Below are 251700 nucleotides of genomic sequence, written 5' to 3' on the forward strand. Positions count from 1 at the left end.
GGATATTATTGATATTTTAAAGATATTAAGTCTTTCCATTTATTTGTGTCTTCTTTGATTACTTTATCAATATTACATAATTTTCAGTGTTCAGGTCATTCACTTCCTTGGTTAAATTTGTTTCTAATTATTTTATTATTTTCAATGTTATTGGAAATGGGATCATTTTTATAATTTTATTTTTTCAAAATTCATTATTAGTGTACAGAAATGCACCTGATTATTGTATGCTGATTTTGAATTTTCCCCCTTTATTGAATTTGTTACTAATTCTAATATTTTTCTTGAATATTTATATCTATATATGAGATCATGTCATCTAAGAACAGAGATAATATTACTTGTTTCCTTTACAATTCGGGTACCTTTTATTTCTTTTTTTTTCTTTTCTTTCTTTTTTTTTTGCCTAATTATTATGGCTAGAATCTCCAGTATTATGTTAAATATAAGTTATAAGAGTGAACCCTCTTCCTTTTTTCTAATCTTAAAGGAAAGACTTTCAGTTTTCCAGTATTTAGTACCATGCTACTTGCAGGTTTATCATATATGGCTTTTTATTATGTTGAGCAAGTTCCTTTCATACCCAAAAGGGAATTTTTCTCATAAAATTTGAAAATTTTCTCATAAGGATGTTGAATTTTTGTCTAGTGTTTTTTCAGCATCTATAGAGATTATCACCTGGATTATCATCCATCATTCCCTTAATGTGGTAGATTGCATTTCAATTAACATATATTAAAGTATCCATACACCCTAAACTAAATCAAACCTGGTAATGGTGTATAAGCGTTTTAATGTGGTGTTGAATTTAGTTTGTTAATACTTTGTTGAAGACTTTCACATCTGTGTTAATTGGGGATATTTACCTATCATATTCTTTTCATGTAGCATCTTTCACTTTGATATCAAAGTAATTCTGGCTTCATAAAATTAATTTGAAAGTATTCCTCTTTGCTAATGTTTTGGAAGAGTTTAAGGATTATTATCTATTCTTCTTTAATTGTTTGATAAAAATCACAAGTGATGCTATTTGGTCCTAGGCTTTTCTTTGTTGGGTAATTGTGCAAGTTACTTCTCTGTCTCTCAATTTCCTTACATAAACAGTAGAAAAATAGTACCTGTATCATAGGTTTGAATAATTACAATAGTGCTTTTAAAACTTTTAGAACAGTGAACGTCTCAGAATTAATTCCAGAGGGTAAAGAATAGACATACATTCTTGTTGGTTGACCAGAAAGTATAACACACAATGGGGGTCATTTGGGTATTCATTTGTTAACTCATTAGTCCTGTGTCAGGGAATTTGTCTCACAGATAAACCCACTTGTGCACAAAGAGGTAGATACTTTATCAGTAACTGCAGCATTGTTGGACACAGATCAAGATTAGAATCAACACTGGGATTAATTATATACACTAATATATCACCAAAGGAATACTATGCTGCTGTATGAAAAGATAAAGAAAACCTTCAGTATTCTAATATAAAAGACCTCTAAGATATAGCATGACTTATAATGATCAAGGGACAAGTTTCCTGACATGTAAAAGTCTGGAATCTGTCACTCTGTCTTAACAAATAAATCTAATCAAATTGAAATATTAACAACTCTTCCTCGATTTGTCAGAGATGTGAAGTCATAGGGGAAAATCACTGGCCCTAGAATTGGAGAGACTAACAGATGAATGCAGATGATCATGGCTTCCTACAGAGAAGGTCAGGAGCACAAACATCCACGGGAATCAGTCCCAAGGTAAGGAAACATGAACTATAACTGATGAATAATGGAGACTTGGTATAGACCAGATAAAACTCCAGGGGGATCCAGTCACCTGGGGCCCCCATGCATATATAATTATTTCCTCCAGAAGCACAACCCAGGTTTTCACAAAAAGAGAGAGAAAAATCCCTTGTGCCTACAGAAATAGATGGTGGAAAGGAACCATCTGCAAGTGAATCAGCATATTTTGTTTTTCTTAAGAAGATCTGCCCTTGGGGAAAAACTACTTACCAGATCCTAACCTGCTGACCTGCTATGGTTTTACCTTGAACACATCTGCCTTTGGGAAGAGAAGTACCCAACTTTAGACTCCTGTAGCCTTCTACATAGAAGAGAAAAACCCAACTCCAGCCCGTTCTAGTCATCCTATCCCACCACAGAAGTGATGGAGAGGACTGAGAAGCACTTGTGAAATTCACAGCCCAGAGCTACAGACTCCCTAAAGACTGAAACCTAATCATAGGACTGTAAAACACTTCCCTACCTAACACAACTTACCACTATATAATTAAAGGCATACCTACTAGAATTCTTTTACTTATACCTAATGTCTCCTACCACAATATTTACAGATACACTGAAAGGCAAAAATCATGGTCTGAAGAGAAAAGCAATCATAAGAACCATAAGGTATGGATATTAATTATCAGACCAGTGATATAAAACAACTATTATTAAGATGCTAAGAGCACTAATGGATAATGTGGACAGCATGAAAGCTCAGATGGGCAATATACACAGACAGATGGAAATTCTAAGAAAGAACCAAATAGAGATCAAAAATGCTATAACAAAGAATGCTTTGGGTGGGCCTATTTGTAGATTGGAAAGAACTGAGAAAAAAATCTTGAGTTTGAAGATAGTTTAACACAAACCACAAAAACTTAAAAGCAAAGAGAAAAAAGTCTGAATAAACAATGGAATATACAAGAATTACAGGACAACTGCAGAAAGTGTGTCATATGCATAATGAGAATTCTAGAAGCCAAATTAAAAAGGAACAGAAAAACATTTGAAACAATAATAACTGGAGCATATTCCCAAAATTAATATCAAACACTAAACCACAGATCTCAGAAGCTCAGAAAAAAACTGAGCAGGATAAACACTAAAAGAAAAGCAAACAAAAAAATTACATTTGCACATATCTCTTTTGAACTACAGTAAAATGAAGATGAAAGAATCTTAACAGAAGTCAGAGGAAAAAAACACCTTATGCAAAGATAAAAATTACATCTGACTTCTCTTCAAAACCAAACTCTTTTAAAAAGAGTTTCAGTAATTAATACTCTTTCAAAACAGAAATGATTCGACCCGAATGAGTTCACTGGTGAATTTGTTTTAGTCAGTTTGTCATCGTTATTGAACAAAAGACCTGACAGAACCAATGTAGAGAAGGAAAAGTGAATTTTGGCTTATGGTTTCAGAGATTCAGTCCATGGCCACTCCACTCCATATTTCTGTGCCCAAGGTAAGGCAGAACATCATGGTGGAAGGGCATGGCAAAGAAAAACAGCCCAGAATACAGCAACCAGGAAGCAGAGAGAGAGCTCTACTCACCAAAGGCAAGTATAAAACTCCAAAGATACACCCCACTAGTAAACTATTTCCTCCAGGCATAACTTACTTGCCTGCTGCTATCACCCAGGTAAACCCATATCAGAGGATTAATCCACTGATTAGGTGATACCTCTCATAAAAATAATCATTTTTACCTCTGAAATTCTTGTATTGGCTCACACATGAGATTTAGGGGACACCTCATATCTAAACCATAACAGAATTATATCAAACATTTAAGAAAAAAATTATACCAATTTTTCAATTTCTCAATCTCTCTTACCAAGATGAGAGCAGAAAACATAATTCCTAATTCATTAAATGACACCAGCACCACTCTAATAACCAAAATAGATAAAGGAATTACAAGAAAACTATAGACCAATATCTCTAAAGAACATAAATACAAAAATCCTCAAAAAGTACTAGCAAATTGAATATTGAAAAAATATATATATATAAATTATATACCATTATATATATAAATACATATATATAAAATACCATGACCAAGTGGAATTTATTCCAGATATGTAAGACAATTTCAACATTTGAAAACCAAATAATATAATCTATTACATCAACAGACTAAAGATGAAAAATATCCCACAATTGCATCAACAATTACTGAAAAAACATTTGAAAAAACCCAGTACCTACTCATAATTAAAAATAAAAAGTCTCAGTAAACTAGAAATAAAGATGAACTTCCTCAACTTGAAAAGAAAATCTACAAAAAAATACAGTGAAATTCACAATTAATGATGAGAAACACATAGATTTCCCACTAAGATCAGAATGAAGGCAAGAAGGTACCCCCTCAACACAACTTTTCAACATCATACTGGAACTATTGTCCAATGCAGTAAGAGAAGAAAAGAAGCAAATGAAGTCATACAGATCAAGAAGGAAGAAAAAAAACTATCTTTGTTCCCATATGACTTGATTGCCTATTTAGAAAATTCAAAAGAATCAACAAATATTCCTAGAACTAATAAGCAATTATAATGAAATTACAAGACACAAAGTTAATGCAAAAGAAAAAAGTCAATTGTTTTCTTGTATATTGGTAACAAGCAAGTGGAATTTGAAATTAAAACCACAATATTATTTATATTATTAGCACCAAAGGAAAAGAAATATTAAAAATATATATATAACAAAATATGTATATGTTCTAAATATAGAAAGCAAACTCTGTTGAAAGGACTCAATTAAGTAAAAGAAGGGATATTCTCCAATAAAAGAAATCAAAGACTAAAGTGAGAGCTCTCCCATGTTCAGGGACAGAAAGACTCAATATTGTCAAGATGTTAATTCTTTCCAAATGACCTAAAAATCAATGCAATCCCATTCAAAACTGTAGCAAGTTCTCTGTGGATGTCAACAAACTGATACTTAAGTTTATATTGAAAAACAACAACCTAGAATGGCCAACAAAATATCAGAGAACAAATTTAGAGAACTGATACAATGCTGCTTTAAGATACATTATGAAGTTACAGAAGTCCAGACAATGTGGTATCTGTGAAAGAATAGGCAAATATGTCAATGGAACAGAAGAGAGAACTCAGAAATAGACCGACATAGATATAATCAACTGATCTTGGACAAAGAAACAAGGCAATATAATGAAGATAAAACAGCTTTTCCACAAATATTGCTAGAACAAGTGTACACTGCATGCAAAAAAAATAAAGGAGGAAGAGGAAGAGGAGAAGAAGGACAAGGACAAGAAGAATAAAGAGGAAAAAAGTCTAGACACAGATTATACAGGCTTCCCAAAAACTTAATGCAAAATGTATCACAAACCTAATTTAAGACCTGAAGTTTCATAACAACTCCTAGAAAAGAATCTATAATATGGCCTTGCATCTATATATTGGATTTGTAAATGGTTTTTTAGATATGATTTCAAAGGCACAATATATAAATTAAAATTTATAAACTGATAAAAATGTCTGATCTGCAAAATACATTGTTAAGACAAGTCACTGGCTGGGAGAAAATGTCTGCAAGAAACATATCTGATAGAATGCTGTTATAAAAAATATACAAAGAATTATTAACAATAAGAAAACAAGAAATCCAATTTAAAAATCAACCAAAGATATTAACAAAAACCTCACCAAAGAAAAAAAATACAGATAGCAAATCAGCATATAAAAAGGTATCCTACAACATATGTCATTAGGGTAAATCAAATTAAAACGACAATGAGAAATCACTGCATACCTATTAAAATCACCCAGATCCAGGACTGATAACACCAAATGTTGGCAAGAATGGGGTAAAACAGAAACACTCATTGACTGCTGGTGGGAATGTAAAATGATACAGCCATTATGGAAGACAGTTTGGAAATTTCTTAAAAATTAAGTATACCCTTATACCATATGCTTCAGCAGTTGTACTCACTGGTAGTTCCCCCAGGAGTTGAAAACCTATGTCCACACAAAAACCTCTACATGGATGTTTATAGAAGCTTTATTCATAATTTCCAAAACTTTGAAGAAACCAAGATGTTCTTCAGTAGGTTAATGGATACATAAACTGAGGTACTTACATCCAGACAATGGAATATTATTCAGTGCTAGAGAAATAAGTTATTGATCTATGAAAATATAAATAATAAATTGAAATGCATACTACTAAATGAAACAAGTCGGTCTGAAAAACTTATGTACTGTGTCACAACAACTTCTGGAAAAGGGGGAAACTATGGAGCAAGTTGGTTACCAGGAGTCCAGTAAGGAGAGAAGGATGAATAGGGAGAGCATTAAGGATTTTAGGGCACTGAAACTACCCTGTATATATCACCATCATGGATGAAAACATGTCATTATGCAATTCAAACCCATAGAATATACAGTATCAAGAGTGAGACCAGTGTAAACTATGGACATTGGGTAACAATGATGTGCCAATGTAGGCTCATCAAAGTGTGACAAAGGTACCATTCTGGTGGGCAATTTTGATAATGAGAGAAGTTTTGCATATGTGGGGGCATGGGGAATCTCTGTACCTTCTGCTAAACTTTGCTGTGAAATTAAAACTACTCTTTAAAAAATTGTCTATTTATTGAAAAAAAAAGCAAGAGGCAGAAAGCTTAGTAGTATGTTAACTTCTTATTTAATGAAGAGGAAAGAATAGTTCTTCATGTGGTTTGTTATCCCATTATAGATATCATTTGCTATAGCTTGAATTACAGTGTTCTCCCCAATATACATATCGAAATTTAATCCTTAAGGCAACAATATGAAGAGGTGTGACCCTTGGGAGATGACTAAGTAATGAGGGCTCTGTCCTCATGAATGGATTAGTGTTTTATAGAAGGACTGGAGAGAACTAACTTAGGCCCTTTTAGCTCTTCCCCTCACACCATATGAAACCACAGCATTCCTGTTTTCCAGAGAACACAGCAACAAGGCACCATCTTGGAAGATGAGAACACCCCTCACAAAACACCAGTCCTGCCAGTACTTTGATGTGAGACTTCTCAGGCTCCAGAACTATAAGAAATCAATTTCCATTGTTCATAAATTGCCCAATATGTGGCATTTTGTATAGCAGCACAGAGTAAGATATTATTCAATGATCAAATACATTTTGCCATACCAGAGTTTCGAGAAACTGGTGTTAGCATCTATCTGAGATAACAGTTATTCCCACCATGCAAATGGTTTCTTCTATCGATCCCCTTCCATTCCACCAATATCACATTTGTCCTGCATTCCTCTTGCCATCCTCCCCTGCTCTGAACTCTGAATACTTTTCTTACTATCCTGTTTTTTTTTTTTTTTTACAAACACCTGCCCCTCATATCCACAGGCAGTCTTGAACCATACAGGCAATACTCAGGAGTAGATCCCTAGTTTTCTGTACCAGAGATTCTCAGTCTGTAAATCCCATTTGATCAAAACACAACAAAGAAAACAAGCAACAACAAATCATCAAAATCTCTGATTTTAAATTTCTACATTTATTGCTTTCACATCAAGTCTCTACAATCATAAATGTTTTTTATCTTAGGAACCAAAATCTGAAATATCATTTGGCCAATAGCAACATGAACTAATTCACCATCTGAAGTTCTTTAATGATATTCTTATCCTACCTCCACTAATTACTTATTGGAAAACTACTCCCAAGACTCAAGGCCAAAGGGAAAGGTAATATTTGCATAATGTGCTCATCTCTGTGCTGAACAAAATGTCGATTTCCAAAGTGGGTGAATAACTCATCCAAAAGCACAAGTTTTTACAAATGAAACTTAAAAGAAAAGCCATGTCAACCCATTATCACTTACTAAAACTTGTTAGCTCACTTGAAAGTAACATGAAGCATATTAAATACCAACACCCAATAAGATTTTTCTTAGCCAAGGTAGACAGGTACCAGAAATAGTATTTATTCATCTTTGTCTTATTTAATACAGTTTTTCATTCTCTATTTCTAAAGTATTATAAAAATTTTATATTTAAATTAATGGGAAGACCATCAAATATTGCAGTTGTATGAAAGTATAGTCAGTTTCATGTCACAACAATTACAAAATGATTTTTAATTCTATAGGATTGTTGTGAGGATTATATGAAGAATATATCCAGTACTTGGCACAGCACCTGGCATGCAATAGACTCTTAAAATTAGTTATTAATCTCACAGCCAGTTTTTACTGTATAAATCGATGATGCTGCTCTTATACTGATATATGGTTCACTACAATGCATCTCAGTGAATTGCATGCCCATGACCAGTTGTAAGTACATATCTCCCTACAACTTCAATTAAGACTGTGTCTGACTATGCCTGTTCATTTAAATGACAGGCAACCACTTTAGCCATGGAGGAAATGAAGCAGCCTTCCTTTCAAAAGAAGTTTTTTCTAAAAAAAAAAAATGTAACCTACAATTGAAAAATAATAATTTCGGATGTCATCATTGCTTTTTCCTTCTTGTCTGAAGGACATCAGACTAAATGACAAAGTTGTAAAGATAAAAATTACAATAGTAATAATGGCAAAATAAGGCAAAAGGACAGATGCATCCCAGAAAATCAGTAAGATTGAGAAAACGAGAGCAAGAGAGTAAATCAATTTAAAATGTCAAAACTGGGTAATAAAAGAAAATCCAGCTCTGCTGAATATAATCCAGACCCATAAGAGTATTACAGGAATGAGGAAAAAGATAAACCCCTCAATCAAGATCAAATCATGCTTTAGCACTGGCCAGATCCTTATGGTCCACTGATGTGTTTACAAGAGACGCACAAGTCTGCCCAAGTTCCTAATTAGGTTAGGATGACTGCCAAGGAAAGTAGGAGTGTTTTAAAATGTAGGGTTACCATTACAAATGGATATCAAAGCCTGACAATTAAGTGGCCATGACAATAGCGGCTGACAGAGGCTACATAATTGGTCCCCCAAGGTGGAACCAGCAACTCATGTTTCATTCTCTTGGGGGCCTTATATCAAAGAACCACAGCTTCTAGAAAATGGCACAGTATCATCTTTAAAATTGCTGACACTATTAACCTGAGTTGGAATTAAACTAAAACGTGATTCAAAAGAATTATAAACATTATTATGCTATCACCTCTAGCACTTACCCGTTAAAAGGGTCCTTCAATAGTGGTGTCTTTGGTCAGGAAGAAAAACAATTAACTACCTTTATATAAATGGTGAACCACTTTTTGTCCCACACAAGCCATCTGAGAAACAAAAGAATCAACTCAATTCTCTGATTCAAATTAAATTATTCTTTCAGCTTAATTTATTCCGATTAGCCAGGTAAATAAATAATAAAATGGACCATTTGGAATCATCATCAGTGGTACTGTCTTCAGTAGACGGTACAGATGGAATTCTTACAGATCACAAATCTAAAACCAATATGTCTTGTAATCCAACAAAATGTCATCAAAAGGTACAGAGATTCCATTTTTACACCATGCTGCCAAGGGAAAAAATAGAAGTTCAAAGTATCTAGAGAGCAGAGAAATCCTCTTGATCCTCTCTTGCCAATTAGCACATTTATTTTATGCGAATATCATTTTTCTACCATTTATTTTCCCTCATCCAGTATTTTGCCTCTAATGAGCTAAGAATATTTATTAAAAATGGCATTTATTGTTAATGAAAATTCCTTCTTCCTTTCTGCAGAATTGAGCGTTGGATCAAAAATAGCAAGTGGAATAACATTCAAATGCAATGCACCATTATTCCTCACTCCAGAATTTTAACACAAAGCCCACGGGAGCACAGCATTTGTTTCATATGGGTGCCTCCTCAACAAGATAAAGCATTAATCTCATTTCTAAGAAACATATCCACTTGAATGTTGTAGAGTTCCAGCCCACCAGAGCCCAGGGGATTTCTTTAAACTCGATTTCACAGTTCTCAGGAAAAGATAAGGAGAACTGTGTGATGCTGGGGCTCAATAAATACTCTTGGCCTCGAATAGTGGTTCTCAACTAGGACTATTTGCCTCCTAAGGGACCTTTGGCAATGTCTGAAGACATTTTGGGTTGTCACCACTGGGAGAAGAGGTGCTACTGGCATCTAGTGGGTAGGACTGGGAAAGCTGCTGAACATTCTGCAATGCACAGCACAGCACCACCTCCATCCCAAAGGAAAAGGCAGCAAAAACAAACCAAAACTCATTTGGTCCCAGGCATCAATAGCTCAGAAACAACATCCCCAAGATAATAGCGTTTTAAAGCTATTGCACTGCAGCATATGAGAATCCAGTGATCTCACTTTTTTTTTTTTTGTCAGCAGTAGCATCGGGATCCTCAAAGCACTGTCATATATTTATATATGTGTATATATATATATATATATAGAGAGAGAGAGAGAGAGAGAAAGAGAGAGAGAGAGAGAGAGAGCAGAATGCCTTACAATCTTATTACACATATAGAGCATTATACCTGTACTTTGGATAATAATGATCATCACATTACACCATCATTAATAAGCCCATGACATCTCTCTTCCCCTCCAACCCCTCTGCCCTATCTAGAGTTCGTCTATTCCTCCCATGCTCCTGCTCCCTATTCCACTATGAATCAGCCATAGATCTTCCAAACAAAAGCTGAACAAAGAAACTATAGAACTCAATAATACAATCAATAACTTAGACTTCACTGACATATATAGAATACTCCATCCTTCAATGAGAGAATATACTTTCTTCTCAGCAGCACATGGATCCTTCTCTAAAGTAGACCATATACTATGCCACAAAGCAACTCTTACTCAAAGCATTGTCTTAACATCAACAACACATGGCTTCCATGAATTGAGCAGTTTCTGTATGTGTCATGCTAGTCTCAGTGTTTCCCATACAATGTTTTATCCTCCCAACAGCCCAAGGCAGAAGAAAACATTGACTATCGCCATTTTACAGTCCAGAAAACTGAGGCATAGGGAGGTTATAACCCACCCATTTTACATAGCTACAGAATGGAATGCAAGCCCAAGGTCATCACATGTGAGAGGTAAATTCTCCATCTGCACTGTCCCCTCCAAGTGGGTAACATAAATAGAAACCTAAGGAGAACACGTAAAAGCAAAAAGAGAAAGGATTTTTTCAAATGAGCTGATGGATGAGATTAAATTTCATTTGTTTGGCCTTGACACCGCCAGCACAAGTGCTCAATCTTCAGAAAGAGCTCAGCCTCTTTTTATTATTATTATTATTTTAATACATGGAATGACAAAAAATCAACCCAAGTTGTATATAGTGAATTAGCCCAATTTCCATCTGGTAATTGTCCAAATCTCCGTAGCCTCATTTTATAACAAAAAATAAAAATATATTTCTAAATGAATTCAGAACTGACTTGTACATATAAAAATAACTAATATGTTCCATGGAATCGTGAAGCAAGGTTTTTGGCTGAGCTTAAGTGCGTGGGGAACAGCAGGCTAACTGTTCCTCCAACTATTTTGCTCTGTGTGAGGGTCCCTATCAGAACTACTGTAAACTAAACCACACAAGCTAAACAGGACAGTAGGGTGGGACCCTGGAGCCACTAGTATTGAAAGAACACACACACTAACAAACTGTAATTTGGAGTGGAAACAGAGTTAATTGTTGCCATCTGTGACTGAATGAAGTACCTGTAGTCATGGGCTTGGCAGCAGAACTAAGGGTGTGGGGAAGCACAGGAAAGTTACACAGGAAAGTTTAAAAAGGTCAAAGGTAAAAAATATTCTTCACAGAAGGGCCATAAGCAGTGGTTCTGAACTAGCTGATAAGAGCAACCAGACAAGATAGAGTGGACAACAGTATACCAAATGTAGCTTGGCCTATACCTTAATGGCTAATCAAAATACAGCAAAGGGCTAAGAAGATTGGGATTATACAAGACAAGTGTTTCTAGCAATGTGGGTCTTCTTGATCCCAAGGGGGTTTTCATTGTTCTTATAATTACTCACCAGAGTCCCCTGTTCTTCCACTATCCCTTGTACATTCCTCTATCAGAGCCTTCATTTCATGGTAGTATATTTGACTGCTAATCTGTCTTCTTCATGAGGGTGTGAATCTGTTGAGAGCAGTGACAAGACCCTTTTCCTATTTTTATCCCCAGGACATAACATGGCATTTGGCACATAATAGGTGCCTAATAGAATACTGACAAATGTAGAAATGTTATTTTGAAGGGAGATTCTAGGGAAATGCAATAAACCTTATTACTATGAAATATTTTTATTAGTGACTTAGATGAGGATATGGGAGGCTTAGTAAAATTTTAAAATAGCATAAGATGGAAGGGTTAGTTAAGTACCTTGGATGACAGAAGCAGAATTTTATAATATCTCTATAACCTTGACTATTGGGCCAAAACTAACAAGACACATTACTGTGGAGATAAATATAAAACCCTACACTTAGGTTCAAACACTCAGTTGCACAAATGCAAGCCAAATTTATCTTCATTTAGTAGTACTTTATGTGATAAAGCTTTAGGGATTTTGCTGACAGAAATTTTACTATGAGCCAAGTGCATGATCTGGCTTTGAGAAGAGCTAATGTGATCTTAAGGCTGCCTTAGATGAAGTGAGTTATTGATGATTTCCAGACTGCCTAATTAGAAAATGGTTAGAGGTGGCAGTCTAACACACAGAACAACAACACACTCAGCACCGTCATGCCACATCAGCACCCTGTGCTGTATGCAGCGCTAAGTACCACATTCTAATAGGGGCATTGACAACCAGAGCATCTGACCAACATGCCTGCCAATTGGAAAAAGCTCCAGAAACCAAATACCATGCTCCTATGCTGGACAGCTGAAAAAACTCAGAATGTTTAGGCTAGAGAAGTAAAAGGCTTCCCTTGAATATTTAGATGACTGGATGGGGAAAATGTGCTCCATCCCTGCCTTGGACCATCCATGCCTAGGACCACCTGGCCAACCATTGTCATTTTTTTCATCAAATTGTCACTGATGTTTATTATATGGGCACAATAACCTTGTCCCTCCTAAGGGAAAACTTAAAGGACTCTGGCTTGGTACCTAGTTATTTCAGTGAAATTGTTGGTGATACTACACTGACTTAAGGGCCATTATCCATGTGATCAATGGCTCCACTCCCCAATTCAGCACCTGAGTCCTTGTTTATTCTCTGTGATTTGTTCATCTCCCTTACAAAATCATCTGCCTGTTCCCTGACCTGGATTCTTTAGCTTGATTCACGTATAGTCGGCTCCTGTCACTGTGCTGGGATAGATATTATCTTGACGACCTCCTCACTAGGTCACTATTGACACCAGAGACTGTGTTCCAGCTGCCAGGCTTGTGAACATACCTAATCTCCAAGTTCCTCCATCAACATCTTTCCTATTGTCTGCCTACACTGATGACTGAGACTCAGAAGACTAAATAGGTCATATGAAGATAAAGGAAGGTAAAGTTCTTTTTTACATTCAGTTACAAGAAAAATATTTCTAACAATTCAAACTTTTTAAAAACTAAGATGAACTGGCTTGTGAGAAGTTCACCATTACCAGGAACTTCTCTGGAGTCTGGGAATCACTGTTAATGCAAAGCCACGAAAGGATTTCCACACTGTTAGAAAGTTGGTCTTGATTAATTCTAAGGCAGAGTTTTCTCAGCTCAAAATTCAACCCAGAAGTTTGTTTGAATGGGTAGAATTTCCACAGTTCATCTATGAAGCTTATTAAAAGGTCATCATCTGACTTAAAAACAAGGCAAACTTAGTAAATTGAAGCTTATTAAAAAGTGTAGAATTTCCAGAATTCAGAAAATCCAGGTTAGAGTCCAAGCATTTCTGACAAAGCTAGCCTCCTTGGCCTCCACTCTGAGTGATTCCAGTGCATGTGAAGGTAAATCTCACCTTTGTGGCTCAGTGGTAGTGCATTTGCCTGGAGTGTGTGATGCACTGGGTTCAATTCTCATCATTGCATATAAAGGAGGAAAAACATTCATTCAAAAAAATTTTCTCCAGGAGATGTATTTTTTAATTAGCTAGACTTAACCATGCCACACTACATATATCTTTCATGTTGCATATGATTATCAAATACCATAGTATAAGCCAGTTTAAAAAAGAACATCCTTCAAAGAAAGGCAATCAGCATTTACTGAAAACACTCTCTGAATTGTGGGCATTGTGTATTTTCCTTAAATACATTTAAGGAAAAACAGTTCTGTGTGGTTTATCCCATAATTATTAAGGATCAGGTTCAAGAACCAAACTGACAAGGTTCAAATCCAGGTTTCTCCACATTCTAAACCTCTGTGCATCTCAATTTCCCTTTCTGCTAAATGGAGTTCATACAAGTAACAAACTCATAGAGTCATTATAAGGAATAAAACAGTTAATTTACATAAATTGTTTAGGACAGTGCTTGGCAGATTCAATATTACATTTCTGTATGAGCAGTACTGATTACAGTTCTCCAGTTTACACTTAAAGAATAGAAGTTCAAGGAAATGAAGTCATTTTGCCTCAAGTCCCTTAGCTAGTGCAGATTCCAGTCTGTTTTCAAAGGTTATGCATTTACTGCCCCTCCTAACTCCGAAATTCTATGATCCTACCAGCAAAGAGATCACTATTGGTTAAGACTGAATGGAAATTGATTCTAAAGATGGCCACATACATAAGAAAACAGACAGATACCTCAAATCCCACCATGGGTGATTTTACAAATGAGAACACCAAGGCTCAGAGAGTGATATGTTGTTAACAAGGGTCCATATGAATAAAGTGGCAGAATCAAAATGTGAACCTGTGTTTCTTCTGTCACCAAATCAGGGCTCTTGTCACTACTCTATGCTATCTACCCTGTGGCTATGATCTGAAGTGAGCCCATGTCCTCTTGGAAAGTTCTCCTCACACTAGTAAACACAAATGTTTTAGAAACAAAAGTGGGAACCAAAGTGGAATGCAGGGTGAAACTTGTTCTATGTAAAGACACTACTACCCACAAAGATGGAAACAGCATTTTTCCTGATAAATATTTGTTTTCTGTCACTAGCTATAGCCTAAGAAGAGTACCTAACAACTGACATCTCAGGTATAACCAAAGGACAGCCCCACGAGGGCAAATGTGACTTAAAAACAAGGCAAACTTAGTAAATTGGCATGGAAAGTACTGGCTTTGGAAAGAGGCAACCTTGTTTTTGTGGGCTGTCTCTGCCATTTAGTAGCAGTTTACTTGACATTTCTGAAATTTATTTATTTTTATTTATAAAAACTGGGGTGATGATTTCTACCTTAAAGAATGAGAGGATTAAAATGATGATAAAGCCCCTATTCCAGTGCCTGTCACATGAAGAGCTCTATGTTGATAGCTGATAATCTGAACCTCTGACTGTCATAATAGAAAAACAGTGTTCATCTCAAGAGATCAGGGAACACATGTGACCATGTGCACAGAGAAAAGGAAGCTCAGGATGCCTGGTGTAGAGGGTGGAGAGAAAAGTCCACAGTCTGCATGCAGTGCACCAAAGCTTGTGAGAGAACTCTTCTTAGGAAAGAATTTGTATGACTTAAAATCACTATAATTCTCTGCCCGTTGAGGCATTTGTTTATAAAAATCCTTAGTAATACTGTCTTGATGACATGCAGTCACTTCATATAGTCTCCTCTAGGGCAAAGACCTTAAGTTAGTCAGCTTTTCATAAATGTGACCAAAGTACCTGACAAGAACGACTTATAGGAGGAAAATTTTATTGGGGCTCATGTTTTCATAGGTTCAGTCCATAGTTGGCTGACTCCATTGCTCTGGACTCAAGGTGAGGCAGAGCATGTGTAGAAAGGTGTGGTCCAAGGAAGCTGCTCTGCTCATGGCAGCCCAGAAGCTAAGAAAGAGGGAGAGACTGAGAAGCACCAGAGACAAAATATAAACTCCAAAGGCACCCCCTAGTGACCACACTACCTGCCTACAGTTGCCAGCCAACACAGTAGTTCCTTAAATGATTAACTCATCAAATAGATTAATCCACTGATTAGTTTATAGCTCTCATAATCTTATCATTTTACCTCTGAACATTCCTCCATTGTCTCACACATGAGTTTTTGGATATGACACCTCATATCCAAACCATAACAGACCTTGTCTTACACATCTGTTCTTAATGCTAGTCCAGTGTCAGTACTTAAGAAATTTAGAAATGAATACAAGAGTAAAAGGATGATTAAATGAATTAATTAGAGGGGGGATAGTAGGGGATAGGAAAGGTAGCAGAATACAACAGTCACTAATATGGCATTATGTAAAAATGTGAATATGTAACAGATGTGATTATGGAATCTGTATTTGGGGTGAAAATGGGAGTTCAAAACACAATTTGAGTCAAATGTATGAAAGATGATATATCATGAGCTATGTAATGCTTTAAATAATCAATAAAAAAATGAATTAATTAATGTCATGTAGCATGCCACACACACACCAAAAAATAATATAGACAAGTCCTTATAACAAATACACTCAGATATTTTCTGATCCAAGAGTCTGCAAATTTTTTCTATAAGGCCAGATAATAAATACTTTAGGTTTTGAGGTCATAGCATATGAATATATACTCAATTTTGTCACTGTAGTAAGGAAGCAGCCACAAAAATACAAAAAGTGAATGGATGTGTCTGTGATTTATGAAATTCATTTTTGGAAATTCAAATTTGAATTTCATATCGTTTTCATGTGTCATAGAATACTCAACCTTTTTAATTTTTTTTTGGGGGGGGAGCGGGGGATTGATCCCAGGGGAACTTTATTACTAGCTACATCTCCAGTTCTTCTTTTTTTTTTATGTTTGAGACATGGTCTTACTCAGTTGCTGAGGTTGACCTTGAACTTGTGATCTGCCTACCTCAGCCTCCTGGGTCACAGGCATGTGCCACCACACTCAGGTTCAGTGAAAATTTTCAAACAAAGCTTCCTTCAGTTGTTTCTGTAAGTACTGAATCTAAAGTCATTTCTCCAAAGTTCCCAAACTTCTTTTTACATGGAACTAATTTCAAAATACATACAAATGGTAACTAATTTCTAGTTTTAAACCTCCTAGGCCTGCATCATGATATAAGTATAAATGTCTTTATTGCCAATTATATAGGAAAAAGGCACCCTGTTAATATATTTATTCCAAAAGACTTAAGCATCTCTTGCTCAAATGATCTTTTTTTAGAAAATTAATTACTAGTCTATGAATATAAGAATAGTCTATGCATACATATATCTTAATAAATGTAAGATCATTAAAGTATACATCAGGATCTTCCTGAGACAAAATCTTCGTTACATATTTTTGTTCATTTTAAACTCATGTACAGAATCTAAATGAATTAAACATGTATGTTTACAGAGTTCAGATAAGCATCCACATTGTTATTTATATTGCATTTATGTTATCTCTGGCTCTGTCTCCTTAAAAATGTAAATACAGGAAAAAAAAACAGGCATAGGATATCTGTGAGATTTCAATCTCTGCTAATCTAGTCAGTTTATGCATTGTCTATTGAAACCAAACTGAAAAATCAAAACTAGGAATACGAGACAATCTTTAAGTATTTTACAAATCAAACAAGTACAGTCTTATTACATGGGTTCATTCTGATTTTAAAATAGCATTTATGGTTTCTGGAAAGAAAGGCATAAACTTACAAAGGCTAATCTTAGTACCTAGAATGTAGAAAAGGCAAGGGGAGAAGTCTATTTAAAATGATTGCTTGGGACCCATTTCAACATCACCACTGAATCACCTGAACTTTGGCAAGTTAGAATTTTCTGAGTCACAGTTTCCTCTTAGCTAACTTCTCGTAAAAACTTCTTTTGGTCATGTGCTGTGATTCAGTGAATACTTTATTACCACATCTTTACAAGGGTAGTAATGTTGGATTAAAAACCACAGGGGGAATAAAAAGGTTCATTGGTCAGAGGTTATGCTTTTGACCCAAGAGTCAGAACTGATTCCTCCAGATCGATCACCGAGGGTCCATCTCCGTGGGTCTTGTTGCCTGATGCTTGCCCATTTTAAAGTACTAACTCAGGTTGACCATGAATCTATAAATGTAAGATACAACAACTAGCACCCAATAACCTTGGTTTTCTAGTGATATAATAATTCAGAACTGTGGCTACTCCAGAAGTTCTAGAATGTTTATTCTTCCCTCTTTGGTGCCTATAACACTATTTGAGTTTATAGAATTTATTCTTTCACCTAGAGTTTCTGCCTTTCTGAGAAGTCTGACATCATAATAATTTTATATAATCAAGTTGCCTTATGAATAAATATCCATTTTAACTTTTCCTATTATAATTATTTGAATTAATATGTACCCGTTGTGAAAAGCTAGACAATAAAAAGGGAGAAAACAAAGACCAGTAATCTCTGTTACTAACCAATCTCATTATGAGAGCTTATTAAGGTTATCTGATATCTATCCTGCTATACCTATCTCTTTACTCACCAAGGTGTGTGTGTGTGTGTGTGTGTGTGTGTATACACACATATATACATATATATGTATATATATCCATTTATTAATTTGCTTACTTGGTTTTTGACAAAATTCAGATTATTATTTTTACATTATTCTGTAACTTATTTTATCCACTTAAAAATATATCTTGGACATACCTGGGTATGAATGTAGATAGACATGCATCACCTAGTGTCAGGGATATGCTCCGAAAAAATATGCCATTAATGATTTCATCATTGTGTGAAAATATAGGTTATATTACACAAAGTCAGTTGGTGCAGGTCAATCCCTCAGTGTCACCTCTTGATGCAATCAAGAGAGTAAATAAGAGCTGTGTTGAGAGCCACAGCCAAAGGGGCCCCAGCAAACTTCCAGCTGCCAGCAAACTTTCAGACTGCCAGCTGATGATTGGCTCACAGCGGCCCCAGCAACATCTAGCTGATTGGCTCCTCTGTGGTGATGCTAATTGGGCTGTTTCCCCACCCTTTCAGACTGCCAGCTGATGATTGGCTCACAGCGGCCCCAGCAACATCTAGCTGATTGGCTCCTCTGCGGTGATGCTCATTGGGGGACTTCTTTGGCTCCGCCCATGCGACCCAGCCAATCGGCCTCAAGAGCAGGAGGATTGTGGGAGGTGGTGAGGCTTGTGTTTGGGTGAGAGGCTTGTGGGAAGCCGGTGGTGGCAGTTGGGCTCTGAGGGTTTTTCCTGAGGAGCTGTTTTGTTTGGCCTGTGTGGTTCCAAAAATAAAGTTCGTTTCTTTTGACAAGTGGCTCCTGAATTGTGCCTAGCCAGACTGCGGCAAGCTGTATGCAGCTGTTACTGGTGCAACATGGCATAATGCTTTACAATAAATTTTTTATAAAGTGTATGCTCAAATATGATTTATAGTAGGTACATAAGCCGATAGCATGTTGTTTTCCTTATCAAGGCTCATGCACTATCATAATAATATGTACTATACTCCTATGTTACTTGCAGTGCAGTAGATTTGTTTGCATCAGCATCATCCCAAACATGTGAATAATGCATTGCACTGTAATGTTATGACATTACAAAATGATAGAAATGCTTCTGCTTCATTATAATCTTATGGGACCACTGTTTTGTGTGCAGTCCATCACTGATGAAAACATCACTATGTGGTGCTTGACTTGATGCAAAAATTTTATTCTGTTTTATGGCTGTATGATATTCCACAAAGTAAATATATTAAAATATATTCTAAGTTGATGGGCATTCCGATTTTTTCATGTACTCCACTACAAACACTCATATCCATGTTTCTTTATGCATGCATGCAAATATTTCTCTAGGACATAGTTTCAAAAGAAGAATTTACTGTCAAATTAATATAACCTTACCAGAAAAACAATAATGATAGTATAAAATTTATAGACCTAGATCTATACAGGCAAATCAAATTTAGCAGTGTATTAAAGAATGAAACAAAGTAATTTTAATTTCAGGAATGCAAGAATGGTTCAATTTTTAAAAGGCAGAAACATGGCTCATCTTGCTATCAAATGAAAGAAGAAAAAAACAATATAATTCTGTCAATGAAGTCTTTCAACATCATGTGATTAAGTGTAACTGCATTCTTAACCAAAATGCTAAGAAAAATAGGAATGGAAACAATTATCACAACACAATAAAGATGATTTATTATAAGGCTCAATAGCATGCCTCATAGTAAACAAATACTAGAGCTATTCCTATTAAATGTAAAATTAAGACCAAGATACTCAGTCATCTTCATTAATAAATGATATGTTGAATGTTATCTATAAAGCTATAAGGTAAGAAAATAAATAAATATTAAAAGAGGCAAACATCTTTATTTTCTTATAGTCCAAGTGATTCTATTAAAAATATTATAATTGGAAGAATGCTAGATATATTTTTGAAAAAAAATCAATTTCTTTTCTTTAGATTAATAGTCAGAATGGAATGAAAAGTATTTAAAAGAAAGTTTCAGGATATTTGTGGACAAAAGTATAAAAATACTATTGAAGATTCTAAATATATTAAAAGGCATGCAGGGGGTTGAGGCTGTAGCTCAGTGGTAAAGTGCTTGCCTAGCATGTGTGAGGTACTGGGTTCAATCCTCAGCACCACATAAAAATAAATAAAGACACTGTATGTTTGTCTACAACTAAATAAATATTTTTTTTAAAAAAAAAAGCATGTCCTTTTCCCAAATTGAGTTTATGCTATATTATAAAAATATCTGTCATTCAAAAATAAAGTTTATATATACATATATATATTCAATCATAATTTCCCCATATGTTTTTTTAAATAGGAAAAAATTTTAAAGTTCATCTGCAAGAATAAATGTTGCAGAATTGCCAACAATTTTTAGAATAATACTAGTGATTAGGATACAGCATAACCAAATATCAAAACTTGCTTTAAAGCTGCTACAATCAAACATGCAGAGTTTTGTTAAAGAAATAGATGAGTGGATTAGTAGCACCAAACAGAGGGTCCTTGCTTACATCTATTATGAAGATTAGAACAATTACTTAGAGAGGCTACCTTTGCTAAAAGCAGTGACTCTACTTAGACCTTCAGATGCCTGGTGGGTAACCAATGCAGAATAAAACTTGGATTTTCTGCCTTATTTTGTATCTGTCTCCATTATTGCCTTAGACTTTATCAAACTGTTCTGCTCTGTATATAGGCATGCTAATCATTTCAGGAGTGTTCATCAAAAACTGGTCAAAAATACACATCTCATTAGCTCTAAATTTACCAAACCTATCTTGCTCCCCTTAAGATGGAGGTAAGGTTTGCAGGGCCATTTGCAGCATCCTGTATCAGACTCCTGGAATGGTGCCTGGAAGTCTTCAGTCATTGCCCCACAACTTCCAGGAGCGGAGCCATCCTGGCACATCACCCCATGATGAGACTACCCCCCTAAGCAGGAGCCATCATCTCATGGGAACCAGATTGCCCCCTTCCAGGATCATCAGTCTGGTATCTAAATTTCCTGAGCATCAAATGGAGATTGTTCCCTCCAGTGAGTCACCTCGTAGAACCAGAACTAAGATAATTATCAACCAGACCAGAGTTTTGACCACAACTGCTTAACTATATAGTTAATTAAAGCTCATGTCAGCAACCTAAAGATGGAGCTGAGGTAATTGATGTGGCCCTATTAGTAGGGCCAATATGGCTCTATTAATTAAAGTTCCTTTCCTGATTTTCACTATTACTTTTTCTGTTTGGTTTTTGGTTGGATGTGGCTTGTTGAAACTCCTAGAAGTCAGGCATCTGGCACAGCAATATAGTAACAAGGTGACATTTCCATTCAGTATGTTAATACAGACATGGTTTTCTAATTCCACTTGCTAAGTACCTATAGAACCGATACCTATCTGATGGTGAATCTTCCTTCACCATGAAAATGCCTGTTGTTATTTCTTTACTACAAATTAGCCCTAAAGTTTGTTTTCTAAACTGAAAAGGAGGAACTCAAAATTGAAGGGGATAGAATTAATCTTTAAATATATTAAATCTTTCTTAAGTTGTTAAAATTTTTCTCCTTCCTAAAAAGCATTTGCCTTCTAAAGCTGTTTACTGAATAAATTAATTTTTAATGCTTTTCCCCTGATCCTTCAGCAAAATAGGATGGGTAATTCTTTAAAACAGAAAGTCACAGCCTGAATCCCAAGTCTTCCATCAGTTTTGTCTCTAATTGAGCAGCTTTCACAAGCTAGAAGTTCTGGTCCACGAAAGGAGTCTTGGGTGTAGCCTGCCATCATTCTCTCCTTTAATTTCCTCCCTTCCTTCCTTTTTGAAGCATTGAAAGAACAGATTTAATTCCTCCTACTACAAAACTCAACCACAGAAAACACTCTGGGTGGGGGGAGGTGCTGAAGATTTGGCTTGTTTATTAACATATTTTTTATCACTTTTAAGTGGATATAACTCCATTTGTGAGAATAATGCAAGCCAGAAATTGCCATCATACTATGTGGACAAACTGTTTACATAACAGTGTTATTTCAGGAACCAGATCATAGGGGGTTTTATTGGCTGTGGGAGTGAGGGGAAAAGGGGGGAGAGGGTAATTCGTTTTTGTTTTTCTTTTCTTTTTCTTTTTTTTTTTTTTTTTTTGGTGCCAGAGATTGAACCCAGGGGTGCTTAACCACTGAGCCACATCCCCAGCAGCCCCCGGCCTTTTCATTTTAGTTTTGAGACAGGATCTCACTGAGTTGCTTACAATCTCACTGAAATGCTGAGAATGGCTTCAAATCTGCAATCTTCCTGCCTCAACCTCCTGAGCCACTGGAAAGAGCATAGTATTTTTGACAATCCACTGTTCTTTACTATGTGGCTCTAGGAAATTCCTCCAGTTCTATCCATTTCAGTTTCTCCATCTGTAAAAAGGAAATCATAATTTCTCTATGAAGAGTGCAGTTGTTAATACTAAATAGGCTCAAACACAATGAAGTATGCAAAAGTACTCTGTGTAAAGTTTTCAGACGTTGTTTAAAACACAAACACTCTTTTCCAGCATATATGTGGCAAAGTTAAGCACAGAGTTATATGTATACAGAGGAGGAGATTAAAATAAAAAGTTTAAACAAGACTAACAAAATGCATACACATTAGCTTCTCTCCTCAGAAGCCTAGAAAATAAGTTACACAACCACTCATTTTGCTAACACTACTGGTGAGGAAGAATTTCTGCCAGGGATTTACAAACTCAAGGACAGTTTGCATTAGGTCAATTTGTTACTCCAGACAAATAAGCACTATGCATTTTAGGAAATACATATTGTGCATATATATTTCTGATTGCTGGGTTTCAGATTCAGACATTTTAATTCACTTTAAACAACCTTCCCACCGATAATAACTTTTTTCTTCTTTATGTTATGCTATATCTCAAATTCATTGTACCAAATACACCTTTATCAAATTTTTCCTGTAAGATTCCATAATGTCTATCTCAAGCTTCCACTGCATGTTTTTGTAGTTAAGTCTGTGTCTACATCAGCACTTCTATTATGCATTTGTTTTTTAGGAGTTTAAAGCTCATCCATAAAAATTAACTAAGGCTGAAACTTGGCAGACAGCTTAGAAGCATATTTTGTTTTTACCAGCCTTCAAGAAAATACATATGGCTATTTCTAAATTCCTGCATATCAGGCCTAAATAAGAGAAATCCTGGCCAACATGAGATAGCTATTTAGGTTAATTCAGTTCAAACACAGAGGGTTTTTGTTTTGTTGTTTTTTAATGCAATTGTTCCACAACTGGCTCTCATCTCTCCTCTAAGTTCCTCAGTCCCCTTTTGAGTGGATGCCTGGTCACCCTGATGGTTGGCCTGGCTCACACCTGCAGCCCAACACTTCTGGCCATGAGATGCATAGCTAATGTTTCATGCTGCCACAGGACTGTGAAGTTCCCTGGGAATTGCCAACTGAATCATCACATTGGAGATTTCCTAGGCTCAGTCCTGCTCCTCCTCTGTCCCACCCAAAGTCATGCCCTTTTGGATATTGTGGTCACATCCATAAGTACCAGAAGGTAGCACATGAAAAAATTAACTGCTCGCCTCTCTAGGCAGAGCTCTTTCTGACAAATCAGGTCACTGCTTCAAATTGTTGGAAAAGAATTCTCCATAGGTGTCTCAAGTTTTTGCACATCTTGGAAATGAAGCACTGAATGTTCTTTGTTTCAGACTACCTCTTCTAGGTGTATGGATGGTGAACAGCCTTGGAGATACAGGGAGTATCTCCCTCTGGGGGAAAAAGCAGGCATGCTCATTGTCCAGCATAATAACTATCATATCTCCCTTCAAGACAAAGGGCAGGCATGCTTACTGCCCACTGTGAAGCAATTAAGCTCCTAAACTTGAGTTGCTGCTTTCTTGCATATGCACATGCCATCTGGTCCTCTTCACATTTACTCTGTAGGAATTAGGATTGGAGGAATCTGCACATACAGGCTGGCTCTCCGGCAACTGCCACAGCTGTGACTAATAAACTCTCCTTCATTTCTGATATAGAAGGCTCATCTCTTATAACAGCGTTCATGAAACTGTCGCAGGCATTGCAAGCAGGAGAAAGCCCAGATCCTTCAACCGTTCTTGCCATGCACGCACAGGCTGTCTCTTCTACTGAATAAAAGCTCCCTGGAAGTGAGACCATGTCTTCTCATCTTCTTACTTTATTTATCATTTTACTTATCACACGTAACCTCAGCATTTAGATCAATACCTACTATGTGAAAATAAAATATGTCTTAGTAAGCCTGGGATAGACATATAAATTCAAAAGAGGTGAGAGCAATCCCTGGGGGCTCTTTGAGGATAAAGGCTTAATGAAGAAAGTGAGATTGGAGTTGAACTCTGATTTTTCCCCGGCATTCAGTCTCCCCTCTATTCAACTGTGAGAAATTGAAAATATCATTCAGAGACAAAACGAGTAGAAAGATGCTGAATATCGTCACTCCTTGCTTTCAGTGAATGACAGAATGTAGCTTCAGAGATTCTGTATCCTCTAAATTGAAACAAGTGCCGGATTCTTAAATGTTTCCTCTCTCCCTTCCTCCCATACCGAAATTGTAGTAGTTAAGTGAATGGGCTGATCATTTACACTTTACCTTAAAAACTCATCTGTCAAGGGACAATCAGGTTTTATTATTTAAAATACATAAAATTATACATACATTTTTTTTTCTTGCCTCCAAATTTAGGGAAGATTCCTCCTCACTGGTTGTTTGGTCTGAATTCATGACAATGTGTAATTTGGTAACTGCATTCAGGGGAAGATTTAACATTCCTATTCAGAATTTAGGAGTTTTGAGGCTACTCTGGAGAACTCTTAAGAGGAAAGGGACCAGTATGGTGTTTTCAAGAGCAGGGGTCCAAGTTGGTCAGAGGCATGAGAGGATGGGCTATTTGACGGCAGCCAAAAAAAAAAAAAAGAGAGGGCCCTGCTTGGCCTTGAGCAGGGATTCCTTGGTGTGGGGAAGCAAAAAGGCCCATGTGGGAACTCTCTATTTCAAATTTCAAACATTGTTGAATTCATATTATTATTGGATCAAGAAGTTCCTCTGGATTAATGATGTAGAAAGAGCGGAACTTGTCAACATTTCTCAAGCCTTCCATTCTTGCCATTGTTTTTAAAGTCTCAGATGGAAACCCTTAAGCACAGCTCCCTTCAAACTTACAACAAAGATGACAGTAATACACACAAGTGGCTGGGGAGCCCACGCTGGTGCGATGGAAACAAAATGTTTTTAAAAATAGGACCCCATCCCAGTCAACAGTTGGACTTAGCAAGTCAGTCTCATGTTGAAATCCTTCACAGATTCAAACTTCAGAAGAACAAAAAATACCTTCTGAATTAATTCTAAGTTAAAACAGAAAAATTTTTGACATGAATTTAGCATTCATGACAGAAAAGGATTAATAGTGCTTGGCCAGAGAAAAGCTCAAGCCCAGGCAGGTGGCAGGCAGGATTCCACCAGGCAATGCCAACACACCTCAGCTGGGCCTGTTTACCCAACCCTGGCCTCCTCTGTGGCAGACACTGCCAGTTGGAGCCATCAAAGCTAAATGGTGTGGTGGTTTTCTAATGAGGCTAAGTAGGAACAAGAATGAATGGAGTAAATTTTTCTTCTTGTGGCCAAAGCAAGCCTTAAGTTATGAACTCAGACCTCCAGAGGCGAGAGGTTTTATGTACTTACCAGCTGTGGCTTTGCTGCCCTTCGCACGAAGGCTCATGTTGTGGCCACGCACAAAGTGATTTTGAAAGTGATGCCAGGAGCTCTCTTGAAAATGGTTTTTCATTCTGGCTGGTGGAGCAATCTCTGGGTGTGAAGTCACGTCTGAGGTTCACAAGGTATTGCTGACATCAATGAAATGCAGTATTTGTTTTGTTTCTTTGGGTCTCTGGTAGGCATATCAGCACTCATTAAATGCTTCCTAAAATTATCATTTGGAAATCATGCGTGTTTTGTTCATAAAGGCTCATGTACATCTTTGGGAGCATCATTTCAGAAAGCTGCTATAAAAAGGTAAGCACATGCAATCGTTGCATCAAAGTGTTTCATTAAATTAATATGCAAGATTCTTTCCCTCTATAAAAACACAGCTTGTATTCCAAATGACTGCTTTTGGGGTTTCCAAGTACTTCTAGGTGACTCCACACCTCTCTCAAACTGAGGAAAGGTTTACGGGCCTGTGACAGTTTTCCTAAAGATAATGTTTAAAACATAAAGAGCAAACCACTTAAGAATTCCCCAGCTTCATCAATTAATTTGTCAAACACTTGAATGAACTTACCTATACTCCCATGGCTGCTGTGAGCCTCAAATACTGTCTTCTTAGGGTGCATGCAGGTGTCAAGAATTTACCAGACCAATTATTTGAACAAGGCTACAGGGTAGTCTAATGAATTATTTAACTAGGGCCAAACTTTGGTAAAAGTACATTTGTCATTATAATCCTGGGATCCCTGAGACAACACATCAGTGGCGGTAGATGTAATTCCTTATTGCCAAGATCTCTTCCCAGCCCCATCCCAACCTCAGGAAGCAGATAGAGAGCAGGATTAGGATAAACAGGGATGTAAGAAGAAAGGTGGAGATACAGAAAGGCGATTGTTTAACAGCAATACCAGTTACAACACCGGCATTGGCTGCCTCTCCCAACCTCTTTCGCGCCTCAGGGACATATGCACCCAAGTTAAAGGAGAGAGGTTTGACTGTCTGTCCCCTCCACAATTCATGTTGAAATTTCATTTCCATTTTAACTGTCTTATGGGTAGGACTTTTAAGGGGTGACTCAGTCATGAGGTCTCTGCCTTAATGGGTGGGATAGCTGCTGTTACAAAAGGGCAAGTTCAGCCGCCTTTTCCTTTCATTGTTTTGGAAAGTCTTGTGAGAATATGGGTGAAAGATTATGCCTTCCTTCCCGAAGGCTGCAAGTGAAGTCCAACAGTCAACAAGTTGTCCACAATACACAGAGTTCCACCAACTCTCTCCCTCAGGATACAGGCTGGTAAAGTCAGGTAAACCAAATCACTTACCTATATAAATCAAGCTAATTTTCAATCAAAAATATCTATATAAAACCCAAGATCATCAGACATTTGAGGGAAGTCATTAATACTAAAGAGAAGGACTAAGATGATCAAATAGAACTGATCCTAGAGGAAACAAAAAATATTCACTCCATACATGTCAAGACAGCTATTATCAAAAAGACAAAGGAAATGTGTTTCCCTAGTAGCTGGCATAAGTAACAAAACTGGCAAGGATATTGATAATAAAAATGAAAAAATGAAGCAATATCTTTTAAAATATAAAATTAGACCATTCTGTAGTTATTAGAGTAATCAACATTTTTTAAAAAGATATATTGGCAAGGATATGGAGGAAAGGCAACACTTGTACTTTGTTGGTGGGAATGTAAACTGGTACAGAAATTATGGGAAACATTATAGAAGTTACTGAAAGAATTAAAAATAGAACTTCTGTATGACTTAGCAATTTCACTTTTGGGTATCACATCCAGAGGAACTGAAATCTGGATCCCAAGAAGATATCTGCACTTCCATGTTCACAGTATCATTATTCACAATTGCCAAGATATGGAAACAATCTCAATGTCCATAGACAGATGTAAGAGTAAAAAATTCTGGAATATATGTACAGTGGGATATTATTCTGCCTTTATTAAAAAAAAGGCCATCTTGCTACTTGCAACAACATGAGTGGTTCTGGATCTCAGCTCATTATATTAATTGAAATAAGCCAAAGAAAGATAAATATTCCATGATTTCATGTACATATGAAATTTAGTCAAAGTCATAGAAGTAGAAAGTATAATTTTATTTACAAAGGACTATGGGAGAGGGGAAATGGGGACATGATGGTTAAAAGTCACAAAGTTTCAATTCTGCAAGATAATTTCCAGAAATATACTATTACAACACAGTGCCTATACCCAATGACGCCATGTTGTATATTTAAAAATTACCAAGAGGGTAGTTCTTATTGATTGTGTTTTTGTCAAAAATAAAGACAAAACCAATAATAAAATAAAATGGGTGAAAGGAAACTTTGGAGGGATAGATAAATTTAAGGCTTGATTGTGATAGTGCCCAAGTATGTACTTCCAAAATTTACCAAGAAGTATACATTCTGCACATACAGCAGTATACATTATGTAAGAATTAAGTATACATTATGCACACACCTCAAACAATGGATTAAAATTTTTGAAACTAATAAGCAAAAAATAAACTAAAAGGGTCCTGCCTGTGGTCACAAAATCTTCTCTGAGGAGTTAAATGAGAGTAAGGAGGAGAAAAACGTTTAATTTCCCATGTGCATATATTTATATTATTTTAACTATTACCATGTGCACATTTTACTTTTATAATAGCAATTTTTAAATGTATACACAAACAGGAAACAAACAATAGATTGTATTATTTATATAAGAAAATCACAAGAATAGCAATTATACACCAATGAAGAACAAAAGAGCTGGAAATTTCAGGATGAGGAAGCTATTTTTCCAATAAAGACTGTTGCACATTGAGGTCAACCAAGAGGCTATACCTGTGGAAAGACTTTAAATAAACAGTCTCTTAGTATGCTTTAAATACCTAAACAATGGAAAGGACTTGGCTAGACCATTTTGTGAATTCACTAGAAACCCCAGAATACAATGCTCTCTGAGTACTAACCATATCCTCATGTTCAATAAAATCTATATAATATCTCTTTCTGAATTCTTTATAGAATATTGATGAATGCCACCAAAAGATGCAGCTAAGAATGTTATATTTGTAATGCCAGTTTTCTTTCATGAGACTTTACTGTCTTACAAACATCACCCCAGTCAAATTTCTTATTCAAAAACGACTCACCCAGAGCCAGAATATATTCTGTCATGATCTTCTCTCCCCCTTTCTCTTTCTCTATCTCCCTGTTTCTCTCCTACCTCCGCCCTTCTCCCTAAGTATAATACTTTTAAAATCTGTAAAAATACAAATCTTGATTCTTTTGAAAATGTCAAAGTTTCCTAAGTAGAATCTATTATACCGTTTATTGCCAAAAGTAAGTGAAGCCAATTAAATTGCAATTCTACTTTAGGCTTTAAGACGCCAGAAACCATAGCCAAGATTATATTTTAGCAATCTAAATTAATTTAACTTTAAATGACTGTTCCAAAAGAAAGTAAAGAGGACAATATTGGTGACTTTACTGTGTTATCTTTGTAATCCACATCAGGTTGCAATTATTTGATTTTTTTATGTCATTAACAAGGATTGTTTGTGCCATGATTAATGTTTATACTTATTTGTCCTGCCTTTTTTTAAAAGACCATAGACAAAAAAGCAAGAGTGACAACAGGAATACTAAGAAATTACATAACCAAAGACTTTCGAGTCATGAGACATGTATACTATATTTCCAGAAATATAAAGGAGATGCATGGAAAGTTTATTCTCCAGCTAATACTTGGTAGGAAGATACCACAGGACTGGACATGACTCTCCAAAACTTGGAACAATAAAAACAAGAGCAGTAAGAAGAATAGATAACTTACTGAAAGACTTCTATGTTCTGGATGCTATGCTAAACACTTTAAATTCATCCCATCAGCCATCACAACCATCCCACATTAGATAAGAGATAGCACTATATAAACTATTATTTATATTTATTATATATTTATTTATATAAATAAATTGAGACTTGGAGAAGTCTGATAACTTAAGTTTTCATAATGTGTGACAAAGTCAAAACCTAAACCTGGATCTGCCTAATTTCAAAGGCCATGGAATAGTATATGAATGGTCTCCTTTGGCTATTAGAGTGACTCCTCAATTGTTTATCATCAATTACTTAAAATGGACACTTTACTCTGAATCCAAGAGAGACAATACGCATCATCTTAAGGAACGTGTATTGAATGTCTTCCATTGGGCAAGACACTATGCCAAGGAAGGAGCTATAAAGACAGGTAAGGCAGCTGATCTGATTGGGGTTTGTAGTCTAGCAAGGGTGAAAGCAGTGTAACACAAGGAAGAATTAAATAGAGAAAGAGGTATGAGCTTTCAGGGTGCAGAAGGGGCCTCGTGGAAGACGTTAAGGCTGGGTCTCCGATGGTGAATAGGAATTCTTAACACAAAGAATCAAGGAAAGGCCTAGACTGAAAATGAAGTCTGATTGGGCACAGAGGAGACAGTCATAGGGAGTGTCCACTGGGAGCAAGTGGGGCTGGGTGTGGAGAGGCAAATAAAGCTAAAAAGAAATTTGGGGACTAAGTTTCAGAACTTCTATACCCTCATGAGGAAAAAGAAAAAAAATTCTTCTCAAAAAATGAGTTTTCAGGAAAGAGAGATGAATTGCGCGGATGATATCGGACACGAAGGCACGAAGCCATTCCAGTTGCTGCAATAGCCCATGTGGAAAATGACAGGGATGGAGGAAAAGGTAAGGAGGAGAAAAAAACAAGACAGGGGTGACATGTAGAATAAGACATTCTCTTCAGATGATTAGAAACTCGAACAAGAAAGGCAGGAGGAGAAATGATAGAACAGATTTAGTTTTGAAGCTAAGGGAAAATTTACGCAAAGACATCCAGTACCTGTTGGAAATTCAGACCTTGGATATGGAAGAGATGTCAGTGTCGGAGCAAAGGTTAAGGCAGAGTCATAAGCATAAACTTATGAGTGGAGAGTCTACCAGGTAGAATAAGAGAAGATAGCAGAGGGCAGAATTCTAGGCAACACCGATTTTTAAGTGCAAGGCCAAGGAAGAGGGACCAGTAAAGGAAACAGAGCATTAGAAAAACACAAGAGCCCACATAATAGAAGGCAAGAGAGAGGAGTGCTTCTAAGAGTCAGTGTGTGATGGGTGGCATATGCTCTTGGGTGATTGACAAAAATGGGACTAAGAAAACCTCATAGCCAAGATGTCCCCAAAATATTTCTACAGTTTTTCATGTTTATTTTCATTTCTAGTCACCAACTGCTTCCTCTTTGTTCTCTGTAGGTCTCCTCAGAAGAGAGGCACAGTTTACTGTTTAATAGACGTGTGCTTGTGTGGTGATGATGATGATGATGATGGCCCGCACAGAAGCACAAAATCTTATTTAGATCTTAGAAGTTCAGTCTAAGACTCACTTTCTACTCACCATCAAGTACCTCTTATAAGCAATTTGTAATTTCTCACTTGATCTTGGCATATAAGTATTCTTATATGTAATATATTATTATAGATGTATAATACATATATAGATATATAATTCTATATAATTATGTATAATATATGATTTTCATTGTAATATATTTATCATAATACATACTTATGTAGAACTATATATTAATTATGTATAGTTATATATAAACATATAATTATATATAACTATCATATTATATAGTATATATGTATTTATAATTATATGACTATATTATTATGCATATTGTAAGAGGATTCTCTAATTTGAAATATAAATAATTCCTTCTTATAGTACAAGAGGTAAATAACATATTTGACTTTACTAAGTTTAATCATTCATTCACCAACAAGCATTTATCAAGCACCTGATGTATACAAAGCTGGAAGTACAGTCATATACTGTAAAAAAATCCCCTCCTGCATGGAACCTGCATTTGAGCAGTGGAGACGCATAATAGTGGCTGACCAGATGCCTATGTGTAATCTCAGACTCTGTATCACAATGGCTATCCTGGAAACACCAGAATAAGTGGAAGAATCCATGAGACAAGTTCTGAGAAGACGTATGAGCTAAGAGTGAAATGAAGACAGGGAAGGAGCCAGCCTGGGATTCTGGAAGGAGCGTACCTGGCAAAGAAAATAACAAATGCCAAGCCCCTGAGGCACAGTGCGGGATCTTGGCACTGCAAAGAACAGCAAGTTCTTGTGTAGCTTCAAAGACGAGTTGGGAACATGTGAAGAACTCAATGTATTCAGTCACCAAGTCCACAGCTGCTTCCTCCAGCTTTGCCTCTGTGAACTTCACTTGCTGTCTTTTCACAAAGATGTCAGGTTCTGAGATTTTCTTCCTCCAAAAGAAATTCTGAAAACCGGAGAATTGTAGGAGCCTCTCATATTTAATTCATTTGCTTGAATAAAGTAGGGGGAAAGACTCAGAAACTTTCTCTTTGGGCATCATAGAGATGATTAATCGGCTTCAGTATTAAAGTGTGGTAAAAATTATTACTATTTCCTTTGAAATGATATGCCTCAAAAAAGATGCCATGAGAAGGCGAGCCTATGTTTACCCATTGCCTTTAGAGACCCTTAGCATACTTTGGCCCAGTTCTACGGCCTAATCTCTCTGGCACTGCCCACGTGGTCATGGGTACTTAGCTGCACAAATTGTATATTCATGACTATCTGGAGACAGCTAATCATTGACCACTTCAGGTTTCCTCAGTGGTTCCATTTGAGAAACTGCTGACAGATAGGAATGAATAATTTAGCACATGTGGCTGAGACACAATTTTACTAGAGAGAGAAAAACCCAGACGATGTTCTATTTCTGAGCAAAGATAGTACATGTTTTACATTTCTTAGAATGTAGATAACTTTCTATACATTGCTTTAGACTGTAGGGTTAACTATTAACCCTTAAGAAAAAAAATGACCTGGAAGCAAAATCTCTGCCATTTGTTATTCAAATTTACATTCCCTGGTTTTCCCATTATAATGTAAAGAGAAAAATTAAAAAATTACTGCTCAGAAGTTTAAAACAAATGAAATTTCTTATGCAGCTCTCAGGTATGTATCTTTGATAGACAACTGAATTGTAATTTGCAATTACAATTACAATTTAAGTATGGAAAGGCAGAAGACAATGTTATGGCCACTTTACTCCTGTAGGATAAAACTAATTGTTTGCAACTCTGAAAGATGGAAAAAAATTCCAGGTCAAGTTTAGGAAGACAGGGCTTTTGTTGAGATTGAGCCTCCAAGTTCAAAGCCTTTTTGCCCATGCAATATGTCTTATTAGAGCAAATCTTAAATCTACAGGCTCTTTGGGGTTTTGAGTTTCATGAAAGGAAGCAAAGTAATCTATAAGAGAAAGCCAACACACATCACACCTGCTTTACAAGCCAAAGCTTTGGGAAAATAAAAAGGAGAAAGGAGTGTTGACAAGATATTTATTTTTCAGACATGTAAAACCTGAGTGTTGGATTCTCAGCAAAAGCAGTTCATAGGGGAACTTCATAATTACTCTGCTCAAATTTAAAGACAAATAGAAATACAGTTAATGACCTCTGAAAGTAAACATCTCAACAAAAAAAAAAAAAACAGACAATTGGAAAATAAACCATTTAAAAATAGTTGTCCGTTGGTATTCACAAAGGATTAGTTCCAAGACCCCCCATATAATCATCAAAAATCTATGGATATACAAGCCTTTTACATACAACAGCATAGTATTTGTGTATAACATCCTGTATACTTTTTTTTCCTAATTGTTGGATTTTTTTCTTTTATTTATTTATTTTTTATTAGTTACACATGACAGTCAATGATCTTGACATATCATACATTTGAATCAAATGGGGTATAATTTCTCATTTTTCTGAGTGTACAGGTTGCAGAATCACATTGGTTATACAGTCACAAATATACATATAGTAATACTAGTGTCTATTTTTTTCTGCTGCCCTTCCTATCCCCCCTACCCCTCCCCTCCCCTCCCATCACTTCTCTCTATCCAATCTAATGTGACACACTTTTTTTCCCCTCACATCATCATACATGTATTTTGTATAACCATGGGGGTCTCTTTCCATCTTCCGTGTAATTCCACTTCTCCCTTTCTTTCCCTCCCACCTCTCTTCCCTATTAAGTGGTAATTTCTCATGCTCTTCCTCCCTTCCCATTTTGAGTCACCCCCTTATATCAGAGAAGACATTCAGCATTTGTTTTTGAGGGATTGGATAACTTCACTTAGCATAATCTGCTCTAATGCCATCCATTATTGTTATTTTTTGTGTATAAATGCCACATTTTTTATCCATTCATTTATTGAAGGGTACCTAGGTTGGTTCCACAGTCTAGCTATTGTGAATTGTACTGCTATAAACATTGATGTGGCTGTGTCCCTCTAGTATGCTCTTTTTAGGTCTTTTGGGTATAGTCCAAGAAGGGGAATAGCTGAGTCAAATGGTGGTTCCATTCCCAGCTTTCCAAGTAATCTCCATATACTTTTAATCATCACTAGATAACATAATGCTTGATACAATGAAAAGCTATGTAAATTGATGTTATACTCTATCACTGAGGGAAAGTGGTCTGCATATGTTAACTACAAAGGAAAATTTTTGTTTCTTCGAATATTTTCAATCCCAGTTTGGTTGAATATACAGATGTGGAACCCAAAGGTATGGAGGGTCAACTGCAATTCTTTATCAAGTTCTTGGTCTGTGATTTTTCTCTGCCTTCTTAAATTAACATTAAGACAAGCATGTATGGAATAGTAAAATCTACTACTTAGCCCAAATACACAGATAATTTTTAAAGCCAGAAGTGTTGAGTCAATTCTCTTCTTACAATAATCAGTAACTAAATAAGCAATATTTTTAAGAATGAATATAATCCCTTACAAAATAAAGAGCTTCTGGAGACATATATCGCATAACTAATGGTATGCTGTTGGGTTAGGTATTTTTCATATAATTTTAATGTATCTTACTAATGCACAAGGATGATCAACTGCTTCACTCTCCTCAGTACGAGGCAAACAGAGATGGCTGTCTACTTAAAGCTAATATTTGTATGGTAGACTCTCTAGAGGAGCTCAACAATAACTTTCATCAGACCCAACAGAAAACTAGATTAGTCAAGTACTTGAGGTCTGCATCCCTCTCATGGCAAATATGTAGGCTCTGTCTGTGATTGGATAACAAAACTAATTTAGGTTGACAGGAGTTTAAGGTAAACTTGGAGAGTAAGAAGATAGTTGCTGCACACGAAGGAAAACGAATTTCCACAGTAACATTCTTTCCATCAATATTCATAAACTATACTTTAAACTAAGAAAACATTAGACCCTGATTATTTAGCACGGGAATCACTAGCCTTAATAATATTGAAAGAGCCATAAAAGCATGGAAATTTCCACATAAATATCATATTTTCCTGCATCATATTGATTTATTGAAATGCTTAACAATGGACTTCTAAAATACATACTCACCACAGGAAAGTCCCTAAAGGGAGAAACTTAGAGATCAAGGTTATCCATTTTAAGTGAATTTGACAATAATAAACTGTTTAGTAGTTTTATGGTTAACATAGAAAATAATTTCCAGAGAATTTTTGGACCCCCAGCTAACATGCATAGCCAATTTTTTGAGAAGTCTAAATGATGTGCAACTCCTTCAGTACCTGGTGCCAGTGAATCTATTATTTCTCAGTTTAAAGTCTTTGTAGTATCTGCTTTTCATTTAAGCTCAGGAGAAAACATTTTGTTTCTGGAAACATTTCTTGGAAAAGGGAGTCAGTCAGTCCCTTGACCATTCAGTGTATTATCAAAATATAAGGGTTTTTACTTCCTTCCCTTGCTATAGCAACATATACTGTGGCCTGAAAATACCCACACGTGTGGCCTCGTCATTTGGCAATAAAAACATATGATCCAGCAGTGATGAAAGATAGATGTTTGAAAGAAAGCAATCTAATTTAATTTTGCCACTAATACCTAGAGTCCAAATAAACTTGAGAAACCCATCCAATATATGTTGTACATTAAAAAGAATACTCAGTGTCACAGGACACAGTTCATCCAAGCACTGTTCAAAATGAGAAGCTTATGCCAATGAAAGTAATAAACCCTTTCTTATATAGAACCAAAGAGAAATCAGGGATTGAGGTAGAGGACGCTTACTCAAACATTAATCTGTTTTTTATTATTAATGTGTTGCTCATTCTAAGACAAACAGATAAGGCAAAATTCAGAAAGGAAGAAAAAAAAGACTTCCAAATTTGAATTCTTGTTTTTTCCAGATAATCTAAAAGATTATTCATTCAGTGGTTTTTAACTATCTAATTCTGACACTTCTGGAATTCTTTATATCCCTCTTTTAAATAATTGTTTGAATGAATTTCCATATAGCTATTTAATATAACCAGAAAATCAGACTAGGATAAATACATAAAGTTTGTTGAATTTCAACTTTATCATGTTCCAAGGAAATGAGACATTAAGGTTCAGCCTTATCACCTATATGGAACATAAAGTCTGTACCAAAGCCTAACAATTGTGGGAAAATATATTTTCAAATACAATCTATGGGATACTGTTTCATTTTAGTAGTATTAGAAATATCTTACATTATAAGTTTAAAAAGCTCTCATCTATATTTCATTTAATCATGACAAAATACTTCAAAGTAAAAAATATTGTTATCCTTATTTTATAAATGAGAAAATACAACTCACAGATCTCCAAACTACAGACACATTTTGGTAAGTTATTCATCATTCACTCCACTATAGCATGTCATCTCCTTAGATTACTGACTGCCTATGATACACTAGGCCCCAGACCAGGAGCTGGGAACACAGTGGCAAAGAACTCCCGGACTCTGTCCTCAAAAGACGGTCAATAATAATGATCATTTAATAATTTGCACACCAAAAAAAACACATGATAATTAAGTTCCTTGACTAAAGAGAAATTTTATTGACTAAATTGGAAACTATAACACCAGAAAATCACCAAGATAAGTTTCTTAGAAATATAAATTTAAGCAAGGCACAGTGGGGTACCCCAGTAATCCCAGCAGTTTAGGAGGCTGAGACAGAAGGATCATGAGTTCAAAGCCAGCTTCAGCAACTTATCAAGATCCTGTCTCAAAATAAAAATACAAAAAAGGTGTGGGGACGTGGATCAGTGGTTGAAAACCACTAGATTCAATCCTTGGCACCAAAAAAAAAAAAAAGAAATATAAATTTAAATGTATTCACAAGCCACTATTAAGAATATGGTATTATACAAAGTAAAAAAATTTACACAGAGGAGATTCAATGTCTTTAAAGATGTCTGAGGCATAATTGGTGTCATCAAGAATTATGACATATAGGGTTGTGGCTCAGTGGTAGTGCACTTGTCTGGCATCTGTGAGGCATTGGATTCGATCCTCAGCACCACATAAAAATAAATATATAAATTAAATAAAGGTATTGTGTCCATTACAACTAACACAGTTTTTGTTTTTTAACTGCATAGAAGCCAGTTGCTGTGACAAAAACTTGTAATCCCTGCAATTTGGAAAGCTAAGGCAGGAGAATTACCAATTCAAAGCCAGCATTTACAACTTAGCAAGACCCTGACTCAAAATATAAAAGGGCTGGAGATGTAGCTTGGTGGTAGAATTCAATCCCAGTACTAAAAAAAAAGAAAAAAAAATCCGCAACATTTTTACGGAATTCACAATAGCAGATAGAGAAAACTAAAAAGCAGAGAAAATCAAGTGTTTTTCATGGATCCAGTTATCCATCCACATCTAACTGCAAAGGAAGTTGGAAAGTATAGATCAACTGTGCCCAGGACAAAAAGAAACCTGATTTTCTCAACAACTAGCCATCAAAAGTCATAACAAGTCTCTAGTCTCAATTAGAGACTTGAAAAAATTAATTAAACTCCACATTTGTCTCTCCTAAATGGAGAGAGTATCTTACATTGCATCTATCAAAACGCCATCATTTTTTGAACAACACTATTAATTTACAAACGGGGGGACAATTAACAATTAATTTGCCTATTAAACAAAACACATCATCAATTGCAAGATATATCTTGACCTATAATGTGAAAATACACAGAGGGAGGGAAATGTTACTTCTATTTTTATGAAATACTGCCTCCTATAGGAAGACTAAATAAAGCAATGTGCTAAATAATAGGTCATGTTGCAGATTAGCATATCAGTCAACTAAAAAAATAGTCATGCACCAACTAAAACTATACAAAATCTGCAGAAAAACAAATCTTGGACCAGTGCAGTAGAGTCGAGATAAGTCAAACCCTGAGTACCACCCACTCCTCTCCAATTTCCACTGTGATTACCCTTCTCCTTTCAACAGGGAGTGGAACTGCTGTCTTCTTCTTAATGTTTGGTGCAGAGATGATCCCTGGTATTGATATGGGTCTTCCAAAGTCCTATTAAAATGGTGATTAGCTTAATATGGAGTAGGAATAATGCTCAAAGTAGTACAAAAAAAAATTTTTAAATGGTTGAGAAAAGCTGTTTCTTAAGTCAAATTACCAGATTTGAATAGCAAATTCTCCAAATTATTTAACTTCCTAAGCCTCTCCTGTCCTCATTCATGGAACAGGGGTAACATTGGTACCCATCTCTAGGTGCTGCTTCACATGAGCTGATCTATATCAAGCCCTTGCACGGCATATCACTTGCACGAAGTGCTTGATAAAGACAGCAGTGGTCAAGATCAATGCTTCCCACCCTACTCTCCTTGCTTTTAGGTTCCATGGTCTGAGCCCCAGAGGAACCATAAAGACTTCAAAAGAGTCACAGAAAATGAAATCCTCTTCAAATCCTTCCTGTGCCGTCTCCCTGAACTCAGCAAACTAGAATAGCACTAGCCCACCTTACTTTACCCTTGTAGTTTTTACCTAGAACTGTCAGAGAAGAGATTTTATGATGCTGTGTTCTTTCTTATTAGCATCCTAAGAATTATGAAAATATTGTCTTATTCATTAGCCCAAAGTAAAGATCTTAAATGCAACCACTAAGTTAAAAAAAAAACACAGAAAGTAGGCACCAATCACTAAAATGGGTTTTTGTTTGTTTTCCATTTCAAAACCATTACCAACATCATTTATAAACCAAGGAGACGTAGACACAGGTACATAAACAGATATACATGGATAATAAATAATGTCATGCAAGGTCATCATAAAATTCTAAGTAGTCTTCCAACCTAAAAAGATAGTTATCTACCAAGTAAAGTTATGCATGTGCATTCACATTCTCTAAGACTAGAGCAATAAGAACCCACTGATCAGTAGATGGAATTTAGAAGGAACACATGGATTTTCAGTCCTGTTGACCACCATCATCAGACACATCATTTCACAAAACATAAATAGTTTAGCAAGATTAGGTCAGGGTTCCCTGGGAAAATAAATTCCATCCCACAAATGCTGAGGACATGAACTATAAGAAGTTGGCTGACTCGTTTGTTGGGGCTTTCCTTAGTAATTAACCTCATAAGTGAACTGGTTCATCTCTTCATTCATCAACAATGTGAATTCTGCTTCAGGTAAATGCAAATGCCACCTGAAATCAGCTGATCATTGCTAATTCATATTCATTTGGTTTTCATTTGGTGGGTTAGTGTTTGATCTTATCTGGCACCACCAACATGCTACAATTAGGCATTTCCATCCTGAAATAAACTATTGGGTATCTTCTCTCCATAAAACAGATTCACAAAATAGTTGCTGCTAGTACCTCATTACTAGGGAACCTACCACCAAAGAAGTATTTTTTTAAAACAGAGTACTGTTCTATTACAAACATTCTATCTCAATTTTTGTGATGATTAAAGGGGATTTTAATTATACAATCAATGAGAAAATAGATAAAAACCATCTGGACATTCCACTGTTTTCTGCCAAAGAGTTTTCTTTTGTTTTACATATCAATGACTTAAGCTAACAAAGGAATTTTGGTGCCAGTCATTTGTCCTTGGCAGGGCTGGATCTTTTTATGTTATGAAAGATCTTTTAAATTTACTGATTGAGAGTCAAATTATCCCACATGGTCAGAGAATTAACCTCAACATTTTCCTACACATAAAACTAAGAACAAAGGATATTTTTTAATTACTTGATCTTTAAAGCATACAAACTTTAAATCCTTCTGTGCCGTAATGTTTTTACTAATCAGGGTGGTCAGAACAACAACCAAAAAAAAAAAAAAACAACACTTTCTCTTTTTAGGCACCAATGGAAAATGCTAAACTAGTAAGATAATGAAAATATACTATTTGTTTTCAACAAAATGTGAGAACCAAGAAGGAGATGGCATTAAAGATACCAAGAAAACCTCCTAGAAGTTATATTACCATAATATTGGGAGGCTGGTCAATATAAATTAAGCTTTGGGGAAACTTCAGCAATGATGGATCTTTGGAAACGACTGTCCAAGAGTCAAGCTCCAAGAGCAAGGAGCAAAGATTAACTACCCAAGAAAGCAAATCAAATATTGGCACATAAACCAATGACCGGAAACCAATCTTCACTTCTATCACTTGTCCTAAAATGAAGAAATAGCTACATATTAGTCATAGAGACATTTCCTAGAATTTTACCTCATTTCTCTGTTGAGCACCATGACTCTGACTCTGAAAGATATGGGTTTTTTTTTTTTCCTTAAATTCACTCTTCATAAGAAATGGGAAAACCAGAAAATAGTTTTACCCATGAAGGCAAAAAAGAAATACAATTTTTTCAACATTCTGAGGAGTTGAAATATCACACATGAATTTAGAAAACTCCCAGTTTATGGTTTGGAAACTTGGAAATTTAGTGGCCAAAGAATACTAAAGAACTACATTATCTTTTACAGTATGGAAACAAGCCACTATTATGAAATTGGAGTCAAAGAAATATATTTTGAAGACAATCTGTGGGACTAGCCCAAAGGTTCAAAGAAACCTTAAAGATTCAGTGGAAATAAAAATAAAAATTGGAAATTAGTTTAAAATTCATTGAACTATCAACAACGACTCCGGAGGATCCAGAGGAATAATTTGACCAAGAAACATTTCTCCCTTTGGCACTTTCAAAAGAAAAAGAAAAAAAACTTTATGTTCTGTTTTGGGGTAGCAACTGTTATAGTGCTGGGGCCTTCCAGGAAATTGAGGCAACACAAAGGCTCCCCTTTAATCCCCATTTCTTGTGATCAAGTCAGAAAGATTTCAGACATGTTGCTCAGAATAACAAGCATGAGTTTATTGAAAGGGACAGTAATGGGGAAAGGGGACACTCTCAAGGGAGAGAATGGGTTTTCTCAGAAAGGAGAGGGACAACATACTCCTCTGCCCTCCAGTTCCATTGGGAGTCCCAGGGAAGTTTCCAGAGAGCCCACCCAGGTCCACCTCTTGACTTTTGACTGACAGCAGGATGACATCAGATTTTCAAGTCTCCACTGCTCTAGGTCACTTTGGCCCATGCTGACTGGTTTTAATTGGTTTCTGTTCCTACAGATTTTATGGCTAGGGAAAATTATTTTTATTTCCCCTGAGTTATGGGACCTGGTCTGTACAAGGGTCACAAAGTCTCCCCCTGCAGGGTAACTTGTATTCTTCTTATCAACATTTCAGGCCTACATTTTCCCTGCAGATAACAGTTTCCAGAGGAATGTAATATATTCTGTGAACTTAAGTCAGGAGGGCTGCTGATGCATTGCTTTTTAAAAGAGCTTGTGGGGGTCAGCACTTTAGGCCCATTTTATAGAATATTTCTCTTAATATTTCCCATGGCTCACAACTCTCTCTTCCCTATCAGAACTACTGTGAAAATTACACGGAAAAAAAATCAAGGAAAGAAAATTACTTTTTTCTGTTACTAAGTTGAGATCACTTTATAATCCTTAAAAAGGAAAAAATAAAACCTTCTTGATGTCTTAGAGTCAAATGAATTTTTTGGTTCTCTTATTTCTTTTGAGAACCTTTAAGTCATTAGCAAAAGTTGGGGAGGTCAGAGCTTAACTCATTATGTGGGGTCCAAAAAAACTGAGCCCCATCCAAAGATAAATTTTTATTTTATTGTCAGTATTTCTGATGAAGAGATTCAAAATTAAATTAAGGAGCTCCTTGTGGACATGATAAAATTATTTTGTCTTCACTTAATATTTACAGATCCTTGATGATTGCCAGATTTTAAGTTGTCTAACTCCCTACAAATTAAACACCGTATATTAAAGGGATGGCATAGATATTTTAAGATAAAAATAAACACATGTCCAAAAACCAAAGAAGCGAGGCACATTTTAGAGACATGTACCAAACAAATTTTAGAAACAGTAATATGAGAAACTGTATGTAGAATGGGTTTGGTAAGGGCGGTGAAGGGATGTGGCAATGTGTGGGAAGGGCACAGCCTAGCTATGGGTATAAACAGCTTTGGATATCAACAGCTTTAGATATAAAAAGCTATGTGGATGTGTAACCAGCGTAGGCAAGTTACTCTATATACCTCAGTTTCCTCCTACTTCTTAGAACTTTTCTAAGGGATAAATAAGATTATATATGTGCCCCTACTACATAGTGCCCAGCACACACTAGACACTCAGCTAATGTAAGTCCTTTGCCCTACATTGAGGGACTGACGTAGGAGGAGGAGGAAATAAAGAAAAAGGATAGTTGGGCTGGGGATGTGGCTCAAGCGGTAATGTGCTCGCCTGGCATGCGTGCGGCCCAGGTTGGATCCTCAGCACCACATACAAAACAAAGATGTTATGTCTGCCGAAAACTAAAAAATAAATATTAAAAAAAAAATTCTCTCTCTCTCAAAAAAAAAAAAAAAAAGGATAGTGGAGGATGCAAATCAATCAATAAAAAAATTTGTGGGTGGCCTCCAGCCAAATGAAAGTGTCTCTTCCAAAGTCTTAGGTAGCCCTGAGGTAGCTGCAATTCGGGACTTTTCTGAAATGTCGATTCCAGCTTCAGAATGATCTATGCAGTCAACTGAGATGGGTTGCAAATGCATCACAAGTAACCTTCTCCCATGGCCAAGTCCTATTTTCCTTCTTCCTTTACAGGTGTTAAAGAGTATCCCTCACAAACCTCCTACATACACTTTCCATCCCATAATCTATTTCCCTGAGACAAAAGGAAATACCAGGAGCAGGGGAAGGAAAGGTAATGAATTTAACTGTGAAAAAGCAAGGGATTTTCAAGATTATAAATAATTAATATTATAATTATACTAAACTGCATAATTTTGCTTTTCAACCACATGCAAGATTATCTTCATTAGACAGATGAAGAATGATTCAGTGATTTGCCTACTGTTACAGAGCCAGCAGTTGAGAAGCTGAGATTTCAGCCCAAAGTAATTTATCACTGAAGCTTGGGCTTTTTCCACTACATCATGCTGTATCCCAGCCTTTAAGGAAGAGACATGTTAGAAAGGGAAAAGGCACAGTGGCTCTGGCTGACTTCCCAGTCACCTATCTCAACTTTGGTTCATGTGGCTCAGCCTTCACTTCTTATGCTCTAAACTTTTGGAATTTTCCTCAAATCTGTTTCTCAATTTCATAGTCCTATGGCATCTAAATTGTTTCTATGTGTGTTCCTTTCTTGTTGTCTGAATATTTTATTTTAAAGGAAAGCAGCATTTCACTTAAATATAAGACAAAAGGACATAGACTTCAGAGTCTGCAAACTGAATCCTAATCCCAGCCCTGACATTTATCTATTTTGTGGTCTCAAAAGAATTGCTGAACCTCCTCCTGTGATTAATCATCTGTGAACTGGAGTAACAACAGCCATCTCATGTGGTTGGCATGAAGCTCACATGACATAACCTACTAGTAAAGCACAAAACACAGTGGCATCCCATGCACAGATATATGCCCTTATTCTTTTGTAGAAAGCTTCCTGATAGTACCACTTCATTGTTATTAAACCAAATTATAGTAAATAAGTGAATAGTTTGCCTTTCCCTGAGCCTTGTCAGATCCCCTTTTATGATATCCCCATTCCAATTTTTACAATACACATCTGCATGCCCATTCAATCCCTGGCTCTTCCAGGTCTTTATCATCATGGACACAACCAGGCACCATCTTGAGTGGTTACACCATCTAAGTCACACCCTCCCTTTCTGGGAGATGAGGACTCTCCATTTCCTCTTGGCTCAGTCCAGATACCCAAGACAAAGGAGCCTACCATACCCAGAGGATCAGAGGCTTTAAAGGAATGGAAAGTATTCTCTTTTTAAAAAAGAAAGGCCAGATGTTCCTGAATTAAGCATTTAAAATCCCATATTGAGGTTTAAATCTGTAAACTCTGATTTCTGACAAGAGGCACACTCCCTCAATTCACAATTACTGTTTGAGTAGGGAAATGTTTACTACATTTTATATCACACTTTGAATTATAATAACTAATATTTATTTAATACTGACTACTAAACATTCTACTATGTATTTTACATGAATTAGATTATTTAATTCTCATGGGAAACCTAGTTAAGTATTATAATAATCTTCATTTTATTATTAAAAATAGAAAACAATCACAGAATGTATCAGGCCCCCTGATCCCAGAACAGATGGAAAGTTGAGATTACCCAGCTTGTCTACTCAAGAATGTTGCAGAAAGCTGAAGAATACAGAACATCCAATAAGAATAAGAACCACCAGGGGCTGGGATTGTGGCTCACAGGTAGAGTGCTTACCTCACACATGTGAGACCCTGGGTTTGATCCTCTCAGCACCACATAAAAATAAATTTTAAAAAAAGACATTGTGTCCATCTACAACTAAAAATATTTATAAAAGAAAAAATAAAAATAAGTAAGAATAAGCTTATAAGAAGGGGGAAGAAAACATCTTTCCAGATTTAAATACATCAACCTACATTTGCACTTCACAACTGTGATGTAGTGGTGATATTAATGTACAACTATTTTCTAGGAAAATAATTAAAAAGAAATTGAATTTCCCAAAATCCAAGTACTTTTCTTTAAATGGAAGAAAAACAAAGAGAGCTATACATATAGTCAATTGAGATATGTGGTTTTGTTAAAAAATATTTAAAAAAAAAAAAAGCTCTTAAGATGAAGCCATGGCAGGAATCTAACTTAGAGTGACACAGAATGAGCTCATGGTGCCCTGATTGAAGGCCAAAGTCCTGAAACCAGATAGTTTGCCTAATCCACTAAACTTCCTGATTTTAAATATTTTTATTCTGCTGGGATATTCTTTCTCTCTTCACTGAGTATTGTCTTGATTTTTCCTGGATCAAAGAAAGCCATTTGCTTGAATTAGTCACCCCTATTTACTGAAAACCAGACAATTTATATATTTCACAAAGTTTGATATCATAAATCACATTATGAACAAGTGAAGATAATTTAATTGAAGAAAAAGAGATCTTGCATCTTTTGATGATTTAATGAAATCAAGAGTCGTTCATTTCCTCATTTTCTCTTCCAACTCAAAAGTATTTTTCACATAGGCCATTTTTCCAAATAAAACGGATCCATGGTCATCTCACATTTATAGTAAGCTTAGGTGACACTGAAATGCAATAATATTTTTGGCCCCAATTTCCAGGAGCTGGGAAAACCCAGCATCCCTCTGCTCATTGGAAGTTATGGTTATAAGCCAGTCGCCATCTCTATGCTTTTACAGAGCTGGTGGGCTTCCATGGCCGCACAGTCGGTACAGCAAGAAGGTGGTGATGGATTTATCATCCTAGGCAGAGCAAAAATTCACCTAAAGTCCCACATTCTCCCTGGCAGCCCCTCTTCTTCACAGCCCAGAGTCAGACACAAGGCCTCTCATGTGGCTCAAGGTTACAGTGGCCATACTGGTGACTCTAAAATTAGGAGTTTAATGATACAAAATTGGCACTAGGCCTCTGTCCTTGAGTTCTATCTCACAAAATGAGAATCTTTGGTTTTCTCAGTTGAAACAGCTTCTAAGAGGGTAGTGGTCTGGCTGTGACATCAGTCATTCCCACTGGACAAATACAGATGTTGCCATTTGGGTTAGCAACATTTTTTTTCTCAGTTTAATCTTCCCCCAAAAAAGAAACTATGAGCCCACCATTAGAAAGGAGTATACTTTGGTATTTGTTCTGCCTGGTTGAACATTAAGCCACATCCTTTCAGCCAGTTCCCCTTATAATGAATCTACAGCATAATCCCTTGGTATTGATGGCTGTCTGTTCATAGACTACATTGTAATCACTAAAGGAAGATAACTATCCCATACAAGGATCAATACATGATCTTGGACTTATTAACATGGTTTTATAAATTGAGCTAGATTGCAAAAGATTTTCCCTATTTAAAATCAGTATTTCTTTAGTGACTATTATATACATATGGCACTGCAATTTTTGTAAATGTATGAGTTTATTGGTTTGTGCCTCTTCTTTGATTTTTTTTTATCTTAGATTTACTGCTCCAAAAAGAATCTAGACCATAGTCAGATTTTTTTTTCTGCAAAGGGTCATATGATAAGTATTTTAGGCTATGAAGACCTTGCAATCTTTGCACAACTACTTGCTTTGTTAATGTAGTGTAAAAGCAGCCCTAGACAATATGTAATCAAGTGTGGCTGAGTCGTAATAAAACTTGACTTACAAAAACAGATAATAAGTCAGATTTGATCCAAAGGTTACAGTTTGCTGACCCCTGACATAAATCAAAGTGTTAATGAAAGCAGGAAACTATCTGTTCCTGTACCTCTAGCACCTAGCACACAGTGTGCATTCAAATATGTTGACAGAAGAATAAAAATAAACTTTCAAAGAACCAAAAAACTATTCTGGATCAATCATAATAATAAATGCATAATGTTGCACACCTGTCAGCATAGTACAAAGTAACTTGTCAGCAGGGGACATTTGCTGATGACTGGAACTGAAATTTATTTTATACCAAAAACCAATCTCTGCCTTTTATTCTTGATTTATCACTGGATGGTCTTTGTTTCAAAAATCATTAAAAGATGCATTACACTTAGGCTGTGGCCCTGCATATATTTGTTCTTTTATAAAGTATTCCAAGTAGAAACAAGAATATTGAAGGGCTGTTTCTTTTGCAAGTGTTCACACTCACATGTTGTTTTAATTTTTCAGTTTCATCAAGGCAGGTAGGCTGCCATCTGGTTCATTTTTGACAGCTCTCTATCTCAGTGATTTTAGCTAAAACTTTGGCAGATTTTTTTTCTTTCTTTCTTTCTTTTTTTTTTTTTTAATGAAGGCAACCAATGTTTTGACAAAATTTGACCTTGTGTCCCTAAAGAAATTATTGAGTTGTTAGAACTTGTTTTCAGACCAACTTTTCCCAGAAAGGATTCATATCTTCACTTCCCTTTCAGGAATTCTCTCTTTTCAGTCAGCTGTCACAGCTCTAAAGGGAGAGTTTTTAACTTTCAATGCGAAATAAACAACATGGCATTGCAAATAATCTTTCCAAAATATTAAGCATAATATTATCTTCTTAAAAGTCATAATACTTCTTAAAAGGCATTTTAACTACATACCCTACCATAAAAATGATACCTAGATGCCAAAATAAAGCAAATAAGAATTAACATCTTCCAAAATAAATTATTTTTCCTCTAGTTAAGTAGAAAAATGTTGGATTTAAAGGTTTTCAGCCAAAATTTCTTGTAAGCAGAGACTATACGATTTCTTAACCAAAAATCTGGGTTTTCATGAGAGAAAAATGTACCTGACTCACAATCCTTTTTCTAAAATATCTTCTCTTCAAAAATTTTTATCCAGATGCTTCATGAAGAGGAAAACTAGCATCATTCTTAAAAAAGTAAAAAAACAATCCTGCATTCCAACCCAGGAAACACCTGGTCAGATTGTAAAGCATACAGATAACTAGGCCCAAGTCAGGATCAGGCAGGGGACTAGGTGGGTTTTCATAGGGGCACTCTCCAGGTGTCCCTGGTGGCATTTCAGATTTTGGAACGTTTGCACAGAGGACTCTTTACCCGAAAGATTGCTATATCTGGACAGGGCCTCAATGAGATCAAAAAAGACTCCAGATTCCTTTCCTTAGCAGTGGGCAGATTCTCTTTTGGTCCTTTTGATCTTCATCAAAAATGAGATGCCAGCCACAAAACTTTATTTGCTCCTGCTGTAAGCCCAGCATCTGTCTTAACAGCCACATACCCTCTTTCATTGTCTAGCTTTCCCAGTCTCTGAAAACAGAGATGATGTTCACACAAAGAAGTGTACTTTTCATAAAGCCACAAAATAAAATGTCTGTTTCTGGTTCCAATGTAACATAAAACCATGTATCAGTTTAAACATCTCATGCCTTGATTACACACATCAGCATGTGAAAACATTTCTGGAACCTAAGTGTGGAATTCACTGCAACAATGTGTGATTCTACCACACTTGTGACCTTCAGATGGATAAGCACTACTGATCAAATTAAAGCAAAACAATAAATGCTTACTGAGTGTTGATATGAGCCAGGCACTAAGGAGATAAACAAAACCTTATTTTAGCAAGTGATTTCCGTGTCATGATTGATTCATTTGCTCATTAAATTTCTCAACAAGTAGAAAAGTTCCCCCCAAGGAAATAGTATTTTAGCGAAGTATACTATTTAGATGACGGTAAAGGTTGGTTGCTCTTTCCATATTGCTGAGATTGTAAAGCTCTTTTTTTATTGTTGCAGATTCAATAAAACTGCATCCTGTTTTCATATTGAATACGGCTGATCTTATGTATTTTGATAATTAAATCAAGTTTCCAACAAGAACTATTTATTTTCTCTATGGAAAGCTTAGGAGCTTATAATCTTCTTTTCCCCAGGCTCCTAGGCTCAGCTTATGGGAGAGTCCATTCATACTGAAAGAGATGAGTTGGAGAGTTAACACACCTGTTCTGAAGGTGTGACCAAGGCTGAAACTATGGCAGCAGCGATGAGGAACAGGTAGGGAGTCACTGGAGAAAAGGGAGAAATAATTTCTTTCTTGTGGAGAGTTGTGATTCCCTATCTACCAAGAGAGAAACATTGAAGTTGCATCTCTGGTGTGACAGAGACAGGGAACAAAGATCAAATATAAGCACACTGCCTCAGGGCCAAAGGCCTTCATGTGAGATATTGAACAGGTAGCAGAAAATAACATTCCTGGTTGAATTGTGGTTGATTCTGCCAGTGATCGGATGGTTACTCTGTTCTCAGTGAGATTTGTTCATGCTTCTGTGGTCCGGTACAGACCTGGTTGGGCTGACTCTGCTGATCTTGGCTGGTGGTTGAAGCTTTGGCTGCAACAACTGAGCTGACTCAGCACTGCTATTGTGGTCTCAGCCTCCAGCAGACTCATTCTTAGGGCAGGGGCAAAGTGAAGTGAGGGAGTGAAAACTCACCAAGCCTCCTGAGGCCTGGCTGAGTACTGCGCACAGCTTCGCTTTCATACATTTTATTGACCAAAGTCAGTTAAAATTCTCTTTCTCTTAGAAAAAGAAAATCAGATATCCTTAACATTTTAGAACTCAATGGAATTTTTGCAGTTGTGCTCTCAACTCTTTTCACTTACCAGAACCTAAAGCATAGAATATAATACCTCAAACTCCAATAGCTACTCGTTATAAAGCCAAGATAAAAATAAAGATTTTCCAAGTTTTAGAACCATGCCGTTCCATCATATCATGCCAATGGTACCCTGCAGAGTTCAAGCTCTTTAAATAGTGTGTATAATAGCTAATGACATCATCCCATCTACAAGTGAGAAGGCTGGCTCGTGGGCCACTTCCCAGCAACAGCTCACCACAGAGAAGGTTGACAATTGCTACTGGAAAGCCAGTCACTCCCACCATAGGTCATTGTTGTTTTGATTTTGGTGGGGTATTCTGTTGGTTTCAGTTTGGTTTGGTTTTTTTGAGAGGGAAGGGAAATTGGCTTTTTCCCACCACCACCCCCCCCTACTATATTGAAAAAAAAAAAAAAATACCTGACTACAGCTCTAGTTGGTGACTCTGAGTATAAAACAACAATAAAAAAGTGTTGTTTCTAATATTTTTATTCAAACCTTGGATTTATTACAAAGAAATCTTTCTGAAGCTAGATTCCCTCATAACTCTTTATTCAAACAAATTACTTTTACATTTTGTTTCTTGGAGCTACTTCATAGCTAAAACCACCTGTGTGAATATTTTTGTACATGAAGTTGATGCCCTTCAGGGGGCTCATTCATTCATTCGGTGACTATCCATGAAGAATCTAACATGTTCCAAGACACACACTATTACTCAGGAAAAAATACAAGAGAAGCTCTCTCAGGTCACTGGAGGGAGAAGCTGAGAAATTAATCGAAACTGAGATTCTAGGGAGTAATTAAAAGAACAAATTAAAACACTCTGTCCCAGAATTTCATATTTGACACCCAAAACCATTAAAGTGTCTGAACTATCCAGCATAGCCAACCATAAACTGCAGGGAGAAGGGCAGAGTAAGAAACTGCAACTGAGAATTAACAAGACTGACTCGTAGTCCTTCCAAATGTACATCTGACAATATTCTATGATCAAATACTGACTCAAGATGGGAAACTGAATGAACCAGAACTTTTTTTTTTTTTTTTTTTTTTGGACTGGTGATCAAACCCAGAGCCTCTCACATACTAGGCAAGTGCAAGCACTCTACCACTGGGCCACATCTCCAGCCCCATGATGAGAAAATAATGGAGTTTTAGAGAGAACATGGGTTTTACTGGTGTCTTGAATTTGAAGTTACTGTAGATACAAAAATCTATCTAAATGTGAGAGAAGTTATATACCTACAAGCAATTAAATGCAGCCTAAATTCAATTTTCTTCTATTTTTCAAATTTGTCTTCTTAAACTCATGTGCATGGAGAAAGGAGAAAGAAAAAAGACAAAGGTAGCTATATCATGGGGTCCTTATATTAGATTTAACAAAATTGACTTCTTTTCAGGGGTTCTAACTGCATATTGCAAATCAGGCCAGTTTTTAATAACAAAATCACCCGACCTAGTCTTACTTCAGATGTGGAAGCGGCAGAGGACATTTTTTCAAACACTTACCAAAAAGCAAACTGTCTTTTCGGAACCTCCTTTTCCTCAAAAACAAAACAAACCAGAGTATCAGTTTAAAGCAAACCTAGCTTCATTTGAGGTCTGGTGTGAAAGCCATCAATGTGGTGGTTCTGCTCTATTTAATCTCTTGATATTTACACTTTAAATTCAATTGTACATTGTTTTCAATTGTTCAAACCCACGTACCAGAAGCAAGACCCAAGGTGAGGAGGCAAACAACCCACATTAGTGAAATGTTTAAGTAAGCCTCGTTTAAACTTTTATTCTACTGTCGCAGCAAAGTTTTCATTGTTTTATAGTATGATCATTAATTATAGCAGGAAACATTTGAGTAATGCTTACAACACGGTGGACACTGTCCCAAATGCCTTACGCATAGTCAATCTTCACAACAACCCGGAAGGTCAGGACTCTAATGATCACATGTTAAAGGGCACAAGTATGTTCAGTAACTTGCAAAGGGTTCCATGGCTAATGAGGGGCAAAGGTAGAATGTAAGCCCAAGTGGTCTGCTTTGGGGACTTGTTCTCACAGCCCGGATGCCCATATCCTATCCATCTTACAAATACTATTTCTCTTTTGCTGTTCTTTGTATTTGAAGATTTGCCCATAACTGAACCCCCTGGAGCTTAAGATATGAACCCCCTTATGTATACAGTATACTAATCCAAACTGCCCTGGCCAAACCAATCCAGATGCGAGCCGGGAGTCACAGGTTCCCATCTTTGCTAAGCTTCTAATTAAAAAAAAACAATGACTGCTGAGAGTTAATAGAATTTATCTGCTGGGAAGGAAGTATGAATGATAAAGGAGAACAGAGGGAACTTCCCCTCACAGCTGTCTCCTTCCTTCTTTTCTGTAGCACCAAGGAGTCAATGACTGCCTGTCAGAAAAAGGTAAAGAGGGGTGACAAAGCTGTGTGGCTGCCATGCTAGCAATGTCACACTGAGAATATATAATCATCCCCATTTCACAGAGAGAATCTGGCTCAGAGGACAACCTGCCCAAAATGGAGTGGGAGTTGAAGCCCAGCTCTGGTTAACTCCAAAGGCCATGCTCTTTCCACACTGGGAAGGAGCAGGGTCAGAAGGAAAGAAGATGGTCTCCTGATGATATCTGCACATCTCATGGAAACCAAACTTCCCTAATGTAAAAATCATATGAGTGGTTTTCCATTTTGTTTTCTGACTGGCAATATGTTGAGAAGTGGCTTCATGAAGTCATCTCTAGGCAACATAAATTCAGCAAACATCAGAATAACAGCCACATGCTTTGTTAACTGCCTTTGTTGACCTGGAATTTGTTTTTTTTTAAGCATGTCTCAATATGACCATATATACCTGACTGACCAATATTCTCATTTTAAATAAATTCACTCAAAATAGTCACTTAACATTTAAAATGGCTATGTGTATTATCTCTACATTAATATTTAATAAGAAAGAGAAGCATTCATAAGAATAAATAAGTAAAAAGCATCAAGGGTTTTTTTCGAATATGGGGAATTGAACCCAGCAGCATTCTACCCCTGAGCTACATCCTCAGCCCTTTTATATTTTTATTTTGAAACAGGGTCTCACCAAGTTTCCCAGGCTGACCTTGAACTTACAAACCTACCACCTCCAAATCTAGAGTCACTGGGAATACAGGCACACACCACAGCATCTAGCTTAAAAGCACCAATTTTTAAATTCAATGAAAAGTCTGCATAAGATTGTTTTGAAAATAAATTGGATAATACATTTAAAGGGTGCTTAACACAATGTCTGGCAGGTTACAAATGACCAATAAGTGGTAGAGATTGTTATTAGAAAAACACCATAAAACTCAAATATTTAAAAAAAAATCAAAGCACTACTGACCACAAATATATTGCTATTTAAATTTTTTCATAATATTTTAAACAATTTAAATTATAAGTATTAACTATTTCATGTAGATAGAAAAGTAATACACTTGCTACTTTTCCCCTTGTTTTTATATATTAAATATTTTTATATGTTAATTATTTTTTAAAAAACTTTTGTTGCCTGTATCTATAACACAAGTGTTTTTATTTATCATTAAAAAGTAATTAGTCAGATTCTAAAAGTAATAGCAAGTAATTCTAACTGGTCTCAGAATAACATGGTGTCACTTTCTGCTTTTTTTTTTCTGAAAAAGGTTTTACTATGTTACCCAGGTTGGCTTCAATCTTGAATCCTCCTGCCTCAGCCTCCCAACCAGCAGGCATTACAAGCATTACTATACCCAGATTTTAATTTTCTGCATTTAAAAATAATAGCTTTCAAAGGTTCTGAAGACATCTTTTTATGGCATTTTTTGTTTCTTTGTTTTCCAAGGCTATGAGCATGCAGAAGATGCTGATTTTAAAAAAGTGAAGTTCTGGACCTATTTGTAAACAAACTTATTCTTTTAATGCAATCATTGGAATCATAAGAATTACAGTGACTCCATACACCCATCAAAACCATAGCAATTTGTGGGCTGTCTAAACCACCCTGGAGGGGAAGAAAACAAGATTCTGTTGCATTTGTGACCTCTAGAGGCCAACATGAACGTGATATATTTTATTCATTCAACAGTGCCTCCAAATACAGTGTTCAGGAGTTGGGGATTTATAGGCATTAGAAAACTGAGCAAACTCAACAGAAGAGAAGTTCCATTTGAGGAGGATATGTTGCCTTGAACCAACAACCACAAACCACAAATAGAAGTTTTAAATAATAATTTGAACAAAACTCAGACATTTGGACAGTCCTAATGGAAAATGAAAGCCTTGTCAACCTCACAGTGGAGACATCCAGACTAATTACTTACGGTGAGAAATCATCATACGATGAACATAGTGGAATGCACTCTCTGGACCCTGGAGTCAAAACTCAGTTTCAATACTTGCTAGTTACATGTGTTCTGGAAAAATTGTTCACCAATCTGAGCCTCACTGTACTCATCTATAAATCAAATAAACATAATAAAACCCACCTCGCAGTGCTTTGGGTAGCTTAAAGGAGATAACATAGATTATAGATGTATTTTGAAAATTGCCAAGTATTAAATCAGTGATACATGTTTTATTAAGATAGTATTTATTCAGATGTTTCTTTTTACCTATAAATTATATGCTTTTTCACCACACTGATTAAACCAAAACAAAATATTGGTCTAATAAATTATTCTTTAAATTATAAAGAATTTTGAAGTAGGCGTGTTCTCCTCTCTCTGCATTGTACTCTTGCACATCATCATCCTTCCTAACACTAGCTGGAATCAAGCATGGAGCAGCAGTGACTTTGCTGCCCAATTAGATTTATTATTTTTTGTCTTAAAGATGTAAATAATGATACAACCTTGAACTATTAGGATATTTCTTTCCTTCTCAACATGTTCAGAAATGGTACCCACCTACCTCCCCTCATACACTGCTGTGCTCAGCATCTTTCTTCAAGGGCTAAATTTTCTAAACTGCCTTCTTTTACAGTGGGAGCAAAGTCTGATTATTTCAGTTTGCACATTCATACAGTCTATCTACCGTATAGAAAAGATCTAATAGAATACGGATAACTAGTTGCTGCAAAGTCTCCTTGTCCCTTGTTTTTTCCCATAAGGCAAAAGCCTAATCAGGGACCTCTCTTTAGCATTTAACAAAACTATTCACTCTCTGCCCTTGACTTTTGGACACCACTAAACCACTCTGTTCATATTTCTTAGGTGACTCCATCTCAATTTTCCTGTCTAAATCTTCTTTGGCTCACACTCTAAATACTCTTGTCACTTTCTTCCAAGTTAATATGTTAGCTGAGGCAAAAGAAGCCAGTCATAGAACAAATGCCTCTTGATTCCCCTTCATGAATTATCTAAAATAATCAAACTCATAGAAATAGAATGGAACTGTGGTCCCAGGAGCTGAGAGGAAAGGGAGGTAGAGAGTGGCTGTTCAATGGGTATAAAGTTCAGTTATACAAGAAGAGTAAGTTCTATAGATCTGCTGTCTGACAAGGAGCCTGCAGGCTCCACAATTAAATAAATAAATAAAATATTAACAGAATCACAATACATTTAACTCACCCCACCCTACTCCCAACTTCCCAGGGAACTGAGTAAAATCATGACATTTTTAAATATAATTAATTAATTTAGCAAACATTATTATTTTTTATTATATGTCTATAATATCCCAATACCATGCTAGTTACGAATGATACAATGATGAACAGCACAGACTCAGTACCTGACCTCGTGGACTTTATATTTTTGTAAGGATATAAAGAGAAACAGCCAAAGAAATACACAAGACAACTATACATGGCATAAAAGGAAAAAAAGAAGATTATGAGACTGAGCAGTCATCAACAAGTTTTTTTCCGAAAAGGGCCACAGCAAATATTTTAATCTTTGCAGACCATGTAGTCTCTATTGCAACTAGTTAACTCTGCTGTTAAAGGACAAAAGCAGTGATAGGCAATACATAAATCAGTGATTGTGGCTTGGTTCCAGTAAAATTTTATTAAAAAAAATAAGCAATGGGCCAGATTTAGCCTTTGGGCCACAGTTTGCCAACCCTTGAAATAGAGAAAAATTGGAGTAGGTCAGTTTAGATATAAAGGTCCAAGAATGCATCTCAAAAAGGAGGCATTTGAGCTGAGATCTGAAAGAAAGAAAGAGCCATACTACTTCCCTGAGCCCACTGACCCTTGAACTGGCAAAAGCAAACACATATGTTTTATTCTTTTGTAGTTTGGATCTGAAAGATTCAAATGATAACCCACACAATCTATAAAGTCCATAGCTTCAAATGCTAGACAGACACCAACCTCTGCATCCCTAGTGTGGAAATTCACAAAAAAAAGAGAAAAGTCACTCAATTTATGGAAAAATTTAATAGTTTTTGCCAGGGATATGAACCAATCTGACAAATTAGATAAAAATTCCACTTTATACAGACTAAGTGAAAGTAGAAAAAAGAATTACAGAATCCTTTATCTGTATTCTAAGCAAGAATTGAAAATACATTGAATCTATGTAAAGATTATTTTGTATCAAAAATCTTTATTATCATAGAAGCATCATATTTTACAACAGACTACTATAGAAAATTGAATTGACTTCTTTGTTGGAAAAAAAATGCAAAGTATAGGATATGAAGAAGTATAACTTATATATAGCAGCAATTCTATACAGAAAGAGCATATAAAGCAATAATCGCCAGAAATTATAGAAATTTTTCCTTTTAGTCTTGTTTCTTCAATCAAGCTAAATTCATGGAGAGTATCAAGTTTGAGGTCAAGCTAAATTCATGTAGAAAGAAACATACCTAGGCTTTTAGTGATGACACTGCTGAATTTAAAGGCCATGGGCAGGGTGAACTATGTTTATCTAAATTAGGAAAGGGAAGAGGGGCAGGAAAGAACAGATAATACACAAAGAGAAAAATGTTCAGTAACAGAGTTCTCCTGAACAATACTAAATGTTTACAAGCTCAAAGATTGTGATCAAGAGATTCTGTGTTCATTTAAGTTATCATTCATATCCAAGGGCAAAAAAAAAAATGCTCAGATTCAAAAAGTGCACCACTTCTATAAACTAATTATTCTAAGTATTACTCTAACCAACTAAGAGTTGAACCAATAAATGAAAAAGCATGCCGGGAACAGTGGCATACGCCTATAATTCCAGTGGCTCGGGAGGCTGAGGTAGGAAGATCTCAAGTTCAAAGCCAGTCTCAACAAAAGTGAGGTGATAAGCAACTCAGTAAGATCCTGTCTCTAAATAAAATACAAAATAGGGCTGGAAAAGTGGTTCAGTGGTCGAAGGTCCGAGTTCAATCTCCAGTAAATTCTGTGCCCCCCCCTGCAAAAAAAAAAAAAAAAAAGAAAAAGCACCACACACACACACACACACACACACACACACAATTGAACAACTGATAGGTTCAGAATATGGCTACCTTATCTCCTTTCCCACAAGCTCTTCAGCCATATGGCTTTGCTGTCCCCTATTGAAGACTCTATTTCTCTACATTCTTTTTTTTTTTTAAATTCTCATCTCAGTAGGTACTTTTCTAAGGCACGGTCATCCTAAAAATTGTTTTACCTCTCCAAAGGGCATGTCCTTTCCCTCTCTGTCAACCAAATGAGATTCTCATATAATTAGAGAGTTGGCATATGCAACCAGTAGCTCTCAAATTATGACAAATTACATGTGATATGGTTTAAATTCAGCACAACTCTGGCACACTATTATTATAAGTACCATATTTCATACCAAATGGATCATATTATAGCAATAAGCTGCTTTTTTTAATTTTTTAATTTGAATTTTTAACTAACAATAATTATACATATTATGGGGCATAGTATGGCATTTGATGTATAGTATGTGTAATGGTCCAGTCAGGGTAATTGGCATATACATTGCCACAAGCGTTTGTTATTTCTTTGACTTGGGAACATTCAAAATCCTCTCTGCTATCTACTTTGAGAAACACAGTTAATTGTTATCAAACACAATTGTTCTACTGTGCTATGTAACCCCCGAGACAGGAGGCTGAGGCAAGAGGATCACAAGTTCAAAGCCAGACTCAGTAAATTAGCAACACCCTAACCAACTTAGCCAGACCCTGTCTCAAAATTAAAAGGTTGATAATATGGCAGTGGCTAAGCCCCTGGGTTTAATCCCCAGTACCAAGAAGAAGAAGATGAAGGAGAAAAATTACTTCTAAAATAAATAAATAAATAAAAGCCCTTCTAGTCAACTGCAAGCTGCTCTTGTTTGATAATGATGCCGGAAGGCGTTTGTACTCATTGAAAAACCTAACTGGTCATGTCCTTAAATTTAAAACTTAATCTCATAAAAATTACTCTCCTCAATACGTGTATCACAGAACACCAATCTGATTCAATTAGATACTCCAAGAGTAAAAGAAGACTTTGTTCAATAAGTTCAAAAACTTCTTCACAAACAAAACTGAAAAGGTCCCTCTCATCCGTAACTCCTTGTTCCTCTGTGCAAGATTTCTTCTGGAGATATAGCCAGCCACAGAAGTGCCGAATCAACGGGTTTGTAGATATGCAGCTTCCCTAAAAATCTTCAAGAGGCCTCCAGAATGGCTTCACCAGCATGTACTCCATCCCGCAGCGAGGAAGGGTTCCTGGTCTCCAAGGCCTTGATGGTACTTGACATGATACAACTTTTTACCCGTTACCATTCCCATATGCAAAGTTTTTATCTGCAGTTGTCCAAATTGTTTCCCTTCACATGCTTTTTTGATTTTTGTCTTTGAATTGTCTCTTCATATTCTTTGCTAATTCTTCTATTGAAATCCCTGAGTTTTTCTGATTATTGGTTTGTAGGATTTCCTTATATGTTAAATTTTTATTGGTTGTTCACATCCCAAATATTTTTCCCAGGCTATTTATAATGTCCCACACAAGACAAAAATGTTTAATTCTAATGTCATAAATTCCACTTATTTTTGTCTTTATGTTCTGTGTTTTTTATCACCTTATTTAAGAAATCTTTTCTAACCCTGTTGTTGAAAAGATATTCTCCAATACTTTTATAATTGTTTTATCATTTCATTTTTATTTCTAGATCTTCATTCAAATGGGAAGTCATTTTTGTAGGTGGTGTGAGTTTGAGAACTGTTTTTTTCCTCCAAATATTTTGCCAATTTTCACAATAATGTTTATTAAATAATTTATCAAGTCTTCAGTCATCTTCCAGGAATTGGCTAAGTTCCTATAAACAAATGAATTTCTTTAAGATTTTATCCTATTTTAGATTCTATTGTGATATCTATTTGGCATTTTTAGTATCTGTATCACACTGATTTACTATTCTTAGTATCTTAGTATCTGGTAAGATGTTTACGCATTTTGTTCTTTTTATTAAAGAATTCTTTTAGATATTTGTGGACTTATGTGTGACCAATTCACTTCCATTGCACTTTTTTTTGGAAAATTCAACCAACACTTTTAATAAGTATAAAGTATATTTCTGGATAAATGCTAAAATTTATAGAAGTATCCCTAATGACTTAATTATATATAACTGAATTACATTTAAACAGTCATAGGAATTTTGTAATGTATTCAATCAAGAATCAAAACAAGTATTTGTTAGGAACAAGCACTGAACATTTTAGAGAACTAATTAATACTTTCAAAAAGACTGATGAATATGTTGTTATATAAAATTAAAGGCTACAAGGTTTCCAAACTTTAAATCCCTCTAAGATGACACCCAATGTGCAGTTGCATAAGAAATATGTTTTAAAGATTGAATTTATAGCTAATTATTTTAAACACACTGTATTGATAAAGTCACAAAACTGTGATCTCCTTCATTACCTTTTAGCATCTATTACATGAAAATCTTTCACAATTTAAATATCTGTTATGAGATAGACAATGAATGGTCCATTTTAGAGAAAAATAGACCTAGACTACATTGAATGACATAAGATAAAATCACATGGGAAGGAGGAGAGCATCCTCCAGTGAAAGAGACTAATGTCAATATATAAACATGACTCATAATCTTTTTATACAATTTAAGACTAAATAAAAACTTTAAGTTGAATTAATTTTTAGAGATCAATCTAAAAGCACTCATTTAAAATATTCTTGAAAATGTTTAAGCACAAGATATTCTGATACCTGTAAATAGTTAAGGAAGTGAGTTATTTTCAACAGTTTCTATCTCTGCTGCGTTCAAGAGTATGCCCAATCTCCATAAATAAAAAGCAAACAGAGGAAATGCATCAGAGAGTTGGAAGATAGTCCATCATGTTTCTAAAGAAGTCTCTTAATTCTTGGTCATCATGCCTTGATTAGCAGGGTGCTCTTTGGTTTCCTTTTGAAGAAGCTGCCCTACAACCCAGAACAAGGAAAAATATTTCCATAGCATGTCACATTGGAATTGTCTTGCATGTCATTAATGGACCCCAGATCATCAGCAAAGCTGTTTACTTCTGCTAAAAGTAGAGATATAATAGACTTTCTCAACAAGCTGCAATTTTCTAGGGTTATCAGACTCTGAGAGACATAATACTGCACCTGAAACTGGTTTATTTGGTTATTCCCTCAAAAAACCTGTAGTAGTACTTTCTCAAATTCTTCCAACTTCTTGGAACACTTTTTAAAACTATCATTAGATAAGTTATAATTACTGATCCATTTAGGTAAAGTACCAATAGCTTCTATCCAAAAGCTTGAAAAATGAAGTTTGGGATTACAATAACAAGTGGTCAAGTCATCCAGCAACTGACAAGTAGAATCAGAGACTATGGAAGAGTCTTTTTTTTCCAAGTGGGTTAGTCTGTTTTCACACCACCAGATTCTGCCAAGTTCTTCCATTCAAGCAGACGCTGCAAGAACTGCCTGTATGAAGACAAAGGAGTTTCTGGGGTAACACGAGGTATTTTCACAAGAGGTAGTAGCAGGAAAAGTGGGGCTGCACAGCTCTCCACAAAATACTGAGACAGCTCAAAGGTTCAGTTCTCTGCTCATTTGATAAATCACATCCAGAATCTTCCATCAGAGTTGATATATTTTCAGAACTTCTAGGTTTCTGAGCCAGCACCTTGGAAGATAAATTTCCACTCTTAAATGATCCTGAACAAGGCTTCAACTCTTGTTCTCCATTTCGATTCCTGCTCAGACACCAGCCTTGTAAGATGCTCTCTGTATTCTGCTTTTGATCAACTGCCAAATCCAGAGCCAGTTTTGAAGTTCTCTAATACCACTCTTGAATATCCATCTTGGCTTTTGTCCCCAAGAAATCCACACACCTGTGGGACAGTGTTTCAGAGAACCCAGCCAAATGTACTCTCCTCAATTCAGTCTGGACTTTTTATTTTAATTACTTTTAATGTTGTTGTTGATGATGCTGTACTGGGGATTGAACCCAGAGAGACTCAAAACACTGAGACACACCTCCAGCCCTTTTTTATTTTTATTTTGAGACAGGTCTCTCTAAATTGCTGAGACTGGCCTGGAACTTGGAATCCTCCTCCCTCAGTCTCCTGAGTCACTGGGATTACAGGCTTGCACCATTGCACCTGGCTAATTTTTTTTTTCTAATTTAGGAAGAATTTATGTCTTTTTAATGTTAAATCTTCCTTCCACGAGCTGGAATCTCTCTCTCCCTCTCTACCTACCTAATTAGGTCTTCTTTTGGGAGGGAGGGGGTAACCACGAATTGAACTCAGGGACACTCTTATGTCCTTCAACAACATTTCAAAATGTTCCCCACAAAAGTTTTTTAATTTTTAGAAAAGTTTCTAAAAATTGTATAGATCTTGTTTTTGCTATCATAAACCCAATACTGTGGTTTATTGCTTTTTTAATTGGCTACTGATATTTAAAAAATCTCTATTGATTTTTTAATTTCTTGATTTGCATTCAGCAACTTGCCAACTCTTTTTAACTTTAATAGTTTGTTGATTCTCTTGTACTTTCTACAAAGTAATTAAATCCCCTGTACATACTGACAGTTTTGTCTCTTCCCTTAGAATCATATCCCTATTTCTTTTCTCATATTTCATTGGCCAGGACATTGTGTCCCTTGTCAAACAAAAGGGATCATTGCAAGTATCATTGTTTGTTACTGACCTTAAAGGGAAGGCTTCTAGAATTTCTTCTTTCCGAATGATGTTTGAACATTTTTACCAGATCTGCCACTTGGGCAATACAATGTCTAATGGTGTGTTTATTAATAAAGAAATTGAAAACCTCACTTTGAGAGACAGAATTTCTTGCCAATATAACACTGAGCTCCAAACTAAACTAAAAACCGGAGCACATTTTCCCAACTTAAAATAGTTTTAATTGTGCTTTTACCTCCCAGTTTTTCTCGTTTCCTTTTGCCAAATTTTGATCAGGGGAATAGAGTATAACAGTACTAGTAGCCATGTGAAAAAAGGATCAAAACTATTTATGGTTAGAGCTACAGATGAACAAATTCTATACATGCTGTTATAATTAATGTAACATAGTTTTCATTGTTACATATTTTAACATTATATTTTAAGAACAAATCAGTGTTTGAATCCTCTACCTAGAATGAACTAGTTATGTGATTTTAGACAAATTGTTTAATTTTTTTTAATATTTTTAGTTTTAAATGGACCCAATATCTTTATTTTATTTGCTTATTTTTTATGTGGTGCTGAGGATGGAACCCAGTGTCTCACACATACAAGAAAGGAGTTCCACCCGTGAGCCACAACCGTAGCCCCACATTATTTGATCTTAAATTCACTTCCTCTTATAAAATGTGAATTATATACATTCGGTTAATAGGGTTATTGTAATATGAATAACAATAATAATACAAGATTTTTGTGAGAATTATATGATCTCAAGATTACAACAATTAAATGATGCCAGGCATTACCTATTAGTATTGCATAAACATTTTATTTGAATCTTAACAAAAATTCTACAGGCAGACAGGGACTACATGAGTCTGTATTTTTCTACTCACTGTATAAGTGGGAAAAAATAAATTCAGATACAGAGCTAATATGCAGTAGATATACAACAGCATCCTAACTTGCTGAAATACTTTCATACAGATGAGTAAATAGTCATTGCCTGAACACCTCAAGTACCAATTCTCCAGCTTCTCTGAAATCCAGAGACCTCTTCATGATCCAGAAACTAAAATGCTAACTCCTGACTGGCAGTAGAAGTTGAGGACAGACCACTTAGTAACCATGAGCTCCTGATTATTAAATATTTTGAATACCACATTTGTTTACTGTGAATATCAGGCCTAAAATTTAAACCCAGGTCTTCATGACACCAAGTTCTTATTAGCATAATGAAACAATTAAGGAGGAAAACAATGGACAATAGTTGCATGCATAGGGTTTTTTCTCTTTTTTATTTTTGATTTATATATGATAGTGGAATGCTTTACAATTCATATTACAGATATAAAGCACACTTTTTCATATCTCTGGTTGTATACAAAGTATATTCACACCAATTTCTTTCCTCATACATGAACTTTGGATAATGATGTCTATCACATTCCAACATCATTTCTAACCCCATGCCCCCTGCCTTCCCTTCCCACCGCTCTGCCCTATCTAGAGTTCGTCTATTCCTCCCACGCTCCTCCTCCCTACCTCACTATGAATCAGCCTCCTTATATCAGAGAAAACATTCGGCATTTGTTTTTTTGGGACTGGCTAACTTCACTTAGCATTACCTTCTCTAACTCCATCCATTTACCTGAAAATGCCATGATTTTATTCTCTTTTATTGCTGAGTAATATTCCATTGTGTATATATGTCACTTTTTTTATCCATTCATCTATTGAAGGCATCTAGGTTGGCTTCACAGTTTAGCTATTGTGAATTGTGCTGCTATAAACATTAATGTGGCTGTGTCCCTGTAGTATGCTGTTTTTAAGTCCTTTGGGTATAGATGGATGAGTGGGATAGCTGGGTCAAATGGTGGTTCCATTCCCAATTTTCCAAAAAAATCTCCATACTGCTTTCCTTATTGGCTGCACCAATTTGCAGTCCCACCAGCAGTGTATAAGTATACTTTTTTCCCCATATCCTCACCAACACTTATTGTTATTTGTATTCATAATAGCTGCCATTCTGACTGGAATGAGATGAAATTAGAATTAGAGTGATTTTGATTTGCATTTGCAATGCATAGGTTTGTTTTTTAAAAAAATACACGACAACAGTGGAATGCATTACAATCCTTATTACACATATAGAGCACAATTTTTCGTAACTCTGTATATAAAGTATGTTCACGCCAATTTATGCCATTATACATGTACTCTTTTTTGTATTCTTAATACATATATATAACACAATTTTTCATATCTCTGTTTGTATATGAGGTACGTTGGCACCAAATTCAAATCTTCATTACATGTATTTTGTATAATGATGACCATCACATTCCACCATCCTTGCTAATCCCCTTCCCCTTCCCTTTCCCTTCCACCCCTCTTCCCTATCTAGAATTAATCTAATCCTCCCATGCTCTCCCTCCCCTACCCCACTTTGAGTCACCCCCCTTATATCATAGGTTTTTATTAAGTAAAAAATTAGAGACAGTCCTCAAGAGGGAAGAGAATCTCTAGAGTGTCTTTCAATGAATGGAATTAATTGGCCAAATGAGAAGTTTTAAAAGTTCAATATAATAAAGACTGAGCACTAATAAAAAATGCATTTTCTTTATATGTTTTATAGCAAAATTAATGTTTTACCATAAAATTGAAGTTGTCATTGCTTTTATAGTTCCTGTTATATGGAAGCCTTGGAAATATCTGCAAAGGCTGTCAGGATGACGGTAACAACCACTGTTTTGTTGTAGGTTATAATTTTGAAAAGTGTCATATTTTCAGCAGGAAATTTAAGAGAAATTGTATAATTCAAAGTAAGATAAAAGCATATTACCATCTATTAAATCTCCAGTATTAAAAGTTATAAATTACTTGTAAGATAAAATAGCTAGAGTTAATTGAGAGGCCCTCAAGCAAATAATAAACAGATAAATAATCATAGGTCACCTTGAATTTGGGTTTCAAAAGTCTATAAATTTGTAATTTGGGATACGGGATTTTTTTCTTACTGTAAAAATTTTCTACTTTTTTTTCTAATTACTGGCAAACATGTCATCTCTCACTTGAAATTGTAAACACTTTGAAATAAAGTCATTGGTCATATTATTTGTATTTTCTCAGAAGAACTAGCACTCGTTAATGGCAGGTATTGATTATAAAATAATGGATAGATGAATTAAATGACAAACTAGCAAAAATAAATTGATTAGTGATGATAAGATTTCTAGGCTAGCCCAATTCACTTCCCCAATTAAACTCAATAAACATTTATTGATCCTCTACTCTGGGCTAAGTACTTGAACCTTGTAAAACTACAAGACCTACAGTGTTTGTACCAATTAATCTAATCTGAAGTCATAGTGAGTCTTTTCTGAGTTATTTTGAGTACTCATATCTCTGAAGTAGAAAAGCATGTCCTTATTTGATAGTTAATATTTTCCTGAAAAGAAGACCCTTTCCATATTTCCAAATTTGGAAAGCTACTCTTCAAGAAACAAACACACACTCTCTAAAAACTAAGGGGGAAAAGATACAAAAACCCTTATCGGTAAATAATACGTAAATTTGATGGTGCTTAGTTTACTGATCAAATCTTTATTTGATCACAATTCTCCTCAAATAAAAGATTGCTTCTCATCGTGCAGTATTTTAAAATAGAGGGAAAGCTCTTCCAGGGAATTCAATGTCCTCTTGACCTACCTCTACATGTTAGTTTAAAATAACAGTCATTTGCCAGCCAATTCAGCCATGAACTGTGACTAGGACCACAACACCCCATGACTGGCCATCTGAAATGATGCTGATAAATCTTCCATTAGAACAGGTTACACTGCCATCATTAACAAGTCATCAGTCAATCTGCTGAAAGTCATTTTCTATATCATTTCCTCTCGGAAGGCATGAGGGTCACATAGCACCATTGTATTAAACATCCCTGGGAAATCTGAAAAATGTTGAAGATGAAGAGTTGGACATGGTGTATTATTTCCAATTTACAGAATATTTTGAATCTTATACAATCAGACTAGCACACATGGCATTCTCATCTTTAGCATCAGAAGTTCCATAAATGCACCATGCGAAGTAGAAGGTTTTACAGTTGCAATTTGCTTACAGACATCAAAAAGAAATTTCATGGAGAGGGGTCGTGGCTTATCGGTAAAGCGCTCATCTAGCACATGCGAGGCCCTGGGTTCGATCCTCAGCACCACATAACAATAAACAAATAAAAAAAGTGTAAAAAAATTTTAAAAAATAAAAAAAAGAAATTACATGGTAGTTATCTAATTCACTTTTTTTTTCCTCATTAGAAAGCCACTGTAATCCCCAGTGGCTTGGCAGGTGGAGGCAGGAGGATTGTGAGTTCAAAGCCACCTCAGTGAGACCCTGTCTCTAAATAAAATACAAAATAGGGCTAGGGGATGTGGCTCAGGGGTCGAGGGCCCCTGAGTTCAATCCCTGGTACAAAAAAAAAAAAAAGAAAGAAAGAAAGTCAAAGCCAGTGAACAAATGCAAGCAAGATACGAATAAATATTGCTGACAATTGCTATCAAGATCAACTCAGAATAACTGAGATATCACTTGGCTGACTGTTAGTGGTCTATTTTAGTGAAAATTAGCCTATTACTAGCTTATCTGAGTGTCTCTTTTGAGCTTATTCCAGTTAAAGCTTAATTTTTAGGTGATATTTGAAGATAAACTCCCTAACTTTTCTAAAAATTGAGAGATGTCTACATATGTGGATTGTTGGTTCATGTGGAATTATAGGACATTTTTTAAAAATCCCTATTTGATGCTGTATGGATTTGAAATATTTTTCTTGGGTTTCAATTTCTATAATCTGTTTCCTGTGAAGCTTACCATAGCCAGTTTTCTTATGAAAGAGAATCAGTTTCAGGGAGTGACAAAGCCCAAAATATCAAATTTAAGTCCAAAATAAGCAGTCATCATAAAAGAATAATTGATTAATAGATCTTGGTCATTTTGAAATTATTAGCATGCAATTTGCTGACCACTTCTCTAATAGCCACCAGTTCATGACTTGGATTCCTGGAAAATATTATTAATGCAGCTGTTCATGAACCTTTTAAGAACCATAAAAAATATATTTTATGAAAAAATAAATATTTAACATTATCATAATGTCACATAAAATTTTGAGGTGTCTTCCAGGACAGAATATGTTACTGATTTTTCTCCTGTTGAGCAGATTGTTCCTTCTAGGTCTGTTTTGCCAGTTCTATCTCAACTTCCTGATCTCCTAGCACTTAATTGAAGTGTTGCAGAGCATACCTTTAGACTCTCTGTAAACACTGATCAAATAAACTTTAATGACTTTAAATGTCATCTAAATGCTGACAATGCTGAAACTTAGACAACTCTCCTAAATTCCAAAGCCATATATCCATTTGCTTCCTCAGTATCTTCATTTGAATATATTAATAAACATCTCAAGATTTATATATGCAAAACTAAGGTCCTTGGGTCTAACCCTCCCTCTCCCCTGCAGCCTACTCCTCTGCAGTCTTCCCCATCTCAATTAATGGCATTCAGACCAAAAATCTTGAGGTCATCTTTACTTCCTCTCTTTCTCCAACAGACAGCATTCAATGTATTAGAAATGCTTGCTGGCTCTACCTTCAAAAATAGTGGCAATGGAAAGGGTAGACACGCACACATACACACACACACACACTCACACACACACACTTAGAAAAGTTTCATCAATGCTACTTTAGCCAAAGAAGCCAGACACAAGAGAGTATGCAAAGTGTAACTCCATTTGCATGAAGTTTGTGAACTGGCTAACATAATTTATGGTGACAGAGATTAGAATAATCATATCCTCTAGGGAGTTACTAAGGGCATTGACTAAAAACACACAAAGGAAAGTCGGGAGAATCAAAACATTCTATACTTTGATTTCAGCGGGTGTTCACAAGGACACATACATATATTAAAATTCATCAAACGGTTCACTCAAATTTTATTGCTTATATATCATACCTCAAATATCTATAGAACATGTATAGCTGGTGTCTTCAAAAGGTAAAAAAAAAAGTGGAAGTATTCCATAATACAATAGGCTCTTTGAAAAGATTAAGATGTAATTCACATGCTACCCCAGTCATCTAAGCAAAAGTCAAAAGTTAGCATAGGATAATTTAGGACAGGCCCGTGGGAAGCCTATTGTCCAGTGGAGTGAACCCCAAGACACATAGAGGAGACCATGAGATTCTTGAAAAGGTTACACCAACAGAACTAGTTTGAACTGAAAGAGGTTGATAAATAAAAGAAGGCTGTTATCTCTTAAAATTCTACAGGTAGGAAACAAACTGTTTAAACAACTCAGCTGCAAGCACATGCTAATCTTCATGAACAAGTAAGTTGACCTCAAAAACAAAGCCACAAATCCAGAGAGTGGAGCCAAAAACCATAGAGGATTATTCCTAGGAGTCTAGAAAACACAATACTGTTCATTCATCTGGATTTCAAAAATGCTTGAAAACGGTTACTTCTTTCTCCTTTCATTTACTCTCTTTAAAAAAAAAAACATTTATTTTTCAAGTGTAGATGGACACAACACAATGCCTTTATTTTTATGTGGTGCTGAGGATTGAACCCAGGTCCCCCCCCCCCCCCCCGCCGTGCTAGGTGAGCACTCTACTGCTGAGCCACAATACCAGCCCCAACTCTCTCTTTTGTCTTAAGCTCTTATTCTATGCCTGTCCCATCACTGCATTTCAGGAGTGCTGACTCATTTCTTGAGTTTCACAAGGTCACAGGAAAGGCTTTAGTAGCTGACTGGAGCAAGACATTTGTCAGTATGGAGGATGAGTGAATGATTTAGATGAGATCTTTTGTTGCTGAAATGGGTTGAGATTTTTGAGATGTTGGAGAACGCATTTGAGATCAGGTGAATGCATTTTGTATATAGGACAGATGTGAAACTTTGGAAGATGCTGGGGGTACTAAGTTAGGTAAAATAATGCTCCCCAAGGTTGTTCACATGCAAATTCCTGAAACCTATGAATATATCACTCTGCCTGCCAAAAAAGACTTTTAGTATGTTTCAATTAAGTGTCTTAAGATGTGGAGATTATCCAAGATTATTATCCAGGTAGGTTCTAGTAATAAGTAAGAGGGTCTTTATAAGTAGAAGAAGGACAGGAGGGAGACAGAGGCAGGAATAGAAACAGAAACAGAGAGAGAGAAATTTGATGATGGAAAAATAAGCCAAGAGCCAAGGAGTAAAGATGGCCTCTGGAAGCTAGAAAAGACTAGATGCTTCCAGAATGCAATTCTATGGCCTCAATTTTGGCCCAGTAGGACTTCAACCTACAGAACCCTTAAGACAATTAATTTGTGTTGTTTTAAAGTAGTAAGTTTGTTATACATTACAGCATTACAGAATATTGTCTCCTGCATCTTATTTTCAATGTGACAGCTGAAGTAATCCTTTATAAAACATATGTCGGATCACTTCATTTCTTTTGTAAAATCCTCCAGTCTCAAAGCTGCTTCCTTCTTGCCACAGAGGAAAAAGTCAAAGGCCTCATCTCCATCTGCAGACACGTCTCTTCCTCGAACTACTCACAATACCTTTCCTTCGCTTCACCTCCTATGTTCACTCTCCCCTCCTCAGTGCACCCCAGCCACGTGCTTTAGGCTCCTTCCCACCTCCAGACCTCTGCCCTTGATATATAACTAAAATATTTGGCCTTAGAAAAACACCTTTCTTTCTCTATTCTCTCAGGTCTTTGCTCAAATGTCACATTCTACGTTATGATTTCCCTAGCTTTATTTAGAGTGGGGTATTCCCTACTCTGGCCTCTCATACTCACAAGTCTCCTTTCTACCTTTATTATTTGGGTTTCTTTTTTATGGCACAAATCATCTCCCAATTTGCTCTAATTTTTTTATTTTGTTCATTATCTTCCTTCTCCCAAAAGAATTAGAGCTCTCTCAGAATCAAAACACCACCCAGAATATAACAGACACTCAAGAAATGAGTGTGACATAAATGAAGTTAATATATTACCTTTAGCCACTGTTATGAATTTCACTAATCTCCTTCTCTGTGGAATCAATCTTATATTGATTATAGAAATGTTTCTTCCCCCAGCCAAGGTCTACACATGGAATAACCATTAAATATATATTTATGGCATTTTATGCTCTTTTTTTTTGGTACCACGCAATTGAACTCAGGGGTGCTTAATCACTGAGCCACATCTCCAGTACTTTTTTGTATTTTATTTAGAGACAGGGTCTTGCTGAGTTGCTTAGCACCTTACCATTGCTGAGGCTGGCTTTGAACTAGCAATCCTCCTACCTCAGCCTCCTGAACTGCTGGGATTACAGGCATGTGCCACCAAGTCCAGCTCATTTTTATGCTTTTTAATTGTAGTAAAATATTAGTAATGTAAAACTCACCAACTTAATCAGTTTTAAGCGTGCAGATCAGTGATATTAATTATATTGACACTGTTGTGTAATCTTCACCACCATCCATTTCCATAATCATTTTATCTTTCCCACCAGAAACTTACTCTCCATTCTCTCCTCTTATTCCCACCCCCTAACTCTTGGCAGCCACCAATCAATCTACTTTCTGTCTCTATGAATTTGACTACTTTCAATACCTTATAGAAGTGCTATCATACTGAGAGGGGTCAGACAGATGTGAAGGGTGTTAACATGAGGTGGAGGGAATAATTCTATAAAAGTGCCCACTGTACTGACCCCACATGCTTTATTTTCTTTATATTTATTTTTTTAATTATTTATTATGATTTGTTATACATGATGGCAGAATGCAATTCATTTCATATTACACATATAGAGCACATGTTTCAAGTCACTGAATGCACACAAAGTATTTTCACACCATTCGTGTCTTCATACATGTACTTAGGATCATAATGTCTAACTCATTCCACTGTCATTCCTACTCCCTTGCCCCCTCTCTTCACCTCCCTCCCATGTGCCCTATCTAAAGTTCCTCCATTCCTCCCATGCTCCCCCTTCCATCAACATTATGAGTCAGCATCCTCATATCAAAGAAAACATTTGGTCTTTTGTTCTCCAACTCCATTCATTTACCTGCAAATGTCAAGATTTTATTCTCTTTTAATCACATGCTTTATTTTCCAAGAAGCAATTTACCTGCACCCCTGTCTGGCTTAAAAGGACAAAATATGTCACATTCCTCAGCAAACTACCTGTTATCTGCAAGGAAATGCAGGCAGGAAATAATGATAAGAGGAACCCAGTTTAGTTGAAGGGAGTGGAATCTCAGGATCATTTGGTGATTCTATGTTTAATTTTGTTTAAGAATTATCATGCTGTTTTCCACAGAGGCTGTCCTGCTCCTATTAACAATGCACAATAATTCCAACTTATCTATATTCTATTACTTTCTATTTTTTTAATAGCCACCCTAAACAGGCTTAGAATGTCTTTGATTTGCATTTCTCTAATAATTATTCATGACAAGCATCTGCTCATGTGCTTATTGGCTATTTTTATATCTTCCTTGAAGAAAAGCCCTTTGCCATTTCTTAATCCAACTTTCCTGTTGAATTTTATGATTTATTCATATATTCTGGATATCACTTCTTATTAGACACATGATTTGCAAATATTTTCCCCCATTTAATGGGCCAATCTTTTACTCTGTTGATAGTGTCCTTTGATGCGCAAAAGTTTTTAATTTTGATAAAGTTCAACTTATTTTTTTTATTGCTTGTGCCTTTGGTATTGAATCCAAGAAATCATTGCCAAACCTAATATCATGAAGTTTTCTCTGTTTTCCTCTAAAAACTTTATAGATTTAGCTCTTATACTCAGGCCTTTGATCCACTTCAAGCTAATTTTTGTATGTGGTATCAGGTAAAAGTCCAACTTCTTTCATTTGCATGTGGATAGCCAACCTTCTTAGCACTATGTAAAAAGACCAAGCTTGGGGTTGGGGTTGAGCGCTTGCCTAGCATGTGTGAGGCACTGACAATATATATGTATGTATATGTGTGTGTGTGTCACATATAAATAAATTAAAAATAAAGGTACATCAACAACTAAAAAATATTAAAAATAAAAGATCGAGCTTTTCCCACTGAATGATCTTGGCACTCTATTTATGGCATTTTAGATAACTCACCTCTTAATGAATTCTGCTGTATAAAAATCTTATATAATGAAATCATGGTTTCTTACATGGAATAATAAATTCATTTCTTATTTGGGGTGGATACAAGCCATGCACCTTTGTGAACAGAACAGAAAATCACAACCCTTTCTTTTTCACTCTCTCACTTCTATAGGACTTGACTTTTAAAAGTTCAGCACACTTCATTATGTGTTACCTATACCCATAAGATGTAAATAGTGTTGAAAAATGTAAGAAAGTTGAACAAATGCTTAAAGAAATAAAACCTAGAGAGGAAAAGATTTCAGTGTGTTAGATTCCTAATATTAGTTACTTTTGGCCCCTGAAGGTCAATCCACTCATTTGGGGTTTTTTTCCTTATATCTCCTTGGCTTCCACCATCTACCCCTCCCCCACTTCATCCTATAACTTCAAGAGATCCCATTAGCCCTGTGGATTGTAAATCAATACATTTTATTCACTTAGCTATCTAAAGGGAAGCAGAGGACTCATAAAAGTAATACTTTGTGTATTTACTTAAAGATAAAGTTAGAACCTTATTATTTGTAATTTTTAATTTCAATTCAATATTTATATGTGATTTGGCCAAAAACATAGATAAAAGGAATGACTGTAATAGTAATACTAACAGCCATAGAAGTAAAGGAAACTAACATGATTGAATTTTTATAAGGTACTAAGGACTTAATTTTAAATTTCATTTAATTCTCAGAATAACCATGTAAGATGGGTACTATTATTATCCCATTTTAGAATTGAAGAGATGGAGCCTTGGAGAATTTTTCATGACCACCCAGGTCACAGAATGAATTTAAAAGGCTGTCTTTTTTAATTTTTTTATCTATGCATAGAATTATGTTTAGTAGTAGGATTCATTGTGACATATTGGTACACACCCATAATTTGATCAGTTTCATTCCCTTTCCAACCCCCTTTCCTTTCCTGTGATCCCCTTCCCCTGCCCTACTGGTCTCCCTTCTATTTTCATGAGATCCTTTGTTCCTTTTTTCTCATTAGCTTCCACATATGAGGGGAAAAAAAACAGCCTTTGACTTTTTGATTTTGGCTTATTTCACTTAACATGATGCTTTCCAGTTCTACCCACTTTCCTACAAATGACATAATTTCATTCTTCTTTATGGCTGAACAAAACTCCACTGTGTGTGTGTGTGTGTGTGTGTAATATTTTCTTTATCCACTCATTTGTTGGGCCATCTCAGCTGGTTTTTATAGTTTGACTATTATGAGTCATGCTGCTATAAACATAGATGTGCATTAAAAAATGGTATAGCAGGGTTGTATGGTAGTTTCATTCCTAGTCTTTTGAGCAACCACCATACTGATTTCCAAATTCATATTCTTCCATATGAATTTTAGGACTATTGAAAAAGATAGTCTTAAATTTCCGTAGTGGAAATTTACATTTCCACCAACAGTGCCAAAGTATCCCTTTACCCCCACATTCTTGCCAGCATTCATTGTTACTTATATTGTTGATGACCATTCTAACTGGAGTGAAATGAAATCTCAGTGTAGGTTTGATTTGTATTTCCCTGATCGCTAAAGATGTTCAGCATTTTGTCACATATTTGCTGGCTATTTTTATTTCTTCTTTTGAGATATGTTTATCTAGTTTCTTTGCTCATTTATTGATTGGATTATTTTGTTTCTTGGTGTTGAGTTTTTGAGTTCTTTATATATTATGGAGATTAATCTTCTGTTGTAAGACTAGTTAGCAAAGATCTTCTCCCTTCCTGAAGGTTTCCTTTTCATACTTTTGTTTCCTTTGCTGTGTAAAAATTTTTTAATTTGAATGCCATCTCATTTATTAATTCTTGGTATTATTCCCTGAGCTTTAGGAGTCTTATTCAGGAAGTCATTGCCTGTGCCTATATGTTGAAGCATTGCCCCTATGTTTTCTTCTAGCAGTTGCAAAGCTTCTGTTCTAATTCCTCAGTCTTTGATACATTTGGGGCTGACTTTTGTGCAGGGTGAGCAATGGATCTAATTTTATTCTTCTTCATATGGGTATCCAATTTCCTCTGCACTATTTGTTTAAAAAGGTGTCTTTTGTCCAACATATGTTTGTGATGCCTTTGTCAAGGATCAGATGTCTGTATCTGTGTGGGTTTGTCTTTGTGTCTTCTATCCTGTTCCATTGGTCTACATATCTTTATTTATTCCAGTACCATGATGTTTTTATTACTATAGCTCTGGAGTATAATTTCAAGTCAGGTATTGTGAGGCCTCCAGCATCACTCTTTTTGCTCAGAATTGCTTTGAATATTCTGGGTCTTTATTCTTCCATATGAATTTTAGGACTATTGAAAAAGATAGTCTTAAATCCAAAGCAGGTGCTTTTAACATCTACACCAGTATTTCAATTGTGTTAATTAGTCAGTTACAACTTGCACATGTTTGAAATAATTGGTATACAATGTGTAATTCTGTATTACTATTTCTTTATATTTTTCTTTAAAATCAATACTTCTCTTTTAAAAACATTTGCTTTCAAAGGTATGAAAGAGAATTAGAAAAAGGTTTTTTATTTATATATGACAGTGGAATGCATTACAATTCTTATTACACATATAGAGCACAATTTTTCATATCTCTGGTTGCATACAAAGTATATTCACACCAATTTGTGTCTTCATATATGTACTTTGGATAATAATGATCATCACATTCCATCATCATTTGTAACCCCATGACCCCTCCCTTCCCCTCCAACTCCTCTACCCTACCTAGTTCGTCTATTCTTCCCATACACCCTCCCCTTATCCCACTATGAATCAGCCTCTTTATATCAAAGAAAACATTTGTCATTTGGTTTGGGGGGATTGGCTCACTTCACTTAGCATTATCCTCTCTAACTTGGCCTGCAAATGCCATGATTTTATTCTCTTTTATTGCTGAGTAATATTCCATATATGCCACATTTTTATCCATTCATCTATTGAAGGGCATCTAGGTTGGTTCCACAGTTTAGCTATATTAGTGATAAATACTCAGAAAAGGAAACGAGGAAAACTCCCCCGTTTATAATAGCCTAAAAAAACAAAACAAACAACAACAACAAAAAAAAAAAAAACCTTGGGAATCAACTTAATGAAAGAGGTGAAAGATCTATATAATGAAAATTACAGAACCCTAAAGAAAGAAGTTTAAGAAGATGTTAGAAGATGGAAAGATCTACCTTGCTCTTGATAGGCAGAATTAATATTATCAAAATGACCATGCTTCCAAAAGCAGTATACAGATTTAATGTAATTCTGATCAAAATTCCAATGACATTCCTCAGAAGAAAGGTCTTTAATGCTATATAAATAAACTGCCAAGACTCTAAAACCTGTTTACCCTCTTTAAAATTAGAGATTCAAAGTATAAGAAAAATATTACAAATGTAATTAACACCAAACACCATATGGTCTTCAGAAAAACTAAATGAGGATTCAAAAGGTGTGTTTTACCCACTATCTGATTTAATGTTCCTTAAAGGCTATAATCATGTCAAAAAGATGAGAAATCATTTCGTGTCCCTTCATGGTACCTGCTCCTCATCATGGGAAACATGTTACCCTACATTGTGCCCATGTGTGCTATCACACCAACAGCAAGCCAGTTTGGTACAACTGCATAAATGATCCATCTACAGCAGACAAAATCCTCATGTTTGCTTTAAACCTGTAATGGTTAAGGTAATAGTCTGGTGGAGGGAAGAAATAAGAGGTGGAAAAACAGGTAAAATAGTAGGTTTAGGCCTCTTTAGGAAGAAAACGGAATTAAGAATTAAGACACAATATTGTAATGAATATAAAACCATGATAAGAAACAGATTTTTAACAAACAGATCCTACAAGTGGATAATTTATTTTTAAACATAATTTAGTACTAGCAATAAATACTTAAGAATATTCACCCTACAAACTGACCTAGTTTCAAGACTTAGAAATACACAGCTCCTCTCACACCTACCCTGGGAAACTTCAGTGTTCACCCTCAGATGCTTCACCGAGAAGTCTGTAGTCTCTTTGCCTGTTACTCCCTATAAATATGACAAGTATACTGAGAACCTGTAAGTGGAATTAAGTCTGCTGTCTAGAAAAACTTTGCATTTTATATTTAAAATTTGTCTTGTTTAATTTCCACTATAAACATAAATCAACTTCATCAAGTAGTATTTTAAGTACCCCTATATATTGGAGTCTATGACAAAAAAAAAATCCTTGCAGTGGAAATAATATTGATATCAACATGGATAAACCTAGACTAATAGAAAAATGATACTAGGTAATCCTATAATTTTTTCTAATAGTTAAATGATTATGATAACTTACAAGCAGGATCATCAGAAATGAATAAAAAACATAATTCAATTTAACTAAACTTAGAAGAGGCACTTACTTGAAACAGATGAGCCAATGAAGAGTTGGATACATTTAACATGACTAGAAAGTATAATATTTGGAGAACTATCCACCAGGTAGCTATCTTGGACGAAAAGAAGAAGGTCCCAAGAGGATAAGAAAGCCTATACATAGATTCGGAAGACAACGTCAACATTGGAGCCAACCTGAGACAAAGGTAGAACCCCCACGTAGCCACTAGGAATTTACCACATAGTTTTAGCAGCAACCAAATGACCTTCTTTTCGGAGGCCATGAAACATGGTACTCCTGACTGAAGACTGAAGCTAGAGAAGGCACCAGATCTGTCCTAAAGGACGTCGTCTGCATGGTGTCCTCTAGTGGCCAAAGTCTATCACTGCATGTTAAAAATAGAAACCTTACTTCATAAACTCAAGAATCAGCTCTCCGACCAGCAGCTGATACTGGGTAGTCAATCTGGAGATTATTTCTCAAGTTTCTGCACTGTTTTCCACTTATATTTATATCAATGGACAAAGCAATTATACCTGAAAGCATTCTGATTTAGTGGTCAAAAGGAGGTGGTACAGCTTAAATAGCCTATGACAGTAACATCTTGCTGTGCCCTTCGCTGGCTTTCAGGCTGGATTGCTTTCACGAATGAATTAGCCTTTCTTTTTCTCATCTGACATATCTTTAAAATGGGCAACAACTTGATAAAGTAGTAATAATTTTTTTACATCATAAGATCACTTCATAGTAATCCTATGAGATGATAAATATCATTAACTAAACTTGAAGCCACCCTAACTCAGAATCTTTTTCTTCAGTTAAGGCCATTTTTGGTGTACGTTTTCTGTTATTTGCAGTGATCACCATCCTACTGATACTCTGACTACTATAAATGAGTGTTTTAAATAACATTTGTAATCCTACCATAAGCTGGACTTTAGGATTCTAAAGTTATCCCAGTATATACATTATCCAAATCAATAATTATGCCCCTGAGAAAACCAAGGTCAATAGAGCTTAAATGCCAGGCCACGCAGCTGGCAGATCTGGGACTGCTAACACCCAATATCCCTGACTCAGTCCTGCGCCCTTTTGTCACAGAGCTCTTTCATTCCTCTTCTCAGTCTGTAAGAGTCATCACAAATCATACCCCAGTCCAGGGAAACCCAGAAGCCAACTGCTTCCTCAACACCTTTTACACACCTACCAATTAATCACTTTTAGGGGGAGGAATGGTTAATACCAGTGCTGAAATTATAATGAAAAGATATTGGAAGAACCATCAAGAAAGCAAAAGACCAGTGAGTTCAATGCACAATTGAAGTATTGCTTATCAGAGACTGACTGATGCACAAAAAAAAAAAAAAAAGAAAAGATGCAAACAAATGGAGGAACCATTTTATCTCCCTAACCAACTGATGAGATGCCTCCACCTACTTTCCTGTCTTCATCCAGGCCTGTGGTCAGGCTCACTAGCCCTGTTACTAGTCCTTTGACACCACTCTGAGTTCCCTCTAACTTGTCTCCTTCTTGTCTTTCCTTTGGGGGATATAATTTTAACAGCATCACCATTTATACCATGGTTAAACCCAAAATCTAGAGTCTCCTTATCTTTATTTCATACCCCATACCCAAACCACTAGCAAATTCTGTTGGATTTATCTTCAGAATACATTCCAAATCCAGTCACCTGTCACCAACTACATGGCTACATCTTTGTTCCATTCCTTCATAAACCTTCTTTCTGCTAACAACTACAATGGCCTCCTAACTCACAGGAGGCACTTTTAACTGTTATACCCAAAAACATGCTAGACAGTGTCACTGCTGTGTCCAAACTCTCCAATAGCTATTGTCACATTCAAAATAAAATCAAAGCTCCTTACCTGGGCTCACGAGCCCACCTTAATGCCCTTTCCATCTCCTTGCTCATTTCCCTCTACACTGACCCGCCTACTTACTGCTACTTGAAAATGGCATGCTTGCTCCCAGGTTAGGGCTTTTTCCAGTGCAATTTCCTCTGCTAAACAGCTTTGTCCTTCAAGTTTTCCAATAGGTGACTTTCACCTCACTCAGATCTCAGTCCAAATGTCACCTGTCAGAGAAGTGTTCCTTAATTTATGTAAATTAGAATCCTCATCTTGCTTTATTTTCTCTCAAAGAATTTATCATGATCTTAAATCAAGTTACCTATTTCTTAGCATATTTATTGTTTGTCCCTTGCACTAGAATATAAGCTTTGTGGTATCACAAACTTATTTTGTTTGTGACATTTCTCCCCTAGAACGGGGCATAGCACAGTAGCAATAAATATTAATAAAATGAATTCATGACTCCATATGTCCTCTGAAGTTCAGTATAATGCTCAGTGTCTTCCAATTTGAAAACATAATTCATGCACTGATTAACTATTTTTAGATACATCATCACAATTTGTGATTCTATCCCTTTCACTTTAAGGACTGAAAGGTATTGCTCACTTGCTGAATGTTAAATTAGTCTAATGGTGGAAATTGCTTCTCAGCCATCTCCGACATTTCTTCTATAGAAAATTAGGTCTGAAAAATATTTTGGCCTTCACAGATTGCCGTCACCACATTTGAGATCAACTTAGAGAGTTGAAGGCTGGAGCCAAAATTTGGTTCTAAGAAAAACAATGTGCTTTCAGTTAGTATGGCTATGTGGCCGTAGGATGGGTAAACCTCCAGGATATCTGCACTGCTCAGCTTGCCTTGCCATCTACTGTTAAATATGGCCCCCAGAAGATACTGAAGAAATTATTCTATTGCAGGTCCAAACCTCAGAACCATCTAATAAAGTGTGGTATGGGTGTCAAACTAAAATGTAAGATTGAATTAAGGCCTGTGGGCATCATAATATGGTCCAATTCAACATCTCAAGCAAAAATCTTTTAATGGGAATATCCTTGCAGGTGCACAAAAAGTAATTCACTTTCTGCACCATTGCATCTCCACAATGCAGAATCTCACATGCCTCACTCATGGTTCCACTGATATTTCCTTTCAGGAGTCACTGCCTTAGTAGAACACATTTCCTGGCTGAAGGCACATCCAACATCCAACACAAGGCATAAAATAATCAGTCTCATAGAAAACGTATGAAACAAAGAATTTTTTAAAAACTCCTTTTGAAGTCTCCAGTAATGAAAAATGTGTCATTTATTTCTACCACACCTTTCTTAAAACTATTTATGGTTGTTGTTTAACGTAGAAAAAGTAACTGGCAATTACTGAGCCGTTATTGTGCGTCAAATACTCTATATAGGTAATTTCATTTGATTTAATTCTTACAACAACGACTTCCAGACAGGTATCAATGCCATTTTACAACAGAAAGCAAGCTGAGAGATCTCAAGAGGCCTGCTCTCCAAACCTCCATATCTCCCAGACTTCCCCACCTCAGTCGATATCACCACCTTCTCAAGCTAAAAACCTGCACATGTCATCCCTGACACTTACACAAGCCTTCATTCCACTGCACCCACCAGCCTAAACATCCATCATTATTACCTGGACTATTGCAAGAGCCTCCTAACTCATCTCCCTGCTTCCATACTTGCCCACTCCATTCTCTAACCCAGCAACTAAAGTGATCTCTAGAAAAAATAAGCCATAAAACAAGACAAACAAAAGTTGGCTTAAACATTTCAGTGATTCTCCACCATAATTAAAATGGGACCCAAATTATATTACCCTATTCACAAAACTCACTTCATGCCCTTCTCTCCATTCTCTTTAACCATCAGGACTATCTTGAACGCTCTAACTTTGTAACTCCTTGATGGTTCTGACTCTGGAACTTTCTCCACGCAGATCTTTACCTGGAAAGTTCATGTTCGTTCTGCTCTCACCTGGGATCTCACCTCCTGCTATGGTTTGGATATGGTTGGAGTGTTTCCCTCGATGTTTCCTGTGTTGAAATGCAATCCCCAATGTGAGGGATTAAGAAGGTGGAAGCTTAATCTGACTGTGGTGTTCAGAGGTGAGGCCATTGAGAGCGAATTAGGTTCAGAAAGTCTTCAGGGTGAAGACTCCATAATAAAATACCAGTAACTTTATAAGAATAGAGACAAAAAGAAACACACACACACACACACACACACACACACACACACACACCTTGTCTCTTGCCATATGATGCCCTGTGCTGACTCATGAAGGCCATCACTAGATGTGGCCCCTCAACCTTGGATCTCCAGAACTGTGATGTGAGATAAAGAAACTTTTTCTTTTATAAAGTTTCTCACTTCAAGGATTTTGTTATAGTCATTAAAAACTGAACTAAACACCTCCTTGGGTGGTCTTTTCTAATAGCATAAAGCAGCCCTACACTCATCTCCCAAGGCAGTCCCTGCAACTTTATCAGTACACAATAAACGTTAGATGAAAACTGCCTATGCTTTCATCATTTGTTGCAGAGCCAAGATTAAAATTCAGGCATCCATCCAAAAAAAGTTCTGTGCTATTCTTTTTTTATTTTTTTTAAGAGAGAGAGAGAAGAGAGAGATAGAGAGAATTTTTTTAAATATTTACTTTTGAGTTTTCGGTGGACACAACATCTTTATTTTTTATTTTTATGTGGTGCTGAGGATCAAACTCAGCGCCCTGCGCATGCCAGGCGAGCACATTACCACTTGAGCCACATCCCCAGCCCTCTGTGCTATTCTTAATTCTATATAACTTTATCTTGGAATATATAAGTTGTAAAATTTACTATTCACTTTACATATATAAGACCTTCCTTAGATTAAAATTATACTTACTCTTCAAGGCTTTTTTTATTTTCACAATGGTGTTTTTCTTCATACCCAATCAAATTCAATCACTCCTTCCTATTAATATTAACATCTCTATTATAGTTTATTTTTGAAAATTTGCTTACCTTGGTTTTTTTTTTCCAATCTAATTCTCCAAATAGACTATAAGTTGTTTGAAGATAGGGGTCATATCTGATTCTTGTTGTTTCACCCAGTGCCTTTTGGATTACCTTGAACATAGAAGCTATTCAACAAATTCTTGCTGAATTAAATTATTTTCGCTCTGTACAAAAGTCTCATTGATTTCCGTTTCATAATATAATAAAAATCACTCAAGAAAGCAAAACAACCTGTTTATTGACAATAATGATATTTTCAGGAAGTTTGTTGGAATGACTAAGGTTCAAGGCACTAGTCCACACATTCTAGAATGAATTCCATGGGGAATAAATTGTATCTCACTGACTCAGAACCTATAAATATTTTTCAAGTAATATCGACACAGGATGTTGAATACCAAAAACTTTTGAAAACCACTAATCTTTCACATTCCTCCCCAAATGTCACACAGTGTAAAACTGATGGATCTTTTGTGACCTGATGACATTTGTCTCCATTCCTAAATTCATTATAATGGAAATGTGGTCTTCTATCATCCTGCTACAGTTGGTATAAATTCACTAGATACTTTTTAAAAATATTTTGGGAACACACAGTCATGCAAACCAATGTCTGCCTGTCCCAGCAGGGGATAGTAAAAGACTTTTCAAACACCAGATGGGATTTAACAGTGTTAGTAAAACATAAAATGCTCCCAAGAGTGCTAGGTCACTTTGTGAACAATTCAAAGCAAATATATTTGTTTCCATTATACATACTTTTGTTTCTTAAGAAATTCTAAAGCTTTCCAATAAAAGTTTTATCATCATCCTCTGATGTTTGATTTCTCTTAATATTAAACTATCATTATTTACCCTTTTGGATACTATGCATTGATTTTTTTTTGTGTGTGTGTGTGTGTGTGTGTGTGTGTGTGGCTACGCTAGCTTTCTAATTTTACCACAGGTCTAGAACATATCAAGTTCTAAATCAGCCTTCACCTGAATTACAACATGTTGAATGTTCACCAGAAATCTAAAGTAGAAATATTCTGTCCAATGTGACTCTTTAGTTTGTCATATTTCACTTTAACCTTGTTCACAGTTGTTCACATCTTGACATACATTTTATAAAATGGTAATTGATAATAAGAAAATGGGACCTAAAAACACATTATTATCTGTCTGTTTTAAAAAACTGATTTTCTTGGAATCCTCTGGGAATATAAAATTATGATCATGAGCTAGAGTCAATTTTCTATTCAAAGTATGTAGAAGTATATTTACACGTTTAACCCTTTTCCCCCAAAACCATATGACTTATACAATTGAATTGTATTGTTTGTTTTGTTCAAGTAACAAGCTTCCAGTTTAGGGACAAGAAGAGGAAAGTGTCTGCAAATGCTTTCACCCTGTTTTTTACTTAGATTAACATTAGAAAGAGGTTCTTTGCCTCAGTGCATGCCAACTCCTAGTAAATGGTTACGAAAGAATGCAGTTGAAAGTCATCCTGAGATTAAATTTTAGCTGCATTTAATATGTTAAGTATATAATCCACAAACAAACAATAGGGCAATTTAATTTTTTTTAAAGCGTTCTTGTATCCTAGGCATGTCTGTGAGCAGAGTTGCTCATTTTCCTTCCTCTGCATTATACTACTTATCTTAGATAAGGAAGCAGTTCAGAGCAAGAGGAGGCAATAACAGTAATCAGAGGCTGTTAATACCTGTTAACTGACCTGACGACAGACCCCAAGCCAAAGTTGTCAAGATTCTGGGTTTGCTCAGATACAGAATCAAGAAAGGGTCTCTGCTCTGGGCACGGTGGTGCTTGCTTGTAATCCCAGCAGCTGGGGAGGCTGACAGGAAGATCCTGAGTTCAAAGCCAGCCTCAGCAAAAGCAAGGAGCTAAGCAACCCAATGAAACCCTGTCTCTAAATAAAATACAAAATAGGTCTGGGGATGTGGCTCAGAGGTCAAGTGTCCTTGAGATCAATCCCTGGCAACCCCTGCCCTGACCCCTCACCCACCCCCACCTACCCCCCTACCCTCCCCCGAACAAAAAAGAAAGGGTCTCTATTCACTGTATCTTTACTCTCAAAGAGCATGAACATCACAAAAATCAAAACGAATGATGCCATTCTCCTACTTAAATTCTTCAGTGGCTCTCCTCTGACCTCAGGAGAAAGTCCAAACTCCAGAATACTGCCCAAAGCCCTTTGTGAGATGGACTTACTGAATGCTCTAGCTTCATCTCTCCTCCAGTCCCCTTTCGCTTTGCAGCTGGGCAGCAACAAGCAATTCCCAAAATCATGTGTCGCCTTCAAACCACAACACCCTCCCCTCACTTTTTCCTGACATTGTTGCCTATACCATAACTCAAGCTGCTCCTTAGAGTTCAGCTCCCCCCGGGAAATCCTATATCCTCAAAGTTCTGGAGGGATAGAAGTGCCTCCTGCAGGGATGGCTTACCTGTCTCTGCTACTGGTCTGTATTTAGTCCTCATAAACCCAGTGAAGTAAGACTTATGACATTTTACAGATTAAAAAACCAAGATGGGGGCTAGAGATACAGCTCAGCTGGTAGAGGGTTTGCCTCACATGCACAAAGCCCTGGATTCAATCCCCAGCACCACACAAAAAAAAAAAAAAAAAAAAAGGAAAAAAAGAAACCAAGACTCAGAGAGAAACAATACTTGAAGTCACATAATTAGTAGTAGAAGAAGAAATTAAAACCATGTACCTTCCTTTAACCATCACACTGTAGCCACCCAAAGTGGTGGCATTAATCCAAACCATTGTACACTCTTACAAAAGAGATTTTATATACTTATTAAAAAATACATACTATGGCTCAACACATATTGGCCCTCATGAACATCATTAATATTATTAGCATACTACTGTTTGGTCAGTTCACTTCTTTCAAGGCAAAACTTCAGGAATTTCTGCCAAACCCAGAATCTTTCTGAACAATGAGATCAGTCAGAGGTGGTATTTTTTTTTTCAAACTACTTCCCCTCTTTTCTTTCCCCAGAAATCTTTAAGACTAACCTGTATCATGCTTCCAAAACAGACAAAATGGGATCCCTCTCAAAGAAAATTCCTTTTCACCTCCATTCACCAGTAATTATTCCTTGGTTATTGAGGGCTACATTAAAGTCTAAAAAGAGTATGTGTATAGTGCCGTTATTCTATCACTGTTTTAGCATGATACTCATCTTGATCCTTTTGGTTTGACTTAGGCCCATTATATGTGAGGCCAAGGTAAAATGGATCTTTACAAAACTCTTTATTTCTTCAGGGATGTGAAACTGAATCTTATCCCAATGGCAGCGGCATCTATTTAAAGACAATCTGATTTTGTAGGAACTTAAATGGAAAACAATGAAAACAGGAACTGTCTGCTATTAAATATGTTTCCTGAAACCCAAGCTCAGTAAATTGAGTCTCTTGATTTTGCTGTTGTTCCACCTTGGGGAGCCTTGTTTAAATCAACAGGGTTTTGTGAATGCAGATCAATAGCAGGATTTTAGGTTTCACAGAGAAAGAAAGTTTTCCAAGAGAAGAATCAACCAGTGCACAGCAAGCACACAGTCTTAATAGCAAATACACTTAGAACTCTGAAAAACTGTGTTAGTTTACTGAATCCAGGACTCATTCCCCCACACTGAAAACTAAGTGCAAGATTTAACATAACCTAGAATTTTCTTTGCAAGGTGTTCCAAATTTTGAAATACCTCTTGCATTACAGGTCCAAAGAGCCTGCATGAAATAATAAAATAAAATCTCTGGTTATCATCTTATCCACAGTAGCAAACTGGAGTTGCAGTTTACAACTTTAAATTTCCCAAGAGTAAATTTAACATATTTAGTCATTTAAAAAATTCCAATTTATAAATGGCTATACAACTTTCTGAATTGGCTCCCATATTGGCGATTCCGTTTCTTGATTTAGAATGCAGTTTCATTTTATAAGTGAAAGAAGAGTATGACACTAGACACTGAGCCAAATTAGAACTCCTAGATATAGGAAAAGTAAGATTCAACATCATAAACACAGGGCTGGGAATTTGATGATGTGGGAAGCAAACAGAAAGGAATAGAGCATCTAAATAAGGGGATGGTAGTCTGGAAGAGGACACAACAGAAGGGGAATCTCCATCCATCCCAAATCATTCCTTTCTAATATCACCCCCCCTACTGCAAGTACAAGCCAACAAAGAATGACCCTCAAAGGACTAGGCTCTCTCCATCTACTCTTACCTTGTGATCCTAGAAGCAGCTCAAGGAGCTACAAGAGAACACAGGAAACCAAATGAAATCAGGGAAACAATATATGAACAAAATGAGCTCAACAACTAGATAGAAACAATTAAAAAAATTCTGAAACTGAGGAATATAATGAGCATATCTGAAAAAATTTCACAGAGAGTTTCCACAGCAGACACCCAGAGGAACAAAAATGAAAAATAAAATAGTAAAAGAGTGAAGAAAGACAAACAGATTTATGAGACACCACTAGATCTGCCTTAAAGGAAATGCTAAAGGAAGGTCTTCAAGTGGGAATGAAAGAACACCAATGAACAAAATGATAATGTGTGTATAAAACTCATTATAAAGGTAAGAATGTCATCAAATTCAGAATGCTCTAATACTGTGATTTAAAAGTTAAAATACAAGGTAGTAAAATAACTATAGCTTACAAAGTATAGCAATAATTTGTAAGTGAAAACACAATAAAGAAAATTCAGTCATTTGAATTATGACATCAATAATATAAAATGATGAAGGAGAAGAAGATAAAATATACAGCTTTGAGCAATCCTTGGCAAGAAAAGTGAAGCAGGAGGCACCAAGAGGCACCAAAATACCAGACTTTTAAACTATACTCTGGAGCAAAAGTAACAAAAATAGCATGGTATTGGCACAAAAATAGACATGTAGACCAATGATACAGAATAGAAGACACAAAGACCAACTTACATAAATACTGTTATCTATACTAGATAAAGGTGCCAAAAACAAACATTAGAGAAAGGATAGCCTCTTCAACCAATGGTGCTGGGAAAACTTGAAATCCATACATAGCAAAATAAATTAAACTTCTATATTACACCATTCATAAAATTAAACTCAAAGTGGATCAAGGACCTAGGAATTAGACCAGAGACCCTGAACCTAATAGAAGAAAAAGCAGGTCCAAATCTTTATCATGTCAGATTATGCCCCAACTTCATTAACAAGACTCCTAAACTCAAGAAATAAAATCAAGAATCAATTAAGGGGATGGATTACAACTATAAAGCTTCTTCTCAGCAAAAGAAATAATCACTGAGGTGAAGAGAGAGACTACAGTATGGGAATAAATTTTTACCATACACAAATCAGATAGAGCACTAATCTCCAGGACAGATAAAGAACTAAAAAAAAACTTAATACCAAAAAAAAAACCATTCAATAAATTGGCTAAGGAACTGAACAGATACTTCTCAGAAGATATATAAGCAATCAACAAATATATATGAAAAAGTGTTCAACATCTTTAGGAGATTACAGAAATGCAAATCAAAAGTACTCTAAGATTTCATCTCGCCCCAATTAGAATGGCAGTTATCAAGAATACAAGCAATAATAAGTGTTGGAGAGGATGTGGGGGTGGGGGGAGGGGTACACTCATACATTGTTGGTGGGACTGCAAATTGGTGCAACTACTTTGGAAAGCAGAGTGGCAATTCCTCAGAAAACTTGGAATGGAACCACCATTTGACCCAGTTATCCCACTCCTCAGTCTATACACAAAGGACTTAAAATCAGCATACTATAGTGACATAGTCACACTAATGTTGAATTCACAATAGCTAAACTGTGGAACCAACCTAATGCCCACAAATAGATGAAAGGATTAAGAAAATGTGGTATATAAACACAATGGAATATTACTCAGCATTAAAAGAGAATAAAATTATGGCATTTGCAGATAAATGGATGAGTTGGAGAATATTATGCTAGGTGAAGTAAGCCAATTCCAAAAAACTAAAGGCCTAATGTTTTCTCTGATTAGTGGATGTTAACCCATAATGGGGGAGGTAGAATGGAGGAACTTTGGATTGGGCAAAGGGGAGGATGAGGAGAGGTGATGGGGGTAGGAGAGATGGAGTAATGAGATGGACATCATTACCCCAGGTACATGTATGACAGCACAAGTGGTGCATCTCTACACTGTGTACAACCAGAGAATTGAAATGTTGTACTCCATTTGTGTACGATGAATTGAAATGCATTTTGCTGTCATGTACAACTAAGTAAAACAAATAAAAATATAATAAAGTGAAAAAATATAAAAATAATTATGATAGAGTCCCAAATACTAAGGCATGGCCTTACTTCATATGTAGTAAATAGAATTTCAATGCCACACATAGTGGACACTGGTTGCCTAATAATAAATTAAAAACAAAATAAATTAAATTAAATGGAACTTCAAAACTGTGTAGATATACCACAGTTTCTTGATTCATTCATCTATTCCTTCCCCTTTTTAAAACTTAAAACTGTGTTTGTAATCTTTCTTGTCACATAATGAAAGAATTCTTCTAACATATTTGTAAATAATTTTTATCCTTATTAAATAATACTAAAATAAATTCACTTTAATTTTAATTTCTCACCCAAAAAATTAAAAAGTAAAGTTTACAGCTTTGAGTGTAGTTAAGTTGCCTATGGAAGCCTTATGGTAACTATAAAGATAAAACCTGTGATAAATAGGAAAAAAAGATTTTAAAAATGTAATCAAAGAATACCACTATTTTTAAAAATCATGGGCTTCCGTGAGATGGCGGACCAGAGGAAGGCAGCATTCTGTGTTTCTCTGTGATCCAGATCTCACCTAGTCAGAGTACTGCAGCTCTGAGAGTGTTGGAGGGCCCCTATACAGCTGCTCTCTGGAGAAATCACCAACGCTCTAACCCTGTGCAGGGCTCCTGGGCCTCAGTGTTCCAGTAGGACCCTGGCATTTAAGCAGGACCCAAAGCCCGAAGTTCCAGTTCATGCAAGACTCAACCAGCGCCTTAGCCCAATCACCTATTAACAAATCTGCAGACCGCCAAGACTTCGCTCTGCTCCCACGCATGTCACTCAGCTGCTACCTACCCACAGCATAACGCTATCGCCTGGCTCCCCCAACCTCACCAGACACCCCAGCGCTAAAAGCAGACCACCGCCATTTTGGCTCAACATTCTCTCCATATTAGTTAGGGGCAGTTCCCAGATTGGATCTCCAGGGCCAGTGGATTTTCACAGAAATCACCAGGGCTGTGACCACCAGTGAAGAAATCAGAGCCTCTGGGCTCTAGCAAGTCTCCAGACTCCAGACCCAAAGCCCGCAGTTCTAGCTCACGCATGGCTTACAAGCAGCTTAGCAGAAACACCTATCAGCACATCTAAAGAGCTCCAGACTGCACACCGCTCCCATACAGCTTACTCAGCTGCTACCTACCCACAGCACAAGGCCATCACCCAGCTCCCCCCATATCACCAGACACCCAGGTGCTAGAAACAGATCAACTCCATCTTGGAAAAACCTTCCTCGCCATTTTGTGGTGGGCGTGGCTATCAGATCAGATCGCCATTTGAGCAGGTACCTGATTTCCAAATCTACCCCCTCCCCAGTGGCATTAACTTGGCACAGTGGCCACCCAACACAAGATCAACTCTCAGTTGGACAGGAGTGCAGTGCCAACAGGGTGCCACCCAGCTGGTATGACCCTGGAGGTGAGAGGTCCCACAGTTGGGACCTGATAAATAAGAGAGGGGAGGGGACTAAAGTCTGGAGCATAACAGACAGATCAAGATTCAAGAAATCTCCAGGCAAGAGAGAGATGATACTGGGGCCTAAAATCAGACAAGTGGTCACAAAAAAAGACCCGTGAGGCGCAATTTCCCTGCTGGGACTGGTGGGCAACACTCCCACTTCCAGATGTTCCACACCAGGTCCAGGCTTCACACCCTGGTTACCTACACCATCCTGAGGGCAGAGACACCTACTGGATGAGACAACCCCACCTACTGGATGAGAAGAGAAAGAAATGGATCTCTAAGAGTATTTTTTTTTTTCTCTTCTTCTTTCTCTTCTCCCCTTCTATCCTCTGGCCCTCACATCCCCAACATATGTAAAACCAAGAACTTGCATGAAATAGGACTTTGAGGACTGAGTCACCTGAATAATAAAATATAGAGGAATTGCATAAGCCCTTTTTTTCTTTTTTTTTTCCATTTTTTCTTCTTATTATTTCTTTTTTCTTTTTTTCTTTCTTTTTATTCTTTTTTCTTTCTTTCCTTTTTTTCTTTCTTCTTCCTTCATCCTCCAAATTATACTATTTTAACATCCTGTATTTTTCTAAAAACATGTGTGTTTGTTTTATGTACTCTACTGTCTTCCCACATAATTGTCTACCCCCAAATTACCTCCTATCTGTTCTCCTGCTACTAACCCTCTTCGCTAGATTTCTCCTTCATATTTCCTAAGCTTTATTAACTCTATACCCTCACATCTTCTCCCCTCAACATATCATCCTACGCCTGACCCCCAGTTCATTGTCCACTGCCAGAAACTGTAAACCTTTTTATGAAACTACTGATTATATTTTAAATAATAATTGAATCCAACACTTCTGGACATTGAGACTAAACTGTAAATGTCTTAATAACAACAATTTGTTCATAGGTGATGTATTGTTGATATTGGGATCTGTTAACATTGTCCTTCCCCACAAAGGAGAGATTTTGGACTCCTACAAGAGCACTACAAGTCTATAAGGTAACAATAATAATAACACACCAGATCCACAGAACTGGAAAGGAAGACACAAAAGCAACATGAAAAGACAAGGGAAGAAAGTACCACAAACAAATCAAGACAACACATCATTAGAAGAATTGGCAGCTACAGCAGAAAAAATGACAGATAAAGATTTCAGGATATACATGGTTAAAATGTTTTGGGATCTCAAAGAAGACATAAGAGACAATTACAGGCAGTGAAAGATCACTTCGACAATGAGCTACATAAACAAATCCAAGAAGCAAAAGATCACCTCAACAGGGAGATAGGTTCTAAAACAAACAAACAGAAATCCTTGAAATGAAAGAAATAATAAACAAAATTAAAAACTCAAATGAGAGCATCACCAACAGAGGAGACCACTTAGAAGATAGGACATCAGACAATGAAGATCAAATAAATCATCTTGAAAAGAACATAGACCACACAGCAAAAATGATAAGAAACCATGAACAGAACATTCTTATGTTATCCCATATTTCTTAATATGGGATAGCATAAAAAGACCAAATTTAAGAGTTTTGGGGATAGAGGAAGGCACAGAGGTCCAAACCAAAGGAATGAACAATCTATTCAATGAAATAATATCAGAAAACTTTCTAAACTTGAAGAATGAATTGGAAATCCAAATTCAAGAAGCCTACAGGATGATGAATGTACAAAATCACAACAGACCCACACCAAGGCACATTATAATGAAAATGTCCAACATACAGAATAAGGAGAGAATTTCAAAAGCCACAAGAGAAAGGAATCAGATTATATATAAAGGAAAACCAATTAGGATAACGGCAGATTTTTCAATACAGACCCTGAAAGCTAGAAGATCCTGGAACAACATATATCAAGCTCTGAAAGATAATGAATGCCAACCAAGAATCTTGTATCCAGCAAAATTAAGCCTTAGATTTGAAAATGAAATAAAAACCTTCCATGATAAACAAAAGTTAAAAGAATTTATAGTTAGAAAACGGGCACTACAAAACATCCTTGGCAAAATATTTCATGAAGAGGAATTGAAAAACAGCAATGAAAATTAGCAGAGGGAGGTAGTACACTAAAGGAAAAACTAATCAAAGAGGAAAAACAAGTCAAGTAAAACAACAAAAATAAACAAATATGGCTGGAAATACAAACCATGTCTCAATAGTAACCCTAAATGTTAAAAATCATCAAATTACAAAGGAAGCCAGGCACAGTGGCTCACTCCTACAATTCCAGCTACTCAGGAGGCTGAGGCAGGACAATCACAAGTTCAAGGTCAACCTCAGCAACTAAATTAGGCCCTGCCTTATAAGATAAAAAGTACTAGTGAAGTTGTTCAGTGGTAAAGGGCCCCTGGGTTTAATCCTTAGTACCTAAAAGAGAAAATAAAGAAAACCACAAGATAATAAAAGAGGAAAATAAGATAGGAACTACAAAGCACTCAATAATTTCACAAAATGGCAATAACAAATCCTCGTCTGTCAATAATCTCTTAATATAAATGGATAAAATTCTCCAAAAACAGCACAATGGAATTGGCTTTTCAAATTCAACAATATGCTGTATATAAGTTAGTTTTAAGGACACACAATCTGATCATGAAGGGATGAAAAAAGTTATTCCATACAAATAATAAGCAAAAGCAATCAGGAATGCCTATATTTATACTAGACAAAATAGACCTGAAGTGCAAAACTGTTATAAAAGACAAGTAAGGACATTAGAGAAAGGGGTCCATTTACTAAAATGTTATAGTTATAAATGTGTGTGTTTCCAACAATGGAACACCAAAATATATAAAGCAAATATTAACAGAGCTAAAGTGAAATAGAAAACTATACAGTAATAGTAGGAAACTTGAATACCCTACTTTCAACAATAGCTATATCATCCAGAATGAAAATCAATAAGGAAACAGAAAACTTTAACAACACCATGGGCCAAATGGACCTAACAGACATAGAACATTCCATCCAACAGCAGTAGAACACACATTCTTCTCAAGTACCCATGTAACATTCTCTAAGATAGACATATATTAGGCCACAAAACAGTCTTATCAAATTTAAGAGAATTGAAGTTCCATCAAATACTACTTCTATCCATAATTGTATTAACCTAAAACTCAACAATAGGAGGAAAATTAGATCTTCACAAAAATGTGAATTTTGAACAACACAATCCTGAACAACTTACAGGTCAAAGAATAAATCAAAAGGGAAGTTAAACACACAAATTGACACAAATTAAAATGGAAAGACAACATACCAAAACTTTTGGAATGAAGCAAAAGCAGTCCTAAGAGGAACGTTTATTATAATAAATGCCTACAATAAGAAAAAAGAAACCTCTCAAATAAACAATCCAACTTCTCACCTTAAGGCATTACAAAAAGAAGAACAAACCAACCCCAAAATTAGCAGAAGAAAATAAATGAAACAGAGACTAGAAAAATAATAGAAAAGATTAATTAAATTAAGATTTGGTTTTTGGAAAAGATAAAATTGATAAACCTTTAGCCAGAATAAATAGGGGAGAAAGAAGAAAAGACATAAGTAATTAAAATCATAAATGAGAGAGAAAATATTAAAACTCATACCCCAAAAAGATAAAGGATCACAGAGACTGCTACAAAAATTAAATACCAGCAAATTGAATGACATAGAAGATTTGGTTAAATACCTAAGAACACAACCTATCAAGATTGAAGTGTAAGACAAAGACACTTCAAAGAAAGAAAACTACAGACCAATATCTCTAATGAACTTGGATGCAAAAATTCTCAATAAAATTCTGGTGACTCGAATACAAAAACATATCAAAAAACTTGTGCACCATGATCAAGTAGGATTCATCCCTGGGATGCAAGGCTGGTTCAATATACGGAAATCAATAAATGCTATTCACCACATCAATAGACTTAAAGACAAGAACCATATGATCATCTCGATGGATGCAGAAAAAGCATTCGACAAAGTGCAGCATCCCTTTATGTTCAAAACACTAGAAAAACTAGGGATAACAGGAACTTACCTCAACATTGTAAAAGCTATATATGCTAAACCTCAGGCTAGCATCATCCTAAACGGAGAAAAACTGAAGGCATTCCCTCTAAAATCTGGAACAAGACAGGGATGCCCTCTATCACCACTTCTATTCAATTTAGTTCTCGAAGTACTAGCCAGAGCAATTAGACAGACAAAAGAAATTAAAGGCATAAAAATAGGAAAAGAAGAAATTAAATTATCGCTATTTGCGGATGACATGATAATATACTTAACAGACCCAAAAGGGTCTACAAAGAAGCTGCTAGAGTTAATAAATGAATTCATCAAAGTGGCAGGTTATAAAATCAACACGCATAAATCAAAGGCATTCCTGTATATCAGCAACAAAACCTCTGAAATGGAAATAAGGAAAACCACTCCATTCACAATATCCTCAAAGAAAATAAGATACTTGGGAATCAACCTAACAAAAGAGGTGAAAGATTTATACAATGAAAACTACAGAACCCTAAAGAGAGAGATAGAAGAAGATCTCAGAAGATGGAAAAATGTACCCTGTTCATGGATAGGCAGAACTAACATCATCAAAATGGCGATATTACCCAAAGTTCTCTACAGGTTTAATGCGATGCCAATCAAAATCCCAACGGCATTTCTTGTAGAAATAGTAAAGCAATCATGAAATTCATATGGAAAAACAAAAGACCCAGAATAGCAAAAGCAATTCTAAGCAGGAAGTGTGAATCTGGAGGTATAGCGATACCAGAGGTCAAACTGTACTACAAAGCAATAGTAACAAAAACAGCATGGTACTGGTACCAAAACAGGCAGGTGGACCAATGGTACAGAATAGAGGACACAGAGACTAATCCACAAAGTTACAACTATCTTATATTTGATAAAAGGGCTAAAAACATGCAATGGAGGAAGGATAGCATCTTCAACAAATGGTGCTGGGAAAATTGGAAATCCATATGCAACAAAATGAAATTGAATCCCTTTCTTTCGCCATCCACAAAAGTTAACTCAAAATGGATCAAGGAGCTAGGTATCAAATCAGAGACGCTGCGTCTGATAGAAGAAAAAGTTGGCTCTGATCTACATATAGTGGGGTCGGGCTCCAAATTCCTTAATAGGACACCCATAGCACAAGAGTTAATAACAAGAATAAACAAATGGGACTTACTTAAACTAAAAAGTTTTTTCTCAGCAAGAGAAACAATAAAAGAGGTAAATAGAGAGCCTACATCCTGGGAACAAATTTTTACCCCCCACACCTCAGATAGAGCCCTAATATCCAGAATGTACAAAGAACTCAAAAAATTAAACAATAAGATAACAAATAACCCAATCAACAGATGGGCCAAGGACCTGAACAGACACTTCTCAGAGGAGGACATACAATCAATCAACAAGTACATGAAAAAATGCTCACCATCTCTAGCAATCAGAGAAATGCAAATCAAAACCACCCTAAGATACTATCTCACTCCAGTAAGATTGGCAACCATTATGAAGTCAAACAACAATAAGTGTTGGCGGGGATGTGGGGAAAAGGGTACACTTGTACACTGCTGGTGGGACTGCAAAATGGTGAGGCCAATTTGGAAAGCAGTATGGAGATTCCTGGGAAAGCTGGGAATGGATCCACCATTTGACCCAGCTATCGCCCTTCTCGGACTATTCCCTGAAGACCTTAAAAGAGCGCACTGTAGGGATACGGCCACATCAATGATTATAGCAGCACAATTCACAATAGCTAGACTGTGGAACCAACCTAGATGCCCTTCAATAGATGAATGGATAAAAAAAAATGTGGCATCTATACACAATGGAGTATTATGCAGCACTAAGAAATGACAAAATCATAGAATTTGCAGGGAAATGGATGGCATTAGAGCAGATTATGCTAAGTGAAGCTAGCCAAACCCTAAAAAACAAATGCCAAATGTCTTCTTTGATATAAAGAGAGCAACTAAGAACAGAACAGGAAGGAAGAGCATGAGAAAAAGACTAACAGTAAACAAAGACGAATGGGGGGAGAGAAAGGGAGAGAGAAGGGAAAGCATATGGAAATGGTAGGAGACCTTCAATGATACACAAAATTATAAGAGGTTATGAGGGGCAAGAGGGAGGGGGAAAAAAGGGGAGAGAATTGAACAACAGCAGAGGAGGTAGAGAGGGAAGATGGGAGGGGAGGGGAGGGGGGATAGTAGGGGATAGGAAAGGTAGCAGAATACAACAGTCACTAATATGCCATTATGTAATAATGTGAGTATGTAACAGATGTGATTCTGCAATCTGTATTTGGGGTAAAAATGGGAGTTCAAAACCCAATTGAGTCTAATGTATGAAAGATGATATATCATGAGCTCTGTAATGTTTTGAACAATCAATAAAAAAAAAAAGATTGAAGTGTAAAAAACCAGGAAACCTAAACACACTGATAGCAAGTGAGAAGATTGAATCAATAATCAAAAACATATCAGCAAAGAAAAGCCCATGACCTGGTGGATTCACTGGTGAATTCCACTAAACACTTAAAGAAGAATGGATACCAATCTTTCTTGATGATTCTCAATGATCTCTCAAATGATTCCCAAAACAAATTGAAGAGAAAGGAGCACTTCCAAACTCATTCTACATGACCAGCGTTACCTTGATACCAAAGAGAGACACTAAACAAAAACTGCAGGCCAATATCCCTGATGAGCATAGATGCAAAAATCCTCAACAAAATACTAGCAAACTGAATTCAGCAGTACAAAAGGGTTATTCACCATGATTAAGTGGAAGTTATTCCTGGAACACAGAGATGATTCAACATATACAAATCAACATGTACAAATATCACATTAACAGAGGGAAATGTAAAAATCATATGACCATCTCAATAGATGCAGAAAAAAAAGTTTCACAAAAACTCAACATTCTTTTAAGATGAAAACTCAACAAATCAGGGACTGAAGGAATGTCCCTCAACAGAGTAAAGTTCCAACAGGACAAGCCTACAACTAACATCATTCTCAACTGGGAGGAGTTGAAATCTTTTTCTCTATACCCATTCTTGCCACTACTATGCAACACAGTACTGGAAGTTCTAGCCAGAGCAACTAAACAAGAGAAAGAAATAACATCCAACCCAGAAAGAAGGAAGTTAAAGTGTCTTTTTGCAAGTGACATGTCCTTAGATATAGAAAACCCTAAAAACTCTTTTTTAAAAAAAATGTTCGAATAAGAAATGAATTCAGTAAAGTTGCAGAATACAAAACCAACATACAAAAATCAGAAACATTTGTATGCATTAACAACAAACTGGAGAAAAAAATCAAGAAAACAAAACCATTTCCAATCAGAAAAAAATAAAATGTTTAGGAATGGATTTAACCAAGATCTGCACACTGAAAATTAGAAAATATTAATGAAAGAAATTACAGACATGAATAAATGAAAATATATCTCATGTTCATGGACTGTAAGAACTAATGTCATTAAAATGTGTTTTCTACCCATAACAATCAACAGATTCAGCGACCCCTGTCAAAATTCCAGTAGGGCATTGTTCACATAAATAGAAGAAACAATCCTAAAATTTAAATGAAACCACAAAAAAATATCAAATAGTTATAGCAAACTGAATCAGAAAAAGAAAGCTGGAGTCATCACTTCAACAAAATCTACCTGATTCTACAAAGATGTGAACCCAGTGGGGAAAGGAGAGTCTCTCCATTAAATGGTGTTGAGAAATTGATTATCCATATGTAAAAGAATAAAATTGGGCCCTTATCTCAAACCATATAGAAATTAACTATATATATATATATATATATATATATATATATATATATATATATATATAATTGTTCATATCTCTGTCTGTATATAAAGTATGTTGACACCCAATTCAAGTCTTCATACATGTACTTTGTATAATGATGTCCATCACATTCCACCGTCCTTGCTAATCTCCTTCCCCCTCCCTTTCTCTCCCACCCCTCTTCACTATCTATAATTCATCTAATCCTCCCATGCTCTCCCTCCCTACCCCACTATGAGTCACCCCCCTTATATCAGAGAAAACATTCGGCATTGGTTTTATGGGGTTTGGCTAACTTCACTTATCATTATCTTCTCCAACACCATCCGTTTACCTGCAAATGCCATGATTTTGTTCTTTTTTAATTCTGAGTAAAATTCTATTGTGCATATATGCCACATTTTTTTATCCATTCATCCACTGAAGGACATCTAGTTTGAAAAATTGTGCTCCATATGTGTAATGAGAATTTTAATGCATTTCACTATTGTAATGTATTTAAAAATAATAATAATAGTATCAATAAAAAATTTCTAAACAAAAAAAAATTAACTCAAAATGAATAAGACACTTAAACATAAGACTTAACCAAAAGAAAGAAAACATAGGGGAGCGGAGATGGGGAAGTTGGGGGAAAATCCTCGTCCAATATCATGCACTCAGAAAGTGATAGATCAAGAATCTTAACCAGGTAGTCTGACTTCAGAGCCAGTACTCTATGCCATTGTGACCACATCTACAGAAGTTTTACAGAAGTATCCTTGGGAAAGCTGGGAATCAGAAAAATACTTTGGCTTTCACCCTAACATAGTATTTTTTTAGCTGAGTGAGAGCTTGAAAATCATCTAACCATCCGTCTTTACAGGATGGGAGAGATCTAAAGACTTCTTTGTGGTAATGGAGATGGAAAGTCAGACGGAGCAACAATAGAAAAACAAATGGGACAAAGTGAAAGTATATAAATAAAATAAAAGAATAAGTGATAAAAAGATAGTCACTAAATTTAAGTTCTCTTTTTCTTAGGCACTACTTTTTTAGTATTTATTTTTTATTTGTAGTTGGATACAATACCCTCATTTCACTTATTAATTTTTATGTGGTGCTGAGGATGGAACCCAGGATCTCGCATATGCAAGGTGAGCGAGCGCTCTACCACTGAGCCACAACCCCAGCCTTTTAGGTACTGTTTTTTAAACCTATCCAAAAGAACATAGGTTTGAGAATGTAAAATAGCACACCTACTTTGGAAAACAGCATTGCAGTTCCTCAAAATGTTAAACATAGATATGACCCAGCAATTTGACCATTAGATCTCTGCCCAAGAAAATTGAAAACATATGTCCACCTATTCATAGCAGCATTATTTATAATAACCAAAAAACCAGAAACAACCCAATCACAGATCAAATAATGAAAAAACAAAATGCAGTATATGTCCATTAATGGAATTTTATTCATAATAACAAGTAATGAGTTGCTGATATAGTCTATAATATAAATGAACGCCCCCAAAATAGTAAGTTAAGTGAAATAGTCAGTAAGCAGGGGGGGGAAATCATATTGTGTTATCCCATTTACCCAAAATGTTCACAAAATCTAAGTCTGTAGAAATGGAAACAGATTCGCAGATTCCAGGAGATAGTGGCAGAGAAGGGAGGAGATAGGACCAAAAGTGGTGGCTAAGAGATAGAAGGTTTCTTTTTAGGGTGATGAAAATGTGCAAAAAAAAACAGATTATGGTGATGGCTATGCAACTCTATAAACGTGCTAAAGAACTGTTGAACTGTACGCTTCAGACAAGTGAACTTTATGGCATGTAAATTATATCTAAATAGGGATGCTTTAGAATGTTTTTAAAAGAGCATGCGTGCTTCCTACTTGGATCAAGGGGAGCAGAGGAGCAAAGGCAAATGTGTTTCATCCCTATCTTCAGTAACATTGGCACTCTTCATCTGTCTTCTGCTAAAAGCATCTATCACCACCAGCAGAGGGAGCTAAAATGATAGCTTTAACCAACCTCTTATTTCCAATCATGCATGTAAGAGAATTTTCAAATTTAGAGAAAATACAGGTTAGTTGAGTTTAATTCTGATTAACCCATACCAAAATGATTAAAAATTTTTATGACAATACATCTCTTTAAAACAAATCCACAATGGTCCATTTATATATCTCAGCCTCTTGATGGCAAAATGTTCTCATAATATAAGAATATATAGATATAATATGATAGGATGTGACATCTAACCGAATCCTTTGGTCATCTTTTCATCCTGAATTGCTTTTAACGCAGTCAATACCATGCAGCAGAAGAACAGAGGAGTTGGCTTCTATCTGTACAACATTCTTGTGGAACCAGGCTACTTACATGCACTTCCCATCTTTCTCCATCTCTGGGACCCACTGGTTTGTGATGTCATCACAGTGCTGAGAATATTAGTGCAAAATAAATGTTGACTATTTTTGTTGTATCCAAGGCTGAGAAAACAGCTTTGGATATTTATTCAAGAAGTGTTATTGAATATGTATTCTATGCCAGGCAGTGTGGAGAAAAAAAAGCAGATACAGAAATTCCCCTGGTCTGACTTACATCCATTGGGAGGAGAAGGATATAAAATAAATGTACAAATAAAATGCAATTCTAAACTGTAATAACTACTTTAAAAAAAAGCACAAAGTAATTAGAGAAATGACAACCGAGGCCTAATTTAGATTGGGTGGTCAGAGAATAAGAATTTAGTATTTATACCAAATGAAGGAGACAATGTTCTAGGCAGAAGAAATAGTATAATGTGAGCCCTGAGGAAGGAAAAGACATAGAGGGGTTTCAAGAAGGCCTGGAGGTAGTAGCACAACCAAAAATGGTACTGACAGAGGTAAGAGAAGAAGGAGGAGGTCAAATCATATAGGGCCCTGTAGGCCATGTGAAGATATTTGCATTTTATTTTAAATATAATGGGAAACTATTGAAGAATTTTAGACACATGGCTAGGTTGTTAGCTGCATTTTTAATAGACCATTCTGGCCTTAGAATAGAAACTTGATCAAAGGGGCTCAAAAGCTGAGGTGGGAAGAGCACCAACAAGTTTGTTATGAATGGAATGTGAGCTTCAGCGACAATGGAAAGTTGCAGGAGTTATTCTAGAAAAACACTGATACTCCCCAGCCCATTTCATGGCATGCTGCAAAATCCATATCACAATTTGTGTTTGCCCCAGTTCCCTACCAATGCATCAATTCTAGTTGCAGCCTCAATCAGTCACCAACTATGAAAAGGACAGTCCAAAAAAAAATTCTGCCTTCTCCCTGTCTCAGGTTCTGCCTCCCCACTAATAAAGAAAAAAAAAATTCAACTCACTCACAGCCTTCCCAGAGAAAACATGTCTAATTAAAAAATGTCTACGTGCTTCCTAGAATCACGGCCCCTGTGGCACCAGCTGTTGGAGTTACAATGGTGCATCAAATGAGGGGAATCAATTTTACACAGATGAGTAAAGATATAATATTTCAAGCTGAGCTTTGGAATTAACTAAATTTACATGCATGTTGTAGTGGAAAAAGCATGGAATGTAATTTCAGATGACAGGGGGTCAATTCTTACTCAACCACTTACAAGGTCTGTGACTTTCGGCAATTTACTCAGCTTCTCTAAATCTCTAGCTCCCTGGATGTAAAACATAGATGATGATAACATCCCTCTCACAGAGAGGCTGCAAATAGGAATGAGCATGTTAGGTGCTTGATGTGCTCGATGTGCTCGATGCTTTTTCAGTATTATTATTTTTAAGAATGTACTTTCCAAAATGGACAAAGTTCCATCAAATCAGCTTCTATTAAAATAGAAATCATTCTAGAAAATTTTACATTCTTAATAACATCTCAATGTGATTGGATATGTTAATGTAACCCAATGAACTAAAATATTTTGGATAGTTCTTTCTCTGCATCAAAAAATAAAACACCAACAACTACTAAAGGAATTGGTTATAAATTTTTGATACTGGTGCTAGATGTTGGGAAAATAAAGACACATGAAACAATGGAACAAACAAAATATTGCCTTAATTTCTAAAGAATAAGACTAATTATTCCCAAAAAGCAATCAATAGGTCTTGGAAACAAAATAATTGTTCAGCTTACCTTCAAACACCTAAGCTCTGTCATTTATTCATTATATTATTTTAGAAAAGCCCCTTAAAGTCTGCAAACTTTCACTTATCCCACGGAGATAATTTGATAATAATTCATATTTTTGTTGTAAAAAATCAAATAAAATCATGCCTATGAAACACTTTATCACAGTGCCTGGCACAAATAGGTACTGAATAAATGTCAGATATTGTCATTATCATTTTTATCTCAATATCTGAAATAAAGTCTTTTGCTTAGACAATATTTTGATGTATTTCATTTATCTCAGTTTTGTTTGTTTGTTTGTTTTGTTTTGTTTTGTTTTTTGTACCAGGGATTGAACCCAAGGGCACTTAACCACTGATCTACACACCCAGCCCTTTTTATATTGATAAGTTGCTTAGGGCCTAAGTTGCTGAAGCTGGCTTTGAACTCACAATCCTCCTGCCTCAGCCTCCTGAGTGGCTAGGATCACAGGTGTGCGTAACCAGGCCCACCTATCTCACATATTTTCAAATAGATTTAGTCCACTTCTAGTAGACCCCAAACCCATCACTCTATCAAAATTGCTCCTGTTAAAAGTTATTAATGACCTGCACAATGCTAAACCCATAGACAGTCCCTCTTCATCTTGAATCTATTAGGAACATATTTTTCCATTAATCACTCCTTCCCACTTGAAATAGCCTCTCCCCGTGGCTTCCAGACACTGCACGTTCTCCTCATTTTTCTCCTCCCTCGCTGGCCTCTGCCTCCTCATCTTTGCTGGTCCAGTTTCCATTCGCCAGCCTCTACAGGTGGCTTCTGTAAGCTTGCCTGCAGTGTTTCAGGCTCAATCCTTAGATCTCTTTCCCTTCCAGCTGCACTCTTCCCTTTAGTGACCTCCAAAGGGAAGAATGAAGAGGCTAAATTCTTGTGGCCTCTACTACTACCTACATTCTGATGATTATCCAATTTCAAATGCCATCTCAGAGTTCTCTGACATATACTCAATTTGATATTCAATATTTCCATTCAAAATTAACATGCCCAGTTCCAATCATCTTTTTTTAGCTCCCAAACCTTTTCTTTCTATGGCCATCCCCATCTCAGTTCGTGGCAACTTCACCTTTCCAGTTGCTCAGATACCTTGTATTCACTGGGTGCTGTGGTATGTGCCTATAATCAGCTTGGGAGGCTGAGGCAGGAGGATTGCAAGTACAAGGCCAGCTGCAGGAAATAATCAAGGCCATAAGCAATTAAGACCCTCTCTCTCAAAATTAAAAAAAAAAGTGGGGAGGGGCTGGAGATGTGGTTCAGTAGTTAAGCACCACTGGGTTCAACCCCTGGCACCAAAACAAACAAACAAAAAAAAATCTTGAATTCTTCCTTGATTCCTCCCTCCTCACAAACCGCACAGCCAATCCGTCAGTAAACTCTGTCAGCTTTATTTGCAGAAAATATTCAGATTTCCAACATCAAATCCAGCCACTTGTCTCCATTTCCACTGCTACCAGAATGGCAGAGGCCAATACTTAGATTATAGTAGCCTTGTTTTTTGCCTTTTCTCTCTTCATAACTCATCTATTCCCCACCCAGCAGATTCATCCTTTTCATGTAAATCAGATCAAGTCACTCCACTGCTCAAACCCCACTGGCTCTTCATCTCAAAGTAAAACCAAAGTCCTTATGTTAGCCAGTCAGGACCATCTTGAAGTCCTCCTTCCCCCTCAGTGCACTCCAGCCACACTGGAGTCAAACATGGCAGACCTGCTCCAGAGCCTTAGTATTTGTTGTTTGCCAGTCTCTTCTGCCTGGGAAGCTTCTTCCATTGGACGCTTGTGTGCCCATTCCCCTACTTCCTTCAGATGTCACCCCTCTAGGAGCTTTTCCCTGACCACTCCACTTAAAGCACTTAAAGCCGGAATTCATCCTCCTTGCCTCAGGCTCCATTTCTCTCTGCTCCTGTTGTTTGGTTTGTAGTTAGTTGCCCCTTAGTTTTCTGTATATTTTAGTTACTGAATTTTTTTCTCTGCTTCTGTAGAATCTCTTTGCAATAAAAAAAAGTGGAGATTTTTACCCAGAGTCTTGCCATCATTGGCTTTTAGTAACTGTTTGTCAAATCAGTGAAAATAACAAAGGAATAGCTTTCCTAGGCCAGGAACAGATGTTCACTAACCTCCTAAATTCGGTTAAAAGGTTTCTGTCACTAAAACAAGGCAATTTTACATTTTAAATATGTGTTTATGAAACAAAATCTACGTAGTATATACGAATTTACAATATTATAGAGAGGTGAAAGATAGACCTATATAGAGATCTATAGAAGAGAATATTATATGCTTGTGCATATGGATATTTATGGGGGAGATTCTGAATCTCTCTATATACATGCACACATACACACACACACATAGATACATACAACCCACTAGGCAAACACATTCCTTTTATAGTGCCTCTTTTAGATTATACGTCACACCAGAATATAAACTTCAATAATGTGCTTTTTTTACCATTCTAATTTGACCCCTTGAAGAACTATTTTATGTAATAGGCTTTCACTGCAGACTTTCTTTAGTATTTTGTCTTATCTACATTATGTAAAAAAAAATACATCTTAAATGGCTTGTAGTGGAAAACCTCCCATATATGGTTTCTAAGAAAAATCAATTTTAGAAATTTCATTATATGTATTATCCATTTCCAACTCAGAATAAATTGAGTGATTTGGGTTTTTTTTTCAAAATGGTCTTTTCTTTTGAAATTCTCTTCCCCCCCCCCAAAAAAAAAAAACCCATAACATGTGCCTTTTCTTTATCACACAAACACCTGTTGGCTTTTCCTGCAAAAGACTTGCTGGTCTTGCCACATGTTCTGTCCTGAGGTACAAACACAGGCTCTCAGTGTGAAGGCTGAAAAGCACTAGCATTTGGAAGTGGAATAAAAAACATGTTGTCAAACATTTTTAATTTCTTGAAAAAATGCAACCTCTTCTGACATTTCATACATACATAAATCAACAGTATGAATCAACATTGAAAGTCAATGTTTTATCTGTTAACAATTGAATGTCCACAGTGACTTGGTACCTGAGTGATCACTCAAGAGATTTTTAATACTTCACAGAAAACATTGATCTTGCTCTCAAAAGACTTCAACTTAATAAACATTTATGAAAATTCCGCTACTTAATTTAGTCACCTGTCTATGTTGGAGATGATACATAAACACAAACACCTTCTACAATATTCAAAGCAACCTTGAAATTGAGGCGTTAAATCCCTGTTTGGGCTCCACTCCCATTTATTAATGATTCTTTGACCCATTTTCTTGGTCTGCTTGCACACTAGAATAAGCCTGCTACCAACAAGTTGCTACCACAATTATACAGTCTCACAAGCAAAGAATAAAATTTTTATAAAGGAATGCTACAAGGAAAATAAAAGTGGACGAACAGTAAAGCTGCATCCCATTGATTGAGAAAGACAATGATTTTATTAGTGCTTGCAATAATTTTACTTCACCTACATAAAGAATTACTGAACAAAGTAATGGTACATACCCTTCTAAAAAATGTAGTTCATTTTTGGATTCCATTTTATTTTCTCATTGGTAAACTTTTTTTCCAAAAAAGAATAATGGAACTCAGCTATTTATGTTTGTGATTGTGTGTGTGTGTGTGTGTGTGTGTGTGTGTACGCGTGCACGCATGTGCATGTGAGCACTTAAGCAATGCCTGCCACTTCTACTAGCTGAGAAGTTCTCAGAAGCCAGGGACCTTCTTCTTTACTCATCAGAGTATTTTTCCTGCCAAACACAGTTCCAAGCCCAGAGTAAGTTCTCAATAAATATTTAGCCAATGAATGAAATGTCTCTTTGACACTCTCTGTGTCTAACATAGTTTAAATCTATAATAGTCACCAATAAATTCTTATTGAATTGCAATAACAGAACAGTCATAGAGAAGGTGGTTTGGAAATTATCAATTTATTAAACTATAGGAATAATAATTTAAAATCATCTGTGATTATTCCTTCGCATGTGCTTAATTTGACACTATTTTGACAAACACCTAATTCAAACCAACAAAATGTATATATATAGTATTTTACTCCAGGCCTGCCCATTCTTGGGCTTCTTTCTAAAGCACTCCTTTGCTGCTCTTCTTTGGTCCTGCTAACTTCTCTTGCTGATCTCTCCCCTAGGTGTGAATATTTCTCAGTTTTCTCCTCTTTTTCTTCTGTCTTGGAAGCTGCATATAAAGTAAGGGGGCTTAACAGCATTTTAAAGTCAGTCCCCTTGAGGTCAAATTCTATATTTAAAGCTTTCTAGCTGTGTGATTTTGGACCTCACTTTCCTCATCTATAAAATGGGTTATCTATATAATGGGAATGTTAATAATACCTACCTCGTGGGATTGTTGTAGAGATTAAATGAGATAATATCTGTAAAGTGCTTTAAACAGTATCTGATACATAGTTAGTGCTTAAGAAATGTTAGATATTTATCTACGATCTCTTCCTCCAGTTTCATAAATTCTCATACTACATCACTTACCTCTCAGTATCAGCATCAACCATGACCACTTCACCAGCCAGAATGCCTCAGAGGAAGGACCTCTATCCCTGCTCTCTCTCTAAAGCACCAGACTGAATACTTGGCTGAATCCTAGGCCTCTCAAATGCAACACACCCAGAGGACTCCTCTTCCTCAAATCTGTTCATTGTTAATAATGTCACCTTTCCCCAACCAGCCCTCTTGGAAACTCTGTTGTGTGCCTCTGGCCCAGCATGTAAGACTATGTTCCACATGGAAAGTATATACAGACTGTCTCTCAGCTTCTCCCTTTAATCAATCCAAGTCCTTCTCCTAAAGAAGTCCTTTTAAGGCATCATCCTGATCAAGTTCCTTTTCTACTCAGTCATATACTCCAATTTGACTTTCTTCCAACCTTCAATTTTACAACTTTATCTTTTAATAGAACTTTTTAAAGCCCAAGAGTTAACTAAATTAGATTAATAGTCCCAACCTTTTCTGCCATCATAATCCCTTTGCTCACATTGTCCCCTATTCCTAAATATCTTTCTCTAGTAAGCCAGGTGTAGTAGTCATACTGTAATCTCAGTGACTCCAGAGGCTGAGGCAGGAAGATCTCAGGTTCAATGCTAGCTTCAGCAGCTTAGTGAGGCTCTAATTAACTTAGCAAGACCCTGTCTCAAAATAAGTTAGTAAGTAAGTAAGTAAATAGGGCTGGGGATGTGGATTAATGGTAAAGCATCCCTTCTAATTCCTGATACAAAAAAAAAAATAAACAAAACTTTCTCTCATATCAATTACTACTCTCTGATTCCTCAGCAAGGTATTCTGCTTCCTGCCTCCAAACTCCAACGGCCCTTTGAACTTCTAATCAATTTCCCATATGCTACTCTTTATCATAGCAATTTGTCTAAAATTGAAGTCCTCCTTGCCAGATTGTGAGACCACATAAGGTATGGGACAGAGCCATGTTTACTAACTGTAGGCTTAGCGAGGTCTTCCAAGTTCTCTGAGCCTTGATATCCTCATCTATAGGATTGCCGAGATTAAACTCTTATGAAGTCATAAATAACTCATGTTTATAAAGACTTTTAGTGATCATCTTAGTCAGTTCTTTTTGCTGCTGGACTAAAGGACCCAACCAGAACAATTGTAGAAAAGAAAAGGTTTATTTGAGGGCTCACAGTTTTAACCCATAGAAGGCCAGCTCCATTCCTCAGAGCTCAAGGTGAGGCAGAACATCATGGAGAAGAGTATGGCAGAGGGAAGCAGTTCACGTGATGATCAAAAAGCAGAGAAAGGGATCCACTTGCCAGATATAAGTATATGCTCCAAAGCCAGGCCCCAATTCCCACCTCCTCCAACCACACCCCACCTGCCTCCAGTGACCACTCAGTTAATCCATAAGGGATTAATTTACTGATTAGGGTAAGGCTATGACCCAATAATTTCTCCTCCAAACCTTCTTGCATTATCTCACATGTGAGCTTTTGGGGGACACCTCACATCCAAAGCATAACAATGATAAAGGGAAAATCTTTTCCCATTAAAAGTGTACATCTGTCTCAATTCGATAAATTAATGTAAACACTAAAAAGACTAAAAGGAAATAGATTAAATGTTACCAGAAATTATCATCAAGTAGTGAAAAATGTGGTGATTTTTGTTTTATTCTTTATTTATTCTCTGCATTTTTACAACTTGCATAAGTTCATCATGTTACTCATCAAACACTGATTGAATGCCTTCAGAAACTATATTATGGTCTGAGGACACAAAAAAAGATTAAGAAAAAGGAAGTACATTTCCCTAGTAGTATGTGACTCTCAGTACCATCAGTAACAGGAGGGAAAGACATTCCTGCTTTCAAAACACATCAAATTTCAGCCATTTTCCTGCCTGGAAAAAGCTTATGTAGAATAAAGAAACTTAAAAATCTAATGCCAAAAATATTTGCCATAATATTGACACAAATCCCAAATTTCAGATTTTGAGAGTCCTGCATCTAGTCTACCACTGGGAGAATGCAACACAGACAGAGACCACTACAGCTACTCTATGATCAAGAATTTCCGTCCAGTTCAAATCAAACAATCCACATTAAGCAACATTTGAAGCTACAAAGGTACATGTGACAAGTCCACACCCTTCGTTTTGGAAACTTTTCTCAACTGCAAACTGGACGTGTCCAAAGCTAAATTTATTATCTTCTTTTCAAAGCCTGCTCCCCTTCCAGAGCTTAAAAATAGGGATGTAAAGTCAAGTACACCACAGATTCAATGTCAAGTATGCTATTTATCAGCAGAGGAGCTTTGGAAATTTATTTAATAATAACCTCATTTTCCTTATTTGTAAAAAGAAGATAATTATATTTATCCCACAGGGTTGTCAAGAGAAATATATGAAGGGAAAAAATGCAGCTATGGCACTTAGAATAGCATTTGGCCCAAATAAGAACCAAAAATAGTAATTATTTTGTGGTAAATTATCATAATCTGCCCCATCTTACAGGCTAGAGGCAATGGAGACATTGCAGTCGCCCTGCCCTTGTGGCACCACAGTCACCAAGTCCTGCCAATTCTGCCCCTGAAATATCTTAAGAATCTTAACACCTGCCTCCTCCCGTGTCAACTGCTACTTACTGATTGAAGCATTTCTTCTGTCTTGCTCAAATCAGTAATACTTCCTGCCTCCTGCTCCTACCATTCACCTCCAACTTCTCAACACTTCTCTCAGGCTATCAGAGTTCTCTTTTCCCAAAAATAAAATATGACTATGCCCCTCCCAGGCTTAAAGATACCCTGGCCTCCTGTACCCAGGTCTAAGTTCAAGTTTAATAATACAACATAAAACACCCTTTCAACAAACCCTCTGCCTTAGTGCATCTTTCAGCTTGACTTTTCATGACAGTCTCTGAAGCTTCACATACATTCATCATAAGCTGGAGCCATGCAATCACTGTCTAAAAATTACATTTTGTCTCCATCCAGTACCAGGAATGTCCTGCCATTCCTCTTCACTTACCAAGCTCTTTCACATCTTTCAGGAACTCACTCCAAACACCATTTTTTTCTATAAAGTCTTTCTCTGAGGTAGAGTTAGGTTTCTCCTCATTTTTACCCTAACAGCATGTGTTTTCATCCCTCTTATTACACTGCATTTTGATTTTCTGTGTTCATGTCTCTTCTCAACTCAATGATGAATTAACTGAAAGCATAACTCACATGCATTTGTCCCCATGTTTCCAGTGCTTGGCCTCTATTGGGTGGGCGATCAGGGCCTTTGAATAAAGACATTTGGTTAAAATGGATATGAGACATTTCTATAACTGGAAACTGAAACCTGCCAAATGTAACTCAGTAAGACTATTTCCCTAGCAAATGAAGGGAAAATCTTGTGACATATTTTGCTTTCATGTGAAAACATATGAACATTTAAAAATGTTTTAAATACCTGTGTCATTAGAAGAAAGAAAGAAAGAAAAAAAGAGGGAGGAAGGGAGGAGGGAAGGAGGAAGGAAGGAAAGGCCTATTTTTCTGCTTCAGTCTTCCTATTTCTATAGGAAAGACTTTTTTAAGGAGATAAACCTTTAGGGAAAGAACGGAAAATCTCTTATCATTAGCATATATTGAGTACTTACTGCATGCAAAAAAATTGTTTATGAGATAGACATTACAGGGATTGCTGATGTTGGCAGGTCTGTAATCCCTTTGCCTGTGACACATTAGTCCTACTTCTACTAATACCTCTGCAAACTTGGTATAGTGGTCCTCATCTTGCTAGTGAAGAGCCTGGGCCTCTGGAATTGCTCCAAGTCCCACAACTTGTCAGTGACTGAACAGAGATCTGAACCCTGGTCTGTGAGAATCCAAGATTGAGTAATTCATATCACCTACTTGAAGTATGTCATGCTAGGTCAAATAGGTGACCTAGCCAATGACTTCTGAGTCATCTATACATGCTCAGCAATCCTGAGATGGGAAATTTAAAAATAGGGATAGGAAAAACAGAGATGATCTGAACAAAGAAAGAATAAATATTCTTAAGAAAAAGATGGGATCATCTCTTAGAAAATATATTTAGATTTTTTTTGAGACTACAATGACATTTCTTTCTGCCAAGTGCCAACCTAAAATCTATGCAAAAGAATAATCAGTGAACTTAAAATCAAAATTTTTCTTGTTAAAGAACAATAAAAAACAAACAGGCTCATTTTATTAATCCACAAACCTAATAACACTCAATGAAAGGTTTCTGTAAATTTTAATTGCAGTAATCTGGACAACGTTTGGCTATGACTCATTGACTTGAGCTGCAGTATTTGTTCGATACATTTCATCTTGTTTTATGAGATTGTAATTGCAGTTGAATGCAACTATACCTACTCATTTAAAATACACCAGACTTATCAAAATAAAGCATTTGGGGAGATTGCATGCACTTTACTTGTTTATTTTACTTTATAAATCCTGCATGTCTGTGGAATAAAATCCATAAATTATTCCTTTAGGTGTGTTCTACCATTCCTTCTCCTTACCTTTACAATTTCTACCCCATATCTCTGTCTTATTCTTTTCTGGAATATTCTTACCAATTATTTTTGCTAATGTCTATAAGAGCATTAACTTCTAATATATAGAATGTTTTCTAGGAGACTTTTCATGAATAACTTGTTGAGAATAATAGTACTATAATTTCTGCCCTATAATCTGCAAAGGGAAGCCATTCTAGTGACAGCCACTTACCCCTCCCAAGCTGACCACTTACTTCCTGTCTCCCTTCTCAAGGTTTTGCTTTTGGTAATACTTTCCACTCTTTCCTCACCTGGCACATACAATCATTCCTTTTTCCTGCCTTTTTTCTTTTTCTTCCAAAAATTGTTTATGAGATAGACATTACAGGGATTACTGATGTTGGCAGATCTGTAATCCCTTAGCCAAAAATGTCAGGGTCACAGATGCTAAATGCAGAATTCAGGAGGATTTTTTAAATAGAATATATTGAGAACAATATAGCTATAACATATAAACTCTTCAATGGAGCCCTACAATTGAACATATCCATATTTCTACAGAATTTGACCATACATAGAGTCATACTGGCTTAGTTCAAATTGTGTACCAAATACATCTCAAAAAATTATTCCCTTTTCAGAACTCTTAAAATTTCAGAGTTGCAGATGAGGGATTGTGGATTTGTATATTATTGCAGGACTTAGGGGAAGCAATTGGTTAAAAATCCTAAAAGTGTAGTTTTAATAAGACTAGGAAAAGATCCATCATACTGGGCATATGGAAGAGTTTGTCTGGATACTAAGGCAGTATTTGGCAGAATTAAATAAAGCATGTGAATAAGCAGGAAGATCACTCAATTTCAAGTGTTTTTGTTATTTTTTCTCATTAATTTTATTCTTAGCTTGAAAAGAAAACCTGCCCCTGGTTTACATGCGAGTTTGATTGGACACATGTTCTCAGGAAGCAGGCTGCATACCAGTAGGAGTATGTTCATTATCATACATGAAATTAGACAAGGGGATCAAAATGAGCTAAAGAATTGATAATATCATATACCACAACCCTTTCTTTTAGAACATGTGGATATGTTTAAAGGTTGCCTTTATGTTGGATAAAATCAAAGACAGATCCAATTGATTTTACATAATAGGCTAGTTCAAAGTAATGAGTTAGCTGAACTAATGCTTTCTCACAAAATAAATAATTCTGAAAGAAAATAGATCTTTATTCCTAAATCCTCCTCCTCCTTTCTCAATTAATTAGGCTTTGTTGGTGAAAGGAAGTTAAGAAATTCAGCATAAGCCTGATTATATCATGAATGTAAAATGAGCAGGGCAAATAATGGGCTCTATACACTTTCAAACAAGTTAAATAAGTCTATAATAGCCCACCAGTTGTGTAAACACTATTTCACTATACTTGTAAAAGAAATATTGACTTACCTGTTAACTAAAATTACCCTGGCATGCCTTGGCTAAGCTTATTAGTAATTCTTGTGGTGTATGTGAATGTTTTTCGTTGTGGACTTCTATCAAAGATTAAAGAAATAGGAAAACATCCGTTTTAGGGAGCCCAGAAAGTAGACACATACTGGACTACACTTTAACAAAATCAGTTTTAAGAACTTGCATACACAACCAGTTTAACTCCACATCATGTACAACCAGTTTAACTCCACATCATGTACAATGACAAGAATGGGAAGTTATACTCCGTGTATGTATGATATGTCAAAATATATTCTACTGTCATGTATAACTAAAAATAACAAATAAAACAAAAAATAACTTGCAATCTAAAAGGGCAAAAAAAGAGTAATTTCCATCCAAGCAAGAAATATTCCATTATTCAGTAGCTCATTAATACAAAGATACTTCCCAAAATTATAAATAAGAACATCAAATGCAAACAAATACTAAATGAACTAACTTTACCCTACTAACCTTATTATCACATGTAAGAGGGGGTGGTCTTCTTCTCTGATTTCTCATCAGTGCGTATTCTTGTAAGTAACTGGTTGTTGAGACAAACCCAAAATATATGTGTGTGTGTATAGATATGTGTATATATATGGATATACATATATGTATACATACCTGTGTGTATAGATATATATGTGTGTGTATATAGATATCGACATATATTTCAGAATGGAAAAAGATTTAAAATATACTTGTCTTTACTGTTAACAACAACAAAAAAATTCTTGTCAAGGCAAAGGGGCACACACCTGTTATCCCAAATAACTCAGGAAGCTGAAACAGGAGGATCCAAGTTCCAGGCCAGCCTGGGAGACTTAGCAAGACCCTGTCTCAAAATAAAATAAAAGGGGCTGAGGATGTAGGTTAGTGGCAGAGCACTTGCCCAGCATGCATGTACAAGCCTTGTGTTCTATCCCTAGAAATGAAAACAAACAAACAAAAAATAACCTATTCTCTACTCCAACTGGTTCTACTGCAGTTAAAAAAGACCTCACTTTTTTTTCTTTAACAAAAGTATGTGAATTTCTTTCACAATAAAATGAAAGTAAACGCAAGGTCCTAACCAGTTTAAAGTCCATATGTGGCTAGACTTCCCAAGGTATTAGAGATAGGGTACAGGATTTAAAATCAAAAGACTGGTTGGAATTTTGGCTTCATTACTAGCTCCCTAGCTACCAGTAGGCAAACAACTTGCCTCTCCCATCCTCCAGTGTGGGGTAAGAATCATACCCATCTCTTACAAGTGAGAACACGTGACTACATAAAAGGCTGAGTCAATGCCTTTTCACACAATTTGAAAACATCACCTTGTAAACTAAATGGTATTTTCAACAGAAACAAAGAGACAACTGCTCAAAAACCTTACTAAAACTTTTTTTTTAGTGTTCAAGAACTCTGGTTTATTGTATTTTCATCTTTATTATCTAAGATTAAAAGATTCGCATACAGCCATTGAGGCAATAAAGTCACCATCCGCCACACAATTTTTATTTTCAATCCACATGATTTTTTATTATCAGGAGGACAAGACCTTGAAGACTCTTGAGGCCTTTCTCAAACTTTCATGTTTTCTGTGTTTTCAGGTTTTTACAGAGTATGTTTGTCCACAAGTGATCACAGCTGAATTCTCAATAGCCCAAGCAACAAAACAAAATTAACTTGTTCATCCAGTCTCGAGATGATCAAGCAGAAATGACTTTAGATCCAGGTGTTTAAAGAATGACCTTAGGATTTCGCTTCTCTCCTTGCTTGTGCTAATGTTTCATTTCCAATGAGCTTTCTCCCTGCAGCAGAAGAGCATCCCCCATGAGCTTCATATTTTTGTCCTTTTCATCAAGCAGAAAGAGAAGACTGTCTCACCTCAGGATCTAGGACAACACCTCACACAGGTGTGGATTGTTCTGTTCAGGTCACATTCCTATCCCAGGACAGAAGATGTAGTCACACGATGGACAGCCCTAAGGTTTGAGAGGAAGTTTCCCAAAGAAAAACTGTGTTTTGCTCTTACCAAAAGAAGAGGGGGATATGTTGACTATACAAAAAAGAAAAAAAGTAACAGATGTTCATTACTCTTGGGATCATCCAGCATATCAGTCTTCCGCATAGAATTGAATCAGATATTTCTCAGCTCTACTTGCATTTGTTAACGAGTTTAAATTCCCCCAAAGAAGAGAGGCATTAACATGTTGAAAATCTGCTCTAGGCTAAGTTCCAGATATGGAACTACCTAGGTAAATGATATCCCCTTTATAGGGAAGGTAACTGAGACTTACCTAGGCTCATTTTGTATCTGTGATCAATCAACCTGAAACTGGAAGAACCTAGATTCAAATATAGTTCTGCCTGACTCATCCCCCAATCAAAGTGCTATGATCCTTTTAACAGCCTTGGTGTCAAAGAAAGTGCCCTTTCGTGCTCTTAAATGAATCGTGAGTGAGCACAACCAAATCTGGATTAGTCAACAAATATTTGTTAAGAACTCATTGTTATGAGCTCATAGTTTGAGTCTTGCAGGTAAAGGAGACACAAATGGCCTAGTCCCTTCCTCCAAAGTGGTCACCATAAAGTTGACAAAACAAACCTACTATGTATCCAGGAAAACTCTAGGTCTAAATCTTGTGGTATTTATAACATACCTTCAATGAGACACTCACCCTTGGGATTACTGTTCAGAGTCAGTCATTCTTTTAGATTGCAAGTCTCACGAAGAGGGACATTACAGCATCCCAGTCATATTTCCACAAATATCTGTGGGAGGTTTCACAGAAATGATGTCTTGAGTTCCATTTATGAAACAAATAATGTGGAGTTAGATTTTTCTTTTTTTATGGAAGGACAGGCAATTAGTAGACATCCTATAAATGCAAAAGGAACAGCTGAGAGAAGCAAGAATAATGTGAAAATAAGCAAAGAGTGGGAGTGAATGCAGTGTACCTGGGGCAAGAGAGGGAACAGGACAGAATTGAGCACAATTCTGATTATCCAGAAGCCAGGGGTAACTCACAGTTTTCAATGGCACTGTCAAGTTTTACCAAATTCTGGGCCACGGTTACTTTATTTGCAAAATGAGGAGAAAGTGGAGTCTATAATTATCTCCCCAATGTCTTTCTTCTTATATCACAGAGAATCACAAACTTGCTGATAAATGGACTTCCTCAAGAAAACAGCATGTTCAGAATACAAATTTAGATCAAGGAATCTATGTATTTCTGAAGTTCCACGGGTGAAGGAATAGACAGGATTGCAAGATAAGTATACTACACACACACACACACACACACACACACACACACACACACAAAGAACAACTTTCCCAACTGTAAAATTCAGACAGAACTTTATATGGAAATTCAGGTGGTCAGCCTAAGTAGAAGATTAAGAGGGACCTTGAAATTCAAAAGAGTTCCCTGCCTTCAAGAAGCAATGAGGCATTGTGCCTGGGAGTGAAAATTGTACATTTTTGTGAGTTAGCTTGGCAGGCTTGGACTGACACCTTTTTGATCGGCTCACTCGGGTGTGAAGAGGGCAACTTTTACCTCACTGAGGTCTTCTCTCCAAGAAAGCCCTGAATTCTTTTCCTCCTGTCTCCTGCAGATTCACTGTAGGACAGTTTTTAATAAGAAACGTGCGTTTTTTACTAGCGCTCCGCAGAGGTGCTGGGAGCCCAGTGCTACTCATCTAGGTGGGATAGCGCCTAGTTCAAGAGAACCCTGAGACGTTACGGGATGAAAAGTTCCCGGAACAAAAGAAAACAGCCATCCTGCATCATTTTACTAACTTTGGATTCTAAACACCTTTTTAAAAGTCACTTCGACTTCCTCACCCCGGATGAGTTAGGAGAGTAGCACGGGTGTGCTCGCTCTCCACTGTATTTAATGATTAGTCCAGCGCTTTGGTTTTAGGGCAAAAGCGAGCCAGACAGTGCTCTGACGTAAGGACTAAAAAGGCCACCCATCGTTTGCCGAGGGCTCTTGCTTTCTAACCCCCGGTAACTATTTTTCTAGATTAGAGTTTAGTCTTTTTTAAAGTTCTCCATGCCTCTTTTCCATTATTTGAAGCGGGCCCGGAGGAAACGTGCCTTATCCTTCCTACCCTGGGTCTCAATGTCGCTCTGAATCATGTCCCTCTCAGGTCTCGAAACTGAGTCTCCAGAACGCAAAAAGGGGTGAGGGTGGGGATCTCCTGCCTGGCGCGTGGCGGAGAGCGCTGGAATCCTCCCGGCGGAGGCGCAGTCAGAGCGCGAACTCGCCAGCACCTCGCGCCGCCCGCCGCCGCCCAGCCAGGTCTCGGGAAAAGAGGGAGGGGACAAGCGGAGGGAAAGTGGGGCCGGGCTGGGGGTGTCTGGAAAGCTGGGCTGGGCTGACGTCACTGGGCGCGCAATTCGGGATCCAGCGCTTTAAAAAACGAGCGTGCGAGCGGAGATGCTGCTGCACACAGCTCAGACCGCCTGCAGCAGCAACGCGCACCGCTACTGCCGCGGCTGCATCAAGGGCTGCTCCGGGGGCCAGCGTGGCTGCAACGTGCTCCGCGATCCCCGCGGAACTTCCCCTCGGCGCTCCCGGCGGGGGGCAGGAGCGCGGTGCCCAGTGTTACAGACGCCCGCTGAGCTTCAGAAGCCGGAGGAGCGCCGCCTGGCGCGCCACAGTCCACAACAGTCCCGGCGTTGTCCTCGGCTGGCGTCTGGATCGCGGATCCCTGCCTTGGGCACCATGGACACCTCCCGCGTCGGCGTGCTCCTGTCCTTGCCTGTGCTGCTGCAGCTAGCGGCTGGAGGCGGCTCGCCCAAGCCCGGTGCGCTACCGCGGGGCTGTCCCACACACTGTCACTGTGAGCCCGACGGCAGAATGTTGCTCAGGGTGGACTGCTCGGACCTGGGACTCTCGGAGCTGCCCTCCAACATCAGCGTCTTCACCTCCTACCTGTAAGTGCGCCCCCACCTCACTCCCAGAAGGGGGCTAGAAGTGGGAGGGAGCTACTCTGAGTCAAGGCTGGGAGACTTAGCGTCCTCCTGCTTTGGAGGGGGCGGGCGACTTTGCCAAGGGCATCCTGGCTAGACCAGTTTCGGCTCCCCGGAGAAATGCACGTGTTTTAGAGGTGTGTAACGAAATGGATTCACTGCGACCCAGGGAAAGAGCTGGTGTGCCGCAGCTTTGCAGTCCAGAACTAGGCACGTCACAGGGCACATTCCTCCGAATGTACAAGTATTTGTGTGCAGAATGAGCACAAGTGTACAGGCATTTTTGTGCAGAATGGGCTTTTGTGCCCAGGAGGCTGAAACCCAAGAGCAGGATGCCTGACTGGTCCCTACCCCAATCCCCCGGTTTTCCTTGAAGAGATGGGCTATAAAGTGTCCCACAGGAGAAACCTAACATACTCAGCTCTAAGGGACTTGCTCTGCATCCTTAGCACTGTAGCGCGACATAACCTTTTTTTTTTTTTTAACGGAGTGATTAAAATGTGGCAACCACAAACCCCGATTAGAGCTGCCAGAACGTTATCTTTACCTTTGGCTGCCCGAGCCGCCCTTTGAAGTACCGATGGCCGCAGTGTAATCTTTAACCATCTCCTCCCCCGGGGGAGGAAAGGGAAGTGGGCTGAAGGCGGCCAGGCGAGTAAACAGCGGCGCCGACTTCCAAGGGGGGGGGGGGGGGTCCTGAAACTCTCTGTCTTCCATGGGGGGAACCTCCCACCCTTTCTTTTCCTAATACCACGTCCAAAGCCCTGACCACGGGAATGAGACTGAGGCTCATTTTATAATTCTGTCTCTGAGAAGCCCAGACCGGAGAGTAACAGGTGGTTGACTGGATGAGGTGGCTCAGAAAGGAACTCTGTTCTCGGGGACCAAGGTGACTACTCCCCCCAACTTCCTGTCAACCATCTGGAGTTCTGTTCCTTGGGGCCAAGAGACCAGGGTCGAGGCCACCCTGGGAAAAAGCTCTCCTGGCCACGAGGTGAAACATTTAGATTTTAATTCAAGACCTTGCAGTGAGCCCATCCCATACTCGTTTAATCTGTTTCGGCTTCTCTGATGTACCTTGGCACGAGCGAGTTGGGATGTTTGTGAACTCGGTTTTTCCTCTGTTTAGTTGCTTTGTGGAGGAAAGAAACAGAGGCTTACGCAATGTTTTCTGCCAGGTAGTGAGTTTTTCTTTCTCTGGAGACAGGATAAGGAAGAGAAGAAAAAGGGGAAAAAAATATTGCATTTAAAGAAAGGCAAAATCCTGATAAATTTTAGTATTGGTAGGTGAGAGTCGCCTCCTCCACGACCATAAAACTGTTTGGGTCGCTTTTCTTTATCCAAGCAGGATATAAAATTATTTTCCCCACCAGGTTTTCCCTTCAATTACACTCATAGCATGTGGTAGTGATATTTTTCCAGGGAGAGAAATCTGTTTTCAAAAATGATCATCCTCTCAGAATTCACATTTCCTTCAGAACAGCTGTCCCTATTAGGAAACAGAATATACATCCCCAACCTTTCTGGTTTAACTGCTAATGTCAGTGACTCAAAGATAATGTGTTCTCCGGCATAATGAATTTCTAAGGCCAGGTTGGCAATTTTACTTAAGAGCCTACACTATTCTTTCCCACCACTCTGAAGAAATTCACTGTATACAAGGATGTTCAACCTTATGCCCCCAGCCCCAACATTTACCCACTATGTAAATTATACATTAATTATAAAATATATTTAAGAGTACAGCAAATAAATTTATGCATAACATTGGGGCATTTTTTCCCTCCTACTTACAAGAAGAACATTTGTTAAGCTTCTGTTACTAAAAGCCTAAAATTATGCTTTAAACTATTTCCCATCGTACCTCAAATCCATTTAGTAGTGTCTTCCCTGTGCTCCGGAGAACTTACTGCCACCTACTGCCACTGTTCACTATCTATCATTAATAGATAACCCCTTAAAGTTAAGATACAATTAGAAAGTGAATTAGTCTTCACATTATTCTTATGCTATTTGATGCCAGCTTGTATCCTAGTCTAAGAGGAAATTTTCTCAGTGCCCTATAAAATATTAAACTCAGAGTGTCTGTGTAAAATTAGATAGGGAATGTTAACCACTTGCTTCTGGTCGCTGAAATTTCAAGGATTGTGTGTGCTGAATGTAGATATCAGTCCTAAAGTGAAGAACTGGCCAGATACTCCTTAATGTGTGATGTCATGACTTGGTCTCCCTATAGAGTGCAGAGTGCCAAGGACCATGGGGTGTTCTTTTGTCATGGATTGAGAGTTGTGGGATTACAATCACAGAAGCTCTGTGCAGACATTAAGGGTAGATGATGCCCTCTTTTGGTTACACCGAGTGTTATCTGACCATTTCTGCCTTCACTTGGTTAGTCATAATCTAAAACAGTAAATAAGTAGGAGTTTTATTGATTTTCTTATTTTAAGAAATAACTTCATTTGCTCTTGAAAGGGGACATTAAGTTATGTTCCCACTCCACTGGGGCCAAAAGGTTTGATGGGAAAATTTAAGTAAGTAAAGACTAATGTGGTTAAGAGGCCAGAACTACTGTTATTGTTTGTAGTAAGTTATCACCATTTATTTAGTTAAAATATTATCTCCTAATCCCCCTAAAGAAAGAACAAGCATTTTATTTCCTTCCAACAGATTGACATGGTAAGTTCCAGCTGACCACTTTTGGAAAATAGATTTGCTGCAATCTAATAGTTGTCTAGTGAAACCAGCAGGTAAAGAAAGTTCTCTAAATCTATTCATAGAAGGCAAGAACTGTTTGTGCATCATTTTATAATCTTTCTTCTGAGAAAAGCTAAATCTTAAGCCAATCCAAACATTAATATTAGCTCTCTTTTCTTACCAAACTCCATCCCCCAGTAGATCTGTAACCAGACCATTAACTGTAATGGAAACTCCTAGAAGAATCTCAATCCTAGTCTCTTCTCTCCCCATCCCCTGTCTTTTCCCTCAACTTCTTCTCCTACCATCCACCCCGATTGGTTATAGGCTCTCATTTTGCTAACAGAAGCCAGTGAAGTTCACTCTGCAGAAAATAAGGACCCTACCAAGGCTAAAACATAAAAAGAGACAATAATTGTTTACAATGCTTAATATATCTCAATACACCAAGAATGATCAGTCAGAAATAAAGTAGGTCTAATCCTATTATAGATAAGTTGTTTTAGTCCTTCAGATACAAAGGATTTTGCTCCTAGGGTCTTAAAAAGTAAAATCTCCTATGTTACTTTGATGTGTCTTTCATCTAGTTAGTGTGGCATCAAGGTAGAAAACTAAATTTCAGTGAACAGCCTAATATAGTAAATAGACTTTTCTTTATTGGTCTAGAATGCAGATTTTCCTTTTAAACAGAAACTAAGTTTTTCTTTGCTGTTGCTGAATGGCATAAACATTTTATCCATAAGCAAAGTTATGTTATATGAACCAAAGAAACCAAGAGAGATTTTAAAATTTTACATAACTTGATTACTTTCCCCTATGTCATTTTGAAACAAAATTTGATTTTATACATAATTAGTAAAACTGATGTTAATAAGAACTGATCAAAAACCTCAATTAGTTAAATTAAGAATGGCCCTGGTATCATATATATGTTTTAAGCATTAATGATGCAGTTTCAAAATTCAAAAATATTTTAGAGTCTTATACGAAAATAATGTAATATATTTCTTGCTTCCTTCTAGCTGAGAAAAGTACTTTAAATAAAAGACTATGTTGGGGCCGGGGATGTGGCTCAAGTGGTGGCGCGCTCGCCTGGCGTGCGTGCGGCCCGGGTTCGATCCTTAGCACCACATACCAACAGGGATTTTGTGTCCGCTGAGAACTAAAAGATAAATATTAAAAATTCTCTCTCTCTCTCTCTCCTCTCTCCTCTCTCACTCTCTCTTTAAAATAAATAAATAAATAAATAAAAGACTATGTTCATACTTTAAATAAAAGACAAAGTTCGTACTTTATAAATGGTTATAAAAGGATTTAGATCAATTGCAAAATTCATAGAAGTTACAACATTCTTTTAAACTTTGTCTAAAATGCAATGATATCAAGAATTTTCTCCATTTTAATAAAGTTCATTCTTTTTCTCCAGGATTCCTGGTGGGTTTTCCCATAGACTTTTTTGTTATGGGGCAATTATTGAAACTAATTAACTAAATTTGTCTGAGTAATTTTTTTAATAGTGAATTGTGATTCAAACAATTTTGTAGCATAAATTTGAAATAAATACATTACTGAATATGTTCAATATGTGCATGACAGAGTTCATGTGACAAGAAAGAATTTTTACATAATAAATGTGACCTTTAGTTTTTTTCTTCTTTCTTTCCTCTGCATTTTTCAAAGCAAAGACATTCTGATGAAGCAACAAAAGGTAACAGTCATAAATGAGTAAAAAGATTGAATAAGAAATAACCTTGTGGTTAAATAAAATTGTTTTGATAGTGAGACCATTCATACTTGAGAAACATAAAATCTGCCCATGATTTTAGTTTTTATCTCAACTATTTGATCACTTTTAAATTCCAAAACATATAGCTGTCAAAAGCAGACAAATAACGTCAGAGCAAATGATTAACCCAATACAGCTATCATGAAATTAAAGATATTACAGAATATTTATGGTATTATAACTGATATATAATTTTTACTTACCTTATCAAAGTGTTTTTATATTTCTTCTATCAAATTCATCATTTAATTACTTTAACCATGTTAAAGTAATAAGTATGGTTTCCAATTAAAATAAATTATATGCCATAAGATATAATTGAAAAACAGTAGAGAGTTTTGTATTGCACAATATTATATTTTTTGCTATATTTATATAAATTTAGAATACAGCTAAATGATACATTTCCATGTGAACAACCCTCATGTGGATTTTTTTGGTAAATTAAGAAATCAAACTCCTCCCAGTAAGATTCAACCTCCTCCCTCCTGCCACAATGTTTACCTTTATGGCATCCATTTTGGTAGTAGGGAGATGAATCAAACTGGCACTAAAGCCAGACTGATATATTTTTTACCAAATAAAATCAGCTGATTATCTTGTCCTGTTTCTCTGTTTGATGCATTTAGTAGAACTTCACATGTTAAATCTGTCCAAGGGTTCTAATCCACTGTAACTATTTTATTCTCAGTTCTTTCAGCCTTAATCCACATTTTTATTTATACCAACTACATGTCCAATTTCACCTGTGGAACTCATTATATGTGAGGAAAGGAGATATTGCACAGGTTACAATGTGAAACTTCTCATTACAATTCTTCTAATTTAAAATTAATTTGGTTCTTTACATCTTCCATGGTGGGAAGCAAGTCCATCTTGAAATATGTGGCATTTTCTCCCACCTCTTCCAGTAAATATTCCTGTTACATTGGTTGAGCCTAATGACAATGCCTTATTTGAAAATGTAAGATAGAACTTGAGTCATTTGGTTTCAAGAAATGAAATAATAGGATTCAGTGGTCATGCTAAAGTCTCTCAACAGGGTGGTAGCTTTAGTGGGGAAGCTGTTGAAAAGATGCCTCACAAGCAAGAGTGCTTCCTCATACCCTCATAAATTACTTCCACACTGAATGTATACGTCTAGAACTGGAGAAGCTGAAATTTACTTTGAGAGTTTGCAAAGGAACCAGCCATGACTGTGAAAACATCTTCCTTAAGTCAGATGGAATAATACTCCAGGATGTAATGAGAGGCTTTCTTTCCTTCAGAGTTTATTCTCCTCATTTATCTATGAGTACACCTCCAGGGTAGGAAATTTTCTACTTTATATTCCAAAGTTGTCAGAGTGCCCAACTCTTACAGGATATCCAGTAAATATTTGTAATGTTGAATTTAATATAATTGGCTGAATCAGCTACTGAAATCCTAGTAGCTAAAAGGGGTCTGAGAAAGATGAGAACTACTAGTCTACAAGTAGCAGAATAACACAAGGCTCCTGGTATCCCACAATTGTGGCCCAGTACCATTTGAAATTTAATTGAATTCTATGTAGCTTAAATGATGCAGTGAGTTGTTTATTTTAACACACATAATAATTTATATACCCAAGTTTCCTTATTATTTTAATAAAAATAATGAAAATAAAAGCTGAAATTTATACTGTGCTCCCTGAGTGTCAGGAACTATGTTGAATGCTTGACTCAGTTGTATGTCTGTAAATTTTTTCCAAGGACATTTTCGTTGTTCTAAATACTTTTGGACCTCTTTGAAATTATATTCAGGACTAGTCTGCAAATGAGACAAGAAAACCAGTCTTCTAATTTACATTTATGCCTTATAATGATTGTAGTTGGTGCCGAAATATTTTACCATATTTTTCTTTTCAAGGACACGATTTATGCCAGGTGCAATGGCACACGCCTGTAATCCCAGCAGCTCAGGAGGCTGAGGCAGGAGAATCTCGAGTTCAAAGCCAGCCTCAGCAAAAGTGAGGTGCTAGGCAACTCAGTGATACCGTCTCTCTAAATAAAATACAAAACAGGGCTGGAGATGTGGCTCAGTAGCCAAGTGGCCCCTGAGTTGAATCCCCAGTACCACCAAACCTCCCCCGCCCCCCCAAAAAATAAACAGAAAACAATTTATGAAGCTTTATTTCTTTAGGGACTTCCAGAACAAAATACAGTTTTTAATTTTCAATAAAACCAGCATGATGTGATCTAGTTTAGGGCCAAATATTTTAAATTTGATCGGTATGTGTCTTTTTTTATGTCTACTTTCTTACTATCACAGAAATCAATTTTCTTGTCTAAATTGTGTGTGTTTTAACAGTAGACCAGTGAGACAGTCTTCTGAGTCAACCAGAAATCTGAACAAGACAGAGAAAAGTGTCCTCCTTCAAACAAAACACCTTTCTGAATTTCTTCAGTCCTTTGCTGCTAGAAACCTGATCTACATTAATCATTTGTGGTAGTACTGGGTCAACATGAAGTATCAGTGTGTGACCAGTTAATTATAAATTATATTCAGTGCAAAAAAAAACCCTCATCAAGTAATTGCTGATATTAAGAAAATTTGGGATACATTGGGGCACAATCTCTAAAATCTCTTAAAATGACATTCTCATCTTTTAGTTTTCTATTAACCCTAACCACTTAAAATTATTCAGCAATTTCTAATTTTCAAGTGTCTCACTTTTTATTTGCAAGCCTTTTTTTTTCCTCATATTCCTTTTATCCTTCTTGCCTTCAGAAGAAGTTTCCCTTCATCTGCAGACAAGGACTGTGGTGGTCAAGGGGGAAGAAAGCGATCTCATGCACACACTAGCACACACCAATGAGAAACACGTCCCTTTGTGCCACCAGCTCGGCGGAAATGACACATACATACATTGACAGGGCACGGCAGTGGAGAGCCAGCCCTTTAAAGGGGAGAGACGGAGGGGCTGGCTGCGTGAAGGCACCTTCAGTTCAGTTCAGAAGCTGAAATGCAGAAGACAATTGTCCTGGCAAAGGGAGCCCAACTCCAGCTGAGAACGCGTGCTCTGAGCTGACCTTCCTCGTCAGCCTGCCAGCAGAGATTAAGCTTTCCTCAAGTGGTTCCTTGTTAGCCCAGCCTCTCCCCAGTGTTGCTCATCTTTCACAACTGGAAGCCAAGTGTTTCAAACTGTTACTCAATTTTGCAGCCAAATTCCTTTATTTCCTCCTTCCACCTCCTTGTCTGCCCCTCTCTCTCTCTCTCTCTCTCTCTCTCTCTCTCTCTCTCTCTCTCTCCTCTCTCTCTCTCTCTCTCTCTCTCACACACACACACACCATTGTGGTCACTAACTTCACATATCTGCCTTTCCAAAGTCTTCACTATGCAGAGAACCTGCAAATTTTTTGTGTTTTACTTAAAAACTGGAAAATACTTTTGTCCCTCTTTTTTCTTGAAACTTTGATTACATAGAGCAAGGGACCTCTAAAAAAGATGTCTATTTGCAAAAAAAAAATAACCTTCCTTTGATCAAAAAGCCGCAAAAGCGTACTCCTCAGGAAAGTAGAAAACCACATATGATCTCAAATGGAAAAAATATGAAGAATTTGCTGAATATTTAACCTTACCAAATAACAGAGATATTATTTTAAAGTTGGTTGGTTACTGTGGGCTGTGTCAGAACCTTCATTGTGTTGTGTTTGGGTTTACCCAATGTTATTGTAATGAGTTTATTGGTTCAACACACGAAACACACATAGTGCTTGAAGTTTTTAGGTAATAAATTTTCTTGGGAAGCACTTGCTTGAAGGAGCTCTGTTACATAATCAATTGTTCCTTAAATCTATCAGCACAAAAATCACCTTTCACATATACATATGTGGTGAAGGTTATTTGATTATGAAAACCAAATAAAAATGGTGATTAAGAAGATACATTCCTTAATCACCATTTTTGTGTAAACACTGAGACTTTCACAACAAAGGTTTATTTCATGTTTGTTGAATGAATCTACAGAAGGAATTTGAGTCTCCGTAAAGTCTGAGATAAAACTCTTCCTTTTTATTTTCTTTTCCTACTTCCTACCTTGAAGGTATCCTTACCAGATATGCTTGTATTTGGCAATATGCCTACTCTACTTAAAATAGTTAAAGTGTTAACTGCACAGTAGAAAAAAAGCCTAGAGAAAGAATGGCAAGAGAAATAGAAAAGCTAACTAAGGAAGTCTGCTACCCATGGGACAGTGCTGACAGAACTGAGAGACTGAGCCACTGGACTCCGCTAAACACCTGCTCCCAGATGGTACACTTCTCCACCCCTCTCCATCCTTTACTGACAGATGTGGCAGAGGAGAATCAGGACACATTTTCCTTATCTCCACCCCCCATCACAGGCCTTCCCACTACAAGACAAAGGGAAGTTTAGAAAGAAGCATCTTTGAGATTAAAGTATCAACTCTAAGTGCACCAAAGTTGGGGTCTTTGATTTTTAACTTAGAGAAGCCACATCACTCTCCGTGTGGTGGAAGGTCTTAGCTCATCTGCAGCCCCCGTTCCCCCAGCAGCTGTTGTTCTCTGGGACTCGGTGTAACAGAGCACAGGAAGAAGTTCAAGATCTTTTTTCATTGAATCTTCAAGCTCGGTTTAGCAAAAGGAAATCCTAGTTAAACCAGATTCTCCCAGGGTGTAAACATATCTCATTTGGAGAACTCAAAAGTTTTAGCAACATGATTAACTGACAGCAAGTGTCCACCTTCCACCTTACAGCTGCTGGCTTTCCAGAAAAATACCCACCTCCCCGGGGTCTTGCAGTTGTGGGAAGTGTCAGGTGGACAACGTCTGGTCCCCATGACTGTTACGTAGTAATTTGAACACCCTTTTGCCGTAGCTGTAGAAGTGTCTCAGAACTTAATTGTATACTGGGAAGGAAAGGCTAATTTTGGTAGCTTTTTGTTAATTGTAATAAAATCAATTCAGAGCTTGAGTTAATAGCAAACTACACTAAGAATAAGTTCTACAAAGAACTGAAAGGATAATCTTTTGTCCACAAATCGCCAGAATGACTAAGCTGTATAACTAAGGTCACGTTACACAGTGCTGAATTGAAATTTAATAGTGATTGCTTGAACACTACCCTAATTTCCCAAATAAATAGAATTAAATCATTGATATGAGTTGCTGGAGGCTTCAATGAGTCAAAAGCTATGTCTACCTATGGACGTAGAATGGAGGCCATCTCCAATCCCTTCATTTCACTGATAGTGAAATTCATGTTCATAAGAGCTAAATGATGTGCCCAGTCACATAGCTGGCAAAGATGGAATTGGAACCCAAATCTCCTGAAAACCTCAGTGCAGAGCTCTCTTTTCTGCTGTAATGATAGACATTGAAATAAATTCTGAAACTCTCAGTCACTTTCCTAGGTGATGTCAAATGCCCTGTTGCTTTTGCATATTATCATCAGTGTTCACATCTAGCTATATGTCTGAATTTTAACCTTATCATTTTATTTTGGTTCACTGCAGATACACCCAAAAATCTGTAGAGCAAAAAGGAATAATCAGATTTAATTTGAGGAACACATCATTAATTTCCCAAATTTTTGTTCATAGTTAAACATGTTTATTGTAATTTACATTTCATTTAGTTTATTCAGCCATATTGAGTTCACCTAAATGTCTTTTGATATCTGTTTCCTTTCTACTCTAGCAATGATGTTGCATTAGTTCAGGGTCTCTGATTTTTGGCCTAAATAATTGTGGCAGTCTACTTCCATGGTCTATGTAGACCCCCAACACACATGAACACTCCCTGCCACTCCCCACTAGTTTGTCTAAGATGCCTCTCTGGTCATGTCTCTTTTATATTCCACCCTTCAGTGGTTTCCTGTAGCTTTCATGACCAAGTTTAATATCTCTGTCTTAGCATCTCTGTTTATCCTACCAAGCTGGCTTCTCTTACATTATCCCCTGCCTATGACCCCTGCTGCCTGTTCCCCCTCCCCATTCCTTTCTCTAACCGTATCAAACTACAATTTCCCTATTTCGTGCCTCCAAATGTTCACATGTGCTGGCCTCTGCTTTGAATGCCTTTCTTCTTTTGCATCTTGCTAACTCCTGCAAGCTTTTCTATATTCACTTCAAACACCACTCCTTCTGGGAAGCCATCATGACCATCACTGAGAAGCCCATCTTATGCCCCACTAATGCTGAGCCTGCCTTAGTCAAAGCACTCACCACACATAATCGCCACACTTGATCTTCATGCCTGTTTCCCCTACTGACTGTGCCCCTTGAATTGTAGATGTGGCTTTAACAAAGAAGAAAAGAACCTTCCTGCATTTTGGATCAGAACCCAAAATTCTTGTGTATTCATGGTGTTTTTTAAATTTTCTGTATTGTGTTGTGTTCTAACATCTGGGGACCTTACTGATCTTGGAGAGATTTCTCCCTTCTTGGGCTAGCTAATTCCAAGAGAGAGCAAATGCCTCCTCTATGATATGTCTTTCATATGCAAACCAACCAATCCAAAGCCTACCCCCAACCACCTCCTTTATGGATTTTTGCAGGGCTTGAATACTTTATGTCAATATTTCCTGTCCTAATCACCCCAAAGCCAGATACCAGACAAGATGGGACAGCCAGTACACCTTAGAACCCACTGAAATTTTTCAAACTAGCCAATTCTTAGCAAGTTTACCCTGCCTTGTTCATTCTTTTCTATGGAAAATATAATAAAGGCTCTGCGCATGTTCTTCCCCCATTTTCCTGCCATCTGACTGACCCTGGTGCTTCCCTGTAAGGCCCAGCATAGCATGGGTGCCCACTTCTCTTGGGAACTATAACTAGAAAGCTGTCTTTCCAGTAGCAGCCATCTCCTTATCTGTTGTTTTCACCATACCTAGATAATATCAAAAACTACATTTTGAAACACCCCAAGCCCATGCCCATCTTTTCTGGGCTTCTTCAAAAGGGCAAAGGGACAGGGAACACTAAGGAGAGTCAGCACCACTTTCTCTCTAAAGGACACTCTCTGGTTCCTTATGTTCTATGTAAAGCTTATGTGTCATCCACTCCTAAGATACCAGGCACTGTTTTTCTGACCACGAAGAGACTAGTTGATATAATCTCTGATACAATCTTATAATGTGATGACAAGAGAGATTCTTTCCTCCAAACCTGGAAGACTACATACTGTTGGAAAAATTCCCAAGACAGAAGAGGAAAAAAAATCAAAAGGATACTATTAATTCATTTACTCTCAGCTTCTCATTTGACCTTCAATTATTACTGTTTCTACCTTAGAGATCAGAACATCCCTTGATGATCACAGCACTATCTTGAATGACCTTGGCAAGCAGTTCTGTGCCTCAATGTTTTCATCTGTAAAGTGGCAAAATTGGAAAAATAATGCTTGCAAAGCACCTTGCATAGCACCTCATATATAGGACATACCTTAAATGTTAGGTGCAACTGTTTTTATTGTTGATGATGTTACAGTTGCTATCACACTAAACTCATACTTTTCAAATATACCATGTTGCCTCTTAAATTTTATTCCCCAAAATATTAATTGCCCTCAAGATTTACAAGTATGAATGTAACTTTCATTAAACAAAATTTTATAATGCTTTTTTAACAAGTAGAGAATAGCAGAGAAGTGCCTACTAGGTAAAGAAGATTAGAGAAACCAAGAAGGGACAGCTTCAAATGCATTAAGTGTTACCCAGTATCTGTTATAAATAAAAATATCATCTCATCTCTGATCCTTGGCATTAAATAGGTAAAGATTCTGTGTTTTCAGTGTATTATTATATTTGTGCATGGGTGTGTTGACACTGCTAACATCTCCAGGATAGCTGATAGCTGAATGAATGCTTGATCATGGCATAATGTTAGAATTCCACACCTCAGACATGATCCAATGAATGACCAACAATTTGCAGTCCTAAGGTTGAATTATTTTCTCTTTTTCTTTAGCCCCATCATCTTTCCTGACTATGTAGAAAAAAAATCAGCTTGGTATCTTCTTGGTCTCTTAGGACCTTCATGATCAGCTATTGATTTGCTACAGTGGCAGGTGAGAGATGTTGGACTTTAAGACTGAAAGAAGTTAGATAATTTAACCTTTTCTTAGGGCCAAAAAATGCATTCAGGAAAAATCAAGATTTCAACACAACAAAAAAAAGTGTTTAATTTTTTTTTGTTTTTTTAATATATCAACAACTACAAGCAAAATTATTCTCTAAAGACCAAAACCAGTTAAAGGAATAGGCTTTTATCTCTGTGAAAATATACCCAAAGAGTTAAATTTTCAAAGCAACTCCAAGAGCTGTCTTTGATAATGACACAGTTGGTTCAACTGAATTGCATGAAGAATCTTTCATCAGTGACCATGATGAGGCTAAATTTATTCCTAGGGAAATAATAGGTACCCATGATGTGAATCTATGTAAGAGAGGGAATTCAAAGCTAAATAGGGGATCAAAGTCCCACTTGAGCTTGTATTTTGAGCAGGAAGCCTCTGAAATTATGCATAGTGTCCCCAAAAGAGTGGAGAGATGGCTGAGCAGCCCTTGGACCAGTCTTTTCCACCCAGGGCCTCTAAATACACCCAGTTTTCCATCTCTAGAGACACACTAAACCCCTCTGCAAAAGAGATGTGTGCTTTGCCCACAACCTTTGATATCAAGACAGCAGGTTTGTAAAAGACAAAGGAATCTTACTACATGTGAAAAGATGATTCTGAATTCCTGAGTGCCTATTAAGTTAGTAATCCAAGAAGCTGCTTTATTTTAAAACTCTAAAGCCAAAATGGAAGGAAGTTTCAGGCACACATTGATTACTTGTTATCCAGCAGCACAGATTGAAGAAAGGGACTCTGAGCCCAGCTTTATTCAATGGTTTAAATCATCACCAAACCAAAGAGAAACAAAAAGCAGCAAAAGTCAAACAATGTCAAGAAGAGTCAGAAAGGTGTCTCTCTCAGATCAAGGACAATTCTTTATATAAAAAAAAAGAGGAGGAGAAAAGTGGCAGCCTAGAAGAAATGGTGGCAAATTAGAAAGGAATAAAAAAAGAAATTTCAAGGTGAAGCAAAGGACAAGACAGAAAAAAAAAGCCAGGCATGGACCAAGCTGCCATACCAGTCCTAGACCTTGGCTACTATCTTCCCTGTGGAACTGGCTCACCCCAGGGGTAGGTTCAGTCCTTCAAGGGGCCCAAAATGAGTTTCTCTCTTATGCGTGCACATACACACACACACACACACACACACACACACACACACACACACACACACCCTTTTGCATTTACATGTGAAAGAAACACAGAGAAAACACACATTTTGGAAATAACCTTGAAATCTCAAAACAAATGGATCTGCTCTATCTATAGTATGATAAAACAATAGGCATGCTCCTAGGAGCTGCTCAATAATTAACATTATGGCGTGGCAAAAAGTAAAAAACAAATGCACTAGATTAGTAGTGTATATCTGTGGCTCTCAAACTTGTCAGTACATTTTTACCACCTGGTAGCTAATTTAACCATCTTGAAGCTGAGATCACATGCCAAATCAAGCAAAGCAGAATCTCCAGGGAAGGAATGACACATCAAAGTGTCCTGTATCTCCCAAGGCAAATTCAATGTACAGCCAAGTTTGAGAACCACTGGTCTAGATCTCGCCAGTCCACGAATCAGCCACAGAATCTCTGGCAAGAAAAATTTTCTCCCTGCCTCAATTTTTCACCTCTGTAAAATAAGGGAGGTGAGCACATGCTCTGAGTTCTCCTCAATGGATAGTTCTACAAGTCTATTAGCTTGACTTTTGTGGGTATTGTAACAGGACAGGTGTAATAGGATTGTAGAAAATAGGAGGTTTCCACACATCCCCACCCACTCCCATTTTTTTCCAGGAAATCTGAAAGAATTGTTTACTCTCCTGCAGTGAGCATTATTTAAAATGACTTTATTTGTTTTACAGTTTAGAGGGCCCCCCTAGGTAGCCTCAGGAGCCCATTCATTTCATTAACATTAAATCAACAAGCAGACCTTCTTTCTGCCTCTCTCTAGCAGGATTAATGGATTTTGGCATGATTTGTGCATATAGCAGCAAAACCTCGTGCTGAGAAAGCTAGCAGGCTTGACTAATTCCCAGCAGTGCTAACTTCATAAACTTATTTTAAGCTTTTAACTTTGACTGAAGATTAAAGGTAATGACTTCATGTTACGTTTGAATGTATAATGCTCAAGATGCATCAAAAAATTATACAAACAGGACAAACTCTTTGATAAATTAACATATATGTGGGCATATATAGGCATGTGTTCTTTAAAACCTTTTTATTTGTTCTAATTAGTTATACATGACAGTAGAATACATTTTGACACATAAATGGAGTATAACTTTTCATTCTTCTGATTGTACATGCTGTAGAAACACGCAGGTCATGTAGTCATAAGTGCCACATAGGGTAATAACATCCGATTCATTCTACTGTCCTTCCTGCCCCTACACCCCCTCCCCTCCTATGCTTATGAAAATATTCAATTCTGTGCATGTAAAAAAGGATTCTCTTAAATATAGAGAGATTTCTGCCATAAATATCCATTATTCTGAGTAGAGCTTTGACAGTTGTATGAGGACTTATGGTTAGTTAGAACATCATAAATATGCTAATAGAAGACCCAATGTTATGAAGCTGTAACATGACGGAATGTTGAATGTGAATTTTTTTTCTAAGAAGCAAAATTGTCTTACTCCACAAAACCAGTTATCATCCAAAAATAATCCCACACATGACTATGCAGACACAGCTTTCTAGACACCCTGAAATTAAATTCAGAATTCAGAGAAGTCTGCATGAGGAAGGGGCAGAAAAGGGGGGAAAATACAATATTTCCAGCCCATCTGACAAGACTACATGAAAAGCTTTTGATCAAAGGGTCTTAAGTACACTTTACTGGTGTGACAAACAACATTTTTATCCCTTTATTAGATTTATTTTTCTTCTAAAAACTGCAGTGACCAGGCTATGGTTTGTGAAAGAAAGCTGGCAGGGTTGTGTTCTTTGATTCCTAATTAACACCTTCAGTCTCAAAAGAGAACCAACAGAAATACCATAAAATGTTGCAGCTGCATTGTGATTCCGCTTGGTTGGTTTGTTAAAAGTCGGCTGGGCATTGGCAGCTGCGATAAAGCGAAAGCTCAATGGATGTTTTGTATTGTGCCCACTGAAGTGAAAGAAGGCAACCATTTTATTTTTCAAATGGGCAGCTGCAGAGGGAGGTTTAAATGGAGCTAAATGCAAGATTTACTGTTAATTTATAGTAAATAAATAATGAAAATAAAACCTAACCTCCCAGTTTTTTTACAGTCACATAACAGAAACATTGGTGAGAAATTATTAAGGACAATAATTTCGACGTTTCTTAGCGACCGATTTGGGAGATTGGGCAACAAGGAATAGCATTCATTTAAAATCAAAATAGCCTTTTTGAAAGAGCTGAGCAAGCCAAAGCTTTAGAAAGTGACATTTCCACTTTAAAAGGTAAAGATATATCTTTCCTGTCTTTGGTAACCTAACTCCCTCGTCCCACTTTATTGAAACCCTAAAATTTGCTCAGATGGAAGCCGAACAAGTTTCCATACACCCCCAACCTCACTTTTATAAAGAGCATGGAGTTGAATTTTGCCTTGGGTAGGGGAATAAAGGAGGCATTTAACTCTGGTCAGATAAATCTCACTCACATTCAAAAATGCAATTAAGGAAATATGTAAATCTAGATGTTTCATCAAATGCTAGCTAAGGGGTTACTAGTTCTTTTTGAATACAATGACTGAACTAAAGAACTTCAGTGTCTGTGTAAGAACCATTGTCCAATCCACAGTCCCTGTTGGAAACACAGTCCGGCCTGGCCGTGGGAAATATCTACATATTTGACACAGGCCCTATTTTTGAGAGAAAGAGGATGGAAGAGAAAGTATGGAGATTTTACTGTTGCATTCTAATCAACCATGATCAGCCTAATTTGCTTTGATCAGGAAGATAAACTAATTTTTCTATGAGCTGGATAAAAATAATTAGTGAGTGAAAGCTTTCATCTTATTTCAAAAGAGCTAAAGTAAAGGGGATCAGAAATTGATGGGAGCTAAATACATCTTTTCAACTCATCTGAGGGCATTGCTCATTCCAATACTGATACTGACATAGAAGAGGAACTAGAGAGAGTTTCATGGGCTGCAGAACCACTAGCAATCCAGGGATCTCCAACACTAGGCAACTAAACAAAATTGCTAAAGGTGATTCATAATTGGTGTTTGCAGTATACAGTCCTGGTCTTTGATGGGGATATCTCTATGTTTATGTGAAAAGGTACAATTATCACCTAGTTCTGAAACATTGTGGGCTTTTTGCCTGCACATCAGCTTTTACATTTAAGTTGTTGGGGTAGCAGGTTATGTTTATTTGAACCCTCAGCTGCTGCTCTTCTGGGATCCTGTGGTACTGGATACGCTAGAATGGGATCCGAGACCAAACTGAAACAGCCACCCAGGAACCTGACTCCGCAGATGCTTCGGCTTCACAGTGTGCTTCACTGTTTTTGTGCCAGTTCCCAGCTTCAGTAGTGCCGCTTCCTCCCCTCTTGTTTTTTCTAAGAGTCCCAAACACATGTAGTTATTAGATGAGAGGGAAAGATTTGGGAATATGGGATTTTGTTTCTTTGAAAAAAGTCTACTATTTAGTGTTACTTTGTTTCTTGTTGATGCGACCTTTGCATTACTTCCTTTTCCAAACTGTTGTACTAGATACAGTATCTGTGACTCTACTGTAAACTTAATTGCTTTTTTGGCTACTAATCTCCTTTGCTAGGGTTCTTAGATACCAAAGTGTGCATTTCAAGTCAGACTTAATGTGTCTTATTTTTAAGTGGATCTTTTAAAAGGGTCAGAGTTCACCAAGTTTGAAGGCTAGAGAGAAACTATTGTGGAGTAATTCCAAAGGAACACTAGAAAATACAATTTAAAGGCCACTCTTCTACCTTGTTTTAAAAATTACTTAAAACCTGTTTATTTACTTTTTCTCGTTTCTCTCCTCTTGTTTAAAAGACTGGAGTCCACAAGTATTTTAGCTCCTTTATCATTTGTTTTAAAAGTTCTTAGTAATATAGGTGTTTAAAATGCATCTATTTTCACTTTCTTGCCAGCTTTCATAAGATTTAGAAAAAAAGTGGTAACTATTAGGAATAAGAAATTAATATGTGGCTTGGAGGAGATCTTAACTAATATCAGCTACATGTTCTTGCATATTCATTCATTCACACAATTAATATCTATCGACCACCTATTTATGCTATATGCTGGGGGTATAACAGCACACAAGATGGACACAATTCCTGCCTCTGCAGGGAAGGCAGATGTTAAGCACATACTTGATTTAAATTACAAAGATTGCAAAAGGATTCCGATGGAAAACGAGAGTGCACTAAAAAAGAACTTTGCCCAGTGATCAGGAAAGATTTTCCTTAGAAAGCAATTTTAATCTTAACCTTGGAGAATGGGATGGAGTGAGCCACATAAAAGAGAGGGAAAGAGTGTTCTAGACACTTTTCCAATGAAATCTGAGCACCAGCTGAGTTCTCCTGTCAGCATTCTACAATTGTAATATACAGCTTGATGCCACAGAGCAGCAAACACCCTGTACCAGGGGAAGTCTTTTTGTCAGAGACAAAAACCATCATCACACTCAAAGTTGAAAATACTCCAGAGAGTGACATATGCCCTGCTATTTAAAGTTCATGGAATCAGACCTATCATTACTAGAAGAGGTCATAGGGATATTTTCAAAAGAGCTGTGTGGCAAAGGGCTCTACAGTTGTGTCCCCATCTCATAAATGTATCATCTGCTTTACTAGCTTATAGTTTTGCCAGACTTACCTCATTAATTTGCACTTCTTCTGAAGCATAATTATGGACTCATTTATTTACATCCATAATAATAACCTGAAAAGAAAATATGGTGATCACATTGTATAAGACTGTACATTTTCCATGCATTATATGGGGAAGCCAAACCCCTAGGGCCAGACACATACTGAGCCTTACTCCACATTGTAAGTCTGAAGCAAGATTCTCTCTCTGTCCTCTCATTTACAGTAAACTTCCCCAATTTGTGTTCACAGAGGGGAGTTAGTCAGACCTAAATGTGCACATTTATTCCTTTATTCAATTACGTACCTTAGATTTATGCATCACCTAAAATCAGGCAGGTTCTAGGCCTAAAACCCAAAGATCTGCTCTCTGGAGTTTACAATTTAATGGAGGAAGATAGACAAAGAAAACAAAAGCAATTGAGGATAATAGTTAAGAGCCTCAGTCTGGAGTTAGTTGCTTGGCATTAAAATCCTGGCACTGCCCCTTATTAACTTGAGTGTTTAATTCCTCTGTGACTTCAGTTTCCTCACCCACCCGGGATTGTTCACAAGAAGTATTATTTGCAGAGCACTTAGAACAGAGCTGGGAGTCAGTACATGACGAGGTTAGCTCTTCTTACTAATAGAACTATGAAGTCCTGCAGAAACAGAGACAAAAACCATCATCGCACTCAACGTTGAAAATACTCCAGAGAGTGACATATGCCTTGCTATTGAAAGATGGGCGGTCATCAATCACCACGTGGATTGGGCATGTTTTCCAAAAGGCAGGATCCATATCAGCAGAGACTCAGGAATACAAAACCATGTGGAAGGACTTTTTCAGATTTGTTGAACTAGAGGCAACCTTGCCCAGAAATGAGAGCTATGAAGACAGAAAATTAAAAAGAGCATCCCAATGGTCTCCCAAACTCCTAGGAAGACTCTGAGAGTTCAATGTGGAGAAATTGGCTAAATTTGTTAAAGCTCAGTTCCAATTATGACTACTGCCTGACAAACGAAGTTTCATGTCCTTAGTCAAGTTTTGCTTAAATGGCTGGGTCCCCATAGTACACCAGTCCTCTGAAGCTAAAGGTTTTCATCTTGACCTGTTATTAGTTAGTTGAATGACAAAGTGGTACTAATCACCATTTGTGATCTGTTATGTCACCTGCTAAATGAGACCTTATCCAGTATACATTTAGTGAAAACATTGCCCTGGATTAACTTTATATACAGCAAGGAATGCTTAGCTTATAAGTTAATACCCCAGGCCACATTTAATCTATGGGCACTTCATGTCCATGAACCAATAGAAAAGTGGGAACAGGGTCAGATGGAGATCTTCCATACCTGGCTTCCTTTCTCATGAGTCATCAAGCTTTAATTCTTGCTTCTTCCTTCCATAGTTAATATTCTTCTTTCTGGCCTTAGATTTCCTATTTAAAACAGAGTTAATTTTCTTCCTTCTTCACATCCTTCCCCACCTATCCCAAGATAAGCAAATGGATGAATGATTTCTGGATAGGACTCTTGACCCCACTGTTATCTCAAAACTCTATCACCCTCACTACTGAGGGCCTTCAGCCATATTGTGTCTGCCAGAAACAGGATCATGATGGCCCTTCCCCAAGAATTGTTCCTTATCCATGCTAACTGCCAGAGCCTCTCCATTTGGAGGCTATAACCTCACTTTTGTTCCTTTTCTGGGCAAGGAAATGTGGCTGGAATCCATAGGTTAGCTCTAACTAGACCTCCAGGTTTCCAATGACCTCTGAGTCCACTCTAATCCCTTTTATGACTCTTCATGGAAGAGTCATTTCCTGCCTCTTTTCCAAAGAAGACTTTTCATTCCATTTGTTTTTATTTCCTGGGACCTGTGGTTTGCTCACTGAAAAAAATTTTATTGAGTGTCCCATGCAAGATACTACAGAGGACACAAATGAAGTCAGTGTCAGTTAACTCTGTCTTAGAAGTTTAAAAGTCAAAAAGGTTGGGATCATTCCAGCTGTATTAAATTCAATCATTTGGCATGTTACCTGATAAAGGAATTTTCACCTAAAAATAATATCATCATTGCATTCTGTTTCTTTCTCTTTATCTATTTATCATCATGTTCCCCACCACCAAACATAGTACCTGCAACATTCGGGTTTTACGTAAGTATTTTCTGCAGTTTCCTCAAACAGCTGCCCTTCTTTCTCCTTCCTCCCACTGCCAACATTCTTGAAAGTGCAGGCTATATTCACTGCCACCGTTTGGTTACCACCCACTCACTCTTTCACTCTTTTGAAATCAGCCTGCCACCCCCACCATTCAACTGTGATGACTCTTAAGTGCCACCAATGGCCTCCTGTTGTCAAATCCAGATGGTCTTTTTTCAGCCCTCAATCTTCCTGGACCACTCTGGAGTACTAGACTCCTCCCATCCTAAGTAGGATGAGTACTCTATAATTCCAGCCTCAGGATGTACAAGTTTGGAAATCTGCCAAGTTTATGGTTGGCCACGGGCCAAAGCTCAGTTTCCTTATCTGTAAAATGGAGTTCATAAAGCTTATCATTTGTGTCTGACACACGCCTGGTTAGCCTCCTGATTCCTCTCCTAAACTCCCTCTCATTTCACATGTGCACCATTGCCAAATTAATCTTTCTAAATGTGATGATGATCATGTCACCTCCCCTGCCCCCCAAAATTTCAGCAACACCCAGAGACCCGAAACTCCAAGTGAATGGCCCTTCTTCCAGGATCTCCACCATCGGTTCAGCCAGGCACAACTGTGCTCCAACCATAGAACCAAACAGCTGCGTCACTTGGTCCCTGACTCTCATTTAATATCTCTTTATCTCCAGTGTCTTATTTAGTAGAATCAAATGTGGGGTTAATTTAAAGCTAATGATCTTAGCTAGGGGGCTGGGCTCGATGGTAGAGCACTTGCCTAGCATGTATAAGGCACTAGGTTTGATCCCTGGCACCCCATAAAAAAATAAACAAATAAAGGTATTGTGCTCATCTACAGCTAAAAAAAAAATTATATATAAAAAAAGATCTTAGCTAGGAAATTCTGTGATTTTTAGCCTTATTTTTCTACATTTTCCCTTAAAGTTTCTTCAGGCATATCAGACTGGGTCCTGCTTCTCTAACCTTATTCTGCTTTCCTCCCTCTATATGTCTGGCTACACTGGCTCCATTCCCACCTTCATGTATAAAAATTCTTCCTTCAGGCTCTGCTCAAGTACCATTTCCTCATCCATGGCCAGGAGTAATCATGAATGTCACTCATCATCTTTTATGGTGCTTTTGGACCAGACAATTCTCATTTGGATCACTACAATCTTCTCCCCACTAATTTGACTTTTGTACTTTGGCCAATCTGTCTTTCTCTTGCCATGTTGGCTGTGCCACACCTTACTTAAAGATCCACCAGGCCTGATCATTGTCTGGTGCCTGCTTCAAATTCAACATCTTATCTAAAGCTTCAAAGCACTTCACTAAATGTTCCAGATAACATCAGGTTTCTCAACTTCCAACTACTCTTTAAGGCAAATTTAAGTCAATGTAACTGAATCCATTCTAAGATCAATTTACAATAATACTGAAGAAAATCTTAACGCAAGATAACTGGTCACTTGTGTACTTGTAAAGATTAATATCTCAGTAACAAATGCCTCTGTTGCATTCATGATTATTTATCTGCAAGTTATTAAAATAAATTTTAGCTTATGTGAATTATAATAGCATGCATATGTAATTTATGTGTATATGTGCAATATCCGGTATATCAAGAGACCTTTCACCTTGTCTGGCCTTTAAACCAAAAGTGTTTGGAAGCCTACATCAGAAAAGGCAAAAACAAAACATTGTCTCAGAGATTCACTGATGGCCTTAAATGTGTCAATTTTAACCAAAGTGATATAGACACCTTTGCCAGAATATGTTAATATATGGAAGACTTTAATGCTATTTTTAAAATATTCTTTAAATCATTTTATTGTATCATAACACCATTTATTTTCCTTCACAACACTTATCATTGTGATTAAATAATTATTTGCCTTATGATCAATTTGTTGTCTCTTTTCATGACAAATATCTCAAGAAAGAATCTAGAAAGATAAAAGCTGTCTGTCTTGTTCAGTTTGAATCCCCCTGAGTCTATACATTGCCTGCCACATAATATGTGACAAGTAAATGTCAGTTGAGTGAAAGGAAGAAAGAAGTTGGGAGGGGGAATCAGTGTGCTCCCAGATATTTATCACAGAGCCAGGAACCATGCACAGAATAAACCTGGAACATCATGTGAGGTTTGCAAAAAACTAAGATGACCTCAACCCACTAGAGCTTACAGTCTAGTCTCAGGTGTATCTGGCTTGTTCAGAAGCATGTATCATGCTGTACACTTAGTTTTTTCAATAGGTGAGAGGGGAGATGGATAAGTATGTTGCTTGATAATTACATTCAATGTCATAATTGTTTTGATTCATTTCAGTAGTGATAGTCAATTTTAAATCTCTTTGTACATAAAAAGTTGGCATGAGATTTTTTTATGTTAAAAAAAATAGTGTAGTTAAAAGAAAAGTTTTCCTAGGAAGCAAATTCAGAGTTGGAAAGAGCTCTGAGGTCAGAAGGTGTCCTGTGGGTAGAGAGATTGGGGAGTGAAGGAGGCAGCCTTAGGTAGAGGGGGCTGTTGTACTGAGATGAGTTCACAACAAATCCCAAGCCAGTTCTGCAGAGAGCTCTGAGGTTGGGGAGGATCCCTTTCTGGTGCTGATAGGTTATTGGGTGTAGGGCCTTTCTACCCTCCCTCTCTGCTGGAGCTATAGCTGTGGGAATGAGAGTTTCGGTACTGGGCAGCACCCATAGTATTTCTTATTCATGGTATAGAAGGCCTTAGTCTGAAGAAAGGAAGGAGCAGACATCAGAGTGGACTTCCTACAATGAACCAGTGCCACTCTGAAAATGGCCAACTCTCAGAAGGATCCTGAAAATTATTTCAGACTTTTATCCTTTTCTCTCATTTCTTTCCTCTTCTGTTCCACAACCTCCTTAAGCTTTCTAGCCAGTTCCTTTCCTCTCTTTATCATATGTATATGTTGGGCATTTTTCCTGCCCCAAAGAATGTTAATGCTCCTGGCTTTTCTTTTCCTCTTTTAAACAAAACTCTGAGTGCTGAGGATATAGCTCGGTGGTAGAGTGCTTGTCTAGACCCTGGGTTGCATCCTCAAAATATTAAATAGAGAGGCAATAGATAGATAGATAGATAGATAGATAGATAGATAGATAGATAAAAATTCTCTCCTAAGACTCCTCAGCAGGTTGGAAAATAGCCTCTGAACCCTACCATACTAGCTCACTTCCATTTCCCACCCAACTACATAAAATTTCTCTCTTTCTACCTTTTTATTCTCCTTGTCCATCAGGTAAGCCTCCTGCTACTTAACACCTGGAAAAGTGTGTTTCTCAGTTTCTGTATTAGAAACATACCTCAGAACTCTCTTTTCAGGTAACATAAACTGATTAACTGGAAATGAGAAAACAGTCTCTAGTAATCCAAAGCACGGAGCTTATCAAATGGCCACTTCCTAGCCACTTAGAAAAATATAAGTAAAAAATAATTGAGTGAAACAACAGCAGCAAGGGTGTTTTGTTGGTTTTCAACTATAAATGATTAGAAGACAGCAGTTGCACCTGCTCTGTGCTCCTTTCCATTGCACAATGTCTAACGCAATGTTAGAACTCAACAGGATGAGAGAATTTTTTACCCAGCACTGCACCTGGGAAGACTGGCAGGCTGCCACAACTAGATGGCTGGTGTACTTCAGTGATTCCTGTCCCTTTATGTAGAAATAGAAAGTCATGAATTACAGCATCCAGACAGACTGCTATAAGGATTATCCATTGAATAGAACGGGTTTTTTTTGTTTGTATTTTTTTTAATGAGGACAAAATATACTGGCATAATCCTTCTTTATGAATCAAGAAGAGAACTGAAGGAGCAAGGAGGATTATGAAATTATGTTACTTCTGTATCATCAACCCTGAAAGGGCTTAACATTCCTTCATTTCATTTTAGCGAAGATTCTTTTTTATTAAATGGAGTTCAAAATTTTATTAGGGCTCTTACTAAACTTGCAGTAATTCAGGGCTCCTTGCTTGGTAAATAAAACACTAGAAGGTATAGAATCGAGGACATCATGCAAAGAAAAGTCATCTTGTATTGACACCTTTAACTTGAATGGCAAGAAGATGAAGAAATGGAAAGTAAATGATTATATTAAAATCATCTACTTACTTGGGAGATGAAAAGAAAGTAATACCAAAAAAGATTTTATGCATCTGTGATTCTTCATGATCACACTATTTTGCTGTTGGGTCCTCTTGCCAAAATCCAAAATAGAATCTACAAGTGATTAATATTTTCCTCTGTCTGCCCTGACATTTTATAAGTTGTATCTAAGGAATATCTGGCAAATTATAAGAAACTGAAAAATTAAAGGTCTTCCTTTGATATTGAAGTTCTGGTTGTTATTTTCAGGTTTTCCAAACTTAGGGAAACTGTGGAGTTAGGAACATACGTATGGCTCTTTGGGGAGCTATTTATTTAGTGAAATTGGCAACACGTCTTCCTTGAAAATAAGGAGAATGTGATTTGCTTTAAAGTTTCTGTGAATCTTGAATGATAATGAGAGTTATATTTGAGGTAGGTTCTGAATAGTTGGAAGATGAGGAAAGAAAATAGAAAAGTAATGTGGACCAGGCTTTTTAAAAACTGTAAATAGCCACCATTTATGATGTGCCAGACTTCCCATATGTTAACTCATTTATTCCTGACATCAAGTTAGTGAAGTTTGTTTCTATTCCATAAATAATGAAATCAGAGAAGTTATGGAATTTTCCAAGGTCACAAAACTAATAAATAGTAGAGAGAGGGAAATTGAAAAAAGGTATGTCTGATTCCAAAACCCATGCTTTCCCCAGGACTCAAAGAAGAATTTCCAAACATGAACTTTGCATTAATATCAGTGGTGTTGGCCATTTTAACTTGCTTTCAGAAGGCTGAAGTTTTAAAGTTACTTTAAAGTAGTGAAAGTATCTGTACATTTGAGAAAGACTTGTTCAAGATTTTACTGATGTTCAAGTACCTTAGGAGTGAATCTTTCCTGCAGAACTGGGGGCACAATAAATGCCATAGGACTCAGTCCTAAAGATACAAGACACCTTCCAATCATTGTCATTTTTAATATCAGCATCAGGAATGGTTGGTTGGCATTCACCTGTGTCTCTGATATCATAATTTATGTGTGTGTGTGTGTGTGTGTGTGTAAACCAAAGCTGTTTCATTTGTCTGTTTTGCAGTTAATTATGGTGTTTGTTAAGGAAAATGTTATTTGCATGTTGTTTCAGTGATAACCAATAACATCAAATAATATCTTCAAATGATGGTAGAGATAAGCTATTATATTCGGTGGACCTAAAAGACTAGAATAATTAATGCCAGTTTGGCAAATTGCATAGAAATTACATGGACAGAAATCTCAGCTGGCATAATTCTGAATATTGAGCCTAGAAGTTCACAAATTTACTGTAGGTGCCAGAGATCATCCTCAGGTGAGATCCCTAAGCAAGTGTACTTCAACTTCAAGGAAATCCAGAGTATTCTGTTCTTTAAATCTACAAGGCACACACAAAGATTTCACAGAGCTTTATCTGAATTCTCATTCTCACAATACTTCTACAAAGCCGAGAGAAATGCTTTTAAAAATATTACTTTGGGGACTGGGGTTGTGGCTCAGTGGCAGAGCACTTGCCTAGCATGTGTGAGGCACTGGGTTCGATTCTCAGCCCACATACAAATAAATGAACAAAATAAAGGTCCATCAACATCTAAAAAAAAAAATTTTTTAAATATTATTACTTTGACCAAGGAACAATAGGTAATACTAATGTGTGACAAGCACCTCAATTTTCACTAAATATTGTTAAAGTTTAAAATTGGTAATCAATGCTTTAGGCTTCATCCATTTTAATTTGTTTCTGTTTCAATTGCCAGAAGCCGTGTTGTAAATAATAAACTGGTAATCAAGACTCTAGGCAGGTACATGTCTGATCATGGAAATGAAATAAAATAATATCTGTTTTAAATAGTAACAGTTGTAACATTGTCAATCTAAGGTTCCTATTGGAACTGATTACACTTGATAAAAAAAAAATAACAAGCTGTGACAAACGAAAGGGCAAGGTTGTAGTAATTCACTGAAGAATGTCTACTCAAAGCATTGTGGCAAAAAAAAAAATGTCTTGTTTGGGGAACAATTGCAGTGTTGAAATAATAGCCCATGAATACCCTGGAGAAATGACTATGTACCCAAGGTGAATGCTAAAGCCTTCCCTCTTGAATGAGCCTTTTAATCAAGGCATTATCTAGGCTCTGACAAAGTCTTCAGTGGTTCTACCTAAAGATTAATGGGAAAGGCCGAAACTCTGAGTTGGCCTATTTGCAGAAACAATTTTGAAGATTTACTGATGGTTGACAAATGCCATTTAAGCTTTCAAAGCTAGCCATATGCTTTTGAAAAGGACTTAAAGGAAATCCTCCCACTATAGAAGACAGACTGTGAAGGATCCCTGTAGTAGCCTCTGGTTTTGGGGTGCATGGACATGTTGAGTTTCTCTTTCCTGCTTTTTCTTCCTCCCACATCTTTGCTGAATTCCTAAAATGTGGAGCTCAGAAAAAGAAGACAGGAAGCTTTCCATTAAGTCACTCGTATGTTCAAAAGGTACCCATGTACTTCTGTTTGTCAGTGGAAATTACACAAAGTCTTGCCAGAGATTTGTACATGCAGAGGATATTTTTCTCAATTACCTCTCTATTAATGTAGGTGCTATAAATAGCCCCCATGTTGAAAATGAAATGTTAACATTGTTCAAATAAGAAATTGATGCTTTTTAAAGGTTTTTGGATTTTTTTCAGCTTCTCCATTTTAACTTAAAGTTTTTGTTTAATTTTAATACAGAGATTATTTCAGACTTCTACCAGGACATAGTCATGTATACATTATAAATCAAACCTTAATGAATAGAAGCAGGTTTCTTTTTAAATTTTTTTTCACTTCCTTCTATGCATTTTGCTATTTTATCTTGGCCCAGATAAAATGTATTCGGCCTGAAAAGTTACGTATTTCCAAAGAGATTATATTCAAAATGTTTCTTCATAGGGCAAAAGCCTGACTGCAATTTAAAATATTATTCAGTCATCATGTGGGTTAGAATTGCCTTCACTTTGTGCTTTTTGTCCTCTCCTCCTGGTCACTTCAGTGAAATCTGGAGGTGATTTCGTAAGCAGGACAACTCCTCCTGGTGTCCTCTGGCTGCTCCCCAGAGTGATGTGAGAGGAATCACTTGGTGCTGGGCAGCCCCTCACTCCAGTTGCCCTGTTCCTGCCCCAGGTGCTGCTGGGAACTGTGGGACTTGGAAGCAGCCCGCTCTGGCCTTGTTTGCCCATTTCCCTGGGCCACTGACAGTGATCTGACAGAAAGCGACACTGACACAAAGAAGCCGAGAGAGGCAAGAGATGGGGGTGAGGCCAAAGCAGAGAAACTGAGAAAATCCAGTCAAGTGGAAGCTGAAAGGATAAATGCATGAAGGCTTAGAGCCGCTTCTCAGCCCACTTCAGCCAGCCACACCTCCCCCAAGCCCTGGAAGAAATGCTCCACTTAACTGCCTAGGTAACAATTAAAAGCCCAAATGCCATGAAGGAAGGAAGGGTTTTACATAAGCACCTCCAGTCCCTCCCCCAACAGCTAGAAAGCCTAGTAGTTAGCTTTCTTTTAAAGGCTGGAATCTGACAAAAGGTCACCCTAACCAGAGTCACATCGGCACAACACTGTACCAGCCAACAGCCCGTTCCCAGTCCTCTTCTCTCATCTGGAGTACCGGAATGGCTCCTTATGGAATGACTGTCCTCCAGTTTGTCCTCCAGGTCACAGCCAGGGTGACATTTCTGCCTCTGCTAGAAAATTTTAAAAATCTTTAGTGACTCTCCATGGTACCAGCAGCATCTAAAAGTGAGCCTAGTTTATACTGGGTCATGAAATCCAAGCATCTTGTCACATATGGACAAAGTCACACCCTTTTCAGTTCCCTGTCAACTTGATCAATGAGAAATTTCACCGAGGTTGATGCACTCAACTCCCTCTTATCAAAGGGAGAACAGGCTTCAGAACCAGTGTGACCTGAAATATCTAATTGGGAATCTAACTACAAATTTAATGCCATGATTTAGTTTTCATTATATATACTTTAAAATTTCCTTCTACTTATGACAAGTGATGCTAATGTGTCACATACAGAGAGTGATCGAAGTTTTCCTTTTTTATTAAACTCCCCTAGGTAATTGTAAGTCAATTTATTTCTCTCTCTCTCTCTCTCCCTCTCATTCTCCAGATAGATAGGTAGATAGATATAGATATATATATACACATATACATCTATATACATATACATCTTTAAGTGTTCAGATGGATATATACACAGATACACAATATGTTTGGGGTTGGGGGTTACCAGAGATTGAACTCAGGGCACTCGGCCACTGAGCCACATCCCTAACCCTCTTTTGTATTTTTTTAATTTATTTTTTATTTTAATTTGTTATATATGACAACAGGATACATCACAATTCATGTTACACATATAAAGCACAATTTTTCATGTCTTTGGTTGTACACCCTATTTTGTATTTTACTTAGAGACAGGATCTCACTGAGTTGCTTAGTGCCTCACTTTTGCTGAGATTGGCTTTGAACTTGTGATCCTCCTGCCTCAGCCTCCCGAGCCACTGGGATTACAGGTGTGTGCCGCTGCACCCAGCCACAATATGTTTTTGAAACATAAAATAAGATCTGGAGAAGTAGTGCAATGGCAGAGCACTTTCCCAGTATGCATGAGGCCCTGGGTTTGATCCCCAGCACTGAAAAAAAAAATTTTTAATAAAGTCAAATAATCAGTTACTGTCCTTATGTAGTAGAAAATAACTATGGGAAACACCAAGCTTTGAGACAAAATCGAACCTCCTTACACAGTCTATCCTGCTATCATCTTACTTCACCCCAATCTCCAGGCAGGCTCAGCTCCCTCTGCTGTTTCTCATACTCCTTGTAACAAACCTCTGGAGTTCCCAGCACATGCTGGACTCCCTAACAGAGCACGCGCCCTTCTGCCTAGGTTGTCCTCCTTGCTCTTCTCCACTAGGTCATTCCTCTTTGTACTTCAAGTTCAACACAAGGTCGTCCCTTGAAAAAGTCTATCTGCACCTTTATCTCACCCATCCTACCCACGGTGTCCTGGACTGAAGTGGGGTCCCTCCATTGAGCTGGCACAGAATCTTGGTCACATCTTCACTAACACACTTATCACTTCTGTAACTTTGAAATTATTTGTCCCCCTTTCTATTGTGTAAACCCTATAAAGACAGGAATTTTGTTCAGGTCTCTGACACAACTACCTGGCATATAGTATTCAGTAAATAATTAGAGATCTAATAATTGCAATAGTATAGTAAATGATTTGTAAATGACGCAGTTGATCTTAGTGGGTTAGAAAGAGCACTGTGTCAAAACAAAGAAACAACCCAAATGTCTACCGACTGATGAATGGATAAATACAATGTAGTGTATCCACACAATGACATATTATTTGGCAATTAAAAGGTTCATTGGTGATAGAGGAGACAACATCAATGAACCTTCTGTGTGATTCCATTTATATAAAGTGTCCAAAATAAGTGAGTCTATAAGGACAGAAAGTAAATTAGGGATGGCCTAAGGCTGAGGGCATGCCTGGGTATTGGTTAGTGATGCTGGCAGATGTGGGGTTTCATTTTCGGGTAAACATTATTCTAAAATTAAATTTTGGTGATGATCAAATAACTGTGCATATGAACATCACCAAACTGTATATTTTAGATAGGTGAATTGAGTAGTATGTGAATTATATCTCAATAAAGCTATTTTTAAAAAGAGTGAGAGCTCTAGGTAAGATTACCTGGTTATGAATTCTCCACAATTTACCAGTTAGTGATCATAGGTAAGATATTTAGCTTCTTTGTGATTCAGTTTCTTTCTGTAAAACAGAGGTGATAATAGCATATATGATAAAGTACCATTGTAAAGATTGAATGTGCCTAGCACAGTGCCTGTGAATAGCAGTACTTACTAAATAATAGCAATTGCTAAAAGAATTGGTAGTATATTCTGAATCATGAAGGGGGAAAATATGACATATCCTAATATAACATTAACTGTTCTAAGTATATTATAACTTAGTTCTTTCAAAACTGGTAATGTGCCTGCAGAGTATATAATATTCTTGTTTATAAATAATCCTGAGTATACAATGTATAATTCATAACACTATATATATATATATATATATATATATATATATATACACACACACACACTATAAACCATTTAATCTTCAACACAACCCTATAACATTGCTAGTGTCATCCCTATTTTATAGACAAAAATTCCGATGCACATAAACTGTACCTTGCTCAAGTTTTCATGCCTCATACATGGCAGAATAGAAGCCCTCTGAGCCAAATGCAGTGGTGTATGCCTGTATTCCCAGCGGCTCAGGAGGCTGAGGCAGAAGGATCATCAGTTCAAAGCCAGCCTCGGCAAAAGTGAGGTGCTAAACAACTCAGTGAGACTCTGTCTCTGAATAAAATATAAAAAAGGGCTGTAGATGTGGTTCCGTGGTTGAGTGTCCCTGGGTTCAATCCTCAGTACAAAAAAAAAAAAAAAAGCCATCTGAATCCCAAGTCGGTAGTTTTTTTGGAACAGCATGCTGTCCATGTGCAAGTGTACCCAAATATACACACTCAACTACCTGATAGTCACCCCCCCCCCCAGAGAGAACTGCCTGAATGGCTGTGATGGGTTCCACAATACTTTCCTTATTCAAACACATTTCCCACATCAAACTACCACAACAGGCAGTCTTGTCTTGTCTGATATTTTACAATAAGAAATATTCTTTTGAAATGGAAAATAGGCAGAGGCTTTGTCTGGAGAATGCTGTTAAACAAATATAACCTGAGAAAGGAGAAGCCTGGGGGTCTGTACCACCAGGGTGTGATCCTTGTCTCTCAACACCAGCATTATAACACTATTAAGAATACTGGCTAAAGGAAAGCTCCTAACATCTGACTTCAATCATTGTAGTCAGTAGCAAAAAAATGTGTTACACATGGTGTATGCATACCACAGCACGAGTTGATTGTATGAAGCACATCCTCTGATCAAAAAAGGACAATGCAAAACTAATCCTCAGTGGATAGCAGAATCCACTTGGAACATCTGGGAGCGAACTTTCTAGCTTCAGGTTAAATTCCCTCTTCCTAAGAGTATTCAATAAATCTATAGATGAGTCCAAATATGCTACATTATAAATAATTCATAAGTGAGAATGATCACATTTTAGTGTTTAATGCTCACGAAATCTCTCCCTTTGAAGAGATTATAATTTAGTCTGAAAGATTTTTGACAGTGGCCATATCTTATTAAATCTTGCATTCTCAGCATTTATCACTGGTCTGAAACATAGAAGTTCCCCAGTGTTTGTTGAGTGAATAACTGAGTGGATGAGCAAATGAATTATGATTTGGGAGGAAACCATATAAGATGTTTATAAATTGACATTTCCCAACATTTTAAAATATTTATTAATTAACTGAATAATGATGAATGGATTTTTTTAAAAAATTTAGTTGTATATGGACAGAATATCTTTAGTGTATTTGTTTATTTTTCTGCAGTGCTAAGGATCCACCCTAGTGCCTCACACATGTTAGGTAAGTGCTCTGCCACTAAGCTATAGCCCCAGTCTGATGAATAGATATTAAGTGAATTAATATGACAAGCTGAATTTTCAGAAAGATAAAAATGAAAAGGTTTTTCATTAATTTCTACTTTCCTATTTAATTCATTTTTAAATGTTTTTAAGCTTTGGCTTTAAAAGATGGGTAAATTTGGAGTGATACCGTAAGTCATACCTATTTTTCAGAATATAATTGTTCATTTTATCAGATTACTGGTGTTTTGTTATCATACATGAAATTACAAAAGTCACCACCACACTAGGCAGAAAAGCAACAAGTCCTCAGATCTAGCTACTTCAGCCTCTTATAACAGAGCCAGAAGTGAAATAGGACTCCGAGTGTCAAATACTACTGTACAAATCCTAAAACTAAAGTCTCTTCAAAAAGGAGCCCTGGCAGTCTTCTACATCCAATTTTTTTCTTTCATGTTCATGATTAATCCTTATAAGCTTGATTAATTGGCTTTGAATATATGTTGCAATTACATAAACTCTAAATATTAAAAAAAACTTTCTTCATTCATGGCTGCAAGACTCATCAATTAGTAGAGAAGTAGTAGACTCAATCAATAGCAAAGAAGAAATAATTCCCAAATAAAAGCCAAAAGAATAAAAGAAATTTCTCTATAACCATTTAGAATGCAGTTAAGGAATCCTGCAGACATCACTCAGCAGTTTCAAAATATGTTCTAGAGCAGGTACTGGTGTTTGCATGCTGGTAACCATGAATGATCAAGACAAAAATTCAATTATTTTTAAGAAGGGGGTAAGGAATTTAAAAAATTGCTTAAATAGTTCTATATGGAATTTTAACACTGAAAATATTTTTGAATTTCAGGAGGATAAGCTGTAATTTAAGTGAGAAGCCCACATCTATGGAACATTGATTTTTAAAATAGACCTGGTAAATGAAAAATGAAATTGTTTATTTGGGCATTTGAGGTTTATAAATGGATGGTTTTCTTTGAAAACCTTTAAAAATACTAGCATTAGTTAAAATTGTACAAAGCAACATGATAATGCATTCTAGATTATGTCCTTGCCAATGTTCAATTTCGCATGACAATCAATTAACGTTAGCCTGTACGGTTTCTGTCAAAGGATGTTAAAAACTATAAACAATGTGGCAACTGATCATCTGCAAGAATGAGGCTGATAAAAAGTGAATTATATAATGCTTGAACTCGGAAAAAGAGGAAAAATACATCATAGCATAGAGTTACTTTAAAGCTTTAATGTTGGCCAGAGGAGATTAAATTGCCTTTGGGGTGTACAGATGCAGAAGATTCCGTTGGTGTGCTTTTCAAAGCAGAGACAGATGATATTAGGAAACAAACCATGAGGGTTTCTGCTTTAATCTGTCCACATTAATGTTTTGATCTATGACTAATTGGAGTTGCAAGTAGGGTTCAAGAAGTTTCTTACAGTCAGTCTGAAGCTAGCAGACATGTAAGTCTCCTAAAAAAGATCTAGGAAAATTGTTTGACCACAAAAGAAAGAGCATGTGAAGAATCATTGTAATTTAAACCTGTTAGTATGTCTAATGAAAAGTTAATACAGAAGATGCACAAAAATGACCCAAAAAATCCAATGTTCCATATCAAGAGAGAAGGAAAATAAACTAAAATATGCTGCAAAATCTCCCAATTTAAATCATTACTTCTTTTTTAAGGTATTTAAAAACAAAAGAAAAAGAACCATCGATCAAGACATCTACTAAACCAACGATGATGTCATTTCCCTGTTTAATATCCGAGAGTGGCTCCCAGAGCCAGGATAGCCTGAGCTCCTCAATGTGACGTGGAAGGCCAGCTTGATCTGGCTCTGGTCCTGAATGTACCAGGTCATGTTGCAACACAAGCACTTCCACTCAACTCTGCCAACCTCCTTACAGTTTCTGGAAAGCAGCCTACTCTCATGCCTCAGTGCTCTGGTGCATGCTGTTCTCCTACCAGAAATGCCCTTCCCTTTCTTCCCTCCCTTTATTTTAACTGACATATCTCATCAGGACTCGGCTGAAGTGCCTGTGCCCCCAAGAACTCCAACGGTAGAAAGGCTGTGATTCATCGTTTAATACAAGTAGAAAGAAAGTTCTTTTTGAGTTAGGTGGAGGAAGAGATTAATTCCCAACCAGCTAAGGTCTGGGAGAGACTTCATGGGGACCTAGGTTTTATGGGAAGGTAGATCTGGTAAGTCTAGGAAACTTTTACCTTGTTAATCTTGCTTAGAAAGTGAAGAACTTGATTCTGTTCATCACATTTCTTCCTTGGACATTTTATTCCCCCAAATGTTGAGACACTGAGCTTGGAGATTACGATAGAAAAATGACTGCTGTGTTGAAGATTGGTACACAGGGTTCCTTCATCTAGGAAGGACAGAAGATCAAATAGGATTCACATGTTAATGAGGGAGGATTAGGAAACTGTTTTCACAGCCAGAGCAGTGGGCAGATTGCAAAGTCACCCAAAACCCACCAGCTAGAACACCAACAACTCCCTCTGAACTCCCAACTTATTATTCTCTGACACTGAAAGAAAAGTTACTAAAATCCCATCTGCTTCAAGAAGCCCTCTCCTACTAAAGAAAAAGGTGCTGACAGTTTTACGGACATGTGGCAATTAAAGACATGTTCTTAGAATTATGCAAACTTATAAGTGGTATCACTCTGGTTAAATTATTTAACTTGCACCCAAGCTGTGTCTACTCTGGAATGCAGCCCTCGATGAGGAAGATCCCATCCACATTAAGGGACCCAGAGCCCTACTATTAAAAAGTATCTACAAGGAATTGTTCCTTACTGAAGAAGTTTGGGTCATTGGCAGTAGTACTGGCCATGATATAGTAGTGACCATGGTGAAACCAGTAGAGCCCCAGATACTTCTGGGTCTCAAGTAGGAAGTGCCTGGTTCTACACCTGAGACTGGGGGGATCATTGATAGCATCTTGACACAACACACCACAAGTCGAGCAGGACAAGGGGTGGGCTACAGTCATCACACTACAGTCAAAAGAATTTTTTTTTTTTCCAATTTGAGACAGGGTCCTGCTAAGTTTCTTAGGGCCTCACTAAGTTACTGAGACTGGCCTTGAACTTGGGATCCTACTGTCTCGGGTTCCCGAGTCACTGAGATTTTATGGCATGTGCCATGTCATCATGTGCCACCACTTCCTGCCAAAAGAACTCATTCTTGACATGCTGATGAATCCTCCCAATCAAGGCTAGAGCTTCCACAGTGATTTGGAGAAGAAGTTCCTAAGTGTGAGTAGGCACAAAGTCATGGAAATAATATAATGTGGCTATTCTTATTCAGATTGGCATGGATTGGAAAAATAAAACATTATACCTAAAACAACTAGATATTTGAATAACTGGCATGCAGTCCCAGCTTAAGAAATAGATCAGAAAAAATATAACAAATTAAAAGCATGTTTATCTCAAGTGGCAGGAAAAAAATTTTAAATTTGAAAGCCATAAACCAACAAAAGCAATGAGAACAGGAGAGAAAATTATAAAGACAGGATGTTTCAACAAATTTGTCAAATGACTTAGCAGATAAAATGGCATGAAGTGAGTCAACAAGCATGTCAGTTCCTGCCAGGAAACTCTAGAAAGGGATACTTTTGAAAATTAAGGAACTGTTGAAAATAGGAAGATGCACTGAGATTCTTAGTAATAAGTAATTAGACATATCCTCAGCTCACACAGCCAGGCAACTGTTCCCACAACACTGGCTTTCCACCACAAGTGATCACCCTGGTAGAAGACTAGAGATTTACAGTCTGAAGAGAGTCTAGATGAAGAAATGCAAACAGTTGCCTCCAGGAAGTGAGAATCACAAGCAGAAAGGGTAGGTCAGGGACTCAGGGCTTTGGTTTTGGTTTTGTGGGGTTTTTTCATGATAAGGTTTGTAGTCCTTGAAATAGTATATCATACACGATAATATCAGATGAAAAATCATGCATACATGTATATAATCATGTATAATATGATAACATGTTGGATAACGTTTTAGTCACCTTTTTTGCTGCTGTGACTAAGAGATCTAACCAGAACAATTTTAGGGAAAAAAGTTTATTTGAGGGCTCACAGTTTCAGAGGTCTTAGTCCATAGAAGGATGGCTCCATTCCTTGGGGCTCAAGGTGAGGCAGAACATCATGGTGGAAGAGTATGGCGGAGGGAAGCAGCTGGAATGGTGATCAGAAAACAGAAAGAGACTCCACTCTCTAGTTACAAAATACATACCCCCAAATCACACCCAATTTCTGTCTCCTCTAGCCACACCCTACCACTTCAGTTACCACTCAGTTCATCCCTATCAGAGAATTAATTCACTGATTAGTTCAGTCTCTCACAACCTCATCATTTCCCCTCTGAACCCTCTCACATTGTCTCACATGTGAGCTTTTGGGGGACACCTCATATCCAATCCAGAGCCGATAATACATATGTTATATATGTAATTATATAATGTTTATTATGTATATTTATTTTGCTTTACCTAAGATAAAATTCTGAGTTAAAGAAGTAAAATAAAAGAATGTTTCATACTTTTTGAAAATACATTTAAACACACAATTGAACTAATGGATAAAATCCGTATCACCAGTGATAACAAATTTCACTAATTTTAATTTTCTTCTTAATATTATGGCCTCTTCTCATGGCAATGAACAACCAGGAACACATTAGGTAGGATTGCCACATATAGCCACACAGCCATACATGCCCCAGTTCTAGGGCAGCTGGAGTCTGTAATGAGGTCCCTAATATGAGTAGGAGCTCTCCACTTCTTACTGTTTAATTTGTAGTACGATTTTAAACTCACTTTCTCATAGTCAGTTCAACACTTGCCTTTTGGCTCCTTGGTGAATCATTAAAATGATCTTAAAGTCCCACACGTGACTCAGTTCCTTTAACCTGTGCACTATAAGGATCAGAGCGTGAGCTTTTCCATTTTGAGGTTCCCCCCTTTTCTTCCTCTTCAATCTTTTTTCAGCTACTAATTATACAGTTGATGTATACATTTTTTTAATTTCTGATTATATTATTACATTATATTATTATATTTTATTAGTATTATGCTATTAATTATTATATCATTATTGTTGGACTTGGCCTAAAAATCTTTAAATGTTGTTCTTATTTGTATGTTTATTTAAGGTTTGGGACTTATTTAAACGATAACAGTAAGTGTGCCTTTGGTAGTTTTAAAGAGTGTATCAGTGAGGCACTTGAGAGCATGTAAATGAATGTTCCAGAGCAGCTGGTAGGAAAAGGCACACAGCCACCTGTGTGACAGCAGTGCCTTGGATGGTGAGTTGACAAGCCATGCTACTGGTAGCTAAAGTGAAGTTTTATGCATTTCACAAATTAATTCAGGATTTGGTTTTTTTCACTAAATATCTGTGTTTTAGAAATCTCACTTCTCTAATTGTTGATTCTGCTCCCTCTACTGGAACCTTGGTTAAATTGAATGGAAAATCCAGTTTCCTGAGCTGACCTCCAGAACTGACCAATCAGTCCCCGAGAAATGAAGACAAACATTAAGCTAGGAAATTATTCCCATAGCATAATTATAAAGTACTGTTATGACAGGGGAAAAGGTTTTTTTTCTCTCATTTTTCTAAAGCAAGACAGTACTCATAGGATTATTTTAGTTTAAAGGAAAGGAATGTTTAAATCAAACTCTTGGGTAGTTGATATAATTCAGAGCTCATAGCAGTTTGTTCTTTTGGAGAATTACATTTCTGATTTGCTATTCTGTTTTGAGGTTAAAATCCTTGAAAGCATTGCAAAAATAAGCTCATGTATATTGCAGGCACTTCAAAGGAGCTCAGAATATGCTTTTAAAATAGTGCATTCATATTCCCATCCACTGAGGTAAGGACAGTAGAGATTCCTCCATTTTGAAGAGGAAAATTTTCAGTTTAGGGAGCTTATGTGTCTATGCAGGCTCACACACTGCCTAATACCAAAACAGGGAGTAGAATATGCGCCTTCTCTATTTGACGTTAAGATACGATTTTATTTCTGCATCTCTATTCAATAGGGAAGTAACTAAAAAAATTAGTCAGTGAGCTTTATTGGGGTACTTTCATTTTTCTATCATTTGTTCATTAATATCTTTTGATTAAACAGACTAACACTATAGCATGTGGAAAAAGTATATTTTAGCCAACTGTTTAAATAAAAAACACACTGCAGGTACAATGTTCCTTAATCTGTTTGCTATGCTAACTCCCGGACTCACAAAAGCATATGTGTTCAAAATAACCCTCTGAGAAATAAGAAAGGAAGGGGATCTGCCAGAGAAGGCAGCATTCATTAGCCAGTCACTCAACAAGAGTATTTACTGAGTGTCAGCCATGTGCCAGATGCTGTGCTCAGAGCTGGTGATTTAGCACACCCACACCCTCACTGCATCTCAGAAAGGAAGACACAACTAAAGAAAGATGTGACCCCAACATTTCCAAGTGAAAAGAATCAGAGAGGAGATGTGAAGGCAGGGGAAGGCAGAAGGGAGAAAAACCTTTTAGATTGGAAGGTCAAGATAACTTATCTGAAAAAGTGGTACATAAGAATGAAGGGGGACTAGCCATGGAAAGGAGGTGCCCCATAAAAAGCCCTGAGAAAGGAAAGGGCCTGAGGTATAGGTGATGCATGGTGATGACTATATCCAAAGTGGAGTGACACAACTTAGGACAACAATGGAGAGTTAGGAACCAATTATTCAATGCTTTGTCAATCATGCTCAGGCATTTAGATTTCATCTAAGAGCAAATAGGGAAACATTGGAGGATTTTAGGCAGTACCAGGGAATTATTTAGCTGAACAATCCTATGGAGGGGACAGGAGCAGAAGCCTGAAGAAAAGAAGCACTGAGAAGTGAAGAAGGAGTGAATTTAAGCAGGCAGATGTGACTAGAGGGAGAGGGTCTTGTGCCAAGCACTTCACCTGCAATGTCTCCAAGCCTGCTCAACTCTAGCAAAGCCTGGACACAGGAAACCACAGCACAACTCCAGATCCTTCCCTTGAAGAGAAAATCTCCCTGGAAAGGGACTTCTTGTGTTGACCTCAGGACTTACTGGAAAAAATGAAAGACAGTCTGTTTTGACTGGAATGTAGACTGTATGGAAACGTTTGGGAAAGAGAAACCTAATCCAGTGAATTACGACTGGGACCATGGAGACGTCAGCCCCCTTTGAGTCCTGACACTGTGCCGACTGTTCACCTACACTGCATTTCAGCCTCACCCCAGCAGCTTGAAATAGTTGTTACAATACAACAGTGGGAACTTAAGGCCACAAAAGCACAACAGTGACCAAGGTCTATAATGACTTGATGGCTGAACTGTCATTTGAGACTCTGGTTTCTTTCTCAAATCTGTTATCAGTTTTTCCTTTCATCATATGATAGCTAGATAACAACATTCAGGCTCCAATCTATGGGTGACAGGCAGCCAACAGAACCATTTAGAACCCATGGAATGAGGGCAGATGATGCAGATCAGATCTTCCTTTTTCAATAATGATAATCCAGAGCTTTTGTATTTGCTTTAGGGTAGAAAGATTGTCCTGCTGTCATGGAGGGTTCCCATCGTTGCACTGTGAACTGCAAGGTATTTGTTTTTTGGTTATTGCATAGGGTAGGAAGGGAATTTCTGCCTGAATAAAATAAAATAGACCTAGTTCTTTTAATGAACACTTCTGGAAGGTTTTCTTTGAAAAATTATGTTGGGAGTCTTTTCTATGTAATTATTATGGAGCCATTAGGTACAGTCACAGCCCCAAAATTATTTAACAGAGACTCAATGACACAGCCCCAGGGTCACTCCCTGGATCATATGTATACCATGTCTTTATGGTCTTATCTATATCCTTATGACTTTTTTCTCTGCTTTTTATTTTATATTTTCATTATCCAAGTATAAAGTAATAAAATTATCTGCTAAAAGGATTTGTGGCATAAAAGGTGAATGAGGAGGAAAGGTCCTTTTAAATTCCCTCTTTTGAAGAAAAAATGTCATTAGAAACTTAATTTTTCTGTCCTTGAAAAGAAAACTAATAGTGTCCTGTGTGTTATTCACATATACTAGTTCGATGATTCTCAACCAGGTGTAACTTGACCCCAGAGGACATTTATTTGGCAATGTCTGTGAACTAGTTTGCTAGGACTGCTGTAACCAAGTTCCACAGATTGGGTGGCATTGACAACAGACACGAACTTCACCATGGAAGCTGGAGGCTTCTAGAGGTTGGAAGTACCAGATCAGGGTATCCACAGGGTTGGCTTCTTCTCCCTCTCCCTGGAGGTAGATGGATGTCCCTCTGTACCTGTGTATGTATATTTTCTCTTCTCATGAAGAAAACAGCTATATTGGATTAGAGCCCACGTAATTACCTCATTTTAACCTAATCACTTTTTAAAGACTCATCTCCAAATACATCACTTTCCGAGTTACTACGGACTAAAATGTCAACATGCAAATTTCAAAGGAAGACAATTCATCCCATGGAAGTTTAGACAAGTTCTTGCTTACCACAGCTGGAGAGGGGGCCACTGACATCTAGCGCCAGGAATGCTGCTAAGCGCATTACAGTGCATGGGGTGCCCACAGGTTGAGGAATGCGAATGCTCCCCTAGCTCCGAAGTCATCTGTTTCAACTTTCTTCTAAACTTAAGGAAAAACAAAATATATTAAATTTAAGTGAACATTAGGATTGTGAATCATAGCACAAGCTTAGAAATCTGCAAATATCCATGTTTAAACATTATACACAGAAACCATATTTCTTACACTAAGTTTCAAAACAGCTTCTTGGGAACATAGTATCAGTTAGGTTCTGACATTATCATATCCCTCGAGACAAATTTCTAAGAATTTGTAGGCATAAAAGTACTTCCATTTGTCTAGAAATTTATAGACAAAATTTATAGACATGTTATATAGAGATGTCATTTGTAGGTGTTATTTATAAATTTCTAGACAAATGAATGGAGAAATATCTATAAATTTCTAGGCAAATGAATGGAGTTGTTTTTATAAGAAGCATAATGTAAAATATTGATTCTTTTATCCTCAAGGAAAAAAATTGAGATAATTTTGTATGGACCAGGAAGGGGGAGAGAATAAAGGCAGAGGGCAGGGAAGACCATTAAGAGCCTGTGGCAACTGCTTGTTCTTCCCTCTCAGACAAGCCAGAAGCTCAAGATTCCAACCAGAATTCCAGAGTCGGAGACTAGGAGGTGAATCAGGAACTGCAGACAAGGAGTCAAGAAGAATCCAGAAAATGATGCCTGAGGCTAAGTGGAAGCAGAGTAGATGGTCCAGGAAAGTGGTCCGCACAAGGACTCACTCCAAGGCGCTGGCAAAGAGGTCAGAGCCATTACAGACACCACAAGGTGTCAACAGGTTCAGACATGGGGAAAGGAGGCACCTCCTTACATTTGTGGAGTTTTTTAAGAATGAAAAAGATCAAGAAAATATGAACTTGAGTTATAGCCAAAAAAAAAAAAAATGGAAATTAGTTCATTCCAGAGCACCATGTAGCAGCAAAGAAGCAATCCCTCCCCCCGACACCCCACTCCCAACCCCTCTTTGGAACCAGAAAGACTGGGCTCAGACCCACACTCTATCACTAACTGTTTGTGTCACCTTGGGAAAACTACTCTAGTTCTGCATGCTTCTGTTTCTTCATCTATAGAATGGGTCACTGTCTGGACTCATTAATTAATTAGATTAGGGGTATGTGTACACGTAAAGTGCTTGACACAAGTAATGTTATCTATTATTATTCTGGAAACATTTCAGAAATATAATCAGTAAGACTGATGAGAGTTAGGATAAATAATAGGATGATGTGAAAAAAAGAAACTGAGTTTTCCAGTTTGGTCAACTAAAAGAGAATGGGAATGTGTTTATCAAGAGGAGGAGACACAAAGAGAAAAGCTGGTTTGGAGAAAAAAAGAAAATAATGAAAAAATGTGTTGGATTTTAAGTAACTTATCAGTTAATCACATGACGTTCAGAAAGCTATTGAAAGAAAGGTCTATAGCTCAGGTATAAAGTCAATGCCAGAGACTGTTCACGATGTTGATTCCATGTGGTCAGATGAAACTGCACAGGAGAAAATGTACATGGAGGAAACAGAGAAAGGCAAAAGAGATGAAACTTCAGGGTATTCCAAGATGCTTAAGCTTTTTTGATGATGATGATGATTGGACAATCCTTTAGAGTTTATAAAGCACTCTTGGAGCGGGGCAGGGAATTGTTTGTCCTTGAGAGCTTCTGAGATATCTAAAACTATTACACTAAATGATTGAACACAGCTTTCCATTTGATTCTGTTATTACTGTTATTTGAGTTTTTAAATCTGCTTTCTCATGTCATTACAAGACTTGTTGAGTGTGCCTACCATTAGTAATTTGTTGCTATGGGTTTAAAAGCAACACAAACAAACAAATAACAAGATTAAACTTCCCTTCTAATTAGGGCCTTTTCCTCTGAGAAAAGCACATGAATGTTGTTACTGACTTTGTAGGCCTCTGGTTCTGGCTGTTCAGAAAGTGTTTAGTTTGCTATCCTTGTTCTTGATTTGGTTTGGTTTAGTTTGGTTCGGTTACATGCTTACTTGGCTCTCTATTTTGAAGATGGAAATCTCAGAACATGAGGTTTCTAGAAAAGTGATCTACCCACAAACAAGAACATGTACCTTTTTTCTTATTATTTGTATAAATAAAACAGACGAATGCTCATTAGCTATTTCTGCCTATTAAGATTAGAATGATAATATATTTTTTTTCAAATGAGCTTTGGTTTAAGACTATCTTTTTCCTGTAATTCCAGTGGCTTGGGAGGCTGAGACAGGAGGAACGTGAGTTCAAAGCCAACCTCAGCAATGATGAGGTGCTAAGCAACTCAGTGTGACCCTGTCTCTAAATAAAATACAAAATAGGGTTAGGGATGTGGCTCAGTGGTTGAGTGACCCTGAGTTCAATCCCTACTACCCGCCCCCCCCCAAAAGACTATCTTTTTAAAGTTTCCACTAAAAAAATATTAATGTTGTCATTTAATAAGGTACCAGTAGAACATAAGCCAGCTGCCTCTAAACACATTTTAATTATCTTTTAATTTTAACAAGATTATTCAAGATAATTATAAATATCAAAAAGTTGGCATGACTCTACCTTTGATATATCAGCAGCACAGGCAAAAGATGATATTCTGTGATATTATAAAAATTAGGATAGCAAAATATATAGTGCTTATAATGTTCCAGGTACTATTTTAGGTGCTTTGCATGTAGTAGCTCAATTATTTATCATAACAATTTTATGAAATAGATGCTATCATCATCTCCATTTCACAGAGGACACAGATGAAGAACTGAAGTACAAAGACATTAATAACTTGTTCAAGTTTATTCAGCTCAGAAAGGCAAAGCCAAGACTTGAAGGCAAAATTATTTCAATATCAACTCTTTCTAAGAAGACCTTTGAATCCCCAAGAGGAGTATTAGAAGATGAAAGGTTACTAGCCTTTTCATTACATATCAGTGTATAGTTTCACTTATAATAAGTATACCTTATTTCTAATTTGAAGGTCATCAAATAAGATAAAATGTTCTGCTAGCATTTTGCAAACAAGCATATCTTGAAGGGCAAAAGTCATAAATAGTTGTTCAATTATTAGATTATTATAAGTGAGGAACTTTAAATTAAAGCCACAAGGATATACTATTATAGACCTATCAAAATGGTTAAAATTTTAAAAAGAAATAATACTTATTTTGATGACTATTAATGAAAACATTTAGATATGAAACATTTAGTATTCTCATAGACAACTTCATGGAAATATAAATCAATCTAACCACTTTAGAAAAGTATTTGATAGTATCTATTTGAACTGAGCATAGGGCTAGAGTTATAGCTCAGTGGTAGAGCACTTGCCTGGCACGTGTGAGGCACTGTGTTCAATTCTCAGCACCACATATAAGTAAATAAATAAAACAAAAGTCCATTGATAACTAAAAATATATATATATTTTTAAAACCGAGCACATACATATATCAAGACCCATTCCTAGCATTTCTCTAACAAAGGCACACATGTATGTTCAACAAAAGACATGTTTAAGAATGTTTATAGCAGCACTGTTTATAATAACACAAACTAAAAGCAACCCAAAGGCCCTGCAACAGTAGAGTGGATAAATGCAGTGTGGTATAATAATAAAATGAAATATATTGCATTGAGAAGAAGCTAGTATGTAATAAACATAACAAATGAAGAAGCTAGATGAACATAAAAACTATGCAAGACATGATTGCATTTATAGAAATACCAAAAATAAGCAAAACTAATGCAAAGTCTTAGAAGTCATGAGATGGTTGCTCTTAGTGGGAATTAGTAAGTTGGAAGGAACATGAGCAGGTTTCTGGGGTAATTGCATCATTCTGTCTTGATTGCACTGATTTATGAAGTGTGCTCATACTGTGAAAATTCACTGGACTAGACACTTAGGATTTATGAATTTCACTTCAATAGAAGTATCTTTAAAGGATGCATTGTTTTGGAGTTAAAAACAATGGCATGAGGAAAGTACCTGAAAATATCATTATTCATCTTATAAAATGATACCTTTTCTTTTGAAATTCACAAGAGGGTTTTTCTCTAGAAGCATATTTGAAAAGTTCTGGAATGATTTCAGCCTGAATCCATTGTTAAAAAAAATCCAGCAGAGAGCTAAATGCTGTTGGATCTCCCAACACAAATTTTAAAATCATCATTCTTAGGAGATGATAGAAACTGCACTGTGCTGCTAAAGAGGAAAATGTTTGTCTTTGTAGAAGAGATTAAAGAAGGAACCTCACGTTCTGTTTTAGCTATGTTCTTACTATTAGGAAGAGCCTCCTTGATAATCAATTCACATACCCAGCCCCAAATATAGACAGTTGCATGGCTAGATTTTAAGATGGTGGACTGAATGCATACTGCAGTCATCCCCCTCCCCCACAACAAATTCATAGAAATGATAGAAAGGAGCATAAGGGCAGAAAGGGACTTTTCTTTTCTTTCTTTCTTTCTTTTTTTTTTTTTTAGAGAGAGAGATGTTTTTTTCAATATTTATTTTTTTTTCGTTTTCGGCAGACACAACATCTTTGCTTGTATGTGGTGCTGAGGATCGAACCCCGGGCTGCACGCATGCCAGGCGAGCGCGCTACCGCTTGAGCCACATCCCCAGCCCTGAAAAGGACTTTTCAATGAATGAGAATCTTTGATGAATCTTGGGGACAGAAAGCATATAGTATCAGCTGGAAAGGGAAACCTGATTATAGGCAAGAAATCATTGTGGAAGGTAGCAACCCAAAGAGGGTGTTCTCCCAAGTGTTTTATTCCAGAAATTTTCTATAGCTTATATTCTTAGAAGCAGCACAGTCATTTGATGAGAAACGTGGTTTTTAAAAAGATTGGGTAAGATTTTCTCTTTAGTCATAGGAAGGCTGCAATAGAAGAGGACTCAACTCAATACAAGTGACTCCTATATGCGAGAGTCTTCTAAGAATCAAAAGTACTGTGATGGCACAGGTGTGGCGGTACACACTTGTAACCCCAGTGACTTGGGAGGCTGTGGCAGGAGGAGTTCAAAGCCAGCCTCAGCAAAGGAAGGTGCTAAGCAACTCACTGAGACCCTGTCTCTAAATAAAATACAAAATAGAGCTGAGGATGTGGCTCAGTGGTCAAGTGTCCCTGAGTTTAATTCCCGGTACACCACTTCCCCCAAAAAAAGTACTATGATGGAAGAAAATATGGCCACTGAGCTATTGGGAAAGACAGTCACATATACATATTTCTGTATAATGTCATTAAATGTGTGGGTGGTGCGGGAGGAGAGTGAACAAATCATTTCTGCTACTAGTTTTAGAGTTCAGGGAAGACACTCTGGAGAAGATGACACCTGGCCTGAGTTGAAAGATGAAATAGAATCGATATTCCAGGTGGGTAGAGTTTGTATGCCCCAGATAAAGCTTGTATGCAACGCTAATAAATGTAGGCTCCATTTAGAAGGTTAAGGGACATATCCAAGGGTCTTAAGTAGGGTGGTGACTTGGTTAGTTCTGTACATTTTGATAGATCTCTCTAGCTGCCTTTTGGAGGGTAGGCCTAAAGAGTCAAGCCTGGAAGCAAGCAGTCACAGAGTTAGGAGGCAATTCCAGATGGAGCTGATGGGGGCCTTCATAGTAAGAAAAAAGGGATATAGGAGGATGAAAGAGAGGAACAGGACTTGGGTAGCTGCCAAGCTTTGGGCTTTGTTGACAGAAAGATGGTAGTAGCATTAACTAGAAACTGGATCTACAGAAAAAGAAACACATTTGGAGTAGAAAATGATTATTTCCATTTTGGTCATGGTACATTCCTGTAAGATTGCTAGTGGACATATCCAAAAGGAAATTGGATATATAATTCTGAAATTTAGGAGAAATATGGATTTGGGGGGATTATGGACATATGAGTGATATTTAAACCCTTAAGAGTAAGTAATAACCTCCAAGGAAAAAGGGTAGGGATTGTAGAGTATTAGGCCAAGGGCAGAACTCCAGAGAACACTGACATTTACAGGGCAGATAGGGGAAAATTCCACAAAGGAGTCCATAAAATATAAGTTTGGGAAAATATAGAAAGAATCCTGATAGTGGTGACTTGGAAACCAATAGAATTTAGAGTTAAAAAAAAAAATCAGATGCATTCTACTGTCATGTATGACTAAATAAATAAATAAATAAATATTTTTTAAAAATCAGGTCTAATGCAAGAAAGAAACCCAGTAAGCCAGGTGTTCATTAGACAATATGGAGGTTGGAGATTGCCATTCCTTGGGAGAGCAGTTTCAACATGGTGTCAGGGATAGAAACCTGTGCACTGTGGGCTGAGTGGGAATGAGAAGTAGAAACTGAAAATGACAACTCCAAAGGGAAGGAGAATATTGGGTCACAGCTAAAAGGAGACACGAGATCAAAAGATTCCCTTTTCTTTTTGCATTAATAGTGGAAAAGACTGGACCATGGGTATAAAGGAAAGAAGTTAAAAATATAGGAAATCGGAATGATTCATGGTGTGTCTTATTCCAACTGCTAGAACAATTAGCATAAACTGAGTGGGTTAAACAATAAACATTTATTTCTCCCAGTTCTGGAGACTGGGAATTCCAAGATCAAGGTGCCAGCAGATCCAGAGGGTGGTAAGTCTGCTTTCTGGGTTTTCAGATAGCCATCTTCTCATTGCTTCCTCCCACGGCAGGCAGCAGAGGTCTCTCATGTCTGTTCTTACGAGGACAATAATCCCATCATGAAGTCTCCACCTTTATGACCTAATTACCTCCCAAGTGTCCCATCTCCAAACACCACCACTGTGGGGATTAGGAGTTTAACATATGTATTTAGGGGAACACAAACATTCGATTCATAGCATGAAGAAAAGTGCTGTAGCATACTATAGGGTATAGGACCCCTGGGGAAGGCTGAGCAAGGAGAAAAGTATGGGTTTAGTAAGCATGGGACAAAGGAGAATAAGAATTTGGCCTATTTCATCTTTGGTGGTCCAAAGAATCCTAGTTATTTCCATGAAGTAAGAGGAAAGGTGTCCCAAGGGCATGATGGGAGCAGTTGTTGATTAAGAAGTTGGAGGCAACTAGTAAAGATTGGCAACAGTTCCCAAGGGAGTAAGTTGAGCAATAACAAATAACAGGATTGTGCAGCAGTGTTGAGAACCCACAAAGACATGAATTTATAGTCGCTAATCTGCACATTTCTGAGTTTTTCTTTTCTAGTAGCACTCAGTACCCTGGACCAGTAACAGAGAAAATGAATTATGGTGTTTTTCCTGAGCTACAGTTTGGCCAGAAGAGTGAAACAAAAGATGGGGGTTAGGGAGGTCAGAGTGTTGGTGAGACAGTGATCCAGATGATCAACATGTGATCGAAGCTGAACTGTTAGGCTGAGAAGTATCAAAGAACTTTGATACTGAAAGTATCAAAGAAATAGCAGTTGAAACAGAGAAGAGTTAAACTGGAAAGATAGGAGCTTGTGTCAGAAACACAGGGGTCTGTTGAACTAGATCTTGGGATGTGTGGGCAGATCATGGGAGAGCAGTAATTTTGAAATAGAGAGGCTAATGCATTCCAGGGAAAGAGAATCACACATGTGAAGACAGATACAGAGGGGAACAGCAAGAATTTCCATGTAACTGGACCACACACTGCATGGAGCAAAGTTGCGTAAGAACAAGTCGGAAATATACGTTAAGCCAGTTTCTGAGCTGCCTAAGGTGTCTGGGCAACATTTCCTTGAACAGGCCAGGAACCATCAGAAGTTCTCAGACAGGAGTGTAAGGGCTGTCCTGTTTGGCTTCAGTGGGGCAGGTTGTGTCTGCACAGAGGCTCTTCCAAAGGGGTTGAATTCTAGGCAAAATTTTGTTTGCCAAACCATTCACCTTGCTCTGCAAGTGCTTCAAGCAGGGGAAGAAGACCCCTTCTGTAACTCTTCACAGCCTCCCTGTCTCGGGAGGGGGAGCCCTTCTCCAAGTCATCTACTCAGCCAATCATGTTTCCATTGGCTAGCAGAGGCTCTGAGCAGACTGATGACCAGATGGATTGACTGATCCCGGTGACTTCTCTGGCCACCATGTAGAAGATGACCTAGAATGAGGAGACCCAGCAATCATGGAGAGGAGGACAGGTATCAGCTTGACAAAAACCTGACCAAAAGCAGCCGAGAAGAGGGCCAGATCCGGAAGCAAGCTCTGTGGGAAAATTAACACTGGGTGGCTCCTGGATGTAGGAATAATTGGGCAAGGAAAGAGTCGAACATGATTCAGATTTTCTGTTCACTGTATTCCTAGAATAGAACCTTGTTATAATTAATGCACAATTATTATTTGTCAAATGAAAAAATATATATATAGCTGGAAGTAACAAAAACATTTTCAAGGGAATGATATGCTCTGCTGGGTTGGATCTCATAGAAAATCACAGGAAATGATGCCTTCAATCATCTCCGTCCTCTGAAATGTTGGATGAGTTCAGAGAGCTCACCTAGAAATGACCTCCCATGCAATGGTTGTCAGCCTTGGCTGAAAGTTCAAATCACCTGAGAAGCTTTTAAAATTCTCAGCACCCACATTAGATGAATGAACTCAGAGACTGCAGGGATGAGACCCAGGCATAAGGATGTTTTCAAAGTTCCCAGGATGATTCCAGTTTATTGCTCACTGCCCCTCTGGAACTTTGTAACCCCTGCTCCAGATTCCTAGATGTGATTATGGACATGGCATGGATAAGAACTGGGTCAGAGATGGGGTAACAAGGTTTAACCTACTTCACTATCTTATTCCCAATTGAATCTTCCACTCCCATTCTGTTTACAATAACCAGTTTTTCAAAATTAATTCCTTCCAGGCCTGGTGGTGCACACCTGTAATATCAATAGCTTTGGAGGATGAGGAAAGGAGGTTCAAGAGTTTGAGGCCAACCTAGGAAACTTAGCAAGACCCTGTCTCCAAATAAAATAAAAAGGGATAGGGGTGTGGCTCAGAGGTAGAGGACCTCTGAGTTCAATCCCCAGTAAAACACACACACACACACACACACACTCTCTCTCTCTCTCTCTCTCTCTCTCTCTCTCTCTCTCTCTCTCTCACACACACACACACACACACACACACACACACACACACATCTTAGCCAAAAATTTAAAATTTCAAGAAATCTATTATATATCTTCACTAAGAAACTGAATCATAAGCAAAACTTAGTGAAAACAGGAACATTTTAATAAAAAAGAATAACTTAAAGAATAAAGAATGCATAGGCATGATACTTATTTTAAGACCCTTCATTTGCTTCTAAGTTTATATATGTGCCAAGGATCAAAAGCACCAAATAAAAGAAAAGGAAAAGAAAAAGGTTTTAAATAATTTAAGGATCAGAATAAGAAGACAGTAGACCCTTCTATCCTTAAGGGATAGGACCCTCAGTGGGTGCCTGAAATTTTAGAGAGTACCAAACTCTGTTTTTTCCTATACATACATGTAAATTCATAAATTAGGCACAGTAAGAGATTAAAATAACTAATAATAAAGTAAAACAATCATAACAATATTATATATATATTAGCTGTTGAAGAACCTTTATTTTTTATTCATTTATTTACATGTGGTGCTGAAAATTGAACCCAGTGTCTCACACATGTGAGGCAAACACTCTTCAACAGAGCCACAACCCAAGCCCAATTATAACAATATATTATAATAAAAGTTATGTGAAGTGATATCTCTTTCAGGGTATCTTATACTATATATACTAAAGGGAGGGTAGAGTATACAGTGTGGAAACAACAGACAAAGGAACAATTCACATCCCAAGTGGTATAGAGCAGGATAGCACAGATTTCATCATGCTATTCAGAACAGCATGCAATTTAAAACTTACAAATCATTTATTTCTGGAATTTCTTATTTAATATTTTTGGACTTCAGATGACTGAAGGTAACTAAAACTGTTACCTTTGTAAAGTGAATAAGGGGGGTGAATATAAAACTATATTTTATAAAGAGTAGAAAAGTTGTTAGGAAAAAAAGAAAAAAAAACTAAGACCAGTAGAAACTAGGTAGGTCTTGGCTCTGGGATTTTCTCACTGCACACTGCACTGTGACATAGAAGCCACCTAACCTTTCTGAGGCTCACTTTCCTCCTCTGTGATGAGCATCCTTACCCCAGAGATGCCAGTCCTCACTATCAGCTGGACATACTCTGATTCTGTTATTTTTAACTCTGAGTTGAACAGGTTAGAAGTAACATAAGCCTTGTCTTTCTTGAGATGAAAGCAAGAAGAGCATTACTAATTAAAGAATGGTTCAAGAACTCATCCTGGACTATGGCTGTTTCTTACCAATACACAACAGATAAGAATCTGAGAATCATGGTTTAGAAACCTGCATAGTAATTTAACAATCTCTGTTGAATCACATAATAAAATATTGAGGCTTGTTTTTTCATATCTTTGGGTGTCTATCTCATACTAGGGATTGAACCCAGGGCCTCTTTGAGCATTCTAAGTGCTCTCCTAGTAAGCTACATCCCCAGTCCTCTTTTTTAATTTGCTTGTTTGTTTGTTTGTTTGTTTGTTTTGTTTTGAGACAGTCTCACTAAATTGTCCAGATTGGCCTTGAGCTTGTGATCCTCCTACTTCAGCATCCCAAGTTCCTGGGATTACAAATGTGCACCACCACACCTAGCTATCTTTGTATTTTGAGTTCACATTTTTAGTAATCAGGTTTTACTATATTTTATAAAATGTATGCTCATAACTTTAAAAATTATAAAAATTGGTCTTTCTCCATCAGTAATTTGGGACATACTGAACTGGAGGAATAAGATTGCCTTTAGCATCAGTGCCAATGTGCATTCAGAAAGGAAAGAGTGAATGCAGAGTAATTGATTTTTGCCTTGCACATTTTGAGTTTGATTTTAAAGGCCCATTTCATTCGATCTTAGGTTGTTCTAATTGACAGTTATTTTCTGCTATAAGTTTATATAAACTGTTAGATGTTTTTTAAAAGAAAACAGCATGTATTAGAATCAGGAGATAAAGCGTTGATTACAGTGGTGTTAGCTCGTCTCCTAAGAGAAGTGACAGTATAATATGCCAGGGAACACAAAGAGGTTATTAATTCTTCCTGGGGAAGGTAGGTACTTTCCTTTATAAGAAGAGAATTAAGACACTCTTTTCTGAGTGGGAACAGCTAATCACAGGGTTTCAAACCGTTAGCATTGGGACACCCTTATTTAAATACAAGGAAGCCTACAGAGTAAGTAAATTTCCCCAAGATCATGCAACTAGCAAACAGGAGACCAGGATTCAGACTGAGACGTGATTCTCAGGTTTGCCTACATTCTCTGCAGCCCTGGGCTCCTCCACCATAGAAGTTGTTTCAGGGAGAACCACAGACTTGAATGCTTACAGAAACTTCCCTTCAGGAGGCTGAAATGATGAAATAAGGCAATAAATATTTTTAAAATATGTAGTGCTTATGAACCTTCTCAATATATAAATACCCCTAGTTCTATTTGGAGATTTCTGCACATAGACAAGATCAATATTTGTCCCAAGCTGATTTGCACATCACAGAGAAAAATATAAGAGAAAAAAATCAGTGTTGTTCATACCAGCCGACTTAATGTAGAGGCTCGTTTGATCTTGAATACTAATAAATATTTCCAAAAGCAAACATCCTAGGTCTTTTAGAAGTGGGACAACCCTTTAAAATAAGAGAATAACCTTGAGAATTATCAAGTCTTTGCAGAGATGATATAGTCACAGAGAAAAATCCAGAAACTGCATCAATCAGTTAAAACATGGCTATTTAGTGAAATAAGCAACATTGCTATTTCAGAGAAATATTTGCACACACACAAAAAAATTGAAGTTGGTAATTATTTGGCTGTTATCTAGACAATGCCAGAAAAATCCAGATTTTTAAAAATATGGGCAATATAGATTTTTCTATATCTATGTCTTTGTCTATTTTTAACTTGAGAATATGGTATTTATTTGACTTCGTTATTATACACTAATGGGTATTAAAATCAACAGTAATTCTGATTTGGTTTTGTGAGGTTGTTTTTCCACACTCTAAAACATTCAACAACACATTTTATCCTCCTGGCACATGTTTGCCACCTTTTAAAAACAGAGTAAATGAGCGCTTCGTGCTAAGCATCACTGATATCAAGTTAATATTTGATAAAGGAACCAAGCTTTCGATACCAAAATCAGCTGGGCAGGTACAATGGTGTGTTCATTTTACTAACAGAAATGATTCAGATTAAAAAGAAGCACATTGTCTTCTCTGACCATCAGCTGGTATGGACCGCACTGAATTTTTTCTCTTAACATTTTTCTGTGTGGTATGCAAATCAGTTTGGGTCAGATATTGATCTTATAAACCAGGGGCATTTACATAATGGGACAATATATAGGCATTTTACATTCTTTTAATATTTGTTGCCCTGTTTCAGAGTTTTGGGTGCCTGAAGTGAAGCATCTATAAGCATGCAGATGAGTGTTAAGAGTGGAGGTGTGTCTGAGATTGTTACAACAGTAGTTCTGAATCTCCAGGTTGGAGCAACAAGTCATTTCTTAAGTGAACCTGTAGCTGCCTATGAGAAGCCTGGGTTGGTCTTGATTGGAATCTGCCCAGCTGTCAGTGTTCTGGCTTCTGAGATGCAGATGGCATACACCAGTGATGCATAGGATATATGAGAGACAGCAAGAAATAGAGAAATAAAAACACAATAAAATCTAATTACACAGAGTTTCGCTTAAAACAAAAATTGATTGAGTTCTGCCCAAAGTGGCTTGTTGTTTCCTGTGCCAGGAACTACTGTGCGGGCCCAGCAGGAAGTGTGCTACAGAGCAGGATCACCTTACAGCCTCGTTTTATGGTTCATTTCACTTATTTAATGCAATCTGAGAACCTGCAAAAGGAGCATGTTAGGAGGAGGGAATAGTCTTTTTGTCTTGTTTTGTTTTAAGTTTCTTTGAATCAAAACATTTGTTTTTGCAAGGTGTTTAAACTCCCAGAGAAACAGGACTTCTAGAGTTGCTAGATGGAGACATTTTTCTTTGTCACACAACGTAAAGCGAGACGCATAGTTGTGTATAGAGTTGAGTCCTGTCTGTTTCTTTTGCTGTCTCTACCCATATCATCTTAAACATGAAGAGTTACCACCTAGCCCATGAATGGTCTAAATCATTTTGAAGTCTAAATAAATCATTTTGAATTCCACGTGAGCTCTTCCTAGAGTCTCTGATTTGACAGAGAGCCCATGATGTTGGTGGGTGGAGGAGCGGGGTGGAGATTTCGGTTGGAAAATTGCAATTCATTTGTCAGGCACAGGAATGAGTTCATTTCAACTGTGATGCTTGGAATGGTGTGAACTGAACAGCTGGATTTCCTTGTGGCAGTATACACTGCTCCTCACACGCTGTCTGTCTTCCCCTCCAGAGACCTCAGTATGAACAACATCAGCCGACTGCCCCCGGGTCCCCTGCACAGCCTCCGCTTCCTAGAGGAGCTGTAAGTATCACTGGAGTCCCGTTGCATCTAGTCCACCAGGGACACGTTCTTGTGTGTGCCTCTTGTACTTGCTGTGGGAACCAGATAACACAAGGCAGAGAAGCTGTCAGCACCAACAACTTTGGCACATGAGGAAACACTTAGTTGAGACAGGGGGAGGAAAAAAAATTGCTTATGATTCTGGAAATCAACTTATAAAAGAGTTTACCATGAGGCTACAACTTTCTAAGGTGAGACTGAGCCAAACAAATTAAAATTTTAAAACAAAGGCTGTTTAAAAGAGCTGGATAGCTCTTTGGAAATAGTTAAGCAGCAGGATATTAAAAGTTTGAATACTGGTTCATGTTTATTAAAATAGCAAGTAAAGCTATAATCAAAACCAAAACCTGCTGCCTGGTTTCGGCTTGTGACTGGGAGAATTGAGTCCACATTGCATAGCACCAAAACCTCTTGTCCTAATCACTTTTAATTACTATTTCCCTACTTTTAAATTTAGCTTCCCTAGAGGCTTCAACAGAAAAACATGAAATCCACGGAGGACTTAAAGCTGGGCTCTCTTATATTCACTATTAAAAAATTTAAAAATTTAAAAATAAAAAAGGAAGAAGCTAAAATTAGTTAATGATACACAGAGGAGCCCTGATTAAGCCTAGTAATCACTTTCCAGAAGATGAAAAAGAACTCAATAAACCAAAAATCTGCGTTTCAATATTCATTCGATCCTCTTACCCTGTGGAGGGATGGAAGCGACACACCGCCAGTGCTCGGGAAGAGCGTTTGGCACCATCAGTTGAGGAAATCCTCTGACTGTTGATTAAAGGAATTGTTTAGGCAATGGCCCCTTTTGAAAATGCTTCCTTTATAAATACTAAAGTCAGGGTCCAATTTGGGGGTAATTTAAATTGTTGATGTACCACACAATCCACCATGGAAAGAATGTCCCATCAGAACCAAATTGGGCTACATTGATCATCTATCTCTTCAAGAGGGTGATATTTTCAGATTTCCCCATGCAAGAGTTTTATCTATATTTCTTTGGGGTGACATTATATATATATTTTTAATGCTATTGTTTTTACTACTAAAATCAATAGAAAATGACCAATTTCTTCTCGAGGGGCATGGTAGGGGATCTGAGACTACGTAATCGTACATCGAATTTTTAACATTCAGAGAATGGATATTCACTCTGAGTTCCTGGCTCCTCTTTTTCCCTATTCTTTTCTCTCAAGTCATTTCCCTTGCAAGGTGTGAACCTTCATAAAAGCTGAAGCCATGTGTGTTTTTCACTGCTGGCACCTAATCAATAATCAATACATTTTTCATGAGTGGACTAATGAGGAAGTTAAACATGTAAAAGGAGCTTCTTACACATGTTAAAAGCATTAGTTAATATTTTAATGATTATTTTAAGTAAATTTCAAACGTCAGAATTTTTCTTATTTCCTTCTCATTCTCCGACCTTACCACAACGAATAGTCCTGTTTGCCTCTCATTTCTAAGATATGCCTCCTTTCTTATCCTTTTCTCTTTAATTTCCTTCTAACGTCCTATTTCAAAATGCTTCCCTTCTCCCCCAACACATACCTCAACTTTAGAACACAAACTGAATCCATAAATAATTCACTTTCCCAAGGACTTTGTTAATAGAGTTCCTCCCTCCATGATCCAACTCATTCAAAATAACTTCTCTGTCTTCATGAGTTGAATGCTAATTCTGTTCAGATGCCAGTTTTTCAAAAGATAATTGGGAAAAATCATAAAAACTAGGCTAGGAGATGAGGAAGGAGAAATACCATTCAAAAATTCTGTTTTTCTATATTGTCTTTTATTTCTCTCTCCAGAAACTTCATCAGATATCTTGACCATAGAACCATAGAATTTTAGAAACAGAGGGGACTCTTTAAAGACTATTTATTCCTTCTGTCCTAAATTCCTTCTGCTGAGCTAGCTGACTTGCTGAATTTAAAATGAAGACTGCTTTTCCATATATACCTCTGAGCTGCATCTAAATGATGTTTTGAAGACATCACAATGGGTTTCATTGCAAGAAAGGATAGTATTTAACCTGGAAAAATGATCAACTGTGCTTGGTTTACTTTTTTGTTCCCAAGGCTAAATTAGGGGATGAAGATTTTTATTAAAAAAAAAAGAAACAGTCCTTTAGCAGAGCATTTTGATTATTTCTTTATTATGTGGCTGATTTTCTCTATTAAACTTAGCTCTGTTTAAGTCCATATTTTCTTTTTAGAACATAAGATCTTCAAAAATGATAATATAACAACAATCATAGCTTACTCTGTTCCAGTGACTATTCATAGTGCTTTGTGCACATCATCCCACTGAATCCTCTTCACAACCCATCAAGGTAGAGATTATTATTCCCAGTTAACAGATAAGAAAACCAAAGTACAGAGGAAAGAAGGAACTTACCCAAGATAATGAAGTCGGTGTCACAGCTAAAATTCTGGCCTGGGTCAAGGCTGATTCACAGTGAATTAGAAAGCTGTGCTTAGACAAGGGAGGAAGAGTTTGATTTGTCCTGGTTCAGCTGTGCCTTGCTCTTTCCCAGTAGCACCTAATGCAGAAATTTACGTAGTCCAAATCTTTTCAGTGTCCGGGAGAATGAGTCTTGTAATGATAGGTGTGTAGGTATGGGCCCATGTCTGCATCTGTGTGGGGGAATGAGAAAGAAGGCAAAGAGAGCCATTTTCCCAGGAGGGAGAGGTCAAAGATTCAGGTTATTGATCTTCTAGCATCATATATTAGCTGAGAAAAATATTATCAGAATTTTCAAATACAGAGTATCTGAATGTAGCATTGTTCAATGGGTTTAAAACTTTAGTTAACATTTTTATATGTAAAAATAGATGCTTAAACACCATATTTATGTGGTATTTTACTTGAACTAACATCCAGAAAGCCAGATATAGATGCTTAGATACTTGTCAGGGTGTGATATGTGTGCCTTTTATGACATAATTAGGAAACTGTTTGAAATTGTAAAGTCTTAAAATTACCAAAAAAAGTATAAAGTCATTTGGTTTATTCAGCTCATGTTATGTTTTATCACTTTATGCATCAAATAGGAAACTGCTACTGATACTGTCAATTATCTTAAGAAAACACAACTGGAAAATTCAGCCTTTAAAAATCAGTATCGATAAAACCAAGTTACCACCCTTTCCCTTAGCTCTAATAACCCAGTGTATCATTTCTCTAATTTTCTTCATTTAACTGTGTTATAAACTGTGTAGACAGCCATGCTTTGCCCCTCATCTATCATGAAAGCCTAACAAAGGTGCCATAGTTCAAAGCTCTGGAGATACAGAGTTAATGTTTAAAACAACATGTAACTGGATAAAGTGGCTATCTGGAGCAAATATTTAAGAAGAATAAAAGCCATCACAGTAAATGCCCCCCGCCACCTCTCTTTCTAGTGTGCATTCTAAATTAAATTACATTCTAGAGTAATTGCTGCCTGGGCCACAAGTTTTCGGGTCTTGCTTGTTATTTGCTATTTATTGTTTTATGATTCTGCAAAGTGACCAGGTGTGCATAGGCCAATCATTTTACTGGTGACGATGTACTAGGACTAAGAGGAGAGTCTTTGCTTTTGAAAAAGAGAGAGAGAGAGAGAGAGAGAGAGAAAATCTAAATGTAGGGAGACTGGGCTGCGCCTGAGAGAAGAGTGCAGCATCTAGAGCCAAAACCCAGAATTTCCTATCCTGGCCCTGCCACTCACTAGCTGGTAATGCCTTCAACCTCCCTGGGCCTTGGAGAATAACAGTGAGAGCCTCTCTGCCTATCTTTGAGGCTGTTTCTGAGGATCAAATGAAATGATGTTGAAAGAACTTTGGTAAACTATAATCTACATATTGTTGTATTCATAAAATGAAAACACTTTTAAGAAGATTCTAACCTCTTCCTGTTTCATGAACCTAATTTTGCAGGAATCCCAGAAATCTGGGACCTGTGAAGGAAAAGCTATTTCCAGCTCTGATCTCTAATGACCATAGCTAATGTTTGCAGATAGTTCTTTACCAAATTTTCACAACCTGAACAAGCATTGCATTTCTCTCTGCCAATACCTCTCCCAGCTCTTTAGGTTCAGTTCTGCTAAGGACGTCATATTCATGCTTCGTGGACAAATAAAAGATCTTACATTTGGCCCTAAGAGTGTGGTTTACATGTTAAGAGCTAATGGCAAATGGTACTTATCGCTAGCATCTACAAATAACAGTAAACTTAGATTAGTAGTCTCATTAAATTAGGGAGGACTCAGTTGTTTCCATTTTTAAAATAGTCTAAGTTAAAGGCTTTTATTTCCGAGTAGCATTTTAAAGTCTTCCCAGATTTTAATGCTATTGGAATCAAATACTCGATTTAGAAAAGAAACATGAGATGCTCTAGGGAGGTCTGTTTTTAAGTTATTGTTCCCTGGAACTGTTTGCTCATATTATGGTTGGCCTTGAGGAATCTCTATATAAATAGCAGATATCTATTATTACAGATGAAATTTCTAATGAGAGACACTAGCAAACTTCCTGAAAGTATAATCTGTGCTTGCTGCTTGTACTTCCTCGCCATGTTACTGAAAATGGTGAGAGCTGTCCTGCCTGTCTTTTGAGTTTTGTTTTGTTTTGTTTTTCCTGCGGATCAAGTGAAATGATGATGAAGAACTTTGGGAAATGATAATGCACATATTGATTGTATTTGTAAAGCCAAAACACCTCCATGCCCATGAATGATCTTCATTGGGCTTGTCACAGTGATTAGTTTCCTGTTCTCATAATTCTGGCAATTGATTATAAATGCTGCTTCCTTAAAACTCATGGCAATGATTTTGGTTCTCTTCCATGTCTATCCATACAACTAGACATACGCATTTAGATAGCTGTTATTGTGTGTGTGTGTGTGTGTGTGTGTATATATATCTTGTGTTGACAGGACCCTATTTTGAAAGTACCCTACCTCTCTGCCTCATCTTCTTTTTCCCTTTGGCATTCCATTCTCCCGGATTCCTATAAAATGTAGACATTCCCCAAATTTCTTCACTTCATTTTATTGTCTCCTTTCTTAGTTCTTTTTACTTCCTCCATTCAACATGCATTTATTGTACTACTGGGAACGTAAGAATGAATAGAACTTGCTGTGGGTCATTTAGCAAGCTCTTGCCTTTGAGGAACTTAAAATTGAATGTAGAGTCAGATAATCAGCAATGAAAAGCACATAAGATATTTACTAATTGTGACACACAAGTAGTGAAGAACACAAACATGATTTAGACAAAGAATAAAGAGGAATGGCCAAGACGGGGAAAACCTCACTCTAGGAAGATGACATTTCTAAACTAAGATCAGATCATGTAGGGCCAATCCGGTTATGTATTCAGTACAATGAGCGGAAGGGGGGAGGGGGCGGTGAATATAGGCAATAGTGAAACAATATGAGTTATGATATTAAAGATTCCTCTGATTTCTGCATACAAAATAGATTAGAGAATTACAGAATTATAGAAGCAGAGACTCATTAGAAGGCTGTCATCATTGAGAAGAAACCGAAGACTATGTTTCCTGTATAGATGACTCCCAAATCCATGTTTTCAGTCCAGCTCTCTTTTGTTTTTGATTGCTAGACCAGTGGTTCTTAAAATGTGGCATCATTAAGAACAGCATATAGAGCTTTTAATAAAAGCAGCAGCATCAGCACCATCTTGTTGTTTATCCTTCATCTAAATTTATTCTTTATCTGTGCTTGTTAGAAATATAAATTCATGTGCTCCATCCCAACCTAGGAAATTGAAAACTCTAGGGATTTAGCCTAGGAAACTGCCTTTAACAAGTGATTGCAGTGCATGGAAAATTTTGAGTACCACTAATCTAGGCCAATTGTTCTTGAAAATTAGTGACATCCAAATTACCTGGAGTATTTGCTAAACCACACTTTGCTAAGCCACACCAAGTTTCTTCAGCTGGTTGGCGGTTGGGAGAAGAACATCAAGAAATTGTATTTATAGGAAATTGCCAGGTGATACCAACACTGCTAGTTCAGCATCCACACTTTGGGAATCCCCAACTTCTTAAGGGACACCTCCATCTACTGTCCCACCAATACTTTAAAACCCAACTTGTGCAGACACAGATTAATTCATGCACCACATCGCTGACAAGCTTCCTCTCCTGTGTTTCCTAATTGCCACCAGCGTTGTTATTATGCCACGTCTGTAACTCCATTCTTTCTCTCTTGCCCCCTACCTCTAACCAATTTCCAAGTCCTAAAGCTCATGATTCTACAATTTTCTCGCCCATTTGTTCATTTTATTTCATCACCACCTAGTTCAGATTCTGTTGTCTCATATGTATAACTGTTAAAATCACGTCTCCTAATTCTCCCAACAATCAATGAATGAATCATTGTCTCTAGGAACAGATACCACAAAGGTTTTCCAAGTGATCTTGTAAATTTTAAACTGTGAGAATTATTTCTAAGTTTTCCATTTTCAAATCACAATCACCTAGAATACTGTTTTAAACTAGTAAAGACGAGCTTATCCCCAGATATTCTAATTTGAAGGGTATCAGTGGGGACCCAAACATCATTTTTTAAAAGCCCTACGTATGAGCTGAGAACCACTGTAATATATGGAAACATCAAAGCAAAGAAAGAGACTCATCAGTTAATTGAATGTAGGGACTAAAGAAGAGGTCCAGAAGACTCTGAATAAGGTCACAATATTAGGTGCCAGGTGACGGGTGAAGCACAGAGGCAGGGAATTCAAGAATAACTGGTTTTAAAGATAAGAGGATGTCTGCTTCTAGACTTACTTCATGTAGAGTGCCAGCAGGACATCCAAATGAGAATGTCAGTAAAGTCATTGGAATGGAAGTCTGGAGCCTAAAAAATATGTTCTAGAAAATAATGATTGGGTGCTGGGGATGTGGCTCAAGCGGTAGCGCGCTCGCCTGGCATGCGTGCGGCCCGGGTTCGATCCTCAGCACCACATACCAACAAAGATGTTGTGTCTGCCGAGAACTAAAAAATTCTCTCTCTCTCTCTCTCTCCTCTCTCACTCTCTCTTTAAAAAAAAAGAAAATAATGATTGGGAAGTAGTTTACAAAGAGGTAATGGTTAAAGGCGCTGAATAAAGAGAGAGGATCTGCTTTTGTTAAAATAACCAGCACTGCTTACTAAAAATGCAGATTCCCAAATCTATCCCCCAGGAATTCTGATTCTCTAGATTGGGTTTGGGAGCTGGAGAGCTGGGAAGTTTAGACTCCAGAGGTGAGGACACTAAAATTTTGAGCACCAGTAGACAGGGAGAAAAAAAAATAATGTGAGGATGAAACTTCAGGAACTACATTTGGAAGATGAAAACTAAGAGACGGCAAGAGAGGAAGAAAGAGAGAAGACCAGTCATTGCGATGGGAGTGTCATTGTGGTAAGGGTGTAAGACTGTACTGGATCTGGTAGGCATTGTGGGAGTTTAAACAAAAAGCAATGGATTCTTATAGCCAGTGACACCTCCAGTGATGTAGCTATCATGTGCTTGTATTTTTCCTGTTTAGGTTGGTCACTCTTGCCCAGACCAACCTGCTTTTAACCAAAATGATGGTTTAAGATCCAAGTTTTGAAGATGAAATGCTATGCTTGAACTAAATTCTCCTGTGTGAACTTTTCTATATAAATGTGAGCAAACAACTTCTCTTAGGCACACTTTGCCATCTGTAAAAATTAATAAATGGTAGCTACTATTTATGTGCTCCCAAAGCACTGTACATGGCTTATTGAACATGTTAAAAGAAATTTCTGGATCTAAATTTGATATAGAATAAAGAAGAAATATTATTCATCTGTTTCTAATCTGGTTATGTAATGACTAACCAACTTGGAATAGTTATGCTAGACCCAAAGAAACTGCAGCACTATGGTCAGCTGTCTTTGGAGACAAAGTCAAGATTCTTGACCTAAGGAGTCTATCATCTGATCAGATAAATACACAGTAAAGGGTAGAAAAAGAACCTCTGCAGGAAGCGTGGCATAGAATATATCTTATAGGAACACTTACTGTGGACTAAGGTGATTAAGGGGAAACTCACAAATGAGCTGAAATTGAACTTCATTTGTCTGTAGTTAAGAAATCACAGGTCTTTGTGCCCACTACAGGATCTCCCAGGTACCCTAAAAAAAGTTCACTTATTCAGTTCAATGGTTATAGCCCTCCACAATTCTTAGCCTTTGAACCTTGAAATTCGAATATTCTCATCCTAACTAATAACAGAAGCAAAATGCTGAGTTCATGAATATATAGCTTAAGAAAGAAAGTTTGGGGGCTGGATTTACCCAATTGCAAATGATTAACTTATTGAAGTGGGAGGAGTAAATTCCAGTTTTTGAAAATCACAAATTATCAAGGCTTACTAGGAAAGACATTTGCTCTCCAAGGGAAGACAAACAGCTGAAGGGATGTCATGATCCTTTTAACTCAGGCTACCCTCATTTGTCTTTTATTTTAATTTTTTCTCTTTAATATTTTTTAGTTGTCAATCTATTTTCATTTTATTAATTTATATACAGTGCTGAAAATCAAACCTGGGGCCTCATACATGCTAGGCAAGCACTCTACCACTGAGCCACAACCCCAGCCCAACTCATTTGTCTTTTGAAAGTCAGTGATTATACTATTATCATAGTTTTCATTAACTTTATTTTAGAATGATATTTGTTTCAAAATGAGAATATTTTGACACTCATAAGGAATAAAAGATTTTGCAGAAATTTCACATTTAAATGATAGTTTAGCAGCAATTATTCAAGTGAATTATAAACTCAGAAAAGTGAAAAATTCTGAAATTATAACAGCTACCAAAATCAGTACTGGAAAATCACAAAGGAAAATTGTACCAGAAAACTAGAAATAGACAAGAATCATCCAGATCACCAGAATGAAATAAAAAGGTGGGAGGGGAGCATAATACTTAAGCCTGATGTCAGCCCTCATCCAATTTCTATAAAAAGTTAATTTGGCATTTGTAGATTGTGTGTCTTCTAGGTCTCATGTATTTTGTAAAAATCAGAAAATAAAGCAATAATTTCCAGGAGCCAGTATGAGTTTTCTAAGGTGTCTGCAGTGCCTTCCTTTTAAATCATAAGCATCATCTTATTTAAGTTTAGTCTGCTCTGATTAAGTAGCAGTACTACTATTGCACACTTTCTGTGTTTTATAAGAAAAGCCCAGGCTGTGTTTAAATGAAATCAGGAAAGACACAATGTTTTCCACTTTATATAAAATTTTTCTGCACTTTGATATCCTCATCTATAAAATGTGGACAATAATAACCCCCAATTTAAAGTATGGAAAAGTGCTTTTTTTAAGTGTAGTTGTACGCAATAACTTTATTTTTTTATTTATTTTTATGTGGTGCTGAGGATTGAACCCAGGGCCTTGCAAGTGCTAGGTGAGCGCTCTACAATAAGGGAAGTGAGGCCCAGGGAAATTAAGTGGTTTGTGTAGTCTCACAGCAAGTTAATGCTGAAAAGAAAGAAAGCCAAAAAGGGAAAGGAAAAAAAATAACTAAATTAGAAGTTAAGAGGTTCATGTAAGAATCAACCCAGGAAGCCCTCACACTTAGCTTTGAAAATGATACTTACCTGAAGGGGCCCATGTTGAACAGTGATTCTCTGCTCGGGAATTTCCCAAGAGTCCTACATGGAGAGGAGGGTCAAATGCTCCCTTCCATCCCCAGAACTCACCTTACATATTATACACTTCTTCCTCTCTCTCCAGGCCCATCCATGTCAGGGAGGAAAAATTAGACTTCCATTTTATATATAAGCTTATATATACACATATTATGTATGTGTGTGTGTGTATATATATATACACACACATATACATATATACATTTATATATATACTTTAACAATTCAAAGAAACTTGTAAATTCATGTTTAATTGGTTATTACAGCACCAAAACATCTATTTATGTAATTTATTGGAAGAAGAATTATGTCAACTGTCTTTTGTAATGTAATGATTTATTTTTCTCTTTTTATGTCAATTAAGTCAGTAAAACTAAGAACACTGGGACAAAATGAGTCTCTCATGTGGAACAGTATCTTTCAGGATAAAAACATTTAAAATATCATAAAGTATGCATAAATTTTCTTATTAAATATTATTGTAGAAATGAAGATAACAAAAGAGATATTTCCATGAAATAATAATTTTAGAAACAGAATATTAAAAAAGAAAAACTCTCAGCCAAATAGCATGTGGGGTCTCTAGGATTACAAAGCATTTACTTGGAGATCTGTTAGTCAAATCATCACAGAAGGGAAAGATGTGTGTGTGGTTCTTATTATTTATGTACTAGGTACACATTTGAAAGTGTAGGGCTTTTTTACTTATAAAGTTGTATGTATTTCAGTGGTTTTTTTTTCAAATCTTTATTTATTTATTTATTTATTTTTATGTGGTGCTGAGGCTCGAACCCAGCACCTCATGCGTGCTAGGCAAGTGCTCTATCGCTGAGCCACAAACCCAGCCCCAGTGTTTCAGTTTTAAAAGTACTAAAACCACTTCAGATGGTAAAGAAATGAAAGGAATGATTTCCTTCCATTGTTATTTTTGTCCATGAAACAGTCTGCCACCAGCCCAGCAAACAGTTAGTAGCATATCAATTATTTATTTATTTATTTAGCTTTAGGACAGATAACAAGGTCAGTGGTCCCACAGATTTGTTCTGAATACACACTCAGAGACAGTTAAAATCCCTACCCAGGAAAAAAAAATTGTGGAATTTCAGAAAATGTAACAGAGGAATATTTGCCTAAACAATAATTTAAAATAACTTAAATGAATGTGTAAAAAGTTTTTATTTTTCTCCTTTTCATTTCCAAAGCCAATGTCTCAAAAACCATCATGTTACACAATGACACTATAGTGGCAGTAAGAATCAAGAAGTGGGCTGGGGATATAGCTCAGCTGGTTGAGTGCTTGCCTTGCATGCACAAAGCCCTGGGCTCAATCCCCAGCACCACAGGGAAAGGGAAAAAAAAAATAGAGAAGAATCTATTGGAAGTCTATGTTCTGGAATTCAAAACTGTACTGCTGAAGACATGACCATGAACAGGATAGTTAGAATATTTTGACTGATATAACAGTTACTAATCAGTTTAGTATGATTAGTGAAGCTATCTTTTAACTAATTCTAGTCTGTTTTAATTCAGTAAACAACTCTGCTGTGTCCTACGAAGTGCATCCCCCGAGGTATTACATATGCTACTTTGGACATCTAATCAAATGCATGTGGGTTGTGCCTAATATGCTCATAAGTATAGAATGTTGCTCTTTTTGTTTGTTTTGATTTTGACTGCATACATTCACCTTGAACCAAGTGATGTATCAGGTCAGATTTTTCTTCTATACCAAATTCTGACACTTCTCACGACCTCTACCACTGCTGCCCTACACCAAGATCTCCTGTCTGAATACTCTAGTTACTTGGTCGTATGTTTCCACTCTTGTCCCCATAGTCTAATGTTCCCTTTAAAGGGTTCCACCAGAAGGGCATTTGCAAAACAGATCTCATTGCTTTCTGGCTTGAAGTCCTTGTTGGGGTCCCCAAAGTCTTGCATAGAGTGGCCCTGGACACCTCTCTGACCTTCCCTCCTGCCATCCTCCTCCTTGGCCATCCACAGCAGCCATGCTAGCCTCCTTACTGGTTCCTGACGACGCCAGGCACACTCCACCTCAGGGTTTTTGTTCTACTGTTCTCTTTATATCCACCTGAGTGGCTCAGACTTCTGTTGAAATAAACTCTTAGCAGAGATGTTTCCCATCTTGCTTGAAATGACCACAATCATCAATTCCTAAACCTTTGCCTTGATTTTTTTTCCCCTTTTGGTACTAGGGATTGACCCAGGGATGCTTTACTACTGAGTTACATCCCCAGTACATCCCCAGATCTTTTATTTTTTATTCTTTTCTCTTTTTTTTTTTTTTTTTTTTTTTTTTTTTTTTTTTTTTGAGACAGGGTCCCTCTGAATTTCCTAGGGCCTTGCTAAGTTTTTGAGGCTGGCCCCAAATTTGCAATTCTCCTGCCTCAGCCTACAAAGCCACTGGGATTACAGGCATGTGCCACCATGCCTGGCTACCTTGATTTTTTCTTAATTTGGAACATTTCTCATGTTTTATTATCCATTTATCTTTTTATTTCATGACTTTCTCCCCACATTAGGCTGCAAACTCCATGAGATCAGGACTTTGGCAGTCTGGATTTCACTGCTTTATCACTGACCCCTAAGCAGTGGTAGCACAGAGCAGACCCTCCAGAAATGCATGTAGCATAGAAAAAGAGAGCATGAACAAATGATTAAATACATTTCTTCCCTACTTAGAGTGGCTGTTAGGAAACAGCAGCATGCACTGCCTGTGACAGTCCAGGTGTGTCAACTGCCAGCTAACAGTGCACAGATGAAAGGAACATAAAGCAAAGACAGTGAATGCTGAAGATTGGAGCAGCTTTGCAAACATGATTCCTTGAGGCCAGTATCTAGGCAGGTGTGATACAGCCTTGCCAGTTCAGTAATCCTTCAGTCATCAACTTGTTTGCAGAAGATAACAGGAACCCATACTGATTCAGCTATTCATCCAAAACAGACTGCAGGGCTACGGGGCAATTTGGTTTCACAAAGTCATCCAGGGGCCCAGGTGACTGGCGAATTTTTTGTTGTTCTTTTGCCTTCCATGAAATGATCTCCACACGCTGAGGCTGTCTCGCCTGTATCACATCTGCAAGAAAGGGGGAATAAAGGATATTGGAGGAAAATAGCTTCCTTTTAAGGAGGTGACACATAAACTTCACATAGTGCTTTTGATCAGACTCAAACTTAGTTAAGTAACCATGTTCTAGTGCAATATAGACCCGAAACTAAGAATCTGGCTGGGTGGCCATGTACTCAGCTAAAACACTGGGAACAGAAAATTATTCTAGAAGAAGAGGAAGAAGGACACTGGGGGATAATGATTAGTTGAGTACTATGAGGCAATCTACTATGTTTCAGATGCTGTTCAAGGCTCTATAATAGATACAAAGACAATCCCTGTGTTTTATGTGTTACAAGACAGCCACATACCATAACACAAGGTAGACTATAAAATCCATAATCCAGGCACAAAGCACTACCAAAGGTGTTCAAAGTCAAGGGATTGAATTCCTCAGAAATGAGGTTGTCTTGAGGGATGGGAAGGAGCACATTTTGGATGGAGCAAAGAGCTAGATGGGAAAGAGTGGCGTTCTAAGAAGAGCTCAAGATCTGATTCAGCTCTAGCATAAAGGGAGTTGTGGAGAAAGAAGCTGAGGACTTCTTTCCATTTCTTTTATTCTGTCATGGAAATGGCTAAAGGGTTTTTGAATGGGGGTAGCAGTAAGATCAGATTAGGCCATATAAAGACCATCAGTGAATATAGAGTGAGTGGGAGTAGGGAGAGACAGAACAGGGATAGAACTGATAGGAGGTCAGCGTGTTTTCTTATAAGACAACTTTGTAGGAAATAAAAAATAAATAACTAAAACACTACTGAAATCACCTTAGTCAATATTAAGCTGAATGATGAGTTATTGACATATATTTATTGAATGCCTGCCATGGTTAGACTAGTAGCTCTCCGACGATCTGACCATGGACAGGAAGAAGCAAATTTCTTCCCCACAATCCATTCTCACAAATATAGTTGGAAACAAAAGTTGTAGAAAACAATACTTCTGACAAGGTATTCTCTTTGACATAGAGGAGACTCTATGTTTTTATTCTTAATTCTATACTGAGCCCCTAAATTTTTTCTTTGAAAAAAATTCTTTACATATCATGAGCAGGGCAGGAGGAATACGGTATAAGAGCTCTCTAAACTTTCTAAGAGATTGTCTCTGTTAAGGGAAGGAAAACCAGGCACAAACACAAATAACCACAAGAAGGTAGGGGAGCTGTGGAGGGACCTAAGAAGCCATCTTACATTTCATGTAATTAGGAAGAAAATCAAGTGCAGAAATATTAATAACTTAACGCACAAAGTAACAGTGCTGAAGATGCAAGATAGGCAGAACTTCTCAGAGAGATCTAAGTCCTTTCTCATGCTATTGATTTTTTTAAAAAATCAGGATTACATAATCATGGTAGATACAATGTTAGTTTAATTTGAATTGAGCAATTAATGCTTTTAATACTAATGCTTTGCAGAGGTTCTACTCATGAGATAATTAAAGCATTTATTTAAATATTCACTTATGGTCAGTCTTTTATAGTGGCTGTAGAGAGGATGGCTTACTTCAGTCAAGTCAGTGAATCTTGGCAACTGAATTATCTACGCTTTGAAGATAATATCAAAAGTATATGGGAGGCTGAGGCAGGAGGATCATAAGTTCAAGGTCTGTTTGATCAACTTAATGAGACCCTGTCTCAAAATAAAAAATAAAGGAAGAGCTGGGGGTGTAGTTCAGTGGTAGAGCACCCTGGATTCAGTCTCTAGTACTGGGAAAGAAAGAGAGTAAGTGAGAGCAAGAGAGAGAGAGAAACAAAGAAAGAATGAATGAATGAATTTTTTTTTAAAGTATACATTTGAGGCCTTTAGGCCCTTCATAAAAAAGCACTAGTCAAATGGACCAACTCTACCCTTATCCCCATCCCCCATTTCCATCATAAAAGCCTGGGGTGTCTTGATTTTCATTTCTAACCACCATCCTAGGATGTTATCCATTTCTTAAAATATTTTGTGCTCCTCTGAGTCACATGGTTGTTCTCTTGTTTTGTGGGACAGTCTAACATCCCAGGATATGACTCTGAGATGTTGAGTAAGTACTGAACCAGATGCTTGAGCTACATGCCTTATTGAACTTTTTGTGTATTTTCCTACCTGGACTGTTTTCCACTTAGAAAAGTATCATAACGCAAGCTTTTAAAATGTTTTCAGTGAATGGCAAAACTTTCCATTAAATAAACCCACGTTAATGTGTTAATGTCTTCCATTCTAAACTCTTTGTTATAATTTTGTAAGGCATTGCTCAATTAAAATATGTTAAATTAAATTAATTTCTGGAGGTTTAGAAAAAAATTGATTGTGAGGGTATGCATTCATATTTTACAAGCTTAATAAGAAAGTTGGGTATTATGTGGTATAATTGCAACTGAAATAGTCTTATGTTTGACTATTTTATTCACCATTATAAAGAATAGTAAAAATTATGTGATGGTCATATTTTAACATTATAAGTTTTTGAAAATTATTATATGATAATAACTTTGGTTTGAAATTTTTTAAAGGAAAGATGCATACAAATATATGTATACATATGCATACTGTAAGCTATTAAATGATTTATTGTAAAATAGATAATGTATTACATTTTTTCCTTAGGCCCTTCTGCCAATATTTGGATTTAAAATTTATAGAAATTTCTTACCATATATAAAAAAAAAACAAGGTTCTTTAGAGTTGTTTTGGCATTTGTGGTTTGAACATAGCTGTACTGCATTTTTTAACAACTAAATGAATTCCACATGAAGAGAGTTCTGCTCACTCTTTTTCCTCTCCATTGAAACCCACAGACGTCTTGCCGGAAACGCTCTGACATACATTCCCAAGGGAGCATTCACTGGCCTTTACAGTCTTAAAGTTCTGTAAGTAAACCAAGTATTAATGGATGTATTTCTGATTATAGTGTCAAATGGCTGCTGATTAACTTGTAAAGATTGACTCCCTCTAATAGGCTACCAGGATGCTTCAGAGAATTCATTTTTTTATTGATTATTTAAAACATTACGTAGCTCATGATATATCATCTTTCATACATTTGACTCAAATTGGGTTTTGAACTCCCATTTTCACCCCAAATACAGATTGCAGAATCACATCTGTTACATATTCACATTTTTACAAAATGCCATATTAGTGACTGTTGTATTCTGCTACCTTTCCTATCCCCTACTATCCCCCCTCCCCTTTCCTCCCCTCCCATCTTCCCTCTCTACCTCCCCTGCTGTTGTTCAATTCTCTCCCTTTTTTTCCCTCCCCCTTGCCCCTCATAACCTCTTATAATTTTATGTGTCATTGAAGGTCTCCTACCATTTCCATATGCTTTCCCTTCTCTCTCCCTTTCTCTCCCCCCATTCATCTTTGTTTACTGTAGTCTTTTCCTCATGCTCTTCCTTCCTGTTCTGTTCTTAGTTGCTCTCTTTATATCAAAGCAGACATTTGGCATTTGTTTTTTAGGGCTTGGCTAGCTTCGCTTAGCATGATCTGCTCTAATGCCATCCATTTCCCTGCAAATTCTATGATTTTGTCATTTCTTAGTGTTGCATAATACTCCATTGTGTATAGATGCCACATTTTTTTATCCATTCATCTATTGAGGGGCATCTAGGTTGGTTCCACAGTCTAGCTATTGTGAATTGTGCCGCTATAATCATTGATGCAGCCCTATCCCTATAGTGTGCTCTTTTAAGGTCCTCAGGGAATAGTCCGAGAAGTGTGATAGCTGGGTCAAATGGTGGATCCATTCCCAGCTTTCCCAGGAATCTCCATACTGCTTTCAAAATTGGCCTCACCATTTTGCAGCCCCACCAGCAGTGTACAAGTGTACCCTTTTCCCCACATCCCCGCCAACACTTATTGTTGTTTGACTTCATAATGGCTGCCAATCTTACTGGAGTGAGATGGTATCTTAGGGTGGTTTTGATTTGCATTTCTCTGACTGCTAGAGATGGTGAGCATTTTTTCATGAACTTGTTGATTGATTGATTCAGGAGGAGATAAATGATGGAAAGCATTTGGAGAAAGCTTGGAAAGATGGAAAGAATTCTTGTTGCAGGAATCCCACATGTTATGTATAAATGGATAAGCCAAGGAAAAGATGTAAGGAAGGAAATGACATTTTCAGACTTTACAATTTAGCTAGACCATTATCCATGTCAAGGGGAACAAGATCTTTTCTTTACATTGCCCCTTAATGACTAACATTCAATGAGTGAGCTCAAACTGTAAAATATCTTGAAACTATTTTGGCATATAGAGAAATGGTGCTTAAATATGGTGATTGTGGCAGTAACCACGTTTAGGAAATCTGTGGGGGCATCTTTGGTTTATGACTGACATGTAGTAAACTATACTGCAATATCACATAACCCAGTGTAGAGAGAATTCTCCCACATCCTATTTGATTTCTGACTGCCCCAACACACCAAATATAAATCAATAATACTTGAATTCATGATTATACTGAAAGATTTTATAAGAAGTTCTGCATAAACCTAATAATTTGTACAGGAAATTTAAATGGAATAAATATATTCTCTCAAAATCATTGAATAACTGAGTTGTTACCTCTTGACTATTCCTGTATTGTAGGACTTCTAATCACATATTCAGTTTAAAATAGTGTTGGTACAATAGAATTACCTCAAAAGCCACAAAACAAATCAGAAATATAAGTAAATGTGAAACTCCTTTGAAATAATTATTAAATTAGCAGAGAAGCAAGACACAGGGATCTCATCTCATTGGATTTAATTAAGCAAGTTTTTTGTCAATATTTCATATTACTTTAAGATATCAGGGGTACAACCACATGAAATTTATGTTGTGACAATGATATAATTATTTATTTAATTGGTGGTGACCTGTTGCTTTTGTTTTTGGCAGGGGGGTGGGGGTGGGGAGGGGTTGTTAACTGGGGATTGAACTCAGGGGCACTCAACCACTGAGCCACATCCTCAGCCCTATTTTGTATTTTATTTAGAGACAGGGTCTCACTGAGTTGCTTAGTACCTCTCTTTTGCTAAGGCTGTCTTTGAACTAGAATTCCTCCTGCCTCGGCCTCCCAAGCCACTGAGATTAAAGGTGTGAGCCACCGCACATGGCAACCTGTTGCTTTTTAAATATTACTCTTCCACTACTTACCCGGTCTACCACCCAGCTTCTATGAAGGCAGTTTTGTGACTGTTTATTTTTCCAGATCAACCTCGATTTCCCATTTCAGGTGGAGGAATGTGCTCTCCCTGTCCTTTTGAAGTACTGGCAAATGAATGCTTGCCTCAGCATGTTATCAACTCTCAGACAGGATAAATGTTCTCTGTGGTATTTCAACACTGTCTAGTCCTAATAGGAAAGTATTTTGACAATACTCTTATCTATGAGAAACACTCAATTGTGAGACTATCCTTCCCTGTTTGTGTCACTTCTTCATGTTCTGTACTCCAACCTGTGTAATTTGCCTTGTCGTGTTCTCTTTATTTCAATAAAGGTTATTTTCTTCTTTCCCTTATAATATGTGAGAATGGTCGTTATTATATATCTTAAATAATTTTTATTCTGGTTTCCCTTTAGATGTCTACTACATGTTCCTTTTCTTGCACAGAATGGCTTCTGATCATGTTATTTTGCTCACACTGACCTTATTCATTAAAAGTAGAAGCAAGTATCTGACTCGTTCATAAAAATGTCTTCTAGGATAGTCACATGCAAGCATCATGTGTACAGTCATTACACTACAAATTATTTTTCTATATTCCTCTTTTGTAATGCAGTTAGGGTAAGTACATTATATTGATTTTTTTTGAAATTATGTGCATAGATAGGCTATATTTTATGAATTTCACTTACATATAAAAGGCTTTTTTATGAAAAGGAACATTAGATCCTATAGGGTTAAGAAACAATGCTGGAGATAAAATACTAAACGAAATATATCTGTCCCTATCCTCATGGAAGCTCTCTCAAATGTTTTATAAAGTTCCAAAGTCACTGGTAGGAGACAGAAATAAATTATATCACAGCATGAGGAGAAAGATAATATGAAAGTAATATTTATTTGGGGACCTGACGTGAGTAACAGTGTATGGTAAAAGAATAGAAAGGTAATAGTCATCTAGTCTATTAAGATGGAGAATAAAGATGGCAAAAGCTTCGTTGGCTAGAAATATTTTATATATAAAATCTTATCACTGTGACATTTAAAAGATCAATAATTTTTAAGACTATTATCCCTGTTAATATTGGCCCTAATAAAAAATTAGACATTGGTTCTGTATTGCAAAATACATCATACAATGGAATTCTGAAGCAGGTTATCCTCAAAAAAAGGTTTATTTTTGGTATAAGCCATTCAATCAAGGAATGGCTCACCCTGCTGCCACTCAGCACCAAAACCAAGGCCACATAGAAGTGATGGATAAAAGTAACTATAGGAAAGAGTTCGTCCAATCCCATGTAGACCCAGACTAGAGCTTTGATAGTTACTTGATATCTATACAAAGGACAATTAAGCAGAGGGAATACCTAAGAATCAGGCCACTGATTGTCACTAACTCTCTATGCAACAGGCTGTTTACTCTTCCTCTGCTTCACTGTACCAGTTGTTATTTCCGTTGACAAAAATAAAAAACATATAGTTATAGATGCATGAGGAAGCTGTATAAAATACTAAATATTTTAAAGATCCTCAGGAAAGAAATTAATAAATTATGAAGTCATCCTTTGTCTCTAGAAAAAAGTGTTTCATCTTCTTTTCCTACCCATATGTGAATGATAAAAATAAAATTATAGCCTACACCCATTTTCAGGACATGCTACATTATGTTTCTATCCCACATATTCAGTAAAAGGTATTTGCAAAAGAAATCAGCTACCATGTGAATGCTTTTTGTTTTAATTGCACTCTGTAGTGCTATAAACTCTTTAATTGTTTTCTCTCCCGCTGAAATATCTTAAACAAAAACAGAATTTTCTAATTAACTCACTGGAGACTTATAAGGATATAATAGAGATAACTTGCTCTTGTTTTGTCATTTGAAAGTAATTAAACAGAACTTCTTTATTTAGGGAAAGATCAGGGCTTCGTTGATTTTTTAAAGTTATATTTTTGGTGTTTTACTGGGAGCTGTAGTTGAAAAATAATCACTAGGAGATAGTTTGGGGTAACTTTTAAAGTTATCATTACTAATGCTCATTTAAGTCCCATTTTCTGAAGGCAAATATATAAAGCAACCAAGAAAGTTTACAACTATTCAATTAAGGAAACCTGTCTCATCCTCTACTCCAGTTTTCTAGATATTTTAGAAAAGCCACATCTTAAAAGTTTCACTGTTTTGTTAGCAAAGCATAAAAGGACAATTCAATGCATACTTTATACCAGTAATATAATACCTACAAAGTACAGACATCAGTTAAACCCATCATATGTAATGTATCATTTAAATCAATCATGAAACTAATAAGTAACTTAGAAAATGTTTTTGTAAAATGAAAATTATATAATGAGTTGAAAGTTCTTGTGAAAGTGCAAAATAACATAGAAATCTAAACTTTTGGCATTCAGTTAAATTATGCAAAATATGGAGTTACAATTCTCCTAATTCCCTAACTACAGAAGTATGATCTCTCCCTAAATTTCGGCTTTATTCATAATGAACCAACATATTTGAAACTCTTGATTTAAGAAATTTTAGCTGAATCCAAGTTTAATATAATGAAATGAGTTTAGTAGAACATAAATAACAATTGTGTTCTTAGAAAACAGAATCTCAGGCATAGTAAGAAAAGCATAAATTTTATGATCTCCTGTGTTTCCTGTCTTATGAGTACCTGAGCAAATATTTGTATATATGAAAGTTTTATAAGTAGTTTTATAAATTCTTTCATATTTTAATCCTCAAACACCTTTTCGATTGGAAGATATCATTTACATTATACAGACTAAGGTCAGAGGGGTTAAATGGGTTTAATAGCCCAAGACTCAAAACATAGGGCATATCTCCAAGCCCAGTACAGCCTCAAGCTCAGGTGAAGTATTCTATTAGAAATAGCATAGCACAGGTGGTTCTCAGTGTGGTGTCCTGCTCAGCAGTACCAGCATTACATGGGAGCTTGTTAGAATTTCAAATTCTCTGACCCCTACCCAGACCACCTAACCAGGAATTGTGGGGGTAGGGCTCAGCAGTCTGTTTTAACAAGACTTCTAGTGAGTGAACCCTAGGATTTGAGAGCCACTGTTAGTTTTATCTTTGCCTGACTTGATTGAATTGTCACAACCAGTACAATCCCACTATGTCATTCATTTTAATGAAAGTTTATTAAAGTATATAAAAATTGCCAGCCTTTATTGAATGCTTATCATGCAGCAGGTATTGTTCTATGTACTATCTTCCTTGAATCTTCACAGTAAACATGTTAGGTGGGTCTCTCCCCTGGTCACTGAGGCATGGAGAGATTGGATGATTTCCCTGAGGTGACAGGGCTGATGGTAGGGAAGAGGAAGTCAGGCAGAACCCGTGCACTTAACCATTCTATACACTATAGGCCTGAGATTGTGCATCCAGCAAGTACTCCTCAAGAGAATGCAGTGGGAAATACATCAAGCTTTGGAGTTAGACATACCTGGGGTTGACTCCCTGTCAGTCATTTCATGAAAATAAACTTTCAGTTGTAGAGGTGAGAGACCAGGCAAATTGTTTTTGAAATCCAAATATAAGTTTGTGACCTAATAAGTTGAAATATTTCTTTAAAGTTTCTGCTTTCCCAAAATAGTCTTCTGCCTCAGGCTTACATGGACCATGAAATGTTGAAGAAAAAAAAATGTGCTGCAAGATTATTATGTTATAAACATTTATGAAAAAGGTAGCAAAATATAAGGAATCTAATGGGATTTTTTCCATGCTATTTTCCCACTAGCAATGATGTATTTTTATTTCATTGTTGCCAGGTGTTTCCATATGGTAATCTCCATGTTCTGAAAAAAAAACAAAAAAAAAATCTGTTCAACCTTGGAAAGCAAAGGTACAAATACTTCACAAAAAAGAATTCAGTTTATACCAAAATGTGGCCATGCACAAGAAGGAAGATGGTCTTTAAGTAGTTTCCTACTCTTGTTTGCTTTTTCTTTTGTCTATGCAACCCCCATAGTGATCCTTTAAAAAACACAAATCAGGGGCTGGGGCTTGGGGCTCATCGGTAGCGCACTTGCCTGGCATGTGTGAGGCACTGGGTTCAGTTCTTAGCACTGCATATAAATAAATAAAATAAAGATCTATCAACAACTAAAAAAGTGTTTAAAAATTTTTTTTAAAGAAAAAATAAATCAGATCACATCACTTCCCTAATTAAACCCTCCAACCAGGTCTCTTAAAATAAAATCTTATCATGGCCTGAAGGTCCTCCATGAGATGGTCTCAGTTTCTTTCTCCCAGCCTCATGCCCTCACTCATCCCTCCTCAGTCAGGATTGATCCTTTGCTAGTCCCTTAAAGTGAAGCAAGCTCTGGCTTCAGGACCTCTGCAGGGTGCCTCTTGCTCAGTAACTCTCTCCAGATGTTCACATGATGTGCTCCCAACTCCACTCTGATCTCTACTCATATATTCTCTCTTCAGAAACACCTTTCTTAAACTACCTTTCAAATAAAAATCTTACCCCATTACCATCTATCCTAAATCCATGTTTTACATTCTATTCAAAGGACTTCCTCTTATCTCACATTATATATTCATTTGTGTAATTTTATTTATTTTTATTTATTTATTTTGGCCCTGGAAATTGAACCCAGGTCCTATTAGCCACTGAGCCACATCCCAAGTCCTTTTTATATTTTTGAACTCACTCATTTGCCCAGGCTGACCCCGAACTTGTCATCCTCCTACCTCAACCTCTCCTGTTGCTGGGATTGCAGGTGTGCACCACCACGCCCAGTTCATTTGTTTACTTTTAATTATCCACACTCCCCACGGGAATTTAAGCTCCCAAAGAGTGTAGAATTTGTCTGATGTGCTGCTGTTTTTCGGACACCTGAAACAATGCACAGCACTCTTGTGGTCAATTATGTTAATTATTAACTTTCTTTAATATTTTTCTTTATTTGTTTTATATACAGTATGCTGCAGAACAATCAGCTAAGACAGGTGCCCACGGAAGCTCTGCAGAATTTGCGAAGCCTCCAATCCCTGTACGTATAACTGCAATTGCAAAATGTTCAAGATCGGTTTGGGAAGGAGCATTGACATCTTCAGTTGACAATTTTACTTTGTTCCCTAGTTAATGGTCAGATCTAAGAAAATTGTGAGTGAGAGTCCATCAGAGCAACAATTGTTCACATGCTCATTAAACACTAAGATCTATGGGTGTATCCTAAAGTTCCTCTATTGCCAAAGCATCCCCATAACTTCCCACAGACATACAAACATGTTCACAAAGAATCCCACGATACATACCTTCACACACCACATGAACAACAGACATACAAATATGCTCTGTAGCAGCGTTGGTGTCCCCCACTCTGAATCCACACTTTTTGCCTCAGGACTTTCCCTCCCACCCACCCCCCACATGCCAAGTTCAAACCACTGAATAAATAAAATTAAGTTATTCACAAAAGGAATATTCTTGCCAGGGAGAAATTTTGGAACCTGAGTTGTGATCAGTTGTTTCAGTGATTACTTGGCAAGTCTATGCCACAACTATTTTGTCAGAAAATCTTCCTCTCATCAGAATGTGTAATTGTTTACAATATATTGCATGATTTCTGATATACACATGTGTAATGTATGCTCTGATTTTACTTATACTGGAGGTCCTCATTTGTCAAACAAAATACTGCTGTCTGCTCTTGAATGCTGTGTGAGATAAATGCATTAAAAAGAGGTAAATGAATATTGCAAACTGTAGTTTAAAGTTTTGATAAAGAATTCCTTAATTAAACCCTACATATAGTTTGCTTAATGCCTTTTACTGAGGTGACACAAGAGAAGGGAACATGTGAGATTTGGAGATAATACTTTCATCCTTTGATTTTTTTTTAATGAAAGAAAATCTGTGCTTGAGATCATTTTAAGCTTTTTAATCCAAACAAAGTGACTTCCTAGGTTTTCAGCAGCCTATAGATAAACAGGCCCACAAGGGCCCCTTTGTGGCACAGGATGGTACTGTTGCCTTTTCAGGAGCCCCTTAGTGACAGGACAGTATCACTTCTCTTTTGTTGCACGGGGTTTTACCTGAAGGAAAGGAGAAGCAAAACAGTCTCCAGTTGGGTTATCTGTGTAAGGGCTCTGGGATCTCGTGGCTAAACTGAAGTGCAGATAATGGCAGTGGCCAATAGGATCTTGAAACAGCTGCGAGGCAGACTGTAGATAGAAGGATAAGAGTTTGTAACCAAAAGCCCCTATCAGCTGAAAGAAGATCACAAATAAAAGTGAACTCTTTGAGAAAGAGAAAACCATGAATCTTTTGTTCACTTGAACTGGGTGGTGCCTCTCTGTTAAAGGTGTTCAGATTTAGTTTCTTGCAGTCCAGATATTGACTATTCACCAGGTGTCTCTTGCTTTGGGTATCTGGTTCACCCAAAGAGTTACATCCTGGAACCTTCTAAATAAATATAAATATGTGCGCTCTATGAAAGATCAAGGGCTGATTTTCTAGAATGACTCTTTGCACATTTAAACTGAAGGATCTAGACAGACACTCAGCCCCCAGTTACTGCTGGGTGGCCTCACTGGGTTGTGTCATGTTCTTCAGGATCCCCTTGCCCAGAGTACAAACAGTGCAAGGCAGGAGGTGTTGGCAAGATAAGGTGATGTGCCATTTTTTCTTACTGATATTTTTTGTGATGCTTTGATACAAGCATTAAGATTTGTCAAAAAGCATTCTACAGATGGGTGCAGTGGTGCACGCCTATAATCCTATCAGCTTGGGAGGCTGAGGCAGGAGCATCACGAGTTCAAAGCAACTTAGTGAGGCACTAAGTGACTTAGTGAGACCCTTTTTCTAAATAAAATATTTAAAAGGGCTGGGGATATGGCTGAGTGGCTAAGCAGCCCTGGGTTCAATCCCTGGTACTAAAAAAAAAAAAAAAAAAAAAAAAAAAAAAAAAAAAAAAAAAACCTACACTATGGTTTAACTACCAGCCCTGCAGACTGTATTGTACTAGCTGGAGGTGAGCCCTGTGTCCTGGGCACACACCAAGCCAGTTTGGAAGTTTGAGCCAGCCCCTCTAAAGTCATTCTGTTATCCCAGGTTTAAATTATAATTCTCCTGCTTCCTTAAAGCAGTTCCAACATAATGAAATATAAAATTATTGTTTTTTAGCTTAATGGTCATTACAAACAGGCATCCCTTGACCATTCTTCATTCATGTCCTGGCTATACTTTATCCTCTGTGCTAATCCAGAAGCCTCCATTAAGTGAATCTTCTCTTCTTGGACTAGAGCCCACCCGTAGATTACCACTTTGCCTTTTTATTAACAGAGCTCCTCTTTTTTTCCCACTTTCATGAATTCATTCTTTTTCCCCTACTTTATTTATTTTTTTATATTATACATTTGCACCCTCACAAGCACTCCACACTCAACAGGGTCTAGGTGCTCATCACCCCTATTATGCATGGCTAGCCTTATAATTTCTCCAGTGATGATACTCAATGTCAGCTGCAAATAATCATCTAGAGAGTTCAAAAGCCTAGGCCACAACCCATAATAATTAAAATCAGAATTTCTGAGAATAGACCCAAAAATCAGCCATTTTTTCTTTCTTTTTTAATTTTATTATGTTTTTGTAAAACAAACCACTGAGCCATATCCTCAGCCTTTTTTTATATTTTATTTTGAGACAGACCTTACCAAGTTAATCAGGGGCTCACCAAGTTACTGAAGCTGTCTTTGAACTCACGACCCTCCTGCCTCAGCCTCCCAAGCCACTGGGATTATAGGCATGTGCCACTGAATCCAGCTTCTTTTTTTTCTTTCTTTTCGTTTATGCAGTACTAGAATTGAACCCAGGGGCACTCCACCACTGAGATACATCCCTAACCTCTTTTATTCTTATTTTGAGACAGAGTCTTGCCAAGCTGCTGAGGCTGGCTTTCAACTTTTGATGCTCCTTCTTCAGTCTCCCCAGTAACTGGGATTATAGGCATGCATCAGCATCAATGTTTTCTGTTTTTGACACTGAGGATTTAACCCAGGGGCGGTTAAAACCCAGCTCTTTTAAAATTATTATTATTTTTAGTTGTTGATGGACCTTTATGTAATTTATTTATTTATATGTGGTGCTAAGGATTGAACCCAGTGCCTCATGCATGCTAGGAAAATCCTCTACCACTGAGCCACAACCCTAGCTCCCACAGCCCTTTTTTACACTTTGTTTAAAGACAGGGGTGAGTTGCTTAGTGCTTTGCTAAATTGCTGAAGCTAGGTTTGAACTCGAGATCCTCCTGCCTCAGCCTCCCAAGCCACTGGGATAACAGGCATGCGTCACCACGCCCAGCAGCATCTTTCTAACTGACTTAATTATATAGTTATGAGTTTCTTAAAGTGAAGATTAGGAAATAAGATGTCCTGAAGCATTTTCTCCAATCATCTGCAAACAATTCTTCTGACTTCTTTTCAAATCTGAAATAAAAACAAAATTCATACTTCACATTCCAATATGAGCTAATAATAGAATATAAAAATCAGGCATTGCCTTGTTTATGTTTATTGTAAACAGCTCATATTTGCCTATTAAACTGAACAACACAGGACAGATAAAGAGGCCACATGGTCTATTCTTCCTGCTGTTTAAATGTGGTTCATGGACCAGCACAATCTTAGCAAGAATCTTCATTTGAACAAAATCTTAGATGATTTTTATGCAAAATTAATTTGAGAAATTAAAATTTCTACTGTTCTACTACACTAAGTGGACTACAAACCAAAAATGATTGAGAATTACTGAAGTAGATCATTTGTATTCTTTGCTCCACCCATACAGACTTAGCGTCATTGAATGAAGTTTAAGAAACCTAATATATTGTAATTGGTAACAATGCTGTAAGTGTACTCAAGTTTCAGGGGATGTAATTTTCCATTTATTTCACATAAACAAAAAATTTTTGTTCATAATGAAAACACATAGGTACATTGGCATTTAACTCTCTCCTGATGCTTACAAATTGATCTACTAAAAAATCAGGACACAGGCCTGTGTGCCAGAGCACAGCAGCCCAGATCCTACCCCTGCACAATGTGTACATTTGGCTTCTGACATGGCAATGACTACCCAGACACTGACTAGATTTTTTGTAATGTAATCAAATATAACCTAATTTCCTTTCTGTTTTTTTGGAAGGGAATAGGAAATGTAATCAGAATTTACAGTGAGTTGTGTTTCACCAAGAAACTTTTGGCATTGTAGACATTTGTGAACTAGGGTCAGATTACAGTGATTTGACGGGGACTCAAAACTTAACCCTCCAATACCCTCTTACCTTTGTTTTCATAGTTAAAAAAATAGATCTGTGAAAAATCATTGCCTGATTTGTGATGATCATCAATGCATTTCAAGCATCTCACTGTCATTTGTGAAGTTCAAGATGACCAAAGAGAATTACATGTGCATGTTTGTCCAATTAACCAAAGTATTGTTTAAGACCTTGGTTTTCATTCCAAGTCTGCACTAGCAAAGCTAATTGCAGAATATGCACAATCACAGAGATACTGGGTTGGTAAATAGAAAGTGAGGGAGAATTAAACATATCTTTATTAGTGTCTCTATTTTCCAATTAGCTAATAGTCACCTTCAGAATACAAGATTATATTTTAAACTCAAGAGAAATGTGTAATTCCTGCCTGAAGCATGATCTACCCATGCCTTTTTTTTTTTTTTTTTTTTTTTTTTTTTGTTACCAGGGATTGAACCCAGGAATGCTTTACTACTGAGGCATTTCCCTGGCCCTTTTTATTTTTTTATTTTGAAACAGGGTGTTGCTAAAAAGCTTTGAACTTGAAACCCTCCTGCCCTATCCTCCCAAGTCACTGGGATTACAGGTGTGCACCACCACACCTAACTACCTGCATCTTATAGTATCATCTTCAAGGCGACAGAGTCTACCCTTGCGCCCTGTGAAATGTCAGTGACTTCATCCAGACTCTTCTTTGGAAGTTTTTGCTAATAATCAAAGAGAGAGAGAGAGAGAAAGAGAGAGAGAGAGAGAGAGAGAGAGAGAGAGTGAGTAAGCAAAAGGAAAGGGTGAGGAGGAAGTGGTGGGGTTCACAGTATTGAGCAGAAAGTATGGCAAACCTAGAACAGCAGCAGTTTTAGTTTTCTTCTATTGCTATCAGGACCCTATTGAGTGTCAAGCCCAGGGTATAGCATGAGGCAGAAATAACAGAGGACAAGTGTAAGCAAAGAATGGTGAGATAAACAAGAGGCTTAAAAAAATCAAAGTGGCTAAAAAATAAAAATAAAAAAACAGTGATTTTACTATTGGTGACATTCCTTCCACTATGAGTCTCCAGAAAGAGAGGTCACAAGCCTAAACAACACAAATATACTGTGCTACTAGTTTGTTTTGTTTACACACACACACACACACACAAATGCCAGTATATTAAGTATAGCATGTTGGGAGGGAGATGTACTCAGAGTCTATGAAGTTTGGTTGCTGCACTAAGAATTTATTTTCCAGAATCATACACAAATCAACACCCCATGAATTCCCTGCCCCCTCAATTTAGACATAAGGGACATATTATTTTCAAAGGGAAAGACCTTTCTACACAATGTTTACAAGAAGAGAAGCTAAAATCGAAGCATGTTCTGCAAGTAATATATGGAGAAAAAATTGAATAGTTTATGTAAGAGGCCATGCAAGCAATATTCTTCCATGAGATTATCTGCCAGAGCCATGATAAGTTGCCTTCGCGGCTATCCTGACTAACAGATAAATAAAGAGAACGTGGGAGTTGTGAAATAAGAAGTAAAATAAAAATATTTTTAACCTCCTAAGGTAAAATGAAGGTTAACCTTGGAAAGCAGATTGGACTCATTGGGTGCTAAAGGGATGAGAGTTGGGGAAGGCATATTGTGAGTGGGGCTGTGTTTGGGGATAGATGGGGGTCTGTGATGAATTGTAGATGAATTTCAGCAGTAGAAAATGGGAATATTGTAGAGATGGAACCAGAATGCAGAACTGATTAAATGCCCAAAGTCATGAAGCAGCCAACATTTTATAAGCACTTTTACAGCCCACTTCATCCTCAGCAGGCTCGAAAGGTCAGTACGGACACTATCCCTTTCCTGGTGATGGGGAAGCAAAAAAGCCAAGAGGATGGCTGACCTTCCCAAGGTCAAGTGGCTTGCAATGGAGTTTAGCTACAAAGAAGCTTCAGACAAGAACTCTGGTCTGTCAGACCCCAAAATCTGCCCAATTCACCACCACATTTTTCTTAACATCTTGAATCACCTGCGAGAAAGAATGGGCACTAAACACAGGGAGGGAAAGCTTGACAGGAACACAAGTATAGACACGTGTTGTGAAGATTCAAAAAAAAGATAGTTGTAATGCTGAAAAATGGAAATAAATAAACCGGAATTGGAAAGGGAACAATATCAAAATGTGTTTTGTCTTTTAGGTGTTTCTCTATGCAATTGGTTGTCTATCCCTATGAGGTAGAAATCATCTCTATTTTCCTGATGAGAAAACTGTAGGTGAGAAAGGAAAAGGTGTCTTGCCACCATTACAAAGTAAGTGTTGATTAGACAAAGACAAAGAGAAAAGAATAGTCCCAACCAAAGGAATTAGTATGCAACCACTCATGGGGGTGGGGTGCTATTAACATTAAGGACCAGGGAACAAATCCATCAAGAATCAAGAGGCTCAAGGTGAAGAAAAGTGCCAGAAGAAACTTGGAAGGCAGGTGAGGACCAGGCCCTGTAAGACCCATTGGGAACAGAACATGATGTCAAGGATTTCAGTCTATATTATAGGGTGGACATCCACTGGAGGGCGTTCAGCAGGGTCTGTCCTGTCGAAGCATCTAGTTGAGAAAAGAGAAAGTTGTCAGAATGGAGGCAGTGGTGATGGAGAAAAGGAGATGGATTTGAAAAATATTTAGAATGTGAAATTGCCAGTGTTTATTAATGAATTTGCTCTGAAGAATAAAGTAGAAGGATATGTCAAAGATGATTCCTAAGTTTTGGGTTTATTCAACTATGTGCTTAATGTAGCCAATCCCTGGGATAAGAAACACTGGTAGAGGACAGTGTGGGGATAGGGAGGTAGAAGAGGAAGATAATCAGTTTGGACTTCAAACCTTGTGTTTGAAGAAGAACAACTAAATGGAGATGGCACAAAATTTGAAATCCAGATCTGCACCTTAAAAAAGCAGAAAAGTTGAAACTTTGGTTAAGTCCCCTAACCATGCATTTCTCTTAATATTTCATCATGATTGATTTGTCTGACTATGATAGAGACACAGACCGTACCTGCTGAGTTTTTTGCTAGATCCCAGCACCAGGAGGGTTCCCAGGACAAAGACAGCCCTCAAGAAGTACGGCTTAAACTGAAGATCCAAACTCTAAGTGGTGTTCTTAAGTGGTACTGAGGATCCGCTTATCTCCCCAGCTTTTACTGCATTTAACCTGCATTTACTCTCTCCCTGGCTCCAGACTCTGTGTGCCCTGGCTTTTCCCACATGCCTTTCTGGGACTGAGAGTTGAACCCAGTGATTCCTGAAGGGATTTTAGAGTTGATGTATCTACCAGAATTCATTTTCCTATTGTCTCAGCTGAGGACTCCCTGCTTTAAGAGTAGGGATACAGGAAAAATTTTGATATTATGTCTCAAAAGGTTGATGGGATTTGGACAGGCAGGGGGATGTTTATGAATACAGAGTCCAGAATTACTGTGGGAAAGAACTAAAAATGAGAATTGAGTGGACCAAGAAATAAGAGGAAAGTCTGGCAGGTTTAGGTGGGTAGAGAGGCTTCAATAACAGAATGGGAAGTTTGGGTTTGAAAGGAATGATAGTGTGGAAGTATAGATTCCTAGCAGGGAAATGACATGGAGTGCAATTTAACAGAGATTAACCTGGCAGCAGTCTACAGGATTAATGGAAGAGATAAGAGATCAAAGCTAAAAAGTCTAGCTCAGAGGCTGTTGCAGTAATGCAGGTGTGAAGAGATAAGAGACTTAACTAGACAGTCCAAGTGGAGAGTCTCAGAGATGAAGATGAATGGAGAGGGCTGGTGAATGATTGGCTGGAAGGCAAAACTGCCCCTCAATTTCAAATCCTAGTGGTACTTGGGAGACTAATGGTGCCCCTGACAAAAAGAGGACCTTTGTTTTCTGCAGAGAAAAACAAAACTCAAGAAGTCACTGCTCACAATACTTTGACTATAGATCATCTCCTTGTTGAAAAAAAAATTCACAACAGTGGTGACCACTAAGAAACTGAGCAATTTAATATGATTTGACTTAAAAATATATTCTTTGGAGCTAGAGATGTCACTCAGTGGTGGAGCACTTTTCTAGTATGTGTGAGACCCTGAGGTTAATCCCCAGCACCACAAAAATTAAAAATGTATAAATATATATGGAGGGATGGATAGATAGATAGATAGATAGGTAGATGATTGATAGATAGATAGATAGATAGATAGATAGATAGATAGATAGATAGATAGATGATAGAGTCTTGCACTCCTTGGCAATTCAGAGAGACAGGGGTTTGATTCTCTTAGACACTTTTCATTCAGCTCCTAGTCAAGACAACTTACTAGCTAGTCTCTAAATTATTGCACTTTAATAACCTGAAGACTTTCTCTCCTTAAACTGGAAAGGTGGAAAATAGGTCTAAAGCAATGCTTCCTGGAGGACACATTAGGTTTCACATGGTGAAAATCAAGACTGAGGTGGAAATATCCCCTCTAAGCACTCATGGTCTTTACATGAATCCATTTGCTAAATTATCTTCCTAGGATACAGGAAGTTTCCCATATATAGTAAATTCATTAAAAGGTGAAAGTCCATGTTGGGGTCACTCCATAAATATTTAAAAATGGTAATCACCATAACAAAAGTAATGCTGATATTATTGTGAAGAATTCGTTTAAATCAATTTTAATTCAATCTGTAAGGGTTCATATAGATGAACGTCTATCCTGATGATCTTGTGGTAGGATTTAGGTCTAATGACGCACTGATTCCAGTGCAATACAACTTTCAAAACAGCGAAATTTCATCATAGTTTATGCACTTTGTTAAATTGTATTATATATAGATTTGGAACTACATGTTTTTCATTTTATTTAAAAAGTAAAATAATAATTGGGAATGCTTTCACTTTTCAAAACTTATAAATGAACTAAATCTCTGTGGTCCCCCAGCTATGTATGACTTTTTTCAAGGATGGTAAGATGATCTTACAAAATGTAGAATGCATGTACTATATGACAGAGCTTTAAAACTTACAAAGGGCCAATTCCAGGGCTTGGAAGACTGAGACAGGAGTATTTCAAGTTCAAAGCCAGCCTCAACAATTTAGGGTGGTCCTAAGCAACTTAGTGAGATCCTATCTCAAAATAAAAACTAAAAAGGGCCAAGGATGTAGCTCAGTGGTAAATTGCCCCTGGATTCAATCCCCAGTGCCCAAAAGCAAAGCAAAACAAAACAAAACAAAAAACTTACAAAGGAAAACTCTTCAACTAAATATAAAAATGCAGGGTCAATCATGAAAATGCCATGCTCCCTAATTCTGCTTGCTACATAAGAATCCCCATAGTCTGTGTAATGCAGCTGCAACATTCTTCACACTTTTGGCTTTTTTCTTTCCTCCCAGTCATCCATGTTAATAATTGACATTATTACAGTCATCTCAGCAGAGAATTAGCCAAGATCAATGGCTTATCTTTTGTCTAACGCTTTCTTCTTTGTGGTTAATGGCTCATCAAAGACATTCTCAAACAAAGATATAAGTTTATGTGATACATGGGCAAGGTGTCATATACAAGATAAATAAAGGACCATTTTCTGGAACAATAGCAAGAGTGATCTCATAGTCTTTAATCCCTACAAAAAATGCCATTTATAAATCAAAAGTTTCCTTTAGAAGTATGCAGCAGATAAGCATACTCTTTCTTTTAAAAGAGGAAATTTCCACAGTTAACCCCTTATGTATAAATCTTAAGAACAAAGACTTTAAACAGAAAGAAAATGAGCTTTTTTTTTTTTTTTTGCCATTGCCTACACATAAAAGATTAAATTTTTGCCATCGTCTCCCAGCTCTTTGCCACGTAAAACACATTGATATTCCAGAATGGCATGCACAAAACTTAAATTCACTGTTTTATTTTTATTGCACATAATACTGAGTAGTATTCTTCCCTGATCTTGCATAGTCATCATCTTCCCAGTTGCCCAGGCCAGAAGTAAGTCACAGAGCTTTTTTTTTTTTTCCTCCCTCTCTGGTCACACCTGGTGAGTCACCAAGTTCTATCAAGTCAAGTTATTCAACATCCCTCAAATTAGGCCCTTCCTCTCCATTCCCACATTACTTCCAGGCATTCATCTTTCTCACCTTGATCACTGCAATTGCTTTGACCATTTGCTCCCCTATTAGTCCCTCCTGCCCATTGCTATCTATCATGATGAGCTTTCCACACAGCTATTCTTAGGGTGTCTGGTCAGGAGTCAGTATGATACCCCCACTCCAGAGAAAGAAACATCTTATGCAAACACTGAAGATTTCTTGGATAGGGTGGGACATTTCTCATAGGCTGGTAGCCCAGAAGCCTTCTGGGATTGACATTATCCAGACTCCAAGCACTTAACTTTGGAGTTCTTAAAGCCTGTTGAAGTAAACTGGATTGCCAAGGCCAGGTCCCTGAGGTGAAGAAAGCAACCCAAGTCCCATGAGAGACTGTGCCCTTGGCCAAGCAACTGGAGCAGCAAAATCCCTTAGGCAGAGAACTGAGTTATTTCAACATAAGCCCAAAGGTCATAACAAAGCCATTTCTCACCAGTGGTAGCCCTCTAAGTAACTTTACAAAGACTCATCAGAATTCTGTTCTTGCACCAGATGATGTCATGTTTCTCTCACACTATTTTAGTCTTTGGGGTCTCCATTGCCCCTATGCTGGCCTACACAGAATATGAGCACGTCTTTTTCTCTGTGATGGAGCTTGCTATAACAGTCAACAAAACATGCAGTGTAGCTGCTGAACATGCATATTAAGGGACATTTGATGAGGAAAGAAGCAACAGTTCTGCTAGTTCACATGACAAAATGAAAAAATGACAATCTCCGATAGAGAATATGGAATTGCAAAAAATTGAACTACAGTAAGAATAAAAAAAACTTTTTTAGAGTGGGAAAAAAGTGGTACCACCCCCAAAATCTGAAGATTTTTCCTTAGATTATAAAGTCTATCACTTGTAGAATGCAGTCTAGTTTACCATATGCCCATTACATAGGTGGTTGTAGATGACATAGGAAGTAGCCGAAATTTTGTTTTATGATTTCACTGTGGTTCCTTAAGCAGTATAAATGGGGTGCCATTTCCCATATAGTGATCACTTTTCACATTGTTTTTCAAGATAATAATTAAGAAGTTTTATTTGTCTGAATTGAAGGTGAAGCCTCTCACACTGTTTTTTCAGTGTTTTACTTTGCTCTGACTAATGGGCGTTTGGGTTTTGTGCTGCCTGTCACATTTTGATGAATGCATAAATGTTAAGATCATTGCTAGGAACTTTCTCTGAGAACATACCATCTCTCACATGTTGCCACTTCTCCTTTGACTTAAGAAGAAAGATGTTATAGTCAGTAACATAACAGAACCACAACATTTTTCCCTATTGTGTAATGGGAATATGTGTGTGTATGTTAGACAGGTACACAATGTGACAATAATACGGGTACACAACATGACAATAACACTAAAGGCTGAAAAAAAGGAGTCATTTATTATACCTAATTGCAGACACCTCTTGACCAGTTCTGTTATGAGAAATGAAACAGCCTGCTTTTCTCAGACCTGAAATTCACTGACAATCTAGCACTTACTTTAGTCAACATTTGTCTGAATAAAAATTGACTTTACTTTTTTTTTCCCTATGGCTCAATGGTCAAAGACAAAAAACACAATTTTTACCCAACTTCAGATAATAATAACTTAAAATAATTAAGTTGTATAAGTCTTTTATATAAGTCCTATTGTATTGTCTCCTTTAATCAGAAAGAAACACTGTAAGAAAGAGAGAAGTTATCCCCATTTTATAGATGCTAAAGCTGTGGTCTATTGACTTATTCATGGTTCCAGCTACTATAATGACTTGATCCTGGGACTTCCATGCCCAAATCTCTGCACTAATTCACAGATATTAAGCTGCCTGCACTCGTGCGCGCGTGCGCACACACACACACACACACACACACTCCTTTTGACTTGCACAAAATAGAAATAATAATGAAGCATTTAAAAAGTGGAAGTATAATGTCACTCGGTTGCTCCTGATAGATAATAAGTATATAATTGAGCCATATTTTATATGTGTGTGTTTTCTTGTACTGTATAGTGATGCTTATCTTAAACTTCACTGCTTAAATATTGCATTTTCCAAGCATATGAATAGAAAATGTTCAGCTGCCTGAAAAAGACCAGAGTGACACAATATAAGCCTTTTGTTTACTCACTGAATAGGCACAACTTGTGCCCTGCCAGCTGCTTTGCCCACAGTCTTAACCTTGTTCCATAAGAACCACCTGTACAATAGCTGGATAATTAATTCCATACTCCATTTCAGACTTGGGATATTCTGTCAAGATTAATTCAGACATAGAAGAAGAGACTAGAATGGTGGCTACCAAGGGTCTACAGGGTTGAGAGGGAGAACGGGGAGATGTTGCTTCAAAAGTAGCAAGTCTCACGTAGCATGAATAAGTTCTGGCAATCATTGTAGAGTATGGTAATTATAATTAATAGTACTGCATTGTGTATTTGAAAATTGCTAACAGATTAGACCCTAAATATTCCCACCACAAAAAAATGGTAAATATGGGAGGGATATTAATTAGTTTGATTTAATCATTTTACAATGTAAACATATAGCAAAACATAACATTGTACATAAGTATATACATTTTTATTTGTCAATTATACCATTATAAAACTAGGAGGGGATGGGCTGGGGTTGTGGCTCAGTGGCAGTGCACTTGCCTCACATGTATGGGAAACTGGGATCGAGCCTCAGCACCGCATAAAAATAAATAAATAAAATAAAGGTATTGTGTCCATCTACGACTAAAAGCATATTTAAAAAAAACTGGGAGGGGAAAATGACATCAAATAATGGCTTTTAGTGTGAACAGTGTACAACACACTAAATTAGGTTGGAACCATAGAGGCCAGGTGGCCATAGGTTCTGAAACACTTCATTTTTAAGTACTATCTATTGAGAGCTTCTTAAATGAAGAAACTGTGTAGTGGAAATGCTGCATTCAGGATGCCTGAAAGTCTGTGCTATGGATTATTAGGTCTGGGGTCTTAGTTTTTGGAGTGTTAGGACTCTGAACAATTGCTCTGACTTATTTTATTTCCAACAATCAATTTGTATGAGATAATAGTGTGGAGGTCGGATTCCATCCTTTTTTCTGAGGAAGACAAAGTGATTCATAAAAGATAGCTGTCCAGAGAAATGCACTTATTAGTATAGGGAACTAATACTAGGACCACCTCACATCAGTAGCCATTTAAAATATCTAAAAGACAAGCCTCTGACTCGATGCCTTTTCTATTAATATACTCTAACATCTACACTGAACTGTGAGATTGGTCATTTTCAAGGCTTTTAGGAGCCACTTATAGTTTCAATGTACAATCAACAGGCAATAATCAGACAATATGTCAACTGAAACTCAGAGGCTCAGACTGTATTATAAAGTCCCTAGTCTTTAGTCCCTGCAGTAGTTAAGGAGAGTTTGCATATGTGCTTTTCCTCTAGTCAAAAGCAATCACCTCCTCCTTCCCTAACTTGAACATGGGTTGAGCAAGTTGTGGCTGGAGAAACAAGGAGAGATGGTGTTGAGTTTTCCTAAACATTTCCAGTTTCATTTGTCAACAGAACCATGAGATGTCGGGAAGCTTTTTGCTGTCTATGATGATGGTTAGTCTGTTGGAAACTTAAGTGTCTGTGGGTGACAACACCCAACTCTTCAAATTCGTTCCAAGTTCCCTTATCTCATTTATAACCAAAACTTGGCCCAGGGTCTTTAAGGTGTCACTTTTTTCCATTCAGTTGGTAGACATAAGAACCAGAGAGGACAATTAGAATGACATTATGTGACCAAAAGTGAGGAAGCCATTTTCCAGAGAGATCAGTTCACTACCACAGAGAATTCTATTTCTAAACTGTTTAAATTTGGTTTGCAGGAGATTATTTTGTGATCCTGGTGTGCTTCCTGCATCTGTTTAGTCTTAAATGCTTCCGAAAACATTTTTCAAAATCCTCTCGTGATTTTCTAATCCTCCCTAATACATGGACTGCTTAAAATGCAACTCTTCCTAATTTTTTCTTTAATCCTAGCTTTGAAAATGCAAACGTGTGATTCTTAAAAACAGATTGAAAAGAAAAATGAGCGAGGGTCATTGGAAGCATAGCTGAGTGATGCTGATTCTATTGTTCATGTGTCTCAAAGAAAATTTCAAACTACATGAGTGTTGTCAATTCTATGAGAAAAGTGAAGGCATTTTAATTACAGCCACAATTTATATTGGATCAGGGTAAAATAAATGTATTGCACTCCCTCTGCTGGCTCTGAAGTTCTAACAGCTCATTATCCAGACCTATTTTTAGATGTAGTTCCCCACTTTAAAAAAGAAAAAAAATACTGGAGTGTGGAAAAAGGAAACAAGATCTGGAAAATTGTCAATTTTATTATTAGTTTATAATGTCAGAGAAACAAACATCACCCAAGGCAAATGATTAGGATGAGCAGAAAAGCCAGGAGTTTTTAGGCTCTTCAACATAGCACCAAGAAAAAGGGAAGGGCCGCCTCTCCTTATCCAGGCCTAAAGGCCTTTAAAAATTACTGAATTCTGTCAAATACTGAAATAATATTTTCTCAAGCTTAAAGAACAAACTAGTAGATTCAAATGTTAAATATGTTCAAAACGGCCCAGGAATATACAGGCATTCATTTGGCTTGGGGTGGAAGAGAGAAGGGAATGTGACTATCTGTCACCTATAGTCAGAGGGGAAAGCTGAAGATCATCATACTGAAACTGTATACCTTGGGGAGGCCACATTACCCACAAGCCTGGAAGAAATACCATGGAGTTTTAGAGCCAGGAGGCCTAAGAAACACTGGTTCCTAAGAAACACTGGTTCGTGAGCTAAAGGGAGAATCCATCAGTTGAGGAAAATGGTACAGATGTCAGGGACCCTGAGTATCTCAGCTCTTTCACTCTAGTTGATGGGTACATGCAGGGATTTCGTGCAAAGTCCAGCTTCTGCGTGGTGCTTGCTCTCTTTTCCATTCTCATTCGCTCTCTTCCACAGGCGTCTAGATGCCAACCACATCAGCTACGTGCCACCCAGCTGTTTCAGTGGCCTGCATTCCCTGAGGCACCTCTGGCTAGATGACAATGCCCTGACAGAAATCCCTGTCCAGGCTTTCAGAAGTTTATCAGCATTGCAAGCCATGACCTTGGCCCTGAACAAAATACACTACATACCAGACTATGCATTTGTAAACCTCTCCAGCTTGGTAGTTCTGTAAGTTTTATTGATTTTTCTCTCTCTTCTAACAGTTTCTAAATTCACTCTAGACCTTGGCCTTAAAATGCTGGTCCTTCAAAACTTGAATGGACACATTTTATGGGAGGACAACTCCCTGCTCCTCTCCCCAAAATGAGTTACAAATGTTCTAATTGTGTAAATGACTTCAATAACATTTATCAAGCACCTGATAAGTGCCAAGAACTGCTAGGCATGCAAAAATAATAAGTTATGACCTCTGCTTTAGTGGAACCCATTGTATATTGAACAAGAAATCACAGCACTATACAGTTAGTACAGTAACCAAAGTTATTTGTTTAAAAGTCCTCATTTTTTATAATAGTTGAGAGCTCAGGTCAAACTGAAAGATGCCTTATTATTTTATAATATGTATCAGTAATATTAATACTATCTATTAAATACTTCTTGAGTCAAGGAAAGAGAAAGAAGAATCATCACCTGACAGCAAGTTATGCATTTGTACAGCTTTTTTCTGTTAGGTCTAGATTTCATTACTTTAGTATATCAAAATGATTCTTGAATAAGTAATGTTAGAAAAATAATCAGTCTCCTTTAAGGGTGAAGCAGTATCCCCCTCATGTATAATAGAGTAGCCAATCAATGTTGAGACAGGAAAACAACTACTGCTCAAAAGGCTCTGAAATCAATTGGCTTTAGTGTATTAGTGAGCTTTCCCTCACTGTAACAAAATACTTGAGACAAAACACTGAATGGAGGAAAAAGTTTATTTTGGCTCATGGTTTCAGAGGTTTTGATCCATGGCCATTTGGTCCTGTTGCTTTGTGGAGGACTTGTGGCAAGATGGCAGATCATCATAGTAGGCAGTGTGTGGTGGGGCAAAGCTGCTCACTTTATGCCAGCTGGGAGGACTAGGTCCCAATATCCCCTCCAAGGGCACTTCCCCAATTACCAACTTCCCTCCTAAAGGTTGCACCACCTCCCAGGAATGCCACAGGGAACACTCAAGATCCAAACCATAACACTCTTGAGTGTTAACACTTCCTCTGAGGAAGGTCTGCACCAATCTCCTTTTGCTCCATGCTGCCCACTGACTCACCATAACCTTCAATCCCCCACCACCAACCACAATACCACCACCACCCCACCCCCAACCACCACCACCAACACCCCACCCCCAACCACCACCACCAACACCCCATCCCTGCCACCTTTGTTAACAACTTGATTACATGTTCATCTCTTCCACTTAGTGTATTCTTTGAGAGCTGGTCAACATCTTACCCATCTTTTTAGTTTCTCCTCAATCCCCTTCCTCATCTATCACACATAGAAGATCCTCAGCAAGTGTTGCATTGGTCTCCTGTAAAACCAAAACTTACTTATTAGAATAAAGATCTTAGTTTAAAGAAAAAGAAATTGAGGGAATGTTAACAAATATTCATACTGAATTCCAGATATTAAAGTGATGCTACTCACCCACCAGAAGCTGCTTTAAATTTTTTTTTCTCCACTAGAGGGGATGGATTTACAGAGATTCAGCTATTCTTTTTCACCATATCCCCCTTAAACCCATTTTCCAAAATCCCTTTGGGAGTTGGTCCAGTTTTCAGCTGTATACACAGCTGTTCTCATTGGCTCTGACCTGACTTACCCCAATTGAGCCGAAAGTGATAATTATGCACATTAATACTGTGTCAAGATAACTAATCTTCTTGGGCAGCCGAAAAATCATTCCCTGTGACCGAAATCGTGGTTTCCTGTTGACCTGTGGCCCAACCCTGGGAATGTAGCCACTATAAGCCTTCAGCTTCAATATGATGTGCTTAGTACACCTATGACCTTCCCTTTGTCCTCCACTTGTCAATGATGATCGGTATCTCTGCTTCACATTCTCTAGCTCAAAGCTGTAGTAAACAAACTAAATCAATAAAACTGAAAAACCTGATCTTACAAATATAGATCATGTTGCTCATATTATTATATGAGATGTCAAACCCAAACAGTAAAACTGTGATTGTCTTTTAAATTCTTTATAAGCAAATAGGGCATGTAGACTTTTTTTTTTTTTTACAATGTTCATTTCTCATAATTAGAGCATTCTTCAGCATAAGTTTCTTTGGATTTAAGCAATCCAAATGTGCCTAAATTTTCCATGTGCAGTGTGCCTTCCTGACTGTCTATAACGTTCTCCTGCAGGCATCTCCATAACAATAGAATTCACTCCCTGGGAAAGAAATGCTTTGATGGGCTCCACAGCCTAGAGACTTTGTGAGTTGACCTTTATTTGTTTCCCTTTTTTCAGTGTTTTCATGAATATTCTGAAAGAATCAAAATAGCCTTGAAGCCAACTTGCTGTTTGGTTTGGTTAATTGCCTGAGCTTTAAACAGATATCTACATTGGAGAGTTTCTCTCTCTCTCTCTCTCTCTCTCTCTCTCTCTCTCTCTCTCTCTCTCACACACACACACACACACACACACACACATACACACACACACACACACACCCTGCAGAGCTAAACAATAAAAGTGAGATTTTATTTTAATCTAATGAGAGTGATAAATTAATTAGAATAATTATAAATTAAATGAGATGTTCTCTACTGAGCAGTGACTGTTTGCTTAGGAATGTGTATTCTCTTTCAAAGATCAATTCTGTATTGTCTCTCAGGCTCACTATTCAGGAGTTTGGTCTTCCCTACTGATGAGTGGATATAGACTAGGCGAATGCCTGAGTTTCCAATCCAAGATGAACAGGCATTTCAATAAGAAACAGGATTCATGTTAAAGCAATTCCAAGAACTGCAAAGTAGTGATAGTTACCATTTATCTCACTATATCTATAATCAACTATCACATTGAACCCTTGGCATACATCATCCCAATAATTTTTACAAACATCCTATGCACGTAGCCATTTCATCCTACCTTAGGATGGCATCCTATTTAATGAGGGTAAGTTATTTTACCAACATTACATGTGTAGTCAGTAGCATAACAGGGACTTGCTTCCTTCTTTGATCTAAACTTCATGTTTACCTCTAGATACTACTTCCAAAGAATAGGTCCAAAATTCAGTTCGTTGTTGGTACCTATAATAAAAATGAGTCTGGCCAGCTGAACATGACCTAGACCCTTTCCCAAAGTCAAGGTAGAGGCTCTCACAGGTCACACAAGGGTCCCAGCCTTTTCCCAAGAGAGGAACTGCTCTTTATTGCCCTGTTGAGTGGGAGAAGTTTAATGAGGGTGAGGATCCTGAGTGTGCTGGGAAAGGAAGGTGGCTGTAGACATGGGCTCATCTGCATCTCCACATTTCCATATTCAAGTGTATTAAACCACCCAGGGCCACTGAATCTACTACGCTGGCTCTGACCAGGAATGCAGGAGGAGGTGACAAAGTCTCCCATGGCCTTGGGGCCCATTTTTCATTTGCATACAAAGCTTACCAATTTGCACATGCTCAATTTAGCTTCTAACCAGGTCTGTGTCCACTAATTTCCTGAAGAACCATTTGTTATTGGTCTTTTTATAGCCAGTGAGCTCTAACAGGGTTACTTAAATCACTCTGTTTCCTTGTAAATGTCAAAGATAGACTTGTTCAGGCAGGACCTTGATGTCAACTTAATAGCATAGATGAGCATTTCCTATCAGCTGCTAGGAAAATTTAGAACTTCTTTCTTCTCTACACAGGATTGAGCTGGGGATCTTAACAATGGAAAACACCTTCCAGTCCTTTCAACAGGTCAATAGAAAAAACAAACAAACAAACAAACAAAACATGGTCTTTGATGAGTATTTGCATGGTTTTTCTTTTTCCTCAATCCTGGGTGAAAACCCGCATTTACATATAACACCATAAAACAAAACATTTTAGGACAAAATTTGTACAGGTCTTATTGACTCCTCCTTCTTGCCCAGGGCTACAGAGGATCAGTAAATTGGTTATTCCAACCTCTTCCTTTCCCTTACTAGAAATCCAAGTAATTTATAAGGGCCCAATCCTTGTTTAATCAAAAGAGAGCATCTGGAGAGATTTACAAACAGGAAGAAAATTTATGTCCACAAAAGACATGAGTTTCCTGCATGCAGTATAGCTTAAGGATGGTTTGTGCCAGACAAGTAGGAATCTTGATTCATGTTTAACTCAGCCAAATTATCCTTCTCTTAAAATTAAATAGCAATTCTTCTCCACAGAGGAAGATCTAACCACATCTGATTGCCTGACCAAAAGGTTTCTGTGTCATCTGGGAAATCTGCCATTCCCAGAGACCAGGAGGCAATTACTTTTTCATACGAAGATGTAGGTATAAGGTGGAGTGAGTCCATAAAGCACTCGTGAGTAATGGAATTGAAAAGCCATTTGTGTCATAACAGATAGAGAAATTAATGACTTGAGATGGTCTGTCCTTTCCATCTCTCTGTGTGAGGAATAATATAGAGCTTTGCCTCACAGACCAGTGAAAACAACATGCTTCTGATTTGGATCATTTGTGACTCTAAGGAAATTCTGGACTAGATGTTCCTCTTCCCAATATCTGTATCTCATAAACCTCTCTAGAATCAGGTCCCATCCAGGACTTCAGGCTGAGAGAGATGCAGGCATTCCTCAGGAGTCAGGAATAAAGCAACCCTCCAAGGCATCTTGTCCCCAAGAAGGGGAGGGAACAAGAAAGGGGAGGCCATCCAGAAGCCTGAGTACAAATAGAAGCTGCCAATGTAGAGAGCCAGGCTCAGATGAAGAGCTCCATCAGCCTGCAGTCAACATGCCAAGCTAATGCCACTGCTGCACGTTTCTTCCTGTTTTCAATGACTTAGACTGTTGAGCTTAGATTCTGAAATTTCTCTTAATCAGTGTAATGACCATTTAAATGCAGATGCCTGTGGAATCTGTGGTCTGCAAGCTAAGAAAACCCTCTTTATAAAGAGAAGAAATGAGGACTTTCACCAGTGATATGAGTCCATTGGAACAACATGTTAACTTACCTTGTGAAATATAGTTGCTGTGAGTTTTGAAATGAAAAACAAAGTATTATTTATTCATTTTCAGAGATTTAAATTACAATAACCTTGATGAATTCCCCACTGCAATCAGGACCCTCTCCAACCTTAAAGAACTGTGAGTATTTGGGAAAGTTTTAGTAGAAGAATTTTGTTCATCGTGAATTTATTTTTAAAATATACATGGTTCTTGTACATAATATGACTTCCTGGAAAATTTTTGAAGTTTATGTAAATAGTGGTTAAGTATACTGGAATATCTCTAAGCCCTACTCTTTTTTCTTTTCCTAAGCCATACATATTTATATACATTCAATATAGTATATTGTATTATAGCATATAATATAATACATATTGTAAATTTGTAGTAGAATGCAGTTATTTGCTGAGCATTTCTAAGAATCCAAACATTTCTAGGTTGCATGAGTATAAAACTGAATATATAAAATAGCATATGTCTTGTATAATGCTAGGTGCTTTCACATACATTTCATCATATACATTTTTTCCTTAAATGCTGCATGAACTTCATCTCATTTAAAAAACAGTTTTATGAAAAGAAAGCTAACTTTCAGTCATTAGTGTGTGTGTATATATATATATATATATATATATATATATGCTTTTAGATGATATAAAATTAACTTTTCTTCATACCTAAAAAGATGAATAGCTTATATAAATAATATTCTAAGCAAATGTAGAACCTTATTATCCTGGCAGTGAGAAATAAGATACACAGTCAGAGAAGGTAGATAGGAGCTTATTTATAAGAAACAGCCAAAAAAAGAAAAAAGAAGAAAGAAAGAAAGAAAGAAAGAAAGGAAGGAAGGAAGGAAAGAAACAGCCCCTCAGCAGTTGCCTCAGGAAACCCCACGTGCAGCTCAGCCAGGCAGCCTTGTCTGTACTGCCACTCACCTCTGACCAGCACAGGCCCATGAAGACCCAGAGATCACTGACTCTGTCCCTCTGCCATGCAGGCAACCTTAGCACCCATAGATGAGAAGCCATTTTTATTTATTACAAACTCACTGAGCCGGGGCACCTTTTTTCAGGTCAGGAAATTTTGTCCTCATAAGAAGATTACTTAAATCTCTACTTCACTGCAGCTTAAGTCAATTTTCTCTTCTCCTAACTTCAAATGGGGTCAGGAGGAGTGATCCTAATCCTCTCTCCAAAGATAGTTCCCACTCCTCAGGCTGCTATACAATGGCACTCTATTTGGATATTAACAGGTGGATTTTCTTTTTCTAATATGAGCTTGTAAGTTTCCATTAAAAAAAAAGTTTTTTCAGAATCTCTCTTCCTCTTTCAAGACAAGGCACATGATTTCTTTTTCTCCTAAAGAATAAATAAGTGTCCATAAGTTTCAAGCCTCAGAAAGGAATTTAAGTTTGTCCTCTGGCTATTGAAAGTGATGATTATTACCATGGTGGGAGTGAGGGGAGTTATTAAATAATTTTACCCCACACATGATTTTCTATAAGCTGGTTTTTTCCCCCTCTTTTTCTAGAGGATTTCATAGCAACAATATCAGGTCAATACCTGAGAAGGCATTTGTAGGCAACCCTTCTCTTATTACAATGTAAGTAACCATGGTGCTTTTGGGTTTGTCCATATTGAAATATAGTATATATAGTACTTTTAAATATGATGTACTGTCCTTTGTTTGCCTGTGTTTTGTCTCAGCTGATGTAATAATCTATACAGAAAAGTGTATCTGGAGACGTCTTGTCAGGTTTCAGCTGAATACTGAAATAATAATTTTTTTTTAAGATCTGTGATGTACATTGCATTTTGCTTGGATGCTTCTGATGCCTATCACATTTCACGATCTTATAAATGCTTTTGGATATCTCTTTTTTCTAAGGAATAAAACTGATCTTTACTGCATCATTGTTAAGGCCACATAGTCATCCAGGACTTCAACCCAAACATACTAGAAATATAAATGATCATATGCACCACCATTTGACCCAGTTATGCTATTCCTTGGTATATACCCAAATCAGCATACTGCAGTGACTCAGCCACATCAATATTTGTAGCAGCTTAATTAACAATAGCAAAGCTATGGAACCAACCTAGGTGCCCTTCAACAGATGGATAAAGAAAAATGTGGTATATATACACAATGGAATATTACTCAGCCACAGAAAGAATGAAATTATGGCATTTGCTGGTAAATGGATGAAACTGGAGACTATCACGCTAAGTGAAATAAGCCAGTCCCCAAAAAAACAAAGGCTGAATGTTCTGTAGATGCTAACACACAATATAAAGGTTGGGGGTAATATAAGTTCATTGGATTGAACAAAGGGGAATAAAGGGAAGGAAGGGGAATGGGATTAGGAGAGGAAGTAGAATGAACTGGACATAACTTTTCCTATGCTCATATATGAATACATGACCATTGAAACTCCACATTATGTACAACCACAAGATTGGAATCCAAATTAGATCAAGTTATACTCCATGCATGTATAATATGTCAAAATACACTCTACTGTCATGTGTATCTAAAAGAAAAAAATTTAAAAATTAAAAAAAGAAATATTTAACCTTAAAAAAATAAAGAATAAATAAATTATCATATGAAAATTATAATGGGAAAATGGGACTTGGCAAGCAGTAGACTCCAGCCTAAGTTGGTGTGGGGTGGAGGGGCAGTGTTTTATGCTAAGTCTACTCATTATCAAGCCCAAGCATTGAGTCACAGTTAGAACAACAAAGGTATAATTCTAGAAAGGTGCATATGTTCTAGAAAGGTGTGTATAAAGATTTATATGCTGTACAAGAATAAAATAAGGTTACAATTACAAAGCATAACTAGTTTTATGCTTCACATTTAGCACAGACAATTGATTACATATAGGAAGATGAAAATGTACTAGTATATTATTAGACTAGAAATATAAAGAGATATTAGACTAGAAATATAAAGAGATAACCAAAGTTAGACTACTCTTAGTTAAAAGACACCTGTCCAAGCATGTTTGGGGCATGGTATTGGCCCAGGGTCATTGGTGAGGAATCTCAAACACAGAAAAGGAAGGACAACTGTTGAACATAGACTCTAGGGGCACTTCTTGGCAGATGTTCATCCTGAGCCAACTAGATCAAGAGGCTTTCTGGAACCATGTGGCATTTGTCACAAGTGATCTGGAGCCCCAATTAACCCTGACAACTAGAAAAAAATATTTTGAACTAACAAACAAAACAGAGCATTCATCATCTCTGAAATGTTCTGGCAATATCTGGGTAAACTAAGGGTTTTAAATTGTATTGACCAATAAACTTTAGTCCTCATTAGAGGGTATTTACATATTAAGAGGTTGGCAAATTGCATTGCCTTTGCTCCACTTTCCTTGAGAGGCAGAAGTTTTTAATCACTCTTTTGATATGCTAATAGCTCCTGAAGAGGACTAACAGCCCCTGTAGTTATTAGAGATCTCAGCCATTATTTGATAGTGGTGGCCACTTTCTCCCTGAAACTTTGCTCTCCTTGCTCCCACATCCTTTTCCACCTCCTGTCACAGCCAGCCCCTTTGGTCTCCCCCATCTCTGTGCATGCTTCCCATGTCCTGTCCTCACTGCCACCTCTGCAGTTACAATCCTACCACACCCTCTTCTTCATGCCTGCCCAGGGAACTCACATTTGTACGTGTATATAAACACAGTTACATCCACATAGCATATAGTATAATCAAAAGCCAATGTGACATTACCAGGAAAATTCCATTTTTAAATCATAAAGCATATATTTGAGCTCTACTCTTTCTCTTACTGATTGCCTAATCTCAAGGGAAAAGAAGAGGTTAGAGGGTAGAACACAAGAAGACTAAGGTATTAGGTAACAACTGTAGCCCAGGTACTTTGCCAGACACTAAACAAACATTGGCTCTTTTAATTCTTTGTTGTTGTTGTTGTTGTTGTTGTTGTTATCTTTTAAATTTTCTTTTTTTTAATATTTTTTATTAGCTACACATGACATTACAATGATCATGGCAATTCATACATGATCTTGGCAATTCATACTCTTAATTCTTAACACAAAGCATACAGCTAATGTTTCATTGTTTTTAACAAATTAGAAAATTGAGGAAATGGGAGGTAATGAGCTTTCTGAAGTATCTGAGCCTCAATTCTCTCCTCCAAAGTGAAGAAAATAATGTGTGCTATGGATCAAAGTTGCTGCATGGCTCAGTTGATGTGTGCCTATATGGAAATGCTTTGTCAAGTGGAAAGTAATATGCTATTATTTATTTGTTTTATCCCAACTGATTCCAAAATCTTGTAGGGCAGGAACATTTTGCCATGCCTCTTTAAAAATCCACCATCTAGAATAATGCTTACATGCATAGTGGATACCCAATGAGAGCTTCTTTAATAGATCAGTCTTCCAATTCCCATATTGCCTACCCTCATGCTTTGAACATAGCAGACATCAATAAATATTTGTTGAATTTAACTGAATTAACAAGCTGTCTCAACTAAGTATATGGGGCTCCACTGACCAGGCAGTTCAAATATATTTCAATTAACATTGAAAATATCTGTAAAATTATTTTTTAAGTTCTAATAATATTTCACCTTTTTAAAAATATTATTTTCTAGTTTTAGTTGGACACAATACCTTTATTTTAATGTGGTGCTGAGGATAGAACCCAGGGCCTCCTATGTGCTCTACTGCTGAGCCACAACCTCAACCCCAATGTCTCACCTTTTAAAGCAATAATTAACTTGAGAAAACTCTAATGTTGAGAAAAACCCCATTTTCTCTTATATAATTTAGAGAGTCTTGTGTTATGATGATATTTAACCCACAAATAGAACCTTCAGTGGATATAGATATATAAACATCTTTCTTTAATGGTACAATTACCAACACTTTGAATTACCTTTTTGCCACTCATATGTTGGTGCTATACAGGTGTTGGAGGCTGAGAAGGTTTTTAAGTACAGTTACAGTTAGTTCACTTGCTTTTTTGCTTAATAACTATCATTTATAACTGCCTTGCTGTCAGAAATTTTAAATTTCATATAATATGGATTTCTTACCAAATGTCTCTAATATAAGTCAAAACACTTTTGAGGTTTTCCTGGAATCAAATAATCAGGAATTTTATGTAATATAGTATAATTAGAATTACATAAATACATGTACTTGTTGAAATTTCAAACATATTCATTTCAAACAGATATTCTAAGACATTGGTGTTTGCATTTTTTTAGACATTTCTATGACAACCCCATCCAATTTGTTGGGAGATCTGCTTTTCAACATTTGCCTGAACTAAGAACACTGTAAGCATCTGTTTCTGTTTTTTGTCTTGTTTTTGTTTTTGTTGTTTTGTTTTGTTTTGTTTTTGTTTTTATAGTACTGATCTTGAATCCAGAACCTCATGCATGCTAAACTGAACTATATTCCCAGCTCCAAGTACCTGTTTCTCTCCTGTCTCCAAGGATTTCTGTGAAGATCAAATGAGTATTATAGGTTGAAGTGCTTTGAAAATGACAATAAGAACCGCTCCTTTCTGGAATCTTCTCCCAGTAACACTTACATATTTTTCCTTCTAGGACTTTGAATGGTGCCTCACAAATAACTGAATTTCCTGATTTAACTGGAACTGCCAACCTGGAAAGTCTGTAAGTACTTGAGTAGGCTCTTAACTTTGGCCAGAACATACACTGACCTTATGCCTGATCAGCCTTAACATCAGTGAATCAAAACATGTCATTGTGTGATATGTGAATGTCTGGTTTGTGTTTTAACAGGACTTTAACTGGAGCACAGATCTCATCTCTTCCTCAAACCGTCTGTGATCAGTTACCTAATCTCCAAGTGCTGTGCGTATCAGTAAGGCGATAACATTGTGTAAATAGACAACTTCCATTTAGGAGTAAAATGGTAGCCATTATTTTAATAAGCCTTTAAAAGGGGAGAAAGTTATTTCCTTGCAGGTCTCTAGGAGGTCAGTCCTCCTCCGTTGGCTGCTTTGGTCCAGGCTCTCTACCATGACCCTTGTGCCTTTTGTTTCCAAGTGCCGACAGTCATCTAGGAGAGTTCCAGTTGGCATGTGTTCCTTTCAGAAAATGGATATAAACAAGCCAAAATTACTTCATTTCCTCCTCTAAAGGTTTTGCAGAGCAGAACAAAATAGCGTAATGGATCAACAGCCCAAGCCGAATGCCAAAATAAAAAACTAAGTTTTCAAACTGACACAAACCTTGGTAAAGGTGACCAAACATTCTTCTCGTGTAGTTGTGGGTACCGTGTTCTAATGTTTCACCTGATCATTAAACAGCTTGCTTATGTTATTCTATTGACTTGGGACTTTTCCCACTTCCTTTTCTATGTTTTATGAAAATTGAGTTATAGGGACTTGAAGAGCCTGGTTTTGACCTTCTACTTTCAGCCTTCTCCCTCAGCCCCCCTCAACTCTACTACCTTCCTCCTAAGCATTTTGGGGCCTTAGTAGAGGAGACCTTGGTCCCTTGCCATGCCTCTGCTCTCACATAGTAGATACCTATCATGGTTCAATGCCTGTAATTCTACCACAGGCTTTACTTAGCTGCAGAACAACACACAGCACTATATTTGCTAGGTAGAAGAATGGGAATATCTGCCACATGATTCTGCCTTCTCTCATCGCCAGGCTGCCCTGTCACTGTGAAGCAGACCAGGTACCCCCACCCAAAAGACCCTACCATAGTTAAGCTTTTCCAAAAACCCTCACCATATTTGTAACATATAAGCTTATCTTCTTGTCAATAAGATTTTACAAAACTTGTCAACAGGATTTCTGCAGACAGCATTGTGGTCTGAAGCTTCCTCTTTCTTGTAAGTGCCAGGTTTGCAGACAAAAGGTGTGGTAGAGTCTGTCTCAAAGAGAGCTTGTTGCTGTGCTAAAGATACTATCTCTATTTTCTTGGTAAAAAGTTTTAAAACCTCTGTCTAGCCTAAGAACATGGGACAAAGAGTAATTGTTAAGTTCCCACCCACTGGGTATGAAGTTCAAAGAATTTCCAGACTCAGGGCCCAGAGATTGTCAGGCATGAGCCCCTCTGGACTGCTGCAGTTTAAATAAACCTGCTTCCTGAAAAATCCTCAGGTCCAGCCTCATCTGTCCTGCATTAACTGTAGATACCCCAGTTGCTCAGTGATCTGGTAGTACAGTAACACCACATGGTAGGCTTGGAATCAGGCACTCATGTCTGAAGGAAGGGAGACAGAGCAAGTCTCCCCTTCTTTATGCCTTATGAGGTGTAGCTCAAGATGAGAAAACTGAGAATTAGGAATGTCAGAGTTATTGCAAAGTCACATTACAAGAAAATAACAGAATTTGAATTCAAATACAGTCAGTTTGAATAAATAGGAGAAAGTGTCTATCCACCAAGTAGTAGAAGTTTGGGAGGCAATGTTAGAATTCTGCTTGTGAAACCCTGAATAGATATAATTAACAACATTTCTTGAGGAATCTGGATCAATAACCTGATTAATATTTCACATAATGTAACTAAAAGGAAGGGAGCTGGTGTTTAAATTACATCTGTTTCCTCTATGTCACATAGTGAATGTTAAACTGCCAGGTACAGAAGAGTAGAAATAAAGGCCAACTGGCAAACTCATTAAGAGCAAAGACTCCTGAACCTATTTTTCTGAAATATTTTTTGAAAGACCCCAAAGAACCCAAATACATTAATGCAATATCTTGTTTTCAAAGCACTTCAACTTGTAATGTCATTTGCCCATTACGACACCCCTGAAAGATCAGCAAAGCAGTTGTCTTCCTATTTAAGGAGAGAACTGAGAAAGACACCAATGCAGATTAACCAAGTTGAATTAATAGAAGTGGAGACTAGAACCAGGTCCGTGGCCTTTATACAGGATATTTTATGTACTTGAAAGTATGTTTGAGACAGCCCCTCCTTTGGTTGTAATGTCCACTGAGTACCTGTGACGTGAGGAAATTTCACTGTACATGTGTTGTTTTGCCTCCAAGTTCCTTCACCCTCTTGGGAATTGTTTGACCCACACTTCAGGCTATATGTGACTTTCCCCACTTACTAGCTGGTAATCTTAGGTAAATCATTTCATTATTATATGTCAATAATCATAGTATCTCCTTCATAATAGATAATCCAAGTAAAGCTATAAACATGGAGCCTTTATATAAAAAGTGCGTAATCAATGTTAGCTATGAAAACTATCAAGTAGAAGGTAGATAGAAGGCAATGCAATGTCTTTATATGGAAGATTTTATGTACCCTCTACTAAAATGTATACAAGAAAGGCTTGGCCCCCTTTTCAGCCTATACAGATGAGTAATCCAAATTATCATCATCTTTGATAATACATGTGTCCATTTTAATACATTCACTACTTTTCAAAAATACATACTACGTTGTTAATCAGGTGTATTTTTGCATAGATGTGGAATTTTTTGTTTGCTTTGGTGTGTTTTGTTTGTTTGGAATTTGGGGGTTATCTTTCAAACTTCTAGTATGAACTATAAATATACATCTGCAAATACCTTTATTCAACTATTTATGTTTAATAACTGAATTCTATTCCTATCTAAACCCCATTTCCTCAGAAAATGTAAGATAAAGTGATCCACTGTAAAAATAGAGAAATTTTAAAGTATCTTAGAAAACAGCATGAATTTTTTCAGTTGCTTACTGGTGATCTAGTTTTAAGAATTAGAATCAGGCAATAAAATGTGTTAGTTGATTAGCTAATAACTTTTAAAACATCAGAAGTTTTTTAAAAATCTATCCATGTTACCAGTTTTTTTTAACTTTCTGCAAATTACCATGGCTTGTTTTAGATTAGCTATATTATACTATAAATATGTCCAGATGTTTTTGTTATTCTGTAATTTGTTGTGTTTTGGCTGAAGACTTTCTTAGATTTCCCTCTCCCACCTGTAGTGATTGATTTCAAAGTTAGCGCTATGTTTTGAATTGTTGGGTTTTGTTTTTAAGTTCATTAGAAAACAATGATTTCTGTTAGCTAGAGAGATATAGAGATTCTCAAAGATAGATTATTTAATTTGTACTCATTTCAGTAAGATAATAGCTAGAACATTGTAGATCATCACTCATGAAATATAAGTAAATTATTTAAATCAATTAAAGAATTATAATATTTACATTTCAGTAAATATTGGAATCCATTACTTAGTCCAATAATGCCTATGACTACCTGCTGCCTGGCAGGGCTGTGGAAGCTTCTAGGGTCAGCCTATGGTGGGGGGGATATAATATCTTATATTAGATATAAGATAGAGAGAAAAGGAAGAGAGAGGCATGTTTCCTCACAATTAATGTGTAACATGTTCTGTTTTTCAGAGATCTGTCTTACAACCTGTTAGAAGATTTACCCAGTTTTTCAGTCTGCCAAAAGCTTCAGAAAATGTACGTCTATGAGAGTCCCTAAGTTACCTGGCAAAAAAAAAAGAGACCAAACTCAGGTTTACTATGTGGCTCACTGGCAAGACACGAAATTTTTTCTTACATACATAAAGTGTGATCTTGTCAGCGACTAGACTTACTGGAAAACAGACCATAATACTTTATGATGCTTTGTACTATAATATCAGCACAGCATTTATTATACATCTGCTTTCCCGCCCCGCCTCCACACCCCACCTCTGTGAAGTTGTGAACTGGGGTTGTCTAAGCTTTGGAATTTTTCTTCTACAAGTAGAACCAAATGTATACATCAATGATTTGGTATTATTATTATTATTTTTTAATATAGGAGGACTTGGGTTTGTTGTTGTGTTTGTTTCACAACTGCCAGCTTTATAGGAGATGCCATATTTGTCATAGTTGAAGTGCCACAGATGCTACTTAAGCATGAAACATTTTTGACCTAAATAAATTATTTGAATCAATTAAAGAATTATAATATTTAATTACATCTCCTAAAAAAAATCAGCCCAATGCCTTTATAGTCAGACTTCACTTTCACCAAAACAATATTAACCATCTCCCTTTCACATTTGCAATTTTCTCTAAAAGCCTTGGAGTGATTAAGACAGAAAAATAAAGCAAATGTATCTTTCAAAAGGTAAAGATTTGACACTCCTGAAGACTTTCAAAGAATACAAGAAGAACTCTGAGGGCAGGGCCAGGAGAGGCATCCTCAAGTGTTTGTAAAGATGATGGCATGTTTGCAATATGAGTTTATATCTTCCCAAGGGACTGAGCTGTTTTGAAAGAGAGCAGCTTATTTAAGTGCATAATTGTAATGTTCATTTTTAAACAAACAAAAAAATGTTACTTAATAGTGACAGGTAATCCCTCTGTAAAACTTTGTAATCTTTGAAATCTGTAACTTTGAAATCAGTCTTCGGAATTCTGTCATTTCAGTGACTTTCGACATAATGAAATCTATGAAATTAAAGTCAACACTTTTCAGCAATTGCCTGGCCTCCGATCTCTGTGAGTACCACCTCCCAGCACCCACCACAACACAGAGCACTTTCCTTCTCTTGGGGGCCATTCCCTAACATTTTCTCTTCATTCCATACTCACATTATTGGGTCTCGGTGCATATATTTGCTATGAAAAGGCAAATATTTTGCTTCTGATAACTTCCAGGAATAAATTCAAAAGTAATAAGTTTACAGTTCTGCTCTCTGCCAGTGAGCAGACATGCAACTTTGATGAAAAGATAAGGAACCAAGCTGTTGAAGAGCCTATACAATATGCTTCTGTTCAGCCTAGAATTGGCAGTTGGCACAAAAATGGGATGATCACACAATTCTTCCTGCCTGATTTTCCTTCCTAGTTTAAGGTTCTATGTGTCTCAGAGTGCTTAAGGGGGTGATGGTAAAAAAAAAAAAAATGCAAAATTCAGGTCCTCAACTGCCTCATGAGTTAGAATCTCTGCTGTGGGGCCTGGGCATCTGCATTTTAACAAGATCCTTAAGGTTAGAGCATAACTGTCCAAAAAATACTTCTATTACTCAAGAAATTATAACTTATAATTATTTAATTCCATTTTATGATTGAAAACATTGCCTGTTTTTAAAATTAAGAAGTGGTATTATTTAAATTTTTACTTTAAAAAGAAAAACAGATAATTTTATGAAATTTACAATTAAATTTTTTCTATTCTGACATTGAATTCAACAAGATTTTTGATGAATGTGATGATACTATAATGTTTAGAATGAAGTAGTATGTTTGTTAAAAACCTTTTCTTCCACTGACATCTAAAGTTTTTCTTAACTTTTGAGCAACTCTACTTTGGTAAAATACTATCACATCTTAAAACATTTTAAGTTTACCTCATTTATTCACTTTCTTCTATCTCCCCCCACCCAGAAACAAAAACAAAAACCTCTTGTGTGTTGCCCTTTTCTTACTTTTGCGTTATGTCTACTTGTGTAGTTATTTTACTTGTGTGTGTGTGTGTGTGTGTGTGTGTGTGTGTGTGTACAATCTACTTTTATTACCTGTCCTATCCAGCAGGTTTGAGTTGTGGCTATTTTCAAAAGTCAGTTCTCCTTTAACAGGCTGACCTCTAAAGATACCAGAAGAATATCACACAGACTCCAAAGGCTAAATTGGAGTCCCCCTGAATTCCTCTTTCCCTTAGACTTCACATCCTGTCACTTCCTAACTCTGCCAACTTCAATTTCTTCTCTCTCCACTCTTCTACCAAGGCCTAGTGACTCAAAAGGATCACCATCCTCCTCCTCCTCCTCCTGTTTGCCACCACCCATTCATTATCCAAAGAGATGTAAAAGCGATCTTTCTTACGTAGAAGTCCACAACTTCCCTGCTTGGGACACCTTCTTGTTATTCCCCTACCATCTTCAAGATCAAGACTCGATATCCCACCTCTCTCCAAAATCTGATTCCAAACTCCTGGTTCTGCCTCTTCTGTCTCCCACATATTCCCAGTCCCATCGCATGGGCTGCTGTTTCTCCCCTTCCCATTGACTGTTGGATTCCTCCCCACACTTCACTTGTCCCCTTGACATCCCACAAGACTGATGGTCTGTCTTTGAGCTCACTCCATTCTGATGCACTTTGCACATTCTCTACTGTAGGACTTAACATTGGCATTGGCATCGGATGAACTAAGCCCCACCTAAAACAAGAACTTTTTTGTCTTCTTTCTACAGGGTTTAGTGCAGTGGCTCTCTCATTTATTTACTTAAGAGTTCAAACATGAGAAAAGATCAGGGACTCCAGAGCTAGTATGCTTGAGATTGAATCCAGCTTCTGAGATTACTTTGTGACTTTGAGCAACTGACTTTTCACATATATCTCCACTTCCTCATCAGTAATACAGGGATAATAATAGTATCTACCTTTTAGGGGTGTTGAAGGTTATGAGATAGTACATGTAAAAAATGTTGCAATTGTACTAACGCATAGTAAGTATGTAACAATGTTGTTATTATTAGAGTAAGTATATAGCCTTTCAGAGTATTATCAGTGAGGATCCTGGCAGGAAACAGAATTCACCCCCAATAGTTCAAATAAAGGGTCACCTACATAGGTGGAGCAGTGAGCAAGCAAGGGTATTAGGTCTGCAGAAACCAGCAGCATCACCAAGACCAGGGCTAAAGAGATACTGGGAGAAAATTGTGTTTCCAGAGCAAGAAAGAGCTTGATCATGGAGAGACTTGCAGTGGTTGAAAACCTGTGTAGATTCCAAAACAGGGAAGGAGCAGACCACAAGTGCCCTGACCTGGCCTCTCCCTACTGGGGTCTCCATTGGGAAACCAAATGGAGCAGGACAAGGGAGTGGAAGATGATGCCTTCAAGGCTGCTGCAGAGATTCCAGCATGTGCAGACTGGACAGAAAGCACCATTATTTGAACATCTAAATTTGTAGTTCTTTACTTAAAACCCAATCAAATCACTATAAAGCCCCATGGCAGGATCAGTTTACATTCCAGATATTCTACTACGATGCGAAGCTCCCCAGGATGCCTATGCTCTTAATTCTGCCAAGAGACTTTAACAGATGGTGTTACTTACCTCAGTAGGTTTGCATTCCTGGAGCAGCTCAATGGAAGACAGTTGCCATTTGTAAGCTTTCCCACCTCCCATGCTTCTTACCTGCCATCTTCTGTTCTGAGATCAGTGCAAAGACTTCTGATTTCCTCCAAAAAAGGAAGAAAGTCCCCTTAAGGAACCTTTCAAATGGGAATGTGAATATTCTGAAATTACATTCATCCAGGGTAACTCAGGGACCCAATGTTATATACATCTTCACCTGAGAAAAGTTGCCTTTGATCTTTCAATTTTTTCAAATGCCTATATCTTAGTTACCCTTACTTTTTAAACATTTTAAAAATAAAAATCTTAAATTCATAGTCCTTTTTTTAAAATATAGAATTTCTTATCTCTAATGACTTATAGACATTTTTATAAAAGAAATTATTTCAACTTAATTGTCTACATTTCACTCTGTATATGGCAAGCGAATTTTATTTTCCCATAAACCATAGTTTTTTCTTGGCTATCGAAGAATTTTAAGGCAGGGGGCTGGGGTGGTGGCTTAGTGGTGGAGTGCTTGCCTAGCATGTGTGAGGCACTGGGTTCGATTCTCAGAACCACATACAAATAAATAAAAATAAAATTCTATCAAAAACTAAAACACTAAAGTTTAATTTAAAAAAAAGAATTTTTGGGCTGGGGATGTGGCTCAAGCGGTAGCGCGCTCGCCTCGCATGCGTGCGGCCCAGGTTCGATCCTCAGCACCACATACAAACGAAGATGTTGTGTCTGCCAATAACTAAAAAATAAATATTAAAAAAGAAATAAATAAAAAAAATAAAATAAAATAAAGAATTTTAAGGCAAATATATATGTTTGTCCCTATTTTAGTCATATCCTAGGTAAGAATTTTCTTTTTATCAGAAGCCAGGCATGGTGACAAACATTTGCAATCACAGCCAACTTGGGAGGCTGAGGCAGAAGGATCCAAGTTCCAAGCCAGCAGTAGCAAGTTTGCCTAGAGTGTATGAGGCCCTGAGTTTGATGCCCAACACAACAGGAATTTTTATTTTTCTTATCAGTATCCTTTCCTGGATGTTTTCTTATAAGCATCTTTTTGTTTATTTCACGGTCTGACATATATAGGTGATATGCACAAATTTTAACTTGTGTTTCATTACATATCCAGAGACATTTTTAAAAATTTACTTGCTTGTAAGAAGAAGAACCTCAAAAGTTTGTCTCTTCCCACTCTCCTACCCCCACTCATTTTAGAAAAGCCCTAGTAAAATTTTACAGCCATTTTAAAGTCAACCTTTTAACAAGAAGAGAATAAAAACCCAAAATATCTACCTGAATGACTTGGCCTTGATTGCTTCAAACAAAGTTGATTTGAAGTTCTCTCTTTAGTCATTTTATATTATCAATGTCTTTATCTGAAGGACAGTTTGATGAGATAATTGTGCTTGGTCTGTACAGAAATTAAATTTTGATAGAGAACTGAATGCATATGGTAAAACCTCACATGTTCTTTTTTTCATATGTAATCGTCTCTTTGGTCCTTTCTTGAAAAACAGGAATTTAGCTTGGAATAAAATTGCCATTATTCACCCCGATGCATTTTCTACTTTGCCATCACTAATAAAGCTGTGAGTATTTCATTACTTGTTTATGGCATGTCTTTTAATAAATGGGGACCATCTAGATAATAAAAAATCGATTTTGCTGAAGACACAATGTGTGATCCACCTAGAGCTATGTCACAGTCAGGGAGGAGCTTCCCTGCTCCTACAGGGCCTTATGGGCCCTTAAGTGGATAATTGAGATCTGAGTGACAGCTGGTTCTGATTATTCAGGTGAAGTCCATTTTTGCTGAGTAATCAGGTGGAACGGAAGAAGATGTCAATTCAGTTCTGAAAGGCTTCCTTTTTTATTGCTTGCCATCTTGACTAATGGAAAACCTTCCTGTGCACCCCCCTCTTTATTTTTCCCTCCTCTTCTTTCCATCTCTTGCTCCTTTCTCTCCCTTTTTCTTATCTACTAGGGAAATAAGAATTGTGTGGAACTTAGGATAAGATGGGAGGGAATAAAGCCCTGACTTTTTTTTATCTCTACTTCCTATTAATTTTCAAATAAATGTAACAACTTCCCCCTTGATTTTAGATATCTCCATTTGGCAAAATGGAATCAAATGCAGAATGATTTGGATGCAATTAAAACTTTTTCCCCTGCAATTCTGATTGCAAATAGAAAAGTTGTCAAGAGCTAAAACCAAAAACGGTTACTTTTACCATTAAGAATAAAGACACACACACACACCAAAAAAAGACTCAGGACTCTGCTTAGAAGTTTTTATTGAGCAGTTTAATCATCTTTAGAATGCTTTTTTAACCTAAATGTTTTATGCTAACACAAACTAAAAGCCATTGTTGTTTGATGTTTTGCAGGGACCTATCGTCCAACCTCCTATCGTCTTTTCCTGTAACTGGGTTACATGGTTTAACTCACTTAAAATTAACAGGAAATCATGCCTTACAGACCTTGATATCATCTGAAAACTTTCCAGAACTCAAGTGAGTTTGTCATTAAAACTAATAAGATACGTTTGTAGTCATGTGAAATAATAGACATGTTATAGTGGTTTTCTAAATTTATGAGGTCACGGGACACTTTTGAATTGCATTTCATGCTCTCAAGTCTCCCACCCCTGGACATGGTTAGAACAAGCCCTGAAGTGGGATGAAGGCATCCTTCTCAAAGATGCCTCCCAGAATTAGAGAGTTCATGGAAAGAGTTTGAAAACCATTGATCCATGGGACATAAACTAGGACAGATAATTAAATAACATTATAGTACTCTGTTTACAAATTTTAATTGATCTAGCTTGTGTATATGTTATACTGAAATGTGCTAAATTAATATTTGGGGAAGTTGTGCACTTCAAAACCTGTTATGCTTATTAGCCGTAAAGAAGTATCTTGAAAGATTATATATGTATATATGTGTATACATACATATACATACATATGTTTTAAACACAATACTTTTTAATATATTTTCAATATCATTAAAATAATATAATGCCAAAAGTTAGTTTGTAAAATGGAAGAGAGAAAAAATGTTAAAAAATGCCCCTCCAAACAACATTTTCATGTGTTTTTTCTTTCTAGATTTTGTTTCATTTATTTAATTATTAGACTCAAAATATGCATAGATATTTATATCAAGTTTTAGCTATTTAAATAATGTTACAACATAATGTTACCATAATTTTCCTAGCATTTAAAAATTTTTTTGTATAGTTGTAGATAGACAGCATGCCTTTATTTGTTTAGTTTTTAGGATGAACCCAGTGTCTCACACATGCTAGGCAAGCACTCTGCCACTGAGCTACAGCCCCAGCCCTTGCTAGCATTTTTTAAACCCTTTTATTATGGAAATTTCCTATCCTGTGAGTGATGGAAGTTGACTCACTCAGCTTCAGCAATTACCAACCTTCCGTGGTGATAATTTTTATTAACTCCATTATTGTTATAAGTAGCACTGTAATGAACATCTTTATGCACAGAATTTATATTTGGATTATTTATTTAGGTTAAAATCCAAAGGTAGAATCATTTGGTTAAAAAAAAAAAATAACACTCCATTTAATGACCCATCTTTCAAGCTGTGTTTTTTGTCTTGTGCTTCTAAAGGATTATAGAAATGCCTTATGCTTACCAGTGCTGTGAATTTGGAGTGTGTGAGAACATCTATAAAATTCCTAATCAGTGGAATAAAGGTGACAACAGCAGTGTGGATGATCTTCATAAGAAAGATGCTGGGATGGTTCTGGTTCAAGGTAAATCCTGCCAGGTCAACAGTAATAAAATTGAGACCAGAAGAGTTGAGAAAAGTCATCAAACAGATCATCTGAACTCAGACCAGTCTTTAAGTAACCAACCCAGCAAGAATCAAGCCCCCTTTGAAAGACTTGCAGAGAAAGAGAAAGCTCCCTCTGGGTTTATTCTAAAAGTTCATCTGTTCTGTTGGTGAATTCTTAACATTTATATTCATGGTTAGATCTTCCTTATCACGAGTTGTCCTCAGGGGTGATTACTGATATCGGTATTTCCATAAACTTTTAGAAAGGTACCATTCCTGTAGGGACTTTTTTCAACCATGCTGCTGAGCTTTTTTCTCCAAAAGACAAAATCTATTTTTAGTCTTATGGCCTGGGGAGATTCCTCTGTATTTCAACAGAAAGACTTAAGAATTCAGCTTCTTATCCAACCAATTCTAAATCATTCTCCCCACTCACCCCCCACACAGGTATCTGTCAGGAAGGTGGAGTGAGATAATGTCTGTGAGGCCCTTGGCTCTCCTTGAAGTAAGACGTTACTTAGACAGACAGCAATGCACCTCAGCCACACCTGTGGTGATGAGGAGGCGCCTCAGGCAACACCTTCTCTTTTCCCTGCCAACTCTGCGAGTTTGCACAGGGTTTGAACAGAAGGACTGCTCATTTTTTAGGCCTTAATGATTTGTTGATTCCAAAGCAAGTGTGATTCAGTCTGTTTGAGGATTACCTTAACATTTCTCCCTGTGTGCGTATTGACTTAAGGAGCTGATAACTTGGCCTTTGGCACATTTTATTTTTCTTCCCTCCCCCCTGTTTTAGGCCATAGCATGAATCTTGCTCTGGTTCTTGCTTTGTTTTTGCTCTTTTGCCTCACACATTCTAATTTTTACTACCTTCAAGCATTTAAAAAAATTAAAGTGCCTACTATGTGTCAGGCACTATACTAGACCCTGGAGGTACATAATAAACAAGAGAAATAAGGTCCTTCATAGAAATTATTTTCAAGAGCAGTAATTCTCAACCCTGGGCCCCCTATTAGAATCACACAGAAGCTTTCTAAAAATACTGGTGCCCAAGTCCCACACAATACCAATCAAATTCACATCTTTAGGAAAATGTATTAGACTGTGAATCTCCTATTTCATGAATAGTTAAACTTGTTCTCTGTTACACAGAATCCCCCAAGGAAGACTGAAAATTATTGTCCCTGATTCTCCCTCTTGTGCTCAGAGAACACAGCCCAGAACCTTGGCACTGTGGCTACTATAGTGTCCCCTGCACTGTATGGAGAGGCCCATAGTCGTCCTATAATTTCGGTTAGTAAGAATTAAGGCCAAGACTTCCAGGGAACAAGAACAGAATGAGAGTGCTTAGATGTTTTAACCTAGAGTCTGGAGTCACTCTCCCTCACCCCTGGAACACTACGTCATAGGAGCTTGAGTAGAACGTCCAACACAACTTTATAATAGACTTTCAAGAAAGCTAAAGCCCAGGGAAAGGCAGGTTGTCTTGCCTTCACTTCCCTTTGTGACAGATTATATCTGGAGGACGACCCAAGATACTCTTCCCTGGAATTCAGTCCCTTGAAAGGAGACAGAACTAATCATTCCAGGTCTTCTTCCTGCAGATGAGCGTGACCTGGAAGATTTCTTGCTGGACTTTGAGGAAGACCTGAAAGCCCTTCATTCAGTGCAGTGTTCACCTTCTCCAGGTGAGAAGCATAGAAATGCCCAGCTGTAGCATCCACTATTGATTCTAATGCCATCAACACTCTGGCTACACTTCAGAACTAAATCCAGTCTACCTTGTGGGTCATCAGTGTCCCTCTTGGGGAACAAGGGTGTAAACTACTTATAAGTGTTCATTTCCTGGAATTGTTCTCCATTCAAAAATGGGAGTTTTGTAGGAAACTTATGATTCAGGTCATAGAAACTAAAGAATCAAGCATGTATTTAGAGGTATATGTTATTCTTAAACCAGTTAGCCTTTTAGCCTGAAATGGCTTGTTTTCTATAATCACTGACTTTTAAAAAGTGATTTAAATCTTCTCTTACATAAATAACTATTTGGTGAAAGCAAATAATGTTTTTTATAAATAAGTTTGGTGGTTTTTTTTCCTCAGAGAATTCACTTAATTGTCCTGTTTCCAGAAACAGATGAGCCAGTTGAAAAAAGACAACTGGCAATGGTTAATATTTTATTTTCAACAATTAGATCAAGTCTGTTCCCTGTGTTTATCACCTTCCTGTAACAAAATAACTGAGATAATCAACTTAATAAGGGAAAATGTTTATTTTGACTCATAGTTTCAGACCATGGTTGCTTGGCCATATTGCTTTGGGTCTTTTGCAGCACAGTATTTCAAGGCGGTAGCACATGGAGAAGGAAGCTGCTCATCTCATGGGAGTAGGGAAGGAAAGAAACAAGAAAAATAGGGGCCAGGGTCCCAATATTCCTTTCAAGGCCACGCCCCAAATGACCTAACTTCCTTTCACTAGGCCTCACCTCTTAAAGTTTCCACCCCCTCCCAACACGGCCACAAACTGGGGACCAAGCCTTCACTACATGGGCCTTTGGGGACCATTCAAGATCTAAACTATACCATTACCTAACAACAAATGTCAATCTAAAACTAGGATGAGACTTTCATGAAATGTGTATTCATACTCCCCATACTTGATATCCTAATGTTATGAAGTATTTCCCTAGGATTCTCATTTTCTTCCTGTAGAACCCTTACTGAAGCATTCTGAAAAATATGAAAAGAGCAGGCTATGTAGCTTTTCACCTGGTCCCAACACTGCTATATTTTGGAGACCTTTAATCAAGTGACTGAAGGCCCCATTTTCATTCTCTGTGTACATGAGTACCTGGTGTGATCAGTCAGGGCGGCAGAAACTCCAAGGTGATCCCAACAGTGGTTTGCGAAAGTGGAGCATGCCATGCAGTCCTGTGAGTTATGATGGCTGTTACTGGCCTTTATCTCTTGCTGTCCTAATAAGAGAAACAAAAGGACAATTTGGTAAGAGTTGTCAACTCTAATTTGAAACACAGCCTTTTTCTTCCTTGAACTTTCAGGCCCTTTCAAGCCCTGTGAACACCTGTTCGGTAGCTGGCTGATCAGAATCGGAGTGTGGATCATAGTAGTTCTGGCGATTTCTTGCAACACCTTGGTGATTTCAACAGTGTTCAGATCCCCTCTGTACATTTCCTCCATAAAACTGTTGATTGGGGTCATTGCAGTGATGAACATGCTCATGGGTGTCTCCAGCACTGTGCTGGCTGCCATAGATGCATTCACTTTTGGCAGCTTTGCGCAGCATGGTGCATGGTGGGAGAATGGGATCGGTTGCCCAATCATTGGGTTTTTGTCCATTTTTGCTTCAGAATCATCTGTTTTCCTGCTTACTCTAGCAGCTCTGGAGCGTGGGTTTTCTGTGAAGTGTTCTGCAAGATTTGAAATGAAAACTCCTTTTTCTAGCCTGAAAGCAATTATTTTGCTCTGTGTCCTGCTGGCCCTGACCATCGCCACAGTTCCTCTGCTGGGTGGCAGTGAGTACAGTGCCTCCCCTCTCTGCCTGCCCCTTCCCTTTGGGGAACCCAGCACCACTGGCTACATGGTGGCTCTTGTCTTGCTCAACTCCCTTTGCTTCCTCATAATGACCATTGCCTACACCAAGCTCTACTGCAACTTGGAGAAGGGAGACCTGGAGAATATCTGGGACTGTTCCATGGTGAAACACATTGCTCTGTTGCTCTTCACCAACTGTATCCTTTACTGCCCTGTGGCTTTCTTATCCTTCTCCTCTTTGCTGAACCTCACATTTATCAGTCCTGAAGTAATTAAATTTATCCTTCTAGTGATTGTCCCACTTCCTGCCTGTCTCAATCCCCTTCTCTACATCCTCTTCAATCCCCACTTTAAGGAGGATCTGGGGAGCCTGGGAAAGCAAACCCACCTCTGGACAAGATCAAAACACCCAAGCTTGATATCTATTAACTCAGATGATGTTGAGAAACAGTCCTGTGACTCAACCCAAGCCTTGGTAACCTTCACCAGCGCCAGCATAGCCTACGACCTGCCTTCCAATTCTGTGTCATCGCCAGCTTATACAGTGACGGAAAGCTGTCATCTTTCATCTGTGGCATTTGTCCCATGTCTCTAATTAATATGTAAGGAAAAGTTTTTCAAAAGATGGGAACTTGAAAATGTGAGATTGAGGACATCAGAGCAGTAGCTATGAAGACTGGGGTGAAACTGGGTTTAAAAACCAAAAAATAAAATAAAATAACCTCTCAGAGTGATAAAACTGATACCTATTGGTACTTGAGAGTGAAATACAAATCTAAATGCTGCTTGTATGTTGTTGAGCTAAGAGATAGATCAGTCACATTACTGATATTGACCCAGATCAAAAAAGCAAATTGAAATGCTCTTTAATAAAAGAGTCTCCATGATTTTGCATTCTCTTTAAACTCACCAATATGAGTTCAGTGGAGAAGACTCACTTGCTTACAAAATGGGTTTATTTAAACTCCCAAATCTCTTAAAGTACATTTGAAAGTATTGGGAAAGTGAAGGTTTGAAACAGCTTACATTACTTATAAAAGACTATGGCCCACAGGATTTCATTTTAATGACTGTATGGAGATGCTTTAGTCTGCCTTTGCCTTTCCTCAGAGAAGATCCTTCTCAGTCACCAGTTCTGGATAATATAAGGCAGTATTAAGTCATCTATAGTCACATCATTTTTACAAATACTGGGTTTTAGGACTCAGCACTCTATGGTTTCACTCTTTATGGAATAAAACTGATTACAGGGGCTGGGGCTATAGCTCAGTTGGTAAAGTGCTTGCCTTGCATGCACAAGGCCCTGGGTTCAATCCCCAGAATTCAAAAAAAAAAAAAAAAAGAAACCCACAACTGATTATAAATATTTTGAAAGGCAAATTAACTGAAATTATTAAATTATTCCAAGGCAATCATGTACAGGCAAAGTTTGTCTTGTCTGATTCATTTTAAGTCCTTGGTGTCCAAAGCTCAGAAAGGAAGTCCATTGCAGGCAGTGAACATACCTAGAAAAGATAGCAAGCATGTGGGATTTTTTCTTTTTAATTTCTGATTGAGTGCACATTTTTTGTAAAAGACTTTATCATTGATTCAATGGATGTGCACCTTAAGATAATGATCAAGTGCATACATAACAAAAATTAAGTCCACCCATAAAACTTCTCATGCATGTATTTCTAGTCCCTCTGGCCACAATTTGGACAATGCCTTGGACTCAATAGAGACTTGGTAATATTTTATCTTGTTTATTTACCTTGGTTTTAGCTACATTCTCTCTGGATCAACCACCTGATGTGAGGAACATTACTCCTCTGATTATTCCATATTAATACATGTGTTAGGTATTATAAGAGACAAGTTATTAAATATGAAGAGTCAAAGGATTAAGTCTTAACTTCTATTATCCTACATTAGCTTCATTATACCCAAACCAAAAAGTTATTAGGTAGATTTATTTTTATATAAGCATGTTTATTTTGATCAGATGTTTTAACTTGGAATTTAAAAAAATACATTTATGAGATGTTTTATAAGATGTGTAAATATAGAACTGTATTTATTACAGTAAAGAGTCAGTGACATTAAAGACCATGATAATAAACCATGTACAGTGGCATAGCCTTCCATATATATTGTTTCTCTGTCCATTTTCTTTAAATTCATCAACTGTATGTAATATATGTAAATATATAATACTTGTAAATAGATTCCAAATTTGCTTTTCTATTGGATACAAAATAAATTTGTAATAAAATGTGTGACTATAAAACAAAATATTTTCATGTTTATTTATTGAACCCACAAGGAGACATACGGTCCCCTAATGTTTTTAATTTGGGAGGTTAAGTACATTTGCTATGTAAGTATTTGCACTCTCATACTTTAAATACATTAGCCATATTAAAAAATAATTTTTTCATAAGAACAAACCAAAATATTTTTGCTAGGTCCTGGATTGATAAGTCATTTTGTCATGACATTGGTAAAGTTTATTGTTCCTAGTGATAATTTGGATTTTATAAGTCAGAACTTACACTGGCCCCAACACTTGTAAGAAGGAAAAAAAAAAAGACACACACAATTAGAAAGGGATGTATGAATAACAAATCCGTCTTAAATTATTCAACATGGACACGAGTTTCCTATAAATTCTTCCTTTAATGCAAACATATTTCATGACCATGTCAAGGCCAAAACAATAGGACCTGTGATTTTCAGGGTATGAAGAAATTCATTCCTCCCAGTAAGTTCCCAAAAACATAAGAAATAAAATAATTTTCCTAGATACCTGTGCCAGACCTTTCAGCTTCAGTAGTGATTGCTGTTCTCCCTGTATGGGTTGCCAAATGAAACAAAAGTACTGGTAGCAGGCTCGGCATTATGGCTAAGTTCAGTCTATGTTTACCGAGCACCCCCAAGGTGCCTGGCACTGTGTCCAACCCATCCATCAGGCTTAACCATACGCTTTAGCCTAAACCTAGTTAACAGTTAAGCCTAGTTAATGAGGTCTTCTTGTACAGTAAATGCTTGGACTTCAGGTAAATCAAGGATTCACTCCTCTTACTCTCACCCCTCAGCCCAGGCAGCAGAAAACTCTAGAGAGCAACATATCTCAGTCTTTCTTCTCAGCATACTTGTTTTTAGGCAACCAAAGTTAGGAACAAGTTCTGGCAACTCCCTCCTATCTCTCTTGCTCAAGAAAACACAAGTCAGTAATGTAATTAAAAGGAGGAGGAGGAGGAGAAGGAGAAGAAGAAAACATTTATATCCATGCTATTTTCTTTAAAAATAAATCCATAAGCTTCATTACTTTAATAGCAAACACTAGTTGCAATACATCTCACGCTAAACACTACTATATTAAGGGTCTGAAAAATGTTCTTCAATATACAATACAGCACAAATTGAAACTGCATCTACAAATAAATCTACAGGGAGAAAGGAAAAAAATATGTCATAGAGTTAGACTGAACCACAGTAAAAACAATGTAACAAATCAAAAGAACATAAAGGAATAATCTAGCCTAGAATATGTGGTTAACAAATTTATGTTTTCAAAAGTGGATTCATTCACTTGACAAATATTGTGTGCCTACTATGGGCAATGCTGTATGCACTGGGGATAACGAAACAAGGCCTAGAATTTGCATTCAGTGGAGTGGAGGTAAGCAATAAGCTTATGTACAGCAATTCCTGATACAAACGTGTGAAAGAACTGAAGCTATTTCAAACAGCATGAAGGATCCAGGCACATAGTGCACGCCTATGATCCCAGCATCTCTAGAGGCCGAGGCAAGTGTATCACAAGTTTGAAGCCAGTCTGGACAATTTAGCAAGACCCCACCTCAAAAAATAAAAAGGGCTCAGGATGTAGCTCAGTGGTAGAGCGCCCCTGGGTTCAATCTCCAGTACCCAAACAAAAAAACAAAAACAAATAACATAAAAGGATTGACAGGCATGCTAGTTTAAATGTGGCGCTCAAGAAAAATTCTCTCTGGAAAGATACCGTATACTGATTTCATTTGTAAAATATTTGTCTTTGTTTTTGCATTCAACCAGTTACATCAAGAAAACTCATCATTTTTAGTCCCTTTGTTCATATGTTACCTATAACAAACTATTTTGAATGACATTTTAATAGAAAAATATAATGAGCTGGCTATTACTACATGTAATTCTTTTTCTCAACTTTTCCTGAAGAGAAAATCATTCTTTTTTTTTTTAAACAACAGAGTTTTATTCTCCCACAGTTCTAGAGGCTTGACGTCTGAAATGAAGAGTTCTAAATGTGAAATAGAAAACATCCTTTCATTTAGATTTGGCCCAAAATAGAAAAACAAAGTAGTAGGTAAAGGAAATAAAATTAGCAATACCCTTTTAATTTAGAACCAGAAAAGCTCTAACATCTGAAAAAATAACAATGTCCTGCTTCTTTTGTTAATCTTACAATTACACTTTGCTCAGGGGCCCATTAGCCAGCATGAGAATGTCTTAGATAAACAGATGGATCTCACTGTGACCATACTTGTTCCACTCATATTCTTCATTCAGCATTTGGAAATTTTATTTTATGGTTAAACTGTGCAGACAAAAAGGATGATCTCTCTCTAGACCGTTGAACACTGATCATTTTCTCTGTTAGACTCATGGTCTTTAAAATACAGTTAGGATTAGATCTTTAAAATACAGTTAGGTAGCTTTTCTTTGCAAGAGAAATGGTGAGTATGCTACCACACCTCATTTCCTCCTTATGAATCTTTCTAAAAGTGTTGAACAGAGGGGATGGGATGTAGGTCAATAGTAGAACACTTGTTTAGCATATGCAAGGGCCTGAGTTCCATTCCCAGCACTGTAAAAATAAATAAAAAAAGATATTGAACTCAGATTCTACACTGACTCATTTGCCTCAAACACAAGTTTCAGCAAGTCTGACCTTTTTTTTAAAGAGAGAGTGAGAGAGAGAGAGAGAGAGAATTTTTTTTTTTTTTAATATTTGCCAGGCAAGCGCGCTACCGCTTGAGCCACATCCCCAGCCAGCAAGTCTGACCTTTGATGCGTATGGGTAGGATGATAAAACTTTAGCTTATTTGGATTCAGAAACCTGGTAGAAAATACATGTGTTGAGCTGGAGAAACACTGTGAAATACAAGTGAAATTGGATAGTGAAACGATATCCCATCTAAGAATAGTCAAATAAAATGTAAAATGCTTCACCTAGAGAAAAAAAAATTAGATATTTGAATAATGGAAATTTACTAAATGCTTTTCAAAGTATGAACTTACAGCTGGCCAGGCAGACCTGGGTTCAAGTTCTAGTTCTATTACTCTCTGTATGAACTTTGGGTAAAGTATTTAATCTTCTCAGCTTTAATTTTCTCCTCAGTAAAATTGGAATAAACCACCAACTTTATTGGGTTGGGAATATTAATAACTCAGTGTATATAAATGTCTAAGCACAGTATCTGCAAAGCAGCAAGTCATTCAATAGCTGCTTACTGTCTTTGCCCACTTACCAACATGCATATCAGGCTTTATCATTTTACAGGTGAAAAAGCAAAGCAAAAAATGAGCTTATAAGGTTAAAGATGAGGAGGAGCTAGTGCTAAAACAGAACCTTCTATTTACTAGCACTTGAAAAATAACCACACAGCAAGCCAGCTTTCAGAGAACAAGAACCAACTGGTGAACAACTTAGGGAGACCAAATTAAGCTCACCTGAGAAATATTCATTCAGCAGGTGTCTTGGATACCAAAGAAAGTCTACCACATCAAGAAAGAAGCTAGACTGAATATCAGTTGACTTCCCAGTTCCCAACATTCTAGATGAATTCTTTCTAGCCTTCTCAGAAGAAATGTCAGGCTTGGGAAATGGCTGCGGAAGGCAGAGACTCTAAATCTGCATCCTGAACCTGGAGAACATAGTTCTGTGTCATTAGAGGGTGAGCAGTTGGTCTCTTAGTTTGGTGAAAAATAAAGACCTGGGATTTAAACTCACTTGTCATAGAGATCTTGGTAGAGTACCAGGCAAGCTTCTTAATTTCTCCAGCTCTTCACTGATGCTGATCTTTTCCCTCAAACTACTGATGAAATATCAACTCTCTTATGGCAGGTTATAGCAGGTTGAAATCTGTTCTTTCTGCCACTGAACAGCTAAAAGTCAACTAAGCCAGAGTCATAGCTCAAAATTGTAGAAATATTAGCACTAACAGGCAATACATGGCAAAATTGAGATGCTTCACAATTAGTTTTTCTCTTCAGCTGCATAAAGTCCTTGTCTATCTCTCAATTTTCTGCCTTTCTTCTTCTTTCCCTTCTTGTTTGATCCCAAGCTGTAAATATTAGAATATTTAAGTGAAATATTCCATAACTGTGGCTAGTTGGCTTTTTTGATCATAAGAATAGAAAGTTATTTGGAGGACACCTGTGGCAATAAAAACAAAGATGCAAATCTCTTAGTTAGTTAGAGATGACAGAACTGGGGCCTCAGGACCAAACCATGGGGTGTTGAAGTAGAAGGCTTATATCCAGCCTCAGCCTAAAGTATTCTTTTTGTCCCGGGATGTGGTTTCCACCCACAGAGCCACCACAATCTACTAGATTGCCTACTAGAGCTGTGGGATATGGACTATGACTGGAACCCCAGAATGGCAGAGCTATCAGAAATATGCAATGCCTGCCTGGGAAACTGCAGGTACCAATACTCAACTCCAACCTGGTTTGGATATGGTTTGTTCCCACCAAAACTTTTCTTGAAATTTAATTGCCAATGTAATGGTCTTCAGAGGTGGTGAGAGCTTTAAGAAGTGATTAAATTGTTGAGAGGAATTAACACCTTTCTTGAAGGAATGGGCTCTTACCACAAGAACCATGTGTAATAACAAGTTTGGCTTTGTTTGTTTTCTCTTGTTCCTCCACACATACCCACTTGTCCTTCTACTGTCCACCATGAGTTGAAGCAGTGCAAAGCCCTCACTGGCACCATGCTAGTGGACATCCTAGTCTTTAGAACCATAAACCAAAATAAATTTTTCCTTGTACGTTATCCAAGCATAGAAAATGAACTAAGTCAGAAAATGGGTGCTACAAATGGGGCACTGCTATAACAATCCTGAAAATGTGAAATCAGCTGTATAAGAGGGTAGAAAAGGGCAGAAGAGTTTGGAGGAGAAGGCTAGAAAAAATAGCAGAGCTTTAAGGGTGATTTAAGGGTGATTCTGGTGAGGGCTCAGAAGACAAAAAGACTAGGAGAAAATCTGAAACCTCTAAGAAATAACTTAAGCAGTTTGACCAGAATGCTGATAGACGTATGGACAGAAAAGGCCATTCCCACAAAGTCTCAGGTGAAAATGAGAAAAGTTTTATTGGGAAAGAGAGTAAAGCCATTCTCATTATAAAGTTGCAAAGAACTTGAGTGCATTGTGTCCAGACCTAGAACTTTTCAGAAGGCAGAACTTCAGAGGGATGAACTAGGATTTCTGGTGGAATAAGTTTCCAAGCAAGATACAAAAGGAGCTTTAGGGTTACTTCCAATTACATATACTAAGATATGTGGAAAGGGGATAATTTAGACAATTTATAATTAAAAGGACCATGGTGTAAAAATTTAAATATAAAGAGCAAAAAACTATGAAAAACCATGTAAGAGTGAGGTCAAGCAACTGTTTTTCCATATTTTTAATTGAAGCATTATAGTTGTACATAATGATAGGATTTGTTGTTACATATCATACATGCACACAGTATTACAATAGCAACTGTTTGTTAAAGATATTAATGTGGATAGAAAGGAGTAAAGTTCTATTCATCTGTACAATGGGAAAAATGCCCAGAGGGGTTTCAGAAATAATTGAGACTGTTCCTCTCACTATAGACCCTGAAGCCTAGGAGGGCAGAATTTTTCCAAGGGACAGGTCACTCCACAAATTCACAAATGGCTCCCATTGTAGCTCAGACTACTATCTGGTGCATGCAACAGAAGCCTTGGTGGTATCCATGTCCATACACTGCTAATTACATAGGTTACAGAATGCACAAGCTATAGAGGCATGGCTTCCTCTGCCTAGACTTCAAAGAATGTATCAAACTGCCTGGAAGCCCAGGCAGAAAACTTCCACCCACAGAGCCACCGCAGAGAATCTCTACTAGATTGCCTACTAGAGCTGTGGGATATGGACTATGACTGGAACCCCAGAATGGCAGAGCTATCAGAAATATGCAATGCCTGCCTGGGAAACTGCAGGTACCAATACTCAACTCCAACCTGAGACAGCTGCAGCATGAATGGAGCCCCACAAAGCCATAGAGACAGAGCTGCCTAATGTTTTGCAGCCCCAAACCCCAATGTGTCTAGGAAATGCCTGGCACATAGAGAGAAAAATTATCCTTCTGCTTTAATTCAAAATGTCCACCATCTTGGGTTTTGGACTTGTTTGGAGCCTATCATCACTTTCTTTCTTTTTTCTCTTTTGGAATGGCCATGTCTACTCTATGCCTTTCCCGCCATTATAGACTGGAAATAGATAACTTGTTCTTATTTCACAGTATCACAGCTGAGAGAAATTTGCTCTTCACCTTATATTTGATTCAGATGAGACTTTGGATTTTTGAATGAGTGTTGGAATGAGTTATGACTTTGGGATTATTGGGATGAAGTGAGTGTATTTTGTAAGTGAGGGGGACATGAAGTTTGGGGGACTACAGGTAGAATGCTCTGGTTTGGATATGGTTTGTCTTCACCAAAACTCAACTCAAAATTTAATAGCCAAAGGTTCAAATCTCATACTGGTTTGAAGTGTTCCAATAAATAGTATCCTTTCTCTCAATCTAAGTTCTAAAGAAGTGAGAAATTAAAATAATAATAATATTAACAACAAAAACAATACAGATACAAAGCAATCTATCGTGTTTTCCTAATAATAACCTTAACCTTGGTACCCAATATGGCTTAAATATCTTGGCAAGTGAACTTTCCAGAGTTTGCCATATTCTCTTCCCAGTCACCAGTAGTATTAGATCACAGTCTCCCTACACAGAGGAGAGACTCTATATCTTTTCCAGGGAGCAGCAGGATTCATGATTTCTGTGGACAGCCTACTTCCAAGATTTAAAAAAGAGAGGGAGAAGCTTACCCAAACAGGCCAGATTTCTCTCCCAAAGTCCCCAAAAGATCAATCATTCCTGCTCCCCCGAAAAAGAGTGAGTATACTAAGATGTGAGGATTGTGACATTAATGGAACTCCCTCTGCAGGGAAGATAAGAGCTTTTCATTGTTAATAGCTTCTATTTTATTTTTAAATATATTTCAAGTGATGTTTAACTGGAAAACCGATCCCACCATAATAGTTATTATGAGGATTTAATCATTGCCAGGTGTGCGTTAGGTGCTTTATATGTACAATACCTTATTTAATTGGGACACAAGCCCATGAGATGGGTCTTGTTATCATTTCTGTAGTCTAGATGATGAAGTTATAGCACAAAGGCTTATTAATTTGCCTAAGATCCCTGTCTGGTATAGAGTGAAGATGGGTCCTAGGGACATTTCTGTCAACAGCTACTTTAATGATTTTCAAAGTATGGTCCCTGGGAACTTGTTGGAAATTCATGTTCTGAAGCCTCAGTCCAGTCATAATTCTGGAAGTGGCATCTAGCAATCTGTGTTTTACCAGGCCATTCAGGTGATTCTGTTACAGGCTAAAGTTTGAGAACTACTGCACCCTGCCGCCTACAGGAGCAAGGTATTAATAGGAGGAACTAAGCTATCACTCTTAGGGCAAGGGAGAACAGTTAACAAAGGGAAAAGAAAGATGGTCACCCTAAGTCTAGAGAAAAGGGGAGGGGAGGCATACAGAAGAAATTTGATTTTACACTAAAAAAAATTTAAAAATTAAAAAAAATTTTTTTAAAAAAGGTTGCAAACGTTGGCTATTATACATTGACTAGGAAAAAGATTTACTTGGTCAACATCTCTATCCTTATTAACCTTTACCTATAAAGAATTTATGTAGCACGCATTTAGGTTAATGTAATTATTCATGAAACATTCCGCCAGGCATGGTGGCACATGCCTGTAATTCCAGTGGCTCGGGAGGCTGAGATAGGAGGATTACAAATTCAAAGCCAGCCTCAGCAATGACGAGAGATCCTGTCTCTAAATAAACTATAAAATAGGGCTGGGAATGTGGCTCAGTGGTCAAGTGCCCCTGAGTTCAATCCCCAGTACAGAAAAAAAAAATCAGAGTGGTTACTTTGAGGGGCAACATAACACAGTGACTGTGTATTCAGATTCTGCAGCCAGGTATCCTGGGTTCAAATTCCAACTCCAACCCTTATAGGTTGCATGACCTTTGGCAAATTTCTTTACTTCCCTTTCTTCAGAGTGCTCAGCTATAATATTGAGTTGATAAAATATTTACATTATACTCTGTGTCAACAGTCCACTTTACAATTGCTACTGTCTGCATATCTATGTATCCTCAACATTCATGTGAATGTTGAAGTACTAACCCATAAGATAATATTGGAGGCGGAGGCTTCATGGAAGCTCTGCTCTCATTAATTTGATTAGTGTCCTTATAAGAGACCCCAGGTCCCAGCTAGTTAGCTGGCTCTTTCACCATATGAAGACATAGCTGGAAGTTGCCATCTGTGAAGAATGGACTCCCACTTGACACCAACTTTGCCATCTCCTTGATCTTGGGCTTCTAAGTCTCCAAAAACTCTGAGAAATAAATGTTGGTTGTTTATAAGCCAGCCAGTTGATAGTATTTTTGTTGCAGCAGCCTGAAAGGACAAGGACACTAACACTAAAAGTCAAAAAAGAAGTAAAATAGTTTATTGTGATACACAAACTTTTTAGAAAAGTTTTCATTTTCACTGGAGGGATTTACTGTTAATATGTATCTGACACTTATTTGAATAACTTCTTAAATTATAATCTCCATTTCATAGTAAGAAAATGATCTTTTTTTGGAGGGGGCTTACTAGGGATTGCACTCAGGGGCACCTGACCACTGAGCTTCATCCTCAGCCCTATGTTCTATTTTATTAAGAGACAGGGTCTCACTGAGTTGCTTAGTGCCTCGTCATTCTTAAGGCTGACTTTGAACTTGCAATCCTCCTGCCTCAGCCTCTCGAGCCGCTAGGATTATAGGCATGCACCACTGCATCTGGCTAAGAAAATGATCTTGCTTGACATTTTAATCAAAACTTGCTAATTTCCAGGTATGGTGGTGCATGCCTGTAATCCCAGTGGCTCAAGAGGTGAAGACAGGAGGATCACAAGTTGAAGCCATCCTCAGCAACTTAGTGAAGCTATAACCAACCTAGTGAGACCCTATCATAATAAAAAATTAAAAGGGCTAGGCATGTGACTCAGTAGTTAAGCATCTCTGGGCTCAATCACTGGTATCCCCCTCCCCCCACAAAAAAATAAAAACAAGTTGCTAATCACTGAGGTTTGCTGTAAACAAGGAAGTGGCCCCCCCAAAAAAATAATAAAATGTTTAAATCCTGTACTTTTTGCCCAAGGCTTTTTTTCTAACAAGAGCAGAATTGGCCCTCTGGGGGTATAGAGGGTCTATGATCTAAATTAGACCATATGTCTTTGTTTCTGAATAATGTAACTTTATTTCCCAATGGAAAAACAAGAATTCTTGATATGTTGCTTTCTTGTAATAACTAGAGAAAGATTGGGCAGTTGATTCTTGCCTGTTACAATCTCTGGAATATTCAGTTTTTCCTCTAAATATCTGTGTAGTATGAACAAAAGTTTAAATATTTTTCATGTTTGACTGGGGGGTACCTAAAACAGCCAAAATTCAATGGAGATGAATGACTCCTCTTCTATACAATTTATTTTTGTGATTTTAATTGTTTATGGCTTACAGGATTTAGAGTGTGTTGGGTTGGTTTAGTGTAACAGATTGCATAGGTTAAAGATACCAAGCTGATGAAGAAGCAGGTACTATGAATTGAAGCAGAAGGATGCATTTTCATTTCAAAGGGAAATGGTACAAAATAATGGAAGCTTATTTCACTATTTGCAGGCCTACTGATAACAGGAGTTACAAGAGTTGCAAAAGTGATTCCAACATTGTTTTATAATCATTATTTGTTCTTTGGTTCAGTATCGAAGGCCAATCTTTGACATGAGAAAGTCAGAATACCCAGGAGATATAACCTGTTTAGAGCAATCAATTTGATCCACTTATGAGTTAAACATCCTTCTTCAATTTTTGATACAAGTATGAATTAAAAGACTGCTGGGACAGTTCTGTATTCGAATATTTTGGAATATGAAGGCTGTCTCCACTGACTAGATATTCTTTGCTTCCATACTCTTCTGCCTTCCCCATCCAATTAAGACTAAAATCCATTTCTGCTTGCATCATTAGCCCTATAAGTAGACTGAACATCTGTTTGTGGTCTGCAATTCATACACTGTCTTAGCTCCCTTTCCACAGGGACTAAAAAGGCTCCCACCTGTGCAAGTTGCACCTGGACCTATTGATGAGTTTGGTTGCTCAGAGAAAAGCACTTCCATCATTGTAGCAGTCAGGTTCCAAAATCACCTCTCAATGATCAGTACCCACTGTTATTTGCATTTCTTTTTTTTATTGGTTGTTCAAAACATTACATAGTTCTTGATATATCATATTTCACACTTTGATTCAAGTGGGTTATGAACTCCCATTTTTACCCCATATACAGATTGCAGAATCACATCAGTTACACTTCCATTGATTTACATATTGACATACTCATGTCTGTTGTATTCTGCGTGATCTCCTCTTATTTCATACAAGGGCTAAGCTGTGTGACCAATAGATATCTCAGTATGTCATTTCCAAGATTAGACTATAAAAGACTAAAACTTCTGGTTTTGGTTCCTTCCCTGTCTATCAGCTCATGCTGGAGGAAGTCAGCTACTCTGCCATGGAGCTATTCAGGTAGAGCTAAGTAACCATCCGTGTGGTAAGAAACCGAGGCCTGCAAACAACCACATGAGCCTCAGATGACTTGATAGCAGCGCTGGCCAATAGTTTGATACAAGTACCTAGGAGACCTGAGTCACACTCTGTCTCAAAATAAAATATAAAAGGGCTGGGGATATAGCTCAGTGGTTAAAAGCCCCTGGGTTCAATCCCTGGTATCACCTCACCGCCTCATGTCAAAAAACAAAAACAATACGGGGTAAAAATGGGAGTTCATAACCCACTTGAATCAAAGTGTGAAATATGATATATCAGGAACTATGTAATGTTTTGAACAACCAACAATAAAAAAAATAAAAATAATAAAAATAAAATAAAATAACAAAAACAAAACAAAACAAAACAAAAAAACTATGTGACTTGCAGCTATTGTATTTCAGACATTAAAATAGATGTCCATGGGGTAAAATTGGGAGTTCATAACCCACTTCAATCTAATGTATGAAATATGATATGTCAAGAGCTTTGTAATGTTGTGAACAACCAATAAAAAAAAAAAATAAAATAGATGTCCAGTAATTTGGGACATTCCTTCATTCTTTTCTATTTTAAACAATGGAAATCCATGCATATCTCTCTAGCCTACAATAGTGTTTCTGAAATATTAATATGCATAAAATCACATGGGGAACTTATTAAAATATAATTCTGACTCAGTAGGTCAGGGTGGAGCCTAAGATTTTGCTTTTCTAGCAAATTCCCAGAAGTGCCCAGAGATACAGAAGATAAGGAGCAAAGATCTAGATTACTGTAATGTTTTCCTTAGCACATTTCCTACACTGGGGAATCTTCAATGGGAAAAAAAAAACTGTACTATCTTTTCATGTCTTTGCAAGTGTCATCTTCATTCATCAATACTATTTTGTTTCCAAAGCTTTCTTAGAACTTTCATTTGCCAAATAAATATTGGTTCAAATGAAATCTTACTTGATTAATTCATATTCTGTCTCTACTTGTTCTTCAGGTCTTCATCTAATGAAAAGTTTAATCAAGTAATCAGATTCTGTCACCCTATCTTCTTTCATTATACCAAAATACTTCCCTAATCCACATTCCAAGTCATCCTTCTTCAAACAGCTTCTACAATCACTCATCTAGTATGACCAGTTGTGGCTGTTATTTACCATGTTCCAGCTAGATACCGTGCTAAATCCTTTGGCTGTATGCTATATGTCTTCAGAACTCCAAGTGAGACAAGGACTACTATTAACCCATTCTTAGAAATGAAGAGTTGTGAACTTTTTCATGATCATACAGCCAAGTCTGTAATCCAAGGGGAATGTGAAGAGAATTTAAGCACAATGAAAAAGCTTCTCAGCCCTATCCACTAGGCATCTAAACATGCAGCTCTCTCATTGCCCATTCTTCCACAATTCTCGCCTTCAACAGAAACTGATTACTTTCTTAATTAATGTAGCTGCAAGAACATATCTCTTTTTCTGATCTAAGTAGTAAATGACCTATCAGCAATGTTATTCCTCAGGCACAGGGCCACAGGTGTTGGGCTGAATTAACTTACAGTATTTCAGAGGACAAGAACCTCCACTGAATCTGAGGTCAATTTTTAAGAAGGGTGGGGGTAGTTGATGAGAATGTTAAATATCTGAAAACCCAGGGGTATCTGATTTCAAACACGGTGAATCCAGCTGTTTCCACATTTCTCTTTCAACTCTTACCTCTGCTTTCCTCTTGAGTCTCACTCCCAGAAGGGTCTAACAACACTGTGCTGAGGTGCTACTGTCTTAATAGTATAGAAGCTTCTGGCAGGCTTACACACTATTAATTGATAATAAAAAGAGTGAGACCCTTTATCAATGATTCCTTCAACGGTCTCATTTATTGGACCAATTTTACTCTAGGGGTTTTAAGTTACCAAATAAGGGCACATATTTAGGACTCAACCTCCTGAGTTTATCATTTACTATCTTTGTGACTTTTTTTAAAAATATTTTTTAGTTTTAGGTGGACACAATATCTTTATTTTACATTTATGTGGTGCTGAGGATCAAACCCAGTGCCTCATGCATGCCACATCCCCAGCCCCTAATTAACTTCTTGTGACTGTTTATACCGGTAAAATGAATTCAAAGCAGCCTCTTGTTGGGTTGTGAAAATGTAAATGTTAGTAAACCTCAAGCACTTGGAATAGTATTCCTTATGACATGAAGTCTCAAGAGTGTTGATTTTTAAATGCCCATTCCTGAGCCTGTCTGATCAACTAAGTCTAGAAACTGCTTTCAGGGCTGGGGATGTGGCTCAAGCGGTAGTGCGCTCGTCTTGCATGCGTGCGGCCTGGGTTCGATCCTCAGCACCACATACCAACAAAGATGTTGTGTCCGCCGAGAACTAAAAAATAAATATTAAAAATTCTCTCTCTCTCCTCTCTCACTCTCTCTTTAAAAAAAAGAAAGAAAGAAACTGCTTTCAGCTTTCCTGTTCCAAAGAACTAGAGACTTACAGAATGGAAAGGGCTTTAATGTTTTTTTTTGTTTTGTTTTGTTTTTCTAATTTAGATCTTAGAACAAGTTAGGATCAAGCTATTAACTTCACTCTACAGTCTGCTTACTTGATGATGGCACGGCACAGGTATTTAGTTGTCTCACAAATTTGTATTCCTTTACATACTTGAATTTTTATTGTCTATCTAGTACCTAAGACTACATTTTTGAGCTATTGCAGTAACCAAGTGTCTTTGCTCTGAATAGAACAAAAGCACACACATCAAGCTTCTGAAAAATCACTTGTGTGTGTGTTGTTTGTAAACCTAGGGCTGCACATATGCAAGGCAAGTACTCTAGCATTAAGCTATATATTCCCAGGCCCTGAAAAGTAGTCTTAGGAGATGGGTGGTGTATCTTCCTTTTCCCTTCCATATCAGAAGGGCTAACCCTGGAGAGCCTCCTAAAAATCATGAAAACCAACCCATAGGGTGCTGTTGTACAATTGAGAAAAGGGCCCACCCCTGCCATAGAACTTGGGGTCCAAGCAATCACTTTGTGCAATCAGAAAAGGCCCTCTTTCTACCATGCCTATTTTAACAGTTCCCAAGGGTGCTTGATGAGCTGATCCATTTCAGCCTTTTGGCTATGTACCCTTGTGCAGGATGTGACTGGTACAACCATATGTAGTGGCCCTTTTGGGAATGGAGGTCACATAGGACAGAGCAACAAGATTGAACCTAGGTCTATCATGGAATGCCACAGTAGGCAGTCCTGTTCCACTGACTTGGGACTTTCACCTCATGACAGAAACTTTTTTACCCATTGTTATTTCCATTTTTGTTAGTCCTAACACAGAAGGCTCCTTTGCAGGAAGCTCTGGATTTATTCTAGACTATTTTGATAAATACTCTGCTAGATCATACTGCTTTTATTGAGAACCACATTTAATCAAGTAAATACTACAAATTATCCTTGGCTCCTGCATTCTGCAATTTTTATCTCTGTCCATCACTGGGATCACAGTTTCAGTCAGGCTCCGCCTAATACAAAAAAAAATCATAGCTTAAAAAAAAGAAAGAAGAGGCAATTCTTTTTAAAGTGTGCTCCTGGGAAATTATCTTAAATGCAAACTTTATGTAAGTCCTCTTCTCTGATGAGATCATTTTATGACTTTTGCCTACAAGAATAAGTAAGTTTAAATTGGTCAACACTGCCATGCCCTTCATAGACAACTCCAATAAAAAGTGGAAAACAGCCTGGGTGATTGGCTGCTCTTTTGAGTACTGAATTAAGAGGTTGCTTTTATCCTTTATTACATGCAAAAAGTAGTTTAGCTAACAGATTCTCAGAATTGGAAACAGAGATAGGATTTTCATAGATCCTCTTTGACTTAAAAACCTAAGGTCAAGACCTTCTTTGAATGGATAATTTAGGCTATAATTGGGGGCAGTAATATATAAAAAACAAGCCACTGAATTTAGATGGCAGTTTTGTTTTGTTTGAGATGCTGGAGGTCAAACTCAGGGCCTTA

The 251700-nt window shown here is 37.2% G+C and overlaps 1 protein-coding gene and 1 pseudogene across 4 annotated transcripts; one reads left to right on the top strand and one right to left on the bottom strand.

Annotated features, from left to right (window-relative positions):
- Nucleotides 1-59796: 59796 nt before the first annotated feature.
- On the bottom strand, nucleotides 59797-60684 carry LOC308658486 (meiosis-specific protein MEI4-like; annotated as a pseudogene). The gene has a single exon. The product of its transcript is annotated as a meiosis-specific protein MEI4-like (transcript).
- Nucleotides 60685-116054: 55370 nt separating this feature from the next.
- On the top strand, nucleotides 116055-235533 carry LGR5 (leucine rich repeat containing G protein-coupled receptor 5). Of its 3 annotated transcripts, XM_081311445.1 has the most exons (18): nucleotides 116055-116375; nucleotides 170724-170795; nucleotides 186402-186473; nucleotides 193712-193783; nucleotides 209150-209365; nucleotides 211547-211618; nucleotides 214396-214464; nucleotides 215860-215931; nucleotides 219582-219653; nucleotides 219927-219995; nucleotides 220125-220196; nucleotides 223704-223769; nucleotides 224730-224801; nucleotides 228899-228970; nucleotides 229769-229894; nucleotides 231017-231162; nucleotides 232790-232873; nucleotides 234241-235533. In XM_081311445.1, the coding sequence occupies exons 1-18, from the start codon at nucleotides 116164-116166 to the stop codon at nucleotides 235326-235328; spliced, it is 2724 nt and encodes a 907-aa protein (XP_081167571.1). In that variant the 5' UTR covers nucleotides 116055-116163; the 3' UTR covers nucleotides 235329-235533. The 3 variants fall into 3 exon arrangements, with proteins under 3 accessions (XP_081167571.1, XP_081167572.1, XP_081167573.1); XM_081311446.1 differs by lacking the exon at nucleotides 215860-215931; XM_081311447.1 differs by lacking the exon at nucleotides 209150-209365.
- Nucleotides 235534-251700: the final 16167 nt, after the last annotated feature.

Source organism: Spermophilus citellus (assembly GCF_964194105.1).
Source record: "Spermophilus citellus genome assembly, chromosome: 10".
Lineage (NCBI taxonomy): Eukaryota > Metazoa > Chordata > Mammalia > Rodentia > Sciuridae > Spermophilus > Spermophilus citellus.

Excerpts from the sequence above, each read along its gene's own strand:
- LGR5 (XM_081311445.1), top strand. The coding sequence starts at position 116,164 with ATGGACACCTCCCGCGTCGGCGTGCTCCTGTCCTTGCCTGTGCTGCTG. Across the intron at positions 170,796-186,401 it reads CTCCGCTTCCTAGAGGAGCT|ACGTCTTGCCGGAAACGCTC; the intron begins GTAAGTATCACT and ends TGAAACCCACAG. Across the intron at positions 223,770-224,729 it reads TGCCAAAAGCTTCAGAAAAT|TGACTTTCGACATAATGAAA; the intron begins GTACGTCTATGA and ends CTGTCATTTCAG.